Source organism: Dasypus novemcinctus, chromosome 7, assembly GCF_030445035.2.
Source record: "Dasypus novemcinctus isolate mDasNov1 chromosome 7, mDasNov1.1.hap2, whole genome shotgun sequence".
NCBI lineage: Eukaryota > Metazoa > Chordata > Mammalia > Cingulata > Dasypodidae > Dasypus > Dasypus novemcinctus.
The window spans coordinates 74,216,853-74,505,210 of record NC_080679.1 but is presented as its reverse complement, the minus strand read 5'-3'; the positions used below and the strand labels follow the sequence as shown (position 1 = coordinate 74,505,210).

The following is a 288,358-nucleotide window of genomic DNA, read 5'->3' as shown; positions in this document are numbered from 1 at the left end:
TTGGACTTCTTAAGATGAGAAAAAAGAAAAAGTACGCAGCTAAAAAGTGGGAAGTGTATTTCTTTCACCACAAACATTCATAAACCTCCAGAATATCAAAAGAGTGGTAGATAGGAAAGTGAAGGTTTCACTATGACAGCATCATCTCCTAACCACCACAAGAGCTCAAGGTAGGCAAGAGAATTCCAATTGCCGCTATTTTCAAAGATCTCTCTGATTATCAGCCTCTTCTCCCCAGTTTTCAAGCAGCCAGGAGACTGGGATAATGAAGAACATGAGACCAAACTAGAGTTGGTTGTACAGTGAGCATCCAACCATTAGCATCATTGCCCGACAGTGCCAACTTTCCCTCTTAGCTGAGTACATACTAAACCAGCCCAAGGTTATGGTAAATTTGTATAGTCTTGGTTCCAAATCCATATTTGGTTCAAACAAAATACTTACTTTAGTTCATGTTTAGTTATAAAGCAAGTTGAGAGAACAAAGGAACTCGAAGAGTCTCAAGTATGTTTGGGGAAAATATGCCAGTTACCCTAGAGGTTGAATCTTTTTGCTTACTCGTTTTATTCCAATATATCTATCATTTATTCAAAACTTACTTACTACATGTATGTACATTATACTGTATTGGACTCTTGAGAGAAAAGATGTATAAATCAAATTAGAAAGGTTCAATTAATGCAATGAAATGTTAGAAGACAGAGATAATGTTCAACTAGTGAGGCGTGGGAAGGGAGAAAGCAAGCAGAACTAAAGATGGCTTCATGGAGGAGGTGGTATTTGAAAAAATGGGTAGGACCTTGCCATGTAAAGATGAAGACATATCAACCTCTATATAAGGTATGCTCCACAGGTTTATAGAAAAATTTCCTATGTATTATTTCACTAAATCTTTACCTTATGCCCAGGAGGAAGTTAGAGCTGTGTGGCTAAGATTGGATAGATGTCCCTAATCCCATTTTTTTTTCCTTCCTTGCAGTTGGGTTAAAGTCATTTTACTCAGTTCTGGTCAATGGAATGTGGACAGAAGTGAAGGATGTCACTTTCAGGCCTGAACATAAAATGCCATTTAACCTTCCGCGGTTTCTCATTTCTTTTAGCCAGCTGAATGCAAAGAATCCAGTAAAGAACTCAAAGGAGGCCTTAGAATATTGTGGCACTCTGAGTCACTTTTACAGTAGAATTCCCCTCACTATATACCATTAACCTGTGCAAAAAAAGGAAGTAAAATTTATTGTATTAAGCAATTAGGGTTTGGATGGTGTTTGTTATAGCACTTAGCATTAAGTACCCTGATTAACACATGAAGGAATTAAAACTTTTATTTTCTAGATGAGAAAATGTAGCTCCAGGGACAAGCACATGCATAAAAATAGAAAAATGGGAAAGCATGGGACAAACGCAGAGTAAGTCCAAGCCTACAGCCCTTCCTAATCAGACCCCAAGGAGTCGTCTGGCCTCCTCCCCCGTGTGCCATCCTAGGGGTGCAGCCCCATAGGACTTGCTGTGTTCCCAGGCTGCCATGTCTGTGCTCTAATATTTCTGCTTCTGCTGTGCCCTCCTTCTAGAATTCCCTTTTCCCCATTCTTAGTCCTTCAATTATCTACGAATTTTTCACCATCCAGTATAAAAGTTATCTCCTTGGTTAAGCCTCAACAGCACCTTCCTTATTGCAACGTGATGTAATAGAAACAGTAAAGCATTAGAGCCAGAAAAGAAGGATGTACACAAAGGTTTTACCTCTTCCTAGCCTGATCCTAGGCACGTGATCCAAACTTTTTAAAACTTTTTCCTCTTTCCTAAAATGGGGATCCATTGAGAAAACAAGGTGAGATGATAAATGAAAAGGCATCTAAAGCAGTCCCAGACCACGGAAAATACAAAAAAAAAAGCATGAAAGACTCCACTTTTCAATGGAAGGTTGTTCCATCTATTCTATAGCCCTTTATTCTATTCCCTTCCCCTCCCCCATAGACAGTGAACTCCAGGAGAGCAGGAGCCATGTTTTATCCACCTTTACACTCTATACGTAACATGCAGCAGTTGTGTAAAATTAAGTTCAGCTGCATTTGACCAAAATAAAATAAAATACAATAAAAATTTAAGAATGGCCTAAATCCATGAAGTTTGGTTAGGTTTGTTTTTGTTTTTGTTTTTTTGTTTTTCTCACATAAAATACTGAAACAAGAATCCAGAGCTGCTAAGGCAGTTCCACAGATGAATTGGGATCCCATGCTCCTTTTAGCTCTATTCCCTGCTACCCTAAGGATGTGGTCCTCTTTACTGTTGTCTAAGATTAGGATGGGGCTCGAAGTAATCTATATTTCAAGGGGTGTGGAGGAAGAGAAGGTCAGGGCTCTCCCTTTAAGGACATTTCTGGAAGTTGTTCAACCACTCCTGCTAATATCTCATTGGCCAAAACTTAGTTGTATGGCCCTATACAGCTGCTTGGAAGGCTGGGAAACGTAGTGTTTTGCCTGGGCCTCCATATGCTCAACTAATTTTATTTTTTTAAGTTTATTCCCCACTGAGAAGACTCCCTCATCTATCCGCTCGTTGTTTTTGCTCATTGTCTGCTTGCTATGTCCACTCATCTTCTTTAGAAAACACCAGGAGCAGAACCTGGGACCTCCCATGTGGGAAGCGGGCATCCAACTGGTTGAGCCACATCCACTTCCTCACCTAATATTCAAAGGTTCTGTTACTGAGGAATAAGACTGGATTTTATATTGGAGGGACAACTAGTAGTATATGCCATATTAAATATATGACTGGGTTTGGGAAGTTAATTCTGGCAGTGATGTGGAGGATGGAATCAAGGGCCAGAAACTAAGAACACGAATATTTGGGATAAAATAGTAACACTTACAAAAGTTTCTGCTTGCTGAGTGTTTACTCTGTACCAGACACTGTGATATGCTCTTTACTCTTTTTTTTAACAAATCAATTTTATTGATACATAATAATATGCTCATTACTCATATTAGCTCATTTACCACTTCAGTTTTTAAAGGCAGCATCAGAGTTCATATTTTAGCAAAACATTTATTCTAATTTTGGGTTAAATTAATAATTAATTGTTAAAACAGCAATCAGTATATTTCAGGATTTCTGTGGATTGGAAATTTGGGCCAAGCTTAGCTGGGTGCTTCTTCTCTCTACACCGTGATGGTATTCAGCTGCTGGGTGGGCTCATCTGGAGGGCTCAAGATGGCTTCACTCACATGTCTGGGTCCTTGGCAGGGCTGGCTAGAAAGCTGTGCTCAGCTGGCACTGTGGACCCGAGCACTTACTCATGGCTTCTCCAGCATGGTGGTCTCAGGGTAGTTAGTTTTCTTACATGACAGCCCAGATCTCCCAGAGATAGTGTTCCAAGAAACAGGACATGGACGTTGCCAGTTTCTTGAGGCCTGGGCCCCAAAACTGGCACAGCAACACTTCTGCCATACTCTATTGGCCAAAGCAGTCACAAATCTTGTTCAGAATCCAGGGAAGGGGACAAAGACCCAGTTTCTCAAGGGAAGGTTTGTAAAAGAATTTACAGCCATTTTTAATCTATCACAGGTGCCTTGCAATGAATTGGTGTCCAATAAATGTTTATCGAATAGTTCAGAGACTTGGTTCAGTTCTAAACCCTGAAAATAACAATGAGAAGAGATACTGAGTAGAGGAGAAGGAATTCAAAAATGAATTCACAGATTTGGGCCACAGGTTCTGGTCCTGCATGAGCAAAATATAAGTGGAGTTTATTCTAGAACATGAAGAATTAGCCACCATTCTTTATATTGGTTTATTGCTTTTATTAACTGGGAATTTCTCCAAGATTCAAGCTGATTACTCCCTTCTGTCCTAGAGGGAGCAACACAAAACCAGACATGAGTGAGTTATTTCCTAAATATAAACCTCCTTGGCAAGTCTTGGATGAAGAAAGTAAAATGCAGTTGCTGGAAAATGCCCCAGGGAGAGAGCTCCTTTGTTGAAGGAAAAAAAAAAAAGCAGTATCTGACAAGTGTCTCTTCCAAGGTATCTACCAACTCCTTTTACAAATGAGGCAACACTGAAGCTTTGATGAGACATTCTGTCCTGCTACTGACATTTTTATTGACAGCCTGGTTCCAACAAGTTTGGAAAGTCATCTCATTGTCATACAGGATAAGTGGGGCCCCAAATAAAGGAACAGATTTAGAGTTGGTCTTGAAGTTTTCCATCAGAACCTGGTCCTAACTGATATTGATATGTACCTTTGAACATCGAGCATCTTGGACAACCCATGTAAAACCAAGTAATTTCAGTGACAATCCCATTCATCAAAATCAGACTGGAGTAAAATCTGCTTGTCTTGATAATGACTTGAAAATGATAAGTTAGTGAAATTAGCACTTAGACTTTTTCACTTTCACCTCAGCAAATTGGCCGTGTCATTTGTAAGGGAGCTTTGTTAACTAGTTGTCTCTTCAGCTATAACAATACCTGCATAGAGTAGCCAGCTAACCATAAATCTTCTTGGATGTGGCTAGACCTCACTAGAGTTAAGACAAGTTATTTGGAAATGAATTTCATACTCCTTTTTCATGCCATTCAAGTCCTTTAAAGGCCAGGAGTTACACCCTAAACAGATCCAGTCCTGTAAGAGAAATAAAAGTGGGCTTAAAGGAAATTCAGCGTGTTCATCTGATAAAAACCTTTCCAGAATATACTGAATAATAATTCTACTGTTTTCACTTAAATCCTTAAGAGAAATTCTGTGGTACATTCACTGAAAAAAGCAAAACCAATACTTACTGGTTTTTGCTTAGCAAGTAGGAGAAAGCATGAAAAGTTGCTGCATATGTTCACAGGGAAGATGAGGTATCATCAGCATGTGTGGGAAGGACCAATGCAAATTTAGCAAACCAGATAATAACTGGGCAAATCTGACTCCTACCATAATAGCGATGTTGTTCAAGCACGTGGCAGGCTTTGATTGGCTGCCCTGTGAATAACCTTCCTGTGACTGTATAAACAGCCCCAAACAAGTGACTTCACTGGACCCAAATGAGTGACTAGAAGTAGTTATGCAGCCACACTTAGATTCAAACGACTCCTTCGGAAAAATCTCTAACTCCGTCTTTTCTCTCATTGGTTCCTTAACCTAAATATTGTCCCCATTATAAGTGCAAGACATTAGGGAACTGTCAACCTGAGCCAGCTGTAAGCTGCTCAGATTCTTGGGTGCTGGAGCACTTGGAACATGAACTCTTGACTGTTAAGGCAGGCATACCTCCTACCACATTTCTTCAAGAGAGGGCATTGCCCAATTAACGCAACTCACATTGAAGTAGTTCCACATTGACCTTGGATTTCTGGATCTTGTGGTCCATACTCTTAACCGTGTCCTGGTTTACCAGAGATATTTCCACCGTGTGCCAAAACCTGCCAAACCAGAACATGTTGTGTACAACAGCATGGTGTTTGAGTGCATGCATTTGGCATTAAATTACATGGGATGGAGCCCAGCTCTGATACTCTCTCTAGCTAGTATAACTTGGGGCAAGTTAATAGCATTCGTGTCTTGTTTCTGCATCTGTAAAATGAGGAGTATAACGGCTGTGAGGATTATGACAAAATAACATATAAATGGCTTAGCATAGTATCCACATTAGCTACCATTATTATTTCTTAAGTTGCCAGTTAATGTTCTTCACTTTGGTTGCCAAAAGGTGTGATGCAGGGAGGCCCTAATTGCAAAATGGTCTCTCACAGCCTAATTCCTCTCCATGACCAAATTCGTGCCAATATAAAAACTGAAATATTTTTATAGACAGTAAACATGAAATATTCTTTTCCAATAATTCTTTTTTACTCATCAAAGGAGAAAATAATTTCATTTCAAATGACTTTATTTGCTTTTTTATTTTTTCAGTACATTAAAATCTGGTCATGGTTAGGCCACTTGGGCATCCATGGGTTTGTTCCTGTCCCCACACTCAGTAAAGGAAAGAACAAAACAAAAATGAAAACGAGGGCTCTTCTTAGGTCATGTCCACTACAGACCATGTTTAACACATGTGTTCAACCAAATGGGTGTCTACCACAGACAATGAGGTACAGTTGAACAATCCTTCTGGTGGAGAGGCTGAACAAGTCATTCATCAACATTCTTTGATTGGAGCTTCAATTGAACACAGTCTCAAACCAATTGCTTGGGCTGATTCGGCACTCCTACAGCTTTTTGTTCTCACCTACATCTGTCAGAGAAAATGGTCCATGTTTACCTCACGGAGAATGTCTCTTTTAGGATGCAAGCTTGTCAAAACTTCGGGTATGTCAGGGTCTTTCAAAATCTCTAGGTATCGCACTTCCTGGGGAAGAGCTGAAAGCTACAGACATTTACAGCCAGAGTGATTTTAACCCTTCACACAGAGAAGGTGACGTCTCATCATAAATCAGGAGAGATTTTCCACCGCAAGCTCACACTACATGAGAAATATTTACCATCCCAATCAGCTGCTGCTAGCCTTTAGGCTACTCTGTGAAAAGTGTGAAGGCGGGGAGTGAAGGGAACTGAAATTCAGCTGCCAACCTCTGTAGCAGAAAAGATTTATCTCTTGGAAAATGGAGGCTATCACTGTAGAGATCCACCCCTTAATGGTTTTCAACTCTGCAGAATTTGTTGTCAGGGAGATTGAAGCAAGTGCTTGTCATGCAGGGGCCATCTTGTCGGAGAACTCACTGTGAGTTATTGTTTCCACATCCCAGTTAATCCGGCTCCATGATAACCGATATGCAATCGAGCACACAAAAGACCTGATCTTGCCATTAATGATAGATTCATGAAGTGGGCCAGACGTGCCACACCATGAACTCTCAAAGAAAATGCAGACATCTCCCCCTGGAAGTAGGGTTGTCAGCACAAAATGTTGTGAATTGTCCCATGGTCTTACGTTCCCTTTCTCTGAATTCCTATAGCGCTCATTATCCTTATCACACAATTTAGCACTTGATTATATACTGTCTTGTATTGTTCTCTAATTGTTTCTCCACCCAGTTGAGAGGTGGAGTTTCTTAAAGACACAATTTTTTTCTAACATGATTTCTATAATTGTCTTTAGCTGCCTCCCTTAAACCTCTGTCTAGTCACTTTTCTTTCATCTCAGTATATGTTTCAAATTTATCTGAGAGGAAATAAAAACATTAATCCCCCCTCCTCAGGTAAATAACAGAAAAATTAAAAAGCACCTACACACACAATGCACACCAAATAATGGTATATGTGGGTTGAAATATAACTAGAAGTTTTAAAAAAATCAGCAAACATTTGTTTTGTCAGCCACCAAAAGACCTAGTCTAGTATCAGCACACATTTAGAAAAGTCTCTTCACTCTTCTATGCTTCCCTATCTTTTTCAACAGAGAGGAAAGTTTCTAAAAATAACAATGGTAAAGTACTAAGACATAGATCAAATATCCCTTCAGATTAAAGTTAGCATCATATAATCCAGACTTATTACCCCTGGAATTGGTTGCTTGAAATGCAATTTGCAGAATCAACGGTGATTTCGATTCCTAGAAGGAGTACATCTCCTCCTACCGTGGCAAACAAACAACCATTTTCAAATATTTTTGGAAAACCAGATGGTTTTATTTTACCCAGAACCTTCTTGAATGGCAAAATCAACCTCATTGTAAATTCATTTTCCAATGTGCAGAGTGGGCCTGACTTCAGAAACGCTTGCAGACTTTGCCGGGCCACAGTCCACAGCAACCACTAAAGTACTGGTGTGCCCACCAAGGGCAGGTGACATGCGGCCGTGCGGAGATTCCCTGTGTGTCTTGGGAACATTTCAGGTTGGCTATGGCTCACTGACCAGTTTTGTGAAGTTCAAGGCACTCTTCAAATAAAAAGGGAAAAAAAGTTCATTCACAAAACCGGTATGTAACAACTAGGAAAGGCAAAATCCAGTGTCACACAGATGCTTTGACCCTCCTTGAAGTTCTCTGTACTTTACGAAGAATTTATAGAGAGGTGGGCAGTTGCTTAGAGAAAAATGCCCATGGCGGACATTTAAACATCACAGAAGAGTGAGGCTTCATATAATTTTAAAACTCTTCAATGAAGAATTCCACAAATTCCTCCCAAGTTGGTGTTTATTAATTTGCTGCATTAGAAAAATTATCCTCCGTACTGAATGATTCAAGCTTCTTTGAGATCGTGCCCAGGTTGTCCTGCCCACTCCCCACACCCTCAGGCAGGACTGAGTACATAAGTTGAAGTGCCAATGAAAATGTGGGGCGCCTTGTTTAAAAATTATTAAGAATTTCAAACATGTCAAAGGAAATAAGCAAAGCACAAACAGGCAATTGTTGTATGATTATACTTACATGAAATATCTAGAAAATTCAAATTCGTAGACAGAGCAAGTAGATTAGAAGTTCCTAGGAGCTTGGGGGGAGGGAGGAACGGGGAGATCTTGCTTAAGGGGTACCGGGTTTGTGTGTGAGGGGATGAAAAGTTTTGATTATGGACGACAGTTATGGTAGCACAATATTGTGAATGCAATTAATACCACTGAATTATATACTTAAAAACTGTCCAAGTGGTAACGTTTATGTTATATATATGTTACTACAATTTTTTTTAATTATTAAGAATATAAGATGGCAACAGCAGAGCATTAAACCTTCTAAGATGTGAGGTCCTTCTAAGTGCCAGGCCCTGCCTGATTGGCCTCAGGTAAAGCTATGGGTGGAGCTGGTACTTGCAAGCCCGCTGTGTTCCATCTGGGTTGCATTGGGCTTTTTTGTTTTTGTTTTTGTTTTCTTCATGGCACAATCTTGTTTGTCTCTTTGTTTACTTATTGTCTGTCTTCCCCATTAGAATATTAGGACCAAAAACTGGGGATCTTATCTGTCTAGTCCGGCACTGTATCTCTAGCATCTAGGCTGGGCTCATAGTAGGCATTCCCTTTCCTGCGAGAGGGAGTCAGAGAAGGGGGCAGAGAGGGAGGAAGGGAGGAAGGAGGAGAGGGAGGGAGAAAGGCAGGGAGGGAGAGATGACCACCAGTTGTGGTTCCTCCTCAGCCCTAACCTGTTGGGCTCAGCTATCCTCAGTCATTTCTGCTTGTACTTCCTTTGCCCCCAGCTCCACCTGGACAGGTAGGAGTGAAGAAGAACCAGGAAGGAGACAGGAGACAAGAGAATACAGCTACCATTACTAAGCTCCTGCTCCAAGCCCCTCATCTGCTCCTGTCCTTTAATCATAGAATCCCCTTTTCTTCAGCTGGACTGACAGCCAGAAGCAGGCATCTGCTCAGCTGCTTTAAGGAGGGCTTAGAGCAGATGTGGCTCAAGCGGTGCAGCACCCCTCTCCCACGTGGGAGGTCCCAGTTCGCTTCCGGTGTCTCCTGAAAATATGAAAACGAACAACAAGAAAAAAAAAAAAAAAACAAGGTGCGGGCACCTTCGACATGTTCATTTTACAGGAGTGAGTCCTCGCAATGAGCCTGATGGGGTAGGCAGTTTTATGTCCACCATCAAGATGTGAGACTTGAGAATCAGAGATATTAAGCAATTGTCCCATGTTCCCACAGAGGGTAACTGTCAACTTCCGAAGGCAAGCTGCCAAACCCCGCCCTACCCGAGGCCCCCTCCGAAATGGAGAGGAACAAATCCAGGGCGTGGCCTTCACACACATGCACATGCCTGTTGAGGAGTGACTTAAACCCTCCTCAGCATGTTCCTGCTCACGACGTCGTGCTCTGGGAATCAGAGCCGGGGAAAGCCGCAGGCAGCGGGGCACACAGCGCTCCGTCCTGCTGGCGAGCACTGGCACAGAGGCCACGGGCTTCTTTCTCTGCTGCCATGGAGAGCATGGCATGAGGTCTGCTCGTCTCCCCGCCACGGAGGGATAATATCTCAGTTTGGCAATCAATTACAGAGAAACGGCCATCTACCAGAAATATTTTAGGATTTTTGTAAAACACTTTTTAGTCCTCAAAATATTTTCACATATAGTATTTTATCTGATCCTTACAAAGGCTGATGTCTCCATGTTCAACATGAGAATATAGTCAGAAAGCTTAAGTATCTCGTCTAAACCCACACAAACCAACCAAAAAATTGTCCTTGTATATGGCAGTTATGAAGCAACATCATACTCAAGAAGTTCTGTAAATTGAGGGAGACTCTATACATGTGAATATAAATATAAGTACAAATACATAAATATCTTAATCTGGGCACTAGAATTTCTCTTATAGCAGTAACCAAGAAAATAATTTCAGAAGCCTCCTGGGTGTAAACAGTTTGGGAGAACCAAGGAAAAATAGAGAAAATTAAATTGTTTTGCCAAGAAAATAAACAGGAGTTTCAGGAAGAGGGGAAAGAAAAGAGAGGATAGCTGAGCAATAAGAGTAAGTAGATAAAAGGGTCTTTAGAAACAGAAATCTCTACCATTAAACTTTTAAGATTTTCTATTTTTTATGTTAACCTCTTCCATATTCCTAAACCTTTAGAAACACCTGCCATATGCCCAAAAATTATTGTGGAGGTGGGTTTTAGTAGAAATCATACATAGTGTCACTTCTGGGGTTGGCAGGGGCCTGAAGAGAGCCTTGCCTAGGAGAGCAAGGTGAGCCTGCTTGGAACTGTTCAGCAGACACAGAAGCTGGTCCCCTGAGGTGACAAGGAAAACATAAACCACCCCAGCACCCCCCCGAGAGACTGTCAGGGAGCAGAGGCGGTTCCCACACAGGATGGTGTTCGATTCAATTTCATTTGAATTTCAGAGAGCAGGGAATGTCCTCTGACATCGGGGATTACAAAGTAATTTGGTAATTGGAAGAAAGGGCATAAATTGTCTGATTGTTATTTGGTGGAGGTTTTGAGTTTTGAGTTTTATTGGCAGGAGATGGGGATAAGAAGGGATCATTTGAAAAGAACAACTCCTGGCTACACTTTCAAAGAACCCTCAAAGGCCCTCAGACTTCTTTGCAAAGGAAAGATTAGGCAGATGGCTCTCCTGACCAAGATAATCCTGGGTACTAAGTGGACTACTGCCCAGGAAACCCTATGGTCAAATGTTTTCAAATGCAAATAGACTTGGAGCTGAAAGGACTAGAGAACTGGTTTTCAAACAGCTTTAATTCTAGATCCCTTTCCTCAAGCAAAATATTACACAGACCACATAAAGACCGCATAAAGGGCTCAGGTTGAAGAGATGAGGCTGTGAACATGTGTCCCCTTAACCAAAACCTTTAAAAGCACTCTTTAAAAGCCTATGACATCTGGAGGGGGAAATCAATTTTTTCCTGAGAAAAGTTATTTTGTGTTCATTTTCAGTTACAACAGACAAGATAAATTCTTATCAGTACTGCTTTGGAGAGACTGTCAGGATGCCAACCCCCATCAAGATGGCAGAGTAAGAAGGTTCAGGGCTCTGTCCCCACACAGAAGCTTTGAATAACCAGCAAGAACTGGCAGAAACATCTCTCTAAAAGCTCCAGAAAACAGTTAAAAGACTGCAGTAGCAGGGCAAGTACCAAATCAAGGAAAAAGGCTACTTAAAAGCAGTAGGGGAAGCGGACTTGGCCCAGTGGATAGGGCATCCGCCTACCACATGGGAGGTCCGCTGTTCAAACCCCGGGCCTCCTTGACCCGTGTGGAGCTGGCCCATGCGCAGCGCTGATGCACGTAATGAGTGCCCTGCCTCTCAGGGGTGTCCCCCGCGTAGGGAAGCTCCTGCGCAAGGAGTGCGCCCCGTAAGGAGAGCCACCCACCACAAAAGAAAGTGCAGCCTGCCCAGGAATGGCACCACCCACATGGAGAGCTAACACAACAAGATGACGCAACAAAAAGAAACAGATTCCTGTGCCGCTGACAACAACAGAAGCGGACAAAGAAGACGCAGCAAGTAGACACAGAGAACAGACAACCAGGGTGGGGGGGGAAGGGGAGAGAAATAAATAAATAAAATAAATCTTTAAAAAATAAAAAAAAGGACATTAGTGGGATGTATGAAAAAAACTGGAATATAGACTGTAAGCTATATATCAATGTTAAATTTCTCGAACTTGATAACTGCACTTAAGGTGATTCTATAAGTGAATACCCTTGTTCTTAGGAAATGTGCATGGAAGTATTAAGTGTACAAGGAGCCTGATGTACACAACCTACACTCCAGTATTCAGGAAATGGATTGATTGACAGTAAGACAGACAGTTAGATAGATAGACTTATAGGCTGATTGATAGATAAGATGATATATTAATGTGGCAAAATGTTAGAATTAGTGTATCTGGGGGAATAGGGATATGTTTACTCTGTATAGGGTTGGTAATATTTTTGGAATTCTCATGTAAGTTTGAAATTCTATCAAAATAAAAAGTTTAAAATTTTAAAAATAACGAATAAAAATAGTCATTAAAAAAGTAAACAAAATAGAAATAGAAAAAAGTATTGCTTTGACTAATCTATGGTGGGAAAATTTCAAAATGGGATGGGGCAGAAGCGCTGGTGGGGATTGACTGGGAAGGGCAAGCAGGAAATTGCTGAGGTGACAGTAATGTTCTCTATCTTGATAGAGGTTTGGGTGATATTTGTCAAAATTCAGCAAATGTGATCTTCAGATCTGTATTGATACAGATTGATACTGATATGAAAGTTCTAGCCAATGGGGAGAAAACTATAACAAATATTGAACTCTTGCCAATGATACATATGTTGAAATGTTTAAGGGGAAGCGAACTGATGCCTACACGTTACTTTGAAATGCATAAAGAAAAAAAAACAGGATGGTTTGACAGATGGACAGAAGAATAGATGTGTTATAAATAAAGTTTAGTAAGATGTTAACAGCAGAACCTAACAAGTAGTCTGATAGGCTTTAACTGTGCAGTGCATTTGAAATTTTTCATAATAAAATGTTGGGGAGAAGAGTCCTTATCTTTTAAGAGGTACATGTTGAAATACTATGGTTAAAATTATATAATGTCTAGGATTTGCTTTGAAGTAATATGGGAAAAGGGTAAGTGTAAGGTAACAGGGAGGAAAGAAGATTGGCCAAGAGTTCAAAAGCGTTGAAACTGGTGATGGGCACAACGGGCTGCATTTTACTACACTCTCTACCTTTGTGTAGATGCTTGAAATTTTCCATCACGTTTTGCATAATAAAATGCTTCAGAAATGAAAAAATATATTTACATACTGCATTGAATATGGTTTTTAAAGCTTCCTCCTAATTCCTATTTTGCAAATATGACACACTATTTTGTGTTTAAAAAAGAAAATCTTTTTTTTTAAAGCAATAAACAATACATTTTGCCCCTTAGGTTCACTATAGTAATGGGTTCCCATTTAATCAAAAAAGTATTAATAATTATGCTCTTTAATTATTAATTAATAATTAAATTTAACTAAAATTGCGCCTAAAATGGAGAAAGCCCAGTTTGTATTTTAAAGGTTTGCTCATTATGAAGCATCTGAGGAATTTCACGTTAGTAGAGCGTACCTGGCTCTGGTTCCTGATGTGGGTGCCTAACAAGGTAATAAGAAGAAAGCAGGAACTTTGGCTGTGGCTGCTGAGCTCAGTCTATAGAGTATGCCCCCCTCCTCACCTCCATTAAAGAAACTCCTGGAAGTGGATGTGGCTCAAGCAGTTGAGCTCCCAGCTTCCACATGAAATGTCCCAGTTTGGTTCCCAATGCCTCCTGAAAAAAACAAAACAAACAAACAACAAGCAGAACAAACCGAAAAACCAATTCAGGAAGCCAGTGTGGCCCAATGGTTGGGTGCCAGCTTTTTACATACGAGGTCCTGGTTCAACCCCCATACCCCAGTATCTTAAAAAACAACAACAACTCCTGCTGAGAAGAGTCCAGGAACTTGCCCCCCACAGGTGCTCAGGGTTTCTGCCTCCAGAATCACCGCTCCTACTTGTTTCCCTATTGCCTTTTTAGCAAAATGCTAGAACTTCCAAGCCGAAAAGAAAAAAGTTCACACTTGAAATTTATCAAAATGGAATTTTTCCTAGATGTTGCCTATGCAATAAAGCTCGATTTAAAGAAACGCCCCCACATTCTGATGCTTATCCAAACCACCTCAGGCTCTACAATGGGGCCAGAAATACAACAAGGCCCTGCTGTGTTCCATGCTCCTCCGTCCTTCCTGTTTGGCATCAAAAAGAAAAGCTCCCTTCCCACTCCCTTCCCCCAGTGTTCTCTCGCCAACCCTGGCTTTCTTGTGGTATTTCAAAACATTTCCTTAGGAACCTGGATAAAACCCCAACCGTCAAGGCCACGGAAAACTGGAAAGTTGTTTCCTCAACAATTTGAAACCTGAAAATGAATTAGTCCCTGTGTGTTTGGTTTGAGTTTTGGATGAAAGCCTAAAATGACTTCCTTTTGCACCTGAGTGGGTATGTCCATATGTGTGTGAGACCCTTAGTGGAAATCATATTGGTATTGTTCTGTGTATTTTATGTACTTTTATATTTTAACAGATCACTCCCCGGAGAGGCAAGAGATGTACCTGGGCAACAGATAGCAGAGAACAAAGGAAGAGTGATCCGCCAGAAAGAACTGCAGCCAGGAGACCCTGGTAGGACAGCCAGGGGACGTGCAAAGAGACAAGGCCAGGTGGGAGTGGCCAGGGGAGACTGACAGGGCCGGGCCACCCTGCGTCCATGCAGCGCGCCCTCTGCCCTCGGCGGCCAGGAGAGCGCTGGGTGAGAGGGAGGGCGCCGGGGCCAGCCTGCCCGTGGTCTGGAGCTCGGCTCCTCCGCTGTCCAGCTGGATGACCTGAGTAAGTAACCTGACTTCTGCGGCCTCAGTTTCATCACTGCTATCAAGCACCTTCCACAGGCCCAGTCCAGTTCAGAAAGCTTTGTACTGAATCTTCATGACAACTATACATGTAGATATATTACCACCTCTCTTTAAGAATCTAAGTAAGTTTCTTAAAGTCACACAGCTGCTGAGTGGGGTGCTTGACCACAAGTTCCGCAAGGTGAGTGCCGAACCCGCTCGCCTACCCATTCGGCTCGACTCCTCCATTTTGGGGTTGCAGTGCAAAAAAGGCTATTCGTGTGACCCTCCGGGTCCCCAAAACGTTATAAGGCCTTCGCCAAAGGAGCTGGAATTGTTCACCTAAGCATGGAACAAGATTGAACCTCTTGCTCGTCACTAAGTTAGATGTAAACCAAACTGGGAAGAGAGGAAAGGACCAGGGCACAGGGGAGGAATTCTGAGACTAGGGCCAAAGGGACCACCAAGAGTCTGCGGGTCCTGGTAAGAAGGGGCTGAGGACGTGCTTCCACGGGGTGTGCCTATTACAGTCAGGAAAGGGGACAGCCACCTGCATGTGGCACCACCTAAAAGGTGCCCAGGATCTAAGTTTCTTTCAGCACCCAACCCAGAGAAGGATGCACAGAATAAACACCACAGGCTAAAACCAGGGGAATTGTCACAATACCTCCTAGAAGGGTTTAGAGAAGCAGCCCTGGCCTTTTGTGCCTCAGGGTAAAACACTCGGGATAATGTTCCACTGCTATTTCTTGAGTCTGTGTCCCTATCTGAATATTTGCTACCTGTGTCATCTCCCTTAAAAAGCCCTTAAAAGTGAAAAATATAGTACACTTACTTCAGTGAGAACAAGGAAGGAGGGCTGATGGAAACCATGCATCTTGCTTTGAAGACAGCTTCAGGAGAGGGAGTGGAGGCCGAAGTCCAACTGTCTACAAGATAAAAGAAAGAAATAGATGAGGAGGCTGCCGAGACAGGACCGGTGGCCCCTGGGGGTGGTGGAGGGCTTGTGTCCTCTGACTCGTTAGGTAACCCCTGACGGACACCCACAAGGCCCGGAAGGGTCTGTGGATGAAACAGCGCCAGAAAGAAAGCAGAACAGATCTCACTGGGTGACCGCAAGCACGAGCAGCCAGAGCAGGACCTAAACCCAGGCTCTCCTATGCCCACTGAGTCAGCCTCTGCTGAGCTGACATCCTCTGTCTCCACCCTTCTCACGGAGGTGTGAAGCAAGAGGAATTCTCTCTAGGTCTCTTTAAAACTAAAAGGAGGGAAGCAGACTTGGCCCAATGGACAGGGCGTCTGCCTACCACATGGGAGGTCCATGGTTCAAACCCCGGGGCCTCCTTGACCCGTGTGCAGCTGGCCCATGCGCAGTGCTGATGCGCGCAAGGAGTGCCCTGCCACGCAGGGGTATCCCCACGTAGGGGAGCCCCACGTACAAGGCGTGCACCCCGTAAGGAGAGCAGCCCAGCGCGAAAGAAAGTTCAGCCTGCCCAGGAATGGTGCTGCACACACGGAGAGCTGACACAACAATATGACACAACAAAAAGAGACAGATTCCCGGGGCAGCTGATAAGGATAGAAGCAATCACAGGAGAACACACAGCGAATGGACACAGAGAGCAGACAACTTGCGAGGGGGCGGGGGGAGAAATAAATAAAAAATAAATCTTTAAATAAAAAAAAAAAGAAACTAATGCTTTGAGAGTAAAAAAAAAAAAAGACTAAAAGGAGATCAGAACTGGCACCTTAAGAAGGGCAAGATAGCTACAACATGGATGAGCCTTGAAAGCATTATGCGCAGTGAAATGAGCCAGCCACGAGTGGACAAATGACTGAAATACCAGGAATAAGCAAACTCACAGAGACGGTAGCGGACCACAGGAGCTGAGGAGTCATTGCTTAATAGGTACAGAGCTTCCGTTTTCGTTTTTGTTTGCTTTTCTTTTCTTTTTAATCACACCCACGCAGGAAGAGCCGGGGGAGAGCAGCCGGCAGAGGACCCGTCACGCACCAACCACCCCGCCAGGCGAGGCAAGAGACATGCCGGCTCTCAGGGCCTCCGGCAGCTCCCGTCAGTGCCCAGGGAACAGTGCGCTTGATCGGCAGCCTCTCGCTGCCCTCTTAGCCTTCCTCAGGAGAGATTTCAGCACCCAGTGAGATGGTTCAGACACACCGGCCTAGTCCATTTGGACGACTTCCCCGTGACACCCAGGGGTACATGGAAGCCTAAGAAACGGTGGGGAGAGAAGGCGCCCCCACTGGTGGTGGGTGGAACTCCCAGGTCAAGGCCTCTGAGGTGAGGGGTTAGAGCCCCCCACTCTTTCAGTATTCAGTGGGAGCAGGCCTGGGATTTCATGTTCTTCAGACTGAAGGAAGAAGACAAACTTCTCCTTTGCCAATATTGATCCACTCACAGTTTGGGTGCAGTACCAAATATTAAAAGACCTCCATCCCCTGAAGAGGATCCCAAACAAAAGGGAGGAGAGAAATCAGAAAAATCCTACTGCTGCATTTAAAGCAGGTGTTTTATTTATTTATTTTTTATTTAGGGTTTCTTTATTCTTTTCATTGTATTTTTAAAATGTCTACAGTAAATATATATATATTAAAATATCAGCAATCTAAGTAATGCTTTAAATCAAATTGAGTAAAAAGGTAAACTCAGTAATAGTTTGGTTTTTTTCCTGTTTTTTTAATTAAAGTTAATAGATCACAAGGAACGTTACATTAAAAAACATAAGAGGTTCCCATATAACCCACTCCCCACCCCCACCTCATCATTTTTGTAAATTGTATTTTTTTTGAAGATATATACATCACAAGAAAAATGTTACATTAAAAAATATAGGAGGTTCCTGTATACTCCCCACCCCCCACCCCACTCCTCCCACACCAACAACCTCCCCCATCATTGTGGCACACTCATTGCATTCAGTGAACACATTTTGGGGCACTGCTGCACTACATAGATAATAGTTTACCCTGTAGTCCACATTTTCCCCCAGTACATTCAGTAGGTTATGGCAGGATATATAAAGTTGAGCATCTGACCCTGAAATATCATTTAAAATAACTCAATATCCCAAAAATGCCCCCATATCAGATCTCTACTTCCCTCTCCCTGCCCTCAGCAACTACTGTGGCCACTTTCTCCACCTCGATGCTAAAATTTCTTCTATTACTGGTCACAATAGTTTTATAGTAGAATATCAGTAAGTCCACTCTAGCCCATATTTTATTCCTCCATTCTGCGGACCCTGGTATGGTGATGCCATCTCTGCCTCTAGATTAAGAGGGGGCTTATTTTCCACATAGATGATGAATGCAATTCCTCTGCTTGCAGTTGTAGGCACTCTTGATTCCCTGGTGTGGTGGTTGACCATCTTCACCTCCCTGTTAGCTGACCTGGGTAAGACCAACAAACCAGAGAGTAGGAGTCACCTCTCTGCTGAGGTTCAGGGCCCAGCAGGCACATGGGCAGTCCAGAGATTCAAGTTTCCTGAGTATGCACCATACAGGTTCAGTAAAAGTGACAGGAGAGGGAAGTAGACTTGGCCTAGTGGATAGGGCATCCATCTACCACATGGGAGGTCTGCGGTTCAAACCCCGGGCCTCCTTGACCTGTGTGGAGCTGGACCATGCACAGTGCTGATGCGCGCAAGGAGTGCCGTGCCACGCAGGGGTGTCCCCCGTGTAGGGGAGCCCCATGCACAAGGAATGCACCCCGTAAGGAGAGCTGCCCAGCACAAAGGAGAGTGCAGCTTGCCCAGGAATGGCACCGCACACATGAAGAGCTGACACAACAAGATGGCGCAACAAAAAGAAACACAGATTCCCATGCCACTGATACCAACAGAAGTCGACAAAGAAGAGCATGCAGCAAATGGACACAAAGAACAGACAACTGGGGGGGCGGGGAAGGGGAGAGAAATAAATACAATAAATCTTTAAAAAAAGTGACAGAAGAGACATGTGTAGAAAAGTCACATCTGAGTCCAGTTTCATCACACTCAGGAGCATGAATTCCAAAGTAGGGCCTTCTGCCATGGCACAGAACTCCAAATTCAGCTTCCAAGACCATATACCCTGTGGATCTCCATAGCCTTCAGGAGAGCCAGTACCTAGGGTTGTACCTACTTTAGCTTTTTTAGAGTAGGTGTTTTAGTTTCCTCAGCTGCTTAAGTAAATACCAGGAAATGGGTAGACTTAAAAAATAGGAATAGAATAATAACTTATGGGTCTGAGGCTAAATAGAATGTCCAAAACAAGGCATCATCAAGGTTATGCTTTCTCCCCAAAGGCTGTGGCATTTTGGGACTGGCTGCCAGTGATCCCTGGCTCCTCTGTCACATGGCCAGGCACATGGCAGTGTCTCCTGGTCTCTCCATTCCCTCCCGGGTTCCACTGATTTCAGCTTCTGGCTGCTCTATCTGTAGCTTTCTCTCTCATGTCTGAATTCATTGTTTATAAAGGACTCCAGTAGAAGGTTTAAGACCCATCCTAACTGAGGTGGGCCACAATGTAACGGAAGTAGCCGTATCCAAAGGTCCTACCTACAATGGGTTCACCCCCACAGAGAAGGATTAAATGTAAGAGCATAATTTCCTGGGGTACCTAGCTCTAAACCACTACACTATGCATTGAAGTCAGGCTTTTTATTTTCTGTTTATTTAGTAAATGTTGAAGATGATGTTTTACAAAAACTGGCAACTATACCAACGTTAAATATTCCAATTTCTGGAGTAAGGTGTGAAAGAAAAGGACCAAATGAAATAAAATATAAAATATGTTGCATCCTCTTTAGCATTTGAAGCAATCATTTTTGTTTTTTGTGTTTTTTTTTTTTAAAAAGAGGAAAGCAGCACTCATTTAAAATGGATTCATAGAGATGATTTTAAGTTATTTCACATTTCTAAAATACCTATAGAGAAATAGAAATTTAGACCAACCTTGACCGCTTCTCTCTGCTTACAATGACTTGCTTGGGACTGATTTCCTCATCAAACATTGAAAGAATCAGAAGAATTTGGAGATTTCAATGGGAGAGTTGAATAAGACTTCCCAGAGGCTAAACAAAAACGGATCTATAAAACCTGGTGTGCAAATACTGAGGCTCATGCACAAGCAAAGCAAAACAACAATCATCAAATAGTGAGTGATTATTCTGGGCAAAGCAAAATGCATCACCTGGGCAGTGATTGCCCTCTTGGGGAAAAAGGAGAAAAGTTCTACATTGCCTCTACTCAGAAAATTTCCTTACTGGTAAATATATTTTTTCTACATAAGCTTCCATATTAAGAGTGTGGCTCAAATAGACAAATAAATATGAAAATTTTTACGTGTTCTACATGAAATAAATTTGGAGGCTAACTGTATTTTTCTTCCAGCCGAAATCAAAGTTCTCCAACCATTCCCCTGCCAGAAAAAGAAGCAAATGATTAAGAATATGTGTATTTCTACATAAGAATGTAAGATAGGCTAAGCTGAAAACAAACTGACTTCTGCTTTAACAGGAGACAACATGAAATTCAAGTGTTTGAAGTCAGAAAAACCTAATATGGACCCTAGTTCTCCTCTTAGATGTCAGACCTTGGTGAAGTTTCTCTTTTTGTTCTAGTTTCTTCAGCTGTAAAAGGGGTTTATGGGTTGAATTGTGTCCCCTAAAAAGCTATATTGAAGTCTTAAACCCTGATACCTGTGAATATAACCTTACTTAGAAATAAAGACTTTGCAGATCTAATCAAGTTAAGATGAGGTCATGCTGAAGACAGGTGGGCCCTAATTCAATATGCCTGGTGTTCTTATAAGAAGAGAAGAGACACAGAGGGGAGAAGACCATGTTAAGATGGGGAGGGAGAAATTGGAGTTGGGCTGCTACATCCAATCCAAGGAACACCAAGGATTATCAGCCACCACCAGAAGCTAGGAAGGGGCAAGGAAGGATTCTTTCTCCGCAAGAGCTTTCAGGGAGAGCATGGCCCTACTGACACCTTGATTTGGAGCTTCTAGCCTCCAGAATTGTGAGAGAATTAAGCACCAAGTTTGGGGTATTTTGTTACAGCAACCCTGTATTAGGAAACTAATACACGGTCTAAAGATAAGATCTACCTTATATAATAGCAATCAGAAATAAGATAGGCACTCGGACTTAACACTTAGAAATCTTCAGTGAGATACTCAGATTGAACACATGCTTTTAACTCATTTCCCTTCTAAAAGAAATAAAATAGATATAAACTCATAAGGACAAGGAATGTGAGAGATGAGACAACAATGGACAAGAAAGGTCAACAAATCTTAGGGAGAGAGAAGCAGATAGAGGAATGATAACTGAACAGAATTTATTCAGAGAGGGATGATAATGAAAAGCAAGCTAAATTGCTCCCACATAAAGATTTAGGGGCTAAGACCCCACAGGCCTCAGAAGGCATGGGTGAGGCACAAGGTAAAAACAGGAAGACTGAGTGAAAGGGGGAGGTAATATAGTGGAACCCTAGATTTCGTCCTGACCCACACAGCAGTCACAGCTACACCATCTTCAGGGGATATGGAAGCTATGATCCCTGAAGAAATTAAGGCAGAAGGACAAAGGAGGGTAGCAGAAAGGTATGGGGCCAAAAATGGGAATTATAAGAAAGTCAGCATGGTGAATGGCAAGGCCCAGACTCGTGCTGCAGCCCTGCTCCCAGGTGCCGACAGCCAGGCATGTACTTTCACCATCTCAACTCCAGTCCCAACTCCTCCATGGCAGAAGATCAAAGGACTCAATTCTGGAGAAACTGAGCAGCCTTAAAGGAAAATCCTATATTTGGGGGTCCCTGCTCCCAAAAGTCCACCTAGCCACCCATTCACCCTGCAATGAAACCAACTCATTGTGAAGCCCTGTGCATCCACTCAGAGGTACCTGCCAGCTTTTTAGTGCCTCAGCTTTGAATACAAATGGAGAGCCAAGGATCACCAGAAAGGTGATGAAAATCTCCACCATAAACAATAGGAAACAAAACAAACAAATGGGAAAAAGGACAGATACAAACCAGGAACCAAAGGTTTTGATCTTAATCTTCAGAAAGATAGAAGATATTGTAGCCATGGAATGCTATCTAAACAATTTCTAAATATTTTAAAAGAGAAACCAACAGTGGATAACTATTTTTACTATCATTTTTATTGCCATGTGCTACCCTGTATGACTGCCCCACATAAAGACATCTGTCCTCAAGTCCAGGCCACACGGACTTCCTTTACTCTTTATCCTCCAGCCTTCTGGCCTCCTTCCTGTTCCTCAAGCTGCAAGCCCACTTCTGGTCCCTTTCAGTTGCTCTTCCCTCTGCCAGGATGACTTCGTAGTTGACTCCACCTCATTAGCACATCTCTAGCAAGAGGGCTTCCCTAAAACGCCGAGCTAAACAGAACCTCCTCATACCCGTCACTCTTCACAATTTACGTTCCTTCATTTTCCCCACAGCAGTAATCAGTCCATGAAATTACAGCCAATCCTGCATATTTGTGAATTCACCTACTCACTAAAATGTATTTGTAACCCCAAAATTAATACTCTCAGTGCTTTTGCAGCCATTTGTGGACATGCACACAGCAGGGAAAAACAAGGGTCACCCAACACACATGTTCCCAGCTGAACAAGACAACACTCTTCCTTCTTATTTTAGCTCTCAATACAATAATTGTCCTTTTCAAGTTATATTTAGTGCCATTTGGTTTTTTTTGGGTTTTTTAAAAACATTTTGGGCTCTTGATTGGCAATTTCACTGCTTAAAATGCCCCCCAAGCATTGTGCTAAAACACTGTCTTGTGTTCCTAAGAGCGAGGCTGTAGTGCACCTCATAGAGAAAATACATGTGTTAAATAAGCTTTCTCAGGTATGAGATATAGTGCTGTTGGCCATGGATTCAATGTTAATGAATCAGCAACCTATAATAAATAAGGTATCTTTAAACAAAAACATACAGAAACAAGATTATGTATTGACTGACGAAAGTCTCACAGGAACCTAAACTTGTATTTCCCACTGGGGCAATGATTCAGTATTCACTAATTCAGTGTCCCCTGTGACTTTATAGAACATTACTAACATGAATAATGAGAACTGACTGGATATGATTTATATGTTGCTTTGTGTCATTTTCAGCTCCAGGACAGGCAAAGGGCAGTACCCACCATTTAACACAATGCCTTATTTATAGCAGGTTTTCAGTAAATATTCACTGAATGAAAAAAAAAATTTTTTAACTACATTAGGAGGAAAGGTCTGACTGCAAAGATATTCAATACTACATAGGATTCCTTCTTTTCTCTCTTTGAGGAAACAAAAAAAGCCACGAACAGTGAAGATTCAATTTATGTTGCTGCTTAAATAAAAAATTATAGTTTATTTTTCATTCAGTCTTGGTTCCAGTGCAATAAAATATAAGCACTATTATTATTTACTAGTAAATATGAATGGTATGCTAGTAATGGTAAAAGGTAAAACTGGTCATAGTAATGGTAAAAATGAATGGAAATGCTAAGAGACAAATACATTTACAAAACATGAAAATTATTTTCTAAATTTAAAAGAAAGCTGATTTGGGGAGAGAAGTATACTCTACATGCACGCCTTTAATTGGGACTTCAAATTTAAAATTCCCCAGTTTCAAAGTTGTTCAGAGGGATGGGCTCATCAGAAAAACCTTTATTTAACAGCCTGGGGATTGATACTCCCCTGTGGTTTTTCTCTACACCAGCCACAGCCATAAACAAACAAAAAACAGCCCAATTCAGATGTGTGTGTGTTTTTAATAGTTCTAAATTATTCAGCTAAATCTTTTATTTGAGCTGATATAAGCAAGTAATAATCCACTGCAGAATCTTTGTACTTGGAGGTCATCAAGCTCATACTCATCATTTTACAAAAGAGAAACTGAGGCATAAGAAGCAAGTTGTCCTAGTTTACAGAGACCAACATGGGCCATTTGGGTTCTTACGACTCCCAGGCCAATTGCCCTTTCTGCTCTGACACTGACTAGTAGAAGTTGGCTAACCTTGGAACCTCAGTAAACCTGGAATGGGTGTATAAAGAGACATGAAAGAGGCGACAGGAAAACAAGGAAAGGTAAGGAGCCTGGATAAATCACAGATTCAAAGCTCAGCCGCGGACCAACAAGAGATGATAATACAACGCACCCATGACACCTTAGCAGACAAACTCTACACCCCTTTGGGCCCCTAAATGTAGAAATGTTTGTAAAGTTCCTGAATTTCTCCTGAATCATGTTTCTGCAGAGGCATGTCTTGTACATATCATCATTCCCAATTAACCATTGTCTCATTTTTCACAGAATAAAATGTTCTTTCATTTCATGGCCATTTTTTCTTAATTTTTTTTTAATCACTTCATAAGAGTCCCTGGATAGATGCAATAGCAATGTACAGAGAAGATCATTGTGGACAGAAACTCCTCCCTTGCTATCTCTCCAAAGCATCCACTCTTCCTCCAGTGCTCCCACCATGGTGAACAGCACCACCAACCCAGTTCTCAAGCCCGAAACCTAGGAGTCATGCTTCACTACTTCCTCTTCTTCACCCACCAAGAGGAAATCATCAGTTTCTGTCTAGCCCTTCACCAAACTTTTCTGAAGGCCAAAAGGGCAGTACAGACAGCCCTTGGTATAGCTGAAGAGTGAACACAGTACTGGAGTTAAGCAACATCGAGAGGCAACAATTCCCCATCCACTTTAGGTCTTTGAAATTCATGCTCAAAATATCCTGCTAATAGCTTTTAACCTGTTGTTTTTTTTTACTACACTTTATTTTTTAAAACAGTTTTAGATTTACAGAAAAATTAAGAAAGTAGTACAGGGAGTTTCCATATACCCCATACCCAGCCTTTCCCCCTAATAGTAATGTCTTGCATTAGTATGATACAGTTGTGACAATTAGTAAACCAATAATGATAGATTATTAGTAACTAAAGTCTTATTTTTTGCCTAATGTCTTTTTTGTTGTAGTTCCTATATCTTATCCAGGATACCACATTATATTTAGTCGTCACATCTCTTTAGACTCCTCTTAGCTGTGATAAGTTTTTCACATTTTGTTTCTGATGACCTTGACAGTCTTTGGAGAACATTCTTTTATTAGGATTTGTCTGATATTTTTCTCATAATTAGACAGGGGTTTGGGGGAGGAAGACCCAAGATGTGCCATTTTCATAACATCAAATCAAGGCTACATGCTGTCACATGACTTTTCACTGTTGATGTTGACCTTGATCATCTGGCTGAGGCAGCTTTTGCCAGGTTTCCCCACTGTAAAGTTCCTCTTTTGCTTCCCTCCCACATTGTACTCTTTGGAAAGAAGTCACTATGCGCAGCCCACACTTAAATAGTAGGGAATTATGCTCCCCCTCCTAAAATAAAGTCTCTATTTGAAAATTTTGCAGTTCTTCTGCACAGGAGATTTGTCTCTTCTCCCCTCTTATTTATTTACTCAATAATTTATTTATATCAATATGGACTCCTGGGTATTTATTTTATACTTTGGGTTATGATCTAATAACTACTTTATTAATTTTGTTGCTTTAATTGCTCTAGCTTTGGCCATTGGGAGGGCTTTCAGTTGGCTTTTTTCTCCTTTTGACATACCCTATCGATGTGGGTTTGGAATTTTGGTGTTTTTGTTTATTTGTTTTGTTTTTCTTTTTGTTTTTGTATTGCACATTCTAAGTTTATGGCACTACAAGATGCACCTCTTTTTTAAATCATGCCTTCCAAACCACCAGCACTCCATCAGCTCAAAACTGAACAAATGACTCATGAAGTCTAATCCATTCTTCTAGTCTCAGCATCCCTCTTTCACACTGGGAGGCCAAATTACAGTATTTTATTATTTTGCCTCTTTACTGGATTTTTAAAAAATCTCCGTAGTGCTGCCTAGTTTTCGGCATTTTTCTTTTCAGAAGCCCTACTTGTTCCTACCTGTTATTTGTATTCTTGGTAAAGCCACCAATGGCTATCACATAGCTCCCCCAACCTTTGAGAAGATGTCTAGGTTGTACTCTTGCCACACTGCTAGCTTCATTAATCCAGAGCTGAGTGTTGAAATCCCACTTACCATTTTGATTTATATGTACTCTCAACATTTCTTCATTCTCCAGAATCAGAGTTTCTGTTCCTGGACAAGTGGCTGCTTGTGAAGGCACCCACCTACCAAATCACCAACTAGATAACAGAACAGGGCTCTATAGAATGAAGGTGGGTTGTACTGAACTTCTAAACCTACCTCAAATTGTGAAGGGCGACTGGCCACAGTCAGCTGTCCTCTGTGCAAGGTCCCTGTACCCAGTATGACTTGGTGTTTGGCTTTCCTTCACTTGATTCAGAGTTCCAGGAGGCCACTTACGTCTTGTTCACTGTCGTTTCCCCAGAGTCTAGCACAGTGCTTGACTTTGGTAGGTGCTCAATTAGTATTCGTTGAATGAAAGAATGAATGAATGTGTTTTTCAAAAACAAGGCACTCCAGCTTTTCTTTCATTTCCGAGTAGACGCAGAGGAGATGCTATTGTTCTTAGTCTAAAGACTGGCTCCATTTTATGTGGCCCACCATATTGATTGTCATCTAATTGGTAATTTGAGTTAAAGATTGGGAAGCAGTGCTTCCAGGAAGAGCCTGAAAAGGAAAGGAGGAAAACCAAGATGAATTTGAATAAGAAGAAGAAATTCTGTCCTTCTCCATTGCACTTTCCCAGCCATCCATACCCTACATATCTTTTCTGGCCCAGCCCCTGCCCAGTGCCAAGTTGCATTCTCTTCCACAGAGCCTTTCCTGTCTCACTGACTCATATCCCTCTAAATCTAGAGCATTAATGATATATGAGGCTTATCTATACAACAACATACTCTCTGAAGATACCTCTTGTTCTGGAATCTCTCTTGTTATCTAATCCTTTATGGCTTTCACTTTTTCTGTGTTTATTTCTTATCTTCCCTACTAGATTATAATTTCTTTAAGAGCAGAGATTTTTATCTCATATTTCTTTTTAGCTCTCTGTGCCCTGGCGCAGCTTTGATTCTAGAGGGTTTCCCAAGCCAGTAGCCTAATCACTTCATCACTTCAATTAAAAAGTGGGATAGAGGAGGATGAGGACAGAAGGTCAGAGAGAGGAAAGAGAGAGAATGCAACAAGGCAAAGAACATAGAATCAAAATAGAAAGAACCAAGTCAGGACAAACTCTGCTAATAAGTTAGGTCAAATTTTACTGAAATAGTCAGTGTACCAAAAACCCAGTGGTGCTAAAGGAAAAAAGGTGAACATCGTGAACCATTTAACAATCTCCCTCACAACCTTTCTTATCATTTCACTACTAGATAGTAGAATCCCTTAATACAATCTCTAAGGACCTACCTTCTTCTGGAATTTCACTGCATTAAATATTATTTGAATTAAGTAGATATTTAACCTCCTAGAAATCAAAGAATTGTAGGCTTTTCAAGTTGGAAGAGATCTGAGACCATTTAAGTTTACAAATTTACAGTTACAAATTCTGACCCTTCTGGAAATGGTATGAAAAAAATCTAAGTAAGCTCATGCAAACTTTTCTGGGAAAAGGATTTATAACTTTCATCAGATTCTTAAAGGGGTGATGCTGCCAAAAACTTACAGATCACTACATGGGCTAAAATCAGTGTTACAGAACCAGAAAGTTCTGACCTGAAAAGGTTAGCCAGCATACCCAAGGAAATATAGCCAGGTATTAATAGTAAGAGAAGCAGAATTACAACCAGTTCTCCTGACTTCTAGCTGCCACTTCTTCTACTGCACTTACACTCCTCCCCCCTCCCACCCCACCTTTTTTTGTTATAAAGAGATTTTCTCTGTGGCACTATTTGCTCTAACAGGATTTGACCTGAGGTGTTCTGGATGCTTTGCTCTGTTACATTTTAAGTGTTTTCTATTTGCCAGCTTTCCTTCACCCTAATGATGCCCACAGAGATGTAATTTTCTCACTTCTCGTTTTCTATTATCACCTTATCTGGCCTTTGCCTCTCTCTTTTCTGCTGCACATGGTATGTCTCTGGGTGCCCTTTTGTCCTCCATCCTGATTTTATGAGAAGTATTTATTTCCATGTTTTCTGTATTTGCCTGGATGTATTCTTACCGAGCTGATGGTAAAACTCTTCTGTCTCAGCAGGATACTGTTGCTCACAGCAATTACACCTGCTGTCTTCCTTTTCATTTTCCTTCAGCTCTTGATGAAATTGCGTTTCCAGAGACCCTGTGAATGCTTTCTCAGACTCTTACATAACTCGATGAATTCAGCCATTTCTTTTCCATCCATTTTTCTGTTGTTGTTTGGTTGGGCATTTGGCTCTTTTTCTCTCGAAATAATTTGATGGCTATTTTATCTTCAGTTTCTCTCACTCTATCCATGATCTCCTGCATCCAAATGCATGACTCAAGACACAGATTTTGTTGGTACATGTATCGTGAGCTACAGAATGAGTCTGTGAAACTGCCAGTTGTTTTGTTGTTTCTGTATTTGTTGACTTTGCGTTGGGGGGATTCTTGTTTGCTCTTGAGCGGAGGGGAGCGAGGTTAATCTGAGATCCAGTCTTAAGGCTAAAATTGGGAATTTGTTTTTTTGCTCCAAATTACATCCTTTCTACCTTTAAGGAGTTTGCCCCTTGGGCAAAATTCAAACTCTGTGTGTGTATGTGCCCGCGGGCGTGTGTGTGCGTGCGTAGGGAATGATTCTAGAGAAAAAGATCCATTGGAGTTGAAATATGGGTTTCAACATCTCTTCTACAGATACAAAAGTATTTCAGGATAAAATTTCAATTCCCCTCCCTCCCCCCAGCACACCTCCATCTTCACCCCACTCCCTGTCCTACCCTTTGAGATTAACAGTCCAAATCCAGAGAGGAGCACTGGCAAAAGTAAGGCAGAAATCAAGTCCTTACATACCACGCAAGAGTTCAGAAGAAGCCAGTGGAGTGGAGTCGTGGAAAGGGATTAGGGGGAGGAGCGCAAGAGGGGCCTGCCCAAAAGTAAGTCAGATACCTGGCGGGCATTGGGACTGACAGACAGTAAATGTGCTTTACAGAGCAAGTGAGAGGCTGATCAGTTGTAGCTGAGCCACTGTTTCTTGGGATAGGGAAGAGGTAACTTCCTTCCAAGCCCCACTGAAAAGGCAGGGGCATGGGGGGAGGGGCTATATTTTCTTGATTAACTCAGAGGCAGAGGGCAGAGATTCCACAAGAAGGAGTCATAATGACTCCTGCGGAAAGGAATTTGGGAAGGCAGAGACCACAAGGCAGGGCCTAACATTCTCAGGGCTATCGCTATGGCAACCGCTTGCTTCTCATTCCTTCTCCTCCTCCTGTGCCAGAGTACCAGGCAAACTTTGAACCCTGCCTGGGGATGTCTTGAGAGTTTGATTAATGTGTAGAATGTATTTTTGCTGTAATTGAGAGCACATACGGGCAATGTCTGCCAGATAAAATCTTGAGCTGAATAAGTCACGGTTCGCAGCCTCGGATCTGGAACAACTTCCTGTCAGTAGAAAGAAAAAGGAATATTGTCAGGTCAAGGCAGCCTTGAAGAGAGAGCCCAAGTTCAATGCAAACACTAGACCTTTGCCCTTATGAATTTACAAGATGAGGCCGTCTGGCCAGCTAAAGCTCTGGACAAAGAGCACTTGGTGCTGAAAGGGGAGGTGAATAAAGTGTGATGACTCTTGAAAGTATTTTCAATTTTCTTTTTTTTTTTTTTTCCTTTAAAGACATGTTCAACTTCAAATATTTTACCAAAAAAACTCAAGTATTCAAAAGATTGCCATGAATTCAGGAAGGTTGAGAATCAGTGGAACCAATGATGTGATTTTAGAAGTCTAAAATTTAAAAAATAAAAATTATATACATCCTCTTCCTCTACCAAATTTCACCAATGAAACTCTGAAAGACAGTATAATGAAGAAAAACTGTAATGGAAGTCAGAAAATGGAGCCTCTGGCCCAGGTCTGCCTTTCACATGATGTACATCCTTTGGCAAGTTACTGAACTTCTCTGGCTCTCAGCTGCCTTATCTGTACAATGAAAAGGTTGACCCCATCAGTGAGAGCCACCGCTTTTAATGAGGGCCAATTCAAGAAAATGAAATATGTCAATGGGCCAAATGTGTTCCTTTGTTCACTCAAAATGAAAATTGTTCTCCATTTATTGATCCCCACGGCAAAGAAAAAAGTGAAGATTAGAACAGTTTTGCTTTGTGACTAGAATATAAATGATAATATAATCATTGCTTTTATTCTATTAAAATATTAATATCTGGCCATTTTTTGAGAAGAGGCAAATAAAGATGCAATTTTCTCATCATTGAATCCTTACACTTGTGTAAATTGTACCTGAACAGTCACAAAATTCATGCATGACCATTGTCTCATTTTTTCCTCCAGGGCACCCTGAAAGAAAAACAAAATGATCAGTCCTGGGGTTTTTTGTTTTGTTTTGCTTTGCTTGTTTGTCTGTTTTTGGTTTTTGTGTGCCAGTTTTAATACTTCTATTTTATACATAGAAAAATGAAATTAGAAGTAACTTTCTAAGGACAGTAAGTTGGAGGCAGAGTTGAAGCTAGAATTTCTTCATTACATACAACGCACAGCACAAATGTGGTTTTCATACTGTATAAGGAAATGTTGACACATTCAGAAGATCTGCATAGTTCAATGGCCCAATATTTTCCAAGTGACCAATGTACAACATGCTGATTCACAGTACAAGACAGGTGAGTGGGGAAGCAGACTTGGCCCAATGGGTAGGACGTCTGCCTACCACATGGGAGGTCTGTGGTTCAAACGCTGGGCCTCCTTGACCTGTGTGGAGCTGGCCCATGCGCAGTGCTGATGCACGCAAGGAGTGCCCTGCCACGTAGGGGTGTCCCCTGCGTAGGAGAGCCCCACGCGCAAGGAGTGTGCCCAGTAAGAAGAGTTGCCCAGCGTGAAGGAAAGTTCAACCTGCCCAAGAATGGCGCCACACACACAGAGAGCTGACACGAGGTGATGCAATGAAAACACAGATTCCGGGAAACGGACCTGGCCCAGTGGTTAGGGCGTCCGTCTACCACATGGGAGGTCCGCGGTTCAAGCCCCGGGCCTCCTTGACCCGTGTGGAGCTGGCCCATGCGCAGCGCTGATGCGCGCAAGGAGTGCTGCGCCACGCAGGGGTGTCCCCCGCGTAGGGGAGCCCCACGCGCAAGGAGTGCACCCATAAGGAGAGCCGCCCAACACGAAAGAAAAGCCGCCCACACTTCCCATGCTGCTGATGACAACAGAAGCGGACAAAGAAACAAGACGCAACAAATAGACACAGAGAACAGACAACCGGGGGAGGGGGAGAATTAAATAAATAAATAAATAAATCTTTAAAACAAACAAAAAAACACAGATTCCTGGTGCCGCTGATAAGGATAGAAGCGGTCACAGAAGAACACACACAAATGGACAGAGAGCAGACAACTGGGCGGGGAGGGGAGAGAAATAAATAAATCTTAAAAAAAAAAAAAAAAGACAGGTGAGTGGATTTTAATGTAACAATATAAAAATTTCCTCGGCATGGTTTTAGATTTCATATTGTTACTAACCTTTTTTTTTTTAAGATTTAATTTTATTTATTTCTCTCCCCTTCCGCCCCACCCCCCCCCCCCAGTTGTCTGTTCTCTGTGTTTATTTGTTGCGTCGTCTTTGTCCGCTTCTGTTGTCAGCGGCACAGGAATCTGTGTTTCTTTTTGTTGCGTCATCTTGTGTCAGCTCTCCGTGTGGGTGGCGCCATTCTTGGGCAGGCTGCACTTTGTTTCGCGCTGGGCGGCTCTCCTTACGGGGCATACTCCTTGCAGGTGGGGCTCCCCTACGCGGGGACACACCTTCGAGGGGACACCCCTATGCGGGGACACCCATGCATGGCAGGGCACTCCTTGTGCACATCAGCACTGCGCATGGGCCAGCTCCGCATGGGTCAAGGAGGCCTGGGGTTTGAACTGTGGACCTTCCATGTGGTAGACGGACGCCCTAACCACTGGGCCAAGTCCACTTCCCTGTTACTAACCTTTAAGAAACTACTTCTTATTGAGTTTTGGTTGTGATCTCATGAAAGATGAATAGCTATGATTACCTGAAAAGACTACCACAGTTCTCCATTTTCCAACTACATGGCCATGTGAGGCTGTATTTTTTTCATATAGTTCAAATAAAACAATATATCCCAACAGACTGGTGCAGAAGCAGATAGGAGAATTCCTCTGTCTTCTAATATGCCAAACCTAAAAGAAATTTACAAAAATATAAGTGCCATGTCATTCTTCTCACTAATTTTTTTTTTGTTTGGGAAATTAGAGCTCTTTTTATTTTTAAAATGTGTTACTGTGTTAACATGTAGTGAGTTTCTTGCTGTTACTTTCAATGAATTAATAAATAAATATTTTAAATTTTCTCAGTTTTAATTTCTATTATGGTAAATATGGATAGAGAGAATCCATATGAACAAAATCCCTTTGGGGCTCTCTGTAATTTTAAGACTATAAAGAGGTCCTGAAATCAAAATGTTTAAGAACTGCTGTACAAACCACTAGCTGTATTAATACTGACAAAAAGGTGGGGTTTTTTATTGCAGTCCTCTTGATGGTGCCCCCTCCCCTGTCTCCTCAAGAACCCTTACACACAAATTTAAGCAAAAGTCCTTACAAAGTATGGAGAAAACCACAAAATAATGATAAAAAATTCACTTCACCAGGAAGACAAAGCTATTCTAAATTTGTAAGTACTTTAAAAATAGCCTCAAAGTATAGAAAGCAAAAACTATATATATAAAGCATAGAAATTGGCATATCCACCATCATAATGGAAGATTTCATCTCATCTGTCTCAATTATTGCTAGGTCAAGCAGGCAAAAATGAGAAGACAGATTCTATCAGTCAGGGTTCTGGCAGAAAGAGATGTCATACTCTAATGAGGTGAGTGAAGAGACTTTAAAGAAGTATTCATAAGACATGGGCAAGGGACACCAATCTAGACTGGATGGTGAAGCACATTCCGGGCAAGCAACAGCCAATGTGACCCCTTCTACTCTTAAAGAACCCGGGAGAGATGACCAGGTGACAGGGGCAGAGGGTGAATTATATCACCTCAAGCCAAAAAACGTCATGTATGGCTGGCCCCCCACCATAAGCCAGGGGAGAGGCATGGCACAGATTTTCCCCTTTAAGAGGAAGAATGCAAGAAGCTGATGTGGCTCAAGCAATTGGGCTCCCATCTACCATAGAGGAGGTCCAGAGTTCAATTTCTGCGGCCTCCTGGTGAAGGCAAGCTGGCCTGTGCAGCGTGCTGGCCCATGTGGTGAGCTGGCCCACACAGAGTGCTGGTCTGTGCAGACAGCTGGCGCAGCAAGATGATGCAACCGAAAGAGACACAGGAAAGACAATAAGAGACGCAGTAGACCAGGGAGCTGAGGTGACACAAGTGATTGAGCACCTCTCTCCCATTCCAGAAGGTCCCAAGATCAATTCCCAGTGCTGCCTAAAGAGAAGACAAGCAGACACAGAAGAACACACGGTGAATAGACACAGAGCAGACAGTGAACACAAACGATGAAGTGGGGTGGGGGAGGAGGGAGAAATAAATAAATAAGCTATTGTTTAAAAAGGGACAGGGGGAGAGTGCTACTGCCAACACCCTAGTTTTGGACTCTTAGCCTCCAGAACCATGAGATAACAAATGTCTATTGTTTAAGCCAAGTACTTTGGTACAGTGGCCACGGCTAACTAAGACATTATCTAATAGGGATAAAAACAAGCAAAAGGGTTGCTTGGCTCCTGCAGTGGAGGAGGAGCAGAAGTGATGCTCATGGAGAAAACCATGCCAACCAAGGAAGATAAATAAGCCAAAGACAAATCAGAGACCTGTGTCTTTGTTTTATCTGTAGCCAGTTCTATCTTCGCTATTCATGTGGTGTGTGAACATGGCCATTCAGGTGGGATTTGGGGGTGCTGAGGGCTCTCCATGGTGACAGAAAATCTTTTCATTGTACTGTTTGGGGAATTTTCTTTGGGTTTTTGTATTTTTCCATTTTTCTTCCTCTGCTTTATAATACATTTCCTACTGGGACCACAAAGCCCCTCGCGCTGTTCAGTCATCTTTTCAAAACGGAGGACCACTTACACGCGCCCTCCTAAGACGTGCGGACCAGAAATGCTTGAATCATTCACATCCCAGGGTTGTACATTCATGGAATTCTGTGAAAGGCAAAAAAGAACTGTGAACCAGGAGCAAAGAGGCATTTCCAGCTTCACAATTATGAAGAGGAAATGGCATTTCGAATCCCTGGGTGCAGAATTGAGGTTGCCATAGAATAGAGGGACACAGGTTAAATAACTGCATACCACACTATCCACTGTAGATTAGTAATAGTAACATAGTAACTTTGAAATAGATCTACTTGTTAACAGTTTCAAACCACAGTTGAATAAAGTCTTAAAATAGAAATACAGTAGTTCATTTTCTCATGCCACAAGCAGGTTCAAGTCCTATGACTCTTGAAATGATTAGTCATTAATTTGCTGAAAATATTCAATGAGGTGGAGAAAAATCCCTGCATTCCAATTTATTAGAAACTCAATTCAGAATACAATTGAAAACATTGATATTCTTCAGTCAAAGAAATATCCCCCAAATAGCTCTTTCATTCCCAATTTTAATTAAAATAAGAGTCAAAGAATTGCATGTTGGGAAACGGACTTTGGCCCAGTGGTTAGGGCGTCCGTCTACCATATGGGAGGTCCGCGGTTCAAACTCCGGGCCTCCTTGACCCGTGTGGAGCTGGCCATGTGCAGCGCTGATGCGCGCAAGGAGTGCCGTGCCACACAGGGGTGTCCCCCGCGTGGGGGAGCCCCACGCGCAAGGAGTACGCCCGTGAGGAGAGCCACCCAGTGCAAAAGAAAGTGCAGCCTGCCCAGGAATGGCGCCGCCCACACTTCCCGTGCCGCTGACGACAACAGCAGCGGACAAAGAAACAAGACGCAGCACATAGACACCAAGAACAGACAACCAGGGGAGGGGGGGAATTAAATAAATAAATAAATCTTTAAAAAAAAAAAAGAATTGCATGTTCTGTTGCCATACACATCCAGAAGCACACTAAAATTGATATTATCCTTGTCATGACTTTAAAATTCTCACCCTAGCCATTTATAATTGCCATAAATAAATAAAATACGTGTCTCTACTTATTTAACTATTAAGGAAAGAGACTGCCTTCCTTTGCTAGTCACTTCTTCAACGTAATAGAACCCTGACTAGGAAAAGATATTTTTGTTCTGTTTTAATATCTGAGTATGAAAAATGGTCTCCAAGGACCCTTCTATATTTTTATCTTAAACTTGGATTATTCCTACATTCACATAAAGCTTCCAACTATGCTTTTTAATTCTGTGACACAGAAATCAGAAATAATATTTATAAATAATCTCTGAAGAAATTAATAAATATATTGCATAATTATTTCAGTGGTTGCTCTAAGTTTTGTGTTATCTTTCCATTTGTATTCCTACTATCAGTCAAACCTAAGGCACAGATAAGTAATAAAACTTCTAGGCTAAAGCTTATTACACAAGACCCTAATTCTTCTGAATTCTTCTAAAGAATTACCATCAGCAAAATATGAGTGTTTTCTTGTTCCAACTTATTTTTCTACCTTTGAAGCCTGAGCATTATATTCATTAAAAATTATAATGTAATTCCATGATAAGTCATACAGCAAATAGTTTAGAAATATACGTGCAGGCCTGCACTCAGGGTATAAGAGACCTGCCTTCTTTCAGTAAAAGCATGACTCCTATGCAAGACCAATGAGGAATTTTCACCCCAAATTGCATAAGTCTAGCATTTAAATGATGTGTAAATTAAGTACTCCCTGAATAGACATTAAATGGGCATTAACAGGGAAGACCATAACACTCCATCATTTCAATGGTCCCAGCAAAAGGTACTTCTAAGTTGCCTGGACACAACAGCATGTGACAGCTTCATAGGCGTTGTTTCAGGCTGTTGAATCAAAACTCAGTGGAAAAGAGCAAATGAAAATAGCTGCAAGGAGGCACTGGGGGCTGAAGTCCCGGGCCCTTAACCGCAGATGGCACAGTGCCTCACTATTCCAGATTGGTTCCAAACTGGACACACAGTGGGGAAGGAGGCAATGGGTCGAGATTTCACGTGGCTTGGCTTTAAGTGAATGACGGGCAACTGAGATGGAAATAAGCCCATCAGTTAATTTTTTGTCTAAGTCCAAACCCTGGGTAATGTTTGTCAAGCACAAATATCACCCAGGGAGAGCCCCGACGGAGCAGACGCAGGAGCTGCTGCACCCAGCCTTGCCGCCCCTGCGGAAGGGGTGCAGGATGAATGATTCATCTTTCACTGTGGGGATTGAGAATAAAAACGTCTGCCTTTTGCCAGCCAACACCTAACATTGTCTATCTTTTCTCGAAAAGGGATAGCAGGGAAGCGGACTTGGCCCAGTGGATAGGGCGTCCATCTACCACATGGGAGGTCCGCGGTTCAAACCCCAGGCCTCCCTGACCCGTGTGGAGCTGGCCCATGCGCAGTGCTGATGTGTGCAAGGAGTGCCGTGCCACGCAGGGGTGTCCCCCACATAGGGGAGCCCCACGCGCAAGGAGTGCGCCCCATAAGGAGAGCCGCCCAGCGTGAAAGAAAGTGCAGCCTGCCCAAGGATGGAGTCACACACATGGAGAGCTGATGCAGCAAGATAACGCAACAACAAAGAGACAGATTCCCGTGTTGCTGACAACAACAGAAGCAGACAAGAACACGCAGCAAATGGACACAGAACAGACAACTGCAGGGAGGGCATGGGGGAAGGGGAGAGGAAAAAAAAAAAAAAGGATAGCATACAACAGTCCAATCTCAGTAATAACACCTCCGTTCACACAGGGAAATAGATCCTATGCTGTTATGGCAGGGACGGGCGCACCACATATTCAGTGCCTACTAACTGACCATGAGCATGGTAGGTGCTCAGATATACTTAAACAAGTACCCCTTGAGTTGTTTTTGAACTCTCAAGGGTGGATTTGTGACCATCCAACCATGTGCTTTTATACAACTCCCCATGTACATTTTGGCATTTGCACCATGCCAGTCCGGAGGTGGAAGTGAATTATATACCACAAAACACAACATCATCACCCAGTTCATGAGAAAATTACCCATAACTTGGTGAACTATATACCATAAAACACAACATCATCATCTAGTTCATGAGAACGTTATCCATAACTTGGCCTCATGAATATTCTCTGCTGGTATCATTGGTTATATTGTAAGGAATAAGCTTTACTTCTAATAAGAAAATTGAATACCCAAATGTTGGCATCCAAAAATGTATCGCTAGGAAAACGTCTCTCTCTCTCTCTGCTTCCCTCTCTCCCTCTCTCCCTCTCCTCCTCTCTTCCTCTCTCCCTCTCCCTCGCTCTCACAGTACAGACATCTAACCTCAATATTAGTTTATTTTCCAAGTAAACTTTTCAAGAGAACATTTTTTTCATCATTTTTATGACATTTCTTTTTAAAGATGTATTTTATTTATTTCCCCTCCCCACCCCCACCCACCGGTTATCTGCTCTCTGTGTCCATTCACTGTGTGTTCTTCTGCATCCACTTGCATTATCAGGCTATGGGAAACTGTCTCTTTTTTGTTGCGTCATCTTGCTGTGTCAGCTCTCTGTGTGTGCAGTGCCACTGCTGGGCAGGCTGCGCTTTTTTCACACGGCCAGCTCTCCTTGCAGGGCACACACTTTGAGCTTGGGGTACCCCTATGCAGGGGCGCCTCTGTGTGGCATGGCACTCCTTGTGCGCGGCAGCAATGCACGTGGGCCAGCTCACCACATGGGTCAGGAGGCCCTGGGGATCAAACCCCGAACCCTCCATATGGTAGGCAGATGCTCTATCAGTTGAGACACATCCACTTCCCAACATTTCATTTTTTAACATTTAATTTAATACTCCTCAATATGTGAATTCCAACCATTTCATTTCACCTTTTCCTAATGTAAGTTAATGTTCTCTCCTATAACACAGACCTGCTCTCCAGGCCTATTAATGCAAGTAGAACTCCCATTTTTAGTTATCTTGAAAAGCTTGAGTTGGAGGGGGAAGTCTGTTTTTGTTTATTTCTTTGCTTGTTTGAGGATTTCTGCCTTCTCCCTGAAGGAGAAATCATCACTTCTCCCTGCTGCTATCACTTCTCCAAATACCTCCAAAACTCTTCTTTCCTCCTTGCCCCAACCACCACCCCATCATTAGATTTTTCTGCTTCCAAAACCTTATTAGAACTGCTTGTTCACTCATGACTCCATTCTACACGTATTTAATGAGCCTTTCCTATGTGTCAGGCCTTGTCCTGGGGATGGCCGAGAAGGTGTTCTAGTACAGCCAAAGTCAATCAGTGGAGACAGACAACAGTCAAAGAATCTCACAAGTAAATGTAACGTTATCTCTGAGGAAGGAGGGCATGTGCTGTAATAGAGAAACTTTTCTCTAGGGAGATCAAGGAGGCCAGGGAAGACATCTTTGAGGAAGTGATAGTTCCGCTGACTTCATAAAGAGTTAATGAGGGGATGACGGCATGGAGAGCATTCCTAGTAGAGGGAAACACATGTGCAAATGCCCTGTGGTAGGAGAGAACACAGAGAATTCACAGGATAGACAGGCGAGGAAGCCCAGACCACCAAGCCTTTTGGTCTCCATTCTAAGAACTATGGGAGGCCGTTTAGATGTAAAACAAATGTTACATCAAAAATATACGGGATTCGGGGGATTGTGGGAAGATGGTGACGGATTAACAAATAGAGCTGAATGCTCTCATAAAAACAATGGAGAAAGAGCCAAAAGCTGTCTGAGAGAACTGCTTTGGGGGTCAGCAGACCAGGACAGTGCTACACAACTCCCAGGAGGGTGAGGGACAGAGAGACCAAGAAGCCGAAAAGACAAATGTGAGTTACCAAGCCCCTGTGACAGCCGGGAAGGGCTCCCCTCCCACACCAAAATATTATGCTGGGGTAAAACCCCTGGTTCACTGCAGCTGAATTAGAGGGGGACAGACATCTTCCTCCCTGTCAGCTGTTTCAAAGGAAAAGGGAAAGGAGGTCAGTGTCCTTTTCTTCAGTGAATTCAGCCAGCAGAGCCCACTTTTAATCTTCAATCTGGAGATTCAACACAGGAACAGAAGAAAGTTGAGACTGAAATACCTCCGTGGAAAGGTGTGCTGACTAGCGCCATCTGCTGGCCAGTCTGGATATTGCATGGACAAAAAATGTTTTCTGTGCTCTCTGTATCCAACCAAACCTGGGATAAAATATGCACCCCACTGTGACTCCCTGGCCCGATTTTGAAAACTTAAGTTGAGAAATTTTAAAGACTGAGAATAAGTTGAACCAAATGAAAAAGAAGAGCTGGGAGGAAAAAAACAATAGGCAAGAAAGAGAAATTAACCATCAGAGTATATTTACCAACATATTGAGATGCCTAGACATTAGTAAAAAATTACAAGCCATGCTAGGAAACAGGAAGAGATGGCCCAGCCAAAAGAACAAACCAAATATCCTGAATAGGATTTAATACAATTAATCAGTGAAAATCACACAACCCTCTTAAATCACTTCAAAGAATTTAAAGAAACTATGACTAAAGAAATAAAGAATACTAAGAAGACATTGGGAGAGCATAATATACAACTTAAAAGCCTGAAAAGAAAATTAACAGACCGTATGAGAATGAAAGACATGATGGATGAGATTAAAAATACATTGGAGGCACATAAGAGCAGATTTGAATTGCTTGAAGACAGAATTAGTGATTTCAAAGACAGAACATCTGAACAGGAAAAGACAAGAACAGAACAAGAAGAGAATGGGAAAAAATGGAACAAGTGTCAAGGAATAGAATGGCAACACAAAAGATACAAACATTCGCATTATTGGTGTCCCAGAAGGAGAATAGAATGGAAAAGGGGTAGAAAGAATATTTGAGGAAATCATGACTGAAAACTTCCCAACCCTCATGAAAGACATAAATATCAATATCCAAGAAGGACAATGCACCCCAAACAGAATAAATCCAAATAGACTCACCCTGAGACAGCTGCTATTCAGAATCATAAATATCAGAGAAAAAGAGAGGATTCCGAAAGCAGCAAGAGAAAAGCAAAGCATCACATAAAAGGAAAACTCAATAAGATTAAGTGCTGACCTCTCATCAGAAACCATGGAGGAGAGAAGAAAGTGGTAGGATGCATTTAAGGTACTGAAAGAGAAAAAGTGCCAGCCAAGAATTCTGTATCCAGCAAAGGTGTCCTTCAAAAATGAGAGTGAGTTCAAAGTCTTCACAGACAAACAAAAACTGATAGAATATTTACCAAAGACCAGGTTTGCAAGAGATACTAAAAGCGGTGCTGCCGCCTGAATGGAAAAAAACAAGGGCAAGAGATTTGGAAAAGAGTTTCGAAATGAAGATTATTAGGAAGGTAAACTAAAGGATAAGAAGACAGGCAGTGGAATGATATGACAACAGAGAGCAAAATGGATGAAGTAATGCCTTTACCATAATAACACTAAATGTTAATGGATTGAACTCCCCAATCAAAAGATATAGACTGATAAACCAGGTGAAAATATGAACCATCTATATGTTGTCTATAAGAGACCTGTATTAGTCACCCAAAGAGGTGCTGATGCAAAATACCAGAAATTGTTTGGTTTTTATAAAGGGTATTTATTTGGGGTAAGAGCTTACAGATACCAGGCCATAAAGCTAAGTTACTTCCCTCACCAAAGTCTATTTTCACATGTTGGAGCAAGATGGCTGCTGACATCTGCAAGGGTTCAGGCTTCCTGGCTTCCTCTGGGCTCAGTGCCTCTGTTTTCTCCACAAGGTCAGCTGTAGACTATCAGGAAAATGGCTTTGTCTCTCTCTCCCTGGGGCTCCAGCTTCAGCTTCAAACTCCAACATCAAAACTCCAACATTAAAGCCCTCAACTCTGTCCTTTCCCATGCCTGGGTGGGGACTCACCGCCTACTGGCAAAAGAGGTTTACATGATTACTTACTCAAGGAAATCTATGAATCCAATAATCTAATATGCCCAGAGGAAAGATCAGTTTACAAACATAATCCTATATTTCTTTTTGGAATTCCGCAATAATATTAAACTGCTACAAGACCCACTTCAGATGTAAGGACACAACCAGGTTAAAAGTGGTAGGTTGGGAAAAGGTATTCCATGCAAAGAGTAACCAAAAAAGAGCTGGAGTAGACCAGATAAATGTAAAATAACAACATTATAGTATACGAACAATAATTAGTAGGTGCAACTAGCAAATTTTTCCTATGATTAGTGTTCTGTAATTTTTTTCATACAAAATAAACACTTGCTTTTAATTGAGAAAAAAACATATAGGTGATTCCCATATACCCCCACCCTTTCCCCTCCCACGCTTTCCCCCATTAACAACATCTTTCATTAGTGTGGTACATTTGTTACAATTGAGGAGCACATATTGAAGCATTGCTACTAACTATGGACTATAGTTTATATTATAGTTTACACTTTGCCCCGCACAATTTTATAAGTTTTGACAAAATGTATAATGGCCTGTATCCATCATTGCACTGTCATGCAGGACAAATACATCTTTATTTTTACTGAGCTTTAATCAAAATTTAGTGTTTCCTTCCATTATAAATATAGACAACAAACCACAGTAATATTAGCAACACCTTGACTTTGTTACTAATAAGAATCACAGGTGTTTTCAGATCCCATTACTGTTGCTCCAGATATATCAAGATAACATTTTTACTCATTGCTACTTCAAAATTACTGAAGTTATTATGCCCGCTACTATGTGATATTATTTTATGCATGAATAGAGAAGCATATATTATAACTCAAAAATTTTAATATTTTAACTATATTTTAATGCCATTAATTTCCTTTGTAATCCTATGTCTTTAGTTAATGCATTTTAAAGTTAATGCATTTTAAAACTTTATTCTGCCAAGAGGTCCATAGGCTTCACCAGACTGCCGAAGGGTCCCATTGCACTAAACAGGTTAAGAATCCCTGGAGGTACAGAAGAGTGGATGGTGTGAGAGCTATTTAGAAGGCAAGGGTGGCCTGACCTGGAGAGGGCTGGCTATGCCAGGATGAAGGGGAGGATGGTACCTGGGATAGCTCCTAGGGGTCTGGTTTATGCAAGTGGATGGACTGTGGAGCCTTTCCTCAGGAAAGGAAACACTAGAAGACCTCAAGAACATCCAAGGATAAAGTCCAAGGCCTGCAGGTAATGAACTTGGGAGCATCTTATCTGGCTGTTCAAAGGTTCTCATTTTCTCTCAGTCAAATTGCCGGCAGTTGAGAAATACTGATCAACTGGATGTCACCATAGGCATATACACACACACATACAAATAGGAACTATTATTCAAAAAAGGATAGGTTTCTATTCACCAAACAATTTCAGTTACGAACTATTTTTAATACTCACAAATGAAAGTTTCTCTGTATTACATTTTCTGTATATCACAAGACTGTCTTCTTTTGAAGGAGCTTCTTTTCTTGGAGAACTCTAGTTTTCATGAAAACCTCTACTTAAACAATGGGTGTCGTCACTTAGTCCTCCTTCCCTAGGTTCCAATCTCCATGCTATCTAACACCAAAAAACGCTACCACCGTTCCTTTCAAAAAATCAGAAGTGACGTCAGTCCAAATATTTTCATTATTTCTATTTCTACATAAGAGTAACATATTGACTTTGCCAAAACACTTAAAACAGAAATGTAAAATGTGAGCCATTAGCCAAATAGCTCCCGTCTTGACCTCAGGCAGACCTCCCACCAGCTTTCCCACCATGCCTCTGTTGAATTCAGGGCAAGGGGAGGTTGCAAACAGGGCAGTTTAAATTCAGTGTTTATCTCCATTCCTGTTTACCTGAAAATGTGTATAGACATTCAAAATACTAATGTATTCAAGCAAAAGTTTTGAACATCATTCAGGGGCAGAACAATTGGTTTGCCCTTGACTGGGCAGAGCTCAATAGAAATTCTCTTATTTTCTTGTATTTTTCATTTCCTGTGGAAGGAACACTTGAGACAAGAAGAAGTTCAAAAGGCTGATGGTCAGTTTTCCTTGACCTCACCATTCTCAGGTGTACATGCACAATGTATCAGCATTCTGACTCTCGCAATGATTTTTTTCTATGCCTTTTATTTTACCCACTCACCAGGCCCAAACCCTGTCCTGAAGAAAATCCCAAAGGAATAAAAGCCATGACAACTTTACCTTTTAGACTCTTCCCCCAAATAAAAAACTCTGTAATTTATACTATGCTGAGTGGCAAACATTGTAGACCCTCCTTTCTTCAAATTTCCAAAATTTAAGAAAAAAAATAAATATTTTATTTGATTAATATACCTATTCAATGTTCTATGAAGGCAATAATTTTTTTTTCAAAAGAAAGTAACTGGGAATAATGTCATCAACATAAGACATCCCCTGGAAAAGTCTTCCCTTGGAATCAACTAATAAAAGGACAAATCTCACTTACAACTCTGGAGGATGATAGAGATTGGAAGACTCCATAAATGTTGGATTAAAGAAAAAGAAAAATAATCTCCAAGACCAAGTGGGAAATTTCTGCCCATACTCACCAGTCAAGATCCCTCTCCCTCACTCATTCCCTACAGCTTGGGAGTTACACAGAGGCAGCACAGCTGGAGTCCCTCCAACGGCAGATGCAAACTATAGAGCCACTCACTTCAGTGAGTGAGAACCCTCTGCATACCCAGGCACGTGGACCCAAATCCACAGAAACCCAGGGAGGAATGCAAGCTGCTAAGTCATGCTGCATGAAGAGAGAGACCACCCGTTGGCACGTTGGCAAGAGGTGTGTGCACTCAACCCAGTTCCTATTGTCTGGAACACCTAATGCAAAACAGACTTTTCTGGAGTGGTCTGCCTTTCTGGATTGAGTCCAGGGATGGGATACCTTAATGGGGAAGAAACTGGAGGCAGAAAAGTCTTACAGAAAACAAAGGGGGCAGGGAGCTGAACTGCTGTAAGACAGGACAGGTCCCAGAACTGAAAAGCATAAGGAAAAGGGTGAATGGAGTGAGGGAGAGATTTTTGAACGAATCATAGGAGCTGAGGAAAAAATTCTGCATGAAAACAAACAGAACAGATTAACAGGCAAAGAAACAGGGGAAAGGAAACTTCCTCCTGGTGTAGAAACAATTGTTCAAAAGGTACAATCTTAATAATTATACCACATTTCCAGGGCAAGAATCAGATGAAGAAGAACTAAGAAAATCTAAAGAATTAAACATGGGCTACTCTAAAGGTTCAGAGTAAGTTGGGCCAAGCATCAAAGAACCTTAACACAAAGCCAGTCAACAATAAAACCTGAGACAAGAAGGGGAAACTGACGTTCAGAGTTAACTCACTAAGATAATCAGATGCCCAGACATCAGTAAAAAATTGCAAGCCATACTAAGAAACAGGAAGTTATGGCTCCATCAAGTGAACAAATTAAAACTTCACAGGAGACACAGATTTTGGGACAACTGATCAAAGACGTTCAAACAAACCTTGTATATCAATTAAAGGAGAGGAAGGAAAATATGGATATGGAGTTAAAGGATATTAAGAAGACAATGAAGAAGAATTTTAAAGTTTAAAAGGAAACAACAATAATGGGGATAAAAGGCACAATAATGGAGATTAAAAAGACTCTAGAGGCACACAATGGCAGATTTGAAAAAGCAGAAGGAAGAATTCGAGAACTAGAAGACAGGACAATTGAAATCATATAGTAAGAAGAAGATATAGAAAAAAGAATAGAAAAAATTGAGCAATGTCTCAGGGATTTGAATGACAGCATAAAGTGCCTAAACATATGTGTCATGCATGTCCCAGACAAGGGAAGAAAAGGGAAAAGGGGCAGAAAGAATATTTGAGGAAATAATGGCAGAAAACTCTTATGAATGACACAGATATACATGTTGTAGAAGCACAATATACTCAAAAAGAATAAATCCTAACTCTGAGACACATACTAATCAGAATGTCAAATGTCAAAGATAAAGAGAGAATTCTGAAAGCATCAAGAGAAAAGTGATTCATCATATACAAGGGATCCTCAGTCAGACTATGTGCCAATTTCTCATCAGAAACCATGGAGGTGAGAAAGCAGAGATGTGCTATAGTTTAGGTTCTGAAAGAGAAAAACTGCCAGCCAAAGATTCTTTATCCCACAAAATATCCTTCAAAAATGAGGGGGAGGGGAAGCAGACTTGGCCCAGTGGATAGGGCTTTCACCTACCACATAGGAGGTCCGCGTTTCAAACCCCGGGCCTCCTTGACCCATGTGGAGCTGGCCCATATGCAATGCTGATGTGTGCAAGGAGTGCCCTGCCACACAGGGGTGTCCCCCACGTAAGGGAGCCCCACGCGCAAGGAGTGCGCCCCGTAAGGAGAGCCGCCCAGCATGAAAGAAAGCGCAGCCTGCCCAGGAATGGCACCGCACACACGGAGAGCTGACACAGCAAGATGACGCAACAAAAGAAACACAGATTCCCGGTGCCGCTGATAAGGATAGAAGCAGTCACAGAAGAACACAAGCAAATGGACACAGAGAGCAGACAACTGGGTAGGGGGAAGGGAGAAAAATAAATAAATAATAAATTAAATAAATAAATAAATAAATAAATAATTTTTTTAGATGAGGGGTAGGAGATCATAGATGGCAAAGAAGGGAACAGCAGGCTCCACTCCTCCAGAAACTTCAGGAAGGTAAGCAGATTTGCCAGGCAGAAGGGAAGCTGCAGGACCATGGGGGCAATTGCAGAAGGCAGCTAGAGAAAGGGGACCCAGTTGGCCAGAGGAAAGAGAAGCCACCGTAGACACGGCACTCAAGCCAGTACTCACACGGCTCAGAGGGACAGGAAGCCAGGGGTTGACTTGGCTGAAGACCAGCACTCAGCCAGCTCTCACCTCCAAGGGTGAAACAAGCCCCAGGTGATCAGGAGTGTCCCAGTACCCAGGAGGCTCTTGAGGTGGGGACGCTGCAGGGCAAACAGGTGTGAGGCTGGCACCCAGCCCACTCAGGGGGCGAGAGGTATAGGGGGAAGGGAAGACAGGGCAGGCAGACCAGAGTTTTCTAAAAAAAAGGAAAAAAAAAAGGAAAGATATCGGCCAGCATTGAATTGGCTGCAGGGAGAGGGGAGGAGAGAACTGATCAAACAGGCTGTCACACCCACATGCCCTGGGAGAGAGAAGAACTGGATCAGTGAGGGGGTGGGCTGGCAGGTGCCTAATAACCCAGGAAAGAGGAAAGCAACAAGCAACCATCAGAAGCCCAGTTGGCCTGAAGGAAAAGAGAGTGGGCAGAGACAGACAACAAACCTTCAGAAGCCTAACTAGTGGGGTGGGTATAGCTTGGTGGTTGAACGCCTTCCTCACACATACAAGGTCCCATGTTCAATCCCTTGTACCAGAATGCCTAACTAGACTGAGAGATAGGAGGGTTGGGAAGAAACAGCCTAGGAGCTGTAAGTTGACTAACGAGCCCTGAAAAGAAGGAACCCAAAGAGCGATCCAGTGGGTTGTCAGCACTCAGCTGCCTCCTTAAGGGAATGGGAGTTGAGGGACATCTCATGACAGAGAATGTAGAGACTGAGATTTTTTTAAGCATTTTTTGATTTGTTATTTTATATTTTTATTTTTTATTCTTATTTTTCTCTACACCTGGGTACCTTACCTGTAGAGGGCAGGTTGCGGGGTGATTGATTGGTGAGCTGGCAGCCTGAAATGGTTATTAATAATCTAAGAGGGAAGCCAGTTTTTCCTGTTTTTTTTTTTTTCCTTCTTGCTTTTTTTTTTCTTTTCCTTCTTTTTTCTCTTTTTTCTTCTTAGTTTCTTTATATCTTTTCTTTCTTTCATTTTTCCCTCTTCCATTGCTTTTCTGTCATTCCACCTTCTCTTGTTTGGTCTTTATTTTCTTTCTTCTCTTCTCATCCTTTCAGTCTTCTTTTTTATTCTATTTTCTCCTGTTCATTTGTTTTTTATTCCACTTTTTTATTCTTATTCCTTTTTGTTTTTTATGAATTTACACTCTTATTTGTTTTTCTGGTTCTTTTATGGTTTCTCTTCCATCTTTTTAATTATTATTATTATTATTATTCTCTTCTTTCTTTCCTTTAAATATCTTTTGGGGGACACAGACAACTACAAGGATACAGAATAAATACAATCAAGTGCAAAAGAGGACCCTTAACATGAAATAAAATAAATAAATAAAAATCCTATCAAGATAAACAGATGGTGAGCAAATAAGTTACAAGCTATTCTAAGAAACAGGAAGACATGGCCGAATTTAATGAACAAACTAAAAAACAGGAAGAGACACAGAACATTGAACAACTAATCAAGGATGGCCAAATAAATATCATGAATCAACTTAATGAAGTGAAGGAAGAGATAAAGGATATTAAGAAAATACTGGGGGAACATAAAGAAGAAATCATAAACATACATAAAAAGATAACAGATCTGATGGTAATGAAAGGCACAATACAAGAAATTAAAAATACGCTGGAGGGGAACAGCTATATCTCAATGCTTGAGTGCCTGCTTCCCATGTACATGGTCCTGGGTTCAATACCCAATATCTCCACACCAAAAAGAAAAGATAATTTAAAATACTGGAATAACGTAACAGTAGATTTGAACAGGCAGAAGAAAGAAATAGAGACGTCAAAGATAGAACATCTGACACCAGACAGATAGTAAACAGATTGATAAAAAGATAGAAAAAATTCAACAGGGACTCAGAGAATTGAATGAAACATGAAATGCACAAACATATGCATTATAGGCACCCCAGAGAGAGAAGAAAGGAGAAAGGGGGTAGAAGGAATGTTGGAAGAAATAATCGCCAAAAATTTCTCAAGTCTTTTGAGGGACATGGATATACATGTCCAGGAAACACAGCACACTCCAAACAGTATAAATTCTAATAGGCCTACCCCAAAACATATACTTACCAAATTGTCAAATGCTCAAGACAAAGAGAGAATTCTGAAAGCAGCAAGAGAAAAAAGATCCATCACATATAAGGGAAGTTTGATAGGATTAAATGCTAATTTCTCATCTGAAACCATGGAGATGAGAAGGCAGTGGTATGACATAGTTGAGATGCTGAAAGAAAAAAACTGTCAGCCAAGAATTCTGTATCCAACAAAGCTGGCATTCAAAAGTGAGAGTTTAAAATATTCACAAATAAACAGAAATTAAGAGAGTATATCAACAAAAAGCCTACCCTTCAAGAAATACTAAAGGGAGTAATATCAGTTGATAGGAAAAAACAGGAGAGAGAGTATTGGAAGAGAGTCTAGAAAGGAAGATTATTAGTAAGAATAATTAAAAGGATAAAAAGAGATATAAAAACATAATATGACACATATAAACCTAAAGGAAAAATGGCTAATATAAGTACTTCCTGACAGAAATAACATTGAATGTTAATAGATTAAACTCTCCAATCAAAAGACACAGATTGACAGAATGGATATGGAAATATAGCCCATCTATATCCTGTCTACAAGAAACTCACCTTAGAAGCAAGGAGGTTGCAATTGAAAGGTTGGAAAATGAATTTACATGCAAATAATAACCAAAAAAATGATGGGACTAGCTATAATATCAGAGAAAATAGACTCTAAATGCAAAGCTATTGTAAGAGTCAAAGAAAAACACTATATATTAATAAAATGGGTAATCTATCAAGAAAAAAGAATAATCATAAATATTTATTCAGCTAACCAGGGTGCCTAAAAACACATGAGGCAAACATTAGAAAAACTAAGTAGAAAAATAGATGCCTCTGCAATTATAGTTGGAGACTTTAATACACCATTATTATCACTAGACAGAACATCACAACGGAGGGTCAATAAAGAAACAGAGACATTGAATAATATGTTAGAAGAACTAGACCTAACAGGCATATACAGAAAATTGCACCCAAATACAGATGGATATACATTCTTCTCAAATACATATCTATCATTTTCCAGGATAGACTACATGCTGGGTCACAAAAAAAGGCTCAATGAATTTAAAAAGATTGAAATTATACAAAGTAATTTCTCTGATCACAACAGAATGAAACTGGAAATTAATAAGGAACAGATAACTAGAATAGGCACAAAAGTATGGAGGTTAAACAACACACTCTTAAACAATCAGTGGGTCAAAGAGGAAATTGCAAAAGAAACTAGTAATTTCCATGAAACAAATGAATATTAGAAAACAATATATCATGCTCGCTTTGGCAGCACATATACTAAAATTGGAACAATACAGAGAAAATTATCATGGCCCCTGTGCAAGGATGACACGCAAATTCATGAAGCATTCCATATAAAAAAAAATAAAAATAAAAATAAAACAATATATCTAAACCTATGGGATGCAGCTAAAGCAGTGTTGAGAGGGAAATTAATAGCCATAAATGCTTATATGAAAAAAAGAAGAGTTAAAATCTAAAACCTAACTGCACACCTGGATGAACTGAAAAAAAGAACAACTAACTAATCCCAAAGCAAGCAGAAAGAAGAAATACCAAAGATTAGAGCAGAACTAAGTGAAATTGAGAATTAAAAAGAAAACTAGAAAAAGTAACAAAACCAAAGCTGATTTTTTGAGGTTAATAAAATTGACAAACCCTTAGCTAGAATAACAAAGAAAAAAGAGATAAAATGCAAATAAATAATATAAAAAATGAGAGAGGGGATGTCATCATGGATCTCATAGAAATAGAGTATCATAAAAGGATACTTTGAAAAATTGTATGCCAACAAATGGATAACTTAGATGAAATGGATGATAGAAACATATAAGCAACCTACATTGATAAAAGAAATTGATGAACTCAACAGACCAATCACAAGTAATGAGACTGAATTAGTCATCAAAAACTCCCAAGCAAGAAAAGCCCAGGACCAGATCCTTCACTGGTGAATTCTACCAATCACCCTGGAAACTCTTCCAAAAAAATAGAAGTGAAAGGAACATTACCTAACTTATTCTATGATGCCAGCATCACCCTAGTACCAAAGTCACATAAAGATGCCACAAGAAAAGAAAACTACAGACAAATCTCTCTAATGAACTTGGATGCTAAAATCCTCAACAAAATACTTGCTAATTGTATTCAACAGCACATCAAACAAATTGAACACCATAATCAAGTGGGTTTTATCCCTGGTATGCAAGGATACCAATCAATGTAATATACCACATTAACAGATCAAAAGAAAAAAAGCACATGATCACCTCTATAATGCAGAAAAATGATTTGACAAGATACAGCATCTTTTCTTGATTAAAAAATACTTTGAATGATAAGAATGGAAGGAAACATCCTCAACAAGATAAAGGGCACATCCCATAGCTAACATCATACTCAATGGTGAAATGCTAAAGGCTTTCCCTCTAAGATCAGGAACAAGACAAGAATGCCAACTGTCACCCCTCTTATTTAACATTGTGTTAAAGTACTAGCTCAAGCCCTTAGGCAAGAAAAAGAAATAAAAGGTTTCCAAAGAAAAGAAAGAAGTAAAAATTTCACTATTTGCAGATGACATGATCCTATACATAGAAAGCCCCCAATAATCTGAAAAAAAAGTTTCTAGAGACGCTAAACAAGTTCAGTAAAGTGGCAGGATATAAGATCAATATGCAAAAATCATTAGCATTTCTCGACACTAGTAATGAGAAATCTGAGGAGGAAATTCAGAAAAAAAATTCCATTTACAACAGCAACTAAAAGAATCAAATATCTAGGAATAAATTTAACTAAAGATGTAAGGGCCTTGTACACAGAAAACTATATAACATTGTTAAAGGAAATCAAAGAAGACCGAAATAAATGGAAGAATATTTCTTATTCATGGATTGGAAAACTAAGCATCACTAAGATGTCCTACCCAAATTGATTTATAGACTTAACACAATCCCAATAAAAATTACAACAGTATTTTTTACTGAATTGGAAAAGCCAAATATGAAATTTATTTGGAGGGGAAAATGTCCCCAAATAGCCAAAATCATGAAAAGAAAGAAAGAAAGAAATTGGAAGAATCATGCTTCCTGACTTTAAAGCATACTACGAAACTACAGTGGTCAAAACTGGATGGTAGGGAAGCAGACTTGGCGCAGTGGTTAGGGTGTCCGTCTACCACATGGGAGGTCCGCAGTTCAAATCCCGGGCCTCCCATGTGGAGCTGGCCCATGTGCAGTGCTGATGCACACAAGGAGTGCCGTGCCACGCAGGGGTAGGGGAGCCCCACGTGCAAGGAGTGCGTCCTGTAAGGAGAGCCGCCCAGCGCGAAAGAAGGTGCAGCCTGCCCAGGAATGGCACCGCACACACAGAGAGCTGACACAACAAGATGACTCAACAAAAAGAAACACAGATTCCCGTGCCACTGACAACAACAGAAGTGGACAAAGAAGATGCAGCAAACAGACACAGAGAACAGACAACTGGGGTTGAGTGGGGGAAGGGGAGAGAAATAAATAAAATAAATAAATCTTTGAGAGAAAAAAACTGGAGGTATTGGCACAAGGATAGACATACTGACCAATGGAAACAAACAGGGTTCTGATATAGATCCTCACATATATGGTCAAATGATATTCCACAAGGGTGCACCTAGGGCTTGCTTCTACAGAATATGAATGTGTTCATCTTGTCATAGTCTGTTATCTCAGTGGGTAGAATTCCACACAATAAACATCAAAATATTAAACTCCCATCCTGGGGAGTGCTGCTATATTCTCAAATAGAGGGGCAAGAATCTCTTGAGTATATAGGCAGTTCCTGATGAAAGAAAATAAATTAGTATGCCAAGCCCTCAATATTAATGCAAGTAACTATGAACCTTGTTGTTCAAATTGAAATTTAGTTGTTACCGTAAGTTCTGAGGGAAGAATAAGGTATTTTTAGGGCAGTGGAATTGTTCTCCATGGTTTTACAATGATGGATAAAGGCTATTACACATTTTGTCAAAACCTATAAAAGTGTACAGTGCAAAATATAAACCATAATGTAAACCATTGACCATGGTTAGTAGCAATGCTTCAATATTTGTTCATCAATTGTAACAAATGTACCATACTCACGTAAGATGTTATAATAGAGGGAAATGTGAGAGGGAGAGGGGGGTGGAGTATATGGGAATCCCCTATATATTCTATGTGACTTTTCTGTAACCTAAAGATTCTTTTGAAAATAAAGTGGAGGAAAAAAAGACACTGGGGGAACATATAGCAGAAATTGTCAATATACATAAAAGATAGTAGATCTTGCAGTGATGAAAGCACAATGCCAAAAAAAAATTTTTTTGGCTCTGTTTTCTGGGGAGGTTTTGGATTGCAGAAGGTTTGCAGCTGTGTTAGGGAGTATCGCTGGTGCCGGGTGTCTGTGGTGGGGGAATGTGTGGGGAGGGTTACACTTGGGGCATGCCTGTATGGAATATGAATGTGTTTATGTGGTCATAGGGTGTTATCTCAGTGGGTGGAGACCCACACATAACCTACGGAATATTGGATTCGCATCCTGGGGAGTCCTGTTACATCCTGTAATAGAATGGCAAGAATCTCTAGAGTACATGGGCAGTGCCTAGCAGAGGAGGACAGACCAATATGCCAGCCTCTTGATATCAATGCTTATAGTTATAAACCTTGTTCTTGTGAAATTGAAACCTTGCCTAGAAATATATATTGCCTAGAGTTATCTCTGGAAAGCCTCCTTGTTGCTCAAATGTGGCCTCTCTCTAAGCCAAACTCAGAATATAAACTCACTGTCTCCCCTCCCCACCTCACCCCTGCCCCCATGACATGGGACATGATCCCAAAGATGTGCCTCCCTGGCAATGAGGGATTATTTCCAAGTGCCAACTAGCAATGCATTTGGAAAAAGACATTGACCAAAAGGGGGAAATATTAAATACAAATCAGTTTTTTAAAAATATTTATTTATTTATTTATTTCTCTCCCCTTCCCCCCCACCCTCCACCCCCCACCCCAGTTGTCTGTTCTCTGTGTCTATTTGCTGAGTCTTCTTCTTCGTCCGCTTCTGTTGTTTCAGCAGCACCAGAATCTTTGTTTCTTTTTGTTGCGTCATCTTGTTATGTCAGCTCTCCGTGTGTGCGGCACCATTCCTGGGCAGGCTGCACATTCCTTTGCGCTGGGCAGCTCTCCTTATGGTGCACTCCTTGCGCGTGGGGCTCCCCTACACAGGGGACACCCCTGGGTGGCATAGCACTCCTTGCACACATCAGTACTGCACATGGGCCAGCTCTACATGGGTCAAGGAGGCCCGGGGTTTGAACCGTGGACCTCCTATGTGGTAGATGGATGCCCTATCCACTGGGCCAAGTCCGCTGCCCCCAAATCAGTTTTTATGGCTAAGAGATTTCAAAGTGAGTCAGGAGGTCATTCCAGTGGTTATTCTTAGGCATGTCTCAGGAAGATCTCTCTCTGGCTGCCTCAGTAAACAGTGTCCCAAGCAGGGGAGCTCCTGAGGTCTGCCTAGACACTAAGGGCAGAGGAGACAACTCCAGGAAATTGGCACCCCATTGGTGAGCCTTACCTTGAAATATATGATAACCTATCTCCCCAATGTATCCAGAGTTACACTCATTTATAATTTTCCATCACATTCTGCCCCTTTTATTTGAACTGATAATTAGCACTGTACCCAGTAAATATATATCCCAGAGACTTAAACCTTTGGCCTGTTCATATGCTGATTGAGCCCTGATGCTCAGGAGAGTTGCAGCCAACACCTACTCTCCAGTTCATCATACTCACCCAGCACAACTAAGAAAAGAGGATGGTGGACAATGCCCACCCCAAACAACTGCAGATACTCAATCAGAAGCAGAGTGGGCATCACAATCCCAGAATCCTCAAGATTGAGGAATGACACAAGGGTGTCCCCCGCATAGGGGAGCCCCACGCACAAGGAATGCACCCTGTAAGGAGAGCTGCCCAGCACAAAAGAAAGTGCAGCCTGCCCAAGAATGGCGCTGCACACACAGAGAGCTGACACAACAAGATGACGCAACAAAAAGAAACACCGATTCTTGTGCTGCTGACAAAAACAGAAGCGGACAAAGAAGAAGACACAGCAAATAGACACAGAGAACAGAAAACTGGGGCAGGGGGGAGGGATGGGGAGAGAAATAAATAAATAAATCTTTAAAAAAAAGATTGAGGAATGAACATAAGGTGGGACTACAACTATGGACTAAAGTAGACTTATTGTTATTTTAGTAGTGGAAAAACTTGTAACATCAATATAAAGACAGGGGTCACCAGAGGTTCTGGGGGGAGGGAGAGGGAAAAATAGGTAGAACATGGGGCATTTGGGGGACAATGGAATTGTTTTGCATAATATTACAATGACAAATACAGGCCATTATACATTTTATCAAAACCTATAAAATTGTACAGTACATAGTGTAAAATGTAATGTAAACTGTAGTCCATGGTTAGTAGCAATGCTTCAATGTGTTCATCAATTGTAACAAATGTATCACACTAATGAAAGATAATGCTAATAGGGGTTAAGGTATATGGGAATCCCCTATATTTTCAACATAGCATCTATGTAATCTAAATCTTCTTTTAAAAAAAGAAAAAGAAAAAAATGAGGGAGGGTTGAAAGTATTCACAGATAAACAGAACTGAGAGAGTTTGTCAATAAGAGACCTGCCCTACAAGAGTTACTAAAGGAAGTTCTCCAGGTTGAAAGGAAAAGATAGGAGAGTGTGGCTTGGAATAGTGTGAAGAAATGACTAACAGCTTCAGGAGTAAATGCAAAACTCAGTAGTACTGTATCCTCAAAATACAATTTTACTTTTTAATTCCTATAAGTATCGAACTACAATTAAACAAGAAAAGGCATATTTTCTGATAATAGACATGCAAAATGTAAAGAGGTGGGACAAAAACAACTTAAAGAGAGGAAAGAGGGATTTGGGAGCAGAGAATGTGTATGCTATTGAAGCTAAGTTGGTATCTTTTCAAATTACTATGGTATAGATGTAGGCTGTATAATATAAACCCCAGAGTAACCAGAAAAAGTATTTAAAATATATACAGAAACTAAAATGAGAAAAGGATCAGTCAGATACATCACAAAGGATCAACCAAACAAAAAGGACAAAGCAACCAGAGCTAATATATGAATTTAGCAAAGTGATGGGAAGCAAGATCAACATGCAAAAATCAGTAGTGTTTCTATACATTATTTTTTTAAAAGATTTATTTATTTATTTATTTCTCTCCCCTTCCCCCCCCACCCCAGTTGTCTGTTCTCTGTGTCTATTTGCTGCGTCTTCTTTGTCCGCTTCTGTTGTCAACGGCACCAGAATCTGTGTTTCTTTTTGTTGTTGTTGCGTCAGCTTGTTGTGTCAGCTCTCCGTGTGTGCGGCACCATCCCTGGGCAGGCTGCACTTTCTTTCACACTGGGTGGCTCTCCTTACGGGGTGCACTCCTTGCACGTGGGGCTCCCCTATGCAGGGGACACCCCTGCGTGGCATGGCACTCCTTGCGTGCATCAGCACTGCACATGGGCCAGCTCCACACGGGTCAAGGAGGCCCAGGGTTTGAACCGCGCACCTCCCATGTGGTAGACGGACACCCTAACCACTGGGCCAAGTCTGCTGCCATCTATACATTATTAATGAGTACTTTGAGGAGAAGATGAAGAAGAAAATCCATTTACAAAAGCAACTAAAAGTATCAAATATCTAGGAATAAATTTAATGAAAGAAAAGTACAAAACATTGCTTAAAGAAATCAAAGCCCTAAATAAATGGAAGGGCTTTCAGTGTTTATGGATTGGAAGACTAAATATTGTTAAGATATCAATATTACCCAAAATGATTTACAAGTTCAATGCAGTCTCATTCAAAATTCCAACAGTCTACTTTCCAGAAATGGAAAGGCCAACCATCAATATATTTGGAAGGGTAAGGAACCCCAAAAAGCCAAAAACATAACAAAATTGAAGGATGAAGCTGGAGAATTCACACTTCCTGACTTTAAAGCTTATTACAAACTATAGCGATCAAAACAGCAAGGCACAAGGACAGATATATCAACCAAAAGAATTGAATTGAGTTTTCAGAAATAGACCCCCACATCTATGGCCAATTGGTTTTTGACAAGGCTGCCAAGTCCACCCAATTGGGAAAGAATAGTCTGTTTAATAAATGGTGCTGGGAGAACTGGATATCCCTAAGCAAAAGAATACCATACACTAAATACACCATATACAAAATTTTGTATACACCATATATAAAAATTACCTCAAAATGGATCATACACCTAAATATAAGAACCAGAACTCTCAAACTCTTAGAAGAAAATATTGGGGAGTATCTTCAGGATCTTGTGTTAGGTAATGGTTTCTTAGACTTTATATCCAAAGCACAAGCAACAAAAGAAAATATTTACAAAAGAGACCCCATCAAAATTAAAAACTTTTGTGCATCAAAGGACTTCATTGCAAAAGTGAAAAGACAACCTACTCAATGGGAGAAAATATTTGGAAACCATATATGATAAGAGTTTAATATCCAGAATATATAAAGATATCCTACACTCAGCAATAAAAAGACAAACAACCCAATTTTAAAAATGGTCAATAGGCTTGAATAGACATTTCTCCAAAGAGGATATACAAATGGCTAAAAAGTAAATAAAAAGATGCTCAACATCACTAGCTATTAGGGAAAAGCAAATCAAAACCACAATGAGATAGCATTTCACACTGACTAGAATGGCTCCTATTTAAAAAGACAGAAAACTGCAAGAGTTGGAGATATGTAGAAAAATAGGAACACTCATTCATTGCTAATGGGAATGTAAAATGGTGCAGCCGCTGTGAAAGATAACTTGGCAGTTCCTAAGAAAGCTAAGTATAGAATTACCACATAACTTGGCAATCCTCTCCCAGGTATATACCTAAAAGAATTGAAAGCAAGAACTGAAACAGATTTTTGCACACTGATGTTCGTAGCAGCATTATTCACAATTTCAAAACATTAAAGTAACCCAAGTGTCCATCAACTGATGAACGGATAAACGAAATGTGGTATATACATACAATGGAATATTTTTCTGCCATAAAAAGGAATGAAGTCCTAATACATGCAACAACATGGATGAACATTGAAGACATTTATACAGAGTGAAGTAAGCCAGACACAAAAGGACAAATTTTATATGAGCTCACTTATATGAAATAATTAGAATAAGCAAGCTCATAGAGTTCGAATCTAGAATATGGGTTACCAGGGGCCAGGTCAGGGCTGGGTCAGGGATAGAGAATGGAGAGTTGATGCTTAATTTGTACAAACTTTCTATTTAGGTTGATTGTCAAGTTTTGGAAATTGATGATGGTGATGGTAGGATATTATTGTGAGTGTAAGTAACAGCACGGTCTCTCTTTCCTGGGTTTCCTCTTCCTCTTGAGGCTCTGTGGGCTCGGCTTCTTCCCAATCTCCGCCATAGGCTGGCACAGGGCTTGTCTCTCTGGGCTTCCTATATCAGTCTCAACTCTTTTCCCAAGGTCAGCTGCTAACTACCAGGCAAATGGCTTGTCTCTATTCCTAGGGCCCCAGGATCAAAAAGGACAGCGCTCTCTCTCTTCCTGTGTGCATTCTTGAGTGTCCATTTATCTCAGCCCACCAAGGGGGTGGAGACTCAACCTGACTTAGCCCGATCAGAAGCCCTAAATTAATTTTATCAAGTAAACTTAATCATAGACCCCTCACTGATTTTAATACAATCAAAGGATATCACACCCAGAGGAATAGATTCCTTTACAACATAATCTTTCTCTTTTGGGAATACCCAAAAATAATTTCAAACTGTCACAGGCTGCCATGCAGATTTCTCGTGTTTTTCCCCCCATATTCTCGTTGTACAATAACACAGAATGCATGTTGAAAAAGAGCAAACTTAGAAAAAGCTAAAAAAGAGTACTTGTAAATATTTGCTTCACATGGACAATGTAATCTACCTTCTCAGGCAGAGAAGGCATATTTGCTTAACTCATTTTATCTAACAAAGCTAAACAAATTCTGCATGTGTTAGAATTCTATAAACAGTGGTTGGTTGCAAAGCAGTATAAACTTAACCAGCAAAAAGGAAAGGAAAATACTGTCTGATGTAAGCAGACTCCAGAGAGGCAGAAGAAACAGGAGCCCTAACAGACTCGAGGATCTCTTTCCCCAGCTCTCCTCCCTCCTCCCCTCTCTGCTTCTCTCACTCAGATCACTTTTATCTATCTATCTAAAGGGCCACTTCTAATTCAAATGTTGAAACTTCCCACCTTCAGGGCAAGAGAGAAAAGAACCTCTTCTTTCAGAAAATGCCACGGAAAGGCTGCTTAGGTCAGCCATTCTCAGACCAAGCGTTGTTGCCAGCGAGTACGGAGCCAGGACTACGCAGCCTCATACCAACGTCGCACCCAGAGGTGAGCCCAGTGCCAGGAAGTTGAGGGCAATTAAAAAAAAAAAAGTGCAACTCCCTTTTGAATCATATGCTAGACCAGCAGTTTTCCAAAATAAGTTCTCAAAAGGAAGCAAAGTAATACATGCTCACCCTACTTACGTGGTTTCTACCTCTTTACCAGGTAAAATTTTGCCTAGGTTTGACATTTAAGATGCCAGAAGGTTATCTTAAATTACTTTATTTCAAAGGTCTTATTTCCCCAAAATAAAATTATAATTGTGTGAATCCTTAATAAGGATACAATATGAAAAGGAATAATTCTATAGTGACATTGGGTGAACTCTTTTTCCCCATTTCTAGCATCTGTACTTCTCAAATATGTCTTTCCGGAAGTAAAACAAAACATTGAGTTTTTTTTTTCTCATCATTTATAATAGGGTACACCAATAACTTTAGAGTATCATTAATGATCTTTCCTCATAAAAATAAACATTCTAGATTTGTTCTGATTCAGCACCGTCATTAGTGCCCAGGAAACTAAATGAAAGTGCCATAAACATATGCTATTAGTGGAGATGGCTGTTTTCTTCTCCACGCATAGATAACTGAGCAAAACTAGTAGCCCAAATAGAGTGTCTTTTCTGCTCAGGGTTGGGACTCTGAATCATAGGTGAGCCCAGTGCCACCTGAGCAAGTGGCATTTCCTTAGGTGAGTTCCTTAACTACTCTGGACCATTATTTCCCTGGCTGAAAAATTGACAGGATTAAAGTAGATAAACTTTAGGGTGCTTTCCAGCTCCAAAATATTATAATCCTTACAGAAAATAGCTTAACATAATCGGGACATTTTAAAAAGCCATTTTAAAAATCACTTCAAGTAAAGCCTGGATGTAGGCAATATCTCATTTATTAAACCTTCCCAGAGCCACTCACATTTCAGTCCTCGTGTTCAAGGAGTACAAGGCTGGTGGGGGAGGCAGGTGTGTAACCAGCTCATTCAAATGCCAAGCAAGTAACCACTGTTTAAAGAATTCTAGGGATGGGAAGCAGACTTGGCCCAGTGGTTAGGGCGTCCGTCTACCACATGGGAGGTCTGCGGTTCAAACCCCAGACCTCCTGACCCGTGTGCAGCTGGCCCATGCGCAGTGCTGATATACGCAAGGAGTGCCCTGCCACGCAGGGGTGTCCCCACATAGGGGAGCCCCACGCGCAAGGAGTGCGTCCCGTAAGGAGAGCCGCCCAGCGCGAAAGAAAGTGCAGCCTGCCCAGGAATGGTGCCACACACACGGAGAGCTGACACAGCAAGATGACACAACAAAAAGAAACACAGATTCCCGTGCCGCTGACAACAACAGAAGCAGACAAAGAAGAACACGCAGCAAATGGACACAGAGAACAGACAACGGGGGGGCAGGGTGAAGGGGAGAGAAATAAATAAATAAATCTTTTTTTAAAAAAAAGAATTCTAGGGATGCAGATGTGGCTCAAATGATTGGGCTCCCATCTACCAAATGGGGGGTCCCAGGTTTGGTTCCCTACCCGGGGCCTCCTGGTGAAGATGAAGCTGGCCTGCACCACGAACTGACGCAACAAGATGACACAACAAAACAGACACACAGGGGAAAGACAATGATAGACACAGCAAACCAGGGAGCTGAGGTGGCTCAAAGCAATTGGGTGCCTCTCTCTCACATCGGAGATCCCAGGATCAGTTTCTGGTGCCTCTTAAAGAGGAGACAAGAAGACAACTAGACACAGAAGAATGTGCAGCAAATGGACACAGAGAGCAGACAGCGAATGCAAGCAGGGGGTAGGGAGAATAAAACAAAACAAGTCTTTAAAAAAATGAATTCTAACACATGCAAGGGCTCTAGGGAAGGAACCAACAGGAGAGCAAGGGAAGAAGTGACTAAGTCTACTTGGAGAGGATCCAACAAAGGAGGTACCTGTTCAAAACGAGTCTTGAAAGGGGAAAAGTCCAGCAGATCATCTTTGCAGACAGCCAATTTGAAGGAAAAATATCTGGGCAGGGGACAAAGCATGTGCCAAAGGAGCCAGAATATAAAAAAGAAAGAAGTCTGGTAAGAGTGAGACAAGTATGGGGCAGCAATGAGAGGCTAGGCTAAAGGAACTTTTCCCTGTTGACAGGAAAAAAGACCGACTTCACCCAGGAGCTAGGCTCGCTCAGACCTGCCTCAGAGAAAATCACTCATGGCAGTGTGGAGGGTGGATTAGGGTAGGGGGCCTGAGGTCAGGGGGGCTGGGCCATTGGGAAGCTGATGTAGTAACAGTCCTGCCAGCTGATGAGAGGCCTGTGAAGGTAGTTCCAGGGGCAAAGGAGTGAGGAGACAGATGCTTCAAAAGGAAAAGGAGATTTTCTGGGGCCCATGATCTGAATTACTTTTACCTTGTATGTAGTTCTGTGTTTTACCTCACTGAGCCTCACGTATCTCACCTCCAAAATGGAAAGAAAACTTTGCAGATTTGCAGTTAAAATAAAATGAGGCAATCCATTTAAACAACTGAAGACAATAGTAAGTGCTCAATAAATTCATTTTTATCATTGCTCAGCATTAGCCAATCCTCCTTGAGAGACAATGAGAGCGAGCTGAGCTGGCCAGTGTCCCGTGCACTGAAATGAGGTGTGGTGGGCTGGGGTCCAGTGACCTAGAGGACCCATAGTGACCAGGAGTGTCCTCTGAGTCCCAAGGGCCAAAGCCAGAAAAGCCAAAATCCATCATCAAGGCTAAGGGCCAGAAATAGGAAACAAAGGCAGGAGGGTGCAGGAACTGAGGAGGGAGCCAGAGAAACAGTTCAGAGAAGACACTAGTTCCAGAACAATTGCTGCTGTGTTCACGGCTGAAGAGCACAGGCTATGAGTGGCCTGAAGGTCAACAGGGTTTGAAGGACAGAGCAGAGCCGAGCAAACACCCTTTGCCATCACCCAGCAGTGACTTCAGGGACACCTCTCAACAACGGACTGCAGAGCCTTGTGAAGTTCTCTTTGCTTTCAAGAAGGAGAGAACGTAAGCTTTCCCCTGGACCTCCAAGGTCACAGGCGCAACGGCCGGCTCTTCTCATCGTCCTTCCCATCCAAAACAGAGGCGTGAGGAAAGAGGCCACTGGACGACACAATAACTTCCTTTGAGCGGACTGTGCCAAGCCTTGCTCTAAAAGTTTTCCTCTATTAATCCCAATATTAATCCTTTAATCCCAACAAGCCCAGGAAGTAGAGACTATCATCCTCCTCGTTTACACATGAGTAAGGCGAGGCTTGGAGACAGGGAGTGACCTGCCACCGTGACGCAGCTGGCAGCCCAGAGGCTGCCTGGCATCAGAGCCCACAGGGCTGCAGGGCGGAGCCAGGGAGGTGATGACAGCCCAGACAGGAGGGCGACCCCTGCTCTGAGAGCAGAAGGAAAGTGAGGGAGGTTCATAAGGTTGAAGCCGGCGGAGGAGGGAAGTTGAGGGAGCTGAGACTTAGCCTATTTTGAAAAGGCTCTGAGAAACCGAACTTGGTTCATGTGACAGCACTAGATGTGAGGAGATGGAAGAGAAGGGAAGCTGAAGACTTCCTGGAAGAGGGAAGGGCCCTGAGAAGTTGGGAGAAGGGTAGAGATGGGTGCTGCCCTAATCAGGGCTGTGCCTTCCCAGGACAGGTGCTCCTTACAAAGTCAGGGGCCTCATGAAGCCAGCCACAGGGCTCTCTCCTTTCTAAAGGCTGAGATTTGGGGTGCAGAACAACATTCTTGGGGCCCTGTTGCAACCTGTAAAGAGGGTGTGTGCCAGAACTGTTGACATCACCTGGGAGCTGGCCAGAGGCAGACTCTGAGCCCGCACTCCCACACGCCTGATTCACTGCATCAGAACCTGCATCTATCAAGATCCCAGGTCATTCGCCTGCACTGCCAGTGTGAGAAGCAGCCAAAGGCCAACCCCAAAGCTCCTGTTTAACCCCAAAGACGCGTAGAGCTCTACTGGTGGTTCTCAGGGAGACATACATCTCTGGAGAAAAAGAAAAATACCCAAGGGTGGGTCAACCATTCTAGCCTTAGTCTATATTTCAAACTGGAGGAAGAGACATGAAATGGTACAGTTCCTTGATGTTCTCCAAAAGGCACAGGAAGTCGATCCTACCGCATAGTCCTGTGCTGGTGATGCTCCAGTCGCACGTTCTGTGTCCTCAGGTGTTCCCACCATCATTACTGAGCACCTCCTAAGTGCCAGGCACCCTTCTAGCTGTGGGGACATCACAGCAATGAACAACGGGCAAAAATTCCTGCCTCCGAGAAGCTTACATTCTAAAGGTGGGGAAATAAATAAGTACAAATGGTGCAAGTGCTATGGAGGAAAATAAAGCAGGACAATATAAAGGCCATGTCAGTGGTGATTTGCACATTAAGATAGGGGAGTATGGGTAGGCTTTCCTGAGAAGGGGATGTTAAATCAAGATGGAGAGCAGGTGAGGGAGCAAGCTGGACAGTTATCTATGCAACAATATTACAGGTAGAGGAAACAGCCAGTGCAAGCAAGGGCCCTGGGGCAGTTTTCCTGACATGCTGAAGGAACTAGGAGCCCTGCATGGCTGGAGAGGAATGAACAAGAGAAGTCAGAGAAGAGATCAGCGACTCAGCACAGGCCCAGAGCCCTTGGGTCCCTGGAGACAACGGTGAAAATGTTCACTTCTACCGTGAGTGAGATAGGATGCAGAGAAGGTTTTGAGCAGAAATGTGGCATGGTCTGACTTAGGTTGTAACGGGATCCCTCTGGCTGCTGTGTGAAGAAAAAACTGAAGGAGAAAGAGGCAGAAGCAGGGAGAGACGTTAGGAGGCTACTGAAAGAATCCAGCCAAGAGACGATGTGGACTTGGACCAGGGTGAGCCTAGCGGAGGTGGCGAGAAGAGGCTGGATTCTGACCCATGTGTGAAGGTAGGGCCAAGAGGATTTCCTGGCCGGTTGAATGTGGGATGACGCCAGAGGTTTTGGCCTGAGTGACTGGAAAGATGGAGTTGCCATCATGTGAAACTGGAAAGGCCGTGGTGCAGCAGGCCAAACAAAAGAATCTGGAGCAGTAGTGTATGGTGCAAAGTGCTCAAGGAAAAACATGTGTCATGTTTTCATTTCATATGTTCTCAGAGCAAGTGGTTTTTATTTTTAGTTGGAAAAGGCAGTTAGGTGTTCCCTCCCGCCCTACTTAAAAGGATAAACTAAACTATCAGATTACCAAATCCTTGCCAAATGGCAACAGGGAGCTGGCACCAGAGAAATTTGAGTTGGTACTTTATCCCAAACACAGAAAAACCGTTAAGATCCAGGTCACCGCAATGGAATCTGAGTGGTGGATTTGGCCATGAAATAGGCTTAACGCTCTGAATTCTGCTTTCTTGCACTCTTCCCCACCCTGCCTTGATTCTCTCAGAATGAACCTTTGGTTAGTGCCAGCTGGTGCTGGGCCACTCCAGTGGCAGCCCGGAGGAGATTTCCCTGCCTCCAGGGAGACCAGCAAGGCCAGCAGAAGCCCTGTCCAGGGCACAAAGTGTCCAGGCTTCATTTATCAATTGCTGAGACCTTTTTATCTAACCTTTTTAAAATATACACGCAATGTCCCAAGACCACCTGTCATGGAAAATTCGATCGTTCTCTTTCAAAAATTCACTGAAATTATTCTCAGCACCATGAAAAACATTTAGCTCATATCATGCAGTTTTGGTGTTGGGATCCTTAAAAGTCATCAGTTAAAGGATTTTAAAGATGGTGAAAAAGAGTCTACAGATTAGCTGGAGTTATGGGCAGAGTTGAGACAAAGAGCTCTACCCCTCCTGTCCCAACACAGGTCAGTGGTCCCATCCACATTTGGTGACCCTTAGGGGGCCAGTAGTGTGTTATAGGTAGGCAGAGAGAGTGATGGTCCAGTCGTTCTTATAGAGATGAAAACGGAAACTTTCTAAAATACATAGTTGAAATTATATTTGAACAAGAGTTCACTTTGAAAACTTCCTAAATCCCTAATTATGATTTTGACCTGTAAGACTTTAGCATAGCATCTGCCTCCAGGGAATCATTTAGAGCGACCACACTTCACAACACTTCCCCCACTTGTGATGTTCAAATACTGTGTTTTTCTGTCTGTGCTTTGATGTGAGAAGGGTTGTGAAACTTCCCGTTATTTTTTATATTTTCTGTTTTGGCAATAGCCTTAAAATAACATAGATCAGCCCATCAATCCTCTGAGTGGCTTTTATGTTTCTTAGAAAGAAGGCTTGGCTGAGCATCATCTTAGAACCAGGCAGCCTCCCCTTCCATGCCAAAGAAAAGACGTTCAGTGCGTCAGGCTAAGAGCTCAGACAACGCCCTCTGTGGGAAGAAAGAGAACTGCACCTCACGGGGCATCGTGAGCCTGGGAGGAAGAGTCAGGTTCAGGGAAGAAGGTGGCAGTTTTCCACCTTTTGGACTGGGATGGATTCCCTCGTAGTCAACTTTTAAAGTTGCTCTGAAGCTCAGCAATGTTTATAATTTCTCCAAGTTTTTCTTTCCTCACTTCCAGGTCCATTTTCTAAATCTTCTGGATCCTTTTTTTTCTAATCTCTTTAGGAATAAGATGTGTGTATGGCTGGCATGAAGGACGTGTTCAATAAAACTGTGTTGAATGAATTATTATAGTTAGAGTTTTTCAAGACTTATGAGAAATAAAAAATATTCATTATGGCCTTTAACTGAATGTTACAGAGTACTTCTCTATATAGTAAGAAAATAGTAATGGGTTCATCCAGCAAAAACGAAACAGTAAATATTTACTAAATAGCTGTCTGTTTTAAAATTTTCAGTTCACTGAGACGAAATCCAGCAGGTACCACCAATGCATTATCATCAGAATGGTGCAATATTGTATGTAGAATATCTGCTTAATAATCCACAGAATTTTTACTGTAGCTATTGGTGACATGATGACATGATTTTCTCCTTTATTATATTAATATGGTGAGTTTCACTGATTTATTTTTAAATGTTAAGTACTCTGAATTTGGTGGCTAAACCTGCTCGGTCTAGATGTATTGTTTTTTGTACTGTTAGTTTGATTTGTATATTCATCAAACCAAATACATTTCAATGTTTGTAAATTATGCAGCAATTTAAAACATAAAATAAAATGGATGAAACATCAAGAATAAATAAATAAATAATCCACAGAATGACCAAAAACAAACAAAATGGCAGAATTTTTCAATCAATGCTTCCCATTATATTTTTTTATCCAAGGATGATGTAAATTACACTGAAATTAGTAGAACATTTGGAACACTGGCAAAGCCTTCTAATGAGACATATGCAATCATAAATTAGACGAATTTACATACTTTGTACCACTATGCACTCTCAAGGGATTTCAATTGTACACAGAGTACTCAATTTCCTTGAATTACTTAGTTGAAACTTTCATTTCTGCTCTTCTGTGTAAGCAACTCCTCTACCTCTTTCTTTTGGTAGGAGAGGTGGAGGTGGGGGGTAGGCAGGGACCAGCATACAGAGTATCATGTCTGATTTCATATGGATGTGCAATCAATATTAACCCAAAATAACTTAAACAATAAATTCTTCATTACAAAAACAAAAAACAAAAGCACATGCCTTCATTACAGTTTGTACTCTGAGAAAGCAGTCACATGCAAAAGACAATCTAATGACCGGCAAGTTAACTCTGTCAGTTTCCAGTTGTTTTCACCCAAACAATACCATAGGAAATACTCAGCCTGGATTCCTGCCCATTTAACACGCAGTCTCAGCACCAGTTGATCCCACCTGCCAAATAGCTAGTTAAGGGCCTGTCGATGAGTTTCTGGGAATATTGTGCTGTATTTATAGGTACCTATTCCTGTCACTTACCCTAGCCTCCACCTCTTCATGGGCACTGAGTTATAATAACTGTCCTTTCAAATGGCACCCCTCCAGCGCAGCTGTGTGCCATGCAAAGCCTCAAAATTCCTTGACTGGCATACACAGAAAACGGCACATCTTAGCCTCCGTGTGACTGGGCAAGGTCGTGCAACTAGTCCTGGCCGATGGGTTGTGTGTGGAGGGGAGTGTCATTTCAAGGGTGAAGCACAGAAAAGCCCGTGTGGGGTCTGCCAAGGCAGTGAGGAGGTAGCATTCTCCAGGCGGCGCAGCTCCCAGGTGGTGGAGTCTCTGTTATTCTGTTATCACGGATTCCTGAGTATGGAGCAAAGCTCCTGCCAATTTGAGTGGAACCTAGAAATAAACTGTTGCTGTATCAAATCACTGAGCTTTGGGGGTTGTTTGTTTCCACAGGATCCTGATGAATCCAGTAACTCTAGCTGGCCTTGCTCCTGAGCCACCCGAACCAGCTATTTCCCTATAAACGTCCTGCCCGTTCTTTCGCAAGCCCCACTCTCTGGTCCTGGGAAAGGACACATGAACTTAGAGGCACAGACGCAGAACCTTTCCAGGAGGCGCCTTCTACCTCAAAAAACACCGCTTCTTCTGGCCCATCCAGCATACCTCTTGTGCTCTTCCCAAACATGTTCTTGGATATTCTTGGAAGACAATTACTGGTAATCCCTATTTAGCAGGACTCACTTCCAGGACCTCCCTCCCAGGAAGCTCATGCCGAGGTGCCATCTCCCTCAGGAAACTATTCTTTGCTGACCCCCTGGCTCCTCTCCAGCAACTTCACTCAATTCAATTCAGTGTTGTTTTTCTAAAACCAGACTAAGGCTTGCCTCAGTACTTATTAGAGAGGCTTCTTTCTCCCTCTGTTCATAAGCACACACTCACATTTCTACAGTTTCTCTCTCCTGCACAATAGAAGGAACTATCACTTTCCACCGAGAGCCAGAGCTGAAATCTGAAATTCACTCCTGAGGTCACAGGATGATTTCATATATTGTAGCACCTATTCCAACTCAGACAATTCCTATGCAGGCAGATGCTTCCAGCTAAAACTCTTCCAAACTCCACTTCTGATTTTCCAGGGTTTCCTTGTCTCTAGGTTTAAGCCTGCCCCTGCCTGTTATTTTTAGATTTGATTTTACTCCTTGTAAAAAGCCAGCGGTGGGGAGTTTTGGTGGGGAGGGAATTTTTTTTTCTTTTTAATTAAGAGCAGATGACAAAGACAACTCAGTCATGGAAAATAATAGGAGTCAAACTGTCTCTCTGGCTCCCCTCCGTGCATTTCCTCCATCAGCCGGGGACTGAGCAGAGCCGCAACAATGCTAATGGAGTCTCCTCTGCCTTTTCTAGAAGATACAGATTATCTAAACAGATGCCTGCAGGGATCCACTGGGTAACTGCATATGCCGGTCTTCCCATACACTGCCCTCCCAGAATGATGCATTTTAGAGCTGAAAGGGAGCTTCTAGGCTATCTTCAAATTACCCATGAAGAGTCCAAGGCCCAGAGAAGTCAAGGAATGTGACTGAGATGCTCCAGCCTGGTGAGGTCTCTTTCATCCCACACGCTGAACGCTAAACCTGCCTGCTGTACCTGTGCTTCTCCACTGTCCTAGAACTCAAAATAGATCGAGAGCTCCTTCAAGTGAGGGGTTCCTGCCTTGTAGTGTCTGTCCCTCCGGTCCTCAGTAAGAAGGGCAGTACTGCACACGCAGATAAATGTTCACGGCTAAGCACTGGGCATTCACTCATTCTTCAAAAAAGTTGTGATGTTGCTCATCTCCTTTCCAACCACTTCCTGGTTTTTTCCTCTCAACCAAATTCAGCTTTGTGCGTGCTATATGAGCTTGGACAGCTCGTTTGCTTGGCTGCTTGTTAACTCAAGGACACTTTTTTGCAGATTTTCTTGCAAGACTTCATTTAGATTCAGTCTTCAAAGTCACATTATTAAACGTGTTTACAGTTAAGATGTGCTACTGGCATATACAATACTTCAAAAGGTCTTGTCTTTGCTCTCAGGTAACTCGTGCTCTGAACAGAACACAGCATTTGTTGTGGGAATAGCATGGAATAGGGTTTTACATTGTTGAACTCTTGCCTCCCTTCCTTGTTCCCCAAAATGTAAGAGATAGTCATGGGATGGGAGTGGCCAGATGAAACCACTTACAGGTTATCAAAGAGACTAAGCCAGGGAAGTCCTGATAAAGACACACTCCCTCATGTCATGAGGTAGACAGAGAAGGCATGTGTTCTGGAATCTCTGTCCTGCTCATCGGGAAAATCAGGTTTAGGACTCTCGATTTCAAAAGACAGAAACCCACCCAAACTAGCTTGAGCAAAGAGGGAAGCAGGCTAGAAGGCTCCGAGTCCGCTATGGGAAGAACAGGGATGCCTCTGCACATCAGAGGCTGCTGGAACCAAGGACTCAAAAACCCCCAGCAGGCTCTCTGTCTCTTTTCTCTGCATCTCTTTGTGAGCTGACTTTCTTTCTCTCAGACTCTCTTTGTCCAGGTAGTGAAACCCTAAGCTCCTCCTCAGGCCCTGCTTAACCATCAGGGAGGCATTAGCTCTCTCGCCCAAATTCCACTTTCAAAACTCCCAAGGAATGACTGAATTGGCCTGATGCGGGTCAGATACCTACTCCTACTCCAGGGTGTTGGGGGCCTTTCTCAGAGAAGGGGGGAAAGAATTAAGGCCCCTGCAGTCACCCTAATTCACGTTTCAACAACGTGTGATGATGAGCAAGTTTCTTACCTTCTGAGTCTTGGTCTCTTCATTATTTGATGAAAAAAGTTAGTGGGAGGGAGTAAAATAATATCTTCCTCAAAGAGCCATTGCTCATCTTGCATAGATAATCTATGCCAGAGGGCACAGCAGTTCTGGTGTATAAGAGGCATTGACAAATGTTCATTTTTCTTCCAAGGTGAATCTTAAAGTCAAGGAGGAATTTAACACATAAAAATGGAGAGGAAAATTACTTGGAGCAGAGGGAACTGAATGGGAAATGCTGTTCAATTCAGAGTAAGAGGCACTACAGGAGTTGTTAAAAGGAGGGTAATAGAGCCTTAAGTCATTCCCACCCATAAATCACCCACAAAATCCATGTTCTAGAAAAAGGGGGCCAGCATGAGCTATTGGGAACCTGGAATGTCAAGTTGACCAATTAATTTGTAGCTTGTGAGAACTTCTTTACTATCGAGGGGAAGATTATTTCAGTCAAGTAACACTTTAGGACCAACATAAAAAGAGTTGTGAAAGATTTGGATTTTGATGAACTCTGAGACTCAAAAGCTACATTTTCTCTTATTCCCTTTATAACTCTTTGGAAGCAAGCCAAGGAACATACCCAATTGTGCAGTAGGATAACTTGAATTTATTACATGTTCTGTAAAAAATATTCCCTATGTTGTCTTCCCTCATACATTTCATCCTTAAGTTTTATGAGAGGAAAAATAGATTTTATATTATACATTTCTTAGGAATGATTACTACACCAATGGAGCATTGAAATCAATAATCATAAAATTTCCAGTTTTCCCAAAGCTTTCAGAATTTAGTACATCTCAGATTTGGTGTTTCTTCATCTGAATCAACTTGGCTTACACTGACATCTGTTCTTGATATAATAATATGAAATGTAATGTGTTAATGGTGTCACAGAACCAAACCCCACCCCCTCTCCTTGATCCTCACCCCTTTCTTTGCTATTCCCCGGGCCACTGGCTCCTCCAATTTACAGATGACCTTGTCATCTAACAGCTCACCAGAATTCACCAACCCCAGACTTCCACTACCCTAGACACACGTGGGCTACTCACGATACCAATGTCCATAGCAGCATTATTCACAACAGCTAAAAGGTGGAAGCAACCCAAGTTTCTGTCAACGGATTAAAGGATAAACAAAATGTAGTGTGTGTACACACACACACACACACACAGTGGAATATTATTCAGCTGTAAAAAAAAAAGGAACAAATTTCTGATATGCACAATGTGAATGAACCTTGGAGACATCATTTTGAATGAAATAAGTCAGACACAAAGGGACACATATTGTATGATTTCACTTGTATAAAATAACAACAATATGCAAATGCATAGAAACAGAAAGTAGATTAAAGATTACCAGGGACAAGTGGAGGGAAATGAGAGGGAATAGGGAGATAATATTTAATGGGTAGAGTGTTTCCCTTTGGAGTGGTGGAAAAGTTTTGGTAATAGATGGTGATGATGGTAGCACAACATTGTGAATGTAATTAATACCCCTGAATTCTATACTTGAAAGTGGTTAAAATGGGATATTTTATGTTGTTGTATATATGTTACCATAATAAAAATTTTTAAAGAAGTATAAGTCCAGGCTCAACCATTGGAAAGGTTGATACAACTGATTGGAATGGGACCCAAGAATCGTTGTTTATAACAAGTACCACAGGGAAGGATGGAAAACACTGCTTCAAAGCGGTGGTCTCAAAGTGTGGTCCCTGGACCAGCAGCATCAACATGACCTGGGAACTTACTAGAAATGTAAATTCTCAGATCCACCCTTGATCTACTGAATAAGAAACTCTGGGGGTAGGGCCCAGCAATCTGTGTTTTAACAAGCCCTGGGTATGACCTCTGAAATTAAAGTTTCAGAACTGAGACAAAAAAGGAAAAAAAATTTTTTAAAAGATTCAGAATCGGTACCTTAAGGAAATGATAAACAGGGAGTGACAAAAGTTTCTTACTAAAAAAAAAAAAAGTTTCTTACTACAAGTAAATACTACCCATCAATACATACACACACAAACACATACCCCAACATCCTAATGCCTTCCATGCTCCAACAACCTTCCATGAATTTCTTTGTTTACCCATACTTCAAAAGAAGCATGTAGGGGAAGAGGCTGTGGCTCAATCGACTGGGCTCCCAACTACCATATGGGAGGCCCTGGGTTCACGTGCCAGGGCCTCCTTGTGAAGGCAGGCTGGCCGTGCCCATGGAGAGCTGATGGACATCCCCCCTCCCAATGGAGAGCTGGTGCAGCAAGATGACCCAACAAAAGGAGTCAAGCAGACACAGAAGAATGCACAGCAGATGGACACAGAGAGCAGACAGCAAGCAAGCCACAAGGGGGGGTTAAAAAAAAAAAAGCATTTAGGAGCACAGGCATATAGGAGACTATCCTTTATGAGAATAAGACTAAAAGCTGCTCCCTCAAAAGTTACTTAAGAATTAGGAACACACTTTCATCCTCATCCTCTTGAATGCTCCCCAAGAATCATGAAGAATAATTCAGAGCAGGAAGGATAAAAGCAAAGGCTCTCCCAAGAGTCCAAACACAGTTGAACATTATTAGCATTTTAATTAACATCTGACATCTGACACTCTAAGTGGGCTTGGTAAATAGCAACTGAGAGCAAAACAAGGTTCCAGATGGAAAATGATGGTAAAGATGATGGAGGGGAGGAGAAGGGGAAGATGAGGAGGGCTGTATTAGTCAGTCAAAGGGGTGCTGATGCAAAGTACCAAAAATTTGTTGGTTTTATAAAGGGTATTTATTTGGGGTAAAAGCTTACAGTTACAAGACCCTGAAAAGTCCAGTTCAAGGTTACTTCCTTACAGAACTCTGTTGCCACATGTGAAGCAAAATGGCAGGCAATATCTGTGAGAGTCAGCCTTCCTCTTCCCTCTCAAGGCTCTGTGGGTCCAGCTTCTTCTGATCTCAGCTATAGGCTGGCATAAGGTTTGTCTTACTTCCCAGGGCTTGTTTCTTTCCGGGCTCAGTTAGTTGCTGTGTTCTCTTCACAAGGTCTGCTGCAAACTATCAGGTAAATGGTTCATTCCTTCCTGGGGCCTCTGCCGTGTCTATGGAGCTCTCTTTTCTTGCACATCTGCTTCTGTGTTCTTGACTGAGTGTCCATTTATAGACACCTTAATGATATAGTCAAATCAAAGCCCTACTCTTAACATAAGTTAATCAAAATCATCTCAGCTGAATCTAATACAATCAAAGGGTATCATGCCCAGAGGAAGAGATTAGTTTACAAACATAATCTAGGGAAGCAGATGTGGCTCAACCAGTTGGGCATCTACTTACTGCATGGGAGGTCCCAGGTTCAGATCCTGGTGTCTCCTAAAGAAGAGAAGCAGATGCCGCCCCCACAATGAGCTAGACGCTGCCCCCACAGCAATGAGCAGATGACACAAGCCAGCAGACACCACAGCCTGTGGGGAACCGATGTGGCTCAGGCTATTGGGCCCTCGCCTCTCTTGTAGGAGGTTCCGGGTTTGGTTCCTGGTGCCTCCTGGAGAAGGTGAGCCAACAATGAGTAGACAGATGAGAGAACCATCTGGAGGAGAGGAGATAAATAAAGAAAAATAAAAGAAATAAATCAATCTTTAAAAAAACATAATCCATATCTCTTTTTGGAATTCATAAATAAAATTAAGCTGCCACAAGAGTGAAGAGGGCTTGGAGGGTGAAGAGCGGGGAGAGGGCAGGGAGGCTCCCATAAGGCAAGTTCAGGACCTCAGTCTCTGTGCCCAGTGCCTCCTCCATGTTCTTACTTAATGCTCACACAGCAGCCTCCCTTTTGCAGTGGGTGATCTGAGGCCAGGGGAAGTTTATAACTTGCTCCAGGTCACAGCTGTTAGTGGCAGAAGGACTCGCAAGTCAAGACGGAAGGTGCCTGGGGGATAAAGGATGCCAGGAATGGGAGAGAAACTCTGAGAACAGAGGCTGGGGGATGCTTAAGACCCCCTGGGGCCAGAACCGTCATGTGGTAAGGCACTTGGGAAAACAATCTCACCATCTGGTGTAATCTAAGCATGATATACTACATCATGGGGAAAGGATAGGGGTGCCCAGGAGTCAGGGGCAGCCTTGGTGAGAAGGGAGCAGTCTGGGAGCCTGAGGCAGTGGCAATGGACCAACCCACAGGTATGGGTTCCCCCACTGGAACAGTCAAGGGCAGCTGTACCTGTGTCCTGGTGATACAGGGCCATGGCTTAATGCAGTGCAGATACAGAGCATAAAATTTTCTGTAGTTCAGTAGATTTTATTTTTCAAAAAGACCTTTGGCAACCACCTTAACCCATCCTTAATAAGATCCAGGATGTCTCTCCTGGGTCAGGATCACAAGAACATTTAACTGCCTCTCTGAGGTACAAGGCTTCTGGGTCCCAGAGAAGGCCATCTTGCCTGCTTGGTCTGGAATCTGATGCAAATCAATGCATTGGTGGCAGGAGAGAGAGAGGAAGAAAGGCCTAAAATATTACAAAGATTTATCTCAAATTTCACATTTGAGCTGGGAAAAACACACCCAAAATATAACCAACAGGAACAGTCCATTTTGTCTATATTTTCATTCTGCTATGCAAGAGTATCACAACTTCAGAGAAAAAGGCATCCAGTGGGGAGGGGAGGAGGGGAAAGGAGGCCTCCAGGAAGGCTCCAGGAGCCCAACAGAGCTGGGAGTTCCAAGTGACTACAGGGAAAATAAATCAGAAGATGCCGCTTCAAACATGTTAACCATTGTGAGATAAAAATGTGTAAAGAAACATATGGGGAAATGGACTTGGCCCAGTGGTTAGGGCGTCCTTCTACCACATGGGAGGTCCGCGGTTCAAACCCCAGGCCTCCTTGACCTGTGTGGAGCTGGCCCACATGCAGTACTGATGCGCGCAAGGAGTGCCTTGCCACGCAGGGGTGTCCCCCACATAAGGGAGCCCCACGCGCCAGGAGTGCGCCTCGTCAGAGAGCCGCCCAGCGTGAAAGAAAGTGCAGCCTGCCCAGGAATGGCCGCCCACACTTCCCGTGCCGCTGACGACAACAGAAGCGGACAAAGAAACAAGACACAGCAAATAGACACAGAGAACAGACAACCAAGGGAGGGGGGGGAATTAAATAAATAAATAAATCTTAAAAAAAAGAAGAAACATATGGACTGATATATATTATCTATGTAATACCATGGCAACCATTTTGCACATATATATGGAAATTAGTACAAAAGAAAAGAGAGGAGTATCCAACATCAGGGGTTATGTCAGGCAAGAGGCTCTGTAACCCTGTTTTGAATGTTTTGTTTTCTTAAACTTTTTATTGTGAAACAATTTCCAACTTAAAGGACAGTTGCAAAAATAATACAAAACACATACAGAGAACACCAACATATCCCCCACTCAGACTCCCAGATCCACCAATTTTTAACATTTTGCCACATTTGCTGTACAACTTGAACACATAATATGTCCATGTACATTTCCTAAAAACAAGGATACTCTCTTATGTAAACACCTTAATAAATGCAGTTCTCAAATTCAGGAAATTTAACATTGATATAAAGCTTAGTTTATATTCCAATTTTTTACTATGTCCCAGTAATGTCCTTTGGAACATTTTCTCCTCCATTATTAGGTCCCATTGAGAATCATGTATTGCATTTAATTGTCACTGTCTCTTTAATTGCTCCTTTTTTAAAAATTGTGGAAAATGTTTATAACAAACTTTCCCATCTCAACCTTTCCCAAGTATACCATTCAGTGAGCTTAATCGTAGTCACCATGGTGCAGTGCCCTTAATGCCTTCTATTACTATATTTTCCCATCTCCCCATACACCCATTTTGCCCCTGCCCCTAGAAATCTATACTCTAATTTCTGTCTATGAGTTCACATATTCTCTGATATTTTCTTTATAGTGACCATGGGGCTTAACTTTAACATCTTAAATTTTAACACCCTCATACTTTTTAGTATCACTGTTAACTTCAATAGTAGCCACAAACTACTTTCCTATATCCCTCTGTCCCTCCACCATTATATAGTTCTTGTCATAAATTACATTATGAGCCCCAAACTACTTATTTCTTAGTACATTTTATGCTTTTGCCTTTTAGATCCTGTAGGACATCCTGACAGCCTTCATGTTACTCAAATGTGGCCAAACTCAGCATGTAAATGCAGTGCAGTCCCCCCAGCGTGGGACATGACACCCGGGGATGAGCCTCCCTGGCACCAAGGGATCACTACCACATATCAGCTGAAGTTGCAACTAGAAAAGGACCTTGAATTAAAGGTTCAACACGGATCAGCAGAATATCCCTGTCTATATATAATGACATGACTTCAAAATGCTGTTTGACCTAATGTAAGAGGGAAAGGGAAAGGAGAAATGAGAATATAAGGCTATGAGTCTCTAAAAAAGAGTCTGGAGGCTGTCAGAAGGAATGCCCTTATGCACAAATGAGCAGAGTCTGAGAGACAGATAAAGTAGATACAATCCCAGGTATTGGTTCTTTTGAGGAATAAAGAGACCCATGGGTTCTATGATCATGGCAGATGGCCCTTCTCTGGAGCTGGTGTTTCTGCATGATGGAATTGGACTCAGAGGGGATCTCTTTTCACAAGACTTGCATGCTACTTTAATGGAATTGTAGTTGGTGCTGGGGTTTTAGATATATTTAGGGGATTTGAATCTCTGGACTGATAATATGACACCCAGGCCCAGAGCCTCAACAGACTTCAGCTCCTACACTTTGATTTATTGGACTTACCCCACTCAGCTAACATCGAGTTGAAGAAGGTCAACCACCACACCATGGAGCCTAGAGTGTCTACAACTGAAAGCAGGAGGAGTGCATCCAGTATCCATGTGGAATCTAAGCCCCCACTTGACATACATGTGCAATGGACACAACCAATCCAATGTCCACAGAGAAAATGTGGAATGGGTGTCAGAAGGGTGGCCATGGTGGCTGCTGGGTTTGGGGAATGGGAGGAGGAGATGGGATGTGGAGGCGTTTTCGGGACGAGGAGATGTCCTGGGTGGTGCTTCACGAACAATTACGGGACATTGTAGAGCCCCCCAGGGCCCACCGGATGGAACGTGGGAGAGTGTGGGCTATGATGTGGACCATTGACTAGGGGTGCAGTGATGCTCAGAGATGTACTTACCAGGTGCAATGGATGTGTCACGATGGGGGGAGAGAGTGTTGCTGTGGGGGGAGTGGGGAGAGGGGGCGGTGGGGTTGAGTGGGACCTCATATTTTTTTAATGTAATTTTTAAAAATAAATAAATAATTTAAATTAAAAAAAAAAAAGTAGAGTTACAAACCAAAAATACAATAGTACTGCCATTTATATTTACCCCTATAATTACCTGCATCAGAGATCTTTATTTCTTCATGTGACTTTAATCTACTTTCTGTTGTCCCTTCCTTTCAACCTGCATAACTCTCTTTAGCATCTCTTATAGGGCCAGTCCTCTGGTGATAAAGTCCCTCAACTTTTGCTTATCTGGGAATGTCTTAATCCTGCCCTCATTTTTGAAAGATAATTTTGCCACATACAGAATTTTTGGTTGGCAGTTCTTTGCTTTCAGCACCTTAAATATGTCTTCCCAACTCCACAGTTTCTGATGAGAAATCAGCATTTAATCTTATTGACGTTTCCTTGCACATGACATATTACTTCTCTCTTGCAGCTTTCAGAATTTTTCTCTTTTTTATTTGGCATTTGGAAGTTTGATTATAATATACCACAGCCTAGATTTATTTGGTTTATCTTGTTTGGAGTTTGTTGCACATCTGAATGCATACATTCATGTCTTTGGCTAAATTTGGGAAGTTTTCAGTCATTATTTCTGTGAATATTCTTTCTTCTCCTTCTGGGACTCCAACTATGTGTATATTGGTACACTTGATAGTGTCTCACAGGTCCCTCAGGTCCTTTTCTTCCTTCTTTCTTCTTTCTGCTCATCACTCTAGATGATTTCAATTGTCTTATCTTCAAGTTCACTGATTCTTTCTTCTGCCAGTTCCAATCTGCTTCTGAACTCCTCTAGGAAAGTCAGTGTCTGTTCCTGTGGTCTTCAGCTGTGTTTAGTTCCTTTTCATAATTTTCATTTTTCTGTTGATATTCTCATTGTGTTCATCTATAAATTTCCTGATTTCCTTTATTCTTTGTGCTTGTTCTCCTTTAGCTCTTTGAGCATATTTAGGATTCTTTTTTTTTAAGTCTTTGGAATGTCCCAGGTCTGGTCCTCCTCACTGATGGCTTCTAATACTTTAATGTTCTATTTGCCTAGACCATCACTTCCTGTTTTTTATATATTCTGTAATTTTGGTTGAAAACTGTACATTTTGACATTTTAATGTGTTATCACTGTGATTTAGAATCTGAGACATCTGTTCTTTAAGTTTATATCCAGTTAGTGTTATGACAGAGCTTTCCTTAAATGCCAAGAGCTAACAAAAACAAATAAATAAAGGGGAAAAAAAAAAAAAACACTTTTCCCAGTCATTGCAGATTGCCCTATGCCAGTGCTCTCCTTCAGGATGTATTCATACAATGAGTTTAGAGAATACCTCAAAGCCAAATCAAAGGGGCCTCCCTGATTCTTTATACTCATTTGATCTTGTCTTAGGCACATGTGTATGACCTTGGGAATTCCCCGGTTTATATGAAATGTCCACTTTTTCCTAGAAAACAGTTTCCTTATGGTCTCAGGCACTGCACTGCATACCCTACAGCCAGCAATCCCTTGTCCCAGGCAGGCAGTTGACTGTTCTCCCACTGAATTCTGTGTGAGAGCTCAGTGAGATGCATTCTACATTTAGGGCATGTTCTGGGTCAGGGAGTCCCTCAGGCCACCACCAGACATATTGAGCCAGATGTACATGCTCCTAGTATGTGCACAAGAGTTATCTTACTCTCTGTGGGACTGGAATCAGGGGTCTGTATACCGGGAGTACGAGTTGGCTCCACATCAAGCTGGGGGTGGGAGGTGGCAGCTCAGCCAGGACACCACAAGAGCCTACTGATTTTAATAGCCTTTTCCTTGATTTGGCATTTGCCCTATTACTTGCAGTCCTTTAACTGTGTTCTGGAGCTTGGAGAAAGATGTTTCTTGTTATTCAAAGTTTCCGTGGGGAGATGGAGCCCTGAAGGACCCCATTCTGCCATCTTGACCAGGGAAGCACCTCAAGATGATCCTTTATCTTTTTTTTACAAATGAGGACACTGAGGCACAGATAAGCGTGGTAAATTGCCCCAGATTGCATATTTAATAAGTGGTAGAGCCAGGGTTCAAAACTAGGTAGTCTGGTTCTGGGCCTCATGTTCCTAACCATGTACTGCCTAAGAAACACACACCTCAGGGTGGAGGGAAAGCATTCTATGAGCTCTGAAAGAATTAAATAATACCACTTCTCAAAAATGATCAAGATAATGGTAGAGAAATTTCTCCATCTGATTGCCCATATTAAGAGACATACAAGAGGGAGAGATTAGAAAATAAACATGACTCTGTTGTAAGCAAAGCTAGTACTATTGCTGGGTAAGGTTGGGCCCTGGTTATGTAACATGGCTTTGCCCTTGAGTCCCACTCCCTCCAGGCAGCAGTGGGATGCTACTCCACCCAAGTCAGGGGAATCCTGAGCAACTTTGTTTTCTCAAAACGATGATCTCTTCATTTAGTTCATTCATTCGTTTGTTCATTCATTCGTTCCTTCCTTCCTTCCTTTTTTTTCCTACTTCAGTCAACCACAGGAAAACTTTATTGCAGTCTCAAGGCCATGGGGCTCAGGCAGGAGGAAGTCCCATAGGAAGTCAAGGAACCGTGAAGAGGGGGTCCTTACTTGACCCTCCTCTTGGGTCGCAGGTTGTTGGTATGGACACACTTCTTGCAGCAGCTGCCAGCACAAGGTACCGGCGAGCCTATTCTTGCAGCAGATCATCTTGTTGCAGTTGTCCTTCTGGGCGAGCCGGCAGAGGGGAGGTTTGATGATGCCGCCCTGGAGACAGAGCACCAGGTGCAGGGTGGACGCTTTCTCGATGTTGTAGTCTGAGAGAGTGTGGCATTCTCTAGCTGTTTGTCCACACAAAAAAAATCAGACTCTGCTGGTCAGGCAGGATGCCCTCCTCCTTTTGGATCTTGGCCTTGACATTCTTGATGGTGTCACTGGGCCAGACCTCAAGGTTGATGGTCTTCATGGAGATGGGCATCTCTGCATTCTCTCGACCTCTCCTTGAAGAGCAAGCTCTGCTTAGTCTCTTAAGCATGAGAATCTACCCCCAACTAGCAACTCAGATAATCAACACTGCAGGTCCTCATCAGAGAATACAAGCTCAGACAGACTGTAAGCCGGCTCCAATCAAAATCCCCACTGAGAGAAAAGAAGTAACATTTATGGAAGGATATACTTACTGAGCTGGATGTAGTCGAACCACCACAAAGCTGAATATCTACACTATTGTCTAGTGTTGTCCTGGTCTCTTACTGAATTGCATCACCTGAATTGCATTTGGATGCTTTGCCCTCAATATTTATCAAAATTCTTTGTGAAACAGTCATATGAAATTCATGCACCATCTGTAATGGGAAAATTTTTGAGTTTATCATCCACTATATCACCCAGGTTCCCATAGGAAAGACTCCATTAAATTTTTTTTAAGTTGAGAAGATACCTCACTTACCTTGAGGAAATAATTTTATCCTTCCTGAGCATATGAACTGGGAACTAATTGTGCACCTCTCACTTTCCCTGCCTGTGTCTCATTTTCTAAAGCTGCTAGAAAGTTCAGAGTCAAACTTCAAATTCAAATATAGTATAGGCCTTTGTAACCTAATCCAGGGATCTCAAAACTTTTTTTTTCTCTCCCCTTCCCCCCACTCCATTGTCTGCTTTCTGTGTCCACTTGCTCTATTCTTCTGTGACCACTTCTATCCTTATCAGCGGCATCAGGAATCTGTGTTTCTTTTTGTTGTGTCATCTTGCTGTGTCAGCTCTCCGCATGTGCAGCGCCATTCATGGGCAGGCTGCACTTTCTTTCGCGCTGGGCGGCTCTCCTTACGGGGCTCCCCTATGTGGGGGACACTCCTGAGGGGCACGTCACTCCTTGTGCGCATCAGCACTGCATATGGGCCAGCTCTGCACGGGTCAAGGAGGCCTGGGGTTTGAACCGTGGACCTCCCATGTGGTAGGCAGATGCCCTATCCATTGGGCCAAGTCCGCTTCCCTCAAAACTTTTTATTTCACCATTCCCACAGGAAAAAAATTTAAGGACAGCCCCCTGATAGATGTTTGTTTATTTGTTTGTTTACTTGTAGATGATATGCAATATATGTACCTCTATTCTTACCTCCTATTTTAAAGCACAATACACACAGAGTTCAAGGGTCATTGTTAATGACTGAGGATGTAAATCTGTGATTTGAAGGTTTTCTAATAATCTGAAAATTGTTTTGGTTTCTCTCAGACCCAATTAGACTGAGCTGTCATGACATTTGTCTGGTAATGTGGCTGACAAGAGCTGTCTTAACAATAGAAGTATCAGCTTTGCCATTTTCTTAGTCACTTGAAGATAATTCTAATATGGACAGCACAATCAGCAGTTTCTTTACAGGAATATTTTTAAGCCACTACCCTCCCTTTGGGAGAATGTATTTAGACATGGATAATATAAACCAGAAATTCATGTAACTGGACACATGCAAACTGAAAGATGTCACAGCCTGCTGAAAGCAACCAACCCACCCAGCGAGGTAACTCTGCCAGCCTCTCTGTGCAAAATGCCTGCCCCACGTTCCTCAGGACACCACCAGCTGAGCGAGCACCGTGACAATCGCATACTATCACTAATTCTTAATTCTCATTTTAGAATGAGAAATGACTAAGTAAACATTTTAACGTATTTTCTTCCCATACCACAATTGATTTCACATACCGACGCCATTTTGAATTTCATCCATCGGTACCTCTGTTTCTATCTTTCCCAGGTCCTAAGCTCCTGCTTATATTTTTCTTGCCCTCACTCTTTATTTCTATTTATATTAACTCTTTTGGGGGGTCTGGGTTCTCATTAACTCATTTATGGAATGAGAGTATACACTCCTACATGTTGGGAGCAGAATGGCTATAAGAAACTGAAAAAGGCTTCTTTCTATCGATTTTAGTTAATCATATAGTTAGGAATCTGTAAATTTTGGAATCCTCCATACACCTATGTCTCCAAACATTATAAACTCATGTTCAGAGAAATAAATGCGATCTAGCATCAATTATGCACTGAAACTAAAAAATGTAGACTTTAATAAGATCAGGATTGAGATTGGTGACAGAAATTAGGATTAGGTTTTGTGACTGAAACCCTCAGAAAACAGTGGCCTTACACACTAGGTTTTATTCTTTCATGGAAAAGAAGACCAGAGGAAGGTGACCCGGGGCTCAGACGGCAGCTCCGTGAAATTATCTGGGACCCAGCGCCATCCGTCCTGCCTGGGGTGTGATCTTCATCCTGGGATCCCCAGTGGCAGCTGCAGCTCCAACTACCATGTCCATTTTCAAGGTGGACAGCAAGAGGCAGGAAGGGGGAGGATGGCACCCTAAGGACGCACCCCCCGGAGTGCCCGTGGCACACCTCTTCCCCTCACACCACACTGGCAGAACAGTCATATGGCCAAAGGGGAGGCTGGAAACGTGAGCACAAAAAATCAGGAAAGAATGGATATTGGAGGAACAACAAGCTGTCTCTGCCACATATGTTTTATAATTGAGATTTTCACTAGCAAAGTACAGGGATCCAATATTTAAAACACACTCAGTAGAATTCTGATTCTAGGCCAATAAAAGATTCTGATCTTTTTTTTTTCCCTATTCAAAGATCCTTTATCTATTACCTCCTAGGGGTATTTAACACAAGAATCACCTCCGAAATGCATCAGACATTAGTAATTCTGAGAACGATCTCTCTGAGCACACAGTTCAGATCAGCCACAGTATTGGGCCATACTGAAAGGCAAACTTTTTCAGTCTAATAGAAATTGCCATTTACAATACATGTCTTCCTAAGAAGTTGTTGTAGGTCAGGTGTTAGAAATCTGGTCCTTCTTCAAAAGCTGTAGGAAAAACATAAAAGAAAAGAAAAGCAGTAGGGAAGTTAGCTATTTAAAGAAACCTGCAGCGAATTTTGGGGGACGGATTTCCATTTTATAATATTTGAATATCTGCATGCTAACAAATTTGCCTCTGAAGTCGAAATGTTCACTTACCAGATTTTTCTAAGGTAGGACAATCTCATTAGCAATTTCAGTAGACTAAAAGCCTCTAAAACAAACTCAAAACGCAGTTCTGACAATGGCTCATTTCCCTTTGGAAGTTCTATCTGAGTTCCCTGGTGGATCCCGTTAATAGTTGGTGGGTTTTGCTACTTTCCCATAAAACTGACTTCAGCTGCAGCAGGGGTGAGCAGATGCCAAGTGACAATCTTACTTCTGCTGCTGCACATGAATCAGGGAGAGAACCTATGTGCAATAATACACATTGCTTATCTTGCAGATGGCAAATGTTCAAAGTATAAGAATACCTCACCTGGTCACTCACAAGAAGAAGACGGGCAGTGATCCAAGGATGAGTTCACGCTACAAAGTGACTTCACATTCTAACCAGGGGAGGCTGTGCAGAAAAGCCCAGGAATCTGGAAAGTTTCACTGAGCTGAAGAGTAAAATATATCAGGGGTTTGTGTATGTGCATGTGTCCATGTGCCTGTGTGTATGAATTTAACTGCGTGCCTTATGGGTAATGGAATTGCAATAGCAAGACGTGTGGTTTCTCGAAAGCTGACACCATGTGAGCACAATCACACGTGCCACCAACTATACCCTCCAGCCCATAAGTAGCGGAGAGGGGGGCCTCTTCCTCTTTTTTTTTTTTTCCTTTCTGAATTTTAAGGAAAAAAAGGAAAATTATAAAACCAGAAGCCTCATATCCCCTGAGTTATTTAAACTTAAGCTGGACCAAGGACTACCCACGTATCACAGGCAACAATTTCACCCTGGCAGGGAAATGGACTAAGTGACTTAATGGGTATTTTCCATCTCTAATTTCCATGATTAAAAGAAAGAGGTTGAGAGGGGTACATGTGGAGCCTATTGTGAGTTTGCCAATGAATCCTAATTTAGATCAAAGAGAGTCTATGTGATACTGAACCATAAACACCCTAGCGTGCGTTACTTCAAGGAAGTTGTTAGTGTGTCCCCGATGGCTATTATGTGATATAGCCAAGCTCTATAGCCTGCACCCTTTAATTACTAATATAGAAGAAAATCCCATATAAGAGAGAGGAATGTAAATGAGACCTCTGCTCTTTTGAACATTTTATGCATTAGCCAAATTAAAATTTGCTGTGGACTTTGGTTTTCCCTGATCATGGTTGGTAGTGATCATTTGGCTCTTGGGATTAAATCCTACTTTCCAAAAACGATTTCCGATCAGTATGCAGGTTTCAGATCTTTATGTATGATTTGCACTGAGACATGGATCATCAGAACCAGATTGGGAGCAATTTCTTTGAAGTTTTCAAAGGTAGGAAAGAAATCCTCTTTTGTTCTCATCTTTCTTTTTGCTGCTCATGGTTGAAGGGCGGGTTGAGGGACTGCGCCTGCGAGAGGGATTTGTGAAGGCCGGAGTCACAAGAGTCCCACCACACTCGCGCACTGCTTCCAAGATGGAAGTGGAGCTTCTGCGCAAAGAGGGCCGTGGTTTAGGGATGTGGGTGTGGAACAGTGAGCACGACCACACACGATGCAGTGGGGGCACTCACAATGAGTTTTAAGCACGCTTTCAGGATGAGAACCGTGAATGTCAAGTCGAACAGCACAACGCTAATAATACTTCCCTGTCTAGGATTCTTCTGCCTTCAGTCCTTGTATAGAAAAAAAAAAGAATTAATAAGAGCTTTGCACATAAATTAAGAGCCGAGTATAGGACCAGGTCCTGGACAAAGGCAAAGATGCTTGTTAGACAGAATGCCTACTGAAGATATTAACCATTCAGGGAGATTTGCCATCTCCGATACCGCATCTTGTTCAGTAAAGCAAACTCCTTTGCCATCTGTCTCATACTACAAAGAGATAATAATAATAAAATCATTGCTTAATGAGTAAACTAAATAGAGGATAATTCCCTGGTAGATCATATTGGTGTTCTTCTCCAAAGGATGCCATATCCTCAATGAGGCAGAGAACACAGGGGAGACCGCGTGATCAGGCACAAACGGGGGTGCCTAACATCAAAAACCAAGGCAGCATATGTCAGTATTTAAAGCCCCATCAAAGAAACATCCAACTTTTCAGCTGTAACTCAAATATAAATTTTCCTTACCCTGTCAATTAGCAGATTACAAAACTTCTGTAGCAGGAAGACCATTCTGCCAGCAAAGCTGTAGTGTTTGGAATGGGTCCAGGGCAGACAGATGGTGTGGAAAAGGGGTGCAATGAGACATTCCATATCTGGAAAGTCGACTGTTCTTCCATGCAGTAAATGTAACCTTTGAAGGGCTGAGCCACGAGGTGAGGAGGTGAGGTTGCCAGCCTCCCACACAGCTGGGGGAGCATAAAGATGTCTAGACAGACTGAAGCTGGCAGTGAAAAGTACAGCCATGGACTAGCTTATGGAAAGCCTTTAGAGAAGGAAAATATGCAAAATGATAAATAACGGGAAACCTTGTTGGTTGGCATCTAAAAAGTGCCTCCCCAACCCTAAGCCAATGAGCATAAAAAGCAGAGTCATATCTTCTCCAAAATAAGATATGATTGTTTAAATCAGGATTAACAGGGGGTCCCTCCTCTCTTTGAAAGGCTTACTATACTACAGTCAGCTGATGTACCCATGGTGGAAAAACAAAGGAGATTTGCTATACTATCATTAAATACCACCTGTACTTATCACAGTCTATTTGCAAAACTGGCTCACGTACAAACAGCACCTTCCCAGCTGCAGAGAAAAGCTTGATTCAGGAGTCAATGATTAATGGAGTTATTATGCATAGTAACAACCATCATAATAAGCCACTGAATTTAGAAGTGAATTTTAAAATGTAAACATGGATTGATGACGTTTTTTAATGAAAAAATTTTTAAATTCCCTTTCATTAAGATCAAAAAGCAAAGCTACTTCATTAACTTAAATATTTTTAGGTCAGTAAAGAGTGTCTTGGTTGCTTTCTCTTTCATTTGGTACCAGCCAGCCATTTGTCAGCACCAACAATGCACAAGGCACTTCCTGCACATCAACTTGCTGAATGCCCTAAACCACCCTGCAGATTGGAATTTTTCTCATCATTTTAGAGGTAAGAAAAGAAAGCCCCAAGAAAGGAAACTGGCCACACTCTGGCAGTAACTCACAGCACTGGTATTCAAACTCCCATGTCTGTCTCAAAAGCCTGCTTTCTTTCCACTACTCCCCAAGTCACAATACTCCCCAAGGAGGGAGGTGGCAATTTGTTGCAAATTCCAGATCAAACTTTTTTTTGCAAATGGAGAGATGCCACCTGCCAATGTGCAGATCACTTGCCCTAAATGCAAATGACGCAGTCAGATTCAACCTTTTCCAGTGAAAGACGATTTTGCCCCATGAAATGCTTTGTGGCCACCCCCAAGCTGCCATCTTTCCTTTAAGTGTTATCCTGTAGGGGTTCCGGCATATCAGAAACCCAGCTCCATCCTCATGTCTGTCTTCCCAAGGGAGAAAGGTGCAAAAACAAAGATCCAGGCACTTTTGATCTTCTCAGTGATCTTCTTCCACCAAATCCTGATTTTTTTTTCCTCCTGCTATTTTTGTCCACTCCCCACCAGAGGCTGTGGAGAGGGTACTCTATTTAAAACAAGGTGGAGAGGAAGACACTGATGATGATGGCTAAACTCTTTTCAGCTGCTTTAGCAAAACTATAATCTGTCTTCATACAGAGGCTGGGTTTTCTTTGATATGATCTTGACAGAACAAAGTAGGAGAGAACTAACACGCCATGCTCTGTCTACAAGAGCCCCTGACTAAAGGGAATATAGACTTTGCATCAGATTTGATGCTATAGAGATTTCAGAACCAAGGCAGAGTTGACCTGCCCAGCCTGCAATGGAATTTTATGACTAGCACTGCTGTTTTCACTTCAGAACAACCCATAAGAAAGATGATCCCATGGTTAAAACAACAATTAACTCTGTCATCAATTTAAACTTTTCAACCCCAGCTCCTGCCCTATATCCACACCCTGTGAAGAGAAAGAAGAGGGGAAAAAAAAAAAAAAGGCACAAAAGCCTCATAGAAAGAACAATTGCTTATTTTAATGTTGGCAATTTATAACTGACAATTATGTTGTTAATTGATAGCTATTTCAATGAGTTGTCATCCACGCAGATTGTTCAGATTAGCAATGTTGTTTTTGCATTGTGATTAAACCACTGGGTAACTGCTTAAAAACTGTTGTGTTCTATTATACATCATTCTAACATTTCAGAAGAGAAAAAGGGCTAAGCTCCTTTAAAAACAGGTGATTTTTAAAAGAGGTTGGAGTTGTAAAGTCTTGTTAAAATGTGACTTTTAACAGAATTCTAGATTGATGAAATCAATGTTTAATTAAAGAAATTTCTTTCTATGTGAATGAAGTAGTAATTAGAGGGAAAGAAGTAAAAGAGGGAGGGAGAGCACGGTTACTGAACTTTTACCAAGGGAAGCAGTGCTCCTGCCTGGAACGAGGCTGGCACTGAGACCCGGCTTTGTCCTTGGACTTCTCACCAACTTAACAGCTGGCTAAGGAAAGGATGTAGCCGATTTCTTTCTAAGGCTGGAGACCAGAGCAAGTGAAACCTCAAAGGAGTCTGACCTGATGGAAAGATTTAGAATAAATTCACAGCCCAAGACAAACAGCAATTGTTAACTCCACATCTTTAAAACAAAACCTCCACATTTTACTCTTTCACTGTTTTGTGTGGCTTTTAAATCTAGCAACAAATTTCTAAGTTTCTAAGTTTTTTCTACTGTACAGAAGCTTTAAACTGTGGTCGTTTTAGTCGTCTCATTAAAAGAGGATCCCAGGCACCCCTGACAGCAACCCGGGGAGGCCTGCCAGGCCCCTCCTGGCCTCTGGGGCTGTCTTGGCCACAAGGTGGCAGTTGCCCAAATCTTGGGCAGAGAGACCTGTTGGAACGAAACCGGGTCTAGAGGGTTTGTTGCAGAGTTTCTGCGTGAGCTTGGACAAAAAGCATTCAAATAATCAAACTTCTCTCTCCTCTTAAACTAGGTCGATCTAACGAGCCTGGCAGCAACTCTTGATAAAGGAGGGCAGTATGCCTTTTCAAATCAACTGCACATCCATCTTTTACTCACTTCTGTGGTAGTCGAATCTGTGCAGGCTATCCTATACACGACCCCCACCCCCGCCCCCAGCCTCCTTCCTGTCCCAGGGCACACCCGTGGGTTTACCTGGCACAGAATGATCTCCCTTTCTTCCCATAACAGGGCCCTACTTTTCCTCTGGAGAATCCCCCCTCACTGCCGCTCTGTCCCTGTGGTTCAGGTGGGACAGTCACCCCCTCCCCGGCTCCAGGGCAGGCACAGGGCACGGGCTGGCCATGCAGCTTGCTCCATTTTTCTGACCGTAGTAAATGGATCAGGGATGAGAGGGAACCCAGTCAGTCCAAGAAGAGCCCATCCTGGCCCCCTCTCTGGAAGTCCTGGGAAAGAGAAAAGAAGCCCTCTTTTTTTTCCCAGGGTTACTAAGCCAGGAGAATGTACACTTAGAGATGCCGTGGAGAGAGAGCCTGGTTGAGAATGAGGCTGAACACAGAGCAAAGCAGAGTCAAGACCGAGGGATGGTTCCTCAGAAGCTAGCGGTTCTGTACGTGCTTTATGTTCATAGCAGGGCCGCACAGACAGGTGTACGGAGTCGATGAAGAGCCAGGCCTGTCACTGTCTGAGAAAGGAGTTAAAAATAAGGAAAAAGGAAAGAGAAGAAGGAACCTTGAGGTTCTGAATTAGAATGGGAGGTACCAGTGTAAGTCATGATTTTTAAATATAAGCGCAGAGAGATAACTACAGAAATAAATACAGGTGTGCGGGCGTGCATGGGTTAGTGTGCCTAGATTTCCTGGCTCTCTGCTGAGAAGAGCTGTTGCAGTCACAGCCATTAGTGATAAGCACACCATCCCCAAATAAAAGAAAATGGAGCTCCTTGGAGAACGTGATTGATTCCAGAGCTGGGATAGAGAAAATATAACATGAATCTGTAGTATCTCATGGCACCATAAAGTAAGGATGGGCTCAAAATAAAGGATAGGGACACATCAATGGAAGAGCTCACCGTGGCCAAAGCTGGAACAATTTGAGCAATAAAATAAATAATGAGAGCATTGGATTATAATCCATACAATAATATAAATGAGTCCATAATGATATTTTAAAAACCTGAAAAAATAAGTAAATGGAGGAAAAGGGAGAAGTTTCCTTAGAAAAAATCAAAATGAATAAATGTAGAAGTAATGAAGGAAATAGAAAATTACTATTAGAGTAATTGTTCATGCAAGATCTACTGAAGGTTTCTAAAATTAGTGGACACAAGTTTGGGAAGCAGATTTGGCCCAACGGATAGGGCATCCGTCTACCACATGGGAGGTCCAAAGTTCAAACCCAGGGCCTCCTGACCCGTGTGGAGCTGGCCCATGCGCAGTGCTGATGAGCACAAGGGGTGCCCTGCCACGCAGGGGTATCCCCCATGTAGAGGAGCCCCACGCACAAGGAGTGCACCCCGTAAGGAGAGACACCCAGCGCGAAAGAAAGTGCAGCCTGCCCAGGAATGGTGCCACACATACGGAGAGCTGACCCAGCAAGACGACACAACAAAACGAGACACAGATTCCAGGTGCTGCTGACAAGAACACAAGTGGACATAGAAGAACACACAGCGAATGGACAGAGAGCAGACAACTGGGGGGCAGGAGGGTAGGGAAGGGGAGAGAAATTTATCTTTAAAAAAATAAATAAATAAAATTAGTAGACACAAGTTTGAGGAGAAATGGGATATCTGCACAGTCACACAGTATCTCCCCTAAGATAGGTATTAATTACAAAGAAAGAAATAACAGCTTTTCACTGGAGAAACCTGGCAGTCACCACCTGAAATGCACATTAATGCACATTACCAGTAATAAGACATAGCAACATCATATACCCCAATACAACATCCTGAAATGAGAACATCATTTCTGAAGTATTCTTACCAAAAATGGGAACAAAGAACAAACAACTGGGGCGGGGGGTAGGGGGTGAAGGGGAGAGAAATAAATAAAATAAATATTTTTTAAAATAACTATTAGCAAGTTAGGACCAGTTTATTAATGGGAATAACTTCTGCCCTTTGGTAATATAGTGAAGGAATGGGACAATTCTTAATGAAGGACTCAGCGATGGGGCATGAAGGAGGGGAAAGGAAGAGTTTAAAGTCCAAGAGTAGAAGCCTGGATGGTGTGCTGACTTTGGGGTTCCAGCTGGAAGGCTGCAGATGGAGAGAACAGAGAGTAGTAAAGCAAAAAGGAATAAGGAAAGAAGAACATCACAGTGCTAAGGGCAGACTTGCTGAAGATTCCTATCTGTAACTGCCATTTTCAGTAATAACATCAGCAACGTTTAAGATGCACATCAGATCAGGGCCACCAGGCGTGGTTACACAGGTTGCCCCTGGACAGAGGGTACAAGCAGGAACTGAAATCCAGCTCACGCTTCCCTTGCCAAGCGCTGAGCTCCAGAGGGGCTGCACTCGCGCAGACCGATGCCATTCTCCAACTCCTGCGAAAGCACAGTGGCAGCCCTGCATCAAAAAATACTTTGTAGCTTTTTCACCCCTGGGTGGACAAGAGTGTGCAGTCACGTTCTGCTCTGCACAATGTATCTTCTTCCACGAAGGGTTATGTGACAAGGAGCCTCGTTGCCTTCAGCTGTGCATCCAGGTCACCGTCAGCCTAGTCACCCTCCTGACTCTCCCAATTGTTTTGGAGGTGGAAGAAGACACGGAACAGGAGGCCATAGTGCAGAAAAAGAACTTCCCATCAGTGACAAAGCCACTGCAGCAAGGAGCAGGACAATGAAGGAAAGTTTCCATTCTACTAGAATCCTGCTCAATGAAAATGGCAAATAAAACATTATTATCCCCTCCCTTTTCTGTTAAGTTACTCACTGCAAAAACCACTAGAGTTAGAGAGTATGGTAAATCACCATGCCCTCTAATTCTTTCTCCCTACTGTTTTCAGGACAGTGTTAATTTGCAGGACTGCTTCTAACATATTTTGACAAGGAAAAAGTGGCAAATTAGCACATTTTCTCTTTAGAGCAGACATAACAGCTCCTACCTGTTATTTTCCTAACACAGAAGCTCAGAGAAAATCCCACTTGGCCTTAGAGAATTACCTAATGGTGGTGACAAGCAAATGCTCCTTTTGATTTTTGCCCCAACTCTTTTCTGCAGCCTTTTTCTCTGGCTTTTTGTTGAAGCTGAGGCTCACTTTGAACCAGGGTAGCCTGGTATCTATCTCTCCAGGATTGCATCTCCAGAAAGCCTCATGCACCCTTGGTGAGCCCAGATGAGAGCCCAAATTTCACTCATAATGGAAGCTCAGGTGATCGTCATAAGCATTTAGTCTCTGATTTTTCTTTCCATATTCCCAATCAATGACCTAATGCTGGTGCCAAAAATAGAGAAGGCAGCCATCTAGGAAGTTTTACTTTGAGGCACCATCTGCCCGTAAGCTCTTCCTCTGATAGTCTGCCGCTGCCCAAAATATCTGAATTGGGTAAAGGTACTGTGATTCCACATGGTCCGGCTGAATGCAAGCATGTTGCTATGAAAGGCCTGCACATTAGCAGCCCTTTCCCCAATCACTTGACAAATGGTTACTGACTGCGTACTATACACAAGCTGGTCCTCTGCTCAGGTGTTTGGATAAAGTAGTGACCAAAATAGATGAGAGGAGTTTCCTGTCTAATCTGCAATTTTCTATCCCTCCAACTCTTTTTCACATTCAGTTCCTGTCACCCATCCAAAAAGCCTTCCAGGAACCCCACCTCTGGTTGAGACGAACACCCCCTCTATTCTTCCATTCTAATTTATGCAAACCCAGAAGGCACTTAGCACTAAGGGGAACTTCCCGTTCCAAGAATTTGAAGAAGGTACAAAAGTTAGTTTACATATCTCAAAATACCTTGTCATTTTCATTTCCGTTGTAAAAGACCACATAAAATAACTCTTAAAATAGGCTTTAGTGGTACTCAAAAGGAGGGCAAATTTGATATTCATTGTGCAAAATCTGGAAAAAGTAAAGTCTATATTGCTCATAATGGCAAATGTGGTTGTGGGTCATGAATCTGGTCTAAATCACTAAAATCCATAAAAATAGTTACAACCTGTTCATAAAACATCTCTTGCGAGACTTTGCATAAGAAATTTTAGAAGGTAATGAAACATCAGATAATAGGGAGAGCTAATTAACTCTGGCAAAGCCGGGATAGGCTCTGCTTTATTATTTTAATTGATACACCATGAGCACTGTACCCACAGACACACCTTCTTCACCCAAATTTCCAATATTGACAGGCTAAAGAATCAGAACTCTTCTTGCCACCATATGGGCACAGACCAGATTCTATTTTTTGAGTGTTTCAATGTACCTTCTTATACGTTTCCCTGTACTTCCTGGGTGCCCAGGCAGAATGACTTCAGTGAGCAAATCCTATAATTGGAAATTAAGACTCTTAAGGGCCCTGGTCCCATGTTCAAAATTTAAAATTAAAACCAGACCTATAAATCATAGTGAAAGATGTAATACCAACATGAAACTAAAGAAGAGGGGAGAAAAATTACCATGCAGACATATTTTTATGTCTAGTTTCTGTCATCAAATATGGAGTCTTGGATTCACAGTATCTTGGATTCAGAAAGCCCTTTCTACTTTATTCTTTCTCTTCCTTGCCTTTTTTTTTAAATCCCTGATAGCTTTGGCCTAAATTCTCAGATAACCCAGATCCATTAACTATTCTGTATTAACATGGTATTTATTATCATCTTGAGCTCTTGACAAAAGTAGAGAGGCAATTTTCTAGTATGGTGGAATATTTGCTAAGTAATGACAAATATTATTTGCACTCTCCAAATGGAGATAATTTCAACAAGTTTAGGTAAGATTACTGAGTATCTAGGCTTCAAAATGACCCATTTTATTTCACAAAATAATTCAAAGGAAGGTAGGGAAATCCACCAATTACTAACTGTCAAGAATAAACTAAGGGGCATGGTAGCCACTGTAAAGTTAGTAGGTTAATCTATGGAAACTTTGTTTTCTCTTTATTTTCCCCTCAATCTTCTGTTCAATACTTACTGTTGACAGTACCCATTAATGCCTAAGAACTGCTTTAATAATCTTGGAACTGGAAAAAATAATTAGCATATATTGTAACAAAAGGTGTATAGATATTGATGCTGTAATTATATATCAAAATAAAGAATATAATTCAATGTCCTAAAAGACAGCTTGTCTGTAAACATGTGGATGATCTGGGGACATATTTCAGGGACGTAGCAATTTGGTAGTTGGAAAATAATTTAGGCAGCAAGCAATGTGGTCTGCTTGTCCAAACCACAGAGCAAATGTAATTAAAAGGGAGAATGGAAAATACTGTGGGTTTGACTCAAACAGATTGGATAGGGCCTTTTCCTGACTGTAATCTTCTCTTGTTAAGAATGCCAGCACAGGGAAGTATTGTGTTCATGCAAAGAACATGAAACAATGGCAGATCAGTCCAGATCCTTCCTTTTGGTATACAAATTGTGAGAAAGATAGAGATAATTCTAGAATGTAAGTCTAGTAAATTTAGATACTTCATTGCCTTTGATAAAGCTCTCTACTAGTCTCCTTTCAGGCTTTCAGCTGAATTAACATGGAAGAAAAGGAAGAAAAGAAAAGGAAAATAAAGAAGCTTCAGAATAACATAAAAAGAGAAAGAATATTGTTCAAACAAAACATGATTTTCCTCTCTGTTTTCTGCTACTGTTGGGCTCTCACAAAATCACCAGAGGAGTTTCGCTCGCATCTACTGAGAGAATGGTGACAAATCTCAGCAACAAGACTATCAACATTCCAGAAAATGCGGACATCACACAAGGGACCCACAGCGATTGTGAAGGGCCCCAGAGGAGCCCTGTGGAGGGACTTCAGTCACACCAATTTAGAACTCTGTTTCCTTGGACGGAAAAGAAGATGCTTGGGGTTGACGAGCAGGGGGGAAATAGAAAGGAACAGTTCACTTTCGCTGTAGTCCTCCTTAAGGGTGTTAGACTGGGCTTCTCTTAAAGGTCAGGCCTGTGTATGCTCACTTCCCCGTCAAGGACGCCATTCAGCAGAGTGATCTTTTGTTGAAATCAGAATTTTCTTGGATGAAAAATATAAAGGGTTTGGATGAGGCCAGGTGTTACTTCTTCAGTATCTCGAGCACAGAAAGATGAATTCATTCTGAAGGAAAATTAATTTCATGAAGGAAATGACAGTGAACTTGTATCAAATTCAGTTGCTTTGATTCAGCAAGTCACAACAGTTAAAAACAAGGATATCAGAAAATTCTGGGGTAGTATCCATGTCTCTGAAAAGGAACAGTTCAGCAGCCCAATGAACGAGATCTAAGAGCTGTCCAGCTATGGAAACAAGATACCAAACCTTTCTGTGATGTATTGATGCAAAAAATTTCATCTATTGATTTGAGGATAGGAAGAAACAAAACAAAACAAAACACCAGAGGGGATATATGACGGCATGCTAGGAAAATCACCATGCCCTCTACTATAATTTATGCTACTTGAAATTTCTTTCTTCATAAAGTTCAGAGTATACTAGAGACTTCACAATTAGCATGAGCATATCATCCAAGGTCTTGAAAAAAAATTAGGTCAGCATAAGTTGGTTATATTTCACTATCTAACACCACCAGGGCTATAATTTTAAAAACTAGAGGAATCAGTAATTTTCTTCTTTTAAGGCCAGACTCCCCCAAGGGGAGGCAGCTGAGGTGGTAGAGCACATCAGACCAAGAGCTAGTCAGGAGCCGGGGACATGGTAGGAAACAGGGGGTGGGCTCCTCACCTTCATAGCCCAGCCAAGGCTGTAGATAGTGACCTGATTCTGCAGATGGACAGAGCCCTCTTGCTCTGAGCTCAGGCAATTGCAATCCATTCATATTTCTCCTTGGGATGGGAATTGACACTAGATCTACCTAGTGTCTACCCTACTCAGCAAGTCTCATCTGCACTATGAGACATCTGCACCAATTGACACCTTGCTAGCTGGGGCTACCCTTCTCCTGGCACAGCGAAGGTACAAAGGAAGCATTTCAGGCCAAAGGAATAGAAGGCAGGGTCCACTTAACCAGCAGGCACAGCAGGCACAGTCTCCAGGTCACCAATACTTTTAGGGGCCCACGAAAATATTTTCATCTCTTTTAAAATTGGAAGAAAAATGAATACATAGAGAATCCAGGCTGTATTAGATTTATCTTTATACCAACATAGTTATAAAATAGATATACTTTTTTAAAGTAAGGGAGCCAGGAAGGCAAAAGTGCCTACAACCCATGAGCATCGTAATGCAGCCCTGACAGAAAGTACAAACCTTCAGAGGCAAACCAGAAGGGACATGAGCTAGCTGCGGGAGTGAGAGCAGGCAGCCTGGGGCACAGCAGAAGAGAGAACCTCATCTGAGGGGAGGCCAGCAAAATCAGCAGAGGCCCGGCCATGGCGATGACCCAGGAGGTTATTTTAAGTGCCAATAAAGAGTTTTGAGGAGACTGATATTTTGAAAAAATCACTCTGCTCTGTTGTTTGGAGAGTAGATGGGAGGTGGGGGTGAGGGGGCAAAGGAGCATGGTTCTGGGATATTGCAGTAATCCAGGCAAAATCCGGTGGCTGCTTGCTAGGATGCTGGCTGAGGCGATGCAGAGAAAGAAGGCTTTAAGACATCTGGGATGTGAGCAGGCCTTGGGATTAAAGTGATACGAGGGACAAGAAAGAGAGGAGCATCAAGGTTAATGCTCGTATTTCTGGCATAAACATCTAGTTGCATATGTTGATGCTATTCATTAAGAAATATGAAGGTCCAGTTTAGGGACAGACATTCAGCAACTGAATTTCTTTTTTAAAAGATTTTTATTTTTCTCCCCCCTCACCCTCCCTGTTCCCTACTGCTCTCTGTGTCCATTCACTATGTGTTTTTCTGTGTCTGCTTATATTCTTATTAGGCGGTTCCGGCAACCCATCCTGGGACCTTCCAGAGTAGGCGATTACTCTCTTGTGCCACCTCAGGTCCCCTGTTGAGCTATGTCTTCTTATTTTTCTCTCCTCTGAGTCCCTTGTTGCATCATCTTGCTGTGCCAGCTCTCCTCATTGGCTGGCACTCCTGCGCAGGGCAGCTCTCCTGCACGAGGTCTCATTCCCACACAGGGCAGCACTCCTGCACGGGGCTGCATTCCCATGTGAGCTGGCACTCTGCATGGGCCAACTCACCATGTGGGCCAGCTTGCCCCCACTAGGAGGCCCTGGGCATTAAACTCTAGACCTCCTGTATGGTAGACGGCAGTCCAGTTGGTTGAGCCACATCCATTTCCCCAGAAACTGAATTTTGAGCATTTAAAGTTGAGGTACCTGTGAAAACTTCCTATGGAAAGGCCAAATAAATGGTTAAATATCTTGACTGCAAGTCAGGTGAGCAGTGGAGCGGCTGTAGATAACTTGGGATCTGTCTTTGTCTAGACTAAAAGGAAATCCCCAGAGTGAAAGAGATCATCCAGTAGAAGTGCAGAGTGAAAAATGAGCTCAGGATCAAGCTTGAGGAAACCCAACATTTAAGTGTCAGGTAGAAGAAGATGGGATGACAAAGAGTGAAAGGAGGAGTGGAAAGTGGTAGGAAGAAATTAAGAAGGGCCATGGCTGTCAAGGGAAAAGACTGTTTCAAGAGAGGGAGAAGAGTCATAAAACACTGAGGTCAAGCAGAATGTGGGTGTTTAAGTGTTCCACGGATTAGTGACATGGAAGTCATTGCTGACCTTTTCATGAGCATTTTCAGTGACGTGACAGAGGAGAAAACAGATGGGAGTAAGTTGAGAAGTGTGTGGGCAATGAGGAAGTGGAAAGGGTGTCAGCAAATCTTCCAAGAGTCCAATTGTGAAGGTAATAGTGAGACAAGCCGAAGCCTTATTTCACTCACTCTAGCTGCCTGCAGGACAAAAAAAAAGGGAAACTAAGGCAGAAGACACTTTTAAAAACAAAGGAGTTACTTCAACAAATGGTGCTGGGAAAACTGGATGTCTGTTTGCAAAAGAATGAAGGTGGACCCCTACCTCAAACTATATACAAAAATTAATTCAAAAGAATCAAAGATCTAAATATAAGAACAAAAACTAAACAACTACACAACCCCTAGAAGAGAAACGTTTCAGGAACTTGTGTCAGGCAACAGTTTCTTAAACTTTACACCAATAGCATGAACAACAAAAGAAAAAATAGATCAATGAGACTTCATCAGAATTAAAAATGTTTGTGCATCAAAGCATTTTAACATGAAAGTAAAAAGACAACCTACAGAATGGGAGAAAATATTTGGAAAACACAAATCCGATAAGGGTTTAGTATCCAGGATATATAAAGGAATCATACAATTCAACAACAAAAAGCCAAAAAACTCAATTAAAATATGGGCGAAACCTTGAATAGACATTTCTCCAAGGATATACAGATGGCCAATAAGCACATGAAAAGATGCTCAAGGTCATTAGACATTGGATAAATGCAAATCAAAACTACAATGAGATACCATTCCACACCCAGTAGAATGACTACTATTCAAAAAACAGAAAATAACAAGAATGTAGAGAAAATATAGAGGATATGGAGAAATAGGAACAGTTTCTTTGTTGGTGGGAATGTAAAATGGTGTAGCTGCTGTGAAAAACTCAGAAAGTTAAGTATAGAATTACCAATGACCCATCAATCCCACTTCTAAATTGAAAGCAGGAACTTGAAGAGATATCTGCACACCAATGCCACAACAGCATTACTCACAATTGCCAAAAGATAGAAGCAACCCAAGTGTCTATCAACCAATGAACAGATAAATAAAATGTGGTATACACATAAAGCGGAATATCATTCAGCTGTAAAAAAGGAAAGAAGTTCTGATACACACAACAACATGAATGAACCTTGAAGACATCATTCTGAGTGAAATAAGCCAGACAAAAGGACAAATATTGTATGATCTCACTGATGTGAAATAATTGGAATAAGCAAATTCATTTGTAACCCAGGTACCACCTAATGCAAAGTGTTGATAATAGGGGAAATTGTGTGTTTGAGGGGGATTTATAGGAAGTCTGCATTTTCTGCATGATTTTTCACATTCCTCTCTTCCTCATCCCTTGTATCATTTTACTCCCAAGGTCTTGTTTACATCCCAACTATCTAAAGTTTTCCATCTCGACATCACCTAGATAGACCTACAACTTCTATTAATTAATTAATTAAATAAATAAAAACAAAGCAGTTAGCAATCTGTTACTGCTAATGACCAACAAAGGCCCTTCTGCAGCTGGATACCTGATTGTCTAGCACCTTGATAGATGTCATACCATGGTTCTGTTAATATTATGATGGCCCCTGCAGAGCAAAAAGAGAGAGGAATTTAAATTTGCAAATTGACCCCCAGCAGCTCTCAAAATTGAGGGGAAAAACCTCAAGAACAAAGAAGGTGTGATCACACTGGGTAGGAGCCCAAGAGGCCACTTTCAGATAATGTTAGGACTACAGGAGCAGTTGCCGCCTGTGAATTCCTTTGAAGGTTCTTTAGGTACATATGGTTAAAAGAGGATGCCCAGCCCCAACGCTGGAGGCTGAGCCTGTGCCCGCACCTCTCCTGCATAAGCCACAATGCTGTCTTCGTATCTTGCTAACTTCTTTCCCCAAGCCTTTCCTCCCTATGTCCTAAATATAAATTCTGGGATGGGAGAAATATTTCAAACATTCTTCCTTTATTCTTTGCCAGTTGAAAAGGAACCAGCTCCGTAGAGAGGGGCTCAAGTAATATAAGACCCCTGGTTTTGGGGGCTGGTCACACCTCCTGTCCCTCCTGTTATCCTTCATCATCAAATAATAATTTACAGGGCAGAATGTTACTTATTCCCTCTTCACCAACTATGATTATAAAGTTGGTTTTGTTCATCTGCTGCTGTCTTGAAGTCTCCAGTTTCCATTTCAGGGTTGACCAAGGGGACTTTGCCCAGAACGACAAGCCCCATAAGCAATTCTTCTTACTTTCTTTGATTTTATTCTATCTTGAATTGGGTCTAGCAAGTAAGCCTCAAGCTTCACACTGAGGCCTAAGTAAATAAGCCCCTACGTTCCTTCTTCGAATGTCATAAAAAGTTTATTAGGTGCTCTCCTGAGGATAGCTTGCCAAGCAGAGACCCTTTAGTCAGGCTCTCACATACTTGCGGATACAATGTTCCAGATGTTAAGTCTGTGGACACTTTGCAGGGTTATGCTGTAGCCTTTGGAGGAACATGTTTAAGGGAGGGAAAGTTGGTTCACCCCAACTTTGAAATAAAGGAACTATTTCATTACCACTGAACAAGTATAGGATCTCAGCAGAGTTGCAATCAACACCTACTCTCCAGTTCATCAGACTCGTCCAGGAAAACTAACTAAATGATGATTATGGACAACCCCATGCCAAAAAGCAGAGTATCTACAACTGCAAGCAAAACAGTTCCTTCCATCTGCCCCATAAGATCTAAGCCCCCTTTCAATCTGAAGCAGAACCGGCATCACCATCCCCAAATCCTCAAGATGGTAGAATGAGCAAACATAAAGCGGGAATGAAACCACGGACCAAAGTAGACTTATTGTAGTAATGGAAGAATTTGTAACATTGATGTAAAGGTAGTGGTTACTTCAGAGGAGTCCTCTGAGGGGAGTGGGAGGGAAGAACAGGTGAACATAGTGCATTTTTAGGGCACTGGAATTGTTCTGCAGGATTTTGAAATGACAGATACAGGCCATTATACATTTTGTCAAAACCTATAAAATTGTACGGTACCAAGTATAATCCATAATATTTACAGACCATAGTTAGTAGCAATGCTTCAATATTTGTTCATCAATTGTAACAAATGCACCACACTCATTAATAGGTGGAGTATATGGGAATCCCCTATATTTTCAATGTGACTTTTCTGTAATCTAAAATGTCTTTAAAAATAAAGTTATATACATACTACCTTGAGAAACAAGATACATTTTTTTAAAAAGAAAGAAAAGTGACCCTAGTGAGGATGTCATCACCCTTCCTGACTAAATTCTTCAGGTCAGATGAATCAATCACCATTTTATCCCTGGTGCTGCGTATACAGCAAGCACTCAACAATTTGTTAAATGAAGAGATAAATGCCATCAACCCTATAAGTTCTATGAAGATAGCTGGGGTACTTGGGAAAGATCACACAGCATTCGAAGTCAGAAGATCTGGATTTGAGTCCACGCTCTGACATTTCCCAGTTATGTGAATTTTTGAGCAATACTTTACATACACCTGAACCATATCTCATAATGACATAAGGATTAAATGAAGTTACATATGAAAAAGGAAAAGATAGTCAGGACAGAGATGAGTCACCGCCACTTAACATTAACTTGCCAATGTAATAAGATATAAAAAAGAATAGAGGTATAAGAATTGGGAAAGACACAAATCTTTTTATTTGAAAATGATATGATTGCCTTCATAGAATATGTCATAGAATATACAAGCAAACTATTGGAACTAGTAAAATACAAATTATGGAAGGTAGATAGACAAAATCAATTTATAAAACTCAAGAGCATTTATATACACCAGCATTGATGGATTTCAACATTTAGGTTTAAAAAGCCTATTCCCCATTGCGACAACAACAAAAAAGCTAAATGGGAATAAATGTATTAAAAGAAAATAATTTATAAAACATATTAAAGAGGACTTGAATGAACTGAGAGATAACAGAATGTTCGTGGGTAGGAAGATTCCTTTCTTCCTCCAAATTAATCTATAAATTCAAAGGAATTCCAATAAAAATACTAACAGGAGTTTTTCTTAATGGCATTTGATAATTTAATCCAAAATTCACAGAAAGAGCCAGGTTCAGTCATTTTGATGCAAAAAGGATGGGAGCCAGGGTGGGAGTGGATAGGAGAGGAGGCTTTCCCTACTGATACCAAGACCTTAAAACCATGGTTATTGCGAGTGTGGTCGCAGAACAGGGATAGACAGAATGGAATCAAGACATATACTGACACACAAAAGGAAATTTGATATATGACAGAGGTAGCATTACCATTAGTGGGGAAAAGATATACCTTTTAATAAATTGTGCCAGGACAACTGGTTATCCATATGGGAAATACTACAGACTTCACACCATAAACAAAACTCTTTCCACAGTAGATTAGGGGAAGTAGATCTGGCTCAAGCAGCCGGGCACCCGCCTATCACATGGGAGGTCCCAGGTTCAGTTCCCAGAACTTCCTAAAGAAGCTGAGCAAGACAGTGAGTTGGCATTGACAGGCTGGCATGGCAAGCTGATGCATCAAGATGACACACCAAGGCAGCGGACTTGGCCCAGCGGTTAGGGCGTCCCTCTACCACATGGGAGGTCCACGGTTCAAACCCTGGGCCTCCTTGACCCGTGTGGAGCTGGCCCATGCACAGTGCTGATGCGCGCAAGGAGTGCCCTGCCACACAGGGGTGCCTCCCGCATAGGGGAGCCCCACGCACGAGTGCGCCCCATAAGGAGAGCCGCCCAGCGCGAAAGAGTGCAGCCTGCCCAGGAATGGTGCTAAACACTCAGAGAGCTGACACAAGATGATGCAACAAATAGAAACACAGATTCCCATGCTGCTGACAACAACAGAAGCAGACAAAGAAGACGCAGCAAATAGACACAGAGAACAGACAACCAGGGTGGGGAGGGAGGGGAGGGGGTAATAAATAAATAAATCTTTAAAAAAAGATGACACACCAAGATGATACAGCAAAATGACACAACGAAGAGACACAGCAAGGAGACAGAAGCAGTAATTGGAGGTGGCTCAAGTGATTGGATGCCACCCTCCCACATGGGAGGTCCCAGGTTTGGTTCCCAGTGTCTCCTAAAAAAAACAAAAAACCAAAGAGAGCAGACAGCAGCTCACACAATGAGAGGGATGGGGAGAAATAAACAAAGTAGATTAGTAAGCCAAATTGAAATCAAAATTTAGAGAAAAATATTTTTTATGATGCCAGGTAGAGAATTTCTCAAGACAGAAAAGCCACAAATTATACACCCAATAAAACTTCTGAAAACAACATATACTTAAAAAAAAAAAAAAAAAAAAAAAACACCATAAAAGCAGTTAAAAGAGAAATCCCAATGTGGGAAGTTATTGTCTGGAGTCCACATAAGCAGACCAATCAATGCCTATTTGAGGCTGAAGGTGGGGTGAGGGGTGGGGGAGGAGAATGAAGACAATAGGGCAGAGGCAGGAGACGGCAGGGGGATAAGGCTATCCTGGAATGAAGTGAACACCGTGGAAGGCAGCTAGCTGGACTTGAGCCTTTTTACAATAACCATCCCACCCAAGAGAGAGTTCTGCTGTGAAGAGACTCTTACAGTGAGAAGCCATACGACACCATACCCAGGCAGGGGTTGAAGTGGAGTACAAAGATGGAATCAATAAGAAAAGCATGTATTGTTTGTTACAGTTAATAAGTAGCACTTTATTTTCTTTGGTATCAAAAGATTAAATATGTACATGCCTTGGCTTTTCTGGCTTTTTAATTTCCTAGTTATACTAGCTTATTGTTCGCTCAGATTAATGTAGAATAATTTTGTCAAATTCCAAATTGCTTTGCTTTTTCAATAGAAAAAAATAACTGCCAAGGCGAAAGAGGGTGTGGAAAACTGAATTCCCATACACTGCTGGTGAGAGTGTAATTTGGTGCACATTGTGGAGATCAATTCGGCAATATCAGTAAAATTGGAGATAAGAATATCCTGTTGGTTGGTAATTCAACTTCTAGATACATACCTCAGAGAAATTCTCACACATGCATAAGGCAACATGTCAAGCATTTCATTGCAGCCTTGTTTATAACAGTCAAAAACTGGAAATAACTAAAATGTCCATCAACAAGGAGGTGGATAAACTGATATACTTATCCAACCAATTACCACTTTTAAAAAGAGCAAGAGAAACATACATTAATATGGACAAATCTCAAAAACAAGGGTGGAAAAAGCAAGTCCCAGAAGGTTCTATACAGAATGATATCATTTATATAAATTTCAGAAACCTGAAAACAATCCTATATATTGTTTATGCATGCATACATGTAAGTATACAGAACTATTCATAGCATTGATAAACAACAAATTCAGGCAGCAATTACCTCTGTGGGTCAAGGGAGAGGAATGGAATGAGACAAGATTATAACCATAGCTGTAATCATTTCTTTTTTAAAGAAAAAAGTAATTCTGGTAAAAATGTTAAGATTGTTAAAGCTGGATGGTGGGTACATAAGTATTCATTATATTGTTTTCTGTATGTTTGAAATGCGTCATAATAAATAAACAATACAAATACTAACTGCTTTGTTAATGTTTGTTGACAGACAAGTGGGTGGATTAAAGATGAATGAACTCATGAGAGATGAGGATAATTATCTCTAAGTGAAGAAAGAAAACTGTTTTCTCCAAGGCTTACATTTACTAATACTTAACATGTACTAGGTACTGTGGGAAGTGGTTTACATGCAATAACTTAATCTGTATAATCATTCTATTAATTTAGCACAGCTAGGACACAAGCCAGGTAAGTCTAAGTCCAAAACCTATGCACTTAATCACATTATACTGTGAAACGTTTTACCTTTACTAAATGAATCAAGATGAAAATCCATAGAACATTACCAAGAGTAAATACGGGAAAGATGCAATTAACACACTAAGATTTTTAAAGGATCAGGTGTAAGGAAGACTAAGTAATTGAGTACGCACAATTTAGTAAGTGCCTGACCTATTCTGAATCCAAATACATAATGAAAATATAAAGGTAAGACCATGTGGTGTGAGATATTAGTGGTAACACCAATCTTGGCAGAAAGTAAATATTCCTTAAGACCAGACACAGACCTTTGAGTAGGTGTACCAAGATTGTAGAAATTACTAGGCTTTTTAATCATGGTTCTCGGACACATTTTACTGGCCTTTCAATGCCCATCCTTTCTGACTCATCTGGCTCTATGTAACTCCTCCCTCGTCTAAACCTGACTCATCCATCATTAACCATTTTTTTATCGGTATTTTTTACAGGACCAAGTCACCAACCTTTTCAAAACCATTGTATATTTTGTGTGAGAAGGGACTATTATCTCAGAGGTTTTAGTTGGCACGATTTAGTAGCAAGAAACAGACTAACAAAATTGCTTAAGAAAAAAACAAGAATGGAGGAGGGAAGTCTCACTATTCGATTTTAAGGGTATCTTACAGAACTTAAGAGCAGGAAATGCTGACAGACAAAAACACTGCAACAAAGCCTGCAGTTATCAGGAATCAAGGCAACAGTTTTATTTTTTTCTTCTGGGGTATATAGTCGCTCATCTTTGCTTTATTCTTTCTCTCTACTTCACACATACCTTCCAGTCGTGACCTCCCAAGACATCAGTTTTTCAATGACAAAATCTCAGGAGAAATAATCTAATTGGCTCAAATTTGACCAGATGTCCACTCATTGTCCAATTATCTAAATAAGCCATCCCTGAAGATGGCAGGAAGTAATATTCTGAAAAAGGGACATAAGTTGAGATCTTCTAAAAGAAAGATACCTACTCAAACCTTTCCATGTTTTTCTTTTGCCTATTAATTATAAGCTGAGACCTCTTTTGGAGAAATAAGCTGCACTTCTTTGATGGCCTTTTCCAACCTTGAAACTATTAAATGATAAATTTTTTCTTTTAATGAACCTAAAGATTCCTTGGCTGGTTCCTATAACTGTTAAAATTGGAAAAGATACTTTCATTTCTTTTCTTTTTATTCTATCCTTTCTGGTAGGGTAGCCACTTTAGACACACTGTCCACTATCAATTTGAGTTCTAAATGCTCTTTTTTCACATTTTTTTGCATAAAATAAAACGTCCCCTCATTCTGAAGGAGAAAAATCAATGCATAAACCATATTCAAACAATTGGTGTACAAAGCACTGGTCTCTTCACCACAGCAAAATGAAATTTCTAGAGATAATGAACACATGTAAGGGGGATGGGGAAAGTGGGAAGAGATACCATCTACTGAGTCTCTACTAGAAGCAAGGCTCTATGTTAAATGTTAATCCTCACAGCCACTCTATGAGAAGGTACTATTGTTGGTTATCCCTTTTATGAATGATAGGAATTAAGTTTTAAGAAGGGAGAAACCTACTCAATATCACATATCCGGATTTAGAAAAGAAACAAGAGTTAAAGGGTGGAGAGCAGGAGGAAAGAAGGTGAAGGAGACAGAGGAGACCTCGTTTGGCATATCACTTTTAACACTAAAAAACTGTTAACAACTATACAGTGAAAAGACGTGAACAAAATTCTTGTACATGACAGCATACTAGGCAGCTTTTTAAAAAAAAGATGTTCATGCACACCAATGTTTATAGAGGTTATTCACAATTGTCGAAAGATGTAAACAAACCAAGTACCCATTAACGGATAAACAAAATGTATACACATACAAGGGAACTATATGTTGCTGTATGAAATGAAATTGGGACACATGATAACATGGATGCACTTTGAAGACATTATGCTGAAATAAGCCATTCACAAAATGACAAATATTGTTTGGTCTCACTAATATTCAAATACAAAGAATAAACAGTTAAAACCTAGAATATAGGTTACTAGAAGATAGGATGAGGGCAGAGAAAGGGTACTGGTGCTTAATACATGTAGAATCACTAATTAGCTTGACTGTAAATGTGTAGAAAAGGATACAGTTGATGGTAACACATTCTAGTGAATATAACTAACACAATTGGTTTATAAATGGGATTGTGGCTGAAAGTAGTCTAGTGATGTAAATGTCAACTTAGGGAAGTGGATGTGGCTCAAGCAATCGGGCTCCTGTCTACCACATAGGAGATTCAGGGTTTGATGCCCAGGGCCTCCTGGTGAAGGTAAGCTGCCCCCGCAGTGCTGGCCCACACAGAATGCTGACCTGAGCAGAGTACTGCCCCACGCAGGAATGCTGACCCATGCAGGAGTGCTGGTGCAGCAAGATGATGCAACAAAGAGACACAGAGAAAATAACAGACACAGCATATCAGGGAGCTGAGGTGGCGCAAGAGAATGATCGCCTCTCTCCCACTCCAGAAGGTCCCAGGATACGTTCTCGGAGCCATCTAATGAGAATACAAGCAGACACAAGAACACACAGCAAATGGACACAGAGCAGATGGGGGTGGGGGGTATAAGTAAATCTTTTTTAAAAAGTCAACTGAAAGAAACCTGGAGAATAATCTAGGGACTGAATAACAGTGAACTCAGAAGTGGATGGGAACTATGATTAATAGTACAAATACAAGAATGTTCTTCTATGAACTAGAACAAACATACATCACTATTACAAGAATATGGTGATGCATGAGAAAAATATAACTAATTTAAGGACTATAGTTAACAGCAATATCGTAATATTCTTGCATCAGTGTCAAAAAAGGTACTATATCAACACTAAGGGTCAGTAATAGGGGGTATGGGATTTTTTTTTTTTTTGACTAAGAAAACGGTTAAAAACTGAGGCAATGACTGCACAACTCTGATTAAAGTGAGAGCCACTGAGTGTACACTTTGGATAGATGGTATGAGTTATGGGACTATGTAACAGTGAACCATGTGGTGGAAAATGGACTGTGAACAGTAGAAATATGAGAATATTCTCTTATGAACCAGAACAAATACTATACTAATAATGGAGGAGTACGGAAAAAAATACACGAAATGTACACTATAGACCATAGTCAGTGGTAATAGTCTGATGTTCTTCCATAATCTGAAACAAATGTTCTACAACAATGTAAAGTGCTGGTGGAGAGGTGTTGTATAGGAATTCTGCACACTATGCATGTCTTGTTTATAAAATCACTTTTAACTATATATACTGTGTATGTATATGTATGAATAGTTTTTAAAAGTACATTAAAAAGGGATGTTTGAAAAAATACATCAAGAAGTCTATTTTGTAACAGCAAATGAAAACAGGAGAAAAGGTCTGTATATCCTCTAAATCCCAATTTTGTTTCACATTTTAAAAGGAAATAATTTAAACAATGGTTCTCTCTAGGAGCTCAGAGGTCATTTGAATTTTTATAGTCTTACTTTCTTAGTATTGATATTCATCAATATGAAATACTTTGTCACTTATAATCATAGAAATCATGACTTTTTATGGCTTCTAGGACAGCGTCGAGGGCTCCTCTATCAGTTCCTTAGTGATTTAGTCCTGTACAATTTGACAGCCCTTCTTCTAAAACTTTCCATTCCATCTCTCACAGATTTCCCTATCACCCATAACAAACCATACTATACCTTTGCGAAAGCCTTTTTCCTCTGTCTGACAGTTTCCTAGACTTCTCTATGCAAATTCTCCCTCTTCTACATTTCTACAGCACTTCCTACCTGCCACTAGTATGTATTAACCACATTTTATTACAAAGACCAAATCAATACATCTTTCTCTCCAACACTAAATAAAGGAGTGACTGATTTCACTAAAATATCAAATTTTGTTCCCAAAATAATAATCAATTTGTTTCGTATTCACTGTCAAACAGACTCATTCATGGTAACAAGTTTCAAACAGTACTTAGTGAAAGTTCTTTTACATTGAAACAATTATCAAATTCACATAATTAAAACTAAACATCAAAATACCTACTAGGTTGCATAACAAACGTGTTAACTTAAGTATTTTTTTAAAAAAGTTACTAAACTAAAAAATCATTTACATAAAAAACCCAATTGCAAACAATATTGCATACAAATTTTTAACATACCAAAAACTTTGGGATCCTAAGTAGGCAGTCTTAGGATTTTAACTATAATTAAGACCCTGAGGAGATGCTTGCTCTAGTCAAATAATTCTTACCCAGGATTCTATCAAGTCACCTGAGTATGTTTCAAAATACATGCACAACAGCCTCCCAGATCTTGGTTTAGGTCAAGTATTGAAAGGACAGGTCTGTGGACTTAAAAATGCTCCCCAGCACTGTATGATGAACAATTCTGTTTAAGAGCTATTCTCTAGGAATTGTTTGACCTGCCTTCATCTTATATGTACATAAATTTTTCAGTATATTAAGCATTTTTACCATTTTGAAAGACCAAAGTTATTTACAGGACACCTGACTTTTTGGAATAAGCGCTGCTCCTTTGAAGTTTTACTTTTTGTGTTTTGGTTATGTGAATCATTTCAAAAGACAAGTGATATTTTCTTTAATTTGGGTAGAAAAGAGCACAGACACCTAGTTCATTTGTATGAATACTTGTAATAAAGAGGAATTATTAGCATGAAAATATACTGAATATGAGCTAATTACAGCCTTTACAAAAGATAGAACAACTGACAAAAGACATTAATATGTTCATCAATTGTAGCATATGCATCACACTAATGAAAGACATTAATGGGGGAAAAGTATGGAAGGGGGAGGAAGTGCGGCATATGGGAATCCTTTATATTTTTGATGTAACATTTATATAATCTAAAGCTTCTTTAAAAACAACAAAAATAAAGACAATAAGTTGAAGAGTAGTCTTGAACTTAGAAACTTTATATTCGTACACAAGAGATTTTATAACTAGAAAAAATGGTTTGACTAATTCTTCAATATTAAGTTTCCAGAGTATATCAACTTTTTTAAAATATAAAAATAGAAATATTTAAAATCACCTGCAATAACTTTGATTTCTTTGCTAGGTAAAAGATTTAATTCACTGATATACTCCTAGTGAGCGCTCAAAAAAAATCTAAAAACTTATTTAAATTATTTTTAAGACTACTTTCTTCACTGCATTCATGCTTTAAGAACTAATTTAAAAGGTAAATAATCTAAACAATGGTTCTCTCTAGGAGCTCAGAGGTCATTTGAATTCTTATATATTCTTACCTTTTAATGATATTCATCAATATGAAAAAGTATGTTGGAAAACCAATCAATGAAAAATGCTCTAAACTTAATAGGAGAATTTCAGTATTATTTAAAAATGCCTCTACTATCCCAAACTTTTTACCACCTGACTTAGTATTTTGATCAAGTGAGCAACCAACCACCTCACAATTCTAAACAAAAATTCTATAAATCTTCCAAATTAATTTGAAGATTCAAACGCTAATTCCGAACTTCAAAATATTGAACATTCTATTGACTCACCTCTAAAAGTCCAACCAATAGTTCCTATTACACATTGCAAACTTAAGCCTCACAATTAGAAAAAATTTGCCTGTTTGTCTTACATTTAGAAAAATTTTGTTCATGTTTATGAGCTAGAGTGTCGTAAGCATTCAAAGAGATTACTGAAAGTGTTTATTTAGACTAAGCCTGGAAAAGAGACAATCGAAATCTTTACCCCCACTGAGTATGTGTGAAAAGGAATTTCATTATTTATTTTAAAATAAAATGCAGACTATCCAAATAGTCTAATTTTTCCTTTCTTACAACCTTACCCGTATCATGATGAGACACACAATTTGAAAGCAGAACCTTTTCTAATAACTCCTGCCATCGTTACTAAAGTTTGTCTTGTTACCTTTTTTAGGAGTTATCATGCAAATTCAGGTTTTGATAAATACAAATATTCTGTATTAAGAGAAAACAAACAAAAAGGTTTGCATAACAGTATTAATAAAATTGATATGAATAAATGTGGGCTAAAGGGTTAACAGATTTTTTAAAAAGTTACATTTAATAAGCTCATTCTTAAGTGAAAAATTAGTAAAAACTGCCAGTGCCTCTGCACTTCCTTTTCAAATAAATATTACCTATTTATAATAATTTCAGTGGTCTGATTCACAGACCATCAAGAATCTGAAAATGAAGGGCTGGACTGAAGTAAAATAAACCACACAGATTTTCTTTCCCAAACCACCTTAATATTTTAAATGCATAGGAATACAACAAACTCAAAAGAAAAAAAAATAGTGTTTTATTAACTACCACACTGTTATAATACACTTTTTAAACGTACAATAAGGTAGCCTTTAAATTTGAGGTGGTCTTAAGAATAACAAATGAACAGAATTCCAAATTTTTGAAATAGGTGAACTGCTGCAGGTATAGGTATACATTTAGGAAAATTGTATAGCTCTTACAAGACCAGCAATGTAACTTTATTTTGTACATTTAATAATTGAAAATATAAACAATAATTAAAAAATAAAAAGAAAATACAGTTGAATAAAAAACATACATTTCTCAATTAAATGTACTGGATACATATAAATTTTAAGGGAAGAAGCAAAAAAGGAAAATGGTTGATATTTAAGTATGGACTACCTAGACCAAAAAAAAAAAAGCCTTAAAAAAATATCATAAAACCTCTAGTTTTCTATGACTAATATCCATATGGTTGGAGTATCGTCACTATGGAAGTGATTTTGTTATGTTTGCATATGTTATACTTTACGGGTAATTTACATGATGGCTTTTAAGGCCCTGGCAGACATATGGTTTTTGGAAACAAGATTGGATAAAAATCACTGCTAAGATGCAATATACCTTATTATTTTTTTTTTTTTGGTCCTCCAATATTCAAGAAAAGGGATAATTCACTATAACATTTTTCTTACCACCCAAATGCCTCAACCTATACATTTGAAACCTTTTTAAACATTGGTTATATTGCCCAACTTCATTATTGAAAGGATATTAACAAGACATTATTTTGGCAAATTAAATCTTAAACATGGCTTTTCAACAGGATTTAAAAGGTGACTATCCCTAGAGTTCCATGTTAAAATGTAGTTTTCAAAATCTTACAAGAGTAATGCTTAAAATATTGTACATAGTTAACCTAATTAAAATAATTAGCTTCAAAATGACAAATTGATAAGCTAAGTAAAGCCTACACTATGTAACATTTGCTTGGAAACTTGATTTGTCAGTTATGCATAATAAAAATTCCAGTCATCAAGAAAATTACAAAAATTTTTTTATCATAACATGATTTCTTTCACCCACCAACTTTTTTATCTTACAATAGATAAATACCAACATGTTTCTCATTTTTACACTAAACCACACAGGATTGATGCATTTGGTTAGACTACCATTCGCATTGTTAAATTCAATTTTCTCTTATTTATATAACTTGGTAAAATTTCATTTCTTCTAGATTCCAAAAGTACCTACAAAACCCATGCAATTTTGCCATTTTTAATATACTATGGAATATCATACAAAGTAAGGCATTTCAGTGTCATGTATAACCAAGTTACTGTCAATCCAAAAATTTTTGCACATCAATAAAAAGATATCTAAGAACTTAGGAACAATATTCTTCTCACTACTGTATAAAAATAACCACAATGAATAAGTATTTGTGTAATATTTACTCCATTGTCTCATTTCCAGAAACTGTGACAAGCTGTAAAGGTATTTCAGTGTTGGTAAGGATATCTTGATTGCTGGTGGCAGAAGTATTAACAGTTCCTATCCCTGAAACAGAACCTTGTTGAATATTTGCAAGGATAAGTGTTGTTCCTCCTGCAGTAATCAAAGTATCATCTCGCGCAGCTTCCACAGAGGCCAGCACTGTACTGCTAGAGTGAATACCTTTTTTATTTTGATGTGTTTTAATATGTTTGGCAAGGTGGTCACTTCTCATGAAGCGTTTTGAACATTCTGGACAAACAAATTTCTTCTCACCTGTTAAAAAAAAAATAAGTCTATTAAAATTTAATATCAATATGTCAATCATACCCTCAAGACAGAAAGGAAACCCACTCTGATGGTTGAGGAAGAGCCATCAAACTATTAAATGTACAGACTGATAGTCGAACAACACTAATATCTCAAATATGTTAATACGTTATTTTGAAACACCTATTACAAGATAACAGCTTTAAAAAAAAAGATGATCTGTAGCCATGCCATTGGTTATGAAGATGGAGGAAGGGGTCACAAACCAAGGAATATTGGCAGCTTACAGAACAGGGGTTCTTAACTGTTTTTGTTCCACGGACCCCTTTGCCAGTCAGGTAAAAACCACAGACTCCTCCTAAGTCTATACTATACTGTGTATTATTTAATAAATATGCCATACCCTGAACCAATATGTCCCCACAAGAATAACATTTTTAAAAATTTTCAATTTAAGCTCCTGGACTCCTGGTTAAGGACCCTTGCTGTAGAAGCTACAAAAAGCAAGCAAACAGATTCTCCCCTCTAGTCGCCTAAAGCAACACAGTTCTGCCAATCCATTTTAGACTTCTGACCTCTAGAATTCTAAGGGGAATAAATCTGTTTTTCGTTTTTGTTTTAAATATCTATTCATCTGTAATAATATACTTCTTTAAAGATTAAATAAAAGTAAATTGTTTTAAACTATATTTAATATAATATTAACATGCCATATCCATGACACTAACTCTTCAACTCTTAAACTTGAATGCAAATATTACTTAGAGTTGTTCTGGATTAAAGCAGAGAGGCAGTTTTGAAGTTCAGTAAGATTTGAGGCAGGCTTGAGGTTCAGTAAGAGATGCTAACTGGCTTGATTTCAGCTGGAATAACTGAGAGCAAGCCCAATATGTCAAGATGTTAAAGTGAGTAATAAGACTCCAGAGCGTACATTTATTTTCCAGTATGAATAATTTTTTAAATACCAAAAAAAAAAAAAGACCGAACTTTTGATATGCTGAAGACCAACTATGCAAGTGGATTACTAGAAAAGAAGGTAAAGGCCAACCAAAAAGGAATTCAGAGAGAAAGCAATCAAATCTAGTAAATATTTTTTTAAAAATGTCTTCTCTAACTCTTGAATCACCACTTCTATTCTAGGAAGGTCCCTATATCTGAACTATTAAAACGACACTCTAGTCTTTCTCTCTCCAATCAAGCAATAAACCAGTGCCAGATAAATCCTTAAATAATAATCTTTATCACATTGCAAAGCTCCACCATTGTAGAAGTGATTTAAGGATAACTTGCAAATAATCCATGTAGTGTAGATGCTCCACTGCCTAACTTACAAGGACATCAATAATGTGGCTCAATCCTACTTAACAGAAATGTGTTATGTAATACCCCATCATCACTCATATTGCCATCATAAAGTGGTCTGTCATCTCTTCTACTCACATACCACCAATCTTCTAGGAAAGTAATTCCTAAAGTTTTTCTTGGAACATCAGTCCTCATGTTGATACTTCATGGTAAATGGCACAATGATCAGATGGGGTTGGGAAATGGTACACACTATATACATCCCCTCACTCAGATTCATAATGCTCATTTACATTCAGCTAAATGTTCTCAGAGGTGCTGCAGGTACTAGTAACCCTCTAATCCACACTTACTTGATTACATAGACTTTTTCTTTCCTTTTATGTTATTCCTTTATACATCTGGCTGATCAAACCCCACTGAGAGAAAATCTGTTACAGGGCCATCTTATGGTCTACTCTATCTGTCAACCCCCCAAAATTATCTTGCCTAACTGCTCCAGGCTATAATCATCTATGCCTCTAAGCATATCAACAGCATACACTATAATGTAAAAAAACCTCTTACTTTCTCATACATTATCTTATATTATTTTTTTGCAGCTTCAGGCAGGTTAATCTTTACTAAGCCACCGGACAAAAGAGACAGGGACTAATAAAACAAAAGAGTATTAATATGTGTACTACTGGGATGCAGATGTGGTTCAAGATATTGAGCTCCTGCCTACCACATAGGAGGCCCTGGGTTCGGTTCCCAGTACATTCTGGAGAGGACAAGCATGACAGCAAGTTGACAAAACGGAATGACACAGAGAGCTGAAGCAACAAGATGCCACAAGAGACATAAGGAGGAATGCAAAATAAGAGACACAACGAAGCAGGGAGCGGAGGTGGCTCAAGTGATTGGGTGCCTCCCTCCCACACAAGAGGTACCAGATTTGGTTCCCAGTGCCTCCTTAAAAAAAAAAAAAAAAAGAGGATAAGCACACAATGAACAGATACAGCAAGTGCACACAACAAGGGGGTGGGGAGAAATAAATCTTTAAAAACAACAACAAAAACACTGCTACTTATTTCACAGGTTATTTCATATAATACTTTAAGGCAACATAGAAAATACGTAAGCAGAGCCAGAGATATGAGCTTATTTCCTTAAACCAACACAAAACTTAGATTTGAATTCAGATATAGCAGACTTCAAAATCCATGTTCTCCATTTCACCAGGCTTCTTCCTTTTTAAAAGCACTCTAGGGATTGTAAATTCATTACACATTTTTCAATTCTCCAGTGACTGAAACAGACTAACAAACATTCACTCATTTACATTGTAAGAGAAAAATATAAGTTATTTTAAGTTAGGCTTTGGTTTGGTCAGTCTTAAGTCCATTTCATAGAACAACTACCCTAGCATTAAGCTAAACAATTAAATGAAAGAAAAAGTCTTGACATCAACAGTGCCTTGGTCATTTCTCAATGAAATCCAAGTAATATCTTTCTCTTATATCACACATTTTAAAAATGAAGTATATGAAATGCCTGAATTTATAAGAGATTATTTTTTGTGATAGTGTTAAGGGGAAGAAGAAAAGAAAGATCAAAATGTGAAAGCAGACAACTGATTAAAAATGTTAACAGAATAAGAGAATGTGGTTCAAACATTTAACAATGTCCACAAAGTCTGCACCAAAAAAAAAAAAAAAAAAAAATCAAACCCACATACACAAAAACAAAACCCAAAAACAAAAAACACCTTTATTGCATTAGACAAACCACATGACTTTCTCCTTGGAATTGGTGTTTCAAAACTGGTTTTATTACAGATAAAAACTTGATGTGATTAGTTATATTTTTAAAAGTTCAGTTCATTTAAAAATGCTGAAAGAAAATCTCAAGGATATAGCCTTATAATATTTATTTTTGTCTGTTAAAAGCAAATATTAGTAACCTGTATGTGTTCTTCTGTGCCTCTGTAATTCATCACTTCGAGTAAATCTTTTACCACAGAACATCCAGTTACAAATAAAAGGGCGCTCCCCAGAATGCCAACGCAGATGAGCTCTCAGATGTGAGGTCTTCCCATAGACTTTACCACATCCTGGTATATGACAAATGTGCTGCTTCTTTTTCCCAAGATTGGTACCTCTAAAAAAAACACACAAAATAATATATACTTACATGAAAATATTCAAATGAAAATTACTACTTACACAGGTAGCCCCATGTTGAACTTTAAACAGAAGACATTCTCACCATGAGGTCAATCAGAAACCAAGATTAATATTTTAAATCAATTTAAATGAAAGTTTATATAAAAATTTTACGTATTAATTTTACTCAAAAATGAATGTGACTGATGTCCAAATGTAAATATATTCAAGAATTATGTAGTTAAAGGACATTTCATATATAAAGATTGCATAATAAGCTATTTACTATTCCATCAGTTCCACTGATAAATTCTATGCATAGGCCCAAACCAATTAATAAGTTAGCTGTATGGGAAACCTTTATTCAAAAGCCATAATGCCTGCTAATTAAAAAATAAAAAAGTAAATATGTAACTGATCACAGGTACAATTAAAAGGTAGATCGCTTACAAAGATTTTAGCATATTTATTCATCTATTTGTATGGCCATACTCTGAATATATACAGACTTGGAAAAAGTCAAAGAAAAAAAATCTAGCTAAAAATCTAGCTTTAGCTCCTTTAGCACTGTATGAAATAAATATAAATCAAAATTATGTTTTCAGTTAAAATTCCCTTCACATTAACCATACAAAGATACTCAAAAGTATACAAAAGAGTCTGTAAGCAACTTCATTGTATCTAATAGTTTTTTTCCACATCCCAGAATCTGACATTTGTTATCTATTTCAGTATTTGAAACCAAGAATGGAGTTTGGGAAAGATGTGCTCAGGGGGGTGAAATGAGGTTTCTTAGCCTAAGCGGGGAAAAAAAAAAGAGGAAAAAAAAACCCAAAACAACAACTATAATTCCAGAAGAGATATTCAAATGGTATTAAACACCACAGAAAATGCTATTTCTCAAGCTTTTAAAAACAACATAAGGCTAGGCACTGAATAAAATGTGTTTTTAAAATATTGACATTTTCAACATAGCAATTATTAAAATACTGTATATACTTTGTTTCTAAGATTTTTAAAAAAGGGTACAGTTTAAAAACCCCAACTCCCCCTCCCCCAATCTCATAATCTCAGTATAGTCTGTAAATCTTCTATAGCCTGCAAATCTTCCTACATATACCTATGTTTATCGAATTTTACTGGAAAAAAATGCATTTCCCCCATGTATATTTTAATGTACTCACACTCAGTAGCATGTGAAATTGCCATAGGACAAACAGTGCTAAACGGTGCAGTGCTGGCTGTTAGATGCCATAGGTGTTCTGAACAGGGAGACATCAATGTGGGCTCCAGTAGTTGGAGAAGGCTTCATGGAGGAGGTGGGTAGGATTTAGATAGAAAGGAGGGAAGGCATTCCAGGCAGAGGAATAGCATAAGTAAAGACAAGGAGGAGTCATGCTGTTGTTTCAAGGGTAAGGACGTTATAATCTAACACAATTCTAGTTTCTGCACCAGTCCACCCCCAATTACTACAACTCTTCAAAGAGCTGAGTTGAGTGAAACAAATTTTTCTGGCTCATTTGCAATGTCTCTATCTTAACCAAAATAACTATTGTTTCTATTTAATTTACTTTGTTCTTAAATAGACTTGAGAGCAAGCTATTCTTAAGTAGACCTAAGAAAAAGAGCAGTGTTTGTAGCTATTGGTGTACAAATTTTTACGTATCATGTTCGCCACAGCAATTTCACAGAAAACTAATTCAATTCACTCTTGTACTCATGATTTCTTGCCTCTCTTCTAAGCCTGCTACTCAGGTGCATCAATGTGCTTTAAACTCAAAAGTGCTATTTCACCAACTTTGCTTGGGAGCACTAACAAGGCACAAGACTGTAACAAACAAATTACAGCAACAAATCTGGGTTTTCAAAGAAACCAGAAACCAGGGAAAGATATTTTCGATTGAATTGTAAAAAACAAGAAATATTCAGTTTGAAAAAGGAAAAAAATGGAAGGAGGTAGCACACACAGAAAACATAGTTTGGGGCATAGTCTCTATTTAAAAAGAAAATGTGACTCCATACAATTAACTAGATATTGATTTACAGCACGTGATGTTAAGTAAAGGAGAGAACTGAAGTGCATTTCTTAACCCACTTCAGGTAAGAAAGTATTTAGTCCTAGATTTTCTTGACTGACATAATCACACCATTACCACTGATTACGTAATCTGGAAAACCTAACAATTTTAGGTTTCTATTCTTGAGGGTCTAAATTTGCTCCTAATAATTTAATTATGCCAAGATAGAATGACAAAGAATACATAAAGCTAAACTCTGGGTTTAGGGACTAAGGATAGCAAGTAAATCTTTTTGCTAGATCTTTCTTTGGTATGGGGTAGGAAAAAATGGCACATGACTGAAATGCTGACAAAGAGGAAAACAGGTTTTGCAAAATAACTTAATTCTAAATATACAGATTGATGTTTAAGCCATACAAACCTATACAACAATAATGCCTTTAGAATTTATTTCACTTTATTATGAATTACTTATCTCCTTCACTAGTTTAATACCTCTTGGGAGGCTATTTCTGCTCAATAAATATTGGCTAAATAGCCAAATAATTTGCAGAATGGATACAATTTTTAAAATATTTACTTATATTTTACCTTACACAAAAGTTTTAAAAAATTTAGTCCTCTAAATATAAATGAAATTTAATTACCTAATGTTACCGTCCCAATATTCCTTTAAAAAAAGAAAAAAAGAAAAAAGAAAATTCTAAGAAAAAGGCTAATATTCTAAAAAACTTTTTTTTAAAGTACCACCTAAGCTCAACTTTGCAGAACACATTGGAATATTTTGAGTTTACCATATTCGGTATGCTTACACTAATAAGATGCAGCAATTATCATAGATACAATTGCATGTATGCTACACAAGCTGAATTTTGTTCAAATGAGCACTCAGAAACACAAGACATCTCATTAAAGGATGAGAAATCTGTGTACTAAAAAAAAGAGCTGCAAATTTTAAGTGATAGAACCCTTTCTTTATGGTTAACAATGCATTTTACAAACTAATCATATAAAAATATTTAGCATATTTAACAAATTAACAGATTTACAAGACAAAGAAAGAATTCACAAAAGAAAAATTTTTAATGACAAAATAACATACCAACAATGTTCAACCTCACAAAATAATCAAAAATATACCAAATAAAACAATATTGAGACATTAGTTTCATATGTCAAACTTTTAAAAGTTAAAATAAATGGGCAAAATTCATAGTTGGCAAGGACATAAGAAAGCAGATACTTTCAAGTACTGCTGGTGGGAGTATAAATTGATACAGCTTTTCTAGCAGACAATTTATGCTAATGAAATAATCAGAAAAGCATGCAAAGATGTATGTGTAAGGATTATAATAAATATAATAAACCTAAATGCCTAATAAAAAGAAGTTAAATTATTATACATCCATACAATAAAATACTGCACAGCCATAAAAAATGTGATGCAGCTCTTAAGCAGGCTTGGAGATACGGTCACAAAATTTTTCTAAACAAGAAAAGCTGACATGTAAAACAATGGGAATAAGATGAATCAACTTTAAAATATATGTAAAGTCTATAAAAACATACAGAAAAGTGTTGCAAGGCTTATCTTGAAGTGGAGTAGGATGAGTGGTTTTTCTGAATTTTTAGAAGCATGTGTTAGTTTTATAAACATAAATAAGGTTTTTATTTCAAAGAAAAGAATAACTGAAAAAGGTCAGGCCTTGACCTCCAAGAACATTTGGCTTTCATTTCTAACATGAAATCAGTAATTTCAGAAAAGTCAGTACCTAAACAGAATTCCACCCTTACTATTTAAATTGACCAAAACATTTCAAAGAACAAATAAAATTTTAAACAACCAAGTAATTACCATTAAGCTGATTATCTAAGGATCAGATTCAGAAACACATATGCTTAGAAGACAATACCATGGTTAAAGAACCTCAAGAAATCCCAGTTGTGTGTTCTTAAGACAGTGATTCAGTCTCTCTACGCCTCTTTAAGACTGTCTGGAACACAGTAGTAAACTCTAAATGTTATTAGCACTTATTAGCCTAACAATTAATATTATTGTACATGGACAGCTGATGTGTAAATCACAGAATAAGATCAAATCAAAGGCAGGCAGAAAAGCTCTATCAAATCAAACTAGTTAACTGTGTTATGGTGCATCTTTATTAATTTTTTGTCTATTTAAATTGTATTTCTGAGAGTGGTAGGTTAAAGCTTTCACTATGACGGAATTTGGTTAGTATGTCTTTAGAGAATTTTGTAAGTTTTTGCTCTATATATTTCAAAGCTATGGACAAAAGTGATTGTAACTATTAATTTTGGTGAAAATATCATATTAATAGCAAGAAATACATCCCTCTGTCCATCTGATGCTTTTCACTTTAGTCCTACTTTGCATAATATTAACATTAAATCTTTTTCTATACCTTTTATTTCAATATTTCTGTGCCAATTTAAGTGAGGTGTCTTCATCATCTATGTAGTTGGAATTCTCTTTAAAGTGTAATTTGAGAGTTTCAATCTCTTAATTATTAAGCTTAACCATTTGCATTTAATATAATAAAACTGCTGTGCTTTGAGTTTATTCCTGTCATGTTATTCTGTCCTAATGCTTATTTTTAAAACACAGAATTGAAATTCTACAGTCCCATTGTTTTAAAAAATTCCAACTGTAAGGCTTATGATTCATTTTTCTTGAAAATGGAAATAGTTTATGCTTTTCAACTAATTCTGAACTTCTTATTTCTATATAACTATCTTCAAGCTAAGAATTAATTTTTTATCTGTGTTTAGGCAAATCTATAGCTGATTTGCAAACAGGTTAAATTCTGAAAGAGACATATTAAATGGCATCTATTACCACTGGGGGAGGAAAAAAACCTAAATAATTTTAGTTAAAAAAAAAAAAGACATTTTTAGATCTGAAAATTCAATTTCAAGTGTTTTGTTCTCTAATCTTTTCTGCCACATTCATACAGACATACCCAAAATGATCATGTAATGAATAATTTTCCTTATTAAGTGACACGGCATGCAATATGTCAGAAAGTATGGTGATGAGATCAGTACTCTTTAAAAAAAAAAAAGTGCATACCTCCCACCACCTTCTTTACAGTTGGGACAGGTACAAGCTACCCTTCGAAGTCTTTTTCCTTCTTGATGTTGTTGGTCCCCTTCTTCATCTACCACCTGTACTCTTAAATGTGTTAGATCATTGGTATTCAAAGTTGAATCACCACTGAGCTGCCACTCTTCAGGATCAGGTTCCTCTTCCTTGATCCTAATATCTATAAAAAAAAAATATTAATAATATGGATAAGAAGCAGCCCACTGGCCCAAAAAGAGCATGAAATCTAAATCTCTCTAAGGTAAAGTGAGTATTATATAAGAGCCCAAAACAATCAGTTTGTGGAACATAAAAGTCATTGCTCCTCACAGTGGTTTATTTCTTTCAAAGTATCTATTTTATTCTAAACATTAAAGATTAAACCAAAAAGTAGATAAAGCCAGATGAGAGCTTATTTTTTAAAAGATTCAGTAAGAAAAACAGGTAATGTTTTCTGAGCAAGCTGAGTTATAAACTAAAAGTAATTTAATACTTTGGATTACAGTTTGTCAATTAGTTAATAAATCCAATGTAAATGCAGAGTGGGACAAATTCTGTTGCCTTAAATCTCTTTTACAACCTGCATCAACTATGCCTATTTGCAGATACCATATGAATGCAAAAAGAAGGTAGTTTCACTTAAAATGGTTTCTTATAAACTTGGGCTTTAAAGTCAATCATTACTAAAAACCTATGAAGGCTGCAACATCACCACAGAAGGATATACAGACATATGAAAGCCAACTTCTATTTTCAAGACCTATGAAAGCCAGCTTCTATTTTCAAAGAGTTTTATTACAAACCAGAGTGGGAAACAAAATGAGCACACACAGGTGAAGAAGATATGGCAGGAGGTTATGTCATTTTCTCAGCAAAGCAAAACATCTTTTTTACACTGATGATGATACATCATTTCCTAAGTGAAACTAAAAGAACAAATCAATTGAGCTTTTTTCCTCTCAGAACAGTGACTTTTCTACAGAAACATAAATGATTCAAAACAGTGAACATAATCTTCTTTGGTAAAACATGAATGCCCACAAATTTTTACTTTTATTTACATAAACTAAAAATATTAATGAAATAAATTATTTTAAATCTATATTAGTCACTAAATATTTGGAATAATAGCTTTAAAAATCAATTGTACCTAATAACACTTGAATTTACACCAATGTGAACTTTATACCAATGTGAACAACAATCAAGAAAAAGAAATGTGAAGAGAGTGAAGTTAAGGATGATAACTAGGATTCTGGTCTGGTCAAAAGGATAGATGGGTCATTCATTAACAGAAAATCCTGGAGAAGGTCCAAGTAGAGGCAGGGATGAAGAAGCACTAGTTCATCACTGAAGATCACTGAGTTTGAACTGTGAGACATACAAGTAAAGAAGCTAGCCCTACAAGTATACACACACAGAGACTGAAGCCCATCCAAAAAAGTAGGTAAGATATCTCAGGAATAATAATGAGAACAGAAAGTGACATATGATGAACACAAAACATTTAAGGAAAGCATAGAAGAGGAGGAATCTGCAAGGGAAAGAAGGGACAGCCAGGAAAATATGGCATCACAAAAGGAAACAAAATTTTACAAGAAACAGAGATAGTGGTCAACATCTAAATCAAGGCAGAAACTGACCAAAAAAGTGGTCACTGGAGGTTCTGAGGGAAGGGAAAGGGAAGAACATTAGTAATACAGGGGCATTTTGGGGATTTGGGAATTGTTCTTAATGACACTGCAACAGCAGAAACAGGCCATTATAAATCTTGTCATAACATACAGAATTGTGTAGGAAACAGTGTAAACTACAATATAAACTTTAATCCACACTTAGTGGCAATGCTCTAAAATATGTTCATTCATCTCAATAAATGTAACCTCACTAATGAAGGATGTGGGAAAATGGGGGAGGTGTGGAGAGCGGGGCATGTGAGAATCCCCCATATTTTTTATGTGGCATTTATATAATCGAAGTATTTTTTAAAAATTTTTTAAATAAAATTTTTAAAAAAAGGATGAGGGAATCTAGGGACAGGACTTATAGGAATAAATATTTAAAGACAATACAGAGAAGGAAAAAACAATTGATGGGAGAAGGAAAGAGTGAAATGCAACGTGACTGAGAGAATGAAGGAATGAAGACGCTCCTACTCTTCTCTATTGTAAATTGTATTATTTAAACTTACAAAATATGTTTAAAGAAGTCAAATGTGTAACAAACATAGCTATTTATGACTTAGTTTTCTTTCTAACTGTATCTGAACATATCACAGGCACACAGAATATGTTAAGACGTGTCCAAATTGACCACATCTTGCCCCACCCACCAAACTTTCTACTTGTATCCTTTTTACTTTTTTTAAGATTTATTTTATTTATCTCTCCCACCCCCTTGTTGTTTTTCACTTGTTGTGTTTGTCTTTCTAGTTTCTTTAGGAGGCATGAGGAGTCGAACCTAGGACCTCTGATATAAGAGGGAGGTACCTAATTGATTAAGCCACCTCTGCTCCCTTACTTCTATCCTCTTAATTAACAGCATGAGGATCCATCTAATTGCTCAAACTATCAACTTCAGATGAGTCCTATAAGTCCATTTCTAGCCTCTCATCTCTCCCTTTTTCCAACCCACTTTCTACAGCTAAAATTTTCTTCCTACCTAAATATAATCACTTTGCTGATATAATACTTGGTGCTAATTCTCTATTTTCTGGGGGATAAGGTCCAAACTCATTTTATCTTTTAGCATTCAGGAATGTTCTCAAATCTAACACTATAACTTCTCTTCCAACTTCAATATTAAAATCCTGAAATTTTCATCATTTTCAAAATATACAGTGCTCTTTCCCAACACCACACCCAAGCATGTGCTATTCCTTTTGCCTGGACTGTTCTCTAGCTCTACCCTTCTCTAATTAACCTTCAAGAATCATTCAAATGCCATCTCCTTTATTCATGCTTATCAAAAGATTTAATTATATTTATTGGCTCATAAATCCATTAGATAATGAATGCTATACTCAGAACTGCTCAGAAAATACAATCTGACTAAATGAATGAAACTTCCTTGAGGAGCTTCCAACATAGAAAATAATATACCTGGAAAAGCTTTATCCTCTACTTTTCTAGTATATTTTCTTAGGCACATAATACATAAACAAAATATCTTTATAAAATTAAGTCAATTCATATGGCACAAGACTACAATGCGCTCATTTAAGACAATAAATTAAATGCCCAACAAATATTACAACCAATTTTCAATCATTGTACTTACCCATACAAATCTGGTTATATTTTAGAATCCTAATCATCAAATTAAATAATCTACTAAGTCCTAAATAATTTCCCTTTACCAACTCAGATACCTTAAAAATAAATCTTTAGTGCCTGGTGATAAAATTTATCTCTTTCTCACCATCTTAGTGAAAGTAATAGGAAAAATACCTTTTACCATGCCATATTAGTGGCCAACATGGGGTCCAAAAATCTCACTATTTTTATTAAGGTATTATGCATACGGCTCTGGTGAAGAAGTAGCAAATAATCCATCAAAATAGCCCATGAAAGTATGAAAGGGTACTCAACATTATTAGATAAAATCACAAGATGCCGCGCTACAAACTCACTCAGAATGACTTAAAAAAAAGACCATACCAATTGTTGGCAAAGAAGTAGCACCACTGAAACTCTTCTACATCACTGGTGGGTATATAATCAGTAAAACCATTTGCTAAACATTTGGCTGTCTCTTCTAAAGCCAAACCTATCATTCTCTATAATCAGATCAATTTTACTCCTGGGCATATACTCAAAAGGAATGCAGATGTGTGATACCAAAAGACATGTACTAAAATCCATAGCAGCATTATTTGTAATTGCCCTGAACCTGAAATAACCCACTAGTAACAGAATGGAAAAATATATCATTATATATTCATACACACAATGGAATAAAATAAAAAGATGAAAATCAACAACTCTTTTTTGTGATTACAAAAATGAATCTCACAAACATAATTTTGGGGGGGAAAAAAAAAAAGCCAGACTCTCCCTTACTCTAACATATGTGTGTATAATTCCATTTATACAAAGTTCAAACACAATAGACAAAACTACTCTATGGTGGTAGAAGAATGTTAATTGCCTACCTTTCAGGGGGGTAATGACTGGGTACAAGGGAGACTTCTGGGTTGCTGGTAAAATCCTATTTTCTTGATCTGGGCGATGATTATATGTGAGTGACTACAATGTGTCAGTCACTATTAGAGGCTCTAAGGATAAAGCAGTGAACAAATTAAGTTCATGCCTTTATTAAGTTTACCTATTAGTTGGGAGGAGACACAACATATGCACAGTATTTTAGATGGTAGATAAGTGTTATGGAGGAAAGTCAAGACAGACAGAAAATAAGTTACTACTATAAACAGAGAAAGCATCACTGATAAGGTGACATTTCACCCTGAAGAAAGAAAAAGAGTAAATAAGAATGAAGGAGTAGCAAGTTGGATGTGTGCTCAGGAAAAAGTAAGGAGGTCCATGTGGCTAGAATGAAATGAGTATAGAGGAAGAATAAGAGGCAATAAGAGCAGAGAGGTTTTTAAAAAAAGGTCAGAGGTAGAGGGGGAGAAAAAGATCATGTATTCTATTACAGGCCACTGTGTATTACCATGTAGGTGATTACAAGGAGTCCACATTTTATTCTTAGTAAAAGAAGCCATTTGAAGGGTAAAGAGTAGAGGAGGTTATATAATTTGAATTTCATTTTATTTAAGCAGGTCACTCTGGATCCTGCATTATACATACTGTTGGAAGGCAAGAGCAGAAGGAGAGAGACTAAATTAGGAGGGCACTGTAATTATCAATGCAAAAGACAATGGCAGCCTACAGTTAGGACGTAGGTATAGAGGTGATAAGAAGTGGACAGGGTCAAGAAATATTTTAAAGGCAGAGCCAAAGACATTTAAATCTGTTAAGATTTGATAAAATTTAATGAGGTGAGAGAACAAAAAAGATTTAAAGATAATTCCAAGATTTTTTCCTGAGCAACTACAAAGGTGCCATGAACTGAGGGATAGGGTAGACACTGGAGGTAGCACATTTTAGTGGGTAAAGGGTATTAATCATGGGTCCATTTTGAGCTATGAAAGGTTTTCGATGCCTATTAAACAGCCAAATGAAGGCACTGATTAGGCAGTTGATGGTGTGGAGGTCAGAGAAAAGTCTGGCCTGCAGATGTAAATTTAGGTTTTATCAGCAAATATAGTTGGCATTAACAATCACCTGGAATGGAGTACAGATAGGAAGAAACCCTGGGGCACTCCAAAATCAATAAGTAGGGAAAATTAAAAACAACCAGCAAGATCCAGAATCAAAATGGTGACGTGAGATGGTTCACCTCAGGGCTCTGTGCCCTCACAGAAGTTTTAAACAACCAGCAAAAACTGGTAAAAACATCTTTCTCAAAGCTCCAGAAAACAGTTAAAGGATTGCAGTAAAATGATAAAAGCAAAACCAAGAAAAAGTCTACTTAAAAGTGGTAGGATCCCGATGTGGAGCCCACATGTACTCCCAGTGCAGACCCCTGATCCTGGTTCCAGAAGGGGCAGAACAACCCTTGTGCATACACTGGGAGGATATATATTTGGCCCAATGAGTCTGGTAGTGGTGCAAGGGACTCCCTGTCCCAGAACCTGCTCTGCATGCAGAAGGCTGCTCTGAGAGCATTCTTAGAGAAAGCTGTGGGAGAACAATTAGCTGCCTGGGGCAAGGGAATGCTGGCTATGGGAAATAAAGGGCAGCTAAATGCCCAGGACCATAGGGAAACCATATTCTAGTAAAGGAGGGACATTTGGAACCATGTAACTGGAAAAATTCCTATGGTCGAACATCCATGCCCAAGACAAGACTCATGTACAGAAAGGACCAAGGAGGCCCCTATGTCTGGGCCTAGAATTATCCTATAAATTCATTGTATGGACAAGCCCTGAAGGAGAGTGCATGCATAAATCAATCTGCAAAGACTGGGAAATGTTTTCTTTTTTCCTTCTAATTTTTGTTTTTGTTGTTAGCTCCTGGCATTCAAGGAAAGCTTTGTTATAATACCAAGCTGGATGCAATCTTAAGGTACAGATGCATCAGAAAGAATCTAAATTTCAGCAATAGATAAAAATATAAAATGGCCAGGTTTGAACAAAAGATTATAAACATACAAAGAAACAGGATGCGATGGCCTAGACAGAGAAGGAGACTAAAGCATTATAGAAGCTATCAAATGAGGAGGACCAGAACCTGGGATATTTCTGACAAAAACTTTTTTTAAATGGTCTAAAATATGCTCAAAGAGCTAAAGGAAAACATGGACAAAGAAACCAACAAATGAACACAAAGAGAAATATCAATAAATGGAAATAATGAGAAGGAACCAAACACAGCTGAAGATCACGGTAACGGAAATTAAATATTCCCTAGAGGAGATGAACAGCAGATTGGAGCTGATAAAACAAAGAATCAGTGAACTTGAAGATAAGACCACTGAAATATCTAGTTAGAGGACAGAAAGAAAGAAGAAAAGTGAACACACCCCAAGGAACATGTAGGACATCATCAAATGTACAAATATATTCAATGCTGGAATCCTGAAAGAAGAAGAAAGGGACAGAGAAATATTCAAAGAAATAATGCCTGAAAACTTCCCAAATTTAACAAAAGACACAAATATATACATCCAAGATGCTCAATTAACTCCAAACAGAATAAACCCAAATAGACCTACAACATGGCATTATAATCAATACAAAGAGAATCGGAATGCCAAAGAAAAAGAGAAAATTCTGAAAGCTGTAAGAGAGAAGCAATGTGTTACGTACAAGAGAATCTCAATAAGAAAAAGCACCAATTTCTTACCAGAAACCAGGGAGGCAAGTAGGCAGAGGAAACATATTTTTGTCAAGAACAAAAAGCTGACAATCAAGAATTCTGTATCTGGCAAAAATGTCTTTTAAAAGGATTGAGACATTCCCAGATAAAGCTGGGGGTCTTTCTCACCACGAGACAATCCTATAATAGGTGCTAAAGAGAGTTCTGCAGGTTGAAAAGAAAGGACACTAGACAATAGATTAAAGCTGCATAAGAAATAAAGATCTACGGTACAGGAAACAACAGTGGTAAATATAAATGCCAGTAATATCATATTTTTGATTTGCAATTTCACTTTTTACTTCCTATAGGATCTAAAAGGCAAATGCATAAAATGTAATGATCAATCAATGGCTTGGGACATATAATGTATAAACATATAATCTATGATAAGAACTACATAAAGGTAGGCAGATGGAGGGAATAGAATAGGAATATAATTTAAGCACACAATTGAAGTTAAGTTTTTATCAAAACAAATGAGACTGTTATAGATTTAGGGTGATAATTTAAGCCCCATGGTAACCATGAAGAAAATATCTGAGAACATGCAAGCTCACAAAGACAGAAAATAGAGTGCAGATTACAGGGAAATGGGGGGCTTGAATGGGGAGTTAATGCAAAATGGCTTCCACTTGGGGTGAAAGGAAAGTTCTAGTAATGGATGGTGGTGAGGGTACAGAAATACTGTGAATGTGATTAATCTCACTAAATGGTATGCTTGGGAAGGGTTGGGATGGCAAGGTTTATGTTTTATTTATGTTTCCACAATTTAAAATAAGAAACTAAAGAGATAATGACAGCTAAATGCAATACATGATACTGGACGGGATCTAAGAATGGAGGAGAAAATGCTGAATAGAACATATGAAAAAATATGATACAAAATACAAGCTTTATATCAATGTTAAATTTCTTGAACCTGATAGCCACATGTAAGTGAATATCCTTGTTCATAGGAAATGTGTATGTTCAAGGAGTATGATGTGTGTGAACTGTTTAGAAAATAGATAAATTCAGATAGGATGGAAAGATGGAAGGACAGAAGAATGAAATAAAGGGAACAAAGAAAGGGAGGGAAAGTAGGGAAAAAAGGAAGGATGAACAAAGGTGGCAAAATGTTAAAATTGTTAGATATGGGTATGGGAGGGTATGCTGGAGTTCTCTGTATAGGTTTTGTATTGGTTTTGCAACTTTCCTGTCAAGTATGGAACTATTTCAAAATAAAAAGAGGGGAAAAAACACAAAAACTGGCAAACAGACTAAGAAGGAATGGTCAGTCAAGTGGGAGGACTGGTGTCCAAAAGACAAAATCATTTAAAGAACATAATCAACCATACTGAATGCTGCTAAAAGATGTGGATTGAGAAATGACCTTGGAATTAACAATGTGATAACCACTGGTGATCCTACTTCAGTGGAGAAGTGAGGACAAACCCTGCTTACGATAGAGTCCAGAGAATGGAAGATGATGATTTGGAGACATTTAAGAGCTCCTAAATGTCTCCTAAAGTTTTACTGTAAAAGCAAGCATTACAAAATGATACTAAAATTCTTAGGCTAGTCAATAAAGGTAGATTTAACATATAACAGTATCCTGAAATGGTGTAAATGAATCATTATATTCAGTAGCAGTACCAGTAAATAAATATGAGAAGTTATATTTAAATTTGACTGTTGGTACTTGAAAAAGAACAAATTTAAATGCAAAAAAAACTTAAGAAAAAAAGAAATTCATAAGAAATTCTCAAGGAAATTTACATAAATATTACAGAACTTTATAAACTAAAAGCACTGATTTTTTTTTCTTTTTTAAAATAGGTCTACTCTCTATCTACCTTAAAACGTGTTAGATTTTTTTTCACCTGGCCGGGTACATCACTGACAATATATTGGTCAGTCATGATTACATTTGTTTTTAAAACCTATCAAAACAAAACTTTGCAAAAGGGATATACGCAAGATAAAGATTTCCTGCACACCTGGTTAAGACTTGAAGGAAAAGAGAAGGAAGCACACAGTTTAAGATGATGAGCTATATTTGTAGACATGATGTGGGTACAAAGGTAAAGACTAATTTTCTTGTTTGGACAATAGGCAAATAACTAATAGCACAAAATGACAAGAGAGATACTGCTTAAAATGTGACTAATACAATCTAAGTGGAGAAAGCCAAAAAAGGAGAAAGAATTCAATGTAAGAACAATCTCTCCTTCAGTATGCTAGTAACGGTCGTGAGGATTTTGATGGAACCACTTCCCCCATCCACCACTAAATAATTTTGTTGGCTCTGAAAACCTGGTTGTTTTTGTGGATTATGAAAAGGATGAAGCTTCCCAATTTTTCTGACTGCTTGATACTATTGGTAAATTTCTGATGATACATCCCATCAATGCCTGTTCATTTATTAATCATATAAAATTATATAAAATTAAATCATATAAAATTATATAAAATTATTGATTATAAAATAATTTTAAGACACAAATATGAAATTAAAAAATAAAGATATACATTTTCAATTGTCTAGTGATTAGTAATAACTCAATATCAACAAAACAGTTAAAGTAAGGTTTAATGTTATCAATGGCAATGGAAAGAGTCTGCTCTGACATTTACCTGTTCCTCAGTGGTTCCTGTTTTTTCTTTTTTTTAATTCAACCTACAGTGTTTCTTCACAGGAGTACTCTGTGTTAGTCATGCCCAGGGGAACAGACCAGTTTACAAACATAATCATCTTTTTTGGAATTCATAAATAATATCAAGCTGTCACACTCCACCCTCTGAATTCCAAAAAGACATTACAATAAAAAAAAAAAAAAAAAGAAATTTAAATCTAACAATGTTATGTACAAAATCACACCACAATCAGTTTAAAGAAACACAGTGTGTCTTGGGCAAATTCTCCTCTGGCTGTAGACCTGTGAAACCAACAAAACCACTTATCTGCTTCCAATATACAAAGGGACAAAGGATAAAATATTTGCATTACCACAAGGAGAATTCAGAAAGGAAACATGAGTTACCAGGCCCCTAGAGTTCTAAAAATACAGGGCATACTTTATTTCAAAGTCTATAGAGTCATTCTTAAGATGATAGCTTCTTCTCCATCTTTGGGGCCTCATAGGGGCCCACCCTTTCCACAGGCTTGCCCAAAGGCCATTTTCCTGGTTCCACCCTCATCAAGTATCTGACCCAGTTTCAGACTTCACTTTCCAAAAACAGTGGGGTAATGGCCACAATTTGCCCAATCTCTGGAGTAGAGTCTCAACAGCCTTCGTACAGTGAGGTAGAAGCCACATTCTCCCTAATCTCTGGCGTTCAAGCCCAATCCTCTCAGAGCAATGAGTTGGCAACCTGGCCTTCCCTAATCTATGGGGGTCTGGTCCACCCCTCTCAGACCAATGGGTAGTCAACCTTACTCTCCCCAAACCTTGAGAAATGCATTCCACCTTCTCTGTAGCCGTGGGCAGCAAAACTCTCCCTGAACAAGCTGGCTGGAACATCCACTCTCTTCATCCACTCTGTACATGTGGGTGGGGTTCCTCTCTTGGCCCAAGTAGATGTCTTAATTCCAGACCTCAGCTTACATGGTTTTCCTCTTAAAGTTGTTTTCCCTTCCCATTTCTCCCCTTCATGTCCCTTTAAATTCAGGCTGACAGTGGTTTTGCTCATACAGCTCTCTCAAAAAGCTTACTGATCCAGCATGCAGGAAGCAGGGTTCCAAGCCATCAGACAGTAAGACTTTCCACAAGTCTTTCCTAGATAACTGCGTTTTCAATCCTGACTTACAAGTTCCATGTTTAGTTAATTCCTCAAATGGAGCACTACCATCTGGGGGCTTGATTTCCAGAGAAGTGGAATTTCTGGGATCAGTTTCTGTTTTCTTTTTGCCCAACAATTTAGTTACCAGCTTATCTCTTTCCTCTAACATTTACTGTAAGCTGCAAGGAGAAGCCAGGCTGCATTTTCTACATTTAGCTTGGAAATCTCCTTGGCTAAAGTACAAGCTCCTAATTTTCAAATTCTGCCTTCCATATAACATCAGGAGTCAGTCTTGCTAAGTTCTCTGCAACTTTAAAACGAATCACCTTTCCTTCAGTTTCCATTAATAGTTTCATCATTTACTTCTAAGGGCTCATCAAAAGTCCCTTTGGTGTCCATATTACTATTGACAGCCTCCTCAAAGCAATCTAGGCTTTGTCTATCAAGAGTCTTACAATTCCTCCAAAAAATATTCCTTACCCATTTACCAGAATTTCTGGTATAAATAACTGCAAAAGCACAACCCCACTCCTGGTACCAAAGTCTGCATTAGTCAGCCAAAGGGGTACTTGTGTAAAGTACCAGAAATCTGTTGGCTTTTATAAAGGGTATTTATTTGAGGTTGAAGCTTATAGACAAGGCCATAAAGAGTGAGTTACTTCCCTCACCAAAGTCTGTTGCCATGTGTTTAGAGCAAGATAGCTGCCGGTCTCTACAAGGGTTTAGCATTCCTCTTCTTCCTAAGGCTCTGTGGTCCTCACTTCTTCCAATCTCAGCTGTAGACTGGAGGGCTAGTTTCTTTCCAGGCCTGCTCAGCTGCTCAGGGTTCTGATCTCTTTGGCTGCAAACTTTCAGGCGAATGGCTCATCTCTCTACCTGAGGTCTCTGCCATGTCTATGAAGCTGCCTCTCTTCCTGTGTTGTTCTTCTGTGTTCCTGATTCAATGTCTGTTTATCAACCCTGCATGCCATAATGATGTAGTCAGATCAAAGCCCTAATCCTGATTTAATCAAGTAAATATAAAGTTGAATTTAAATTCATCAAAGGCTATCAGGCCCAGAGGAACAGACCAGTTTACAAATATATCTCTTTTTGGAATTCATAAATAATATCAAACTGCCACAAGTATTAAAGCTACTTGTTCACTCTGAAGGTTAATCAGTTAAAACCAAATACAATAAAGTCATTCAATTCAGGTATACATAAACAGCAATATGTAGCCACATGCAAAATGCAATCAACTATAACAGAATTAGTGAAGGTACCAATGACAATCTGTATAATAAATATTAGTTAAGTATTAGTAACAAGGCATGCCTAGGTTTCTATTTAAAATATTACCAGGAAAAAAAGCTAAATGTCTTCCTCAATAGAGCTAACAATATTTAACATAAATTCTTGGACAGTAGATGTGGCTCCAGCAGTTGAGCGCCTGCTTCCCACATGGGAAGTCCTGGGTTTGGATCCCAGTGCCTCACAAAAACGAAAATACAAACAACAAGCAAAAACCGAACAAAATAACCAACTAAGGGGAGCCAATGTGACTCACTGGTTGAGCGCCAGCCATAAAAATCACCAAAACAAAATTTCAGAATTGACAAGATCTCCTAATATTTTAATTAGATATTCCTAACTATTCAGATTCTTCAGAGTATTCTGAGTATTCAGAACTTCAGAGTTATCCCCCTTCCCCAATTTTTCTTTTAAGGGGAGAGTCCTAAATTGCAGGTATGGGTTCTTAAAAAATGTAACTTCATTAGTCTATTCAAAAGATGCTAAAATTTTAGTGGCAGATTTTAAAACTAGTAGTATTAATTCTCCCTATTTTATCAAGATAATGCAAGCTTTTATAGGATACACAACATACAAATATGTATAAACATGAATGACTGATTTTCTAATATCTTACAAAAAACTTCATTTTGCTGATAAGAGAGGCTAACACATTAAGATTTACTACCTGTCAGACACTGTTTTAAGTACTTAACATATTTTAACTCATTTCATGCTCCCAACTATGCTGAAGTTAGTTATTACTTTCCCGCCTATTTTCCAGATGAGAAAACAGAAGTTAATCTGAGGTCTCACAGTTGTTAATGCATGGAGCCAGGATATAAGACAAAGAATTGTGTACAACCATATTGCAAATATTGCTAAAGATCAGTTCCTTACCAGGGCCAGTTCACAGGAAAAGCAGCATAAATTTAGCTTCCCCTACATAGAAACATTTCTTTTTAAATTTATTTTATTTATTTCTCTCCCCTTCCCCCCACTGTCTGCTCTCTGTGTCCATTCGCTGTGTGTTCTTCCTGCATCTGCTTGCGTTATCCTGCAGCACTGGGAAACTGTGTCTCTCTTTTTGGTTGCATCATCTTGCTACGTCAGCTTTCCACATGTGTAGCTCCACTCCTTGGTGGGCTGCACTTTTTTTTTATGCAGGGCAGCTCTCCTTGTGGGGCACACTCTTTGTGTGTGGGGCACCCCTATGTAGGGGCGCCCTGTGTGGCACGGCACTCCTTGCACACGGCAGTACTGCATGAGGGCCAGCTTACTAGATGGCTCAAGAGGCCCTGGGGATCGAACCCTGGACCCTCCATATGGTAGACAGATGCTCTATCAGTTGATTCACATCTGCTTCCCTACATATGAACATTTGATAATCAATGTGGTTTTTAAAATCTGGAAGTCTCCCCTGTTGCTTCCCACTCCCCATAGAGGACATCTTGTTTTAGGAAATCAAAAATAAAATCTTCAATCTCACAGGTAAGAAGTTCAGAATAACTATGAAGGATTCGCAAGCAATATATCTATATCACTACAAACAGTACTCTTTCCCAAGGCTCCTCTTTGTCCATAAGCTTTTTTTTTTTAAAGATTGATTGACTGATTTTCTCCCTTCCCCTCCCCTGCCCTGCTGTTTTTGCTATCTATATCCATTCACTATGTGATGTTCTACATCTATTTCTCTTTTGGCCCTCTCTTATTTTTTCTCCTCTAGGGTTCACCGGGATTCAATCCTAGGGACTTCTGATGTGTAGAGATTCCGTTAGCTGTGCCACCTCAGTTCATGGTTTCTGATGAGCTTCACCCTTGACTCTCCCCTTCGTCTTTTTGTTGTGTCATCATCTTGCTGCGTGACTCACTTGTGTGGGCACTGGCTAACCACATGGGCACTGGCTCACTACAAAGGCACGCTTTCTCTTCTTTTCTTTAACCAGGAGGCCCCAGGGATCGAACCCAGGTCCTCCCACATGGTAAGCAGAAGCCCTATCACTTGAGCCACCTCCGCTTCCCTCCATTGGCTTTTGAGGATAGTTTTCCTCTCTCCTTCGTATTAAAGAAAAAGACCAACCACTTTAACGCTATTGTAAAGGGTGAAAAAACGTATTGTCCCCTCACCATCCTCTCAGGTTAAAATAATATAAAAAAGGATGACAGCTCCCAATAATCCCTAACTGCTCTCACTATTAAAATCTTAACAGTACCAAACATTCATCTCTTAGAGGAGTAGATTCCATTTTTAGAGACAACTAAAGATTATCAGAAACCACATTTATAAATAAGTATTTTAAAGAGATGATATATTGTTCTTGACTCAGAACAACCCATATATGACTATAAGTGAAGTAGTACAACCCCCTCTCTCCCAAATCACCTTATCTTGTTCCAAACATTATATTACAAAAATAAGCAAGCACTCTCTTGGATCATGTACAAGAAGGAATAAATCACAATTTCTTATTTATTAAAGCTTCCTACTTTAAGTAAAACCAATGGGGGACACAGACAAAAATAGCAGTAAGTCACATATGACTTTTTTAACTTCACCTCTCAGTCCTTTCTTCAGTTTTCACACCTTCTAATCCAGCAAATATACCAAAAACTTTTAAAATTCAAAACTTTCAGGACATGAGTTTTTGGAGCAGTGATTTCCAAGATATTTTGAATTTACAATATTTTGAATGGAAATCTCTCCAGAATGAATTAAACATTAACTTATTTTCTTCAGCAGGAAACTTAGAATGTAATTTAAATTTTGTATAATGACCCCAATTCATTATGAAAAATAATTTTCAGTATTAGACAAGCCTTGGTAATATTTTATTAAAAAAAACCAGAAATCCAATTTTTGAGGTCTTGTATCTACTTTTTAAGTTTTTCTGCCCTTTTCCCATCTCCAGTGATAATCAGCGTGAAAGAAAGTGCAGCCTGCCCAGGAATGGCGCCGCCCACACTTCCCGTGCCGCTGACAACAGAAGCGGACAAAGAAACAAGACGCAGAAATTGGGTGAACAGGGAAACGGACTTTGGCCCAGTGGTTAGGGCGTCCGTCTACCATATGGGAGGTCCGCAGTTCAAACCCCGGGCCTCCTTGACCCGTGTGGAGCTGGCCATGCGCAGTGCTGATGCGCGCAAGGAGTGCCGTGCCACGCAAGGGTGTCCCCCGCGTGGGGGAGCCCCACGCGCAAGGAGTGCGCCCGTGAGGAGAGCCGCCCAGCGAGAAAAGAAAGAGCAGCCTGCCCAGTAATGGCGCCGCCCACACTTCCCGTGCCGCTGACGACAACAGAAGCGAACAAAGAAACAAGACGCAGCAAATAGACACCAAGAACAGACAACCAGGGGAGGGGGGGAATTAAATAAATAAATAAATCTTTAAAAAAAAAAAAATTGCCACTACTATGGCTCCTATGGCTAGACAAAATAATGGTTTGGATATTTTCCCCCTTCATTAAAAAAAAAATTCCTTTAAACAAAACAGATGCCCTTTCCTCCCTCAATCCTGCGTTAGAAAGGTGTCTATATATGCATATCCCTCCCCCAACAATTATTCACAACACTCTCTATAGATTATCAACAATCATAAGTTTGGGTTGATAGCACCAGAAATACACGATAATGCTTTAAATGATATGATTTTAAATATCCATCAAACCACACCAAAGTACAGCTTTGAACAGTTATTTCTAATTATAACATTCATTTTTTTCCTTTTTTAAAAAAGATACATAGATCAAACAAAAATATAACATTCATTTTTATTCTACTTTTCCTGTCTTCTACCTAAGTAATCTCTTTTCATAATCCTATACAAAAGGGTATTAGTCAATGTGGCCAATGTGTAGGGAAGCTATTGTGAGGGATATAAGTCAAAAAGCTTAAAGCTGGCAGTTTGGGAATTTGTATATGTTCCTTCTGCCCCCAAATATCAATGCATTCGGTTCCAACACTTATTATTGAGCACGACTAAAATTATAACCCAAAATGTCAATCAAAAATAGTGAGATTATGCTACAGTAATAAATAACCCTGGGAAACGGACTTTGGCCCAGTGGTTAGGGCGTCCGTCTACCACATGGGAGGTCTGCGGTTCAAGCCCCGGCCCTCCTTGATCCGTGTGGAGCTGGCCCATGCGCAGTGCTGATGCGCGCAAGGAGTGCCCTGCCATGCAGGGGTGTCCCCCGCGTAGGGGAGCCCCACGCGCAAGGAGTGCACCCCGCAAGGAGAGCCGCCCAGCACGAAGGAGGGAGCAGCCTGCCGAGGAGTGGCGCCGCCCACACTTCCCGTGCCGCTGACGACAACAGAAGCGGACAAAGAAACAAGACTCAGCAAATAGACACAGAAAACAGACAACTGGGGGAGGGGAGGGGAATTAAATAAATAAATAAAAATAATAAATCTTTAAATAAATAAATAAATAACCCCAAAATCTCAATGGCTTGACACACAAATGTTTATTTCTCACCAATTTTACATATCCAATTCAGGTTAGCAGGAGGGATTTGCTAATCAGTCCCTCAGAAACCCAGGCTCCTCTTGACACACTTCTAAAAGTGACTTTTACAAGGAAAGGTAAAAGGAAATGTGTTCTTGAACTTCCACTCAGTTTCTTGGCCACATTCAATATCATGTGGCCACAAATGACATAAAAAATGACAGCAAAATTCAATCCTATCATGTGCTGGAAGAGAATGGACTATCTGTGAAGACTCTTTATGACTCCCAAGTTCCCCAGCTGGTCAAGTAGTCAGTTTATTCTTCCTACATGCAGAATTCACCCATCCGCTCCCTGCAGAATATAGACCCAAAATCCCATCGAGTCACAGCATCAAGTTCAAAGACCAGGTTCTATAGGCAATGTAGAAATAACCTCTAGATTAGGTTCAGAAGAGGCCACTCTTCTCACAGAGACCTATTTACCTAAAAGACAAGCTACCTACCTCCTTTTACATACATAATATACAATGACAGAATAAGGTAGATAGAAACATAAAAAATATTACTATTCAAAAAGAAGAATGGGAGACACAATAGTCACTGGTTCATAGCAATTCATAAACCCAGATGAAGAGATAGTTCAAGAACCCTCTGCCCTAGAGGTAAGGAATGTTCTGAGTCTGCTCTTTGGGAGGTGTGGCAGTTTGAGATTATTTTTCAGTCCCAAAAGGGAGATTATGTTTGTAAACTAATCTATTCCTCTGGGTGAGATACCTTTTAATGGTACTGGATTCAGCTGGGATATCTTTGATTGAATTGTTGCAACTGGGGTTTTGGTTCAACCATGTCAGCGGGGTGTAACTCGGAGTGGGTCTCCGCTCCCTTGGTGGGCCTATATAAATGAACACTCACTCAAGAAGACACACAGAAGAAGAAACGGAAGAGGAGAGAACTTGGTCATTTCAGTCCTGCCATGTGACAGAAAGGAGAAGGCTCAAACAGCTTGGGGCTAAAGCCCCATGAAGAGAGATGAGCCATTTGCCTGATAAGTTTGCAGCCAAAGAGAACAGAGCAGCTGAGCAGCTGAGAAGGCCGAGACCTGCCACCTTGCTTCAACATTTTGGTGAGAAAGCAGCCTTGAGTTGGACTCATTAGGGCCTTCTTACTATAAGATTTTACTCTAAACAAACACCCTTTATGAAAGTTAACAGATTTTTGGTACTTTGCATTAGCGCCCTTTAGCTGACCAATACAGGCAGTAAGTTTTTGGGGTTTTGTTTTTCAGTTTTAGTAAGATGTATTCATTCCATCCAAAGTGTACAATCAGTGGCCTTCAGTATGATCAAAGAGTTATGCATTCATCACCACTATCAATTTCAGAACATTTTCATTTCCACAGAAAGAAAACCCTATACCCCTTGGCAGTTACTTCTCAATCCCTCTGTTTCTCCAGCCCTATATAACCACTAATCTAATTGTCTCTATTTATATTTATACCTTATACAAATTGAACCATACCATATGTAGTAGTACTTTATATCTGGTTTCTTTCACTTAGCATCTTTTTTTTTTTTTAAGATTTCTCCTCCCCCCCGCCCCCAATTGTCTACATTCGCTGTCTGCTCTCTGTGCCTGTTCACTGTGTGCTTGTCTTCTTTTAGGAGGCACCATGAACCAAACCCGGGACCTCCTATGTGGAAGGGAGGCACCCAATCCCTTGAGCCATATCCATTCCCCACCTGTTTTTCTTTTTCAGTACCATAACTATATCATACCATTGCCTTCTCACGTCTATGTTTCTGCTGAAAAACTGGCACTTAAACTTATTGCAGTTGTTTCCTTAAATGCAAAGAATCTCTTTTGCTACTTTCAGGATTCTCTCTTTATCTCTGGCATTTGACATTCTGACTAGGATGGATGGAGACAATCATGAGTGGCAAGAAGTTGCACTTTTTTCAGACTGTTTTTCATGCTCATAGTTTCTTAGCTGTACAGTCCCTGAGAAACTTAGAAGGTTTCTTATCCATAGCCAGTTCCAAGTGCAGTTCCAGAATTACAGCTTTTTTGCTAGATATGTTTCTTAGACTTACTACAATCTTTGCTTCCTTGTACCATGAAACTGTGCCTATTTCTCTCTACTAAAATCAGGTACAGTTAGCTTACCTTGCTTTGGTAGAGAACCCATACCTTCAGCCTTCTTTCTCTGACCCAAATAAAAGGCAGCACCCATTTAGTTTACAAACCTTTACTCTTTAAGAAGTCACTTAATCCACTCAGAAATTTTAACAATGGAATAATGCTCATAAACCTTGACTTGAACCTTGCCATAAGACTGAGTTTCAATTATTTGCTCAAAGGCCTTCTCGATTTCATCTCTAATTGACAACGAGCAGAAGCAGTTGCTTCCCCACAATTTCTGGACTCAAATCTTTATTGCTTCTCATTCCCACTTGCAAACCAGTCAATTCTTTTCTGAGCTCATTTTTCCCTTATAATACCTTGTCAAATGGCACTATCAGCAGCTACAATACAATTTTGTTTTCCAACCTCTTCCCCCAAGAGCTACAAATGCATTAAGCTACATTACTTGCCTCTCAAGTCTTACAAGCATTTTACCAAAGTTTCTCCTCTACATCGTAATCTTTCTACCTCTAATATCAGTTTCCTTGTTGCCTGATCCTTAACACTATACCACATTTGAATATTTGAGGTCTTTTGGTATCAGTGTTATTCAACAGAAATATAACACACGATAGATGTGATTTTTTTTAAAGATTTATTTATTTCTCTCCCCTTTCCAGTTGTCTGCTCTCTGTGTCCATTCGCTGTGTGTTCTTCTGTGACCGCTTCTATCCTGATCAGCAGTACCAGGAATCTGTGTTTCTTTTTGTTGCGTCATCTTGCCGTGTCAGCCCTCCATGTGTGCGGTGGCATTCTTGGGCAGGCTGCACTTTCTTTCATGCTGGGCAGCTCTCCTTATGGGGCACACTCCTTGCGCGTGGGGCTCCCCTACGTGGAGGCCACCCCTGTGGCAAGGCACTCCTTGCATGCATCAGCACTGCGCATGGGCCAGCTCCACACCGGTCGAGGAGGCCGGGGGTTTGAACTGCAGACCTCCCATGTGGTAGGCAGACGCCCTATCCACTGGGCCAAGTCTGCTTTCCTATATATAATTTTAAATCTTCTAAAAGTCACATTATAAAAGTAAAAAAAGTGAAATTAATTTAAACAATGTATTTCATTTATCGAAATCGAAAATCACCATTATCAAAAATCACCATTTCAACACAACAATTGTGTAAAATTTATTTCAGTTCTTTTTCTTTTTTTCCCCACACTTAACTCCTCAAAATCCAGTTTGTATTTTATACTTACAGCACACCTAATTCAGACTAGCCACATTTCAATTTCATGTGTTCAAGAGCATCATGGAGCTTTAAACTACTGTATTAGACTGTAAAGGGCTAATTAAGTTGCAATTAACAACTCCTGAAATCTGGAACAAAGGTTTACTTTTCATTCATGTCCACCATGGGTCAGCTGAAGGCATACTGCATGTTTTCCTCACTTAAGGATCAAGACTAAGAGAGCAGTTACTATGGCACACTTCATGGCCAAAACAAGCCTCACAGTTACACACCTAACTTGGGTGTCCCTAGGAAGACAACACTAATGACTACCACAGTCACTTTTTAGTCATGATTTTAAGCTTTCAAACTAAATCTTCAAGGAAATATATCTTTTAAATTTTCCTTTTATTCTGATATAAACCTTCTCCAAAACAGAAATCAATGATGAAGTGGGTTTGAGAAGATAAGGTTATACTACATAAGTAAACTACTTCTGCTACTAGCTAGATAAAACTAAGATAAATGAAGTTTTCTTTACCATGGAACAAAATTTTCCCCTTTACAAAGTTTCTGAAGATTGATAAAAGCTACTGAAATGATGTGGAAAGAGCTCAAATACCATTCCTTTTACTTCCTCTGGGCAAAAAAGTACTTCAATTCCCTTTAACTTTTCTTACCAAGTCCACCCCTGACCCTCCATGAAGTCTTCCTGACAACTGTAGCCCTCTTTGATCTCCCATTCCTTTGAATTTCTACACAATTATCTGCATCATACAATTTAGGAACTTACTATATTGATTTATAATCAATTATTGTTTTGTGGACTTGAGAATTTATTATACTATCCCTTCACACAAATAAAGCCTAAACAAAATTTTAAGTAGCATTTATTCTTAAAAATGTATATTGCTTTCTCCTTCATACGCAAGGAAAAACAAGAATACTTCACAGAAGTTTAGTATGAATGACTAGCCCCTGAAATTTATCAACTAGCCTCTTTATAATATAGGAAATAAAGTGGGGATATAGTTTAAATAGTTTAAATCTACCTTCAAGGTTTTTAAAAATTCATAAATTCTCTTGCCACGTATGATGCAAATTAAGTACTCATATCCAATCTAGGCAGTTACTATGAATAAGGCTCACTAAACCCAACCTTCACATGGGATTCTAGCACCAAAATTAAAGTCCATTCCTACTTGCATGCTAAATTTCATTTTTAAAAATGTTTTTTAATAATTCAAAGTTTCTACTACCAAAAAACATGAGGGGGAGCAGATGCGGCTCAACTGGTAAGACTGTCCATCTACCATAGAGCAGGTCCAGGGTTCAAACCCAGGCCTGTGTGGTGAGCTGGCCCACGCTCAGTGCTGCCACGCGCAAGGAGTGCCATGCCACACAGAGGCACCCCCCACATAGGGGAGCCCCACGCGCAAAAACAGTGCAGCCTGCCTAGGAGTGGCACCACACACACGGAAAGCAGACACAGCAAGACGACGCCAACAACAAGAGACACAGATTCCCAGTGCCTCGGAGAATGCAAGGGGACACAGAAGAACACATAGTGAATGGACACAAGAGAACAGAGAATGGGTAGGGGGGGGCGGAGGGGGGAAGGGAGAGAAATAAATAAAAATTTTAAAAACCTGAAGATATAACCCACATTCCTTAAAGTTTTTATTATAGAAAACCTCAAATACATAAAAAAGTAGAACAGCATAACAAACTCCACCCAATAATGCCCATCACCCAGCTTCAATAGTCAACGCTGGGCCAATTCTGATTCATCTATACCCCACACTCTCCATATTTAATTTCAAACAAATCCAGATATAGTATTCACCCATAAATATTTCAGTATGTAATAATAAAAGATAAAAATTTCATATTTTAAATTCTCTCGTTATTCTTAGAATGTTTATGAAAATCATAGTGTTAAAAAAAATACTTTAGGAAAGGGAGTCATCTATAATAACTCTAAATTCCCTCATATGTAGGCAAGGTTAAGTCTAAAATTCCTATCGCTTCTCTCAGTTTTTATGTACAGATTTCAAGTTGATTTCTAAACCAATTCTAATTGCCAAGGATCTTTAAAAAGCTACATACTTTACACAATTACACAAAACAACAAAATTAAGTAACACAATTACACAACTGGTAGTGTCTTATACATCTGAACAAAATTAATTACTTCGGAAGCAAACAGGTAAAACTTACACTACACATTACCACATAAATCAATGTTAATTCTGTATCTATTACTGGTATTTGTTGAATTTTCCTTTTTTTTTAAAAAAAAAAGCACCATTAGAAAGATGAAAAAAAAGAATGCTGAATTTCAGAAGGAGACAGTTATGTTAACAACTAACTACAATACAAAATGAAGTAAACAAATACTATTAAACAAGGCATCATTTAAAAAAAGCAAGAGGCAGGAGGCAGGAGGCAGGAAAGTACTGCGGCTCACTGTAAGTATGCCATTTAACACATCATATTAAAATTATCTATGTATCTAACACAGTAGTTCTCAATTGGCAGGGCAGAGGGATTCTTGCCCTGAAGGGGACATTTGGCAACATATGAAACCATTTTTTTATTGTAGACTGTGAGGTGGGGGTGGGTGCTATGGCAACTAATGGACAGAAAACAGGGATGCTGCTAAACATCCTGTAATGTGGCAGAGTGTGTGTCGTCCTCCCCCATAACAATGTATTATCAGGTCCAAATTATCAACAGAAGGGAGGCTGAGAAACAATAGTCTAACCTGTTAGATAGTGGGCATTTTAACACGGATGTAGCATATTTTTTGTATCCCCTACAAAAGGAGCTCTAGACCTATTTGTAGACTCAATGTACTTCACTTTAAAGGCAATGGAAGAGCCAGTAAGATTTTTAAGGCAATATGACTGTGTTTAGGGTAGGGTAGGGAATGATGTATAAGACATAATAGACTACTTCCAATATCTTCTGAAGTTAAAAACGTATATATCCTCTAAGCCAGGAATTTTGTTTCTAGATATATATGCTTCAGCTGTACATGCTTCAGACAGACATTCTTGCTCTAAGAGGGAAAAAAATACACGTAAGGATATTCACCGCAGTGTTATTTAAAATAATTAAAACACTGAAAACAAATACCCATTAATAAGGATTTTATTAAATACGTTACGAGACATCTGTTCAAGAGAATACTGTTACTACCATTGCTAAAGATGGGATAGCTCTTTATTTGTAATATCGAAAGACATCCAACACAGGGAAGTGGATGTGGCTCAACTGAGAGCAGCTGCCTATCACACGGGAGGTCCAGGGTTCAGTACCCAGGGCCTCCTGGCTCATGTGGTGAGTAGACTAAGCGCAGTGCTGCTATGCACAAGGAGTGCCAGCCCACGCAGGGATGCCCCCGTGTAAGGATGCCCCCCAGTGCAAAGGAGTGGCCCCCACGCAAGGAGAGCTGCCCCGCGCGAAACCACAGCCTGCCCAGGAGTGGTGCAGCACACACAGAGAGCTGACGCAACAAGATGATGCAACAAAAGAGAGACACAGATCCCCAGTGCCGCCTGTTAAGAATACAAGCGACAAAGAAGAATACACAGGGAAACGGACTTTGGCCCAGTGGTTAGGGCGTCCATCTACCACATGGGAGGTCCGCGGTTCAAGCCCCGGGCCTCCTTGACCCGTGTGGAGCTGGCCCATGCGCAGTGCTGATGCGCGCAAGGAGTGCCCTGCCACGCAGGGGTGTCCCCCGCGTAGGGGAGCCCCACGCGCAAGGAGTGCACCCCGCAAGGAGAGCCGCCCAGCTCGAAGGAGGGAGCAGCCTGCCGAGGAATGGCGCCGCCCACACTTCCCGTGCCACTGACAACAACAGAAGCGGACAAAGAAACAAGACGCAGCAAAAAGACACAGAAAACAGACAACCGGGGGAGGGAAGGGGAATTAAATAAATAAAAAATAAATCTTTAAAAAAAAAAAAAAGAAGAACACACAGCGAATGGACACAGAGAGCAAACAATGGGGGGGGGGAGGGAAATAACATAAATCTTTAAAAAAAAAAGACATCCAAAATAAATTTTCAAAATACATAAGCATGGATATAGCATGGTACAATTTCAAGGAATGGGAGAGAATGTACAAGTATGGTAATATTTGTAAATGTAGCCTTCCAGAGATATTCTATTTAAAAAACAAAAAACAAAACTGGTAACAACAGTTACCTCTAGGGAGAGGAAATAGGGGGTTAAGATAAGGAGGCAAAGAAACTTTTTATTCATTACCCTGTAACACCTTCGGAATTTGGACCTTGTGCAGATACTATTTAACAAGTAAAATTAAAAAGAAAAAATTTTAATGCACTGGAAAGATTAGGATCTTTCCTCTTAGATTAGACGCTATAACAGCAGCCCAGGAAAACATTTAATATTCAGTCTAACAAAATGAGAATGCAGAGGAACAATCAATCAGAATTATGATACAGAATCAAAATGACCAGGAATTTTCTACCAGGAAACAGAACAGCGTTAACTCTGCACCTATGTTTAAGTAGCTAAAGGGAACTAGAAGAAAAAGAAAAAACAAAACAAAACACACAACTGTCCTGACTATTCAAGTGGGCACCCAGTCCTGTCCTGGAATTCTGTATTTCTCTAGTAATTTCACTTTCCAATTCTCTAAGATGACCATTTCATACCTTCTCCTTCTCAAATTTACTACAGAAGGAAATTAGTTCACAATAGGGTAACAAATAATTGTTCCTACTAACATAAATCTGTCAATTTCTATCCTGTGGCATTCACATAATTTATGATTATCCACCACTCCTATGGCCAACCTCTACATTTACATTTCATCTTGATTGCCTTTTTTTTTTTAGGATATACTCGAGATTGAACTCTGTATCTTGTACATGGGAAGCAGGTACTCAACCACTGAGCTACATCTGCACCCCTTGACTACCTTACCTTTTTAAGATCTTTTTTTTTTTTAAGATTTTTTTATTTATTTCTCTCCCCTCCCCACCCCCCCACCGGTTGTCTGCTTTCTGTGTCCATTAGCTGAGTATTCTGTGACCACTTCTATCCTTATCAGCGACACTGGGAATCTGTTTCTTTTTGCTGCGTCATCTTGTGTTAGCACTCTGTGTGTGCGGCACCATTCTTGGGCAGGCTGCACCTTCTTTCGTGCTGGGCGGCTCTCCTTACGGGGCGCACTCCTTGTGCGTGGAGCTCCCCTACGCGGGGACACCCCTGCATGGTACAGCACTCCTTGCGCACATCAGCCCTGTGCGTGGGCCAGCTCCACACGGGTCGAGGAGGCCTGGGGTTTGAACCACGGACCTCCCATGTGGTAGGCGGCCGCCCTATCCATTGGGCCAAGTCTGCTCACCTTTAGGATATTTTTAAGAACTTTCCTCCATTATAGTTTCTCCTCTATCATCTAACTTTTTATTGCAACATTCCCAGAAAACTCCTCCTGTATCTCAAATTCACCTCCAACTACTATATCCTATTTCCATATTCCTCTCCTCTTTACAGAAAAATTCAAAATATTTATAATTACTGTCACTACTTCCTCGTCTCTTATTCTTTTAAGCCATTCTACTCAGGCTCTCCTCTCTGGTACCCCACTGAAAACACTTGTTAAGGTCACCAACAATCATTACCTTGCCAAACTCAACATCCCATTTGTTCATCTTATACATCCTCTCCACAATATCCGACACAGATAAGTACTCTCTCCTCCTTCCTTAAGTAGTTAATTCATTTTATTCACTTATTCTGGAAGTTCCTTCTCTGTTTCCTTTGCTGGCTTCTCTTCTACTTCCTAAGGCTTTTTCTCAATTTTGGTTATTTTATGTTCATTCCAGAATTTCTATGTGGGTCTTTTCCAAATATGCTATGTCATTTAAGTTCCCTACTAAATATGAAATAAAATCCAAATCCCTTCCTATGGCTTATATTATCTGGCCCCTTACTACCTCCAATCTCACATACTCACACTTCTAGTTCACAAAGCCCCAGCCACATTAGCTTATTCCTCCTTTCTGGAATAATCTTTCCTCCAAATCTCAATATGGCATGCTCCTTCTTAATGTTCAGACATGTACTAGAATTTCACGTCCTTATAGGCACATAGTTCCTAACCATTCTATCTAAAACAGTCATCCATTCTCTGGTTTTTTCTTATTCCTTGCTATTCCATAACCTTGTTTTTATTTTCTTCATACCACTAATTTCCTAAAATCAGATTTGCTTGTCTTCCACCACTAAAATACAAGATTCATGAGAGTGGGGATTTTCTTTTTCACTGTTACAGTTGAAGAACCAGGAGAATATTACCTGGAATACTGTAACATACTGTCAAACATTTCATGATTAAATGACGTCTCTAATTTAGGTTGCCAATAGGATGATGATGCCAAGTTCTAAGAGTATCTATAATTATCAATATCAAGCACCCTCCTCAAATGAAGGTGGATACAAAAATGCTCCCCAAGAACCACTAAAATAACTAAATAGCTTAGAGAATAAGCTATAATAAAGTTGTTGCCTTAGACTAAAAGTAACATGGTACTATAGAACAATTTATACATTTTGTCATAACTTATAAAACTGGGGGGGGGGGGCAGAGTATAAACTATAGTCCACAGTTAATAGCAACGCTTCAATACGTTCACCAATTATAACAAATGTACAACACTAATGAAAGATGTTAATATGGGAAAGTGTGGGAGGGGTGGGGCATATGTGAACCCCTATATTTTATGTAATATTTATACAATCTAAAGCTTTAAAAATTAAAATTAAAAAAAAAAAAGCATTCTAAAGGATCAGACATCAGATATTTCCATTATTCTGTTGTATCTACCCAAAATTACTTGCATTTTTATTACCGGCTATATTACCATGAAACTTGTTAATCATAAATGGAATATACAACTTCAGAAAACAAATTGAAGTGAGAAGAATTTTAAAAAGTCATTTATTGAAGATGCATCCAATGAGTTGAACGGGCTTACCTCTATTACTATATGGTTTAAATTACATCACTAGATCAAAACAAATACAACTATTATACTTAACAATGTTAAAATAAATAGGCATGCGAGACTGAAGGAAAGTATCACCCTCAAGGAATTAACCATAAATCTATGATCTCTATTTTTCCATAAAATACTAAGACAGTAATAAGTGTTGACCAAAAGCATACATTAAAAATGATTTTATTTTACAAGTCACATAATGTATTCTAGATTTTTCTAGTCACAGAAATTGTATTTTAAAATTCCCAGTCTTTTTCATACTGTTGCCATTGGAAATCAGTACAAACTAACAGAAACTACACTTGAAAGTTTCTAAATTATTTTGCTCAAAAAGTCTATTAAGGGAAGTGGACTTGGCCCAGTGGTTAGGGCGTCAGTCTACCACATGGGAGGCCCACAGTTCAAACCCTGGGCCTCCTTGACCCGTGTGGAGCTGGCCCATGCACAGTGCTGACGCGCCCAAGGAGTGCCGTACCATGCAGGGGTGTCCCCCATGGAGGGGAGCCCCATGCGCAAGGAGTGCGCCCTGTAAGGAGAGCCGCCCAGGCCCAAAGAAAGCGCAGCCTGCCTAAGAATGGCGCCACCTATATGGAGAGCTGACACAACAAGATTACGCAACAAAAAGTAATATAGAGTCCAATGCCGCTGACAACAACAGAAGCGGACAAAGACGACGACGCAGCAAATAGACACAGAGAACAGACAACCAGGGTGGGGGGAGGGGAGAGAAATAAATAAATAAATATATATTTTTTAAAGTCTATTAAGGACTTATGTGTAGGGAAGTGAATGAGGTTCAAGCAACGGGGCTCCTGTCTATCATATGGGAGACCCCAGGTTCGGAGAGCTGGTACAGCAAGATGACGCAACAAAGGGAGACGCAGAGGAGAGACAGTGAGAGACAGAGCAGACCAGGGAAATGAGGTGGCTCAAGCAAGTAAGTGCCTCATGGGAGGTACTGGGATCAGTTCCCAGGGCCTCCTAAAGAAAAAGAGAAAAAAAAAAAAAAGACCAGCAGATACAGGAAGAACACACAGTGAATGGACACAGAGAGCAGACAGGAAGCACAAACAACAAGGGGGCGGGGATAGTAGTGTAAAGGAAAAAAAAGTAAAAACAAAAAAAACTTATGTGTAGGGAGCAGATGCAGCTCAGTGGTTTGAGCACCTGCTTTCCACATACGAGGTCCCGTATTCTATCCCCAGTACCTCCTCTGAAAAAAAAAAAAAAAAAAAAACTTAACATATACTAAAACTCAGACTTAAAGGCAAAACAAATGGGGAAAATATTTGTAGTACGTTGTAGTATGTGACCAAAGATTAGTATCCTTAACATAGAAAGGTCTCTTATAAATTAGCAGTGAAAAAACATGCAAAAGGAAAAAACAAAAGGCAATATACTAAAGATGCACAAATAACCATAGACATGCAAAAATGTTCAACTTCCCCAATAATCATATAAATGCATAAGATTCTATTTTCACTCCCAAACTTCACCCATTTGATAGACTAATCTCAATGTTGACAAAATATGCAAAAAATCTGTTCTCACATTTTTTTTTGCAATATGTAAAAAAACCTTCCATTTTTAAACTCAATTCCACTTTTAGTAATTCTGCATAAGGAAATAATTAGATGTGAACACAAATTTGTATGTAACAGGAAAAAGTGAGAAATAAACTCAATACCTAACGAGAGGAATAATTAAATAACATCCACATAACAACACATATAAATGCAACCAAATAGGCCTGTTGTTGTAGAAAACCAATGGAATAATGCAGTTAAAAACAAAGTTACAAAACTGTTGTGTAGACTATATGATCCCAGTTTTACAAAAAAAGTTTAACATGCACAAGTAAGACAAGAAAACTATATATAGCAGAATGTTAGCAGATAATTTACTGATTTTGCTGGCTGTGGAATTATTAATATGTATTTTCTGTTTCCTTTTCAGGGCTTTCCTGAATTTCTACATCTGTTATTACTATCTTTCTTTGCTGTGTTACTTCTTCACTATTTTCTGTTGGACTGATAAATTTTCTACCTCCCAGTTTAGAAACTAAAGTTTGGATTTTTGTTTTCTTGATAGTTATTTACATCCAACCCAATGAATTTCTGTAAGAAGGCTGAAACTATCGGCCTTTAGGAGATTTCCCTCCTAATAATGGCAAGAACCTTTACCCACAGACCAACACCTCACGAGTCCCCCACTCCAATTTCTTTGTTTTCATACTTAGAATTCCATTTCTTTTAGCACTAGAAAAAATCTACCAAGAATGATTACAATGGATTAAAATACAAAGATTAAAAAAATGAGTTAATAACACCCCCCCCAAAAATAGGGAATCTCTGGCAGCTAACTCATTCTGCAATAGATAAATTTTTAAAAATGAATAGTTTAACCTGCCTTTCTTTTTTTTTTTTTTTTTTAAAAGATTTATTTTTATTTATTTAATTCCCCTCCCCTCCCCCAGTTGTCTGTTTTCTGTGTCTTTTTGCTGCGTCTTGTTTCTTTGTCCGCTTCTGTTGTCGTTCGCGGCACAGGAAGTGTGGGTGGCGCCATTCCTGGGCAGGCTGCACTTTCTCTCGCGCTGGGCGGCTCTCTTATGGGTGCACTCCTTGCGCGTGGGGCTCCCCTACGCGGGGGACACCCCTGCGTGGCAGGGCACTCCTTGCGCGCATCAGCACTGCGCATGGGCCAGCTCCACACGGGTCAAGGAGGCCCGGGGTTTGAACCACGGACCTCCCATGTGGTAGACGGATGCCCTAACCACTGGGCCAAAGTCCGTTTCCCAACCTGCCTTTCTTTTACAGACTATATTTGGAGATAACCAAATACCTGAGACAAGTTCTTTAAAGAATCAAAGCTATAAAAACAAAAGGAATGGGAGAATTAGAAAAATCAATTCTGCAACTCAAAATAATGAATCCAAATAACAATGGAAAATTGTTGCTAAAACCATTAGGTGAAAAAAGTGAGATTTGAGGGCACATCAAACTCCCTTTCTGAATCCTGATTTATATATTTATTTGAATCCTAATTTAAACAAACCAACTATAAAAAAACATTGATCCCTTTAACTCTTAAAAATTATGGAGAAGGGAAGCAGATGTGGTCAAGTAACTGGGCTCCTGTCTACTATATAAGAAATCCAGGGTTCAATTCCCAGGGCCTTCTGCAGACCAAGGAACTGAGGTAGCGCAAGAGATTGAGCACCTCTCTCCCACTCCAGAAGGTCCCAGGATCAATTCTGGGTGCCTCCTAAAGAGAAGATAAGCAGGCACAGAACGACTCACAGCAAATGGACAGAGAGCAGACAGTGAGTGCAAAACAAAGGGGGGGGGGATAAATCTTTAAAAAAAAAAAATGATTGAGGACCTCAAAGAAGCTTTTATGTCTCATACACATATCTGCCAGAGACTAGGGGTGAGAGGAAAGCACTGACCAGAGTGGCATGAAGGAATGGGGGGAGAGGGTATGAAATGATACACTGTATCTTGATTGTGATGGTAATTACACAACAGTGTATATATCAAAACGTGCAGAACTGTGCACTAAAAATGGTGAATTTTATTTATGTAAATTACACCTTCATAAAAAGTAAAAAAATATCAGTTTTAAAAACTTAAGGATTCAATCTGCATGTTAAAGTGGGGGTAAGGAAAGTATCTTGATTCCATTGGGACTCCTCAGTTTTCATAAAATAATTGAGAAAGTAGTTTTTCCTATACTGCTAAAGTAAAATACCTATTAATTAATGTCATGGTAAAGGTGTAAAAGTAAAAAACAAAGTACTAAAATGTTAAGCTCATCTGATATATTATAAACTGCATTGGAAGTGTTTAAAAAGCGAATGAAAACCAAGAGACTTCAGTATTGTCAAACTCTCTCATGCATTCAAACCAGGCCCAAATACCTAACATGGTGCCTCTCCATTTGAGATATTGGTTAGGTTGGTCACTGATCCCTAAAACAATAAAAGTTATCTACCACATCTCTGAACATGCTCCTGAAATGGGTGGAGAGTATGCTGCAGTTTCAGCTCCTGCAGCAGGAAGCAATGGTTGGATGCTAGATATGGCCAGATGTACAATGGACAGTGACTCGAGACTGGCTGTTTCATAGTACCAAAAGGCACTATGCACCAGGCTGGTGAAACACTGGAGCCTCACCTTCCTAGTCTCTCTCTATGATGAACCATGTTGAAGCATGCTGGCTGTGTGCAGGGCATACCAAGCGGAGCAATAATTAGCAGAGTACTGTGAGTAGAAGTTAAGTACAAATGGTATTATGGCCTGCTCCCATGAAGAGACAACATGTATGGTATTGCAAACCTGGAGCTTAGATCTATTAATTGCAGCTCAAAGAGGAACTTGTGCATTGATTAGTATAAAGTACTGTACCTATATGCCTGATGATTATGATGATATCTTTCCTATTCCAGATCATATGTAGAGGAATACTGAACATGTTAAAAGTCCTGGTAAACTTAATTAATTTTCTATAAAAGAATGGCTCTCCTAAGTACTGTCTTTGTTTGCCATATGCTTTTCTTGTTGTTGCCTATATTATCTTTGTGAGTTTATGTGTAGGGCAGTTCCTCTCTTCGTACCTCTCCTAGCTGTTCTAAACATAACCACTGCTGTGGGAACTAGGGTTGGCAGTTTATACCCAAACCCAGCAGGTCTACCATAATCTCTCCGTAGAGTTAACCAACAGCATAAAAGAACTTAAGAAGAATGCTGTTTCCCATCAACTTTGGGAGGGTGCAGCCTCTGAAGGCACTTGGCCTTTCTCACTCTTGAGGTCTAGTATGTCTTGAATGGCCCCCTTTTTGGGTCCACCTACCACCATCTCTTTATCCTTTTAATAGGAATATTTAATAGGAATATCCTTTTAAAAGGAATTCAAAATTCTAATCAGGTTTATTTCTTACAGAATCAACACCTTATTAGTTATGCTGGAATTCCATCCAGTTCCAACTAGGGTGCCATACTGGTCTTCCCTGAACCACAATAGAAGAGAAGAGGTTTAAGGCCTGTCAGGCAGAGGCTACTGTCCTAATCAAGAGGAAGTAACTACAGAATAATGACCATTGCCCCCCAGACACCCCCTTAATAATATCTTAAAAAGTTGACTTTAATGTGTAATATCTAAAAACAACAGCTTGGTCCCCTATTTGTGTATCAGTGCCAAACATGCAATCTACAAATTACTTAAAAACAGCATGGATCTAAATCATTCACATTTTTCCATTCTTTCATAAACATTTTAAGGATGACATTTCTACCATACACTCTACTTTTTTTTACACAAAAGCCTTGGCCTATTAGCAGTATATGCACATTTCTACGTAAGTCAGCTCTGATATGTTCCTTGGGTAAAACCAATAAAGTTGGTTACTTTTATTTTTGTTGGAACTGCCAATAAAAAACATTTCAGAAGACACTGGCTCCGTTCATCACGAAAAAATACTTAAGAAGGCTAGTATCTTTTCCCCAAAATGAAAAGGAAATCTGAAACAAAAATAACAAGAAAAAAAATAGGAAGAAAAATACATTATTGATGTAAATTAAATACCAGAACACCAAGGTAAGATAATACAGTAGAAAGAACATATAGTAGCTGTGAAGGCTGGAGCTAGTTTTCTTCCTTACCCATTTGTCAGCATACTAACAAGATTATTCTGAGAATTATATAAAGTAATATATCTAAAAACACCCAAAACAGTATCTGACACAGTAAAAGCACACAGGAGATTCCTTCCTTTTGTCCTTCAACACTTAAGAAGTAATTAAAGAAAAATTCAACTTTTTGTAGGGCTTCCAATCTCTCACTGCAATAAGCACCAAGTACCAATTAGTCCGCAACTATCTAGTTTTTCATGGATAATGGAAAATTCTAAACATTAAGTAGTTTAAAGTAATGTCTTATATAAACCTTTCTTCGTACTTCAAACATCTGCTTTTCAAATATGCCCCATCTTGAAGGATAAAGCTGTGTTTAAGATAAAACAAAATGTGGTAGACTAAAATTTGAGAGATTGGGATAAAATTTGGGGGACATTATCTGACTAGAAAAGATACTGTCAATTCATACTTTGTCTCCTCCCACCTAGTTTCAAAATACACAGAAATGACAAAGTAAAAATTAAAATTACAAAGACAGAAGTTCTCTAAAACAGCATCCATTTCTCAGTGGGCAAGAGATGACAGAAATACAAGCAATGGATAGGCCTCTGGGCTGTACGTTCCAAGAATAACGAGGATTTTGCTCCTAAGGGATATCAGGCACTAAAAAGTACCACACATGAGGAGGGGCAGAGAGTCATACTGACTACTTAAATGGGTAGGAGAAGGACTTCTTTTGGTTTTTGTGTGTTGTTTTAGGAGGTACCAGGGATTGAAACCAGGACCTCATATATGGGAAGCAGGCCCTCAAACCACTGAGCTACACCCGCACCCTAGGGCTTCTTTTGTTACAGGGGAGCTGAAAAAAAAAAAAAAGTCAAAGAAATTCTAAAGCCCAGTTAAAAATGTGCCTTCTCATTTTTTGGAAATGTTATATTAATTCCATACTTGCCAAATATAAAAATGTAAACCGATGATGTTAAAGTTTTAATCATTTCATCTGGCCATACTAGACCTGAAACAGTTGCTCTCCCTTCTAGCCAATTAAAAAAATACATCAATGAGTAGTTTTCCTATTATCTGATAGTCGATAGTCCCAAAATGAAAACTTCCAGGTTATTACTAAAAATGCTGTGTTCTATCTAGCATTTTTATTCTTATTCACTTCAATATTTATTTATTTCAAATTAGAACAAAATTCTAATTAAATGGCTCTCTTCTTTGCCACCACTCAATAAACTAAATTACCTGTTTAGGAAAAAAAAATTTTTTAAATAGAAAAAAATTTTCAAAAAGAAAAGATGCTGAATATGCTAAAAAATAAATAGAATTGCCACTTTTAAAACTTCACTTTGTATTTGACTCATATAATGTTTCTATTTTGGAAATATCTGACTTTACTTAAGCCTTTGGTATTTTATACCAATCTAATTTCAGAACCAACATAAATCCATAAACTTATAAATAAATTATCTTAAGATGTTTCTCTAACATTTATAGGAACTCTATTACTGAATAACTTTGTGCAAGCTTTAAGAAATTGGTTTTCAAAAACTATCAGTTCTGGCTTCAGAAGAATGTCACTCAACCAGTGGTTCCCAAACTCTTTGTTCTCAAGACTCCTTTTAGGGAAAGGGATGTGGCTCAACCAACTGGACTTATCTCTACCATACAGGAGGTTCAGGGATCAATGCCCAGAGCCTCCTAGTGAAGGCAAGGTGGCCCATGCGGCAAGCTGGCCGATGCAGAGTCGGCCCACGCTGGAATGCCGCCCCATGCATGGGTGCCCTCCTGGGTGAGAAAGCTGCCCAGCTCAGGAATGCCGCCCAGTGTGGGAAAGCCACCCCACACGGAAATGCCAGCCAATGCTGAGAGCTGGCGCAGCAAGATGACACAACGAAAGACACAGAGGAGAGAAAGTAAGAAGACATAGCAGAACAGAGAGTTGAGGTGGTGCAAGAGAGTAATCACCTTTCTCCCACTCCAGAAGGTCCCAGATGTGTTACCAGAGCCGCCTAATGAGAATACAAGCAGACACAGAGAGCAGACAAAAAGGGAACGGGGTGGGGGTGGGGGGGAGAATAAATAGATTAAAAAAAAAAAAAAAGACTCCTTTTAAACTTTTAGGGCGTCAGACTTGGCCTAGTGGTTAGGGCGTCCGTCTACCACACGGGAGGTCCGCAGTTCAAACCCTGGGCCTCCTTGACCCATGTGGAGCTGGCCCATGTGCAGTGCTGATGCGCACAAGGAGTGCCGTCCCACTGGGGAGCCCCACGCGCAAGGAGTGTGCCCCATAAAGAGAGCCGTCCAGCGAGAAACAGTGCAGCCTGCCCAGGAACGGCGCCGCACACGACGGCGCTACACATGGAGAGCTGACACAAGATGACTCAACAAAAAGAAACACAGATTCCCGTTCCGCTGACAACAGAAGCAGACAGGGACGACGCAGCAAATAGACACAGAGAACAGACAACCTGGGTGGGGGGAAAGGGGAGAGAAATAAATAAATAAATCTTTTTTTTTTTTTTATAAATAAACTTTTAAATATTACTGAACAAAGGATTTTTGTTCATATAGATTATATATATTGGTATTTCCCATATTAGAAAATATAACAAACTTTAATTTATTAATCATTTAAAAGCAATAAATTACTTATTAACAAAAATTACCATTTTATGATAAACTGTTTTTCAAAATCAAAAAAAAATTTTTTAATGACGAGTGGCCATTTTTGCAAATCCTTTTTTTAATATCTTAGTTGAAAGATGACAGATGAGTCTCACATCTGCTTATGCATTCAACCTGTTGCATAATATGGTTTGGGTTGAAGTATATGAAGAATATCTAGTCTCACAAATATATGTAGTTGAAAAAGGGAGGAGTAATTTAATAAGCCTTTTCAGCCAACTGTGGATATTGTTCTTCAATACTACATCAACTTCAACAAGTGGCGATTTCTTAAAGGTTAGTTGCAATGTGGACTCTGAAATCAATAAACTTTCTGTACTCTGTTACTGGTCTATGTCACACTTTGGATTTTTTATCCATGTATGATTACTTAATATAATGTGTTGACCATTTAAAAAACAGCATGTTTCATTATAATATATTTTTTTAAATCCTCTATTAATATCACCACCCATTTCATAAAAGTATTTAAGTATGAAGTTATTAAGCTCAAGGTAATAGACTCAAGTTTTCCAAAATTTTAATTTTCACTTGAAAACCTACATGACTGGCAGCAAATATTGTCAGCGTCCATTAAGTGACAAGCTCATTCTGTTCATGGGTTAGAGAAAACATCTTTCATTTAATACAAACTTTGAGTCTTAACCATAGTTTGTCAGTTGTTCTTTCAAGGACAAACAATGTTTCATCAAAACAGCATGTTCAGTTTGCAACTCATACAAGCGGTCAACAGGAAAAAAAGGTGATTGTCAAAGACAATTATCTTATTTCTGTAAGCAGGGTACTTTATTAAAAAGCATGCTTCCCATTTAATCAAAAAAAGAGTAAAGAGGCAGGCAGTGAGAAATACAGATCAAAACCACAATAAGCCACCATTTCACACTCACTACGATGGCTATAATCAAAAAGATGGACAGCAACAACTGTTGGTGAAAATGTAGAGAAACTGTAGAACGGTACAGTCACTTTGGAAAATAGTTTGGCAGGTCCTCACAAAGTCAGAGTTACCACATGACCCGGCAATTCCACTCTTACGTGTATGCCCAAGAGATATTAAAAAGTATGTCCCACCAAAATGTTCACAGCAGCATTAATTCATGATAGCCCAAAAGAGGAACCAACTCAAACATCCTTCAACTGTTGAATGGGTAAATTAATGTGGTATATCCATACAATGGAATATTTTTCAACCATTAAAAAGAATGACATACCTCTACATACTACAAAATGGATAAAACTTAAAAACATTTAGCTAAATGGAAGAGGCCAGACAAAAGGCCACAAACTGTATGATCCCATTAATATGAAATCATAGTAGTATAGTCCAAATTATCCAGAGAAAGTAAATTAGTGGTTGCCAAAGGCTGGGACGAAGGGGAATGGGGTAGTGACGGCTAATGTTGCAGGGTTTCCTTTGGGTGGGGAGGTGATGAAAATGAATTAAAATTAGATGATGGTGATGGCTGCACAACTCTGTGACTATACTAAAACCCACTAAATTGTATACTTCAAAAGGGTAAATTTTCTAGTATTTGAACTATATCTTAAAGCTGTTATTCAAAAAAAAAAAAAAGACATGCAGCATTCAAAGGTCAAGATTTAGTAAAAATAACCTTTTACTGGTTCATCAAGGATACACATCAGTGAAACTAGCATTTTTTAAACTGCAAGAGCACAGTCACAAAGAATACAAAGACTACTAGTACAGACTAATGCAATTTCTTGATTCGTGCTAAGACACCAGCAGTTTTACCTACCACCACTTTCGCACCATTAGTGCAAACATTAATAAAGTGAAAAAAGCAAATAAATTATTATTACCGTGAAAACAGTTCTGACATCAAGAACCTCTGAGAGGATCAAAGGGATCCCCAATTTGACATCTGCTGCTCTGAACTCTAGCTTAAGAAGGCTCGAAAGTAATTAAAAGATTTCCAAATCCAGATCTGAAGCTCTGGGACAATTCAAATTATCTAAACATATAGCTCAATTTTCTCAAAAGAAAAAAAAAATCTTTAAAGGGTGATGGGAGTTATTTCAATAAATTAAACTCAAGTGCTCCAATTTAAAAGTTTAGAGTCACTGACTTAGTGGAGTCAGTGACTCTAAACTCCACAAAAACCTAAATACTAAGTAGAATAGTGAAAGCAATGACATTCAGGAATTCATGTACAACAAAATATTCAATAAAATATTATCTAGATGAATACCACTACTAGGATAATAATGACATTACATCTTTTCAAACTGTATTACTTAATTCTTGCAAACAGGAGACTTTTGAAATTTCTACCCATACTATCAATATTTCTGGCATGACTAAGTTTAATAACTACACACGAAGAAGAATAAACTACTACAGAATCAAAGAATTATAGGTGTGGAAGAAACTCTTAGAAATAGTTACTGTGCCCAAAAACCCCATTTTACATGAGGAGGAAAATGAGGTCATAAGAGGAAAAATGACTTGGCCAAAATCACACATCTAGCTAGTGGCTAAGACAGCATAGGGAGATCCTTACTCTCAGTACCATGTTTTCAGTATGCCATCTTGATTTCCAAACCAAATAAAATACAGTAAATGTTTCACATATATCACACCCAGGCCAACCAAGACACCGTGTCAAATAAATATTTTGTAATGCTGGGCAATACTAATGAAATGTGAACACAAATATAAAATTGATGGGGAGATGGAAACTGCAAATGTAATTGCTGTAATAGAGAAATGAGACTTTAACCTCAAAATTTACAAACTTTCAATAGAGAACAAGTTGGAAAAAATTTGTCCACTTCCATAAAAACAGAGAAATCTATCATCACTTCTAAAAACAGCCAAATGCAGATTAACATTTAAAAATAAAAATTTCCCTACAAATTAACCACTGAGAACTTATCTATGGTGTGACATGACTTATGTCTCACAATTTGTGTTTTTATAACAAATATGTTAAAACAGACATACCTGCAGGACTGTCAGCATTTTCTCCTGGATGTAGCTGTATACCAGTAGAATCTATAGAATTCACTGTAACTGTCTGTAGATTTGGCAACTGACCAGTGCTTAGACTAACTGGAGTTGAAGTCAAGGCTCCACCTGCTGCAACTTGACCAAGTGTGAGTGTCTGAACAGGTGTCAAAGTTATTTGTTGGGCAGCAGTATTCTGTATTTGCAAATTCTGCAAGTTCTGGACTCCTTGTACTTGAAATGTTTGCCAAGTTATCTGTCCAGAAGGGGTCACTGTCTGTGCCTGAATTAAAAAGGTTCCAGGATTCAGGTGCAACTGAAGATTTTGCAAAGCCTGTTGTGATATATTTTGACCACTGGCTTGCACACCATGGATTGTCTGTGGTGTAATACCTTGCACAATTTGGGCTTGACTGGTTGGCTGCTGAGACTCTTGAAGTTGTAGATGTTGTACAACAGGCTGTGCCGTAGAAACCTGAATATTCTGAGCCTGTGTCTCCTCTGAAACAGGCGACTGGATATAATTTCCCTGAAGATCTGAAGAATGCACTTGTCCACTAGAAGTGGTCAAGTTATTTGTATTTTGTTGTAATATACCTGTACTATCTATGGTTACAGGCAACTGTGATGAAGAGGACGTTGGCACAAATAAATCTGTATCAGTATTTGTTTCATTAATATCAGGAGAAACCCGCTCACCAGTCCTTTCTGAATTGTCTGAACTATCCATTGCTTGTCCTGTGTTTATCAAATGTCCATCGGCATTAATGCCTGCAGTCATTGTCTGAGAACTGCCCGAGAGTCCCAAAGAATCTAGATCGACACTATTGATTGGTACAAAGGTAATATTTCCTGGCAGACCAAGAGGCACATTAGCAACAACTTGGGTTTGGCCAGGAAAAGATGAACCACCAATTGCAACTCCCTGAACCTGGACTTGACCAGTCTGTGGTATAAGATTCTGGATATTAGCAGGAGGTGTTCCAGAGGCAAGTAAGGTTTGATTAGAGCCAGGAATGATCTGAATTTGACCACTTTCTTGATTTATACCCCCATTATCTGAAGAGCCCGTAAAACCAATCTGTACCTGCTGACCATCTGCTGACTGAATCTGTGGTATTACTTGATATTGAACATTAGACACTGTACCATTTGATGAATCTGATCCTGGTGCAACAGAAAATATTTGTTGATTCTGCAAATTCTGAAGGGGAAGGACATACTGCCCACTCGTAGTAGCAGCACTTGGGATCTGTACTAGATTACCAGCTTCATCTTTTATAGTTGTAGGTGTGGCTGACAAAACCTCCCATCGGTTTGGTGCTCCTCCTAACTGTGCAGAAGCCAAATCACCTGTCTGGAGGAAGAAAACAAAAACAGTTACGTGATATACTATTGGTGTATTTAAATGAATCTTAAAAGAAACCTCTAAATATTGGAATAAATCCTACCACCTGAAAATAAAAAGTATCTTAATAACACAGGATTTCAATTGCAGAAGCAGTAATTTATAAACTACATTATCACTTCCAGTTGTGTTAGTTATTGCAAAGCTAACCCATATAAATCTTATTTGGCCTGGGAAGGGGGACGGATCTCAACCAGAACAGTCTGTGTACAATCAGAAACCAATCTTTTAATCTCTCACAGATGATTTCCAATGCTTTTCGGTTAAAAATAAATAAAAGTAGAGATAGCTATTAAAGATTATGGAAGCACTCAAACTAAATGTATACCTCAATTACAGGGAAGAGTTCAAAAAGCAATACAGCCCAGTAAAATACAGCATTAAATTAAGTGCATTGTATTTGCATATAAAAAAGAATCTTTATTAGTGCAGTGTTATCTAGTCAACCAAATTACAAAATAAATTATATGTAAATGCTATAAACTTTAAATCTAATCATGAAAACTAATTTACTCTACGAGTAAACTCATAGATAAGGCTATTCCATTAGCAAGCCACCAAAGACCCTTTACTTTTCCCACAAACTACTAGAAAAAATGAGAATTTAAAATAATTTCATAAGGAAATGTTTTCGTCCTATGAGATCACACAGCAAAGTAGCCACATCTGAGAGGTTTTTCTAGAATCTAAAGGCTAGAGAATAGTCTGTGACTTTACCTACTATTCTACTTTAAGTTTGCGGCAAAATGCCAGAAGTATTACCTGATAGAATCTCAGGTACCACCCCAATATTTTATGGATTAGACCAGGTAGGAAAGCAGAAAGCAATGAAAGTATACATGCTGATATCAAAAAGGTAATTTTTAAAATGGAAATCATAGCAGTAATATTCAGTATTTGTGTTTTTCTTTTACATGCCAAGTACTGTAGTAGCAGTTTATAAGATTACAATATTTACTCCTTACAAAAATTCATGAGGTAGTTGCTATTAAGTCTCATCTCAAAGATGAGAAAACCGAGGACAAGATCACACAGATAGCAAATGAAATGGCCAAGACAGGATATAAAACTAGGACAAGTCTGATTCCAGAATCCAGACTATCGGCCACTAAACCGTACTTGTTTCCCACTAAGAAAGGGATGAAATACATGGGGAATGATATCCTATATGAATGAGACCACATCAAAATAAAGCCAACACTATCCCACTTCCTTCTAGACCTATCTATGATTACCTGTAACTCATATAAACTAGACAATGAGAATGTCAGCACATCTAGCCCAGAATTTTGAACCTAGGATCCATGATGAGGACTCAAGGAATCTGAGAATACTTTAAAATAGCATACCAACTTTTAGGGGGCATGCAATTTGAGAGAAGATGACCTACAGTTTCCTTATACTCTCAAAGGGGTCTGGGACATTAAAAGTAGTTAAGCCAAACACTGGTCCCCCAACATTAACTATTCCATAAATTTAAGCAAATACTATGGAAACAAAAGATATTGAAAGTTTCTTAAAGAAATTCATTGCCTTGTTTTCATGTAGACCCATGGTTGAAAAGTATATATATATCAACTGATACACCAGTTTAATGACTCAATTTAAACATCTGAACATTATCTGCCAAGGTTAAACAAACATGAGTAAGCCCATGGAAATACATAATCCCTATCTTCAAATAGTTCACAATTTATCTACGCAGACACGCACGTGCTAATACAAAGTGAAAAGTGATGTATATCACCATCCCAAAATCCTCAAGACTGGGGAGTGAACAATGGACTAAAGTAGACTTATTTTTCTATTATAGACATCATTATTCTGGCAATGGAAGAAATTTTATCATTGATGTGAAGGTGGTGGCCACTAGAGATTTTGTGGGAGAGAGAAGAATGGGTGAAGCATGGGGGCATTTTTGGGACATTGGAATTGTCCTGCATGACACTGCAATGACGGATACAGGCCATTATACATTTTGACATAACCTATAAAACTGTGTGAGGCAGAGTACAAACCATAATGTAATCTATAGTCCATGGTACCAAAGCTTTAATGTGTGTTCATCAATTGTGGCAGATGTGCCACACTAATGAAAGATGCTGTTGGTGTGGAAAAGTGGGGGAGGGGGGCATGTGGGAATCCCTTTTATTTTTAACATAAAATTTACACAATCTAACGTTTCTTTGAATATAGAAAGTTTTAAAGAATTTTTTTTTTTAAGCGATGTACACCAGCCATATGATCAAAACACTATGTGGAAACATAGAATAATAGGGGGGGAAAAATACTTCTCAGAAGACATATTTGAAATACTCTGAGAAAATAGAAGATTTCACTGTGGGCAGTTAGAAAATAATGATAGACAAACAGAGGTGTTGATAAAGGTATATAAACAATATAGTTACATACAAAAAGAAACCCTAAAGAATAGTAAGTAGTTTGCAATTCAAGAGAGGATCCAGAAAAGGCTCAAATTCATAGAGTAATGTGGAACATGACCAGACATCTTTATCAGGGACTGAAAATGGCTTCATAGATCCTATTAAGGAGTTTGGACTTTATCCTGCAGATAGTGAATGAAAGCTATAAAAGGTCTTTGAGCAAGTGAGTGGTGTAATCAGATCTGTATTTCATAAAGATAACCTAAGGTCCAATAAAAAGGAGATTACAAGGTAGAAGAAACTAAAGGCAGAGAAACTGTAAGACCCAAAAGAAATATGTCTAGACCAGATCTTATTTTAAAATAGTGATGTGCCTTTTAAATAAAAACACTGAAATTATAAAATCAAGCACCAGATTTTAAAGTCACGTATCATTCTTCAACTTCTGGTATAGAAATTACAAGCTTAAGCCACCTTTCCCAACACTACAGTAACAATTCACGTTTCATTTCAGTCTCTTGACATTTTAATATACTTAAGTCTATACTTTATACTAAAACCTGTCTAAAATCCAATCTGTTTTACGAAGATACTGGAAAATGAACTTACTAAAGTACTAGAGAATCAACTGTTGAACTTTCTCTGACCAGATTTAAATTTACAATTACTCAACTTATAACAAAGAGTACAGTACCTCAAACACAAACTAATTTTACAATACTAGCATTTTGTTCCTTTTTCTCCCTTTAAAAAAAAAAAAAAGCCTGGGAACAGTGTAACTCAGTGGTTGAATGCCTGCTTCCCATGTACAAGGTTCTGGTTCAATCCCCGGTACCTCCTTAAAAGAAAAGAAAAAAAGGTCAAATTTATGATATCCCAGAAGATTTTTATAAAACAGTAATAAAGACAGATTAAATATTCAACCTTCAGTAATCAGCTTTCTAATGAAGAGATTCCTTGAAAATACAACTTCTCAAATGACAAATCTGAGTAAACACTGTCCAAGTCATTCCCTCTCCAGAAGCTAAACAAAAATCAATCCTTTTTTCCTAGCAATGAGGCCATTAACTGAAGGAAAATCCCCAAACTTAGGACAAAATTATAAATACTGAACAAAGCATTTATAAAATTATCTATAAAGCAAAAGCTTGGAAAAAAACCAGGAAATTATTTTAAGAAAAAAACTTGGGCAAGGAAAACGATTCCTTTTATACCTTAAATTTTCAATTTTTAAAATTGCTATATATTAGATTTCTTAAATGTAACTTAAAAACCACTGAATCAGAAAACTATGAGACTTTCATGATTTAAGCTGAAACTATGCAGGGGGAGAGGAGGGGTGGGGTGCGTTAAGTATGTTATATTGGAAAGGAACTCAACTGACTTCTACACGTAGCTAGAATGGTGTGTGGCTTGGAGCAAGTCTCAACGTCTTCATGTTGAAAATGGAGGAAAATATCACCTTATGGGCTCATTTTTTAAATATCAAAAGAAAGTTTTAAGCTTTATAAACTGTAAAGCACTATGCAATCCTAGGTAGTACTATTAGCACGAAGATCATGGTAACAGTTGAAAAACATCCATCAAGTAAATGCCTAGTACAATTCCTGGCACAAAATAAGATAAGTACTTACTTAATGAATAGTTTTAAAATGTTTTTAAATAATTGCAATAATATGATAAAACAGATCAATAAAACTGACTTTGAGGCATTAGGGCCTTCTTATAAGAAACACTAAATCAATTTTTAACCTATTTATTTCCATAATCCCAAACTGAATAAACCCCAAATATTTTGAATTGCAAAGCCTACCTATTAAGCCAATTTGTAAAAGAAATTCATCAGCACCATACCACCAAAAGAAATAAACTACATTAAATACCAAATGAAAAAGGGATAAATTAGAAAACTAAAAAGAAAAAGAGGAAGAAGTCAAAAATGTTTGAAGCTAGGTTATTGGAACACTACAAAAACAAAGAAAGGTACATAAATCAGGCAAGAACTAATATTTTATTTTATTTTATTACTGTAAGAATGGTTTGCTACATAAGCCTAGAAACAAAAGGTTGCAAGCATGATAACCCTGTGTATAAGCAAAAAGAAAAATCCACCTGTTTCAGTACCCAATAGTCTTCCTGGACTAACAACGCCCCCCCCCAGAAAAAAAAACCCACACATTAAGTTGGTATTACTATAAAAAGTGGTAACTGAAGGCATTCTAAGTCTCCCTGTACATATATATTACACACAGTCACGTTAAAAAGAACCCTGGGGTAGCACAAGCAGTTGCTGTAGCAATTCTCTGCAAGGGCATTCGCCATTATTGGTGAGGGGAAAGGAGTTGGGAGAAAAGAAAAAGAGGCTATCTTCTCAAATAATACCTGTGGAAAAAGGAAAAAGTTCACACGACTTCCTACACAGTATTCGGAAATGATTATTAACTTCTCAGTTTCCGCAAACAACTTTTTGAAAGACAGCATCGGGCAAAGAAAGTATAACTGAAAACAAGAACAAGTGTGAAGCTAAGGTGGAAATAAGCTAAGAACCAAGCTTAGGCAAACACTCAAGTTTCTTAAAATGTTCAAGAAATACTAATAGAATTCAAAGAGTCTTCAAATAAAAACAGCCAACGAATTAGTCACAATGATAGTGTACATCTTCAAGTAATGACATTTTTTTAAATAAGCTAATACTTACGTAAAGGTCTACTTTTTCTACTTTCTGATTTATTACTAAAATTAATCACACAATTTTTAGTAAGAAAAGTACAAAGGAAACTTGCTACCAAACCAATGAGGGGTGTCCATGTTGTGGGACCATATTATAGGTAAAACTGTGATTAGACCCTCTGCAGTCTTACATAGAGTAAACGAAGACTCTTAGACTCCAAGATGAATCCATATTATAACAAATTCCAAATCCCAAATTGGGGTTAAAGCTAATCTCTGGGGCAGCCAACTGGCTTTTCAAGGTCCTTTTAGTCTTCAAATCCCAAACTAGGTTGGCATAAAGTTGAATTCTATGTGTATATTTCCACTTGATTATGAACACAATACTAAATGCAATGTGGTGTCCTGAACTGGATCCTGGAATAGAAAAAGGGCGTTAGTGGAAAACCTGGTAAAATCCAAATAAAGTCTATAATTTAGTTAATAATATCATACCAATATTAATTTCCCCGTTTTGACAAATGTACTATGGCTATGTTAACATTAAGGGGAAGCTGGGTGAAGGGTACAAAGGAGCTCTCAGTAGCACCTCTGCAACTTAACTGTAAATCTAAAATCCTTCCAAAACAAAAAGGTTATTTTTAAAAAACACAACTACAGAAAAGCTCACTATAAACCTCTCATGATTCCCAGTAATTTGAGTAATTAAGAGATTATCTAAGCATATTTTCAAATGGGAAAAAAAAAAGCACCTAAATTTATACCACTTTAATTTCCTGAGATGTTAATGTCTGAAAACACTTTTGAACTAGGAAACCAATTTCTCTATTTGCTAAGACAAACATTTCCAAGTCAGTCTTACCAATTTTATTCAAAAGTGAAAATTTTAAATGCACATAATCCCAAACATATAAAGAAAAAACTGTTTGGACTGATTCTAGTTTATGTTCATCTGGCGGGAAATGTGTCAGTAGTGATTTGGCAGCCCAGAACAGTTACCTTAGGGTTGAGTGAGGCAAAGGTATGGAAACAACTTCCCTACAAGTAGATGGCCACAGGTGGCTATGGTGAGACACAGGATTCCATTCCCAGGGCTAAGATTCACATATATATGTACATACCCATATTTTTCACACAAAACTTCCTCCTTCACTTTTGCTCCTCCCCCATCCCTCCCTCCATCTGTGCGCTGATAACTAAACCTGGGAAGCTTCAACTTTGAGAAATATTTTGTTCCATTTTTAAATACAAAAACGTGTAAGTACAAGTAATCTACTTTGCAATTTTACTTATGCAGTGGTTTTCTAGGATAACAATTGATCTGTTTTTGCATTGTGGGACTGGAGGACTACAGTTCATAAAATAAAGTTTACCATTTTTAAATTAACATTTCCTCTCTCACAAATGTAATTTTATGCTTTTACATTTTATTAATCGGTTTACAAAAGCAACATATCTAAAACCATACTTTTAAGGCCTTACAACTGTTCACCTGTTAAGCAGGCACTAAAATTACAAATATAATATTTAACACGACTTAAGTTTAGTATAACACAGCTTAACTTGTATTGCCTTTGCTGCAGAATATACCAAATGTCCAACCAACTTTGTTACCTACAATAACCAATCCAAACATTACTATACAATCAATTCTTATAATCCACCTAAGTAAAGAAAAAATGAATGGGTTTCAAAAGTTTTAATAGGCGGGCACATCTACCCGTTAAACTAATCGAACAATTCAAACAAATATGAAATTCACAATAAACAGCCTAACGACTGTTTCTAGCTAATCTGTATTTAACCCTTTTATCACACTGGCCTGTTCCTCCCTTTGCAACAGACACTCTAAAAACACTACAAAAAGAATCCCATCACATCCTACAAGACATAAAAAAATTAAAATACAGCTTTGCCAAATAAACTCAACTCTTAAGTATCTCATGTATTAGCATACACGTAAACACAATTCCTTACATGTACTTTTTGGTTGAAACATTGGCATTCACATTCAATTTCAAAAGCCAAATACCTAGATGAATTCAACTGTCCCTAAGTAAATGTTTCACTTAATCCATTCATTAAAAAATTATTGCAAATTTTAGTCGTCTGCAAAACCCAAAACACAACAATGTTGAATAGCCACTAAAACGCTCTCAAAAAGGGTTCACTCTTGCATACAATAGGGTAATTCAAAGAGTAAGCCTCCATTCTAGTATTTCTGGTGGACTTAAGCACTGAATAATAAGCTCTAATAACTTCCAACAGAAAAAGATCCAGGTTCAAAAAAACTAAAAACTCGCGTCTGTAGTTGATACTATGGCCGATAGGCCGTGCTTGAAAATGTTGTAGTGTTCAGAGAAGTTGTTTTCAGCACTAATATGAATTGCTCAAACATCCATTTTGGAGTCCTCCACCCCCGCCCTCTCAGGCTTCATTTTGTAGTGAATTTTGAGCGAGGTGCCGCGGTGACAATTTAGAGAAGGCCTGAGCTGGTTTCGGATCTAAACCGACAGGCGAAAGGGCTGAAAAGGGCGCCCCGACAACACGATGCGCCTGCCCGGGAGAGCCCCGGGCGCGGAGAAGGCCTTTTGGGCGGGCGCGCCGCAGGCCCGGGATGGCGGGCGCAGGGCCTCGCCGGGGCGGGCCGCGCGCGCGGGACTTACCGCTCCCGCTGCGGCGGCGGGGGCCCCGGCTGCGGCGGCAGCCTCCTCCTCGTCGTCGCCCGGCGATGGCGGCCCTATCTTGCTGCAGGTAGCGGCCAGCAGAGCGAGCGGTGACGGCTGAGTGTCCTACCCCCGGTGGGCGGGTTCAGAGAGAGAGACAGGGGAGGGGGTGGCGGTTAGGGCCCGGCCGCCGCTCGCACAGGAAGTGCGCCTCGGTCCTCGCAGGCTGCGCCCGGGCGAGCGCCAGCCCGCGCTCCCGCTCCCCTCCGCGACCCGGGCCCGCGTCCTGCGGCTCGCACGCACCAGCACCAGCGTCCGCGGGAAGGCGGGCGGCGGGCCTCCACCTTCCGCCCGGAACCCAGCCCCGGGAGGCTGCACTCCCTCGCGCGCGCACACACACGCACACACACACACAAAAAGGCGCCGGGCGGGGGGAGCGCGGGCGGGGTCGGGAGCGTTGGCGCCTCCGGCGGGCAGCTCCCGGGGCGGGGGGAGGGGAGGAGGGAGGCGAGGAGGGAGGGGAGAGGCGAGGGGAGGAGAAAGCGGCGCGAGGGGGGAGCCGGGCCGGGACTCCGCCGCTCCTCACCTGGGCCGCCGCCGCCGCCACCGCGCCGTTTCCGTGCTGCTGCTGCTGCTGCAGATACTCGCCGTGGCCGCCGCCACCGCTGTCCACGTCCAAGGCAGCCATTTCCTCTTGTTTCACGGGCTTTTCGGGAGCTGCAGGCACAGCGCGGGGGGAGGGGGAGGAAGGGGGGAGGAGAGGGAGGGGGCCCACGGGCCGAGGCGAAATTACTCCCAAAGCCCGGGCCGAGTCCCCTTCCCCTCCCCCACCCGCCCCCCGGCGGCGGCGGCGGCGGCTCCCTCCTCCCCTCCTGCTGCTGCCCCCGCCCGCCGCTGTAACCCTCCTCCTCCTCCTCTTTCCCTCCTCCTCCTCCTCCTCCCCGCGCTGCCCCTGCCCCCTCTCCTCTCCTCCCCTTTCCCTTCGCGCCGCTCGCTCTCACTCGCGCTCGCTCCTCTCGCACCGTCAGTCACACACGCCCGCCCGCCGTCTGCGTCCGCACACAGGGGGATGCGCTCCCGGCGGGCCGCCCGCCCGGGGGCCCAGCGGGGAGATGGCGTGGCTGGGGCTTAAGGGGTGGACGGTAGCTGGCGGGAAGGGAAGGGAGGCGGAGGGGAGTGCGGCTTTCTGTCTCTCACAGACACTCGGTCGCACACAGGGAGCCGGGAGCCGGCGGCGGCGGCCCCGAGCTGTGGTCGGCGGCAGCGGCGGCAACAGTAGAGGTTGCTGTCTCGGCTTTACGTACCGGTCATAGTGTGTTTAGGGCACCTCAGGCGGGGCTCCCCGCCGCCTTACACATGGTGAGGAGCGAAGGCGGCGGCGGCGGGAGAGGATGCGGGAAGCGGCGGTGGACACGGCCGGAGCGGTCCGGGGATTTTTTTTCCTATTTTGATTGACTGTGCGGGAAACACAAAAGGTGGAGCCTCCAGCCCAAAAGGGGGGAAGAGGGTGACAGCCCGCCCGGAAGTCCCGCCCCTCTTCATCCCGTTCATTTGCCGCCACGCTTTCCGTCGAGTGTGCTCATTGGCCTGGGAACCCGTCCGTCTCTCGGGCAGGCGGCGCGCTTCCTGTTTGCCCCCCGGGTGGAAGTGGAGAGACAATGAGAGGCCGAGGAGGTGTAGGTTTCCGACAGCGGCTACGGCTCGCCCGTTACCCCGCTGTGCTCGCCTCGCTCGCCGGCTGCCGCTGCCAGGCCGGAGGCGCAAGCCTCTTCCACCTCGCAGGCGCTCGGAACAGGCCCCGCCAAGTTTTGGGGGAGCTGAGCATGGGAGGGAATCTGTCCCCGGTGGCTCCAGCTCCGCTCGACGCTTCATCCTGGCGGCAACCGCGGCCAGATCTCCCCAGGGCCTCGCGCTCTCGGAGCTGCCGCTTCCCTACGCTGCCAAGAGGCCGCCGCCGCTCAGCCCCGGGGCTGCTGCTGCTGCGTCCGCTGCTACTGAGCAAACCAGACCCGCCCCACGAGCCCGGGGGGAGGGAGCTGGTATTGGGGGAGACACCCCCTCCGAGGCTGGAGGAGGATTTCTCTTGTACACTTGCAGTTGTCGGATTTACAGCCTGAGCCATCTCGTTCCCATCCTTCGCCCCGAGCTCCCAGACTCCCACTTTCACATACCCTGGAGATAGGCATTTAAAACAAAAACATCCTGTCCCTGCACACAACTTTAATTCTGGCCAGTGCACCAAACCAGAGCTTTCACTTCATGTGTAGTGTGTTACATATGCAATGGGGCAGAATCCTAAAAAAAAAAAAACAAAATCCAGTCACATCATTTTGCTGCGCAAACATATTCCCCACGTCTTAATTCTTTTGGTACCAAATCAAATATATCTCTTGAAGAAACCCATCAATGATTACCAACACTTTAAATAGTGAATCTCAGCGAAGTACATTTTTTTCTGAGAACATTTTAATTATACTTTAATTTAAAATCTCGTCTCATTGGGTTAGCCTAACCCTCCTTCGGTCATTGGCATCCTTAATATCTTTCTATCATTCTCAAGGGAAATGCTTTTTTTTTTTTTTTCCAACTAAGACATTCCTGCCTGTTACCTTTGGATCTAGTTGCTTAAAAGAAGAGGTTAAATGAAAGTTGGAAACGCTGTTCTTAATACCCTTTTATAAGAAATCTGTCTTAAGCAGTGTTCCAGTTACTGTGATTATTATATTTTTATATTTTGTCTGATAAGTTGTGCTGGGGGATGGGAGGATGCCTTGGGAGACTACTGGGTTGTGAAGTCCAGGCACTTGAACTAGATTTTGTTTGGACTAACTAAAAAAAGTTTTTAATTTATTATGAGAGTCTGCCTTTGTGTCCCAGTTCTAAAGCACTTAAACTTGAAACCTTTGCCCCTAGGATGTATGGTTACATCCTAGGATGTACATGTAGGATGTTAGGAGCATAGGAACCTATGCTGTTAGGATGTGTGATGACTCGGCTCTTAATTACACAAAAGATAGAATTTCTAGGGAATTGACCTAAAAAGAGCCCATATGCATAAATAAGACATGAAATTCTGAGTCCAACAATAGGGTTAATCTAATAATAGTCTTTTGGGTCTCCTATATTTAAGTAGAAGAACCACTTTAAAACTTGAATTGAGCAATGGTATGGTGCATGTACAATACAGAAAGATTTTACACTTAAAATATAAAGGAAAATCAAAATGTCAGAATAAGCTGATTTTTGAAGAAAACAAAAGGAAAAGGGATGATATAAAGATGAAAACAATTGGAGTAGGAGAAAGGGAGGGAAGAGAACAGTATTATTCCTCTTTGTTCTTTCCTGTATTTTGGATAGAGGGTAGCTCTTACCCAAGAAAGGATATTTATTTATATATTTATTTACCCTTTACTTCCTTTTTTGTTTTTAATAGAAATGTCTTATTTTTTAAAAAGCTTTAGATTACATAAAAGGCACATCGAAAATAGATGGGGAGAGGAACCGATGTATAATAGCTTAGTGGTTGAGCTTCAGCTTCCGGCATACAAGGCCCAGGTACCTAAAAAAAAATAAAAATATAAACATTAAAATATATACATATACACATGGGGATTCCTGTATACCCTAAGCCCTCCCCCTCCCACACTTTTCTCCATTAACAACATCTTTCTCTACTGTGGTAAATTTGTTACAATTGATACACACATATGGAAGCGTTGCTAACAACTATGGTCTATAGTTTACATTATAGTTTACGCTTCACACTGCACAATTTTAAGGTTTTGACAAAATGGATAATGGCTTGTATCCATCATTACGCTGTCCTGCAGAACAATTCCAACGTCCTGTCTTATACCCATTCTTCTTTCTGCCTCCTCTCAGAACCTCTAGAAAGGATATTTAATACATTTTCAGAAGAGGGGATATATGTTTTATCGGTCGGTCAAAATATACTATCTCCATACCCTTCTGCAAAAGCATTAGTCCAGTTACCTTAGAGAACAAAATATTTAGCCAAGGAATTAAATTCATTTCCACATTGATACCAATTGACAAATGATATGAACAAATGGTTTGCAAAGTTTTTTGATCTGTAGATCATTCTGACAGAGTGCAAAAAAACTTCATCTAATCTTTCTGAAGAAGAGAAACCATCAGAAATAACTTCTGCTTTTTATTCAATACTTTTAAAATATAGGTATTCCAAAAGCATTGCTACTAAATAATTAGCCTCCAAAGAGTTATTGTCACAGATTATTTTAAGACAACTGGAAATTAAGATAATCTCTGAAAAGAACACATTTTCCTAGCTATTTCACTATGATAATCAAATCTTGAAATACAGTTTATGTTAATTAAAAGGTATTTGTTTTCTTAGTAGTGGGCAGCCACTCAATGGCAACTGCTACATTATGTAAGAACCCAGAATTGCCATTGTTTAACAGGAAGGAAAGCAGAGTTCTGAATATTATTTATACTTTTTCCTTTCCAAAAAAATAGATTTGAGAAAGCTTTATGCCAGCCACTGTTTATATCACATTAGGAGATCTAGTTATCACTTTATTTGTCCTAATCCTCAATTTCCTCACTTTTAAAAAACATCTTGGCAGAGTGGGTATAGCTCAGTGGTTAAGTATGTGCTTCATGTGTACAAGGTCCCTGGTTCAATCACTGCTATCTCTTAAAAAAAAAAGATTCTAAAAGAGGTTTTGTATGTATTTTTATAAGCTTTCTTAAATCCTTTGGAAACATTTTGATGGAAGTCAAGGGCCTCAAAGCCTTCTGTAGACCCACTGGCATGGAATCTTTCACTCATCTTTAATCCTTTTCTCTCTACAAAGAGAACAGGTCACTAAATATTTTTTGATCCACATCTGCAAGAACCTAGCCATTCTCTATTAAAAACAGTGACAGCCCTAGTCAACAACACCTTACACCTTACATTAAAAACTATCCTCTTTCCTTCACAGTCCCTACTTCTGCTTTTCTTCCTTCCTGAGCATCTATTAAGCACACCATATGAAATCAACCTTTTTTTTTATCTAAAAAAGTGACCATTTGTACAGTTAAACCTAAATCAGCATCTCTTTAACATAACCTCTATGATTTGTGACCTTTTTTACCCACGCCTATATCTCTAACATGTTCACTCTGAATTTCAAGAATCTTTCAGTTTGTTCCACTACATATTCACTATCATAGTTCAGAAACATTCCAGTTTACATTGACCAGGTAAACTTAATCCCCTTTACATTTCATATCTCCCCTACTTTCTCAAAAATATAACTTAAAAGCCATGAAGTAACATTTTTGAGCTTTAACTATGTGCCAAGCCCTTCACATCTTTAACCTTAGTTAATCCAAAACCCTATTAGATGAGGGTTATAGATTGATCATTTTACAGGTGAGGAAACTAAGGCTCAACAGAGCTGCAATGGCAGTTTCGACCTTGGGTTCGCGTATGCGGCTCGGCGTGTGGGGCGTAAGGGCCATGCAAGGCCGAAGCTTCCGCTCGGACCAGTCAGACCAAGTCCACGGAAGCGCTGGCTCAGTTCGGGAGGCCGGTGGGGCCTTCGGAAAAAGAGAGGCGTCAGAAGAGGAGCGATACTTCCGAGAGCAGACCAGAAAACAACTGGCAGCCTTGAAGAAACACCATGAAGATGAGATCGTTTATTCTAAGAAAGAGATTGAGCGTCTGCAGAAAGAAATGGAGCGGCACAAGCAGAAGATCAAGAAACTAAACTATGATGATTAAATGCACACCATTAACAAGAGAATGGCTACATAATCATTGTCCACTTCTAATGGGCATAGTTATTGTTTAATTAATATTGGTCTGTGTGCTGCCAATAGATTATAATAAATTGTCAACCAGTAAAAAAAAAAAAAAAAAAAAATGATTGTATAACTTGACCAGTGTCACTTTCAAATGGCAGAGTCAGAATTCAGACCTGAATGCATCAGTCTCTTCAATCAATATATTGTCTTAAATGATCAGTTTAAGAAAGTCATCTACCCAGTAAGTGTATAATAAAGAAAAAAAGTAAAGAAGACACAGTAAAGTAGGTAAAATGAGGAAGGTCATTTTTAAAGCAAATCTTACTTAGTATGTGAGCTCCTTGTGTTAGGGGTCATATATTTTGAATGCTCTAGCCAATACCTAACACATTGTGGATGTTTAATTAATATTAAACAGATAGATTGTCAAGACAATTATCTTGTGGGAAAATGAATGATGACTAAAAAATTAAAATTGACTGATAAATACTGTATGATAAAATTTCTTTGACCTTATTATAGTTAACCTCTTTCAAGATCACCTTCCCCAAATGAGTTAGAACCTCATTTTTATTCACTCTCCACACCAATGATATTATTATGGACCAAAAGAACTGATGTCCTTATAATTCAAGGGAATCCCATTCTCTTTGCCCAGGACAATGACATTCCTTGGTATTCTAAAACTTTTAAATATCCACAACACTTCCAGAGTCATCATATTAAATCTAGGATGCTTAGTCAACTGGTATTGGATTTCTGAGTCATCACAATTTTCTCAGAAAATAAGGTTTATGTATTTATACTTTGTTAATAATCTGTCTTAGAAGAATATAGAATGCTAAATATTCTCTTTTTAATAATCTTCCATAAAAGAATATGGAATGCTCGAAATTCTCTTGGTTGCAAATTAGCATATTTAAAAGCTAGCTTAATGCCTTTACTAAATAAACAATAATAATGATAATAAGTAACCTGATGCTAGTGAGATGTGGTGTCCTTAAATGATGAGCAACAACCTTCAACATAGAGTATAGTCATACTTTATTTGATGATTCAATTTCTACCTTAAAATGGATTTTTTTTCTTTCCTTTAATCATAGAAACCAGATATGTGCATCAACTAGTCCCAAGAGAGCTAACCAGAGCCAAGACCTAACCAGAGAAGGTAAGAAGAAGGGGGAAAAAGAGAGAATGAGTGGTAGGGAGAATGTTGGCTAGAACTATAGGAAATATTGAAAACAGTTTTTCTTGCCTTTAAGGAATAGAATTTTTCTAATTCTCCCTAAAATTGTTCAAATACTACAGCATATCATCAGTCCATTTCAAGTCAAGAGCTAGAGTGAAATATAATTATAAACACACATATGTACACACATACATCTATGTATTAATTTTATTTTTAATATTTCATTTTCATAGCTTTTTTACTGTAATATTATTTTCTCATTGTAAAGGCAGAACCACTGAAGGATTATTAGAAGGGATTGATCTGCCAAATTTAGGAAACTACCTGTCTCTGGAAGCAGTATGAAAGAGAGATAAGAAGCAGTATAAAAGAGAGGTCATCTTTTAGGGAGTTATTGCTGTTGGCTAGGCTAGACAAGGTAGTAAAAATAGAAAGGAGAGGTGTGTGTCAAATGCCTGATTTACTTGCTTTCCTATTTATGTTAGGCTGCTTAAGGACAGCAACCTCTTTATTCATTTTTGTAGCCCCAGTGGCTAATACAGCACCCAGCAGATGGTATGCATTCAATAAGTGTTTGCTGAAAGAATGAGTAAACAATCACTTCAAAGAGCAATATCCAGTAAGTCTAGCTGCACATACCCAATTACCCAGTGTGATGGGCAGAATAATGGCCTCCCAAAGATATCCTCATCCTAATCTCTGGAACCTGTGAATGAATGAATATATTACTTTATGTGGCAAAACAGAATTAAGATCCAGATGGGATGGAGATTCTAGTCAGCTGACCTTAAAATAGGGAGATTATCCTGGATTATCCAGGCCCAATATAATCCTAAGGGTCCTTAAAAATGGATAAGGCTATATATACATACAATGGAATATTACTCAACTCTAAGGAATGACATTCTGATACATGCTACTACATGGTTGAACCCTGAAGACATTGTGTTAAGTGAAATAAGTCCGAAACAAAGGGACAAATATTGCATGATCCCACTTACATGTAATAACTAGAATATGCAAATTCATAGGAACAGAAAATAGAGTACAGGTTACAACAGTAGGGGAAGAGGGAGAAATGAGAGCTAATATATATGGGTGTATAGGAAGCGGACTTGGCCCAGTGGTTAGGGCCTCCATCTATCACATGGGAGGTCCTCGGTTCAAACCCCCGGCCTCCTGGACCCATGTGGAGCTGGCCCATGCGCAGTGCTAATGCGTGCAAGGAGTGCCCTGCCACGCAGGGGTGTCCTGCGTAGGGGAGCCCCACGCGCAAGGAGTGCGCCCCATAAGGAGAACTGCCCAGTGTAAAAGAAAGTGCAGCCTGCCCAGGAATGGCGCCGCACACACGGAGAGCTGACACAACAAGATGACGGAACAACAACAACAAAAAAGAAACACAGATTCCCGTGCCGCTGACAACAACAGAAGCGGACAAAAAAACAAGAACATTCAGCAAAATGGACGCAGAGGACAGACAACTGGGGGAGGGGGAGAAGGGGAGAAAAATAAATAAAATAAATCTTAAAAAAAAAAATACATATGGGTGTAGCTTTTCTCTTTGGAGTGATAGGAAAGTTCTAGTAATGGATGATGATGAGGGTAGCACAACACAGTGGGTGTAATTAATCCCACTGGATTGGATGCTTGGGAGTGGTTGAGATGGGAAAGTTCATTTTGCATGTATGTTTCCACAGTTTCAAAGAGATTGAAGAGACAATAATAATTAAAGGCAATACATGATCCCAGACTGGCTCTAATAATGGAGGAAAGAATGTCCAAAAGGCTATTATTGGGAAAAATTGGAGTATAGGTTCTTTTTTTAAATTTTTTATTTTCTTTTTTTAAAGATATAGTTCACAAAACATTACGTAAAAAACCAAGAGTTTCCCATATACCCCACTCCCCACCCCCCTAGAGTATAGACTCTTAAGATTTTATATCGAAGTTAAATTTTTTGAGCTTCGTAACTGTTATTTTTATTTTAAAAGTTTATTTATTTATCCCCCACCCTAAGATGGCTCCCTCATCTGTCTGCTCTCTCTGTCTGCTCGCTGTGTCTGCTTGCCATCTCTGCTCATCATCTCTGCTCGTCTTCCTTAGGGGATATCAGGAACCAAACCTAGGACGTCCCGTGTGGGAGGTGGGAGCCCAACTGCTTGAACCACATCAACTCCCTGCTCATTGTATCTGCTCGTTTTGTCTGCTTGTTTGTCAGCCTGTTGTGTCAGTTCATCTTCTTTAGGAGGCACCGGGAACCAAACGTGGGACCTCCCATGTAGGAGGCAGGCACCCAACTGCTTGAGCCACATCTGCTCCTCATAATTGATCTTAAGTTAGTTACATAAGTGAATATCTTTGTTCTTAGGAAATGTACATGGAAATATTAAGTGTTCAAGGAGCATGATATATACAACCTACTCTGAAATGCTTAGAAAAGATATGAAAAGGAAAGAAGGGAGGGAAGGAGGGAGATGTAGCAAAATATTTAAATTGGTGGATCTGGGTATCTAGATGGGGGATATTGTTGGAGTTCTCTGTATGGGATTTGTATTATTTTTGGCAACTCTTCTTTAAGTTAGAAATTATTTCAAAATAAAAAGTTTAAATTTAAAAAAAAAAGGAGTGAGGGAATCAGAAGAGAGAAAACTAGAGTGATGACAGCATAAGAACTCAACTTGCTTTTGCTGGCTTTGAAGATGAAAAAAGGGGGCTATGAGCCAAGAAATGCAGGCTGCCTCTAGGAGCTGGAAAAGGCAAGGAAAAGGACCCTACCTGGAGCCTAGAGAATGGAATGCAGCCCTGCTGACACCTTGATTTTAGCCTGGTGAGACCCATTGCCGGACTTGTGACCTACAGAACTGTATGATGACAAATTTGCATTGTTTAAGCCACTAAATTTGCATTGTTATGGCAGCGACAGAAAGATAATACATCCAGCAATACCACTCCTAAATATATGTCCTAGGCCTAGAAAATCTCACATGGGATCAAAGGGAAACATTCAAAGAATTTTCTTTGCAGCATTGTTTTTAATAATGAAAAACTGGAAATCACCTAAAAATCCATCAAGAGAATGGATTGTAGATAGGTAGGTAGGTAGGTAGGTAAGTAGGTAGGTAGGTAGACAGACAGACATAATCCAAAATAAGTTGTAGTATCTTCATTAAATGAAATTTAAAATAAATGAAAAGAGACATGACTATCATCATGGATAAATCTCAAAAATATTGAATGGAAAAAGCTAATTACAAAAAAAAAATACAGTGTAATACCATTTAAATAAAGTTTTAAAATGCACCAAGGTGTACTATATTCTATACATGCATACATACATAGCGTTAAGAACCCTTACCATCTTCACAGACCTTTCCATTTATCTTCAAACATGCACAAGTCTTCCCATCTTTAAAAACCCTCCAAAGCAGTCTGTGGTTTTCTCTAGCCATTGTCTTCTTTCTCTCCTCCCTTTTCTTGTCCAAGATCTCAATAATTTTCTCTTTACCTACTGCCTTCCTAACTGAGTGTTCACCCAATTTTTTTTTTTTTTTAAAGATTTATTTATTTATTTAATTCCCCCCCCTCCCCTGGTTGTCTGTTCTTGGTGTCTATTTGCTGCGTCTTGTTTCTTTGTCCGCTACTGTTGTCGTCAGCGGCACGGGAAGTGTGGGCGGCGCCATTCCTGAGCAGGCTGCTCTTTCTTTTCACGCTGGGCTGCTCTCCTCACGGGCGCACTCCTTGCGCGTGGGGCTCCCCCACGCGGGGACACCCCTGCGTGGCACGGCACTCCTTGCGCGCATCAGCACTGCGCATGGCCAGCTCCACACGGGTCAAGGAGGCCCGGGGTTTGAACCGCGGACCTCCCATGTGGTAGATGGACGCCCTAACCACTGGGCCAAAGTCCGTTTCCCTGTTCACCCAATTTCTGTCCCCACCACACTACTTGAAATTGCTATCTTGAAGATCTCCAAACACTTCCTTATCTCCAAATCCAGGGATTTGCCCCCCTGGATTTTCATTCCTTTTCCAGCTCTTTTCAGCATTTAACATTATAAACATTCCTTCCTTAAAACTCTCTCCTCCCTTGAAATAACATCTCCTTTCTGGTTTTCTTTTAAAAGAGTATGTCTCTGTATCCTTGCAATGTTATCCAATAGAAATATCTGCGATGATGGAGATAATCTGTTTGCACTCTTCAATACAATAACCACTAACCACATGTGACTGTTGAGCACTGGAAATGTGGCTAGTGCAACTGAAGAATGGACTCTTTAATATTTCATTTTAATTAATTTAAATGTAAATAACCACAAGTGGCTAATGGTTACCATATTGGATACTGTAGCTTTAGTGTCTTTTCTTCCCTCTACCCCTTAATATGAACATTACTTCAAGCTCAGTTTCTGTTTCCCTGAGCTTTACTTTAGAAGCTCTTCCTCTGGATGCTCAACTCCAGCCCTCATCTATGAAATCATTAATCTCAAGTCTTATCTTTAGTTGTCTCCTGTCACCGGTGTTTCAGCACCATATTTTTTAATCACTGGACATTCCTCTTGAATGTCTCGCTTTCACTTCAAACTCAAAGTGTTCAAAGCTGAAGTCATACCTTTCTCTGTAAAACCAGCTCCCCTCTCCCTTCCAACATGCTTGACAGGGATGCCATTGTTCTCTCAGGTGCCTATACATGAAATTACCTTTGACACATCTCTCCCCTTCCTCGCCCATGGGCATCCAGTTGCCAGGTGCTCACAAGTTTTACTTCAGAATATCTCTCAGCTACCCATTTATTGAAACCACAAAATTTATTGAACCTCGTTCTGCAAGACAAGGTAGTAGGCATGGCCCCTACCTATAACCCAGTTAAGAAACAAAACATAAATGAATAAAGTTCAAATAATACAGGTGTGAAATAATAAAATCTAAACTACACGAGATGCATTTCAAAGGAGTGCCCGCCAAGGTCAGAAATCCCTGAGGCTCGGCCAACTCCATCTGAAGGAGATCAAAGCATGCTTTGCTCTGGCTGGACTTCTGCAGTCCTTGATGGGACTCCAGACTTTCCTGGTCCTTTCTGTTCTTCATCTCCTCCAAATCTTCCTTTACCTTACTCAAAAACCTTCAGCGATTCTAATGATCTAATGCATGCCAGCATCTCTCTCCCTCCCTCTCGCTGCCCCACATGTAGTCACTTTTACCCTCTAAGCAAGTGCTTATTTGTTCTGCCACAGGGATTGCCCTTCTCTTTCCCCTGTGCTCATGCAAATTCTAAAAAGCCTTTAAGCTTCTTTGGTTCAAGCCTTAACCCCTTTCCATAAAGCTGTTATGTCCAGCTATTATTAATTTCCTTGTCAATGACTTTCCATTATACTTAGAGTATGTATCCTTCAATATTACACTTAATTCATGACTATTAACATTGTCACTCCAATTAAAATCATAATCATTTTCAGCACAGGTGTGATTTTTTTACCTTTTTTCTGTAGTTCTTGAGCAGTGATTCTCAAGGAGGGAGAGAGGCACAGTTTGAAAACAAAAAAACTCTTTATTTGTCCCACTGAGATTTTTTTAATCTACAACATTTAACTTATTCTGAATTTCAAATATTAAAGAAAAATGTGAGGTTTTTATGCTTTATCAAAAAGTCATGTTTAATGAAAGTCAGGAAAGAGTTGTACAGTAATGATGAGCAAATAGAAGACAAATATCAATTGAATGATTCATTGATTTCAATAAGCCATGAATTTGGATTCTTTCATAAATAAAGGTTCAGATTTTTAATTTTATGTTCTTATGTACCATTTGATACATATAAAAGAATATGTTCAATGTGCATGTAAATTATAAAGCATAACAAATAATAAGTTAGATGAACCCATACCTAATTTAAGAGTTTGATAGACCATCCATAATTTAAGAGTTTATCCTCTTTAACAAGTGTCCTTATTTTGACTCTAACTGTAGATACTTCAGTAAGCTAGTTCCATAGTCTGGTATATTTTAAAATGTATGGTATTTAATTTCTAGAGTCAATATTATTGTCTCGTAGCATTTGAATTGTTTTCTTTCTAGCATGTTGATTTACTCATGAGTTTTTATTTTTTAACTCTATTTTGAGCATCCTGATTTCACATTACTGTGAGATAATCTTTCTACTTCTTATATCCTCCACATTGAATTGAATAAGCCACTTTATCTGCTTACTTTACTAGTCTACTCAAGTCATTTCATTCCTTCTTTGTATTGATGTCCCTCCCTCTGGTTTTGTATCACAAGCTTACTGCATGTTCCTTCTTCCAAGTCACTGACATATCAAATGAATAAAATTGGTCCTAATACTGATCCCTGGAGCTATGTAACCCACCCATTCCAAACTGTGCCACACTTTGATGCCAAAGTCAGTGTTAATCTACTTATGTAGTTCATCCCTATACCATCCTTACCTAACTTCTAAATTAGTTGTTTTTATAGTATACTTTCATGGTGCTTTATCCCAAAGTCCAAGTAATTGGTTCATAGTTTCCCTCAGCTGATATTTGTCATAAGACCCAGAAGTTATTTCACATCACTGAGGCAGATAGGAATTGAATACAGTACATGCCGACTACCGCTTTTTTAAAACAACAAATATTTATTGTCTCAGGGCTCTGGAGGCTAGACATCTGAAATGAAGGTATCAGCAGGGCCTTGATTCTTAAAGGTGAGAATCTGTTCCATGCCTCTCTCCTGGCTTCTGGTGGGTAGCCACCAACCAGTGGTGTTCCTTGGCCTGTAACAACATAACCCAATCTCTGCCTCAACACATGGCATGCCCATGCTCTTTTTCTCTCTCGCTTTCACTCTCTCTCACTTTCTCACTCTCTCACTCACCTCTCTATGTCCAAATTTACTATCCTTATAAAGACACCAGTTAGATCAGATTAGGTCCCACCGTAATCCAGTTTGGCCTCCTCTCAAATAGTAATGAAAACATTCTAAAATTGACATATTCAAAGGTCCTATTTACAAACAAGTTCACATTCACAGCAGGATAAGGAATTAGGACCTGAACATGTTTTTTCAGGGGGACACAATTCAGTCCATAACAGGCTATGTGTGATGAATATCAACCATATACATATGTTTTTGAAGGTGCTGAGCTGTGGGCCTTAAAGAGATGCTATGGCTTGGGTGAATCTGCATGACTAATCGTCCTGGATGAAAGAAATGTGCTGCTGTTATATCCATGATGTGATACCAGTGTGCTGTGTGATTCCTGGTTTCCTTTACACACTCTGCTTTCTCATCCTCCTCCTGAGCACACTCCACATGAATTCCCACCATATGAAAGTACCACCAGAGTTGAACTTCAGGAAATTCACAAGGAAATAAGACAAGTTCTATACATGGGCATTTTGTGATGGGGGCTTAGCGGGTATTAGGGAGAGAGCATGCTGACTCTTTTTAAGTTAAATCATTAACTTTCTGTTATTTCCAATGGTTGATTTCCCACAAAATTTACTAATATCTTGTCCTCCGTGGGAGTTAAACTTAATAATTTTAAATCTTATACTTAGGAGAAAAGGGATATTTTAAGAGTGAACAATAATTTCATTAGGGTTTTCATTTATTGTAACTGAGAGATAGTCAAAGATGAGGTCTTTCAAGTCACCTCTATCTTTACTGATGAATTCCAACATCTACAAATAATCAAGAAGAAAACATTTGACTTACAATAGTCAAAATCTAGTAAAGCAGCAAAAATAGGTAGAACTGTACCTAAAAGGGTGAGTTTTACTATATGTGAATTACACCTTAATTTTTTAATGGAGGGGAAAAAATACATAGAATCTTCACTTTAACCTAGTAGACAAAACAACCTACAGAATGGGAGAAAATATTTGAAAATCATACATCTGATAAGGTTTTATTTTCCAGAATATTTAAAGAACTCCTATACCTCAACAAGAAGACCATCAAATTCTTAAACTGGTTTAAGGCAGGTGTTCTTAATAAGGGATCCATGAAATTCAAAAAAAAATTGTTCTTCTGGGGACATGTTGGTGCTGGTGTGATATATTTATTAAATAATCCACAATATAGTGTGGACTTAATAAGGGGTCCATGATTTTTACCTGACTGGCAGAGGGGTCCGTGGAACAGAGAAGATTAAGAACCCCTGGGTCTAAGGACTTGAATAGACATTTCTCCAAAGAAGATATACAAATGGCCTATAAGCCCATGAAAAGATGTTTAATATCATTAGCCATTAGGGAAATGCAAATCAAAACCACAATGAGAGACTCATACCCTCTAGAATAATTATTATTTCTTCAACGGAGTATAACAATTCATGGACTGTAGGTAACAGTAATATAATTTTTTTGCAGCAATGGCAAAGAAGATACTATAAAAATTCTAAGGGTCAACAATGGGGGGTATTACCTTTTGGATTTTTCCTTTTGAAGTAATGGGAAAGTATTAAAATTGCCTGAGGTGATGACAACACAACTCTGTGATAAAACTGAGAGCCAATGAGTGTATACTTTGGATGGATTGTACAAGTCATGGGACTGCATAACACTGAACCATGTGGTAGATAGTGGACTGTTAACTGCACAAATATGAGAACATGCTTTCATGAACTATAAAAAATATACAATACTAATACATGGTGTTAATAATAAGGTGGTTTATGGGGAAAATGTACCAAAATGTAAGATATGAACTATAGTTGGCAATAATCTTTTGAGGATGCTCTTTTATTTGTAACAAATGTTCCACAACAATGCAAGATGGTGGTGGTGGAGTGATGTATGGGAATCTGTACGGTTTGAATGATTGTTTTGTAAACTCACAACTTCTCTAATTAAAAAAAAAAAGACTTGAAAAAATGGAGTATAACAGATATTGGAGAGGATGTCGAAAAATAGGAACATTTGTACATTGTTGGTGGATGAGAATGTAAAAAGGTACAGTCGCTGTGAGGAGTTTGGCAGCTCCTCAGAAAGTTAAACATAGAATTACCACATGACCCAGCAATTCTACTCTTAGTTATATATCCGAAAGAACTGAAAACAGGGAAACAGATGGGCCTCAACCAATTGGGCTCCCTTCCACCATAGAGGAGGTCCAGGGTTCAATGCCCAGGGCCTCCTGGTGAGGGCAAGCTGACCCACCTGGAGTGCCGGCCCATGCTGGAATGCCACCCCACGCAGGAGTACCCCTCTGCATGGGAATGCCACTCAGCACAGGAAAGCTGCCCCACGCAGGAGTGCTGGCCACAGTAAGATGACGCAAAAAGAGACAGAGAAGAGAGAAAATAAGAAGACATAGCAGAACAGGGAGTTGAGGTGGCGCAAGAGAGTAATCGCCTCTCTCCCATTCCAGAAGGTCCCAGGATCAATTCTGGGAGCCACCTAATGAGAATACAAGCAGCCACAGAAGAACACACAGTGAATGGACACAGAGAGCAGACAACAGGGGGAACAGGGTGTGGGGGGGAAATAAATAAAAATACATCTTTTAAAAAAAATAAAACTGAAAACAGGGACTTGAACAGATATTTATACTGCAATGTTCATAGCAGCATTATTCACAATAGCCAAAAGGTAGAAGCAATGCAAGAGTCCACCAACAGATGAATGGAGAAGCAAAATGTAGTACTGTATGAACACACATACACACAATGAAATATGCTTCAGCTGTGAAAAGGAATGAAGTTCTCATACATGCTACAACATGGTTGAACCTTGATGATATCATGTTAACTGAAATAAGTCAGACACAAAAGGACAAATATTGAATGATTCCACTTATATGAAATACCTATTATAAAGAGACACAGAAAGTAGATTATAGGTTATCAGAAACTGGGGGCTGGAAGGAGGAAATAAGAAATTAATGCTTAATGAGGACAAAGTTTCTGTTTGGGAGGATGGAAAAGTTTTAGTAATGGCTGGTATGATGCTAGCACAATATTATAAATGTAATTAATTTTTTTAAACCAATTTTAATGATACATATTAATATAGCATAAAATTAATCTGAAGTGTACAAGCAATGGTAACTGGTATATTCACAGAGTTGTGCATTCATCACTTTACTCACTATTAGAACATTTTTATTATTTCAATGAAAATAATAAAAATAACAAACAAGAAAATTCCTCACCTCTTAATCTTTCTATGCTTCCCCCATTGTACATTACTGCTGTTTCTGGCTATTCTATCCAAGGTGTAATCAAAGGCGTTTAGTACATTCACAATGTTGTACCTCCATCATTTCAAAAATTTTAGGAAAATTTTATTATTCCAAAAAGTAAGACTCCACACCCCTTAGCATTCCTTCCTCAGACCTACATAACACTAATCTCATTTCATCTTTATAAATTTATATTTACATATATAAATTGAATCATTCAATATGTTGTAGTCTGTGTATGGTCTTGCTCACTTGGTATGCTTTTTTTGTCCGATATTAACATTGATTAGAACTAATTTACATTTGTTCAGCTTCAAAGAAAGATGGTCCTATACATGCAATTCTACCCATATTCACATTTCACTTAATTGATTTATTTTTCACATAAAATATTTAGTTCATAATAGTGCAATCATGCAGTATTTGTCCTTTTGTGTATGGCTTGCTTTACTCAACATAATGTCCTCCATGTTTACCCATGTTGTATGCTTCACGACTTCGTTTCTTCTTTTTTTTTTTATTCATTTTTTAAAAAATATTACATTCAAAAAATATGAAGTCCCATTCAACCCCACCGCCCCCACTCCCCCCACAACAACACTCTCTCCCATCATCATGACACATCCATTGCACCTGGTAAGTACATTTCTGGGCATCGCTGCACCCCATAGTCAATGGTCCACATCATAGCCCACACTCTCCCATGTCCCATCCAGTGGGCCCTGGGGGGATCTACAGTGTCCCATAATTGTCCGTGAAGCACCACCCAGGACAACTCCAAGTCCCGAAAACACCTCCCCATCTCATCTCTTCCTCCCATTCCCCGCACCCAGCAGCCACCATGGCCACCCTTCCCACACCAATGCCACATTTTCTCTGTGGACCTTGGATTGGTTGTGTCCATTGCACATCTATGTCAAGAGGGGGCTTAGATTCCACATGGATACTGGATGCAATCCTCCTGCTTTCAGTTGTAGGCACTCTAGGCTCCATGGTGTGGTGGTTGACATTCTTTAACTCCATGTTAGCTGAGTGGGGTAAGTCCAATAAATCAGAGTGTAGGAGTTGAAGTCTGTTGAGGTTCAGGGCGTGGCTATCATATTGTCAGTCCAGAGATTCAAATCCCCTAAATATATCTTAAACCCCAACACCTATATCCTAAAGTATGGACCACATTGTAAGCACAGATGTCACCTTGTTTGAAAGCTATTGGTTCGGAGTCTGTACATCAGTTTCAGTAAATATGATATGAATAAGTTAAAAGATTATCACTGTGGAAGGGAAAAGGTTTTATGGTGGATGTGTGGGAGTACTGTATATTGTATATATGAATTACTGTGATCTAAGACTCTTGTGAAGAGAAGCTCAATAATTAGGAAAAAAGAAAAGAAAAAGATAGGATGTAGAAATTTTTCCAAATCAATACGTACTCTAGATCTAACCTTTAAACTCATCACTATATTCCATTTTACTAGTAAGGGAACCTGACATTATATTGGGATTCACTTTACAGGAACTTTTGGATCACAGAGTGGTTCAACAATGGCGGCGGAGGAATACTGGTATGGGATGTTATTGACAGGCTATATATGGTTGACAGGGAGTTATACAGGGCATATGTCCAGGGTGCATGGTAATGTTTGGATATACTCATAATGGAAACAATTAAAAACAACAGCTGCGGGGGTTCTGGGTTCCTGGCTGGGGGGCTCTGTCGTGGTCCTAGGGGAGCAGCGGCAGTCCCCCAGGTGCAACAGCAAGGACCAGGAAGGAATGAGGGTCCAACAGTGGGCTCCTGATACTAATGGCTATGCTTGTGAGCCTATACGCCTGTAAATGTAATTAATACCACTGGATTGTACAGTAGTTAAAATGGGAAATTTTATGTTGTATTAATATATGTGCTGCCACTATAACACTTTAAGAAGAAATCTAGTAAGTAAAAGTGAAAGGCTATATGAGAAGAGCATAGGGGGTGATGCAGGGTCATGTACATACAGGATTTAACATATACTGATTAATTGTGGAAACTTTCTTGATAAGGAAAAGAAAATATGAATATAGGCTTAGAAAAGGATATTTAAAAGTAGGCAAAATCCTTGGATAAAATTATGGAATGGGAGAGTTAATGCATTTTTTTAAATAGGCTAAATGAATAAATCCACAGAGTTCCCCACAAACATACATACCTCTGAAAATGTGACAAGAGAAAGAGGAGCAGTGTACATTTGTATGCATTTGCTTCATCCACTTGAAAGTAGAGACCAGCAGAGAACTTAGCATATGGTAGGACTTCAATACATTTATTGAATAGATGGGTATTTAACATCTTTTAGCTCTACTGTCCCACTTTTAGTCAGCTGTCCACAATTTGTTTTGGTCTTAATTTATGTATTTTATTCTTTTTCAATAAACTTATAATAAGTTTAGATTTATAACACAGTTACAAAGATAATACAGAGTTCCTGTATACCTCTGACACAGTTTCCCCTAGCACTAGGTTGATCAGCCATCCAGTTTGTCCAAGACTACATCATGGTTTTAGCACTGAAAGTTCCATGTCCCAAGAAACCCCTGTCTGTCCTGGGCAAACTAGGATAGTTGGTTACCCTACAATGTTAACACCATACGTTAACATGGTAAATTTGTCAAAACTAAGAAATTGACTTTGCTAAACTACTAGTAACTAGACTCCAGACTTTATTTGGATTTCACCAACTTTTCCACTCATGTCCTTTTTTGGTTTCAGGATCTAATTCACGGTAACACAATGTGTCTAATCGCCCTGTCTTAGTATTTTCTCAAGTGTCCTCTGTCTGGGATGGTTTTTCAGTCTTTCCTGGTTTCTCATGACCTTGACTATTTTGAGGCATACCAGCCAAGTATTTCATACAATGTCCCTCGATTTGAGTTTGTCTAATGTTTTTCTCATGATTAGACTGAGATTGTGGAGCTTGGGGCCCTAATTTAACTAGAAACTTTGCAAATGTTAGTGCTTATTTTCCAGGCTACATTAAACTTTGTCACCTTTAAATTCCACAAAATTCCACACAATTAATTAGTATATGTTAAATTTTAAGGGAATTAAATCACTTTAATAGGTCAGAATAAATTTACTGATATTACTATTCCACAAAGGGCACAATCAAAGTGCTTCAAATTCAAGAAATTCTTATTTAAACTTTGAAAATGACAGAGCTCATTGTCCATGTCACTTTGAAGCCATGGTGCTTCTCCACTGGTACCATTCTGAGAATGTGAAAGTAGATGGTCATTTGGCTAAAGAAATAAAGAAATAAAACATTGAGAGTTTATTTTTCTACTTATAAAAAAAAAAACATTGTAGAAAATTTGAAAAATAGAGATAGCGAAAAGGAAGAAAATAAAACTACCTTTAAGTCTACCATCCTAGAAAAATCACTGGATATAATCATTAACCCTTTTTTTAAAGTCCTTTTAGTCTTTTTTCTATCTGCACACATTTCCTTTTGTAAAAATTGGATGATATGCACATTTTAATCAAGTCTTTAATATCCTTTTATATTATTAAACATTCTATTCCATCATTTTTAATTACTTCATAAAATTCATAGTATAGATATTACTATTTAACATTCTTATAGTTAAATCTTTGCACAGATCCATGATAATTTCCTAGGGTTCAATTCCTTTAAGTGGTATACACAGTTAGGGCCAAACTGCCAAATTTCCCTACAGAGTAGTTTTATCAATTTATATACTCTCTGCCAATTTATAAAAGCATCCATTTCTCTACATACAAACTCGGTGTTTTTATCTTTAAACTTTGCCATCTGATAATTTTTTTTTATTGACTTTGTAATAATATTACATTAAAAATATATATGTGAGGTCCCATTCAACCCCACCCCCCCACCCCACCTCTCCCCCCCCCCAGCAACACTCATTCCCATCATCATGACACATCCATTGGATTTGGTAAGTACATCTTTGGGCACCTCTGCACCTCATAGTCAATTGATAATTTTTTTAAATGCCTTTTTTTCCCACTATTGTTTTAAGTTGTTGTAACAGTTTAATATTATTGATGAATTCCAAAAAGAAATATTGGATTATGCATGTAATCTGATCTGTTCCTGGGCATGATTGAGTTATGATTAGGGGATTGAGTTATGATTAGGGGATAAAAGGCATGACAAGAACAGAGTTGAGGATGTTGGAGTTTTGATGTTGGAGTTTGATGCTGAAGACTTAAGCTGGTGCCCTGGGACGTAAGCTCACAGAGGAAAGAGAAGCCAGCCCCAGGAAGAAAGGAACCTTGAACCCAGAAAAGCAAGGCCCAGGAACATAGGAACCCAGGAAGCCTGAACCCTCACAGACTTTGGCAGCCATCTTACTCCAAATAGACTTTGGTGAGGGAAGTAACTTATGCTTTATGGCCTGGTGTCTGTAAGCTCCTACCCCAAATAAAAACCTTTTATCAAAACCAACCAATTTCTGGTATTTTGCATTAGCACCCCTTTAGCTGACTAATACAGTTGTATTTCTTTGCCTATAGGGGTAATCATTTTATGTTTCATGCCATTTGTATTTCTTATACTGTGAATTACTGGTTTATACTCCTTTCCAATTTTTATTACTGAATCCATCTTTTTCTCATTGCTGTGAAAATATATATTAATAATAATCAAACTTTTTCTCTCATATATGTTTCAAATATTTTTTCCCTAGTTCCTCACTTGCTGTCTAATGATGATTTGATATTCAGAGGTGTGAATCATTCTCATTTGTTTTCAGTCTTTGGTAGCTGTCTTTTTTGTTTTGTGTTGTTTTTTGTTTTGTACTGTTTTTGTTTTGTTTTCATATTGAGCTCAGTTCTGAATCCTAGCTGTTCCTGTTTAGGGCAGCTCACATGAATCTACCAACTTCTATAGCACAGCTATTTCATCACAGATTGAAAGTGCTCCCCTTCTTACTGAAGCAATACCCCTGAGCCCTCACAATCCTAAGCTTTAGGAGGTAAAAAAGAAATGAAAGCAAATTCAAAAGCACACTGCCCTAAAAGCTGCCAAATTAAGGCTGCCATCAAACTCCAAGGAAAAAAATTCCAAAGATAGCAATAACCCTCAGTAAAAAACAAAAAGCCCATCTTTTACCACAGTTTAGCTCCAACACCTCAGTCTAGTCTAGTCAGTCTTAATGGCTTCTGTGCAGTACAGAGCAGGGAAGCCAGACCACAGGTGGCGAGCAGCCCTGCCATCAAGTTCTCCAAGGCTCCCGGCTCCCTCTGGCCTGCACAGAGGAGGCTGGACTCTCAAGCCAAGCTTGGGGAGGCCAGAATTTCTCTTCTTGCTTCCCCTTCTCCCTGTCTCCATTTTAGGAAGTTTATGGATATGACAATTTCAGGCAAATGTTAGGACAGAAAGTTACTGGAAAGAACCAGGAGGATTAACAAGCCTTCTTCCCTCCCCCCCTCCCCCCCCCCATGAAAACATTTAAGATGGCAGAAGTTTTACATAAAATTTAAGTCAAGAAAAAAATTATAGCAAGTTTACTGTTCACAGACAGTAAACAGACTTGCTTATGTGGCATGATTCAAGGGGCCTCCTATCTCCCTGTCAGAAACTCACCATAAATGATTCATTTCTGAAGTGCCTGACCATATAAACAGATTGAAAGGGTATTTGTGAGCAACTGTTACAAATGTAATAATTCTTGGAAAGTGCTGAGGTCTATGAACTGGGTGCTTGATTTCAAAAGATGCAGATTGCCCTCTAGAAATAAAGGGGTACCTATCATTCCACCTGGATTTCTCTTTCCAGTTGAGAAGGGAGATCTTGATGGAGAAAAGAGCCCACACAGCCTGATTCAGGTAGAAAAGGGAAAAGCAGTTGAGCACCTGCTTCCCACATGGGAGGTCCCAGGTTTGGTTCCCAGTGCCTTCTAGTAAAAACAAAAAACAAAAAGAAAACAAAAAAAACAACTCAGGGGAGCTGATATGGCTCAGTGGTTGAGTGCTGGGATCCCACATAGGAGGTCCCAGGTTCAATCCCCAGTACCTAAAAAAAAAAAAAAAAAAAGGAAAATATTAAAAATTTTTAAATGGGAGGGTGGTGCTGCTGGTGCCTTAAGCCCACTGGGTAATCCAGCCTTGGTCCTGAGGTAGCTACCAGACTGATGTTAAATGGCATTAAGATAAACACACACACACATATACATACATATATTCACCTCAACCTACTCAACCTACTCTCATTCTAAAGCTGCAGATCAGAACAGCTCAACGTTCACCCAGTAGCCCTGGGTCACATCCCTGATTCCAAAAGGCTCCAGCCCACTTCCTGCTCAGTGAAGCTGTGGTATAGAAATATTTTCTTTAATACTTGTAGACTGCCTGCTTTCTAGAGTTTCCTTGTTGGTGACCTTATTTTGCTATGCAGCTTCAATAGTAATGTAGTATGGAAGCGGAGTGGGAGGGATGTCCCAGCTTGATACTAAACTGGGCTCAGAGCCAGGATACAGATTCGTCTGGGCATGTCTTATGGGCTTGCCAGGAGTCTCCCAGCATGAAGGAAAGAGGAGCCTCATAGAAAATAACATCCTAAGGCAGTAGGTGTGAGGGGACACATCACAAGTACTAGGGAAACTGAAAAATTCTGATTGTCTGTGTGCACACATGTACCAGCATGGAGTGCTGCTTTGGCATCAAAATTGGCCCTCAGCATTATGCAGCTTTGCCTGCATCAGGGGCACTGAAGACTCCAGAGAATACAGTGTGGCTTCTTTTTTTTTTTTAAGATTTATTTATTTCTCTCCCCTCCCCCACCACCCCGGTTGTCTGTTCTGTGTCTATTCGCTGCATCTTGTTTCCTTATCCACTTCTGTTGTTGTCAGCAGCAAGGGAATCTGTGTCTCTTTTTGTTGCATCACCTTGTTGTGTCAGCTCTCCGTGCATGCAGCACCATTCCTGGGCTGGCTGTACTTTCTTTCTCGCTGGGCAGATCTCCTTATGGGGCGCACTCCTTGCACATGGGGCTCCCCTAGGCAGGGGACACCCTGCGTGGCAGGGCACTCCTTGCGCACATCAGCACTGCACGTGGGCCAGCTCCACACGGGTCAAGGAGGCCCGGGGTTTGAACCGCAGATCTCCCATGTGGTAGACGGACGCCCTAACCACTGGGCCAAGTCCATTTCCCCAGTGTGGCTTCTATATGTGGTCCCACTACTGGTAACTCTGAACACTAATGGCTTCAGCACTTCAAGGACTGTCTGCAGCAAAAATTATTCTTTAACTCAGGACCAAGAATTGGCTTCAGGGGCCCATGACTACTTGAAAACTACATGCAAGTTATTGGAGGTACATGTTTATTTTTCTGGAAAGAGTTTCCATAAGTAAGTTTCATCAGATTCTCAAAATACAATGTGATCATCAAAAGGTTAAGAACTACTGCCCTGGCGACTGCCAAAACCATTAGGGTGAGCACATTTTGTAGGCTTCTGAGATTGCTGCTAAGATGGCTATAGGACAAATACTTTTTACCTCATAATTAAGATGTGTGTGCCCACATCTTATCTCTTCTATATAGTATAGCCTCTGAGGGTAGGAACTGTGTTTTATCTATCCAGTATCTTACAGTGTCCAACACAGTATTTTTACCCAGTTATCACTGGATGAGGGAATGAACAATCATAAATCCATCCTATATGCTAGATATCTCTACTAGAAACAAATAACCTTTAGGTCCTTGTAAATTATGCATTTTGAAGGTATTCTTACAGCTTATTGTTTCAGTTTCCTAGGCTGTGCATAGCATATATCTTGAAGTGGTTCAGCCTAAACAATGAGAATTTATTCACTCATGGTTAAAGAGTCTGAGAAAATGTCCAAATCAGGGCATTATCAGGGTGGTGTTTTCTTCCTGAAGGTCAGCTGCTGGTGATCCTTGGGTTCTCTGCCACAAGGCAAGGCACAGGCAGCATTTGCTGATCTCTCCTTTATCTTCTGGGTTTTGTTGATTTCAGCTTCTTGCTATTCTCCTTTGTCTGAATTTCACTCTCTTATAAAGGACACCAGTAATCAGATTAAGGCCCATCCTGAATGAGGTGAGTCATACCTTAACTGAAGTAGCCTTATCAAAAGCTCCTACTGGGAGCAGATGTGGCTCAAGCGATTGGGCTCCTGTCTACCATATGGCAGGTCCACGGTTCGATTCGCAGGGCCTCCCAGTGAAGGCAAGCTGGCCCACAGGGCAAGGTGGTGCACACAGAATGCTGGCCCACACAGCAAGTTGACCCAAGCGGAGTACTGGTTGGAGCAGAGTGCTGGCCTGTGCAGGCATGCTGGCCCATGAGGCAAGGTGACCTGAGGAGAGACCTGGAGCAGCAAGATGATGGAACAAAAAGAGACACAGAGGAGAGACAATAAGAGATGCATCAGACCAGGGAGCTGAGGTCGTGCAAGAGATTGAACACCTCTCTCCCTCTCTGGAATGTCCCAGGATGGTTCCCAATGCTGCCTAAAGAGAAGACAAGCAGACACAGAAGAGTGCACAGTGAATGGACACAAAGAGTAAGAGAGCAGACAACGAGGGGGGAGGGCAGCGAGAATGGGATAAATAAATCTTTTTTTAAAAAAAGGCTCCTACTTACAATGGGTTCACACTCACAGGAATCGATTAGACTTAAGAACGTTTTTCAGAGTTACAGCTTCAAACCACCACATTTATATTGTCCTTGTCAATTGATTTACTTATTTACACATCACCAAATCCTTACCTGCCTTATCTGTTTATTTGGCTGTAAACTGCTTAGAAGACAAGGATCACATATAACCTAAAGTAGACCAATGTGCTTCTTGGGAAGAAACAGGGTTGACCAATATGTTTACTACCCCACTGTATTAGTCAGCCAAAGGGGTGCTCATGCAAAGTACCAGAAATCTGTTGGCTTTTATAAAGGGTATTATTTGGAGTAGAAACTTACAGTCACAAGGCCCTAAAGAGTCCCACTCAAGGTACCATAAAAGGTACTTTCTCTTACCCAAAGTCATTTGCCACATGTTGAGCAAGATGGCGGGGGATGTCTGCAAGGGTTCACCTTCCTTCTTCCTCTTAAGGCTCCATGGTCCCAGCATCTTTCTGATCTCAGTCGTAGGCTGGCATAAGGCTCATCTTACTCCCTGGGGCTTGTTTCTTTCTGGGCTCAGCTGCTCTGTTCTCTTTACAAGGTCAGCTGTAGACTATCAGGCTCCTCTGTCTTCCCAGGGCTTCTGCTGTGTCTAATGAGCTGTATCTCTTCCTCTGTGTTCTTCTCTGTGTATCTACTTCCATGTGAGAATCTGTTTTATCAGCCCACCAAGGGGACTGGGGCTCAGAGCTGAGTAGCACTCTAATGATGTGGTTGAATCAAAGCCCTAATCTTAACATAATTTAATCAGATGTCTAATCAGATGAATCTAATACAATCAAAGGGTTTTCACCCCCAGAGGAACAGACCAGTTTACAAACATAATCTGTATCTCTTTTTTGGAATTCGTAAATAATATCAAACTGTCCACCCAGTATCTGCACTTTATAGGCCAACAATCCCCCGAAGAGATGTTTTATAAGAAGATCTGCACATACCCTGTACTCAAAAAAAAGACACTGACCTAAACAGAACAGGAGGTTGGGGGTTGGGTAGGGGGAGAAAACAACTACTAATGTGGGAACTAAGCAGAAAAACAAAATCATCAGGTTATGAGATTGAATTCTAAAGAGAGAAACCAAAGAAAGAGAAGGCTGCACCTCTCTGCAGAAGGAGAGCAAACAAGAAGGCAGCCCGGCCTCGCAGGGGATGTGGCTCAATAAGAGTTCAGAACTTTGGAATTGGCCCTATTTGGGTTTTGCAATAGCTGCCAGGTGTTTTCTAACCCTATTACCCTATTTGGTTTGCTCCATATTTGTGACAGGATTTGCTTGGGTTCAAAAAACCCTGACTGTATCGGTTATATGTAAAATGATATCAGTGAATTTTTTTACCTGGTAAGTCTGTTTTCAGAGTAGAACAAGGGCAAAGCAGTGTATTTTTAAACTGTTCTGAGCACATTCCTGATTATCAGAGAGAGGCATCGACAGAGACATGGTGGCTTTCTCCTTTTTCTTCTTCTCAGTTTAATATTTACTTAACTTACATACCCACCCACGTGTTAATGCTCCCTTAGTTCTGTACAAGCAAAATCTCCAGAGGATTGCATGTTCTTGCTGACCATTTCAGAATTGTGTTACTGTACAATTACTCGAGGATGTTGAATAACTGATGATGGGCAGAGTCAGAAAGGTTAGAGAACCACTCCACAGGCAAGGGTCAAACTAGGGAAAGTGCAAATTGCAGAAGAAAATCCTGAGCTATTTAGTGGTCACATGGATTGTAGTTTAACTAGTGAGTCTAAATAAACTACTACTACCCAAAGACAAGCCCAAGGATCCAGGGATAATTTTAGGGTGAATGCAGTTGGATAAATTAGACAATCTCACATTGCCTGCTTACAGTATCCATTCATCATTCCACAGCATATAGTTAGTGCCTATGTGTAGGATCTATCATTAAACAGAACAAAAATCCCTGCCCTGATGAGTTTTATATTCCAGCAGAAAAGAGTTCCACCTGGGTATCATCTGTCAATCCTTGTGGTATTATGGATATTTTCCAGGTCTCAACTCTTGAAGGTCATTATCTTGCTTGTGCCTGTTGTTTGCATCTGTGTACATAAAATGAGTATCTGGTCAGACCTGGGAATCTACCCGAGGCTAGGAGTTTGCGTACCTTGGTATCACATCCTCTCTGTTACACGAAGAAGGATGAAAGCAAAGCAGAACAGGACTTGGACATCCTGAAAACTACTGTGGCTAGAAGCCAAACTAGAGTTGAGTCAGAATTTTTAAAAACCTGTGTTCCATAAACTAACCCATTTATGTTCTTGTAATTGTTCTCTCAGTTTACAAGGATAAGCCTATTTTGAAAGAGTCCAATGTTGTCACAGCTGGGCTGGACTCTGCTAAGAGGAGAGAGAATTTTTCTAGATCTCATTCAGCATTGGGACCAAGAGCAAACAGCTGCCTGTGCCAGGAGAGCTGGTGAATAGGGGACAGTGAGAGTTAAAACCATGGGAAGCTTGAGTTCACTTACCACCTGAAATTTTCCCTCAAAGAACCCTAACAAATGAAAAACTTTAATAGGAAACCACATGATCCAAGACACCCACGCATAATTCATTAGCTTCTAACAGTCCTTACCAGCTAATCTGTTGGCAGTTAAGCAAGAACATAGGTTTGGTGTCAGAAGACAAATTCTTCATGTACCAGTTTTGTGATTTGGGGCAAGTTCCTTAACTTTTCTGAGGATTGGTCTCTCCACCCATTAAATGGAGATAATAAAACCTGCCTGATCTTCCTCTCGAGATTGTTAAAATTAAGTATGTGAACACTTTTTATAAGTTATATAATCAGTTATCATTCAACTTGAAGAATTTCCTTATTAAATTCAGAAAAATTTGCTGATGGGCAGATATTTATAAATATGCACATGACTGAGCAATACCCTTACAACGCAATATTTCATAAATCCACATCTGCCAACCTCCAGGGCATGATTAACATTATTTTATTTTATTTTATTTTTAAAATTGTACGCTGGGTAACACTGCCTTTAGGGTGCTAGGAAAAATGGGTACATTATAGCAAATAAAATATTGCAGAACAACTAATAGCTTAACTAATAGAACCCTTAAAATAGTCTTATTGCTGAGCCACTGGGGAGGAATTAAGTCCTTTAACTGCTAGAACTGGAGACACACTAGAAAGAAGAGACTTCCTAAGCAATACAGGAAAAGAGGAGTTGGTGCTGGGAAGGGCTGGACCAGGATAATAGCAAGCATCGTTATTTCCCCAGCTGGACCCACAAAAGGTCTTCAAGTTACAGTAATAGACCGTGCTGTTAAGATAATAGTTAGGGTCATAGTTTTTGAGATGTATAATCCATCTTTAAATCACTAACCAAAGCCTTCCCTATTTTAACTTTCTTACCAGACTTGCCTGATGTCATCTCCTCATTTTCCCAAATAGGAAAGCTTCTATATTATTTTTCTACTTAAATAGTAGAACTTAGCTATACAAGACATAACACCTAACTAAAAATATATAAAGTGCACACGTATACACACATACACATGCACTGGCACATATATATCTATGAATTTACAGACTCTTCTGCAGATCTGACAAGATACTGGTCAAAATACAAAAGCCAGGGAAACGGACTTTGGCCCAGTGGTTAGGGCGTCCGTCTACCATATGGGAGGTCCGCGGTTCAAACCCCGGGCCTCCTTGACCCGTGTGGAGCTGGCCATGCGCGGTGCTGATGCGCGCAAGGAGTGCCGTGCCACACAAGGGTGTCCCCCGCGTGCGGGAGCCCCACGCGCAAGGAGTGCGCCCGTGAGGAAAGCCGCTCAGCGTGAAAAGAAAGAGCAGCCTGCCCAGGAATGGCGCCGCCCACACTTCCCGTGCCGCTGACGACAACAGAAGCGGACAAAGAAACAAGACGCAGCAAATAGACACCAAGAACAGACAACCAGGGGAGGGGGGGAAATTAAATAAATAAATAAATCTTTAAAAAAAAAAAAAAAAAAAAAATACAAAAGCCAGACCACTAGTAAGAGAGTACTCTAAATTTTCCCTAAGACTCTATAAAGTTTTGCATTGCTATCAAAATATTTTTGGAAATTCTGTAATGTTTCTCCCTTTCCCTTGGCTTCTTATTTCTGGCAAGGACTAAACTCCAAAATATCTTTCTTAACTGTCCCAAAGCAGTTGCCAATGATATAGCTGTTCAGAGCTTTGGGACAGATTTCCAAGGAAGGCCACTTGCCATTGTAATTGTTCGAGTCAAAAACCCAACCTTCTGAGATGTTCAAAGAACAGGTGTGCTGGTGTTTTCAGTGCTTCTGGATTCTGTCATTTTGTTTCATGATTCTGTCTGCTTTTTCATTTCCGTTCCTTCCCTCCTTTTGTCTTTGCCCCACCCTACTCTGGGTTTTATTTTAGATGTGAAAGAAAAAATAAAATTAACCGGCCACTTCCCCATCCCCCACCCCTCAACCCTGGGCTCTAAAGTTAAATTTCTCTTCTTTGACTTTCCAAAAGCTCTGTCATTGCAATGATGCCACAGAAATGGGTTCTTTTTCGCCCAGGATACCCGATTCGGGTTAGAACTAGGTAGCGGGCGTTTCTGGTAGCTAAAGAGAAAAAAAGTCTCTCACACAAACACAGCTGCTTGACTGGCCAACGACCAAAGGGTTTCCTGCAGATAAACAAGATTGAGGCCCTTGGTGCAGCGTGCAGGGGCCTTTTCTGCGTTCCTGTCCAGGCTCTTCACCCTTAAGTCAGTGGTACTCAATCCTGGTGGCATCTCAGAACCGCATGGACGAGGCTGAGAAATACCTCGTTGCACTGACTGTCTGGGCCGGCCGGGCGTGGCTCTTTGTTAACAGCTCCCGGGTGATCGGCTCCTGCAGGAGGAAGAACCACCGCTCGAGATTCGAGATTCGGCTCGCGGAAGCCATCCGATCCTGAGCTAACTTCCTTCCTGATTTACCCCAGCAGATTCCTCTGCCTGTTCTCACACCAAATATTCCTGGGCGTCAAGAACTGAAGTCAGGAGTCCTGTGGGATGCAGTTTAGTGTTAGAAGCCCAGGGAGTTGAAAGGAGGTGGCGCCTGGGCATGGCGGAGGCTGGCGTTGGCGGTTCTCCCACGGCTGCCCCGCACGTGCACGGCGCGGAGCCGGGGGACGTGTGGCCACCTCGGCTCACCAGGGTCCGTAGCTCTTAGGATTTGGGGGATGAAATACTTTAAGCACCATGATGTTCATTCTTTCTTTCAGCCAAACCCCCGAGAATGGACTGCTGGGGTGGGAAAGAAGAAAAAAATTAGTGCTGGAGGAAACTGCAAACTCAGAAACTCAGGAAATGCAGAGACTCTGGGGAGAAGAACACGATCCCAGCCAGCAAAAGGCAATTTAAAAATTAAGTAACATCTATTCTGAAGGGGTTGGAAATGCAACCACAAATATGATTTTGCATGCAGACCATAGCTTGAGAAACACACAGCTGCTGCTGTGACGCAGTCCATTCCTGCTCATATGCGGGACGTGCTGCAGGCCGGGGAAGGGTGGCTGCTGAAGCCCCAAATCACCACAGCCCCTGCAGACCTTCCCCTGCTCCCCGTGCCATCAGGAGGGAATAAGGGGGCCTCTCCTTGGAGCCCAGAGCTCCTGTGAACCCCTGGGGATCCTAGACACCCCCTTGTTGCTTAGGCAACTGGTGGACACCATCCAGCACTCCTAGGCCCATAAACTCTGCCAGGAGAAGGGACTGCCCCTACTGCTTAGCTTTCCCTCAGAGACTTGGCTATTTGCCTGCCTTCTCCTGGCGCGCTTACTACTGCTGTGCTGCTCTTGGCTTCGTCTTCCCAGAGTTCTCCTTGCCTCCACCCGTCTTTCTCTTCCCAGCTGTCTCAGAGTTTATGTGGGTATGCGTGTTCTTGCACCTTTTTAGGGAGACTTTCAATGTCGTGCCTTCGCCTGCAGCCTTCGGGGCCTTCGTGTCCAGGCAGAGTGGAGGAGGGGCTGAAGGGGAGGGTGTGACCATTTTGCATACTCTGGGTAGACTTGCTAGATGGCTTTGGGTTTCCCCTGGCACGGTTCTCTGAAATGTGAGCATCCAAACCTCAGGCCCTTGCCCTCAGAAACAACCGTGAAAGGCATCCACAGCAGGATTACTGCGGATGTGCAATGTGGATGCGTGCCGGCCACGCAGACTCTAAGGAACACAGCTTTCACATTTCCTGTGCAATTAGTAGAAACCTCCTCATTCAGGGAACTTGGGGGTTTCAACTCAGTGAAGTTCCATTACTTGGAAATTGGAGTGTGTTTCTTCTCCATTCACTACCCCCCCCCTCCAAAAAAAAAAAAAGTCAAGCAAAGAAAAGATATGTGAGTGAATGAGCTCTCTCTTAGATAACAGCCAAGACCCCAGCCCCATGCCCACCACCAACCAGCATGCATCAGCCTGTGCTGCTCCCCTCTGCTCCTTCCTCGGCTCCATCAGCCAGCCCAACTCCTCAGGAGCTCAGAAGGGTCCCTTCTTAAAGCTTCAGCATAATACTGGAAACCTGTGCATCTCCCAACTCTAAGAAACAGTTTTGTTTTGTTTTGTTTTAGTGAAAATGAATCCATACAACCTACTGCATTTCACGCTAATCCAACAGACCAGGACATGAGTGAATGTGATTTATCTTTATAACTCCCAGAGCGATCACACACCAAGCAAGGCAGGGGAGTAGGAATGCCCCAAAGGAAGCTCCTCCCACAGGTGGAGCCTGGCAGGGAGCACTGTACCTGGAACACACACTCTTGCTGCAGGGGTTTCTTGCTATTTTCATTTTTAGAAACCAGAAAAGCATGTAATGTAAAAAGGGCTCCAATTCTAACTATCCTGTTCAGACCTGGCCCCAGGCAAAACTAGGAAGTGGGCCAGAGGGCAAGGCCAGGCTTCCAGTCCTGTCTACCCCTGTGAAAGCCAAGGACTCAGCCAGAGGCACCCTTCTCCCCAGCCCAGAGTAGGCTAAAGCAGGTCAGGGGCACATGCATTCCAGAAATCTGTGTCCCAGACAGAAAAGCAGAAAAATCAGAGACGTATGTGAAGGAGTCAGTATAGTAATCATAATAATAAACAAGCTTAGTGACCTTAGGCAAGTCATTTAACCTCTATCATCAATTATGAAACAGTGACAATTATCTACTTCTTTTTGTCCCAGGGTTGTCATAAGAATCATAAGATCATGTGAAAGTTTTTTGGAAAACTCTAAAGTAGATTTGCAACCTATTTAGAATATTCATTCTTAGATGCTGTAACACTAAATAGTTATTAAAAAAATAGATACCACACCTAATTATACCTCAAAGACAATATATGTTCATTAACTAGATGGCAAGTGTGCAAGATTTAGAGGAACACATCTGTCATCTTGTGTTTTTAACAGTCCAAACTGTTGCTGGGTATATGTAAATAGCCTCATTGAATAAAACCAGTCATTATCGTGGCATTTGTTAAAGTGGGCTTCTACCTAGTCATTTTGAAAGTCTCTAAGGGGTGCTCTGCACAACTCTGAGTGGGTAGTACAAATCTTTAACTAGACCACATAAAGATTCTATCTATTTTCATTGAATGTAGCTATCTCTGTGATTTGTAAGTAGGCTGCTCAATGAGTTCAGAAAAACATTTCCTCCAGCTCCAGCTGGCAAGATGTCAAGATTGAAAAACTCACTTCCTGATTCTCCTTCTTGCCCCAGTTGGGATGGATGACCCTAATTCTCACCACCCCATTTCCTTGAGCCATTAGCAGTGATTGAATCTCTGCCCATCCCAATGAGCCTCACAGATGATTTTAATGCACAGTAGCACCCGTAATAGAGAGAACAATGTTGTGAAACTTCAAATTTACTTTTAATTCCATTTTTGACAGATCAAATTGAAGCCATGGGTTCTACTTTGTTATGGCCACTTAACACTTGCTGGAAATAAAGGCACTCTCCAGTCTGTAAAAATCCCTCCACAACCCCCACCACCACCATCCTTTAGCCCCAGATCAGGTGAAGGCATCTCCGTTCCCATCTTGATGACTTTCAGTTCATAGAAAGTGTTCGTCTTGACTGGGGAGCCAGTGTAGACAGGACAGCCGGAAGCTGGTGTCCCTGAGGAAATGGGGATTTAATAGAAGAGAAACAATGAGAGCACCAAATGTCTTCTAACTGTGCATTACTGAGCATAAATTCACTATACATTTGTTAAGTTCTGTCGAGTTCACAGAGGATGGAGTTTCATAAAACACAAGAACATTACAAGCAATATTCACTTATTCTTGAGTGACCAGGCATCATTTATGTTGTTATAAGCTTGTAGAGAAGAAAAAGAAAAAAGCAATATCACCATTGATTTTTTAAAAAGATTTTTATTTATTTATTTATTTATTTCTCTTCCCTTCCCTGCCCCCCACCCCTAGGTGTCTGCTGTGTGTTCTTCTGTGTCTGCTTGTATTCTTGTCAGCGGCACCGGGAATCTGTGTCTCTTTTTGTTGTATCATCTTGCTGCGTCAGCTGTGTGTGTGTGCAGCGCCACTCCTGGGCAGGCTGCACTTTTTTCACGTGGGGAGGCTCTTCTTACGGGGTCCCCTACACAGGGGACACCCCTGCACGGCACGGCACTCCTTGCGTGCATCAGCACTGTGCATGAGCCAGCTCATCACACAGATCAGAAGGCCCTGGGTTTGAACCCTGGACCCCCCATGTGGTAGGCAGACACCCTATCTGTTGAGCCAAATCCGCTTCCCTCACCATTGATTATTAATCTCTCTTCTTCCTCACAATAAATATATGAGGTACTATGATCCCTGTTTTATAGATGAGGTAGGGGGCCTTAGAAAAGTTGTGTCACTTGTCCAATATTTCATAGGTATTTGAGGGCAGAGCAAAAATTCCCGTCCAGATTCATCTGATTTCCAAGTCCTTGCTCTAATCCAGGAGTTCTTAACCTTTTTTGTTCCACGGATCCCTTTGCCAGTCAGGTGAAAACCACAGACCCCCTACTAAGTCCACACTATACTGTATATTATTTAATAAATATACCACATCCACACCAACACATCCCCACAAGAATGTTTTTATGAATTTCAATTCAAGTTCATAAACCCCTTGTTAAGAACCCCACCTCTAACCATTACACTCTGCTGTCTTCCATTGTCCAGAGGGGTCAGTCAGGGAACGCTTTGGGAAGATGAGGTTTGAACTGGCTCTTGAAGGTGGTGTAGGATTTGGATTGCTCTGGGTTGAGGAGGAAGGAGAGAGGGCTCATTCCAAGTTGTTGAGTTTGTATTCCCAGGGCCCCAAACACTGCCTAGTATATGGTAGAAGCTCCATACCTACTCAGTGAATGAATGGATAGATCGATGAGAAATGGAATAAACAAAGGCAGAGAGATGGGTATAGCACGGGGAGTGAAGGCCAGCATAATGACAAAGTGGAAGGGAAAAGAACATCAGGGAGACCAGATTGGAGGAGAGTGTTCATTCCAGCAAAGAGTAGGAGCTGACGGACCCATTGGATGGAAGATTTAAAATCGTAAAGAGAGGAGTTTGGATTTAGTTCTATGAACTGTCATTTCTAAAGAGGGGCCTGAAAAGGTGAGAGCCACAATTCAGGAGTATTAATCTGGTTTTTGGTGCGCAGAGATGGCTAGAGGTGGAAGGGTCTGGAGAGACAGCGAGACCAGCAGATGACTGCGTCAATCCCGGTGAGGACATGGGGGGAGGGGAACAGACTAGGGGAACATGGGGAGCTCTGGCTGGTGAGCTAGGGTAACAATCACAGACATGGGTCTTAATAGACAAGAGAGTGGGCATCTGTCATGACAGAATCGTTCACAGCAAGGAGGGGATGACTGGGAAATACACAAGCTGCCTTCATCCCAAGAGCACTTGAATATAGAGATAATTTGAAAATAATCAGCTTAGACTCACTGTTCAAAGAATTGCTTTTAAAAATCTCTAGTCAGCAGGGCAAAGGATTTAGCTACTACTGATCTTAGCAAGTGGTTCCATGTGGTTTTGGTTTCTGTTTTGTTTGTTTATTGAGGTACCTGGGCCAGGGATCAAACACCAGACTTCATATGTGAGAAGCCGGCACTCAACCACTGAGCCACATTGGTTCCCCTGAGATGGACTGTTTTTTTCTGTTTGTTTGCTTCCTTGTTGTTTGTCTGGAGGGGTTTTTTTTTTGTTTTTTTTGTTTTTTGAGGCACCAGACTGAACCCAGGACCTCCAGTGTGGGAAACAGGTGCTCAACCGCTTGAGCCACATCTGCTCCCCATGGTTTTAACAATCTGCATTGTCCTGGAAAAAAAGGCCCTCAGTTTAGAGCAGTCCCTTTGTTAACGATATATAGATCTTCTTGCTAAAAGTCAGGATCCATAAGGAAGCCACTACTATAGAAACTTCTCCAGCCCAATGGCAAACTTGTTGAGAATAAGGACAGGGCCTTCTCCTTTTGGGGGAGCCCTACTGCAAAGTTAGCACTGGGTACCCAGAAATATATGCTGTACAAATACATGCTGATTTTACTTTCTAATAACTGGAAGAGCTTTCTCTTTGTGTCTGAGACAGAGTTGGGACTTAGCTGCTTCTAGTAAATATTCAAATAGAGACGGGCACTCTAAGCATTTGTACCCCAAATCAATACTCTGGTGAAACTTTGATCTCATACACTCACAGGAGTTTTGTTTTTAAGAAATATTGATAGTATCCTATGAACAGAAAAGGATTTGAAGGTGCAGATATATAGACGTATACTGACTGTGAGCCTTCTATGTAGCAGGCACTCTTCATGGTACTAAAGGGATGTCAGCGGGCAGCACAGATAATTCCGCCTTTGTGGGAGTCACCTTCTAGGAAAGGAAGACAGACAACAAATAATAAACACATTAATAAGTAAATTAGCAGGTTGGAAAGTGAGGAGTGCTTCAATGAAGTGAGAAAGAGTGCAGGGTGGCATTTGACCAGAAGCCTGAAGGAGATCATTGTTGATGCTGCTTCTTAGTTGTAAGACTTAAATTTGAAGTTTTTGTCAACATTAAACATATAGGGAAGTGGATTTGAGTCAAGCAATTGAGCTCCCACCTACCACATGGGAGGTCCATGGTTCAGTTCCCAGTACTTCCTAAAGAAGACAGTGAGCTGGCATGACGGGCAGGCACCACAAGCTGACACAAAAAGATGAGGCAACAAGAGACACAAGAAGAGAAATATAATTAGAGACACAGAAAAGCAGGGAGCAGAGGTTCCTGGTAAGACGAGCAAGACTGTGAGTTGATGTGATGGGCAGGCATGGAAGGCTGACACAACAAGATGATTCAACAAGGGACACAAGAAGAAAAAACATAATGAAAGACACAACAAAGCAGGGAATGGAGGTACTCAAGTGACTCGGCACTTCCCTCGCACATCAGAGGTCCTGGGTTCAGTTCCCGGTGCCTCCAAAAGAAACAAGGAAGATGAACAGACACAGCAAAGTGCAAACTGAGGGGGTGGGGAGAAATAAATAAATAAAATAAATCTTAAAAAAAACAAAATTAAACATACAGTAAAATCAAAGCACTAGCTAAGCTATGTCTGGTATGGCAGAATTGGGAACTTATTCTCTTATCATGAAACTAATCCAATATGGTTTTTCTATACTTGTATTTTAAAAACAAGAACAATCAGAAAACTTAATTTTCTGAGGCAGAATGTTTAAAAATACCATCCCTCAAATCCTGTTTTCATAACAAAGCTCCCCTTGCTAAAACTCAGGCCCTACTTGTCATTGCTGGTCTCAGGTAGTACTCTTTCTCTGAAGACTACAATAAAACTGCTTTCATACCAAAATTAAAAAGAGAAACCAGATTTTTGTAGGGAAAAATTAATAGCCAACAGCAAGTCTTGGCATTTATTCAATATCATATGAATGAGTTATAAAAATTCTCTTTGCCAGGGAAACAATCAGCTGTCCCACTACTCACTCATCAAGATTTATTTCCCACTTGATATTGTATTTATGGCTTTTATGTGGAGAAAAAACAGGCTGGGAATTATGAGTTGGATAAATTTGATATCTGGCTCACCAATGATAACAATTCAAGTTTAAGTGCATATTGTTAAAATTGCAATCTCTGTTGGTATAGCTTTGGATGTTAAATTTAAGCCCCATGGTAAACACAAAGAAAACATCAGAGAATAAGCAAAGTCATAGAGACAAAAAATAGAGTACAGGTTACCCGCGGTGGGGGGGGAGGGACAATGGGGAGTTAATGCAAAATGAGGGCACGGTTTCTGTTTGGAGTGAAGGGAGAGTTCTAGTAATTGAAGGTGGTGAGTGTACTGCCACATTGTGAATCCCACTGATTGGGAGACTTGCAAGGGGTTGAGGTGTGAAGATTTGTGTTATATATATGTTTCCATAATTTAGAAAAAGAGGGAGAAAGAGAGCAACTAAAGAAATAATAACAATTAAATGCAATACATGACAGTGGATGGTATCTAAGAATGGAAGGGGAAGAGCTCAAAAGGACACTATTGATTTTGTGTGATCTATTTATCTTTTAAAAAAAGACAAAACAATAAATTTAAAAAAGGACATTATTGGGACATAAGAAAAATTTGGAATTAGACTATAACCTTTATATCAATGTTAAACTTCCTGACCTTGATAACTGTATTTAAGGTGATTACATAAGTGAATATCCTTGTTTGTAGGAAATGTACATGGAAGTATTCTGTGTTCAAGAATTATGATGTATGGGAAGTGGAGCTGCCTCAATTGATAGAGCGTCTGCCCACCATATGGGAGATCCAAGGTTCAAAACCAGGGCCTCCTGACCTGTGTTGTGAGCTGGCCGATGTGCCATGCCTCGCAGGGGTGGCCCCCGCATAGGGGAGCCCCACACGCAAGGAGTGCACCCCCACAAGGAGAGTCGCCCTATGCGAGAAAAGCGCAACCTGCCCAGGAGTGGTGCCGCACACATGGAGAGGTGATGCAGCAAGATGACCCAATAAAAAAGAGATTCTCAGTGCTGCTAACAAGATTGCAAGTGGACAAAGAAGAAAACACACCGAATGGACACATAGAGCAAACAACGGGGGGTGGGGGGGAGAAGGGGAGAGAAATAAATAATAAATCTTTAAAAAAAAAGAATTATGATGTCTCTCAGATGTTCAAAACATTTGATGTAAGCAAGCTGCTCTCAAATGTTCAAAAGACAGATGTGAGAGAGAGAAAAAGAAAAGAAGAAAAAAAAAAATCAATGGACCTATACTACACAGTGAACCCTAAGTTAAACCCTGGACTATAATTAATAGTATGATTATAAAAATGTGCTATTAATTATAACAAATGTTTTTTTGTGATCTATGTATCTTCAAAAAACACATTAAAATTTTTTAAAAAATAAAATACATTTTTAAAAAATTGTAACATGTTTCATACCAATGTAAGGTGTGAAAAATAGGCTGGTATATGGGAATCCTGTATTTTATGCATGATTGCTATGTAAACCCACAACATTTCTAATAAAGAGAAAGTGGGGGAAGAGAGGGTGGGAAAGAAAAGAGAGTGGCATAATGTAAAAATTGATGGGTCTGGGTAACTGGAGGAGAGGGTTATGTTGGAGATTTCTGAATGAGGTTTGTATTATTTTTCTCAACTGTCCTATAAATTTGAAATTATTTCAAAATAAAAAGTTTTAAAAATTGCCATTTTTGTCCCATATTTTAAACTATTATAATAATGCTTATTTCCATGAGTTTCAGATTCCAAATATCTCCCAAACCTAGAAAATTATCTTCCTGGTCAACCAATCAGGGGGTTGATCTTGAACAGTTTAGGGAATGTTCCCATGCAGTTTTCAGGATTCCTGAAATTCAACATGTGTCTGAGAAATTAGAAAGTCCATGCAGCAGTTTGACATAGTAATGAATTCCAAAAATAGATATTGGATTATGTTTGTAAACTGGTCTGAACCTGGGCATGACTGGGTTATGATTGGGGCTTTGACTGGGCCACGTCATTAGGGCAGATAAAAGGCATGGCAAAGGACAGGGTTTTTGATGTTGGAGTTTGATGCTGAAGCCTTAAGCTGGAGCCCCAGGAAGTAAGCTCACAGAGGAAAGAGAAGCAAGGGAAGAATCCAGGAAGAGAGGAACACTGAGCCCAGGAAGAAGCAAGCCCTGGGAAGAGAGGAACCCTGAACCCAGAGAGAAGCAAGATCCTGGAAGGGAAGAACACAGGAAGCCTGAACACTCACAGATGTCGGCAACCATCTTGCTCCAACACATGAAAATAGACTTTGGAGAGGGAAGTAACTTATGCTTTATGGCCTGTTATCTTTAAGCTCCTACCCCAAATAAATAAAAACTAACCAATTTCTCGTATTTTGCATCAGACCCCTTTGGCTGACTAATACAGAATTTGGTACTGAGGAGTGGGGAAGTACTTTTGCAATTACCAGAATGCTGGAAGGGTTTTATAAATGGGTAAGGGGTATTTTTTGGATGAATTGTGAGATGCTTGATGGAAAAGGCCTATATTGCTTTGAAGAGACTGTTCATAGCAATATGGATGCTAAAGAGACTTTTTATGTGGCCTTAGAAGTAAATGATGAAACTATTATTGGAAACTGGAGGAAAGGCAATCCATGTTTTAAAGTTGCAGAGAATTTAACAAGATTAACTCCTGGTTTTATGGAAGGCAGAACTTGAAAATGGCACACCTGGGCATTTAGCTGAAGAACTTTCCAAAGTAAAGCTGGAGAGTGTGGCTTGGCTTCTGCTTGCAGCTTATAGCAAAATGCTAGATGAGAGAGATATGCTGAGGACTGAACTGTTGGGCACAAAGAAAACAGAAACTGATTCTGGAAATTCCAAGTCTCTGAAAATCAAGCTCCCAGATCAAAGTGTCTCACTGGAGGAATTAATTAAACTTTGAACTTGTAAATCAGGATGAAGATGCAGTTATCTCAAAAAGACTTGTGGAAAGTCTTACTGGCTGATGGCTTGGACCCCTACTTCCTGCATGTTAAACCAACAAGGTTTTTGAGAGAGCTGTACAAACAAAACCACTGTCGGCCTGGGGGAAAAAAAGGGCATAGAAAGGAGAGATTGAAAGAAAAACATCTTTAAGAGGAAAACCATGGAAGGTGAGATCCGGAATTAGAACATCACCTTGGGCCAAGAGAGGAACCCCACCCATGTGTACAGAAAGGGTGAGTTTGCCCCAGCAGTTGAAGAAGGCCAATGTTCCTGTCTGATGATCTGGGAAAATTCTGTTGCCCCAGGGTACAGAGAGTGTGAAGCACATTCCCCAAGGATTAGGGCAGTTAAGGTCAGCACCCCACACATGGAGGTCTGAGAGGGGTGGATCTCCCCCAAAGGTTAGGGCAGGTGGTCAACTTGTTGCCCTGAGAGGGTTGAGCCTGTCTGCCAAAGATTAGGAAAGGCCAGATAGTCAACTCATTGCTCTGAGAGGACTGAGCCTGTATGCCAAATGTTAGGGGGATGTTGTCTTCACATCATTATACTAGGGGGGCTAAGACTCTAACCCAAAGATTGGGTAAGGTGTGGCAATCACCCCAACACTCTTGGAGGGAAGTATTTGGAGCTTGGTCAACACCCAGATGCTTGATGAGGGTGGAAACAAGAAAATGGCCATTGAGAAAGCCAGTGGAAAAGGTAGGTCCCCATATGGCCCCAAGGAGAAGAAGCCATCTTCTTAAGAATGACTCTGACTTTAAACTCGAATGGAGGATGCCCTGCAGGTTTACTGAATTGTAGAGGACCCATAACTTCATGTTTTCCCTCCCAATTTCTCCTTATTGTCATAAAAATATTTATCCTTTTTCTGTCCATTTGTGTATTGGAAACAGATAAATTGTTTTGTAAGTTTCAGAGGCTTACAGTAGACAGAACTTTGCCCCAAGACAAACTATTTCTTTAAATAGATTGTGATATGATTTACTACTTGCATTGTTACTGATTTAAGAGTTTTTAAAAATATTGTAATGTCTTTTTGTAATTCAGAGGGTGGAGTGTAGCAGTTTGACATAGTTATGAATTCCAGAAACAGAGATTGGATTATGTTTGTAAACTGGTCTGAACCTGGGCATGACTGAGTTATGATTGGGACTTTGATTGGGCCACATCATTAGGGCGCTGAGTCCCCACCCACCAAAGATAAAAGGTATGGCAAAGGACAGAGTTGGAAGGGTTTCTGATGTTGGAGTTTGATGCTGAACTCTTAAGCTAGAGTCCCAGGAAATAAGCACAGAGGAAAGAGAAACAAACCTCGGAACAAAAGGAACCTTGAACCCAGAGGGAAGCAAAACCCTGGAAGGGAGGAACTGAGGAAGCCTGAACCCTCGCAGCTATCAGCAGCCATCTTGTCCAAGATGAAAATAGACTTTGATGAGCAAAGTAACTTATGCTTTATGGCCTGGTATCTTTAAACTCCTACCCCAAATAAATACCTTTTATAAAAACCAACCAATTTCTGGTATTTTGCATCAAACCCCTTTGGCTGACTAATACAGTCCACAACATATTTCTGTTCCATGGATTATAACCAGGTTTGAGTGGTGTTCACGGCTGCTAAGTGGCTCTGCTCAAACAATCACCCCCAGCACAACCCCCACATGCCCAGATCCGGCCTGCATTCTCTAGTTGTGCACATCTTAAATCTGATTTTGCCCAACACGCTCAGGCCTTTCCCAGGTCCCAGATGCCAAACTAAGACCCGGGTGTGTGGCTGAAAGTTTTAAATACTCATGTGAAACGAACTCAACTTCTGCTTTTTGGTAATTTACCAACAGTTGCTCTATTTCCTTTTCTTCTATTAGGCAATTGTATTTGCACGGGGAACTCTAACCAGCTAATGATTTGTGATTCATTCTTTCTTCCTTCCTTCCTCTTTCTCTCACTCTCTCTCTGTCTTTCTTTCATCAGATATTTACATAACCTCCTGTTTATTTTTTCCATTTTTTGCCAGTTCCAAGGCTTGGTCTAGAGCTAACATATTCTGTTAAGGTACAGTAAGAAAACGAATACTTTCTTCTACAAGAAGGCTCAACCTAAAATCTTTATCTCTATCTTTGACTCAGCTACTCTCAAGGCTCCATTCATGACGGTCAACATCCACTGACCACCCCATATCTCACTATAGCATGGTCCATCCACCTTCCCTTACAGATGAAGTGACTAGTCCAAGACCAAGTGCAGGTGTTGGCACCACAACTAGAACTCAGGTCTTTAGACTCACAGGCCAGTGTTCTTTTGCCCAAGGTTACACACACAAGTAATTAACAGCAGATGAAATGATTTTCCCTGCTTTCCAGCTCCCAACCACACAGCCTCCCCACCTTCTCTCATCTCCCTCAACACACTTTGCCTGCACCTCACATGGTAAAAAGGTCTTGCTGCTGTGGCATGCTTTTGTAGCCAGGGTCTGTCCTCTGTCATTTGGTGGAGTGCTGCTTGTCTCAGAAGTAGTGAGGATAGTCTAAATATTTTAAATGGGTGTGGCCTGGACACTGACCAATTGGAAGAGATGCTGGCTTCCTGCCAGATCAAAGCCCAGGAGGCCCCCAGCTGTGACAGATCCCTTTAGGTGCAGCTGTGTGAGGAGGTCAGAGGACTCCCAGGGCAGCGCTGCTTAAAGGAAAGCTTCTCAAGAAAAACGTGTAAAGTTTCTGTACCTTGTGTATCATGTGTCCAATGCCTTTGATTTACTATTATTTGACAAGTATTGATGAAGTACCTTATGGGGAAAAACAAAGTAATCAGACATGCCCCCGTGATCTATCTACTTTATATCCTGGAAGAATAGATAAGTAACAAACCACAAGAGTTACAATAGGAACCAGAAAGTTGTTTGCATTTGAAGAGAGCTCCCGAAAAAAGGGCATGGGAGTTGAAAATAATGAAAGGATTCTTTCTGGTCGTGGCTCGTGGCTCGTGGGAGACTTCCTGGAGGAAACATTTACACAGGTAGGACGGGGTAGGGTGGATAAAGGCAACAGCAGTAGTGCTGCTAGGCTGGAACGAATGGCACATGAGGTCACTGATGGGGCAGGCACAGGGGTCAGCATGACTGGGTAGGGCAGATCAGGAAAAGGAGGATTTGGCAAGGATGCTCCCCAGCTAGTGCTCCCTGGGAGCCCTCTCCTTCTAAGACAGGCCAGGCATGCTGCTCCCTCTGTTTTGATCCAAGTGTAGAACAGGCAGGCATTTGCCAACTGGCCCAAGGGATGGTATGCTCTTACCCAGCTCTGAGGAGCCAGGGAAGAATTGCCGATGGAATGCTGCCCCACAATTGCTGCCTGGGAACAGGGGGCACTCTCTCAGCCTGCTTGGAGGCAGTCCAGCACCAAGCCTGGCTCTAAGTCAGTCTGGGTCCTGAGTTAGGAGGGAGTGCGTAGCAATGAGTGGTGGGTGCTCCTTAGTTCCTAGCCCCAACTCTAGTTGAGACTGGAGGTGGGAAAGGGGACAGTTGGTCAAAGGCAAATCTAAAATAGGGGTAGGCAGAGAGCGCTGGGAGAAGACATGTGAAAAGATGACTGACTTTCAGTCTGCTACAGACAAAACGGAAAGAGATTAAAAATTTGCTTTCATTATCTCCAATAGCAGGTAGGGGACTCTCAGTTCAGTGGCAGAAACTAGCAAGGTGGAAGGTGAAAAGAACATGGCCTCTGGAGTTCCAAGTCCTTTCCTTGTCAGGATGAGGGCACAATTCCGAATTTACCTAGAAATGATGCAGTGGTAGGAGGGTTCCTGGTTTCAAAATAAAGTCTAGGAAAAGGAAAGTTAGTAAAGAATTAATCATCAGTGCTTTCCTACCTTAATGCAAGAAAGCTGGTGTTGGGTTTCCCATAACTGATGCGAGTCTTAACCAGAAATCTCTGTAGAGCAGACACAGAGAGAATGACTAGCTCCCCATCCAGGGGCTGCGTTCCGTGAAAACAGCCTCTGTTCTTATTCTACACCAACCAATCTACCCTCTGATCTGCAATCCGGTTTCCTGAGTGGACTTGCTCTAGAGCATCCTGTGTACACAACTGGCCCCAGTTTTCAAACAAAGCCTATGTCCTATTGCATTGTTTTTCAGACTGGAGTCTTTAATCATATTCTCCAAGGTCCATGAATTCTTTGGAAGAATTTTTCAATTTTGTGTTTTCATTTTAAAGATAATATAAAAACTTTAATGCAAACATTACCTGGATGGCCACCTTTTTACACAGTAGTGCTAGGTAATGTCATTGCCCAGAATGGATTTGTATTTTTGACTGTTTTGGTCAGGTGATTATCCAAAGTCTCATAATGTAAGTTTGAATGCAGTTTCTTAAACTGGGATGCATTAAAGAGTCTACAAATTCTCAAGTTTAAGAAACACTGTCTGGGGAGTGGATGTAGCTCAAGCAGTTGAGCACCTGCTTCCCAAGTACAAGGTTCTGAGTTTGATATCCGGTATTTCAAACAAATGAAAAAATAAACTCAGGGGAGCCAATATGGCTCAGTGGTTGAGCACCAGCTTCCCACATACAAGGTCCTGGGTTCAATCCCCAGACCTGGTATCTAAAAAATCAAACAAACAAAAAACCCTGCCCTATTATAAATAATATGATGAGCTGGTTTATACATCAGTCTCTTATACATTTGGCTATGGTGAATTGATCCTTTTCAGCCTAATCACTCTGAGTGAAGAGCCAGTAGTTACTAGACCTGGAAAGCTGAGGCTCAGATCTGTTGTATCTGTACCAATATATTGCTGCTCAGTGAAGAAGTTGACCAGATGGTTTCCTACTGCAAAGCTCTATTCTCTACTATGTGACAATGGATTGTGATTGGTTAATCAGGTAAACTAATCTTTTATTTGAAATAGGAGATTTTTCTGATCCTGGGTAAGTCACTTCATATGTGATCTCAGATTTATAAAATAAGATATATCAGCAAATAACAGCATTATTACTATCTACCTTACAGGAATGTGCTAATACCCTGAAATGCCAATAATTTTGGCCATTCTACCATGGTCTCTAGATCTGGCTCTGCTCCTGAAACAGTGCTCTAAAGGGTTTGCCAAGAGCGCAATTGAATGAGATGGGAGCGACATGAGAACAAAGTGTTGGGAAAGTCATCCCTGAGGTCTGTAGATCAGCTCTGGTAGAACTGTGAAAACATTCCACAGGCTAATAGTACATTTATGAGTTCTCAGAGTCTGGATCTGAGTAACAGTAAGCATGCTTTTGGATGCAAGTAACAGAAAATAACAAAAGGGACCCATTGGCTCACAGAACTGACAATGCAGAGGTAGCTTAGGCTTCAGGTATTAATCCAGTGGCCCAGCACTGTCTTCAGAAGCAGTTTCTTGCTACTGCTCCACCCTGCCAAACACGGTGTTGGCTCTACCCTATGGCTGGCTCTCCTCAGGGGTGTAAGATGGGTGCCAGCAACACAGGGGCCACATGCATCCTCAGCTGGGGATGCTTCTGCACAGCATTCCAAGCAAGAATTCCGAGATTCACCTGGATTAGAGACTTCCTTGACCTTCCTCCGTATTCCACATCTAACCTGTCAGGAAATTGCGTTGGTCCTATTTTCAAATTATCTCCAGCATCCAACCACTTCTCACCACCTTCTCTGCTACCACCTTATTGCCAGCCGTCATCATTTCTCACCTGGATCACTGCAGTTGCCTCCTCACTGGCCTCCCTGTTTCCACTCCTGCATCTCCCGACAGCAGCTGAAGGATACTTCAAAAGTGTAAGTCAGATCACATCTGACTTGCTCTAAACCCTCCAATGGCTCCCATATCACTTGGAGTAAATGCCAACATCGCAATGCCTTACAAGAGCTCACACCGCCGCTCCCCCTCCCCCAGCCTTCCTGACCTCAGCTCCTGCCACTCCCTTCCTCTCTCACTCTACTCCAGCCACACTGGCCTCCCAAGTGTTCCTGGAAACACATCAGATGTGCTCCAGCTTCTGTTCATGGACTTTATACTGGCTTCTCCCAGAGAGCCACATGGATCACCTTTGAGTCTTTGTTCAAATGTCATTTTGTCTGTGAGGCCAACCCAGAACACCCCATTTAAAAGAGTGATGCCCCAGATCTCTACACTCATGAACCCCCCTACCGTGATTATTTTTCCCTTAGCACTGGTTACCTTCTGGTATATTTACTGACTTATTGACTGTTGTTCAAAATATTTTGTTAAATGAATGAGTGAACTGGTTTAGGACACCCACTGTATTCTGAACTCTTAAGGGGTAAATATCTGGACCCTAAAACTGTAAATATTATCAAAGTAGGACCAGCTAGCTGTCTCCAGAGCTTGGAACTTGAATTATGCTCCAAGAAAGAAACTAGTAAAAATCAACAGATATTAAAGGATGTTAACAGCATCTGTGGTGCTTATTTATAAAGGAGTATTCTTAGGTTTCAACATAAACTTAAAAATCAAGAGTTCTGGGGAAGCAGATGTGGCTCAAGCAATTGGGCTTCTGTCTACCACATGGGAGATCGAGGGTTCAATACCCAGGGCCTCCTGGTGAAAGTAAGCTGGCCCATGTGGCAAGCTGGCCCACACGGAGTGCTGCCCTGTGCAGGAGTGCTGGCCCATGCAGTGAGCTGACACAGTAAGATGACACAACGAAGAGACACAGAGGAGAGACAATAAGAGATGCAGCAGACCAGGGAGCTGAGGTGGCGCAAGAGAATGATCACCTCTCTCCCACTCTGGAAGGTCCCAGGATCGGTTCCCGGAGCTGCCTAATGAGAATACAAGCAGACACAGAAGAACACAGCGAATAGACACAGAGAGCAGACAATAGAGGGAGGGGGAGAAATAAATAAATAAACCTTTTAAAAAAACCACCAAGGAACTGGACTTGGCCCAGTGGTTAGGGCATCCACCTACCACATGGGAGGTCTGCAGTTCAAACCCCGGGCCTCCTTGACCCGTGTGGAGCTGGCCCATGCACAGTGCCGATGCGCGCAAGGAGTGCCCTGCCACGCAGGGGTGTCCCCCGCGTAGGGGAGCCCCACGCGCAAGGAGTGTGCCCCGTAAGGAGAGCCGCCCAGCGCGAAAGAAGGTGCAGCCTGCCCAGGAATGGCGCCGCACACACAGAGAAATGACACAACAAGATGACACAACAAAAAGAAACACAGATACCCGTGCCGCTGACAAGAGAAGCTGACAAAGAAATAAGACGCAGCAAATAGACACAGAGAACAGACAATGGGGGAGGGGGGACAAGGAGAGAAATAAATAAATAAATCTTTTTAAAAAAAAGAAAAGAAAAGGTATCTTGGCAGAGTGTCTCATTATTAAAAAAAAAAAAAAAACTCCAAGACTTCTGGTGGCAAAGGTCATAAAACTGCACTGGGACGTGGCTCACCTGATAGAGCATCTGTCTACCATATGGAGGGTCCAGGGTTTGATCCCCAGGGCCTCCTGACCAGTGTGGAGCTGGCCCATGCATAGTGCTGTCACGCCCAAGGAGGGCCGTGCCATGAAGCGGTGTCCCATGCACAAGGAGCGCACCCCACAAGGAGGGCTGCCCCACATGAAAAAAAGCACAGCCCTCCCAGGAGTGGCACCACACACATGGAGAGCTGATACAGCAAGATGACACAACAGGGAAACGGACTTTGGCCCAGTGGTTAGGGCGTCCGTCTACCATATGGGAGGTCCGCGGTTCAAACCCCGGGCCTCCTTGACCCGTGTGGAGCTGGCCCACGTGCAGTGCTGATGCGCGCAAGGAGTGCCGTGCCACGCAAGGGTGTCCCCCGCGTGGGGGAGCCCCACGCGCAAGGAGTGCGCCCGTGAGGAGAGCCGCCCAGCGTGAAAAGAAAGAGCAGCCTGCCCAGGAATGGCGCCGCCCACACTTCCCGTGCCGCTGACGACAACAGAAGCGGACAAAGAAACAAGATGCAGCAAATAGACACCAAGAACAGACAACCAGGGGAGGGGGGGGAATTAAATAAATAAATAAATAAATAAATAAATAAATAAATAAATAAATAAATAAAAAAAAAGAGACGCAGTTTCCCAGTGCCACCAGATAATGCAAGCAGACGCAGAACACAGAGCAAATGGATATAGAGAGCAGAAAATGGGGAGAAGGGGAGAGAAATAAATAAAATAAATCTTAAAAAAAAAACTGCATTGGAAAAAAACAAAAAACCAGCAACCACCAAGTGATTCTTCTATTCATTAAAATTGAGAAGCTGAGTCTGAAGACTATGTAAATGCCTAGCAGGAGCACACAGATGCACTGTAAGATATAACTAGAGTGAAACTAAGAGAACTGAAATAGAACGAATGGTACTAACATCTCAGGGGAAAAAAAAAACATGTATAAACAGAAGGAAGATCCTGAATTTAGGAAAAGGAAACCCAAAGACCAAAGTCTGGGCAGTGTTTCTCCAGTACTGTCCAGGGGACAAAGATCCAGATCTGGGGATTACAAATAGTTTAGTCTCTAGACAGGATTATGAGACAGGCTGTCAAACTCCACAATGTGAAATAGTTCTTAAAACTATCCATTTCTCTTCTGTGATTTTGTGATCACCAAACACCTTTCTGATTACTAGCGTGGCTCCCCAGGCAGCAAGGGTTTAGAAGAGAGGGCCCTGGAGAACGGATCAGTCTTGTGGTCACGGCAGGTGAAAGCTCCCCACGGTGAACTGGCATTCTGTTCAACTGTGAGTCTTCAGGAGCCTGGCTGGCTGGCATGAATCAGTCCCTGAGAGCCTGGTCCCCTCTGGCTGCATCAACAATGTGAGTTTGGGGGACTACAAAACTGTGCTGACTCCCCCATTAGTCCTGTTTACAGAACTGGTGGGCTTCTCTCTGACTTCATCATGTCCTGTCTGTAACTGCAAGAGGGAGCACTGTCTTAGAAGATTCAGAGAAACTGCTTGAGAAACAAGAGATGTGCCAAATTGCACACCCTGGTCAGCCCTGGGCCCCACCAATTTGCAGATCAAATCTTCTAAGGGTTGGGGCCTGATATCTTCAAAAATAAAAAATACAGACTGTGTTTGTGCCTTCGTTAAAGGGTATAGAGATACCAGGGTCCTAGGCAGGGATTCCCAGATATTTTGTCACAGATATTTTCATCCTTTCACTGGCCTTCTCTTCCATGAACAGGCATTTTGGAAAGGGGTAACTCCTGATAATCAGTCCTGCAGATCAGGGTAAACAAAGCTCTCAACCCAGGAAAACACCCACCTGCTTCTACTATGCTCTTAGGCAGAACAGCCCCCAATTATCTTTTGTATCTGGGATTCTCCACGGAGGAGATGTGATTCCAACTTAAACATTCTTGCTTTCCATAGCCTTCTCTGGCTCCCTTAAATATCTTTTAAGTCCAGTGTCCCAGAGGAGGGTCTCAGAAGCCCCAGACATTGTCATAAACTAGGAAAAATGCTTTCTTAGATTAACTTAGACATTTTCTCTATTAATCTCCTTATTTGTAAAAGATATCATCAAATGGCCTTCAAATGGTTCAGTTATGGTTGATTAAGTATGTAACTTGAACTCTGAGGGCCATTAGCACTGACTCTAATCTTGAGAGCTTTAGATCCAGGCCAGGCTTTTTAAAAACTCAAACCACTACAGCTAAAACCTCAGTGCAAAGGGATTTCCAAACTCTAGTGGTTCGCCCAGAAATTTAATCAAACACAATTTTAATACAGTCGAAGCTCTCTTAATGGATCAACTGCTTCACCAACTCGCTGGATTAATGGACACTCTTTATCCTTTTAACACCTACTGATGTCAAAGTGCACTGAAAGCTTGAAGGCTACTCTCTAACACAATATTTTTCTAACTGCAGCTCTTCATTTCAGTTTACTGGGTTGAAATAAAGTCTTTGGGTCATGACCAGTTTTTTTTTTTTTTAATGGAACTGTACAGAACAGTTAAGTTATATGCTTAGAATCAGTTATTTGTTCTAAACCATGCTTATGCCTATTACATAAATCAATGAAATATGAGTGCAAAAGAAAACAAAATAGGACCAAAAAAAAAAAGACTGAAAACTAAGTTAAATGCTTTGAAAAGACACTATAAAGATAGGTCACTAAAAATTTTTTTAAAAATCTGATGTCAAATTAGTTGAGGACAAGAAAACTATTTAAAAAATTAGAAGAAATTGTAAAGTCTAAAAGAACTCTGCTTTACAAGTGCCTGTAAGCACTTAAAACAAAGGCTAAAACTCATAAACCCAATGTATCAAGGGTGGGGTTAATGCAAGAAAAACAATGAGTAATTTCATTCAAACCGCTCACACACTGAGCTTGAGATTCAAAGATTAGGGTAGATAATGAATGTACAATTATATCCTCTAGTTTAAAAGAGTTGAACATACATGTTTCATAAATCTTAATTGCAGCTGATAAAAGGACTAATTTATATTTTTTAATTTTGGCCAGTCTTTGGAATATGATGGCATAGGATTTTCACATATACACAAACTCACTGCATTTATCATGGAGACAAGAATCATGAAGCACACCCTTAATGTACTGGAGAATGTAATCAGTATGGCTAATGTATAAGATGACATGATCAGGGCAAAGGACAGTAAAAAACAAACATTAGTCTCACCTTGGGAAGGACTAGTCACTTAAAAACTAAAGATTCTTCATCAGTCCAGATAACGAGTTCTCTATGAAGCTTTTCCTGATCCTCCCCCCTTCTCCTGCCCCAGTAGAATTAGAATTGGCTAGTCCTTCCTCTGTGCCCCACTAAACTCTACCAAAGCCCTGAGACATTTCTCTATATGTCACAGTTTATGGATAAGTAGATCTAAGCCTCTAAAAGGTGCTTAGTAAAATTTGGGTTTGAATGAATAACCCATTGTACAGATAAATCTGGGTGCTGTCCTAATTCTCAATATCAATGAAGGATAATCTTTTGGTTGAAATCAATTGTAAATCTGGAAATTGGAGAATTTAAAAAGTGCAAACGGATGTTGGGTCCATCTTGGAAATCACTGGAAAGATGAAAGTTAACTAGATTCTGTTAAGGCTTGGTTGAAAGAACCACTAAGACCATTCAGCTCACTTTGCCTTAATTCTAGATTTAGTACAAGCCCTTATATGATTTTGGTTCCCTGCCTGGGATCTTGACCTTTCAAAGGAAGTCCCCTGGAAAGAAAAGACAACTAGTCTGGTCACTGAAAAGGAAATGTCTTTTCACTTCAAGCTGATCAACTGGTTTTCTAGCACAATCAGTGAAGATTGGCTGGTCTGGGGGGGAAAAAATGAAAGAAAACATAGGGGGGAAGTATTTTAGTCTTAGGGATTCTTTGTGTTTGTTTCCTTCAAAAGCAAACTCTCTACGTTAGTTTTTTTTTTTTTCAAGTCATCCCCACCCCTCACCCAGGCCATCACATCTCTATCCAAAATATCATTTTTAACAATTAAATTTTATATATATATAAATACTTTTCCTGAGTAATAGAATTACTCTAGAAAAGCTGGATATGACTAAAGTATAAAGCAGGAGAAAAGAAAATCACCTATGATCCCAAAACACTGACGTATCAACTATAACATCTGGCATATTCACTTTCAGGTTTCTTTTTACGTTGTCTTCTTTACATAGGTGAGATTATATAATTCATGTATATGGCCCTAAACTAACAAATTGACTTCACATTTTAAATTTTCTTCTACCTAACATACCCTATTATATAGGTAACCTTATATAGGTAACCTTTTTCTATAACTTCAAATATTCTAGAAAAATCTCACTCTCCAGATATAAGTGAAGTTCATCACTCAGCCAACAAACATTAATTTAATGCAAGATACTTGCAATATACTAAGGTGGTGCCAATGTGGATACATAGAAATAAAGGTGGGTGTGTTTAAATAACTTAAAAGGCCATTATACACAAAGAAAACGTAAGCAAATCCCTGAATAACGAGTTGGTAAGCAAATGGTGGGGAATCGGAGACCCCAAGGGTAGCTTGGGAGAAAGGGGGCTCCTGGCTCTGATAGATAAGACTAGGTAACTCTGTATGAATCACTTCATTTAAGCCTCCTGTCAACCGTGGGAGGTGGGTATTATTCTCATTTACAGCCTTGGAAACCTACAGAGGTTAAGTAATTGTCCCAAGTTATAAAGCTAATTAGCCGGTGGAGCTGAGAGGTTCAACCTTGAGAAGTCTGTCTGCAGAGTTGACTCTGGACTTCTATGAGAAGTCCAAGGTCCAGAGGAGACTGGATAATCAAATACCAGTAAACACCCAATCAAGTGTTATTAGAATCAAATATATGAGCTTGTAACCTGGGGTTGGGAATAGAGGGCAACAAGAAAGGGAGGACGAAAGCAATAAAACATCACTACTGAAAGACAGGCGTCCCCAGAGATAACCGTGGACAGGACAGGAACAGAGGCAAGGTGTTTAAACTATTCTTTGGAACTCCAGACACGCTGAACTCTAGTGCAGTCTTCCCTGGGGACCATCCCCCCTTCTAAACTAGGACAAGTTGTTCCCCCATCAGGTGGCCCTGACCTTTCACCCCCCTGGGGAGCAGGGGGAAGGGTTTCAGAACCGCAGACCCTCTTTCTGATGGGCCGCTCGCTGGGCACAGGCTCCCATCCACACATACCTGGAGCCTGAAGAATGAGATCCCTCTCCCCCTTTCCAATGCAAGTTTCTGGGTCCCACAGAAACGAAGGCCCTATTTTCGGGAACGGAGCCCCTTGAAGGGCCCCTCAAGCGCCCACCCTTGAGACACACTCGGCCACGGCTTACTGTAGAATGCATGGCTTGGCCACACTCCGTGGTCTTAAATCCACTTTTAAGGGGCCAGTGCCGATCTGAGCCGGCCTCAGCCGGCTGACACCCTCCCGCACGGCCCCCCACCCCCCTTCTGCCGGGTCTGGCCTGACTTCCGCCCGCTCCGGGGATCGCGAACGCCCGCGCTCCGCCCCCACCCCACCCCCGGGTATCCCCCCTCCCCTGGGCTCGCGGAGGGCGCGGGGGTGGCGGTCCGAGCGGGGCGGGGGCGCGCACGGCCAGAGCGGGACGGGCGGGCCCGCCGCGCCGTCCTATAGCGCGCTGCACAAAAGTTTCCGCGGCCCCGCGGCTTTGGAAAGTTCTCGGCCTGGGGCGGCCGCCGGCGCCGGCTTCCGGCGGCGCGCTCGCGCTCTCGCGGGGCCAGGCCGGCGGGCTCGCGCGGGCCCCACGCGCCCTCCCGCTCCGGTCTCCTCCCTCCCCGCCCTGGTTCCTCTCAGCACCTCCCGGTCGTCCTCCCACCGCCCCCCCCCCCATCCGCCTCTCCCTCTCCCAGAGACCTCTTCCGTCCTTTCTTCCCTCTCCCTTCTCCGCCCTCACTTTCTGTCCTCCCCCTTCCTCTTTCTCACCCCTCCCCTACTCCTTCCTCCCTCTCCCCATCTCCTTACCCGGCACCTCTCCCTTCAACCGCTCTTCCCACCTTCTCCCTCCCGCTCCCTCCCCGCCCCTCCCCCTCCGTCCTCTCCTCCCCCTGCCCCCACGCAAGGAAGGGGCAGCTCACAGAGTGGGGGGCACCTTCCTCTCCAGGGAGCTGGAGGTTGTAGAAACTCCAGGCCCCAGCTGCATTAATCCACCTGATGTCTCCGCATTTCCGGACCCAGAATCCACAAAATCTGAGATAGTGGCATCAGCCAAGCAGGTTAAAGGCAAGTAAAGGATTTCCAGGAGGCTCTTTGGACAAACTAAACTTTTCACTCGAGTAACTTCTCCCACAGGACAGGGAGGCAAGATTGCAGCTGGTAAAAGCAGAGAAAATGTTTGGACTCAGATGGGGCTTGTGGCCCCTGAGGGCCCATGAAACGAATCATCATTTCCTTGCTCTGGAGGTCTTCACTGCTTCACCACAGAACAGTGGAGCTGTATTTTAGGTTGGGGGGAGGAGAGTACAACCCCAGATCGCAGAACTTTAGAGCCGACATTCTTACTTGACCAAAGGCTAAATAACGTTCAAGGAAAAAAATTAGTTGTTGGTACGCGAAGAGCTTCAGATCTAGAGTAAAAAGGCAGGTATTAAATCTGGGCATTGCTAGCTTTATGACCTTGAGCAAGTCACTGAAATTCTGAATTCTTTCTTCCTCTACAAAATGGGATAATAATTCCTACCTTCAGGGTTGTTGTGAGGAGAAATGGAGATAACGCATGTGAGAAGTTAAACTCTAAAATGCAAAACAAACTCTAAAATCGAAAACAAATGTAAGATATAACTTCAGAGACTTATGGCCCAATCAAAGAGAAAATAGGAACAGGATAGCTTTCAAACAAAACCACGGTGAAAGCCGTATTTCCCAACTCCGTTTCAGCAATACTCTGGGGGAGTCCCCAGGGATCTGTGAAGTTGTCACAAAATTCTTGCAAAATTGTCTTAACCAGGATACTTTTATTTCACCATAATTAAAAAGAATAACTTGCCATTTAAGTGTATCTGGAGAATTGTGGGAATGTTACAAAATTAAAGATTGGGTGTCAACATAGTGAAAAGGTAGATGAAGAGTAGAGAATTTAGAGTTAAAACAAATAAAAAGGTTGTTTTTCTGTTGCTTGCTGGAGAACCTAAGTCTTTGTTATGTATATTGCGACTCAGAAGGGAACCTGCCGCATTTCAGGATTGATTTGCCAAGAAAAACCCTTTTAACACTAAATTTATCCTTTACATGAGCAGGTTGGAGTAATCTCAAATAGTATGTGTCTAAATTTGGCAACCTGAAGCAAGTCACTGCAATTTCAACTTCTTAATCTGTAGCCAAATACTTACAAAGAGTTACAGTTCATTCATTTATTAAGCAAACTTTTATTGAGCACATATGTGCCAGGCACTGCACAGGGCTCTAGGTAGTTACACAAGCACATGGAACAGGTAATACTCCAGACCTCAAGGAGTTCCTGATGTAGGTGGAGGCAACAAACACAAATAATGAGAATGACTTCGGCCATTTGCTTTGAGCAGCAAACTCTCTACCTAGACCAGGGGTCTGGTCTCAAGCAAGTGCCCACAGAGGCTAGCCAGTTACTCAGCAGAGCCAAGGAGGTTGCCTGGGCTGGAGGGGCAGCCATCTGGTGTAGGTACCAGTGCATGCAGGGCCAGGTTGCTACACCTTCCAATTCGTCAAGAGAAGCCGGAAATCTAAATTTTCATGTGAAATCACCTAATTTTTAAATGTTGCCAACTGGGGAGCAGATTTGGCTCAACTGATAGAGCATCCGCCTACTATATGGGAGGCCCAGGGTTCAAATCCAGGGTCTCCTGATTCGTGTGGTGAGTTGGCTCATGCGTAGTGCTGATGCGCGCAAGGAGTGCCGTGCCACGCACAGGTGACCCTGTATAGGGGAGCCCCACGCACAAGGAGTGTGCCCTGCAAGGAGAGCCACCCCACGTGGAAAATAGTGCAGCCTGCCTAGGAGTGGTGCCACACACACGGAGAGCTGACACAGCAAGATGACGCAACAAAAAGAGACAAACAGATTCCTGGTGATGCTGACAAGAATGCAAGAGGGCACAGAAGAACACACAGCAAATGGATGCAGAGAACAGACAATGGGGTCGGGTGGGAGGGAAGGGGAGAAATAAATAAAAAATAAATCTTAAAAAAAAAAAAGTTGCCGACTGATTCAAACTTTAAAAGCACTGCCAGACCATCCAAATTTATGCTCAGTTTGTAACTTCTGTTTGTGCGACTACCTATGTCACCAAAAACTATTCAAAAGTGTCAAAGACCGCAAGACTGGGAAATACTGCCTGATAGTGACTGTCACGAAAGGAAGCATAATACAAAATAAGTAATACTTAATCTTCATAACTACCCAAAATATTTATCATGCATTTTTAATATGTGCTGGCAGCGCTGAATGGGTCATATTGTTTCAATTATAATCACGTGAATAAGTTATCAGAATAGTGTGCCTTGGATTATCTACCAAAAAAAACATTGGCTTCACCTGGGGGGCAGGAAACTCTAAATTCTCCAAAGCAAATGAATAGAAATGGTGAGAGAAACCTAAATGAATTAAAATATTGTTTTGTGACCCCATTCTTTTGGGTTCTCAAAATACTTGCGTTTGGGGGAGGTGTCCTGGTGTATACATATACTATATTTATATTAATGCCAATGCTGTTTATAAATTGTTGTCCAATACAGTTTGCATTTGTCTGCCCAAACGTGTCAACTACAGGTTTGTATTCTTTAAGGATGGAGCTGTGAATAAAGATGGTGACAGGGGACTGAAAAGAGACCCAAATTCTTTCCAGCTAGTATGGCTATCAGTGCAGCTGAGATCACTTCAAGGAGAAAAAATAGGCAATTCATTAACTGGGTCAAGACTAAAACTTAAATTTTTTCTCTTTCAAATTGTTGGGGAGGGGTTGCTGGATTTTTGAGGAAAGAAAGGAAAAAATATGGGGGTGGTGGTAGAAACCACCACAGCCCCTACTATATGCAGGTTTTGAGAAAGTGTTATATTATCCCAGGTTACAGATGTAGGGACTGAAATAGAAATGAGATTTACCCATCCTTGTCTTTCAGTGAATAACCTAGCTCTCTTCCTTCTTCATAGGGTAAATTAATGTCACATTTCAGCTTTCTGGCTCCCATCTCAAACTTACCTTTCCTTCCTCCTAAGGCCATGCTCAGCAAGTCTTATCTCAGTAGTTCTCCATCCTGACTATTTGTTACCTTCACTTGGAAACATTTTTAAAACTGCTGAATCCAGGTCTCACCCCTAGGAATTTAGGTTGCATTGGTTAGGTGGCGGGGAAGGGGTGGAATCCCCAGGTGATTCTAATGTGCATTCCCCTTGAATCTCCAGTTTCTTCTCTTTGGCTTCCCTCTGCCAGGAGATAAGCATGCTTTGTACTATCCCATATTAATTTTAAGCATCTCATCTTCCCTCTCCCATGTCAAACCTCTTATAAAAGTAGTCTACTGGGAAGCAGATGTGGCTCAAGGGGTTGGGCATCCGCCTATCACATGGGAGGTCCCGGGTTTCATTCCTGGTACCTCCTAAAGAAGATGAGCAAGACACCAAGCTGACTCGACGGGCTGACACCAACAAGATGATGCAATGAAGAGACACAACAAGGAAACACTGTGAGAGACACAACAAATGGGAGTAGAGGTAGCTCAAGCCATTGGATGCCTCCCTCCCACAAGGGATGTCCTGGGTTCTGTTTCCAGTGCCTCCTAAACAAACAAACAAACAAAAAACCCAGCACACGAAGAGCAGACAGCGAGTACAAACAACAAAGAGGGAGGGGAGAAATAAATAAAATGCATCTTTAAAGAAAAAAAGTAGCCTACCTTCCCTCCCCCATGCCACATCTCCTAGTCCTGGTCCAGCTACTGCCCTCACCTCTCCAGGGGAATAGCCCCTGTTTAAGTCACCAATGTCTTTTCCTTGGCCAAAACCTCATTGGTTACTTTTCAGTATTTTTTCTGAAGCAGTTAACTCTGCTAACCACTCCTTTTCTGAAGCTTCTCTTTTAGAGTCTATGTGTTTTTCCTATTTCCCTGCTTGCTTTTTCTCAGTCTCCTTCTTGGGCTCCTCTCCTTCCTTGCTTTATTAAACATTAACCCTTGTTTCTTTCTTTCCTTCTGGATGAGCTCCTCCATGCCCACACTTGTATTACCATGGGGACACTAGGACTCTCAGCTCTGTTTTTCAAGCCCATTCCTTTGTCCTGCACTCTAGGTCAATGTGTCCAAAGATTGGCTGTCTCTAAAAAGTATCCACAGATCCTCAAACTGGTCATGTGAATAAGTGAATGCATCACCTTTACCCCAAATCCTCCTCTTTCCCTAGTCCTGTCCTTGTTTATGATATCAGCAACCTAAGCTAGACACCCAGAAGACATCATAAGCCCCTCCTCTTCCTTCATCTTCCACATCATGTCAGCTGTCTGGTCTGTTATCTCCCCCTTCACCTCCACAAACTCCCTTGGTTTAGTGCTTCTCTCATCTGCATCATCATTCAAAGCAAGATCACTGGCCTCTAGTCTCTAATACCTTTAACTCATCTTCCTCAGTGAAGCTAGAATAGCACCATCATAATGACTGAAGATAGACATCTGGTCACGTTACTCTCTGCTTAAAAGCCTTCCCATCACCATTAGGATAAAATCAGATATTCTGTGCCTAGCAAACAAGGTCCTCTATTATCCAATCCTACATTTCTCCTCTCCAGCCTCACTTCTCACTGCTTCACTCCTTGGATATTAGGCTCCGTAATAATTACTGGCAAACCCTGGAACAAACATGCCCTTTGGCTTCCCTTGCCTGCTTGGCTAGCTCCTACTCAGTGTCACGGCCCAGGTTAAGAGCTGCCTTTTCTCTGGAAAACTCCTGAGCCGCCAGCTGTGGAGCAGAGTCCCATCATGCCCTCCTCTTTGCCATCACTGTCATTACTGATTCCCTATCCATCCCTTTGGGTAAATGTGAACTGTTCTATTTATCTTTGTATCCTAAACCCTAGCAGAGCACCAGTACAGTAAATGTTTGCAGAATGAACAAATAAATGGCCGGGGGAGGAGGGGTAGGAATAGAAACTAAAGTACAAATTCTACTACTGTTTTTCTGGTTGTTGATCATTATGATTTGCAGAGGATTTGGGGGTACTGAAAGACACCAATACAAGGACATGCTTTCTTCCGTTCTTGAGTTACAGTACCTATTTGTCAATGAGCCTCATTTTCCTCAGCTGAAAAATAAGTGCAGTAATATCTTCTTCATAGGATGGCTGTGGCAGTTGTGTGAAAAAGCATCTGCGAATGTCCACTTGTGTGGCTCAAAAGAAGTGCTAAAGCCATGGTTCTCGCACTTCAGTGCACTGTCAGAATCATCTGGAGGAGTTGATAAAACACAGATTGCTGGGCCCTGCAGTTAGTCTCAGTAGGTCTGGAGTGATAGAATGGTGCCCAAGAATTTGTATTTCTAACAAGTCTGCTGGGCTGCTGCTGGTCTAGGGCCATACGTCTAGAACCATTGGGCTACACTAATGCTGGTGGGATCTGTTTGTGGCTCAGCATCTTTGTCACCCTGGCACGTGGGAGACCGCAGCCTTAGTGCAGACTGGCAAATCTCTTGAACAGATTCTATGGGCCCCTCCTAACACGTAAACCCCTGCATCAGTGTCCTTGAGATGACTTTGAGGTCCCACTTAGCCACCTCCACCTCATAGATTCTTCTCTCTTTTAACAACCTGCACCTTCACTTTGCCCAGCCACCTTGCCTTTCATCCTCTGAAACTTCTGGGACCTGAATATTTGTCAATAGTGAACAGATGTGCCCCCCTTCATCTTGCTGCCAGTTTTATTGTCTTATTTTGAAAACTGCCTTTACAACCAAAGATGGTTTTCCTTTCATCTTTTGGTTTTTCTGCTTCCCAGTCAGGTCAGAGTGGATTTTTACCACATAGAGAAGGGAGAGCCCATCCAGCAACTGGCCTGAGGTCAACTGACAGATTTCACTGTCTTGAGAGTCATGTGGCTCCATGCACATTGTCAGTTAGAATGAGGCTAAATTGGGTATTCATGTTTTTCAAAAATGAGTTGTTTAAAAGAAAAATATTAAGTAAATAGTAACCCATATGGTTTGTGTACAAGGCAAAGTCATGAGGATTATTCACAAATGACTGCAATTGGGGAAATATTCACTCAGCAAATACCTCAAACCTGCTTCCAGGAGGGCACTGTGAGGTGAGGGGCTCTGGGGAGTCTGAGTTGTGCGAGAAGACAGGGAGGGGACCCTGCATGGACTCACCTGAGCCAGGTGCACCTTCGGCAGGTCACTGCACTTCCATATTCTTCCCTGGGTGTAGCTTGGGCTGCTTTAACACTGAGAGTTTTAAAATCCCGTAGGAAGACTCATTCTTGACAAGAAAAGTCACTGGAGTTTTCAGCAGGAGGGAAGGAGGTTTCATGACATTATCTTACAATTAAGACAGGGCAGGAATTGCCTTTGGATGCTTGACTGTGTGTGCATAGTGGAGAAGGGTACAGTTATCACTCTGTAGCAATAAACTGTCAACTTAATTACATATGAATGTCCTGCAAACTCTAAGTCATTTGAAATTGTCTCCAAGAAAACATCCAAACTGTCAGCAGCCTCCCCTTCGTCCTAATTATTGTATCACTAATGTGTTGGTTCCACTTCTTTTTTCCACAAAATGGGTGCTTCAGCATTGGCTTATCATAGTTATCATTTTTTAATGGGCAAATTTGGTGGATTTATAGAGTTTCCCCAAAGCGACTGGCCATTTGGTCCTCATGCATTGGTGCAAGACAAATGTAAACTGAGTAATTCAGTCTCAGTCATTTGTCAAGGCCTCAGAGGAGAAAATTTCAGCAGCATACGACAGTGACCAAACTAGAGGTAAATTTGAATTTGGCTGTTTCTCCTTTCTTCTAAGGATCAGAACTGCATGATGTTAATCATCTATCGTCTTCAAATTTTATAGTTTTTAGAAAACTAGATGGTTTAGTTTTCTACCAACCACAGATAGGATAATACCAAAGGACCCAGAGATTTAATCTGCAACAATAATAACTACAATAATAATAGCTAGCATTTAACACGTGCTTACTATAAGCTAAGCCTGAAGTCCTGTTCTTTTTTTTAGGAGGTACCAGGGGATTGAAACTCATACATGCCAAGCAGGCGTTCAGCCACTGAGCTACACCTCCTCCCTAGGCCCTGTGCTGAGTGCTTTGTGTGTATTGACTCATTTAATCCTCCAAAAACACTATGAGATAAGTATTGTTATTATCCCCATTTTACCAATGAACGATGAGCCACAAGCCTGAGAAGCACAGAGAGTTTTACTAAGGTCACAGAGCTAGCAAATCTGCCTCAAGAGTCCATGCCCTGAACAACAGTGACCACCACCAGAAGCAGCAGCAGCAGCTTTATCATCAACAAATATTTACTGGAGACTTACAACAGGCATGTGAACTGCTTCATATGTGTTCCGTCATTTAATTCTCACCAGCAACCTATAAGGAAGTACAGTTGTTATTTCCCTTTTTATAGAAGAAATCACTGAGGCATAGAGAGAAAAACTTACTCAAATTCACATAACTATTAAATGCCTGGGCAGGGACAGTATATCTGCTTGACTCTATCACTATGAGAGTTGTCTGTAAGAAAAAGATTTCGATCCTGGCAGAGTGTAGCAGTTTGATATTATTTATGAATACCAAAAATTATATTTGATTATGTTTGTAAACTGGTCTGTTCCTATGGGTGGGATACCTTTTGATTGTATTAGATTCAGCTGAGATGTCTTTGATTAAATTATGTTAAGATTAGGACTTTGATTCTCAGATGTCACCCACCAACTTGTGTCCACACATGGTAACAGATTTGGGTGATCAAGTACCTCTTATGGTACCTTGAGCTGGACTCTTTAGGGCCTTGTAACTGTAAGCTTCTACCCCAAATAAATACCTTTTATAAAATCCAACAGATTTCTGGTACTTTGCATCAGCATACCCTTTGGCTGACTAATACACAGAGCAATAGGACCTAAATCAATGGATCATATCTTGGGTCACTGGCCTATCCACAGAGAAATTTAAATGCCCTATAAGGCCCCCTGGAGAAATGCCAGATTCTGGGGCTGGGACAGGAAAATAAAAGGTGAACCTGGGCATCTTACAGTGATAAAAAAGAAAGGAAGTGCCAAATAAGTAAATAATAAAAAGGATTGACTTGCCCCAATCAAGATGGCAGAGTGAGAAGCTTCAGGGTTCTACTGCCCCACAGAAGCTTTGAACAACCATCAAGAAATGGCAGAAACATCTGTTTCAAAGCTCCAGAAAACAGCGAAAAGAATGCAGTAACATGGTGGGTGCCAAGTGAAGAAAAAGGCTACTTAAAAATGGTAGGATCTCATGGTGCCCTGGCTGTCCTCCACCTCCAACCTCACTAGCTTGGCATGGATCTAGCAGTATTCCCAGTGTAGATCCCTGGACCTGGTTGTGGAGGGAGCAGGGTAATTCTCATGTACATACTCAGGGCATATATGTCTAGACAAATCTGCCTGTGGTGGCTTAAAGGACTTGCTGTCCCAGAACTTGCCCTGTGTGTAGAAGGTGGCACACAGAGTACTCCTACAGAATTCTGTGAGAGAGCAGCTAAATCATGCTGTCTGGATCCAGGAATTTCTAGCTGTAAGATATACAGTGCAGTGCCCCAGAACATGAGAAAATTTTCCTAGGGAAGAAAGGGTATTCATATCCATGTAAACGGAGGAATTCTTGGCACATAAGCTAGAAAAGACATGTGCACAGAAAGGATCAGAGTGGCCTCTATACTTTGGCCTCAAGTTACTTTCTAAATTCATTGTATGGATAAGCTCTGATTTTTTGTTTTTTGTTTTGTTTTTGTTTTGTTTTGGATAAGCTCTGAAGTAAAGTACTGGCACAGGTCAATTTGCAAAGGGTGGGGAAGGTGTTTTCTTTTTTTCCATTTTCCTTTTTTTGTTGTTGTTAGCTCCTGGCATTCAAGGAAAGCTCTGTTGTGACACTAGCTAAATACAAGCTTAAGGAGCCAATACCTCAGAGTCTGCATTCCAACAATATCACATTAAAATATCAAAATGTCCAGGTTTCAGCAAAAGATTACAAAACATACAAGAAAACAGAAAACGATGGCCTAGGCAAAGGAGAAAATTAAAATATTAGAAACTATCGGTGGTGGACTTGGCCCAGGGGTTAGGGTGTCCGTCTACCACATGGGAGGTCTGCGGTTCAAACCCCAGACCTCCTTGACCCGTGTGGAGCTGGCCCATGTGCAGTGCTGATGCGCGCAAGGAGTGCCCTGCCATGCAGGGGTGTCCCCCGTGTAGGGGAGCCCCACGCACAAGGAGTGCACCCCATAAGGAGAGCCGCCCAGCGCGAAAGAAAGTGCAGCCTGCCCAGGAATGGTGCTGCACACACGGAGAGCTGATGCAACAAGATGACGCAACAAAAAGAAACACAGATTCCCGTGCCTCTGACAACAACAGAAGCGGACAAAGAAGACGCAGCAAATGGACACAAAAGAACAGACAACTGGGGTGGGGGGGAAGGGAGATAGATAGATAGATAGATAGATAGATAGATAGATAGATAGATAGATAGATAGATACTATCAATGAGGGACCAGACTTGGAACATACTAGACAAAGACTTATTTTTAAAAAATGGTCCTGAAAATGGACAAAGAACTAAAGAAAATCAGGAAATTGATAGATGAACACAAGGAAAATATTGATAGATGGAAATTATGAAAAGGAGCCAGAGCTAAAGAGCACGGTAACAGAAATTTAAAATTCCCTGTAGGGGTTCAACAGCAGATTGGAGACAGAAGAAAGCATCTGGGAACTTGAAGATAGGACAACTGAAATCATCTAGTCTGAAGAGCAGAAAGAGGAAAGCATGAAGAGAAGTGAACAGAGCTGAGTAATTTTGGGGCACCATCGAACATACCAATATATGCATTATTCATGTTCCAGAACAAGAGAAAATAGAGAAAGGAACAGAGAGTAGTCAAAGAAATGTTTAATGAAAGATGTGAATATATACATCCAAGATACTCAACAAACTCCAAATAGAATAAACTGAAATAGTCCAATACCATGCCATGTTACAGTCAAACTGTTGAATGTCAAAGAGAGAATCTTGAAAGCTGCAAGAAAGAAACAACATCACATGCAAGGGAATCTCAATAAGATTAAGTGTTGATTTCTCACTGGAAAGCATGGAGGCAAGAAGGCAGTGGGAAGACATATTTATAACTGGTGAAAGCAAATATTGCTATATGTGGTGGTTTGAATCTGTATGCACCCCAGAAAAACATGTTCTTAAATCTAATCCATTCCTGTGGGTGTAAACCCCATTGTAAGTGGACTCTTTTGATGAGGATAATTCAGTTAAGGTGTGACCCACCTCATTCAGGGTAGAAATTAATCCTATTACTAGAATCCTTTACAAACAGAACGAAGAGAAAGAGAAAGAACAAACCATGGAAACAAAAAGCTGAGAGCTCTGAAACCCAGAAGAGAAAGGAGTGACCAGCAGATACTGCCATGTGTCTTGCCATGTGGCAAAGGAGCCAAGAATTGTCAGCAGCTAGTCTTTGGAAGAAAGAATCACCTTGATGATGCCCCGATTTGGACATTTTCTAGTCCTCAAACTATAAGTTAATAAATTCCCATTGTTCCAGCCAACCCATTTCATGATATCTGCTTTAAGCAGTCTAGAAAACTAAAACACCACCCAAGAATTTTACATCTGGCAAAAAATGTCTTTCAAAAGACATGAGGGACTTCATCACCACTAAACTGGCCCTACAAGAAATGCTAAAGGGAGATCTGCAGGTTGAAAGGAAAGACTATAGATTGAAGCCACATGAAGAAATAAATATCTCTAGTAAAGATAATGACAAGAGTAAATATAAATGCCAGTCCTAGTATATCTGTGATTTGTAACTCTGATTTTTATTTCCTACAGGGACTAAAAGGCAAATGCATAAAATGTAATGATAAATTGGGGGTTTTGGAGTCATAATGTATAAACATGTAATTTGTGACAAGAACTACATAAAGATCTGGGGATGGATGGATATAGGAACATAGTTGATGTATGCGGCTGAAGTTAAGTTTGTATCAAAGCAAATGAGATTGCTATAGATGTAGGATGTTAAATTTAAGTCCCATGGTAACCATAAAGAAAATATCAGAGAATATGGTAGCTCACAGAGACAGATGGTAGAGTACTGGTTACCAGGGGTGACAGCAGGGACATAGGAGAGTTAATGCAAAATGAGTGTAGGGTTTCTGTTTGGAGTGAAGGGAAAGTTCTAGTAAGGGATGGTGGTGAGGGTACTGCCACATTGTGAATGTGATTAACCCCACTGAGTGGTATGCTTGAGAGGAACTGAGATGGGAAGATTTGTGTTGTATATATGTTTCTGTAATTTAAAAAGAGAGCAAGAGAAACTAAAGAGATGATGACGATTAGGGAGCAGATGTGGCTTGAGCAGCTAAGCACCTGCTTCCCACATGGGAGGTCCCAGGTTTGGTTCCAAGTGCCTCCTGAAAAAACAGAAAAACAAACAACAAACAAAACAAAAAACCAACTCAGGGAAGCTGAAGTGGCCCAGTGGTTGAGTGCGAGCTTCCCACATATGAAGTCCCAGATTCAATCCCCAGCCCCCGGGACTCTCAAAAAAAAAGATAATGACAATTAAATGAAATACATGATACTGAGTAGTATTTAAGAGAGGAGAAAAGACTCAAAAGGGCATTATTGGTACATAACAAAAACTTGGAATATAGAATATAAGCTTTATATCAATGTTAAATTTCTCAAACTTGATAACTGCACACTTAAAGTGATTATATAAGTAAATATTCCTATTTGTAGGAAATGTACATGGAATTGTTATGTGCTCTCGAGTGTTCAGATGATAAAGAGATAGATGCATAAATAGATACATAGATACATAGATGAATGAATGATAGAATGATACGGCAAAAAGTGGCAAAATGTTAAAATTTGTGTATCTCAGTTTCTGGGAATGTGGGGATATGTCTGAGTTCTCTGAATGGGGTTTGTATTGTTTTTGCCACTGTTCTGAAACTCTCAAATGTTTTAGGAATAAATAGTTTTAAAAAATTAAAAGGATGAGGGCATGTTAAATTTATCATGTGATAAACAGATGAATGGATAAACAAAATGTGGTATATACATACAATTGAATAGTATATGGAATTTGGCCATAAAAAGGAATAAAGTTCTGATGCATGTTCCTATATGGATGAACGTCCAAGACATCATGCTGAGTGAAATGAGCCATACTCAAAAGGACAAGTACTATATGAACTCACTTGTGCAATAAGTAGAATATGCAAATTCATGAAGTCAGAGACTAGAATACAAGTTCCCAGGGGCCAAGTGAGGGAGGGAAATGGGGAGTTAATATTTAATTTGTTTGAAGTTTCTGTTTGAGGTGATAGAAAAGTTTTGGCAATAGATGATGGTAATGGAGCCACAATTTGTGAATGTAATTAACACCACTGAATTTTATATTTGAAAAAGGATAAAATGGAAATTTTAGGTTGTAAATAAATTATCACACACACCAAAAGCCATAGAATTGTACAACCCAAAGAATGAACCCTAATGTAAAGTGTGGGCTAAAGTTAATAGCATAATTATAATAATATTGTTTTATCAATTGTAATAAAATTAATACAGAAGTGCAAAAGGTTAATAATAGGGAAAACCCATGTGAGGGGGTATAAAGGAACTGTGTACTTTCTGTATGATGTTTCTGTAAACGTAGATCTGCTCTAAGCAAAAAAAAAAATTAAATAAAACAACACCACAGAAGATATTGCTTAACGGGTACAGAGTTTCTATTTAGGGTGATGGTGGTATTGATAGCACAATATTGTGAATGTACTCAATACCACTGAATTGTATATTTGAAAGTGGTTATAGTGGGAAATTTTATGTTGTATATATGTTACTGCAAGAAAGAAAAGAAGATGGACATAGGAGTCAACCTGAAAGAGTTCCCAATGGCCAAATCTGAAACAATTTGGGCAAACAAATAAATAATGGTACTATTGGATTATAACCTAAAGAATAAAATAAATATGCATGAATCCAAACTGATATAAATGAATGATAGGAAAAAATAAATAAGTGTATAGAAGAGTCAAACCTTCCTTACAGAAGAACTCCCAACCATAAATGTAGAAGGAATTAGAAAATCACATTATAACACAGTAATCATTGCAGCAGGCAAAGCCACAAATGAATTCTACAATTAGTGGGTAAAATTTTAAGAAGAAACAAGAGTATTTGCATAGTCTCAAAGTATCTACTCCAAAATATTAATTAATTACTTTAGTGGTTTTAATATATGTCCACAAATTCTTTGGTACTTCTTCTTCCAGAGAAGGAACTTAATTCTTTCCCCTTGAGTGTGGAATGGACTTCGTGACTTGCTTCTAACTTTAGAAGTATGGAAAAATAAAATTAGTAACTTTACAGTAGAAATAAAGTTAATATCAATTGTAATAGGTCATGTAGATATCACCTAACCCCTGATATGATATCAAGAGAAAGGCACTTTACCGCTGTGATCTGTGATATTCTTCCCCAAAATTCATAACCCCAGCCTAATTATGAGAAAATATCAGACAAACCCAAATTGAGGTATATTCTACAAAGTATTTGATAAATACTCTTCAAAAGTGAAGAAATAAATAAGGTCATGGAAAACAAGAAAAGACTGGGCAATTCCCAAATTGGCGACCATGACAACTAAACATAACGTGGTATCCCAGATTGGATTCTAGAATAGAAAAAGGGTGTTAGTGGAAAAACTGGTGAAATCTGAATACAGTCTGTCATTTAGTTAATACTCTTGTATAAATGCTAATTTCTCAGTTTGATAACTGTACCATATAGGATATTAATGTCAGGGGAAGTGGGAAAGATGGTATAAGGCAACTCTATGTACCATCTTTGCAAATTTTCTGTAAATCTAAAATTATTACAAAATAAAAAGTTGTATAAAAAATGCCCTGGGGGCGGCGGACTTGTCCCAGTGGTTAGGGCGTCTGTTTACCACATGGAAGGTCCGCGGTTCAAACCCCGGGCCTCCTTGACCCGTGTGCAGCTGGCCCACGCGCAGTGCTGATGCGCGCAAGGAGTGCCCTGCCACGCAGGGGTGTCCCCCACGTAGGGGAGTCCCACACGCAAGGAGTACGCCCCATAAGGAGAGCCGCCCAGCGCAAAAAAAGTACAGCCTGCCCAGGAATGGTGCCGCCCACACGGAGAGCTGACACAAGATGGTGCAACAAAAAGAAACACAGATCCCGGTGCCTCTGATAACAACAGAAGCGGACAAAGAAGACGCAGCAAATAAACACAAAGAATAGACAACCGGGTGGGGAGGGAAGGGGAGAGAAATAAATAAATAAACAAATCTTTTTTTTTAATGCCCTGGGGTAGTGGATGTGGCTTAAGAGATTGGGCTCCCATCTACCATATAGGAGGTCCAGGGTTCAATTCCTGGAGTCTCCTGCTGAAGGCAAGCTGGCCCAGGCAGTGAGCTGGCCTGGATGGAGAGCTGACCCGTGCAGAGTGCTGGCCCACGTGGAAAGCTGGCGCGGCAAGATAATGCAACAACAACAAAAAAAGGGACATAGAGGAGAGAAAATAAGAGATTGAGCAGACCAGGGAGCTGAGGTGGCGAAAGAGATTGAGCTCCTCTCTCCCATTCTGGAATGTCCCAGGATCGGTTCCCCATGACACCAAAAGAGAAGATAAACAGACACAGAGGAACACATAGTGAATGGACACAGAAAGCAGACAGTGAGTGCAAAACAAAGAGGGGCGGGGGGAGGGCGGAATAAATGAATAAACAAATCTTTTTAAAAAATGCCCTTGGATCCGCAATGGGCCACTCTATCTAAAGGTATAGTAAATGATAGATAGTAAATGCATCCAACAGCATTTAGCCACATTCAAAAAATAAAAAAGGATGAAAAACAAATATACCTCAACAAGCAAACCAAAGACTGCCTCTAAGTGGAGGAAGCTAAGAGGAGGTGGGTAGTAAACCTCTTTCCAGGGCTCACCAGAGCTTCCAGAAGTTTATTCAGACAATAACCCTTCAAGGGATTTTACATTCTTTCCTTCAAGTTTGAGTCAAAAATACTGGATGGTTTCTGTCCTCTAGGGACTTTTTTTCTATCTACATTATTCTACATATGTAGATGTGTCATGTGTGTTCACCCAAATGAAAAAAGGACTATTGGAGAAGTTTTGGCAAATTTACTCCAAGGTTAAATAGGATCAGACATGACTTCAAAGAGCCTGAGAACCTTAGAGATGAAAGAGAACTTAAACCCAGGGCTCCTGGGGGCCTGCCGCGGCTCTTTCCCACACATCCCTCTGATTCCCTCAATCCTAGTTAGTGTGTTTTCGTGGATCGGTGTACTCCCCCACTTGAGTGCCTGCAGTCCACTGGGCCAGACGCGGGGTCTGTGGGGGAACCGACAGGCACGCAGAGGCCTCTGTTTCATTCTGACCTCACAGTTTGTTTTCGCCTCTTCAGCTGTCATTGCTACTTCTCAGTCACTCCTGAGAACACCCGTGGACACTGTCACCCCTTCTGCTTCTAGGATCCTGAACTAGAATCTTCTCCTTGGGGACCACAGTCCCTCAACCTCTTACTCATCCACCATCCTTATGTATCCAACCTACTCACCTCCTGGGCTGTGGCTTCCAAACAGATCGGTACATCCAGATTTTGTGGGGCCTGATGCTTTCATGATGTTAGGGACCTCCTTAAGTCAAACAATACAAAACTACAGATAAATAATGAGATGCAGGGCCAGAAAGGAGCCCAAGCACAGAGGGCCCTGATATTTAACTTCCAGTAAATGCCTCTGCAGATGATCCCCCTCTGTCCTCCCACTCCCCCAGCTTCCACCTAACCTCCAGCAGGCATTTCACTGTCATCCTTTCCAGCAGCCTAGACCACTTCATCTCTGGACCTGTCTCCATGCCCACTCTGCTACGTGTTTTTTCTCTCTCCTTCCAGGCTTTTAAACACTAACAGAGAAAATCATAAAACCAGTCTAAAAAATTAGACTACTGGATCTAGTCTAATAAGAAACACATATGAAAGCACTAGAGAGTTACAAAGCAACCTACAGTGCAAGGTATGATCAACAGCCTCCTACCCAGTCCCTCAACTTTGAGCACACTCCTCACAGCTCTCCTGCACATCACCGCCTGTGTCATCTTCTTAAAACATCCTTAGGCTCTTACCAGTCCCCTATGCACAAAGCATTAAATGGCTCCTCGTTGCCTATTTTACTTTTTGCAAAGAAAATGCATTATGCTATAAAATAGTCAACCACAACAGTGTATAAAATAAAAAATAGAAAATAAACATCTTTCTCCTCCCTAGGCCCACTTCTAAATGTAATCATACACTGTTGTGTCTTCCGTCAGATATTTTTCTATGCATTTATAACTGTATGTACACATTATATGGATTTTTTTAAGACAATGGGATTATACTGGGCATATTGGTTTGCAACCTTTTTTTAAGCAAATCATTTTTATTGATACTTATTAATAAAGCATACAATTCATCCAAAGTCTATAAGCAATGGGTATTTGGTATAATCGCATAGTTGTATATTTATCACTTCAGTCATTATTAGAGCATTTTCATTATTTTGATAATAATAAAAACAAAAACAGACAAACAAACAAGAAAATTCTCCATCTCTCAATCTCTGTTTCCCCTGCTGTAAATAGCTGCGTTTTCTGGCTATTCTTGCACAATTATTTATTTATTAAGCAGTTTTATTGAGATATAGTCACATACCAAACAATCTATCTAAAGTGTATAATCAGTGGCTTTTAGTATAATCACAATACTGTGCATTCATCATCACAGAAACTTTAGAGCTCTTTCATTACTACAAAAATAAAAACTCCACACCCCTTAGCATGTCTTCTCCAGCTCTACATAACCACTAATCTAATTTCATCTTTATAAATTGATTTATAAATTGATTTATATTTACATATTATATAAATGGAATCAAACACTATGTTACACAATATATTTAGTTCACTAGTAGTGCAATCATACAGTATTTGTCCTTTTGTGTCTGGCTTGCTTCATTCAGCATAATGTCCTCCAGGTTCATCCATGTTGTCATATGCTTTACAACTTTATTTTTTCTTACAGCTGCATAATATTGCATCATGTGAATATACTAGTTTGTTTATCCATTCATTTGTTGATGGGCACCTGGATCGTTTCCAACTTTTGGCAATTGTGAATAACACTACTATGAACATTGGTGTGCAGATGTCTGTTCGTGTCGCTGCTCTCAGTTCTTCTGGGTATATACCAGTAGTGGTATTGCCAGGTCACATGGCAAATCTATATTCACCTTCTTTAGGAAATGCCAAACAGTCCTCCACAGTGCCTGTACCATTCTACATGCCCACCAACAATGAATAAGCGTTCCTATCTCTCTACATCCTCTCCAACACTTGTAGTTCTCTGTCTTTTTAATAGTGGCCATTCTGATAGGTGTGAAATGATATTTCATTGTAGTTTTGATTTCCATTTCCCTAATTATTAGTGATGTTGAACATTTTTTCATGTGTTTTTTTGCCACTTGTATTTCTTCTTCGGATAAACATCTATTCAAGTCTTTTGCCTATTTTTAAATCTGGTCATTTGTCTTTTTATTGTTGAGTTGTAGGATCCCTTCATATAGCATGGATATTAGACCTTTATTGGGGGAAACATGTGGCTCAACCAATTGGGCTCCCATCTACCATATAGGAGGTACAGGGTTCGATACCCAGGGCCTCCTGGCGAGGGCAAGCTGACCCACGTGGCGAGCTGGCCCATGCAGAGTGCCAGTCCACATGGGAATGCCAACCCATGCAGGAGTGCTGCCCTGCGTGGGAGTGCCACCCAGCATGGAATAGCTGCCTGGCACAGGAGTGCTGGCTGATGTGGAGAGCTGGCACAGCAAGATGACACAACAAAAGACACAGAGGAGAGAAAACAAGACGATGTAGCAGAACAGGAAGTTGAGGTAGTGCAAGAGAGTAATTGCCTCTCTCCCACTTCGGAAGGTCTCAGGATCGGTTCCTGGAGCCGCCTAATGAGAATACAAGCAGGCACAAAAGAACACACAGCAAATGGACACAGAAAGCAGACAACAGGGGGAATGGGGCAGGGGGAGAAATTTTTTAAAAACCAAAAACCCTTATTAGATGTGATTTCCAAATATTTTCTACCATTGAGTCGGCTGCCTTTTCACCTTTTGACAAAGTAGTGTTGGATTATAACCCAAAGTATAACATAAGTGTCTATGATTCTCTACTGATATAAATAAATTATCGAATAAATAAATGGGGAGAAGAGACAGAGCAATGTAGAAGATTCCAAATAATATATGTAGATACTCTGCTCTCAAGGAGGTGGACAATAAATCCCCACTCCTTAAGTGGTGCATAGAGACTTCTTTCTAATGTGCAGATTATGGAAAGTTTTTGTTTTTTTTTTTGTTTTTTAAAAGAGAGTAATGTTACAGCGGAAAAAACTGACAAACAGTACTTCATGCAGGTCAGCAAGGTCAATGCCAACAATGATAAATCAGTTTATAGTATGCACCCTTGATAAAATGTGATGAATCAATGGCACTTATCTTTGGGGTCTTCCTCCAAATAATCCCTAACCCCAGTCTAATCATGAGAAAAATACCAGACTATTTCCAATAGAAGGGCATCTTACAAAATACCTGATCAGTTCCCCTCAAAATTATCTAAGTCATCAAACTGAAGAAATGTCTGGGAATTTGTCACAGCCAAGAGGATCCTAAGGTGACATGACAACTAAATGTAACGTGGTTTCCTGGATGAAAAAATAGATGAAGGAACGGGAAAAGGACATTAGCTATAAACTAAGGAAATCTAATAAAGTAGGGACTTTAGTATATTTGTTAATTGTAACAAATATACCAAGCTAATGTAAGAAGTTGATAATGGAGAAAACTGAGTACAGAGTATATAGGATTTCCCCATACTATTTTCTCAATTTGCTTAAAATTAAAACTGTTATTAAAAGTTTATTTAAAATTAAAAACTGTCCCCACCTGTGCTCCTGAGGTGACCAGGCCCAGTCACACTGATTTAGCTCCAAGGGACTTGTGAGGGTACCCAAAAAGAGAGAGGATGAGAGTGGCAAAAGACCCACAAAATCAAAGGGGAGTTGGGCACTGGGGGGGACATAATTAGTCATAGGAAAACAGGAGAAGGAGGCGAGGGAGCGTGGGAGGGCAAGTGAAAGAAAATTGTGCTTCAGGCCATTTATTTTCCTTAGCTGCTCTCCCCCATCACTCCCCTGCCCCACACTCTTTAACCTGTTCTGTTTTTCTCTGGGCACTTATTGCCTTCTAATATTCTTAAAGATTTATTTTATTTATTTCTCTACCCTTCTGTCCCCATTGTCTGCTCTCTGTGTCCGTTCACTGTGTTCTTCTGTATCTGTTTGCATTCTTGTCATACGGCATCAGGAAACTGTGTCGCTTTTTTTGTTGTTGTTGCATCATCTTGCTGCGTCAGCTTTCCATGTGTGCGGCACCACTCCTGGGCAGACTGCACTTTTGTCGCAAGGGGCGGCTCTCCTTGAGGGGTGCACTCCTTGCACGTGGGGCACCCTTACACGGGGGACACCCCGGTGTGGCACTGCACTCCTTGTACGCATCAGCACTGCACATGGGCCAGCTCACCACATGGGTCAGGAGGCCCTGGGTATTGAACCCTGGACCCTCCATATGGTAGGTGGATGCTCTATCAGTTGAGCCATACTGCTTCCCTCTAATATTCATATGATTATGCTAGATACTGTTTGCCCCTCTGAACTCACTTTCCACTCTTGTTTTTTTCCCCCAAAGATTTATTTATTATTTCCCCCCTCCCCTCCCCCTGCCCTGCTGTTTTTGCTGTCTGTGTCCATTTGCTGTGTGATCTTCTCTGTCTATTTCTCTTTTTGTCTTGTCTTCTCATTTTTTCTCCCCTGATTCACCAGGATTCGATCCTGGGGACCACTGATGTGGAAAGAGTTTCTCTGTCAGCTGCACCACCTCAGTTCCTGGTCTCTGCTGTGCTTCACCTTGACTCTCCCTTTTGTCTCTCTTTTGTTGCATCATCATCTTGCTGCATGACTCACTTGCACAGGCACTGGCTCACCGTATGGGCACTCATGTGGGTGCTTGCGCGGGCACTTGGCTCACCACATGGGCACTCACCTCACCACATGGGCACTGGCTCACTGCACAGGCATGCTTTTCTCTTTTTCACCAGGAGGACCCAGGGATCGAACCTGGGTCCTCCCATATGGTAGGTGGAAGCCCTATCACTTGAGCCACATCTGCTTGCCACTTTCCACTCTTTTCCACGCTGCTCTGTGCTCCAGGGGCTGACCTGCAAGGACTACCTCAACAGACTCCTAGCCTCTGGCTCTCCTGGGGTTCAGCCAGTGGGCACTGGCAGGGGCTCTGAAAAAGGGAATATGTTGCTCTCCTTTTACTCACCCTGTCATTGAGGGAAGGAAGGATGCCCATCCTAGGATTACTGGGATGGTTGACCACAAGACACCCAATAATGGACAGATGAGGAGGAAAGCAATTTATTAATCACACATACAGCCTGGGGGAGGAGGACACTGCACACAGGGCCACTTGGGGATTGCCCCCAGGAACACAGTGAACAGCAAGTGGCTGTGGGAGGCAGACTTTGTAGTAACAAGAGGATGAGGTGCCACTGGTTCCCACAGAGGATATGACTGGCTTGATAGAATAATTCTGCAGGCAGGCAGGGAACTGAAACACACTGCAGGGCTAGGCAGGAACTGCACCTCGTCTGTTTAATAAGAAAGGTTGTTTAACCAGGGGGCATTATCTGAGTAGGAGAGGAACTTGTGATTAGGTCATTTAAGACCCTCCCAATTTTACCAGATGTCAAGGCAGCACACAAAATTGGACCTTAATTTTAGACTTTCTGCCACAGAGGAGTGGGAGGTCCAAGCACTTTGGTTCCTTCCCCACCTATTTGCCTTGTGCTGGCCACGTCTCCCTAGCAAAGGCCCAGCTCTTGTCAGGTGCCTCATTGCAGCTCTATTACCAAGTGCTGGGATGCCCCCTCCTGTTGCCCCTTCAGGCCTAGGAGTGGGTAAAGTTTCCCACGTGGGCAACCCTGCACCATTCCTTGTTAGTTTCTTTGAACTCGACCCTGGTATCGGTCAACACTCCCTTTATTAAACTCTTCCCAGTTACCCAGTTGAGTATGCTGTTTCCTGCTGAGACGATGTCTGAAAGAAAAACTTACTTACACATTATGTTTATTGTCTATTGCTTATCTTTTCTTTTAGAATTTCCCCTCGGTGAGGGCAGAGATTTTGTATGTTTTGTTCACTGCTATGGCACTCAATAAATATTTGTGGAATAAATGAGTGAATGTTCATTTTATCTGTACTAATACAGTAGCCACTAGCTGGCTGCTGAGCACTCAAAATGTGGCTAGTACAAAAGGGAATTGCAATTTTTTAAAAATTTTAATTGATTTTAATTTAAATAGCCACACATTGCTAATAGCTATAGCTCAGGTCTAAGAAGATTTCCTGGGCTCAGGCAATTCTCTAGCTACTTATATTAGTCAGGGTTCTCTATGGAAACAGAATCAAAAAGAGATATCTGTCAATAGTATGAGATTCTATAAGAGTCTCTCACGCAGCCGTGGGGATGCACAAGTCCAAATTCTGCAGGCAGGCTGCAACCAGGGGCTGCAATGAAAGTGCAGTGAAGGTCATTGACGAGTTCTGGGAGATGTTGGCTGTCCAAAGACGAGCTGGGAAATTCTCTCTTAATGCTGGAATCTCTTCCCCTTTTAAGGGGTTCAGCTGATTGGGTTAAGTGCCACTCATTGCTGATGGCAAACTCCCTGACTGATATAATTGTAATTAGCTCTCTATGATTTACCACTGCTGTAAGGTCAATGGTGACTGAAGTCCACAAATGCCCTTGTATTACAGTTAGCCCAGTGCTTGCTTGACCAAACAACTGGGCACAATTACCTGACCAAGTTGACACAATAGCCCAACCATCACACTACTGAAGTCCACTCTGCCCCAGGAGGGGTTAAGAGAGTTGCTCAAGGCTGAGGCAGCTAAACTCACTCAGTAGGCTTTACTGTTTCTCTTGCCCTGAGGAACTCCAGGGCTGGTCTTTCTGGCATTCTCTCTAGGCAGGCAAATTTGGGAACGTGTGCCTTACTTCTATACATTTACATTTTAATTTTCCTGCAAACTTTGTTTCTTGGATGCTAGAGTTACAGTGTGCTCGTTAGAAACATGGACCAGGCCCTTAAAAACCTGCAGCTTAAAAAGAGCTCTGGCCCCTAGTCAAAGGAGTCTCCAGCTGTTGACTAACTCTGCTTGGAAAGATGCGAATGTCCTAATTCTCTTCCAAACTGCTCTTAGTAGGTTTTATCCAGTGACCTGTAAAACCCAATTAGTCAAGGGACACTTTAATTCCAGCCTGTTAGACAGCTTCTAAAATCGTGGAGAAAGGCAACAGCAAATTCTGAGCTGAGGGGCTGAGAAACACAACTTATTTTCAAAAGCAAAATGCCCTTGCTTTTTCATGATTTCTCTTACCCACCTACTTCAGCACATGGAAGACATTTTCGGAGGCTTTCACAGGGTAAATGTGGGAAGCAGTTCTTGAAAAGGAGACAAACATGGTGGCCAGTGAGGTCAAGCGATTTTTCTCAGGTTTTGCCAAGTCAGGGCCCGGCTCTCGTCTCCTGATTGTAGTACAGGGAACATTTGCACTGTTCTTATTACTTACCCCAGGAATTGGCTTATTGCACAATATCAGGAAATAGTCAATATGAAATCCTGGCCCACAGAGTGTACATGTTCTGGTTTTTATTCTGCAGCTTTTTTTTTTTTTTAATATAAAGTGTGTTTTCCTTTCCCATAATGTCATCTGGAAGCAATTCCTCCCAACAGCTGGATTTGCTTTCACAACTGGTAAACACATAAAATGGGAGGCAGAGGAAGATGCAGTCTCAACAGAGGAGCCCCTTTCCCACCCGCTTGGCTCATGTTCTGAGGCTTATCTTGGGTTTCTACACAAGCCTCATCAAAACTGAGGCAGCCTTCAGACAAGCAACCCAGATTGCATTCCCTCCTCCAGAGGGTCAACGTGTTCTTTGGGGGAGAAATTTTCTGAATACTTTGCAGATAAAATTGATCAGATGCAGACCAGATTGCCAGCTGCCAAGATCTCTGAGCTCCACGCGGGGGCCAGCAGGGCAGCGTCTTCCCAAAGTTTCTCCCATCGAGGAAAAGGCAAAAAAAAAACCGGCTGGGGTCCTGCGGAAAGCCTCTGTGAACGCAAAGCCTTCCCGGCCCTTTTGCTGCCAAAGCCAGTAAAGAGAGGGCAAGAGTCCAAAGAACCCAAACTAGGTCATCAAGGAAGACGAATGCTCCCAAACGCGCTCTGTGAAGGACACGCAGGCCCTCCTCCGGAACAAGTACCGCGGAGACGCAAACAGAAACTCTGGCCAGCGCGCTGCAGGGGCAAGCCAAGAACACAGCTGTCTTCTGGGTGTTGGCTCACACGCTCTCGGCTGTCCCCAAGGTCTGCCGAGGCCCCCGCGCCAAGCGTTCACCAGCACGGCTGGTGCCGGGCTCTCAGCCCTCTGGAGTCAAGAGGTCCAGGGGCACAGTTTAAGGTGGAATACAGGCCCAGGGAAGAAGGCTCAGGCTGTGGCACTCCCTCCCCCCTTGAAAGAAATGCTATTCTTTTCACCGAAGTTTGCGATCTGGGGGAAATGGGCTCAGCACGTGGCTGAACTCTCAGGAAGGAGCGCGGGCGCGTTCCAGTTCCCAGGCAGCCCCGGGGAGGTGCAGGAAGGCACGAGCCCGCCCCGCTGCGTGCGTGATCACGTCTGGGGCTGCGCCGCCGTGAGGGAGCTTCCCAGAGCCCTGCGTCCTTCCTGCCAAGGCCTGTGGGCAGATGCGGGCCTCCCTCCGCTGGGGAAGCAGAGGAGACGTGCGGGCTGCCCGCCAGCGGCACGCTCGCCCCGAGGAAGACGACCCCCGGCCCGGCTCAGCACCAGCCACAGACGTGCTTGCCCGTGCCTGGGCGCCCGGCGCCACGGTTCTCTTTCCAGCCTGTGGCCGGTCTTCTTTCACGCTCCTCTGGACGCTTCATCTTGTCTGGGGTCAGGGAGCAGAAACTGCCCATTTTTCTAAATCTCAAACGTTCAAAATCCGGGATTTTGAAAATCCACAAGTCTGACTCCACGCTGAGGCCCATTCCTCAGGCCCTGGGCGTGCTAGGGGGGGTGTCTTGGGGAGTTCAGTGACGCCCAAGGCAGGGGGAGGGGTGGCTCAGAGAAACCCAGTGGTTAATACTTCAAAATGGCCCTCTAGATTAAAAACGAAACTAAGCAAAACAAAAACACCAAAGGGACATGACCAAATGCAGTGTTTGGATTCTGACTCAAACAAACCAGCTGTAAAAAGACATTTGGAGATATCAGGATAATAAGGGAAAATTTAAATTGGACTGGGTATCAGAAAATACTAAAGAATTATTGTTAATTTGATGTGTTATAATGGTATTACGGTTATTTAAGAAAATGTTCTGTCTACTAAAAGGTATAAACAGAAGTGTTTAAAGGTGAAATAGGCCATCCAGGATTTGTTTTAAAATGCTTCAGGGGAAGTGGATTTGGCTCAACTGATAGAGCATCCACCTTCCACATGGGAGGTCCAGGGTTCAAACCCAGGGCCTCCTGACCCGTGTGGTGAGCTGGCCCACACACAGTGCTGATGTACGCCAAGGAGTGCTGTGCCACGCAGGGGTGTCCCCCTGTAGGGGAGCCCATGTGCGCCCCATAAAGGAGAGATGTCCCCGTGCAAAAAAAGCACAGACTGCCCAAGAGTGGCACCACACACATGAAGAGCTGACACAGCAAGATGACGCAACAAAAAAGAGACACAGATTCCTGGTGCCACTGACAAGAATCCAAGCAGACACAGAAGAACACACACAGCGAATGGACACAGACAGCAGACAAAGGGGGTGGGAGGGAGGAGGGGAGAGAAATAAATTAAAAAATAAACTTTTAAAAAATAATAATAATAGAAATAAAATGTTCCGGGGGAAGCACATGAACCTCAACTGATAGAGTATCCACCTACAATATAGAACCCAGGGTTCTATCTGGGGCCTCCTGGCCCATGTGGTGAGCTGGCCCATGCACAGTGTGCCGCGTGTAAGGAGTGCCATGCCATGCAGGGGTTCCCCCCCTACATAGGGGTGCCCCATGCACAAGGAGTGTGCCCTGCAAAGAGAGCCACCCTGCATGAAAAAACAGCCCGCCCAGGAGTGGTGCCGCATACACGGAGAGCTGACCCAGCAAGATGACGCAACAAAAGAAACACAGATTCCTGGTGCCACCTGACAAGAATATTAAGCGGACATAGAAGAACACACAGCAAATAGACAGAGAGCAGACAAACGGGGGGGGGGGGGTGGGGTGGGGGTGGGGGTGGGAAGAAATAAAACAAATCTTTAAAAAAAATGCTTCAGAGGAAAAAAAGATGAAGCAAACATGACAAGGTGTTAATGGTTAAATCTAAATGATGGATATATGGGATTCTTTATACTATTCTTTCTACTTTTATGTATGTTTGAAATTTTTTTTCATAATAAAAATGTCAGTATATACATCCTACTTCATCACAAAAAATGCACAGAGAAGAACCAAATATATACCTATTTGCCCACCTCGCTGATGACTGAATTCTGTACGTTGGTACTTAATCCTCCTGAGGATCAGACCCTGGGTTCAGTCCTGAGTGCAGCAGGGAGGTGACAGGGCAGGATCAGTCAGAGGTGGCACCTGCAGACTTGGGCCAGGGGCTTGTGGTGCCACCCGCAGCTCATCTGCTTGGAGAGAAGGGGAGAGGGAACTTAAATCCCAGAACAAATGCGGCCTTCGGCTTCCCAGGGCTCTTCGGCCTTTTTTTCTTCTTTTTTTCACAGCAAAGACCACGCCATTTATTTACAAGGGCCAGTGTGGGAGTTGGGGGAGGTAGGGAAAGTCCTCCCTGGACTGCTTGGGATCTTTTCCCACTTAGAGCAAACTCTTGCCTCCATATGCTTAGTCATGAGTCCTCCTAGCAGCTGGGCCAAGTAGCACAGGGAGGAAGTGATGTGATACTCAACAGAGTGATATCCAATTCCAGATCAAAGCTATCCTTGCTACCCTTTCCTCTCCCTCCTCAAACAGAACTTTCTGGCCTAGAGAAAATAGTAAAGACCTGAAAGTGTAGTGGTTGGGTAGCCAACAACCAGGGGCTCTGGAGGGAAAGACCCCTTTTCTGTTCCCCTAAAACACCAGAATGAGGGGTGTTAAGTGAGCTGATCACAGCCCCGGTAATTTCAGGAGTACCCCACACTATCCTTGGCCTACCTGCAGCCAAAGGCCCAAGGGACCTAGCTTTCTTGGCTATTTCCCTTCCTGCCCTTAAATGGCCTCTCTACCCACTTCCCTCTAGTTGGAGAGAACTTTGAACTGGAAATCAACAAAGAATCCACACATATTCAAACACCTCCCCCCACCCCTCCCCCAAACACACACAATTTCCCACTACTAAGACATGCACCTATCCCCTCCAAGCTTTTTGAGGTTTTGAGGGAGTCCCAAGTCATTGGTGCCAAGGGACACAGAGAGGTCCTGGGTTCATGGAAATGTGTGTGTGTGTGTGTGTGTGTGTGTGTGTATTAGCACGTGTGTTTGAGGTAATGGTGTCAGTATGACCCTTTGTGAGCTGCACCCCTAAATTCATTGAGCCCCTTTCTTTAGGTCAAATTCCACTGCATCTCTAAGTCTCCTCTGCCAGGCTGTCCCACCTAAAAGAACTAATGCTCCCACTCCTTAACTGTCAAGTCCAACTTCTAAGCCTTTAAAGATAACTCATGTTGTCCCCTTCAATCCCTTCCTCCAAAAATTTCATTTCCTCCTCTGCTGCGCAGAGCTCCAATAGGCTGGTCTAGGGCTTGCTAGCTTCTTGTCCAGAGGTCTGTGTCGCAATTCCCTCTTCAGACGGGGAACAGGCATCTTCTTTCTCCCCTGGAAGTCCCAACAGAGCCCAGGAAAAAGTAGATTGGGATTATATAGGATTCTTTATACTATTCTTTTAGGATGTAGTGACCAGAACAAGGGTGAGGAGGAGAAAAGCCACAGACTGCCCGTTTCACCTGCCTTCCTACGGAGTGTGGAATTCTAGTACTACTTTCTTCACAGAGGTTGGGCTGGGGGGTGGGAGGGGTTGGGGGCGAGAGAAAGGAGTTACAAAGTAAACATAGGACAATCAAAACCCTAGTGGTACAGATGGAAGACCCTGTCCCAGTACACTGCAAAAGTTTGGAGATCACAAAATGTGGTTGTGCGGCAAGGAGGTAGGGCCAAACAAACAAAACTGTGAAGATTGTTTAAACAGCCCTGCCCAAGGAGGATCAGGAGAGAAGATTCAGTAAAAGATGTAAAATCAGAATTCTCTGACAGAGCTATGGGTTTGGGGCCCATGCCTCTAAAGTCACCCTGCTATCTGAAGAGGACAAGGGAGAAGGCAGAGGGATGACAAGCTGCAGGGGGGGGGGGATTGTCAGAGGAACCAAACACTGACATCAAGGGAGGGGAGAGGCAAGGGGCAGGGGCCGAGGGATTAGGAGAGCTGAGAGCCCAGGAGTCTCTCGATGGCCGCGGTGATGTCCCCTCCTGTGGCAATCGGGGCCTGCAGGTTTCCCTCCCGACTGATGAAGCTCATGGAGCTGAGGGGCTCCAGTTGCTGCTGAAATATCACTTCTGGCATCTGCACCTGTGAGTTTCCACTTCCGGAAAGCTGGGTCATCTCTTGCATGAGCTGCTGCTGAGCATTGGAAGCCCCTGTTGGAGTCGATGTGGCTGGGGTGGTTGGCGAGGAGCTGGCGGCCTCGGGTGCAGACCCAGCATTGCTTCCAGCCACGGAGGCTGCGGGCTGGGACATCCCAAAGGACCCCAGGCTGGATACCAGCCCGGGGGCCTCCATCTGCCAGGTCTGCAATCCCTGCTGGACCTGCAGCAGCGCCTGCATGGCGTGGGGTTGGGAAGGGTGGACAATGACTCTGGGTTCTGCATCTGCTGCAGGAAAACTGGGAGCTGCAGGCAGAGCTGCTCCTGCAGCTGGGGTTTTCCCGCGAAGAGAGGCACGTTCCCCATCATCTGAGCAGCAAGTCAGGGTTCTGGGCAAGCGTCTGCGTCATGCTGCGCATGTATGAGGCCGAGATCACATTCTGCATCAGCTGGGGGTTCTCAGAGATCTGCTGGAGGAGAGCCTGCGTTTCTGGGCTGTTGAACATCCCTCACCCCAGGCTAGCCGCATTGATCCCCAAAGAGTTTGAGACTGTCAAGTGCACCTGGCTGGTCCCCGATCCTCCAGTGCCATCCCCAGTGGACCCGGGGGGCCTGGGAGGTGGGGGGCGAGGGGCTCCAGGGGTTAGGGAGGGGCTCTTGGTTCTCAGTCCGCCGAGGCTGGGAGGATGAGCTGTCGGGCTCTGTGGCTTTGGGGGCTGTGGTTTCCTCCTGAGCATCTGCATTGCTGCAGGAGTCATTCAGTGGACTGCAGGAGGGAAAGCAGGCAAGCTCCATCTGCCCTTGAGTAACTCCTAAGGCAAGTTCCTGCTATTCAAGCTCTCAGGAACCGTGTGACACAGTCCCAGCGGGGTGCTGGCGTCTTCCTGCACGCATTGGTTAGACAGAGTCATTTAAAGGACTAATTGCATGCCTGAGCTAGGAACTGGGTACAGAAATGGACAGGATAAAGCTGCTTTTCAAGGGCAATGTAGAGGAAGCCTCTTGTTAGAAGAGTTAAAGCAGAGTCTTGCACTGACTTACCCTCTTCCCCGCTTGGCCCTTGGCAGCAGCATCCACCTTCCCATTCTAGATTGGTCTGCAGACTGTAGCTTTAGCCTGGTCTTGGGTGGAATAGGATGCTTTGCTATTTCCTTATCTCCTCTGGCTCTGGCCTACAACACAGCCTTTTCTAGGAAACCATTTTTTCCCTTCTGCACTGAAACATGCTGGGTATTCTATCTTGTTTTATGTCTTGAGGGAAAGGTAAAGTATCTGAAGGGCTGGACATGCCGTGGTCTTTTCTCAGGTCTCCTCGTAGCACCCAGCCCTCCTGCGTGCGAGGAGCAGAAAGCTGCTCCTGAAAACCTACCTCAGCACTCGCCAACAGAAAAGACTGCTGGTGGAGGGCCAAGAAATACAGTTTAAAAAATCCTAATTATACCTTGTCTGTCAGGCTCAATATCTGAAGTTTCTATAGTATTTAAATAGGTTCTTTAATTTTGCTTTTACTCCTCCCTAATGGTTTCGATCTCTTCCTCAATTATAATAAGTTTATGAGAATGACACGTCTTACCAAGGGCACTTTCACTTTCATATTTTAAAATTTTCTGCTGACTTTTTATTGACTAATAAGAGCACCAGCTCTGCAGCACAGACACTGAGTCTGCATACACTGAACTGCAGACCACTGGCTGCAACAGCTCAAACATTTCAATTGTCAGTGGGTACATGAAAGTCCAAATTTAGGCTACAAAAGGTTGATTGGATAGTGTAGATGTCTAAGGCTTGAAAGTGCTCAAAAGCCAAATATTTGAAAGTTGAAAATGTTATCCTATCCCCACTAGAATGTAAGCATCTTGCAGGCAGGAGCATTGTCCACTTTGTAAATTGCTGTATCCCAGGATCTAGAACAGGGTCTGACTCTTGCCAGGTGCTCAAACCTTTTTCGGAATGCAGAACCATCTGTGCTTTGCAATTCTTTAGACCCACTTTTGCCTTTTACCTCAAGACTGAAAGATTCTTGAAAGTGGAAATAAATCTCTTTTGTGTGCCTCACCCATAATTGGAATTCAATAAATGTATATTGTGTTCACAGATACAAATGTGTTCTACTGGGGTGCAGCTAATGGTTAAGTAATTTTAAAACAAAAGCCTATAAAGATCATGAGAAAAGTCATGGCCCATGCTAGAGAAGTGGATGGTTTTTAGAGTCTCCAGAAGTTTCAAGATCTTATCTAAAGTACTACTGGCAGGAAAGTAAATTTCCTGCCTCAGAAATCTGGTGAAAGAATTCACCGGAGGATTTAAGTCTCAGAAAAAAAAGACCCAAGGAAGGAGGCAGAGAAGGGGAGGTCTTTTCCTGGGCCTATAGATTAAGGGTATTTAGATACCGATTAAGAAAGGACCCAGGTTTGCATTTTAGTTTAACCATGTTCCCTGCAAAACTTGCTTTTGGGAGGATCAGGCAATCTGAAGATCATTACTGAAGAGGATTCAGAGAAATTACCACCTACTCCCTGGCTGAAGAGAGAACAAGTCCTGGTCTCTTTTTTTTTTTTTTTTGGTGTCAACCTCTACTGAAATGTGCTGTTGTCAAATCAAAAAGGGGACAGATCCGGAATTTTATGACTTTGATGAAAGTGCAATAAAAGGAAATCATATCATCTTAATCAAAGCATGTGCCACCTGAGTCTGCTCCCTGTCTCGTCTCTTGGCCTTGGTGACTCTCATGTACTGGAGGTTAAGGGTTTGTTAAAGAAGATGGGTTTTGATTAAGTGTCACATTTAGTGTGATGTGAAATGCTCTTTATCACTATAAGAGAAGATTGGGGGCTAGGGGGAGCTTTATAGCTAGTTCCCAATATAAATTAGGAGTCTTGGGGAATGGGTGCTTTGCAGTTGGCCTTGATCTTTCAAGGGCCCAATGAATGTGTGTATGTGAGAGTGTGTGTGTGTTTGAGATGGCAGAAAAGTCAGTTTCCGGGATCCTGCGCTAATGGGCTGGTTACCCCTCTTGGAGCTTGGCTCACAATGGTAACAGAAGGCTCCAATTCTAAATTTGTCCATGTTCTTGATGTGCCGGGCAAAGGTCTCCGTGCCTCTTACTCCTTTGGAATTTCAGTGTTGCTTAGGGATATCTCTAAGCATTTATTCATCATTGGGGGCCACTGCACAGATTTGAAGATGGAGAGCAGGAGGAAGCATTTCAAGTGCCGAATGGCATTTCTAACGGGAGGCCATGGGAATGGCTCCCCTAACTTCATCTAGAGAAAGGAGGGCAGGCAGAGCCAAAGCCTCCTCCCTCCAAATCTTCAGATTCCGATTCCAGCTTCACTTGGAGCAAAGAGAACATGGAGAGAATGGGACACAGGAAAACCCTGGGCTGATCTGGAGTGCGTGTGAGGGAGAAGCAGGAGGGCAATGCCACCCCTCCCCGCCCCGCAAGGGACCTCTCTCACCCAGCAAGCCCCTCACAAACAGATGAATCTTCCTAAAATAGCACGTGCATCAAGTCCCTTCCCTGCTCAAAACCCTTCAGTAACCTTACCCTCCCCTCCCACTGCCTACAAAAGAAAATCTGAATCCTGGCATTCATTGCTACACAGTCTGACTTTTGCCAACTGGTCTGTTCCCTGCCTCCCGCAGGACTTGCCTGTTCCTACTTTCAAACATCTGCTCATGTAATTACTCTCCCTTCCCTGTCTGTCTCTCCCTCTAACATCACCTGTCTTCAATGGTTGGTAGGAAGTCCTTCTTGCTTCAGGAAGAGCCACAGCCCACTGAGATAACTTCTCTTATCTATTCCAAATATATGAATTGAGAACCTAAAAAGTGCCTCGAGGCCTCTGAGATAGAGCCAAGAACAGAAGAGATAAAAAAGGCTGGCCTGCAAGGAGCTTACAATAAGGGGTAGGGAGTGAGGTGGGGGTGGGAGTGGACGTTATCTGGCAGGAAACCTTACATAAGATACATAAACAAATTAGAGTGTTAATAGGTTCCTACGGAGAAAAGAGAAGTAGAGAGCAAGGAGTGGAATCTACAACAGAGCCACAGGGAAAGGTGCAGCTCCTGAGGTTTGGGGGAAGGGGGAAGGTTCGCTTGTTAATCAGGATGGTTGGGGTGAGCCTCCCTGTGATACAGGAGGGAGCGGCTGTGGCTCAAGTGATTAAGCACCTTTTTCCCACAGGGGAGGTCCTGGGTTCGGCCCGTACCTCCTTTAAAAAAAAAAACAAAACAACAAACAAACAAAGGGGAAAAAAAAACTTAGGGGAGCTGCTGTGGTTCAGTGGTTGAGCACCAGTTTCCTTCATGAGACAGTCCAGGTTCTATCCCCAGCCCTGTCTCAAAAAACAAAACAAAACAAAACTTAAGGGAAGTGAGGTTAGCCAAGCAGATACCTGGGGGGAGAAAATTCTAGGAAGAGGAAACACCAAGAGCAAAGGCCTCAGGCAGAGGCAGAGGAGAGTGAGCTCAGAGTGAGGGGACTGGTAGTAGGAGAGGCAGTCAGAGGTAGGGGGTGTCTGTAGGCTCTGGTCAGCCAAAACAGGGACGGGATTCAAGGTGAGCAGAGGAGAGACACCATCAGGGCCCGCACTACGCTCGGAATCACTCACCGTGCTTTTCAGTAATTTTCCTGAATACTGAGTTTCCTATGGAAAGTTGCATGTCTTGTGGTTCCTGAGTTTAAATCCTGCCTCCACCAGATTCAGAAATGTTACCTTGGCTATTTCAGTGAACATCGTTGAAGCATCTCAGTCAACAGAAAGAGAGATGACTAAGACACACCACGTGACGGTGAGGAGTTTACAGCCCCGTGGGAAAAGGTATGAACCTCTCTGAGCCTCCCGTACAGAAGTTAATCACTGTAGCTACATCTCTGAGTGGGTTTTTTGTTTGTTTGTTTTTAGGAGGTACTGGTTATCGAACCTGGGACCTCGTACATGGGAAGCAGACACCCACCACTTGAGCTACATCTGCTTCCCTCTGAGTTGTTTCAAAAACCACATGGTCTCATGTAGTGAAAACATTCAATATATCCTTTTGTTTTTAATTTAATAAAGCTTTCTTTTTCAAAATGTACAGTTGGTTGGACATGTTCATGCATCTTCCCCAGTAGCCGGCGCATCCCTACCCTTGTGTTTCTGGTGAAAATTACTGGAGCTCTGTCTTTTGAAACTGGCTTGAGAAGTCTTTTACTAAGCAGCCCCTGAGGGCTGCCCTGGCCAGGGAACCTCGATTCTTCAGTCTCTCAGAGGCCATGACAGGAGTTATAAGGTTGTAATTGGAAACGTCCTCACAGCGTTTCTCTAAGCGGCTTTGTCAAACAAGACTGCGTTACTGCGCTTGTCTCGAACTTTTCCTGAGGACCACTTCTTTTGGCCTTGCCTCCAGATTTGTTCACTGGGTCTTTGTCCTTCCTGGCTCACTTTCCCGCATCTGTCCTCTTCTCGTTGTCCTTGGGCAGCATCGTGAAGCTCAGGGAGCAGTTGCAGCCACTGCAGCCTTGCTAAGACATGGACAGAAAACCCAACATACCTTTTCTCTATTTGAACAGAGCTCTCTACCCCAGCGGGTATTTATATCAGTGATACTTTTGAGCACGTGGAACAGAAAACCCATTCAAATTGGTTTAAACAGCAAAAGGAATTTGTTGACTCACTTATCTGAGCAGCACAAAATAGATTCAGATGGGGCTGACCCCAGTAGGAGCTCAGGGAAGGAGCCAATGACCTAGTTGCTCTCTGCCCTCCTCATAATCTGCTTAATCCTAAAGCTCACTCTGCTCCCGGCCCAACCATCGGCCAGCACACCCTGGGAGGCTTAGCCTAGCTACTCACATCTAGTAGGAGGGGGAGAGCGTTGATTTCAGAATTACTAGCAAAAGAATGGGAAGGTGGAGGAGTGGAATCTACTAGAGAGCCCCAGGGATCCCCAGAGGGCTAGCAAGGACTGGGAAGGGGCCAGGAGGGGATAATGTTGGAGCGGCATCTAGGGAGCATCCCCTATAGCGCCGTCACCCTCATTCTCCATGACCACTTGCTGTATTCCACAGGTTCTCAAGGTCCTTCGGACAAGTGAACCATGAGAATATTTTCTACAGAGAATAGGATGCTATATCACCAATATTATTGCTCCAGGTAGGTCTAGATATGGCTATAATACTGAGAGAAGGGGAGTGGGTTTGGAATCGGAGGCCTCCTTTGGAGCACGCTCAGCTCTCTGTGTGCTTCACTTTTCTAAGCTTCAGTTTCCTCTTCTGTAAAATGAGCCCCACAGAACTCACAAGGTACTTTGGGGAAGGAATGATCTGAGGTACGTGTGTGTGCTTTGTAAGCCGCAAGATGCAGTGCAAGCTTTAGTTCTCGTTGTTATTCTTACTGTTCTTGAAATCCAAGGCTCTGCCGTCAAACCGAAGGTGATTAATCAGTCAAGTCACCAACACCAAACCATGAGCTGGTTTGAAGCACAGACCAGGTAACTCCAGGCAGAACCTGTCACAAGCCTTCTACAAATAACTGGTTACTCAGTAACCATCTGAGGAAGGCAGAACACCAACCTGTTGAGGAAAATACAAAATGCCTCAGCACAAAACCCAGCACATGTGTCACTGCAGAAGCCCAGGCCGTGGGCAGGGAAAACACAGTCCTTGCCTGGGATGGTTCTGGAGACCCCTGCCCCGGCGCTTTGGGAATAGTTGAGACCGTGTGATGCCCTCTCTTACCTTTTCTATAATTTATCCTCCATGACACCCTTGGATCCTCCAGCTGGTCCAGAGGACCTTTTTCCAACTTACATCTCATTTCAACTTACATCTCACAAGCCAGAAATATTTCCTGTCACAGAAATTGGGGCTCTCAGCCGGGAGAGAATCAGATTAAACTGACAAAGGTGTTAGTGAGGAGAAAGTGAACCCTCGTGGTGGCATTTGCTTTCCCAGCTAGGAGCTGCCCTTCAGTGGCTGGCAGGGCAGAGACCTGTGAGGAGAGCCTTCACCTCCACCACCTCCCAGGTGAGCTCCGAATTAAGACACGGAGGTAGAGCTGCCCCAGTCTTCAGGAAGGACGGAGATGTCCCTCCTTCTTCCTCACTTTTCCATATGCCTCTGCAGACAGCAGGGCTCTGGGAAAGAGTGTCTGGACAAAGAAAATATAAGAAAGCCCATAACGTGGAACACTGAACTGTAAGGTCGTCAGTGTTTCTTACAGCCAGTTCCACCTTAAGAAAAAAGAGTTAAAATCAATGGGTAAGTGCTTAGGGTTTTATTATTATGTTTAAAGGTAATTAACCAAAAAAATCAAGCTTGTAAAAGTATTAGCTGGCAATTGTTTCTGGATGTGGAAAAAAAAAGAATTAAAATACACCTGAGAAATTGCAAACATCCCTTTGCATCTTAAAACTTCCCTCCCTTGGGAAATGGATTTGGCTCAGCTGATGGAGCGTCCTCCTACCATATGGAGGGTCCAGGGTTCAAACCCAGGGCCTCCTTGACCGGTGTGATAAGCTGGCTCACGCACAGTGCTGATGCACGCATGGAGTGCTGTGCCACGCAGGGGTGTCCCCCACGTAGGGGAGCCCCTTGCCCAAGGAGTGCACCCCATTAGGAGAGCCGCTGAGTGCGAAAAAAGCGCAGCCTGCCCAGGAGTGGTGCTGCACACACGGAAAACTGACACAGCAAGAACAAAAAGAGACACAGATTCCTGGTGCCGCTGAAAGAAAGCACAGGACACAGAAGAACACACAGTGAGTGGACAACAGAGCAGACACGGGCGGGGGGAGCGGGGTGGGGGAGAGGGGAGAGAAATAAATTAAAAATTTTAAAAGTATTATAAACAAAACAAAACAAAAAACTTTCCTCCCTGTCTCCCTTCTTCACCGTCTGCTGACTCATCGATTCCCCTTGAGTTTGGCTTTTGTGCTCATCACTGACATTGCACCAAGGCTTTCTAATAACCATCTCCTCGGCTATTAGAGCTCCAACCTCATTCTTACTTGGAGATAATCTAGTTTGTTGTAGAGTCTGGAGTTGAGATCCTGTTCCTTCTCTTCCTACCTGTGTGACCTTGGGCAAGTCACTGAGCCAGTCTGTGCTTCGGTTCACACAACTGTGAAAGGGGTTTGTCCTAAATTGTTGTGTACATTACTCTAGATAATCCATGCCAAGCACTGGGCATGGGACGTGGTACACAAGAGTCCAAAACCAGAGCTCTGCCTAGCAGTTCTCTGACCTCCCGCAGCTTCCTGCTGTTGAAGCTTTCTTCCTCTTTCTACTTCACAGCCCCTACTTCTTTACCACGTTGCAGACCATCTCAGAGCTCTGACATCAGCCATCTCTCACGCTGCCCAGGCTTCCTACGTGGTGGTCTCACCTACCCCCAATTTGTATTAGTGGCCACCACCCTGATTTCTCTATCCCGGCTCCTCACCCCACTGTTAGACCCATTGTGAGCCTCCCTACCTAGAGGTGTCAGACCACTGACCCCAAACCCGCCTGGTGCTGACCTCGCTCTACCCACCCTCTCCTCCTCTTGGGGATTTTTTGTATCCTTACTGCCCACCCCTTTCACCCTGCCATACATTCAATCAACTAAACTCAGTGGAGCATCTGCATTGTTAAAGATCAAAGAGAAGTGGTCCTTACTCTTAGGGATCTCACAGGACAATGGGCAGGGACAGATAATTACAACTCAACAAACCTTTTTGGTGTAATAAAAGGAAGCCCAGGGCTTATGGGAGCTGGTAGGAGAGGAGCCTACACAGCCTAGAAGATCAGGGTTGGCTTCTCTTCCTAGGGCTTAGGGAGCCAGGGCAAGATGTCAAGCAGGGCTGACCCAATGCATTTGAACTCTGGAGAAGGGTGGAGATGGGAAGCCTCCTAATCAGTTGTTTTATTGCTTCTGGAAAGAAATAAAATGGCTTGGCTTACAAAACCTCGGGATCCCAGGCACTCTTACTTCTTGAGACACAGTCCAGCCGTGGAAGGGGCATTAAATGCACACCTACCTCATATCAAACATAATTATATTGCTGTTTCTGAGACATCTTTTTATAACTTTCCTTTTAAAATTATATGGCTGTAAAAAATTAATTTGATATATGATTGGCTATGATTTCTCTCAAAGGCCACGAACAGTCAAAAATCCTCAACATGAATAAAACCTAAACCTACAAATTGTCCTCAAATGTAATGAAATTTTAATGAAATAAAAAATTAACAGGGAAACGGACTTGGCCCAGTGGTTAGGGCGTCCGTCTACCACATGGGAGGTCCGCGGTTCAAACCCCGGGCCTCCCTGACCTGTGTGGAAATGGCCCATGTGCAGTGCTGATGCGGGCAAGGAGTGCCCTGCCACGCAGGGGTGTCCCCCGTGTAGGGGAGCCCCACGCACAAGGAGTGCACCCCATAAGGGAGCCGCCCAGCGCGAAAGAAAGTGCAGCCTGCCCAGGAATGGCGCCGCCCGCACTTCCCGTACCGCTGACGACAACAGAAGCGGACAAAGAAACAAGACGCAGCAAATAGACACAGAGAACAGACAACTGGGGGAGGGGGGGGGAATTAAATAAATAAATCTTTTAAAAAAATAAAAAATAAAAATAAAAAAATTAACAATGAAGAGAGTTAGCATCATTTACATTTTGTAGTCATTGAAATAAGAATTCGTTAATTTTGATTTTGTACTTTTTTTTTCTTTCATATTTTGGAACCCGTCCTTCCTTCCTGATTTCAAGTATTTTAGGAGGACCTGGACAGGATTGTAGCCCTGGTCCTGAGCTAAGGGAAATTACTGGGTAACTGGGCCATTAGAACCAAGTTTGCATCTGTGAGGATGAAGAGGATGATTTGTTTAAAGAGATATTTAGGAGATAGAATCCACAGAATTAGTGAAAAATCAGATGATGTGTAGAGAGCGGCCATCAGGGTGACTTCTAATTTTCTGGCTTGAGAGTCTGGGTGGCTGGTGAGGTCATTTCTCAATGGAGACATAATGAAGGAGAGGGATATTGAGGGCTAAAGGCATGATAAGTTTGGTTTGAGGCACATTAACTCCCAGATGCCTGAGGGACCCCCCAAGTGGAGATGTCCAATACTCATTATATTAACAGTGACTAACACATACAGAGGCCTTTGGAAGGACCAGTCACTGCATTAAACACTTTCCATGCATTGTGTCATATACTCTTCTCAACAAACCTGTGGGGAAAGTACTATTATCATCCCACATTACAAATGACACATTGGGAAGTAGATGTGGCTCAACAGATAGAATCCGCCTACCATATAGGAGGTCCCAGGGTTCAATACCCAGGGCCTCTGGCTCGTGCGGTGAGCTGGCCCACATGCAGTGCTGCTGTTTGCAAGGAGGGCCAGCCCACGCAGGGATGCCCCTCTGTAAGGGTGCCCCCTGCACAAGGAGTGGCCCCTGCACAAGGAGAACTGCCCTGCATGAAACCGCAGCCCAACCAGGAGTGGAGCCACACACACGGAGAGCTAACACAGCAAGATGGCGCAACAAAAAGAGACACAGATCCACAGTGCTGCCTGATGAGAATAAAAGCAGACACAGAAGAACACATAGGGAATGGACACAGAGAACAGACAATAGCTGGTGGGGGGGGGGCGGGAGAAATAAATCTTTAAAAATAATAATAATAAAAAAAGACACTGAGCCCAGGGAGATGAAGGAATTTCCCCAAGGTCACACACAGCTGCAAGTAGAGGTTCTCCTGCCCATAACTCTGAACTGCTCAATTTGGCAGATGGGAGGAAACAGGGTCACCAAAGCTTTGGGAATAGAGGTAAAGGTTAGTGTCTACCGGGAGAAGGGAATATTCCTAAGGAAATGCCCACCATTTGAGGAGAGCTCATGAAGAAGAAGCAACCAGAGGGGGAGAAGAAGAACTGGAGAGGGTGGAGGAATGGATGCCTCAGATACCAAGATGGCATTCGTTGGATAACTGGGAAAGGACAAGGAGGCTCAGGGTTGAAAATCCAATTGGCAATCTTGAGGTCAACGAGCAAGGCCTCCACCAAGTATTGCACAAGCACACGAAGGTGCCTGGCCAAGAGTGGGGATGAGGGTCAAAACCTCACTGGCGTCCTGTCCCCGAGCTGTGCACCATGCTTGGGGCTGCCTCCCCACAAAGTCTCACGTGGGCCAGAGCAGCTTGGAATCTGTGGCCCTGGTGCGAATGGGGACAGGGATATGGGGTAGGGGGTGGAAGAGAAGATGGGCTTCCGTGAAGTTGATCAAGAACTTGCCTTTCAAGTTATTTGGTGGAAAGAAAGTAGCATGAAGGTGATATCCAAAAAGAGAAACAGGGTTGTGAGTTTCACACTGAAATGGAAGAGCCAGAGGACAGGGAGAAATTCCATCCATGAACTTGGCATGAAGGTAACCTGTCACCATGCAGATGGCTTTCAACTGAGTCTTCTTTACAACTATGAACTGTAAAGCTCTCTACTGAATTCCTTGCACCTCACTTCAATATGCTCTTTCCCAGAAGTGACAGTTTTCAGTGGGTGTTGCAGGAATGGGAGGTTCGTTCCCCAATAGCACTGGTTCCATTCTGCCCCAAAAGGTGACTTGAGGCACCATAGCACAGACTGTGGGGGGATTGTGGTGATTTGGAGCTGTATGTACCCCAGAAAAACGTGTTCTTAGATCTAATCCTTCCCTGTGGGTGAGAACCATTCTAAGTAGGACCTTTTGATGAGGGTATACAGTTAAGGTGTGGTTCTCCTCAGTCAGGATGGGTCTCAGTCCTCTTGCTGGAGTCCTTTACCAGCAGAATGAAATTCAGACAGAAGGAGAGAAAGCCAGAGGGAGCAGCCAGAAGCTGAACCTCTAGGGAACCCGGCAAGCATCACCTTGATGATGCCTTGATTTGGACATTCTTTTAGCCTCAAAACCATGTGCAAATGGGAAGTGGATATGGCTCAGCAATTAGGCTCCCATCTAACATATACAAGGTCCAGGATTTGATTTCCAGGACCTCCTGGTGAAGGCAAGTTGGCCCGAGTGGAGAGCTGGCCCACGTGGAGTGCTGGCGCATGTGGCAAGCTGGCCCGAGTGGAGAGCCAGGGCAGCAAGATAATGCAACAAAAAGAGACACATAGGAGAGACAATAAGACACAGCAGGCCAGGGAGCTGAGGTGGCGCAATAGATTGAGCACCTCTCTCTTTCTCTGTACGATCCCAGGATTTATTCCTGGTGCCTCCTAAAAAGAACACAAGCAGACACAGAAGAATGCACAGTGAATGGACACAGAGAGCAGATAATGGGGGAGGGGGGCAGGGCATAAATTAATAAATCTTTAAAAAACAATATGCAAATAAATTCCCATTTGTTTAAGCCAAACCATTGCATGCTATTCACCTGAGCAGCCTAGGAAACTAAAGCAGGAACCCAGGAGAACCAGAGGGCAGCACCTTCTAGTCGGAATAGAAGCCACTTCTGATGCGCACACATATGACCAACTTTAAAAATTCAGCCTTTACCAAAGTAAGACAGGCTCATTAAATAAAATTTAGAAAACACAGCAAAGTAAAGAAAATATATCACAAGCTTTGCTTGCTTATTTATTTTCTGGCAATTTTTCTCTGCTTAGAATGTTTTGTCATCGTTGCTGCTTTGTTTTTTAACATAGCTGCAATCATATCTACAGTCTCATATCTGGCTCTTCCTACTTACTGTATTGTGTTTCCTTCTGCCTTCATTCATTTTAGTTTATTGTACTAACTGCATAAAACATCATGTGGGTTTATCAGAATTTCCTTAGCCATTGCCCTATAGTTGGACATTTAGATTGCTTTCACTGTTTTGTTGTTAGAAAAATTTTACTATTACAAATAGTATTGTAATACATGTGTGCACATATACCTTTTTGTTTCCCAATATAGGGTCTTCAAAGTGGAATTATTGGTTAACAAATGTGTACACTTCTAAGTTTAAATTCATGTTGCCAAATTGTTCCCCAAAAGGGGTTGTATTAACTTACACTGTGGCTTGCAATATATGAAAATTCCAGCTTCAAAAGGGCCTTATTAGCACTAGCTATATATGTTCATTTAATAGGTAGAAAGCAAGCTTGTTTTTTTACATAACTTTTTAGTCAATTTTATCATACTTTCAGAGAAGTATTCAAATCCTGAATTATTTTCACAAAGTGGACATCTGAGTAATCTGCACCCAGATCAAGAAATGGAACATTACCAGAATCCCAGAAGCTCCTGTCGCACCCCTTTCCCCTCTCCCACTCCACCCGAAGGCATCTCTATACTGACTTCTCATACTGTAGATTCAGTTGGGAAAGTGGCATTGCTGTAACTTTCATTTCCTTGATTACTAGAGGAGCTAAGCAATTCTTCCACATATTAATTGATGAGTTGTAGTTCCTCTTTTGTGAGTTATTTTTTCAAGTTCTTTGTCCAGGAAATGGTTGATTCTTGAGCAATATCCTAATGTTAGAGTTTGACTAAAATTCACCAGCAGTCATGAATTCAAAAATGGAGAAGGGTGTGTGTGAATGCTCTCGAGTTTTTGCCCTGGCAAAGCTCCTCTTCCTCATGCTCCTTTACTGCAAAGCAAGACCGTGCCTATTTAGGCAACATCTGGCAGGATAACATTGCAAAGACAGAGTTGAGCCTAAATAAACCCTGCTGTTCTTTCAGTGTCTATGAAAATTACAGAAATAGGTCACTGAACCTTTTTTAAAAATAGAACTGACACGTTTGGGGAGAGCAATTTTTCTTCTGAGATAGCATACAGTACAAGATAAAACAATCTTTAGAGGGTAGATGAATTTAGGCACTTGGTAGAAAAAATAAATAAATATTCTTAATGATAAAGACTTGCAGAAAATATAATGTCTTGCACAGAAAAGTCTCTGAACACGGCTACCTCAACAGCCTATGTAAAGTTTTCTCACTTCGGTTGTGCTGTGAATTCTTTTGAGGTAAAGCAAAGAAAGCTTGCCAACGCCCACCCAGCAACACCTGGCAGCAGCTTTTGATGGAAATAGGAAGGCCACATCATCAATTGTGGTATCAGTATTTGTTCCAGCACCAAAACGAAGGCCTCCTGTCTCGCTCGGTTTGCCTTCTCTCTTCCTAAGTGATTACACAACCTGCCTGCTTACCCTTGGAAGGTATTCCTCGCAGTGACAAGATTATCTTGCTCCCTATAAGCCGCACTATTCCATCTCTTCCAAGGGCAGGCCAGCCCCAGCATCTGCCAACAGGCTCCCTGGGGGCAGTCTAGGGTCCCCCAAGTCCGTTCTGTTGGAAGCCCTTTGCAGCCTGCTCCTGAGTCATCCTCAGAAAGCTCTCCCTGGCTGATGCCCCCACCCCTCCTCCCACCAACCGTTCCCTGCTGCCTCCAGAAGCCCCATGAGCCTCAGCGGTGAGAGCTTATGTCTTCTCAAGGGATCCTCAAGGAATTGCTGGGCTGCTTGCTCCTTAATGTCCATGCCAGGGCCTCACTATTGAGCCCAGCAGATCTACTGGCCCGTAAAGCAGGGCCTCGGGATCCTGCGGAGAAAATACTTCAATGCAGTCCCAGGAATGGCAGAAGCAGAGAGCAGATGTAGCTCAGTGGTTGAGCACCTGCTTCCCATGTACAAGGTCCTGGGTTCAATCTCCTGTACTTACTTACAAAAAAAAAAAAAAAAGCAAAGGCAGAAGCAGGCACTTAAATTGCTTGCCCTGTCTCAAGAGTGGGAGGTAACTGGGAGCAAGGGGAGAATGAAGGACTGCAGTGGACTGCCTGGGTTTTAGGAAAGTCTGGAGGCAGGGAGAGAGATCAGAGCTGAAACCATTACCCAGGAGAGAGGTGATGAGGTTCTGAATGGAGCAAGCAGTAGCCACGGAGGTGCAGAGGGTCTGTCGAAAAGATAGGGCCTGATGGCTAAGCACTGGCACTGAGGGAGGAGAGGAGCCCAAGACGCTGAGGCAGAGCTTTCCAACAAGAATGCAGCTCCACTACATAAATTCATTCAAGACAGACGTGTTGAGTGCTACCTTGTGCCAGATATTGCAAGGAAAACTCAAAGGGTGTTTTCCTTCTGCTTGGGGGTGGGAGGAGTGGCAGACAGGGCAGACAACAAACTAGTAAATAATAAAAACATAATTTCCATTGTAATAGCGCTATGGAAAAATAAATCAGGCTGGTGGGGATTGTATCATCAAGGATGACTCTTCTGAGGAGGTACAATCGAGCTGAGACCTGAATGAAAGGAGAAGAGCCAGGGCAAGAACAGTTTAAAGCAGGGGTTCTTACCCTTTTTTGTTCCATGGACCCCTTTGCCAGTCAGGTGAAAACCACGGACCCCTTCTCAGAATGTAGTGGCAGATCGTTTTATGACACTCAGCTAGCGTCAGGGCTAACAACTACCATAGTTTCAGATGAGCGTAAGTGATTTTTTGAGATATGCAACAACTGTAATGTGATATGGAATAAATACTACTATAATTTATTGTATACATTCATAAGTGAAAGAAATGCTAGATTTCAGTTAGATTTCAGTTAGAGGTCAGAAAAAATTAAGATAATAAGTTGTTTTTTTCCCAATTCAAACTCACAGACTCCTGAAATATTTCCATGGACCCCTGGTTAAGAAAGAACCCTTGGTTTAAATGAAGGACCCTCTCCAAAGATCCTAAGATAGGAATGACCTTGGCACATCTGAGGAGCAGAAAGAAGACCACTGAGGCGTGACAGAAAATAGTTTTACAAGACTAAATTGTTTGTTTTTTTACCTGTTTGCTGAGCTGCTTGCTGTTGGGGCCATACTTCCTTAGAGTTTCACCCTTGGTTTCTAGACACTACAGGTCCTGCTTGCACCATTTTTCTGTCTCTCTTCAGATCAGCTAACCTCAGACAGCTAGAAGTGAGACTAGTCACTTGGGGACTGGAGAGACACTAGAACCAATTCAGTCCTTCCAGAAACCACCTGAGGAGGGACCTCGAGCTCCTTTTTCTAGGGCTGTGGTACTGAACCATTATTGAGCCATGAACCCCTTTTAGTAATCTGGTATAAGCAGGGGAAAATACACACATACCTAAATTTGCACACAATTTCAGGGTCGAGATGACCCTTATGAAAGCACAGCATAGACCCCTCCTGGGGGCTCTCCTTAGGCAGTCCTTTTTGAATTGCTCCATTGGTTCATTAAGGCTGTGTCCCTTCCCCAAAAGACAGGATGTATTAGTCAGCCAAAGGGGTGCTGATGCAGAGTACCAGGAATCTGTTGGCTTTTATAAAGGGTATTTATTTGGGGTAGAAGCTTACAGTTACCAGGCCATAAAGCATAAGTTCCTTCCCTCACCAAAGTCTGTTGCCACATGTTGGAGCAAGATGGCTGCTGATGTCTGCAAGGGTTCAGGCTTCCCCTTCCTCTTAAGGCTCCATGGTCCCAGCTTCTTCCAATATCATCTGAAGGCTGGGATAAGTCTCATCTCTCTCCCAGGGCTCGATTCTCTTCAGGCTCAGCTGCTCTGCTCTCTCCACATGGTCAGCTGTAGACTATCAGGTTCTCTCTCTTCCTGAGGCCTCTGCTGTGTCTATGGACACTCCAGCTCTCTGCTCTGCCATTTTCTCTGTGAGTCCCTACCCATCAAGAGGGCGGGGACTCAAGGTCCTACTGATGTGGCCCAATCAGTGCCTTAACCATTATTTAATCAAGTCAAAGTGAAACCTCTGAAGCTGATATAATCTAGTATGCCCAGACCAGTTCACAAACATAATCCAATGTCTATTTTTGGAATTCATAAACAATATCAAACTGCTACACTGGATGTATGGGAAAGCCACCTTATAAATAGCAAGCAGCCTATTAAAACAAGTTTGTATGACTATTAGATTTTCTAAGGAGATATATCCCATTTATGATAAAATGCAATTATACTAGTAGTAAAAACATATTTTCACAGTGTCTTTTATTTTGCAGCACTAGTTTCCATTTATTATACTATTTTATCCCACTAATATTGTTAGTATATGGGCAGGGAAGGTATTGTTTTCCCATTTTACTGAGGAATAGAAAACTAAGCAGCACACCTACAATGACAGGCCAGTTGGGACAGGATCAGGTCTGGCCACTCTCAGGCCCAGCACTCCAAGAAGCTCAAGCAGGGCAGCGGCCATCTTCCTTTCTGTTGCCTTTCCCCATTGCCTGAAGACATTGCAATCTTTTTCTTTTCTTTTTTTTTTTTTGCCTTAGAGCGTTTGAAAGTTTAATGATTTAAATTTCTTTTACACTTAGCTTTGTGAATTTTGAAGGAATGTTTTAAAATTTTTTGTTTGTTTCAGTCCCTCTGATTGAAAACAACAAATGTTGAAGAAAATGTTTCCTGTTTTCTGGTTAGCAGAACTCAAGTCCACAACAGCAATCAGAAGAAAATATGCTTCCCATTATAAGGAGGCTCCCCACATAGAATTGTGTGTGTGTGTGTGTGTGTAGCAACTATATGTATTACATAAAATTAGCCATTTTGGCCATTTTTAAGTGTGCAATTCAGTGACATTACTTTTATAATGTTGTATGACCATCACTACCTTCCCTTACTAAAACTTTTCATTGTCCAAAAAAATAACTATTTATCATCAGTCAGTAAACTTCCCATTCTCCCACCCTCCCAGCCCATGGTAATCTCTAGTCTACTTTCTGTCCCTATGAAATCACTTATTTTAGATATTTCATATAAGTTGAATCATTAATTTTCCTTTTGTGTTTGGCTTATTTCACTTATCATAAACTTTCATGTGTCAGAAGTTCATTCTCTTTTGTGGTTGAATAATAATAGTCCATTGTATGGACACACCACATTTTGTTTTTCTATTCATTTGTGGGTGGATATTTGGGTTATTTATACTTTTCGGCTATTTTGTATAATGCTGCTATGCAAATTGGTTTGAGTCCCTGTTTCCAATTCTTTGGGGTATATAACTAGAAGAGGAATTGCTGGGTCGTATGGTAGTTCTCTGTTTAAATTTTGAGGAACCACCAAACTGTTTTCCACGGTGGCTGCACCATTTTACATTCCCACCAGCAATGTAGGATAGTTCCACTTTCTCCACATCCTTGCCAACACTTGCTATTTTTTTTTAAATTAATAATAACCATCCCTGTGGGTGTGAGTTGTACCTTGTGTGTTGATTTGCGTTTCCCTAATGACTAATGATGTTAAGCATCTTTTCATGTACTTATTGGCCATGTGTATACCTTTTTTGGAGAAACATCTGTTTAAGTCCTTTGCCCATTTTTCAATTGGGTTGTTTGTCGTTCTGCTGTTGAGTTACAGTTCTTTAGATATTTTGGATATTAAATATGCAAAGGCAATCTTTGAGCACAAACAAACACTCTTGGCTTTACATGGACCTCCTGATGGAAAATGGAGACATGGAATGGAAGATGTGATATTTTTAACATGGGGGAAGAAGCACAGAGCCTGTCTACGGAAGTCAAGTTTGTGTGGATGGAGGGGAAGTTCCCATTAGCACTTCCTCTTGGCCAATTATTCAGAACCAGTCGTTTCCTTCTTCTACGGAGGGCTTACAGCATTTCCTCCTACTGAAATGAACCTGGAGGGGTGCCACCTAGTGGCCCAGACCGTAATAAGGTTCACTGCTTATTTTCCTCACCCCACCCCCGCTCCCATTCCTTGGGGCCAGCTTGAAACTTTGGCAATCAGAAAATTGGACCCATAACTCTTTCCATCCACCAGGTTAAACTCCAAATCAGAAATCTAAAGGTAAAAAATGAAATCAAGCAAGTATTAGAAGAAAACATGGGTGGATTTATTTAAATCTGGACAAAGGGAAGTCTGACTCAAATCCCAGATGCAAGTCTTGGACAGTTCTGGGTGCCTGTTTCTCCAGCTGAGAAAAGAGAGATGGGGCAACTCTCTCTCCCATGTGGTACCTCCTCTCCAATGAAAGCTAAGTGATCGTTCCCAACCAGAGCACCTGGGGACAAGGGCAGGGATGTGGGACTTCTGGGAGGGAAACAGATGAAAAACAGAAGAGACTGGCTGGGTCGCTGCCCTACCTCCTTTTGGCAGAAGGTAAAAGAGGTCTCACAACTGTGCTATACAAAAGGAAGACCCTTAGGATATCAAGAGGTGTGGAAACCCAGTCCAAGTATAGCCCAATCCCAAATACATGCTTTCTAATGGGAAAAAAAAATTCCAGGTGCAATTTATAAACATTAATAAATTCCATATTTAAAAAACTGAGACATGACAAAAAGTTAACAAAGAGAAAATATTTGCAGCATTTATCATAGATAAAGGCTAATCTGTCCCATATATAAGGAACCTTTAAATATTGAGAAAAAAAGGTCAAAATCTCAACAGATGATTGGGTAAAAGACATGAACAAAGTTTATAAACACACAAAAAGATATCTAAATGGGCCTTAAAAATATGAAAAGATGTTTAACTTCACTAATAATGATATACAGTCATATTAAATCTACATAAAATGCCAGTTTTTACCAAATTGGTAAAACTTCAAAAGTTTAATAATACACTCTTGGCAAAACTGTAGGGAAAAGGGCATTCTCCTAATTGTTGCTGAAAGCACAAAATGGCATAATTCCTATGGAGGGAATTTGGAAATAGCTAGCAAAAATACTATGCACTTATCCCTTGACCCAGCAAGCCCACTTCCAGGAATTTACCCTAAGTGTACATCCACAAATGTAAAATCACATATTCATAAGGTAATTCATAAAGACATTTATTATAGTAATATGTTAGAATCAACTCAAATGGTCAGCCATGAGGAAGCTAACTGAATAAACCATGATGCATTCATGTGGTAGAGTACTATACAGCAGGGAAAAGATTGAAGAATATTTCTATGAGTTAGTATGTAACGATTCCAGGATATATTAAGTGAAAAAAATCAAGGTACAAAAGAGTAGACATAGTAATCTACTTTTTGAATAAGAAAAGAAACACAGAGAATAAATCATAACCTAATAAAAATGGTTGTTGTTAGGGGGTGGATCGGAATGGAGCGGAAGACTGGGGAATAAGGTCAGAGTAAGACTTCCGAGTACACTTTTATATATAGAGCTTTGACTTTTCAATCATGTAAAAGCTTTATATACCAAAAAAAGTTTTTATGATTTCAAAAGACTTGAAAAAAAATGAACCTTAGAAATGAATGCCAAAGTGGAGCCAATGTGGATCAGTGGTTAAGTGTTGGCTTACACATATGAGGTCCTGGGTTCAATCCTTGGCCCCAGTATCTAAAAAAAAAAGAATGCCAATAAATAAAGGAACCTAAATGCATTTCAAATTGATAACACAATCATACAGGAAAAACAAAAAAGAAAAATAATTTAAATGACTTGTGAATATAGTCCTCTAACTGTATATACTTAGTGGGATATATTCTAAGAACAAATAGAACTACAAAGAAGCCTTGACCTTTTCTTAGATGGCTTGTTGTTGGTAATGAATGCTATTGGAATAGCAATTCTGAAACTATTTTTGGGTGCTGTTTTAGTTTGCCAAAGGGCTGCCAATGCAAAGTACCAGAAAAGGGATGGTTTTTATAAAGGGAATTTATATGGGGTAGAAGCTTACAGTTCCAAGGCTGTGGAAAGTACAGCTCAAGGTACCATTAGAGATGCTTTCTCACCAAAGTCAGCTGCCACCTGTGAAGCAAGATGGCGGGCAATCTCTGCCTGGTGTCTTCCTTCCCCTCTGTGCTTCCTCTTCAGGTTCAGCTGTACCATGTTCTTCCTGATTTCAGCTGCAAGCTATGGCATAAGGCTTATCTCTTGAGCTGCTCCGTGGCCCAGACTCTTGGGGGCTTCATGCTTAATCAATCCTCTAGTCCTCTCTCACCTGGCACAGGGCTTGTCTTTTTGGGCTTCTCTCCTTGGACCTCAACTGAGGCAAAACTGGAGTCTTTTCTCTCACATGGCAGAATCAAACACAGCAGTTCCCTTTTTTCCTGTGTCTGTCCCTGTGAGCCCATTTATATCAGACCCAGCAAGTGGTTGGGGACCCAACCTATGGCACCTTCACTGATATAGGCCAATCAGAAGCGCTGAATCAGTCTTATTGAGTAATCTAAACAAAGAGGCCCCTCCAATGAATTTAATGCAATCAAAGGGTATTACAACCAGAGGAATAGATTCATTTACAAACATAATGCCTCTCTTTGTAGGATTTAGAAAATAATTTCAAACTGCCACAGGTGCCTTGTAGGATAGAGAAAATTATTGAATATATTGATGCTATTGGAATCAGGGTTCTCACAGTGGAGGAAGAGAGATACAAATATGGAATAGCAAGGTGAGGAAAAACCCTTTGGAGTTGGGTTTGAATTGAAGAAAGAATCATGTTTTCTTTATGTCTATAAATACTTAAATCAAAAAGTAGTTCCTAGTTCTGTCCATTGAAAGGGTCTGGAAGCAATGACACATCCCAGAAGCAATGGGAAACGTTGGTGGTCAGAGCTTGGTTTCTGTATACCATTCCCCGTTAAAAGCTACCATGAAGAAAGTCTGGGGCAGGGAAAATACAAAGTAAGCCACAATGTAAGGAAGTGCTCAAAGACTTGTGAATATGTCAAAAGGGCACAGGTGTCAGCTCGAAGGAATTCCACTAACCAAATTTGGACCATCTGACAACCAAAGAGTAGCTATTGTGGAAGATTATAATACACTGATTATTTTAATATTTTAAAATCTATGATTTAAGAGTGATACTAAAAAAGTGGAGGAAGACTTCTTTTTTTTCTTTTTAAAGATTTATTTAGGGAAACGGACTTTGGCCCAGTGGTTAGGGCGTCCGTCTACCATATGGGAGGTCCGCGGTTCAAACCCCGGGCCTCCTTGACCCGTGTGGAGCTGGCCATGCGCAGTGCTGATGCGCGCAAGGAGTGCCGTGACACGCAAGGGTGTCCCCCGCGTGGGGGAGCCCCACGCGCAAGGAGTGCGCCCGTGAGGAAAGCCGCCCAGCGTGAAAAGAAAGTGCAGCCTGCCGAGGAATGGCGCCGCCCACTTCCTGTGCCACTGACGACAACAGAAGCGGACAAAGAAACAAGACGCAGCAAATAGACACCAAGAACAGACAACCAGGGGAAGGGGGGAATTAAATAAATAAATAAATCTTTAAAAAAAAAAAAAAGATTTATTTATTTATTCCCCCACTCCTCAATTGCTTGTGCTCACTGTTTGCTCTCTGTGTCTGTTCATTGTATGCCATCTGTGTCTGCTCATCTTCTTTTAGGAGGTACCATGTACCAAACCTGGGAACTCCCATGTGGGACAGAGGTGCCCAATCACTTGAGCCACACCCGTTTCCTGCTTGTTGTGTCTCCTTGTTGCATCAGCTCACTGCACCAGCCCATTGCATCAGTTTGCTGTCTTGCTCATCTCTTTAGGAGGCACCAGAAAAACCCAGGACCTCCCATGTGGGAGGTGGGTGCCCAACTACTTGAGCCACATCTGCTCCCCTGGGGGGAGATTTCTTTATAGAAGAATAGCAGCTAATAAATATGAAAAAAAGACAGATGTAAACAAAATCATTATTTTGTTTTTGTTTTTTTTATTAAAATTATTTATTTATTTTTAAAAATTACATTAAAAAAATATGAGGTCCCAATCAACCCCACCGCCCCCACCCTCCACTCCCCCCACAGCAACACTCTCTCCCATCATCGTGACACATCCATTGCACCTGGTAAGTACATTTCTGGGCATCGCTGCACCCCATAGTCAATGGTCCACATCATAGCCCACACTCTCCCATGTTCCATCCAGTGGGCCCTGGGGGGATCTACAATGTCCCGTAATTGTCCGTGAAGCACCAGCCAGGACAACTCCACGTCCCGAAAACGCCTCCACATCTCATCTCTTCCTCCCATTCCCCAAACCCAGCATCCACCATGGCTACCCTTCCCACACCCATTCCACATTTTCTCTGTGGACATTGGATTGGTTGTGTCCATTGCACATGTATGTCAAGTGGGGGCTTAGATTCCACATGGATACTGGATGCACTCCTCCTGCTTTCAGTTGTAGACACTCTAGGCTCCATGGTGTGGTGGTTGACCTTCTTCAACTCCATGTTAGCTGAGTGGGGTAAGTCCAATAAATCAAAGTGTAGGAGCTGAAGTCTGTTGAGGCTCTGGGCCTAGGTGTCTTATTATCAGTCCAGAGATTCAAATCCCCTAAATATATCTTAAACCCCAGCACCAACTACAATTCCAATAAAGTAGCATGCAAGTGTTGTGAGAAGAGATCCCCTCTGAGTCCAATTCCATCATGCAGAAACACCAGCTCCAAAGAAGGGCCATCTGTCATGGCAGTGAACCCCATCTGCCATGACCATAGAACCCGTGGGTCTCTTTATCCCTCAAAAGAACCAATACCTGGGGTTGTATCTACTTTATCTGTCTCTTAGACTCTGCTCAGTTGTGCATAAGGGCATTCCTTCTGACAACCTCCAGACTCTTTTTTAGGGACTCATAGCCTTATAATCTCATTTCTGCTTTCCATTTCCCCCTTACATTAGGTGAAACAGCATTTTGAAGTCATGTTATTATATGTAGACAGGGATATTCTGCTGATCCATATTGAACCTTTAATTCAAGGTCATTTTCTAGTTGCATCTTCAGCTGGTATGTGGTAGTGATCCCTTGGTGCCAGGGAGGCTCATCCCCGGGTGTCATGTCCCACGCTGGGGGGAATGCACTGCATCTACATGCTGAGTTTGGCTGTGAGAGTGGCCACATTTGAGTAACATGAAGGCTGTCAGGAGGAAACTCCCAGGCACAGTGCTACTCTAGGCCTTGTTCTTATTGCAGGTGTATAGGCTCAAAAGCATAGCCATTAGTATCAGGAGCCCACTGTTGGGCCCTCCTTCCTTCCTGGTTCTTGCCGTTGCACCTGGGGGACTGCTGCTGCTCCCCCAGGGTCCACGACAGTAACCCCCCCAGCCAGGGGCCCAGTACGCCCCCAGCTGTTGTTTTTAATTGTTTCCACTATGAGTACATCTAGACATTACTATGCACCCTGGGCATATGCCCTGTATAACTCCCTGTCAGCCATATATATCCTGTCAATAACATCCTATATCAGTATTCCTCTGCTGCCATTGTTGAACCACTCTGTGATCCAAAACTTCCGCCAGCTCATCACAGATTCCACCCCTGCAGACGTTAACTCACATCCTTCCTCCACCCCCCGATTTCCTGTAAGCCTCTTTTCCAGACTCTAGCTCTCTGAGGCAGTTTGCTTATTTCATATCATTGAGGTCATGTAGTATTTGTCCTTCAATGCCTGGGTTGCTTCACTCAACATAAGATTCTCAAGGTTCATCCATGTTATCACGTGTGATTGTAGTGTATTTGTTCTTACAGCTGAGTAGTATTCCATTGTGTGTATATACCACATTTTATTGATCCACTCATCTGTTGATGGACATTTGGATTGATTCCAACTTTTGGCGATAGTGAACAATGCTGCTATGAACATTGGTGTACATATATTGGTTTGTGTCCTTGTTTTCAGTTCTGATGGGTATATACCCAGCAGTGGTATTGCTGGGTCATATGGAAAATCTATGCTTAGTTTTTTGAGAAACCGCCAAACTGTCCTCCAGAATGGTTGGATCCTTCTGCATTCCCACCAGCAGTGGATGAGTGTTCCCCTTTCTTCACATCCTCTCCAGCATTTGTATTCTTCTGTTTTTTTCATAGCTGCCAATCTTATGGGAGTAAGATGGCATCTCATTGTAGTTTTGATTTGCATTTCCCTGATAGCTAGAGATTTGGAGCATTTTTTCATGTGATTTTTAGCCATTTCTATCAATCATTATTTTGTAACCACCAATGCAATCATTGATTCAACAAGGATAGTTGCTCAGTGCTAAAATCATTGGTTGAATAATTGGAGAGTAGGATACTTATAGGTTCTCAAAGTATCACCCCACAGATGATTTATTAATTATAAATGGGGAAAAGTTACTTTTACAATGCAGAAGTTGGGCAAACCAGGTATATTAGTTATCTATTACTGTTTACCAAATTACCCCAAAGCTTAAGTGCTTAAAACAATAAACATTTATTATTTCACAGTTTCTGTAGGTCAGGATCCAAGTGTGGTTTACCTGGGCTTCAGGTTTAAAGTCTCTCAAAAAACTATAATGAAGGCATTAGCTGGGGCTGCAATCATCTCAGTCAAGGCTTAACCGAGCCAAGAGCTCTTTCCACGTTCACTCACGCAGGCCTCACAACATGGCAGCTGGCTCCCCCAGAGCAAGCAATCTAAGACAGGAGGGAAAGCACCCACCAGGCAAGCCACAGTCTTCTTAAAAAAAACAAAAACAGTTTTATTGAGATATATTCATATACCATACAATCTATCCAAAGTGTGCAATCAATGGCTTTTAGTATAGTCACAGTGTTGGGCATTTGTCACCACAAGAAAAATTTAGAACAATTTCATTACTCCAAAAAGAAATGATATCATACTGTAGTTTTTATTTGCATTTGCCTAATCGCTAATGATGTTGAACTTTTTTTCTTTTTTTGTATTTGTTTTTTTGTGGGTTTTTTTTGCCATTTGTATTTTTTCTTTGGACAAATGTCTATTCAAGTCTTTTGATCATTTTTAAATCTTTTTATTGTTGAGTTGTAGCATCTCTTTATAAGTCATGGATATTAAACCCTTATCTGACAAATGATTTCCAAATATTTTCTTCCATTGAGTTGGCTGCCTTTTTACCATTTTGACAAAGTCCTCCAAGGTGCAAAAGTATTTGATTTTAAGGTGGTCCCATTTATGTTTTTTCCTTTGTTGCTCATGCTTTGGGTGTAAGATCCAAGAAACCACCTTGAAGGTGGTTCCCTGCATTTTCTTTTAGTAGTTTTATGGTCCTGGATTTTATATTTAGGTCTTTGATCCATTTTGAGTTGATTCTTGTGTGCAAAGTGAAATAGGGGTCTTCTTTCATTCTTTTGAGTTATGGATATACAGTTCTCCCAGCGCCATTTGTTGAAAAGACTGTTTTGTCCCAGTAACTTGGACTTAGTAGGTTTGTCAAAAACCATTTGGCCCATATGGATTCTCAATTCTATTCCATTGATCAATGTGTCTATCTTTATGCCAACACCATGCTGTTTTGACCACTGTAGCTTTGTGGTATATTTCAAGGTCAGGCAATAAAAGTCCTCCCACATCGCTTTTCTTTCTACGAACATTATATTAAGTGAAAGAAACCAGACACAAAGTATATTTTGTATGAGTCTATTTGTACAACATGTAAATATAAATCAATTTATAAAGATGAAATTAGATTAGTGGTTATGTAGGGCTGTGGAACGATAGAGGGATTGAGAGATGACTGCTAAGGGGTGTGAACATTTTTGGCTATTTGGGTGCACTTTTCCTTCCAAATAAATTTGGTAATTGCCTTTTCTATTTCTGTAAAGTAGGCTATTGGAATTTCAATTGGTATTGCACTAAATCTATAAACCAGTTTGGGTAAGACTGACATCTTCACAATATTTAGTCTTCCAGTCCATGAACATAGAATGTCTTCCATTTGTTTAGGTCTTCCTTGATTTCTTTGAGTCATTTTGTTGCTATTGTAAATTGAATTTTTCCCCTGATTTCCTCTTCAGATTTGTTCAATACTAGTGTACAGAAACATTACTGATTTTTGCACATTGATCTTGTAATTTGCCACTTTGCTGAACTCGTTTATTAGCTCAAGTAGCTTTATGGTGGACATTTTAGACATTTCTAAATATAGGATCCTGTCATTCATGAATAGTGAATACTTCCTCTTTTCCTACTTAGATTCCTTTTATTTTTATTTTTTCTTGTCTAATTGTACTAGCTAGAATTTCTAGCAAAATATTGAAAACAGTGGTGAGAGTGGGAATCCTTGTCTCGTTCCTGATCTTAGAGGACCATTTCCAACCTTTCCTCATTGAGTACAATGTTGTCTATTGGTTTTTCATATATGCCCTTTATCATACTTAGGAATTTTCCTTCAATTCCTATCTTTCAAAATGCGTTTATCAAAAAAGGATGTTGGATTTCGTCAAATGCCTTTTCTGCATCAATTGAGATGATCATGTGGATTTTTTCCATTCAATTTGTTACATTAATTGATTACATTAATTTGTTACATTAATTAATTACATTAATTGATTTTATTAAAAAAATTATTTTTATTTATCTCTCCCCCCTTGTTATTTTGTGCTTGCTGTCTGCTCTTTGTGTCCATTCACTGTGTGCTCTGTGTCTGCTTGTCTTTCTTCTTGTGTTCTGTTTGGGAGGCACCAGGAACTGATCTTGGGACCTCTGAGGTGGGAGAGAGACACTCAATCGCTTGAGCCCCTCAGCTCCCTGGTTTGTTGTGTCTCTCGTTGTCTCTCCTCTTTGTCTCTTTTTTGTGCCAACTTGCTGGGCAGGCCAGCTCTCTGTGCAGACCAACTCTCCACATGGGCCAGCTTGCCGTACTGGTCAGCTCACCTTCACCAGGAGGCCCTGGGAAATGAACCCGGGACCTCCCATATAGTACACAGAAACCCAATCACATGAGCCACATCCACTTCCTGTTAATAGATTTTCTTATGTTGAACCACCCCTTGGGTACTAGGAATAAATCCCACTTGGTCTTTAGCGTAGTGATGGTTTGTTTAGCCTATATTAACATCTTGTAGTATTAACATATATTAGTTCAGTTTCAAAGAAAAATGGTCCTAAATATGCAATATTACCCGTATTTATATTTCACATGAGATTTTACTGTGATACACTAAATAGTCCCATGTTACATTTTTTAGTTTTCATTTGTAATATACATGATGTTAGACTTTCCCTTTTAACCACCGTCAAACCCACGTAATAGCACTGAAAGTTACAAACACTAAGTTGTGATTTCACCTTTTCTATTCATTTCCAAATATTAACTATCTTTTTACCAATTTTGTGCAGGATGACCCTTAGCTATCCATTATCTAAACTTCTATTTTCTGGTGACCCATATTCTAGTTATTAACTCCATGAGTTTATGCAATAGATTTAGTTCATAATAATGCAATCGTACAGTATTTGTTCTTTTGTGTCTGGCTTGCTTCACACATAATATCCTCCAGGTTCAATCATGTTGTCATATGCACATGACTTCACTTCTTCTTACAGCTGCATAATATTCCATTGTACGTATACACCACACTTTGTTCATCCATTCATTGGTTGATGGACACCTGGGTTGTCTTCATCCTTTGGAAATCGTGAAAATGCCGCTATAACATCAGTGTGCAGATGTCTGTTCGTGTCACTTTTCTCAGTTTTTCTGGGTATATACCTAGCCATGATATTTCCAGAGCACGTGGCAAATCTATATTCAATTTCTTTAGGAACTGCCGAACAGTTGTCCACAATGACTGTACCATTTTACCTTCCCACCAACTGTGAACAAGCATTCCTCTCTCTCTCCACATCTTCTCCAACACTTGTAATTTTCTGTCTTTTTATTTTTATTGTTTTTTTAGGAGGTACCGGAGATTGAACCCAGGACCTTTATATGAGAAGTAGGTGTTTTAACTACTGAGCTACATCCACTCCCCAATTAGAGCTGGTTTTTTCATTTGTTTGTTTTTGTTTTTAGAGATACTGAGCATCGAACCCAAGGCCTCATATGTGGGAAGCAGGCGCTCAACCATTTGAGCTACATCCGCCCCCCCACCTGTCTTTTTAATAATGGCCATTCTAATAGGTGGGACATTCAGCATGAAAACTAATCTGGACTCTGTTAAGATGTCAGTATCATGAAAAAGGAAAAAAAAGTTGAATTGTTCTAGATTATAGAAGACAAAAGAAATATGATAGCTCAATTAAACAGTGAGCCTTAATTGGATCCTGGATCAAAAACCAAAAACAGCTAGAAAAGATATTCCTGAAACAATTAGGGAATTTGAATATAAACTGTATGTTAATGGTAAACTATATATTTATATGTTAAATTTGTTGGGTGTAATAATGATATTGTGGTTATGGAGAGAAATTTATTTATCCTAAAGGAAACATAATGAAATATTCAGGGGTCAAGTGTCATGATATCTGGACGTTATTTTCAAAAAGCTTAGCAAAATAGGCAGTCATAATATATATGTGTGTATATATAAAATGTGGCAAAATGTTAATAGTTGTAAATTTAGGTGAAAGTATACTACCCTCTCAACTTTTCTGGACGTTTCAAATTTTTCAGATACAAGATTGTGGACGAGGGGGTGCTGGTGGCCATCAGGATCTCAGTGCACATCTCCGTGGGAAGCCCCCTCCACACTTGCTGAGCTGTCCTGACGTCGCCAAGGAACTCGTGCGTGGTCTCTGGTGGTGCGCAGTGCATGTGGTGGGGAATCGCTGCACCAATCTCACTCCATCTTCTAGGGGAAAAGCTTCTGAATTCTAATCCTCAGTCTGTCCCTTCCGGGCTGTCTTTGGACAAATTCCTTCATCTGTGTGAGAGTGAGAGAGTGCACTCCTCCTGCAGGGGTGTTAGCATGCGCCCCATAAATAGTCCTTCCCTTGTTCTCCTCTCCCAGCCCCAGCTCCCAAACTCCCCGGTTCAATCATCCATTCATTCAAAAACCATTCATTGTTTCTCCCTGCAGTAGGCAGGAAAACAAGTTTCTTTGGGGAGCTCATGATCAAATGGGGGGAATGCAGTATGTCAGTGCTATAAGGTTAGTGCTGAGTGTCGGGGGGACGGGGGAGGGTGGGGTGAAGGGATCCCCAGGAGGTTTCAGAGGTTGTGTGGTCAGGTAGAGTCTGGAAGGGTGAGCTGGGTGGCCAGTGCAGGTGAGGAGGAAGGAGATGGCATCACTGAGGGTCTCGAGGGGTAAAGGCAGGGAGAGGGGCCAGGGCAGTTCAGAAGTCACAGGGTGGCTGGACCCAGGGGCAGAAAGGTTGGCAGAGGGCAGGGCCAAGTCAGGAACTGAGCTGGGGCCACTTGAGCAGTGTGGGGCCTGGTCTGGGGTGATGGGTCCCCTCTAACGTCTGCATTTCCAAAGATCATTTGTCACTGCTCCTGGCAGGCCTCGATGTTTGGTTCAGAAAATAGAATCGGCAGAGGCCAGATGTATCACACTGACTAAAAACTCTCAAATGGATGGAGAGAAGGAAGCACTAGCCATTTTCGAGTCTTCCTTCTCCCAGACTTCCTCCTGGAAGGAAAGGAGATGGGGTGGATGGGGACAGGCCTAACCAGAGGGCAGCAGGGCCTCTGGGCCCGCCCTTAGAAGGGGCACGTTGACCGCAGAAAGGAAAGCTCGTTACATTCCCCCACTCTGTCTCCTCCAAGCAAGTAATCCCCCCACCAGCACAGCGGGCTACCTTGTCCCACTGTGTAGCCCACATCTTCAAACCAATGCATTGGTTTTCCTTTTGCCACAAGTGTAAATCACTTTTGTGATCAGGGAGAAAAAAAAGACAAAAAAAAAAAAGGGAGAGAGAGAAGCACCCAACCACCACCTCCCACACCGATCAATTAATAGATCCATTTTCTTAAAACGATGGATTTCTTCCTGCTTCGGTCCACCTATCGCCCCCTCCATTCTCTTAAGCCCCTCTGCCCTCCTCCTCATTCCTAGATGGCTGGAAAGTTAAAAAGGGAAGGAGTGGGCATTGCTGGGGAAACCCGGAGGACCCCCGCCGGTGGCCTGGGCTTGGGCTGAGGACCCCGAGCCTCTGCTGGGGCGGCCTGCGGAGCTCCAGGGCCGGTCGGAGCGGGGCCCCAGGGGCGCCAGCCCCGCCGGGTGTGCGCTCACACGAGGAAGTCTCTTGCCTAATTCCAAATCATTTTTCAAAGAACAAAAACTATGTACAAATGAATATTTCCATCTTTATTTCAAATTCTAGGTTTCAACTGCAATATTAATGCTACTCCACAGTGTAATTTACTTGTAATAATATATCATTATTTCCATTTTACAGTTCTCTTCTTAAAGTAGTAAAGCAAATGTTTAAAACAGCGCAAATCGCAGCCCCACAATTCTCCATTCAGGCTCAGAATTTGTGCTCTCCTTTCAGAATTGCACATAATTGAAAACAATGAAAACCCCCGATGTGCTAAATGCTCTAGTCATTAAAGCATTTTTTTACTTTGGAATAAAAGACTGTTCTGGTGGTGGTGGTGATTATTTATTTATTTTTAGAAACCCCAAACAAGCTTGCTTTCTGTGCCCAGACTGACATCTGCTGGGGATGTCAGGCTGAGGGGCTCCTCAGGCCCACAGCCGGCTGCCACCAGGCCCTCACCCCCTGGGCCCACCAGCCCGGGCGCCAGGCTCCACTGGGGGCTAGGCCGGGTGGCCTCGCCTCGGGGCTGCTCTCCTTCCCGCGGTTTCCAGGTTCAGATACTGGTCCGTGGAGTTCCCCAGTTTCTCTTCTGCTTCCAGTAGCCCAGCTGAGCCCCAGAACTGGTTTGGCACTGGTTTGGCACCGATTCTCAGGAGTTGCACCGGCCAAGGGCTGAAGGCCAAGAGATGGTCTGGGAGCAAAAACAGGTGTCAGGGCAAGACGGGTGGTGATGGGGATTGAATCATGTGGACAATATAGTCTTGTTCACATCCTAACCCCAGGTCCCATTTGTCAATAGGACCTTTCCCAATGTTCAGTTAAGGGGCCAAACTGAACGAGGGTGGACCTTAATCCAATGTAGCTGAAGTCCTTCGAAACAAAGGATATTGGACAGGAAAGAAGTCAGAAACCAGAAGAAGCCAGAGAATGAGGCAGATGGCCATGTGATGGAAGCAGAGACGCAAGCCAAGGACCCCCAGAGACGGCCATGAAGTTACCACCAGAATGCCACAGGCTCTGGGAGAAAGCATGGCATGTGGAGACCTTGATTTTGGACTTCTAGCCCCCAGAACCGTGAGTGCTGAGCCTTGAATTATGCCCTCCACAATAGGCATGCTCAGGTCCCCTGGTCCTGTGTGTGAGCCCATTTGTAAACGGGACCTTGAAGGTGTTATTAGTTAAGGCGTGTCTGGTGGGCCTTAATCCACTATGGTCAAAGTCCTTAGACACAAAAGAAATTGGACACCCTAGGAGGTGACACAGGCAGCAGCCAGAAGCTAGAAGTCAATGGAACCTGGAAGAGAAAGGAGAAGTTGCCACGTGCATTGTCTTGTAATAAAAAGCCAAAGACCGGGAAGGGGATTTGGCTCAATGGATAGGGCATCTGCCTACCACATGGGAGGCCCAGGGTTCAAACGCTGGGCCTCCTTGACCTGTGTGGAGCTGGCCCATGTGCAGTGCTGATGCACGCAAGGAGTGCTGTGCCACGCAGGGGTGTCCCCCACATAGGGGAGCCCCATGTGCAAGGAGTGCGCCCCAAAAGAGAGCTGCCCCATGTGAAAAAAAGTGCAGCCTGCCCAGGGTGGCGCACACACACATGGAGAGCTGACACAACAAGATGATGCAACAAAAAGAAACACAGATTCCCCGTGCTGCTGCTAAGGATAGAAGTGGTCACAGAAGAATGTGCAGCGAATGGACACAGACAGCAGAGAACTGTGGGGGGATGGCGTGGGGAAGGGGAGAGAAATAAATAAAAAATAAATCTAAAAAAAAACCCACAACAACCAAGGACCAAACATTTTGCTGGCAGCCAGCCCCAGAACGACAGAGTCTCCCGGCAGAAAGCATTGCCTTGCTGATGTCTCCATTTTGAACTTTGGACTCCTAGCCTCAAAACCATGAGCCAATAAATTCCCATTGCGTAAGCCAACCCTTTGTATGGTATTTGTTTTAGCAGCTGGGAACTAAAACAATAAATCCCTGTTGTGAAAGCCAACCAATTTTGCTGTTTTCATCATAGCAGCCCTGACAAACTAAGGCTAGTGTCTTTTGCACGTTCATTGCTCAACGCAAGCAAGTTTCTTTGCCTTCTCCAGGGCATCTCCAGACATTTGTCTTTCATTTTTCTGTATTGGTTCCTTCTCCACTGGTAGAATAGCTACTTGCTTAGGCAGCCCTGAGCATCCATGTCCTCTACAGGAGTCTCTCTATCCATCATCAATTAGCCTTCAATCCCACTCTCTTCTCCTTTAACAACTAGGGGCCAAGCTTTCTTTTTCCAGCAAGAATCAGGGCCCCTTTGGCTGATTCATAGTTGGTGGGAAGCCTGGTCTGGGTTCTGATTTAAAGAGTGGCCTGGGTGGGAGTGGGGATGGGAGGCCCTGGGGAGTGGGGGTTCCTTTTCCCTCTCCTGGAGGTGTCCACTGGCTCTAGGGTCCCTATTATTATCTGGAAAAGAATGGCATCCAGACCTGACGCTCTGGCGCTGAACTCTAGACTCCTGCCTCCGGCCCCATGCAGGGCATTTTCCTGAGATGCCTTCCGTCTCCTCAAAGTCAGCATCCTGCCCCAGCCAGCTCGCTCTCTACATTCTCCTACATATCCTGGCCTGCCTGAGCACGTCCAGGGGGCCTGGGTTCCTGCTGCCCTGAACCCTCCCATCCAGCTCACTTCTGTCCTGCCCCTGTCCCTTCTTCACCATCGCTGTGGTCACCCTGACCAACCCCCCTCCCACCCTCAGCCCTGTCTGGCCAGAGGCAGTGCCCACCCTCCATCCCCAAACAAAATCCTCTGAAGGACACCCCCAAGCCCACTCCAACACCTTTAATGGAACCTCACGGCCCACAGAAACGTCAATCCCTCCAGCCTGGCATTCGGAGTCCTCTGGGTGCAACCCAGTCCAACCAGAGGCTCCAACAGCAGGGGTCCTACCTGGGAGCAGGGGGGTGATGCGGTGGGGGGAGTCATCTGGGAGAGGACGGGGTGGGATGAGGAGGAGGCATCCAAAACATGGAATCAAAGAGCGAAAATGATTCCACTTTCTAATTTCTTTCAGTTGTCAATGTCAAGGAGAAAGTCTGGTTTGGTGTTAGTTGGTTTCTATTTATTTATGTTTAATAAACATTAATCTTTAGAATAGATTTAGATTTACAGAAAATCTGCAAGAATATCAGGGAGTTCCAACTACCAGGCACCCACTCCGCCTGTGAAGCTGCTTCTGTCCACAGCCAAGACGGTGAGCCGGACTCGTAACTCCCCCTGCTTTGCCATGTGCTTATTTTATGTTCCCATCACCTTCTATTTCCAGCAAGTGACACTATTCATGTGCATCCTAAAATCCAAAAATGAAAGGTTTTTTTGTAAGTTCAGAGCCAAAGCTCATTTGAGGCTTGCCCTCGATAGTCTTACTCCTACGTGGTGTAAATATTCACACATTTCTCTGCAGAAATATTCATTGATTTCTTTAGCCCTCTGGGGTGTTTCCTAATGCAGGGTCTATGCAATAGCTCACCTTTTGAAAACCAGAAAATATTCTGGATTCTAAAACACATCTAGGCCTGGGAATTTTCCACTTATGGTTGTGATATAAAGTTTCTTCTAAAAATAATTTTAAGGAAAAAGAGCAAGTCATGTAAAGAAAAACAGTAAGTCAATTATAAGCACCGATGATATGTGGAAGCTGATCTATATTTCTAGGTTTCTCTTTCACTTTTTCCACCCTCCATACTAGTGCTGGAGACCTTTCTAAAAAAATAAACCAACAAAACCACAAATCATGACACTTCCCTCTAAAAACAAAACCTTTACAAACAAAAAATAAAACAATGACACAAAGGTTCTGCATTGCCTTCAGGAACCAAACTCAGCGGGTATTCATCTGCTGTGGCCGCACCCACCCCATCCCCCAGCCATCCTTCAGCCAATCCAAAACACCAGGCTGACACATGCCTCCAGACCTTCACACATCTACTCCAGCTCCCTGAAATGCTTCTTCCACTTACTTCCCTGGGAAATTCCATACCCCTCTTCCAAAGGCAGCAGCTCAGCTGTCACCTCCTACAGGAAGCTGGCCCTGGTTGCACCCCATCTTGATTAGGTTACCATTCTGTGTGGTCCTGTGGTATACTGCACGTAATATTGTGGGAAAGGGAAGGGTGTGACTCGTAGCTCTGCCTCTTTTTATTTAGGTGAGTTGGGGCATGTAATTATACTCACTGAGTTTCATTGGTGGAATTAGTAATGATAGCTACTATATATTGAACTCATGCCCTTTTCTAAGTACTTTTTTTTTCTAAGTACTTTATATGGATGAATTAATTTAATATTGACAAGAAGCCTGAGAGGTAGAAATTGTCTGGATTCCTATTTATCGAGTGAGGAAACTCAGGCCCAGAGATGGTAAGTTTCTTTCCCAAGACTACAATGGACAGTGGCGACAGGATTTCTCCCTCTTGCCCCCTGTACGGCAGCTAGGGAAGTACCTAAATCACAGGGTACGGGGAGAACACAAAAAGATAACCCTGGTGAAGTGTGGGGTCTCATCTTCGCCGGCCTCTCCTGGCCAAGCCTCAGTGCTCTGGGCATGGAAGCCGCTTGTCCCTTCTGAGGCTGGCCCACCGAGGAGGCCGACAGCTGCTCTTCCCCCTCACTGCAGCATCTCCTCCTTGGGATCTTCCTGCCAGCCCAAGCCTGGTGCAGCCTGCCCACAGCCTTTCATGCTGTATTCCATATTTACAACTCTCCCCTCTCTCTCTGAGCTCAGCAGACAGAAATGTGCCCAACTCACATTTGTCTTTCACCTAGCACCCTGCACAGGGTCTGAACCAAAAGAGCTTAGTGAACATTGTTAGAGGTTTCTCCCTTACAAGGTTTATAACGATTAACTGATCACAAGGTTTACAAGGGTTAACAAACAGTATGTCCCGTGACATACAACAGCCCCCACCCAGAGCTTATGTGTCCAGATACAGTTCATTTCCTCACAAGAATAGACAAAGGAGCCACCTGACCCCACCAACCCCTCCCACACCCCTAGAATTCACTGCCCCTAGCCCCCCACCCCCTGGCCATCCCTATTGCCCCTCGGGTCTTACCCACGCCCCAAGCCCCTCCCACTAACTAAGCATGTTCCTGCCTATAGATGTGCTGTATAGATTCATGACCGCCTCTGCCAGAGGTGGGCTGAAGTCTCTCTTCAGACCCCTGCCATGCTGGTGGGGGCTGAAGTCTAATCTTCAGATCCCCTCCACTGGGAGAGCTTCCCAGTAAACTTTCTGCCTGCAGTCATGTCAGTCTCCGTGGCTCAGTGCGTGCCATTTTTTTCTCTAACAGACATTAGATGAATAAGTTCTAAAATAAATAAATGGATAGATGGATGGATGAACTAACAAGGAATGGACACGTTTTTGTCCTTAGAATTTCTAATTCATTTAACAAATCACAACTAAAGCAGAGTGAAAAATAACGTTATCCAGATAACACCCTTCTCACCAATTGTACAGAGATTGAAGAAAAAGAAAGAAAAGAACCCTTTACACTGCATTTCACTGCCTTTCTAATAAAAATAACATTGCAGTATTTAGGCCTTACTATCTTCATTTGAGGTAGGAAGCTGGGAAGAGAACAACTGGCATTTAGGATAAAGTTAAAATATATTACGTGACATTGAATAAATTAGATGGTATGATAACATGAGTGAATGGGAAGCAAGATCCTAAAAGACAGCAAACAGTTGCCAAGTGCCGGACTACCCAGGTCCAGATGCTTCAGCATTCACAAAGTAGCTCCTATGGAAAAGCTGCATAGGTGGCCAAACAGTGACCCAGAGAGAAAGTCTATACTTTCATGATGACTGAAGGATGAGACATCGCCGACATTCAGTTTCTTAGAATATTGACCCCTAATCTTTCTTCTCTCCTAAATTTGGCTGAAGAAAAACATATTCATTAATGAGTGCAGTATTTTTTTGGGGGGGGGATGTCTAATTACGGAATATGAGGGGATTATTTTGCTGGAGAGTGCAGCACATTCCATGAGACCAGGAATGGCAGCCTCGGTGTGGCTGTTTAATTTATACACTATTTATCTTCTCGCCTGTGAGAGCACTGGTAATTGGTTGGTCTTTTTGGGGTCTTAGGATCTGTTAGCATAGATGCCACCAACATAAACACGACTTGAAATAATTTAGAAGTGGCCTGCCATTGAATTGTGCCCATTGAACTGGGTTTTAATGTATCATAGCCTGGTGGAGTCTTTACATCAAGCAAGCATTTATTTTCCAAGGAGTTTGAAGATGCTTTAGGAATCCTGTACTATCAGTGGGGATCAGGATCCTTTTAAAAAGAAAGCAGTACCCGTGGAAACCCGAGTGTAGCAGCCGAAGTAGATGCAAGCTTGCAAGAAAGTTTTCAAAAAACCACGAAGAAAAGCAACCCCTGACTCCTGTGCCCGAAGGACTTAGCTACTGAGGTCAGCTGACCTTCTGGGATTCCCTTGGCAGCCCCGGCCTCCCCCTCTTTTACACCTAAGCCTCCAGAAGGGCGGACGCAAATCTGTAGATGGAAGTGCTTGGTCGGGGAAGCAGACTTGGCTCAATGGAAAGGGCGACCGTCTACCACATGGGAGGTCCGCGGTTCAAACCCCAGGCCTCCTTGACCAGTGTGCAGCTGACCCACGTGCAGTGTTGATGCGCGCAAGGAGTGCCGTGCCACACAGGGGTGTCCCCTGCGTAGGGGAGCCCCACGTGCAAGGAGTGCACCCCGTAAGGAGAGCCGCCCAGTGCGAAAGAAAGTGCAACCTGCCCAAGAATGTCACCGCACACACGGAGAGCTGACGCAGCAAGATGACGCAACAAAAAGAAACACAGAGTCCTGTGCCACTGACAACAACAGAAGCAGACAAAGAAGACACAGCAAATGGACACAGAGAACAGACAACTGGGTGGGAAGGGGAGAGAAATAAAAAAATAAAATAAAAAATAAATTAAAAAAAGAAAGTGGTTGGCGGGAACAGACCATCCTCACCAGACTATGAGCTGCTGGCAGAGTTTCCCAAACTGTGCTCCACAAAACTGTTAGAATGAAAGGGATTTTTAAATACTAGCCTCTTCCCCCTGTCTTCCAATGTCCAAACTTCACCCCCATTTAAGCAGATAGAGGTACACTGTTCATGGTCTTAGGGGAGGCTTCTGGTAGGTAGAAAAAAACCATCAGCCTTTCAGCCTTTTGTCATTCCAAACCTAAGTCCTTAGCAGAATTAACAGCTTCTCCTGTGTAGGCTGTGGGGATGGAGAAGAAGTTACCTTAGCCTAGAAAGAGTGTGGGAGGAGGGAAGAAGGGAAGAGGGGAGTGGGGAAGAGGAATGGCTAGGGAAGGGAGAGAAGAGAGGAGTGAGAAGGAAGGGCAGACCGAAAGGGGAGAGGGGAAGGGAAGGGGGTCTGGGAGAGAAGGAGAGAGGGGAGAAGAGGAGGTAGTGTCTGTACGTGAGTCCCAGAGCCCCTGCCCCAGCCCTCCAGCAGAGCAGCAGGGAGGGGGCAAAGACTGGGCGGCGGCCCCCAGACCAGGGTTTGCAACTCCAGTGCTGTTGGAAGTCAGGCAAAATGGGTGAAACGGCACGCAACTCCACAGGCGATGGTGAGGGCGGCCAGCGGGAGAGAGCGTGCTCCTGCCTGCGGACAAGGCGCCCACACTGCAGAGCGAGCCCAGTCCTCGGGCTTGGCAGGCCGGCGTGAGCAGGGCGTTGGGCCGTCTGAGGGCCTAAATGGGCACCCCTCCTGCCACCCTGGAACTGTGGCAAAATCTTAGGCGTGGGTGGGTGAGACAGTTCCAGGAAGGAGGAAGGCTATGTTGTTCCTCTCCTCCATCAATCTAGAAGAAAGGGACTCAGAATTGAAATGAAATAGAATTTGTAAATGCAAGAAAATTCTATTTTTTGTACACTTGAGGCTGTGGACTGAAATTTATACCCATGTCCTATATTTGGGAAATGCTTATTTCAGATAGTTAAACAAATTTCCTTATTGTAGGACTTCTCAGAAATTTTAATATGCTAAAATATTGCATTCTGGATCTCTGAGAAAGAGATTGAATAGATCACTGGCATGCTGGTTAATGATTAACAATCAACTCTGGCCAGGGATTAAAAAGCCCTATTTGCAGCATATGCCAATTATGGCATAAATACTCCCACATGACTGATTTCAAGCTACCAGTGCTTTAATGACTGGCTCCCC

The 288,358-nt window shown here is 41.3% G+C and overlaps 1 protein-coding gene, 3 long non-coding RNA genes, 1 other non-coding gene and 1 pseudogene across 6 annotated transcripts; 3 read left to right on the top strand and 3 right to left on the bottom strand.

Annotated features, from left to right (window-relative positions):
- Positions 1–13,464: 13,464 nt before the first annotated feature.
- Positions 13,465–16,963, bottom strand: LOC131279192 (uncharacterized). The gene is made up of 3 exons (XR_009186562.2): positions 16,643–16,963; positions 15,615–15,708; positions 13,465–13,684 (listed from the first exon to the last, which is right to left on the bottom strand). It is a non-coding gene; the product is annotated as an uncharacterized lncRNA (long non-coding RNA).
- Positions 16,964–49,212: 32,249 nt separating this feature from the next.
- On the top strand, positions 49,213–49,319 carry LOC111760087 (U6 spliceosomal RNA). The gene has a single exon (XR_002793884.1). It is a non-coding gene; the product is annotated as a U6 spliceosomal RNA (small nuclear RNA).
- A 60,097-nt stretch (positions 49,320–109,416) lies between these two features.
- SP3 (Sp3 transcription factor) lies at positions 109,417–168,941 on the bottom strand. The gene is made up of 7 exons (XM_058300633.2): positions 168,241–168,941; positions 167,523–167,653; positions 166,937–167,062; positions 157,806–159,165; positions 119,716–119,908; positions 114,405–114,601; positions 109,417–111,160 (listed from the first exon to the last, which is right to left on the bottom strand). Exons 1-7 carry the CDS (start codon positions 168,245–168,247, stop codon positions 110,844–110,846), a joined length of 2,331 nt encoding a protein of 776 aa, XP_058156616.1. The 5' UTR covers positions 168,248–168,941; the 3' UTR covers positions 109,417–110,843.
- On the top strand, positions 167,510–254,281 carry LOC139439314 (uncharacterized). 2 transcript variants are annotated; one of them, XR_011649257.1, is made up of 4 exons: positions 167,510–167,616; positions 173,818–173,882; positions 254,016–254,106; positions 254,191–254,281. It is a non-coding gene; the product is annotated as an uncharacterized lncRNA (long non-coding RNA). The 2 variants fall into 2 exon arrangements; XR_011649256.1 differs by lacking the exons at positions 254,016–254,106; positions 254,191–254,281 and adding an exon at positions 205,438–206,430.
- Positions 171,699–172,833, top strand: LOC101444721 (ATPase inhibitor, mitochondrial pseudogene; annotated as a pseudogene).
- On the bottom strand, positions 200,579–220,648 carry LOC101445175 (uncharacterized). Its single transcript, XR_002793867.3, has 3 exons — positions 220,361–220,648; positions 203,501–203,591; positions 200,579–200,848 (listed from the first exon to the last, which is right to left on the bottom strand). It is a non-coding gene; the product is annotated as an uncharacterized lncRNA (long non-coding RNA).
- Positions 254,282–288,358: the final 34,077 nt, after the last annotated feature.

Excerpts from the sequence above, each read along its gene's own strand:
- SP3 (XM_058300633.2), bottom strand. Across the intron at positions 119,909-157,805 it reads AAATGCTGACAGTCCTGCAG|ATATTAGGATCAAGGAAGAG; the intron begins GTATGTCTGTTT and ends TTTTTTTTATAG. Across the intron at positions 114,602-119,715 it reads TGTAAAGAAGGTGGTGGGAG|AGGTACCAATCTTGGGAAAA; the intron begins GTATGCACTTTT and ends TGTTTTTTTTAG.